This window comes from Ovis aries, chromosome 3, assembly GCF_016772045.2.
Source record: "Ovis aries strain OAR_USU_Benz2616 breed Rambouillet chromosome 3, ARS-UI_Ramb_v3.0, whole genome shotgun sequence".
Lineage (NCBI taxonomy): Eukaryota > Metazoa > Chordata > Mammalia > Artiodactyla > Bovidae > Ovis > Ovis aries.
The window spans coordinates 40,011,208-40,299,565 of NC_056056.1; the positions used below are offsets into that span (position 1 = coordinate 40,011,208).

Consider the following 288,358-nt stretch of genomic DNA (forward strand, 5'->3'; position numbering starts at 1 on the left):
CATATGAAGAACTCTCAAAACTTAATAACAAATGCAAAAATTGTCCCAAAAAATTTAATTACTTTGCAGTAGGCTGAACAATGGCTTCCCAAAGATGCCCACATTCTAATTCCTAGAATTTGTGAATATGATACTATTATCTTGCACGGCAAAAGACACCCTGCAAGAATAATTAAATTAAGGATCGTGAGATGGAAGATTATCCTGGATTATTCAGTTGGGCCCAGTGTAACTACAGGAGTCCTTGTAAAAGGGAGGCAGGAAAAAGCAATGTGACAACGAAAGCAGAGAGAGACAGTGGAAGATGCTAGGCTGGTTGGGAAGACAGATACTGTGTCCACGAGCCAAGAGTGCAGGCAGCCTCTAGAAGGTGGAAAAGGCAGGGAAATGGATCACTCAGAGCCATCAGAAGAAACACAATCCTGCCAACACTTTATTCCAGACTTATGACCTCCAAAGGGAAAGACCATACATTTATATTGTTTAAAGCCACTAACTTTGCTATAATTGGCTAGAGCAGGAAAAGGCAATAAACACATATGTATACATATATATACATACACGCATATACATGTATACACACATTCATTTCATAATTTTCTTTAAACACTTTATATGTATTATTCACCATTCTTTGTGGTACCCATACACATATATATGTATATATGTATACACACATTTTAAAGAAAAACATTAAAACATTTGTATATGTATGAGTAAAATATATAAACAGTTTAGAGAAAAGTTACAAAGTGAATATGTATGTAATCATCACTCAAGTCTAGAAATAGAAGATCGCCAGCAGCCTAGAAATTGCATACACTCCTCACTATGGCACACTTCTCCTCCCAGAGTTTATCATTATCTTGACTGCTTGATAATAATTGTGTTTTCCTTTGTATTTCCTTATATGCACATATAAATTCACATAGAAGTGCATCGCTAACTAGTAAAGTAATTTTGCTTACCTTCTAAATTTTTTTAAAATACAGGTAAAATACACTGTTACATTGTAAAATACACATAACATAAAATTTTCCATCTTAACCATTTCTAAGTGTACATTACTGTACAACAGAGCTCCTGAATGTCTCATCCTGCTAAATGGAAACTTTAAACAAGGACTCCCATTCTCCCTTCCCCCTAGCCTTGGTAAACCACTGTACTTTGTTTCTGTGATTCTGACCACTTTAAATACTTCATATAAGTGAAATGATACAATATTTGTCTTTTTGTGGCTAGCTTATTTCTCATACCATAACATCCCCAGGTTCATCCATGTTCAATATGTCAGAATTTTCTACCTTTATAAGGCCAAACAATATTCCATTGTACATCTACACCATATTTTATTTGATTATCTGTCAACGGGGCATTTGAGTCGCTTTCACCTTATGGTTATCATGAATAATGTTACTATGAACATGATTGTACAATTACCCCTTCAATACACTGCTTTTAGTTCCTTTGGATACATACCCGTATTGTGGGGCTACATAGTAATTCTAATTTTTTGAGAAACACCGTATAAGATATATGATTTACAAATATTTTCTCCCATTCTATGGGTTGCCTTTTCACTTTATTGTCCTTTGACACAGGGAAGTTTTTAATTTTGATGTAGTCAAATTAATCTATTTTTACTTTAATTGTCCATGCTTTGGGTATTATAGTCAAGAAATCATTGTCAAATCCAGTGTCATAGAAATTTTCCCTTATACTTTGTTCTAACAGTTCTACAGTTTTAAGTCTTACACTTAAATCTTTGACCCATTTTTAGTTAATTTTTTATGGCTTTAGTTAAGAGCCCAGCTTCTTTCTTTTGGATGTAGAAAGCTAGTTTTCCCAACACCATTTGTTGAAAAGACTATTCTTTGCCCCACTGAAAATCATTTGAGCATATATGCAAAGGTTTATTTCTGGGCTCACTATTCGATCCCATCTGTCTGTATGTTTGTCTTTATGCCAGGACCACATGGTTTTGATTACTGTAGCTTAATTTTGCTTGTTTTAGAACTATATGGAATCTTATTATTTGTATTCTTGAGGAGCTTGTTTCTTTGATTTGCTATTGAGAGATGGATTTGTATTACTGCTACAGTTCTAGTTTTTATTGAAGTATGGTATTCCAGTCTCTGAAATGAATCCATTCTATTGCTGGTGAATATTTGATTCTTTCCCCCAATTTTTTTTGGGGGGGAGGGCAATGGGTTGCTGCTGATTGGTCTTAGTGAGTTTTAAATTCTTTTTCATAGACACCCAAGTCTATTTTGCAGCAGTCTCTTTTGACCTACCACATCAATGTGATTTTATCTTTTTGTTTCTTTAAGCATTTCATCCATAGCTATTTTATAGTTCCTGTCTGGTATTCTAAAATCTGGAGTTCTTGGTGGTCTAAACTTGTTTATTGTTTGTGTGGAGTCTTGTTCTTTTTTCATTTATCTATGTGGCTTTGGTGATGTTTGATTGTAAGCTGACATTTTGTTGATACTTATCTGCTTGAAATCTGTGGCTCAAGTTGAGGATGCTTCCTCCAGATATGATTTTTATTCATGTCTTCCAGGAGCCTGGGACTGCTGCAAACCTGCAAGCATTTCTAACCCATATTTGGAGCATCAGGAGTCGTAGACACCCCTCCCTTTCTATCCCTCCTCCACCTTGTCGCTGACCTAGCAGCTTAATTTCTGGATTGTAGGACAGATACTGTCATTTCATTTGCCTTCTCAGAGGCATGAGATTCATTGAGTTGTTTTTTCCTTTGGAAAGTTCTCGATTTGCTGTGACACAAGCAATGTAATAAAATTGTGTTTTCTGTAAATTCTAGGTGTTTTGTAAGAGATTATCTGGTCCACTGCCATGTCAAAAGCAGAAGACTTTCAGGTCTCACTTCTTGATAGGTTGGTAAGGCACTAGGGTCGTGCCTGAGAACAATAAATGGAAATCATTAGACTAACCAAACTAGGCCAGTGTTTTTTTAAATAAAATAGACAAGTGCTGGATTGTCCTCAGCAGAGGAAAAAAGCTAAACCTGGAAAACAGAGAGGATCTGTAGTAATTTGAGGAAGAGAAGAAGAAAAAAGGGGTAACTGGAAAGAGAAACAAACTCTACGGGATGAGTCTGATTTAAGCTTTTGCTGTTTGGTGAGAGACATGACTCATAAACCAACTACAAATACGTCTATGTTTTACAACAATGTGAATTCATATCAACTTTGAAAAAAGCAATGAAATTCTGAATTTGGCTCTGAGGTAGGTGAGAGTGAGAGTCAGGGTCTATTACCTACATTTGATCATATCTGGAAAATGAAGCTTACCTTGATCTTATTTTGGTCTCTTGCAGAAATGTCTTCACTATATTAAGATGTAAGTAATATGTCTCATAGTTTTTATAGCAGACTAATATAAAAATTCATTTGAAGAACATTCTGTCTTTTACAAAAACACATTTTAAGATATCTATTAAATTACTCAGTGTACCTTAAACAGGAACCCACACATACAAAATTTTGCCTCAAATTCAGTGCCAGGAAAAACTTTGCCTTGTTAGAAAAATATGTTTGCTTCTTTTTATCAGACTAAATAACCCATATGTCTCCTGTCTCAACTCATTTTCCTTAACTCCCAAAAAAGTCAGATCTAAACTAAGCCCACTTGGGTGCCTGGCCCATCTCTGTCTCTGATCCTGCTTGTATTAGAAGTAGCTTGATTCACATTAAGTCATAAGAGTAACACATAGTCATTATTCACTGTAGAGAATATAGACACAGAAAATGAAAAACAAAAAACAGTTGTTACTTTTGAAACCTTACTGTAGATTCTCTGGTTATACCATCGCTACCCCCACCCAACTTTATTGTTATTATCTGACGGCCAGAAGGAAAAACTGACTTGGACTTATGCAGGGGAAGGAATTTTTCTTTTTCTTCTACCCACTTAGGTTCCCTGCCTGGGACCCTGCAAATTAAACTGACAAAAGATAAGTTAACAAGGGAAAACAAACAAAGGCATATTAACAAGTACATCACAGACATGGGAGAACCCAGTAAGACCATAAAATATCTTATCGAAGAACAATAATTTTGTAGAAAAGTGACAAGATAAAATGACTTTTAGTTTCTGGGGGCAACAGATTACAGGAAGGCAAACAGATGGGGAAATGAATGATGGATAAGAGTTCATTTCAGCCAGGTTCGGTATGGAGGTACCTCTGGTGCCTTCTCTGGGCTGATACGGGTCTAGAATGGCCTCGGTGATTAACTTCTGACCTTCCTGATAGAGAGGAGTAGGGGTACATATTTATGAATTTACATCCTGCACTTAGGCAAACAGGGGAGGACAGAGAGCTTTTCTTGTATCTGCTCTTCTCAGATGCCTTCAGCTCAAGTTAATCGTTATGCCAAAGTGGCATATTTGGGGGTGGCAAATCCTGCTACCATTCAGTTATTTAAACAATAAAAGGTATTTATTAGAAGGATCTGGTAAGTGCCCAGAGTTCAAGTGGAACACTCAGGCCTCACAATGCACAGGAACCATGGCAGTCTTCAGAAAATGGAAATCACAGACAGTCTCCCTAGGACTCATCTCCAAACTGCCTGTCAGCCAGCATAGAGCACTGTGTTAGGCAATCCCACTAAGACTGCAGGGAATCAGGCAGGGACTAAGAGCCAGTGCAAATGAGGGTGGGGTGCTTCTGTTCCCACCAAAGTGAACTGGATAAAAAGGAGTGTTTTCAAACCACCTGTTTTTCCTCCTTTCTGTGGGGTCACAGCCAAGTTCATGAATTTATGTTGCCCCACACCTACCACCACTGCTTGTGAGAAACCCCGGGCTGACTCTCATTCTGGCGGGTTTCTTGAGCGGATATCAGTGACTGAGGACTGTGGTTTTCTGCTGCCTCCAGGCCCCTCCTACCCTTTATCCTGCCAAAGACAACTGGGTGATGAGAGAAGTGAGAAGAGAAAGTCCACACTGGACTGGAGGGTGTAGTCCCCATAAGTACATTACACATATGCATGCTAAGTTGCTTCAGTTGTGTCCAACTCTTTATGACCTCATGGACTGTAGCCTACCTGGTCCTCTGTCTGTGGGATTCTCCAGGCAAGAATTCTGGAGTGGGTTGCCATGCCCTCCTCCAGGGGATCTTCCCGACCCCAGGATCAAACCCACGTCTGTTATGTCTCCTGCATCAGCAGGCAGGTTCTTTACCACTAGCGCCACCTGGGAAGCCCATATTATACTTAATTAAAGCAAAATAAAAGTTGATTCTATTTATTTTAAAAACTATTAGGTGATCTGAGCCTATTCTACACCCTCAACAAATGAGAAATGAAAGGCAATATCCTCAGATGTGCATCTAAAGCAGTACTTTGTAATACTTATGGGCACATTCATTTATAGAATGCTAGTGTACTTGGTGATATTAATATTAATTTTGAGGAAAGAGTTTTGGCAGTCAACCACATTTGGGAAACATTGCATACTATGTTATATTTTTGGATATGCAAAGTGCCCTGTATCAAACTAAAAGCTCTAGGAAATTCTACAATTTCTTTGCTGTCTAATATATAAATATATACACTAAAATGATACAGTGATTATATTCCACAGGGTAAGTAAAACTGTAGACATTTTTCTTTGTTTTGCTTTTCCTTTTATTCTGATTTTGATATTATATTCCAATTTTGATATTACATTCTGACTTTTATGTAACACATATATTTAAAAAGTTAACAATTTATATAAAATCTATGGCAATTTAAAGATTATTTTAAAACTAAAGATTAAATAGCTGTTAAATACAACAAATAAGGAGAATTTAGTCTCATCCAACACTAAAAGTGTTCGATAATGTCTCCCATTATCTATTAAAATATAGCACACCGTCCATTAAATATCTGAATTGGATATGTGCCGAATGAGCATAGCAATATCAGAATGTCTATAAGATTAATGTACTATCCCTATATCATGACACAAATACTCATCCATAAGATATACTGTATTATCAATTTAAAAGTTCTTCATATTCTTTTACCATTATGAGTAACAAGGACATTATTTTCAGTGTCCTTTGAAACCAGGGGTTTGCAAATTTTTTATATAAAGAGTCAGATGGTAAGTCTTTTAGAATTTGCAGACTATACAGTCTCAGTTGCAGGGCTTCCCAGGTGGTTCAGTGGTTAAGAATCGGTCTGCCAAAGTAGGAGACACAGGAGATGTGTGTTCCCATTCCTGGATCAGGAAGATCCCCTGGAGCAGGAAATGGCAACCCATTCCAGTATTCTTGCCTGGGAAATCCCATGGCCAAAGGAGCCTGGTGGGCTACAGTCCATGGGGTCACAAAGAGTTAAATTTTTTCCAGTCATTTGAAAGTGTAAAACCATTCTTACTTCATGGGCCATGTGTAGTCCCCTCCCATATCACAGTAGCATATGGGAGAAGTGATGCTACCTAATGTCTAAGATGCGGTTATAAGGACTATACTTTTCTGTCTTGGATGCATGCTCTCTCTCAGGTCTCTGCCATGTTGTGTGGTGAGGCCCACAAGGCAAGGAGCCAAAGCCACTACCCAACGTTCAGAGATGAACCGAGGCCTCCTGACAACACGCATGAGAGTAAGCTTGGAGGCCGATCTTTCTCTTCCAGTCGAGCCTTTAGATGACTGTAGCCTTGGCTAACAGCTTGCATACAACCTCATGGGAGATTCTGCAATAAAATCACCCCACTAACTCTCCTAGAATTCTAACATCACAGAAACTGTAAAACTGTATATTGGGCTTCTGGTGGCTCAGTGGTAAAGAATCCATCTGCCAAAGCAGGAGACACGGGTTTGATCCCTGGTCTGGGAAGACCCCGCCTGCCGCAGAGCAACTAAGCCAGTGCACCACAACTACCAAGCCTTGCTCTAGAGCCCGGAAGGCCTCACCACTAGACCCCATGCACTCTAGAGCCTGTGGTCTGCAACAAGAGAAGCCACTGTAACCAGAAGCCCCCGCTTGCCACAACTAGAGAAAAGCCCGCAATGAAGATCAGCACAGCCGAAAAAAACAAACACACACACAAAACCTGTGTATTCTTTGTAGCTGCTAAGCTTGGGGGTAATTTTTCATGATTCATAAATTAATACAGCACCTATATTTGACCAAGGTTTATTGGGCTCCTAACACATGTCGCTGCTCTCAAGAACACTCTGCTCTGACTCAAACCCAACAGCTTGAGTGGGTGCCCAGTCTACGAACCTTGCTGTACTAAGACACCCCCTGAAACCAAGCCTTAACTCCAGCCTTTGGAACGTCTGTGTGTTACATGTGGAACTAGTAAAAGAAGAGGGGGGAAATGTTTCTACATATTATTTTCCATAAAACACTGGTCAGATTTTCTGAATCTTGTGGTTTAAAGTATCCTTCCCTCTTAAGAAAAAATAAGAAATTTAGTCACTGCTTCTTAACCTGCTCTATAAATGTCCAGCTCTCCTCAATCACCCTTTTCAGTATCTTTGCACACAATAAATTTTGTCTTTGAGAATTGTGCTTTATTTTTTGAACAGTCACCTGATTTTCCTTTATAATGCACAATCTATTCCACTGTTTATTGCTTCTTACTTGTCAGTATTAAAGGTCCTGTGATTGTTCAAGATGACATTTTGTAAAACATAAGGCAGGAAAAGCAAGAAAATAACACTCACTCTGCCAAGTCAATCACATGATCCTGACAGAAGCTTGGAGCCAGGCCCGTCGTCATTAGCAGGAAATCATCTTATTGTATTTTGTGGTTTCAGCGCAGTGGAGTGTTCACAAACACCTTCTGTACATTTAGAAAGTGATTGGGATTGTGCATTCTGTTTCATTGTAAAGGGGTTTGTTAGTCCTGAGCATGTGGGCACATGTGTGCAGGAGGCAACGAGAGACAAGGGGTGGGAAGTGGGAAATACCCAGTTGTTCTAACTTCCCTTGTTCGATGTGTTTCTTAATTAATCAGAGAACTCTAAATTCAGAACAAACATCAAGAGGTCTTTAGGAGGGCTTCCCTGGAGGTTCAGTGGTTAAGAATCCACCTGCCAATGCAGGGGACATGGTTCGATCCCTGGTCTGGGAAGATCTCACATTGCAGGGGGTAGGGGGTGGCTGAGGCAACTAAGCCCATGGCCACTACTGGGCCATTGCACCCTAGAGCCTGTGCTCCGCAACAGAAGGCGGCGCTACAGTGAGAAGCCTGTGCAGTACCTTCACTGGTCCTTCTTTGGGAAACCGCACCCTTTATTCGAGGAAATGATTCCCTCTCCAAGCATTCAGTTTTAAAAGTTCTAGTTCCAGTGATTCCTGAGGTTCAGCTGAGCCTCCCCCTCTGCTACACATGGCTTCATCCACTCTTCATTTTGTTACATAATATACCCAGCTTTCCCTAAAGTGGTTAGAGCAGAGTCGCTTTACTTGCAACTGCTTGCTAATGAATCCCAACTAATTCAGGTGTTGTGTTGTGATATAAATAAAAGAATAAGAAACACAATGCATATTAAAAAGAAAAAAGTAGAGAATTGTGTGAGAGTGTATAAATATAATTATCTGCTGGTGCATCATGTGGTTTTCGGCTACAGTGAATTTGAAAAAACAGTATTATATTTGTGACAAAAAATATTAAAACTGCCATAACAGCTGCATGCTAAAAGACATTTATTAGTAAGTAAAATATGCCCAGCACTAAACCTCTTACCAATCAGACACAACCTATAATACTGTGTTACAGCCAGACATTTTGCCACTGTTCTGTGCATTCACAGAGTCAGAAAGTTTGAACTGGGGACGATGGAAACATTCTGGAGATGGATGTGGGTGATGGTTACACGAACCATGAATGTGTTTAATGCCACAGAACTATATTTGTTTTTGTTTAGTTTAGTTATTGTTGTTGTTTAGTCGCTAAGTAGTGTTTGACTCTTTGTGACCCCATGGACCATAGCCCAACAGGCTCCTGTTTATCAGTTTCCAAAAAAAAAAAAAAAAGGTAATAATGATTGCCTTGTTGATAAACAACGTTTAAGGTCATCAGTTTGAGGTAATAATACTAGACAACCTAAAACTATAGTTTTGTTTCAGACAAAAAGAAATAGCTATAATTTATTGAGTTTCTACACATGACTGATACTCTTGTGGGTTTTATATATTCTCACTTGATTCTATCATTGAACAAATGATTTTTAAAAATAAGGGGTTTCTGATAGGCTAAATATCTTAGTTTGTTCAAAGTCAGCCAGCTTGTAATCAGCAGAACTGAGATACAAACACATCCATTAAACTCCATTCCCACCTTCTTTGAAAATTTATATCAATGACAAGAAATGTTCCTATTACTTTGACACTTATTAATTCTATCTTAAGAAGCTGCATTTTATTGTTCCACAGATGTTATTCCTAATGCAAGTTGCCCAGCATTTGTAACATCTCATATTTGGAAAGTAATTTATTTTTTCAAATGCTTTCCCTTTTCTCATTTAATTTTCATGACATGCGGAAGGAAGTGTTTTAATTCCCATTTTGCAAAAAATGAAAAATGAAATGCAAAGATTGAAGTGCCTTGTGTAAAAGAAACCAATTAGTGACTGAGCCAGGATTCAAACTGAAGTACTCTTACTCCATGTTCAACACCCTCTTCAATACCTAGGTGGAAACTGGCTAGAGACCCTGGGGCTGTTGAACAAAAAGTTGAGAAAAAAAAGTGAAATTTTAAAAAGACTTCCAAAGAGTTCCAGAAAGTTATCATCTTTTTCCCAGCCCCATCCACCAAAGTAACTAACATTAAGTTTGCTGTATACCTTCTAATTTTTTAATATGCTAATAAAAGCATATATAAATTTATTTGTGTTTTTAGTGTTTTTAAATACTATCATACTATAGATGTTATTTGAAATTATATTTTTCCTCTTTATTATTCTACATAAATCATATGGATATAATTACTTTTAAAGATATGGAAAAAACATATAAGGACATGTTTAAAATAAGACAGAAATTCAATTCAACAAATACTTACAGAGTACCTACAATAAGCCAGGCACTCTTCTGTGCATTCTGGGGATACAACAGAGAACTTAGCTTAGTCACTCAGTTGTATCCAACTCTTTGCAAGCCCATGGACTGTAGCCCACCAGGCTCCTCTGTCCATGGGATTTTCCAGGCAAGAATCCTGGAATGGGTTGCCATTTCCTTCTCCAGGGGATCTTCCTGACCCAGGGATCGAACCTACATCTCCTCTGTCTCCTGTGTCTTCTGCATTGCAGGAGGATTCTTTACCACTAGTGCCACCTGGGAAGCCCTAGATAAAAATGCACGCCCTTAGGCTTCCACAGTTGCCACTGTGTAGCTGCCCCATCTTTATCATTAATAGTTTTAAACATATGTTTGCCAATACAACAAGAAATTTATTATTTTAACAGTGGCATAAATTCTATAGTATGGATATATGAGAAGCTTTTCAGCCATTTATTCATTGGTTAACATTCAATTTATGCTTGGTTTGGATTTTCACAATCAGAGCTGCAATAAGCACCCATAACACAACAACAACAATTACATATATCCAATTACATACAATGATACCTTTATTTCTTCTGAAGGATAGGTTTTTAAAGTAGGATTTCTAACTCTATATATACATATATATGGCTTAATAAAGTTGGAATAAATTCATCAGATTACTACTCAGTTCAGTTCAGTCACTCAGTCGTGTCCAACTCTTTGCGACCCCATGAATCGCAGCACGCCAAGCCTCCCTGTCCATCACCATCTCCATTCAGACTCACGTCCATCGAGTCAGTGATGCCATCCAGCCATCTCATCCTCGGTTGTCCCCTTCTCCTCCTGCCCCCAATACCTCCTAGCATCAGAGTCTTTTCCAATGAGTCAACTCTTTGCATGAGGTGGCCAAAGTACTGGAGCTTCAGCTTTAGCATCATTCCTTCCAAAGAAATCCCAGGGTTAATCTCCTTCAGAATGGACTGGTTGGATCTCCTTGCAGTCCAAGGGACTCTCAAGAGTCTTTTCCAACACCACACTTCAAAAGCATCAATTCTTCTGCGCTCAGCCTTCTTCACAGTCCAACTCTCACATCCATACATGAACACAGGAAAAACCATAGACTTGACTAGACGGACCTTAGTCTGCAAAGTAATGTCTCTGCTTTTGATTATGCTATCTAGGTTGGTCATAACTTTTCTTCCAAGGAGTAAGCATCTTTTAATTTCATGGCTGCTGTCACCATCTGCAGTGATTTTGGAGCCCCAAAAAAATAAAGTCTGACACTGTTTCCACTGTTTCCTCATCTATTTCCCATGAAGTGATGGGACCAGATGCCATGATCTTCATTTTCTGAATGTTGAGCTTTAAGCCAACTTTTTCGCTCTCCTCTTTCACTTTCCTCAAGAGGCTTTTTAGCTCCTCTTCACTTTCTGCCATAAGGGTGGTGTCATCTGCATATCTGAGTTATTGATATTTCTCCCGGCAATCCTGATTCCAGCTTGTGCTTCTTCCAGTCCAGCGTTTCTCATGATGTACTCTGCATAGAAGTTAAATAAGCAGGGTGACAATATACAGCCTTGACGTACTCCTTTTCCTATTTGGAACCAGTTTGTTGTTCCATGTCCAGTTCTAACTGTTGCTTCCTGACCTGCATACAGATTTCTCAAGAGGCAGGTTAGGTGGTCTGATATTCCCATCTCTTTCAGAATTTTCCACAGTTTATTGTGATCCACACAGTCAAAGGCTTTGGCCTAGTCAATAAAGCAGAAATAGATGTTTTTCTGGAACTCTCTTGCTTTTTTCTTGATCCAGCGGATGTTGGCAATTTGATCTCTGGTTCCTCTGCCTTTTCTAAAACCAGCTTGAACATCAGGGAGTTCACGGTTCACATATTGCTGAAGCCTGGCTTGGAGAATTTTGAGCATCACTTTACTAGCAGATTACTACTAGGAGGCCTGATTTCCCCACATCTTTACCAACACTGAATTCAAAAGCCTTTTAAGTTTGTTCCTACTGATAGGCCAAATAGTTTGATATTACTGATTCAATCTGCATTCTTCTGACTCTTCTACTAGAGACGGTGAGCATCCTTGTGTGTGTGTTAGTTCCTCCGTCGTGTCTGAGTCTTTGCAACCCCAAGGACTGTAGCCCACCAGGCTCATCTGACCGTGGAATTCTCCAAGCAAGAATACTGGAGTGGTTTGCCATACCTTTCTTCAGGGGATCTCCCCGAACCAGCGATCAAACCAGGGTCTCCAGCACTGCAGACAGATTCTTTACTGTTCAAGCTACCCAAGAAGCCCAAATAGTGACTGTTTGCATTTCCACCTAATAACAGTTGTTAATATTAGATTCAACACTAGAATGTGCATTATCTCATTTGATCCTCATGACAACCATATCAAAGAGATAGCATCTACTTCCCCCTCCCGTATTTTACAGATGAGAAAACCATTTCCAAGAGGTAGTGAAACTTACACAAGGTTACACAACTAGCAAAGTGGTTGAGTGTGGATTTTATCAAGTCTGAGTATTGTGATTCTGGGCTTAATCACTGCACCAGCTGCTTCTGCTGCCAGGAACATTTTCAAGCCATTTCCTCCAGCATTACTCACCCCCTTCTAGTGAAGTCTGAACAAGTTGGTTAAATTAGCAAAAACTTGAAGAGTCCTTTTGCCGAAGACAGTATGGTAGACACTATCGGGAAATCTGAAGAGGCAAAGATCCTGTGCCAAAATCTTCTTAGGAAACCAAAATACACTACATATGAGAGGCATATGGGTTCCCTGGTTCCTCAGATGGTAAAGAATCTGCCTGCAATGCAGCAGATCCTGGTTCAACTCCTGGGAGGGGAAGATCTCCTAGAAAAGGGAATGGCTACCCACTCCAGTATTCTTGCCCTCCAGGCTCCTCTGTCCGTGGGATCACAGTCAGAGATGACTGAGGGACTAACACTTTCATTTTCACTTTTTTAAACAAATTAATATATATATATGGATATATATCAGTATATTTAGAAGGAAAATAACAGCAATGTTAGTAACTGTGGTGTGGTGGGCAAATCTATCCAATGTCAGGCAAACAAATGGCCATACCCAATTCTTCAGCTCTACAGAATTTAATAACCTTCAAAGAGTAGTGTGGGGAATATTGCAGACCATCCTGAAATGAGAATTAAAGCTGATTTATTTTTTTAGATGACCAGATTTTGCTCCTTTTAAAAAACAAAACAAAAAAAAAGCTGATTTATATTTGTAGAATATAGGAAACAAATCACCTTCAAGATGGAGCTATTTCTAAAGAAAAGTATTACTACCATGAGTGAGCAAAAACCACCGAACGGACTCATCTTGCCCCTTCGTCCTCACTAACCTGCTTCTCCATTCCCCAGGTGTGCTCCGCGGCCCTGGTACTATCCACGAGGTGGTGCTGAAGCAGGTGATCATTCCCGGCTATCTGAAGCCATTCCCAGTGGAGCCGGGACACCATTGGTCTCCCCTTGCCGCCAAAATCTCGAGCTGCCAACCGACTTCTGCATGCTTAATATGCAAACCTGAACTCTGCGGGTGTCTCAACGGATGCCCTGCCAACAATCTTTTTACTGATCCCTCCTCTTGGCCACTGTCACCATGCCTTAGACCCATGCCAATTCCTTTGACAGGGTTATAATAGCTTATCCTACAAGACCAGTGAAAATGTATGTGATTCATTACACGGTTTCATTCTTGAGACAAGGACATGTATAATGGAAATACACACCCAAGAGAAGATGTAGCTCCTTGAACATGTATTGGTTCTTTCCTTTTTCTTTTTTTGCGCGCATTCCTAATCCAGGATGGTTTGCAATCCACATTAGATGGAATTGCTAGTATCCTCAGCCTTGTCCCCTAAACTTTGGAAAGACATGTTTCCTGAGATTAAAATCACTAGCTAACGGTTATCCTGCCCCGCTTTGGCTCCTCAGCCTCCTCCTGCCTGGCTGGGGCCAGATCCGCGAGCAACGGTGTCCACAGCTCTTCGCTGTGCGAGGGGATATCCAGATCCCGAAGTCTTGCAGCTGGATGTAGTGCCTCTTAAACCCAGGATCTACCCGGTTCCTTCCCATCCTCCCCTCCGCCCGCCCCGCGCTGCCCTAGGAGGAGCCTAAATGTCCGCTTCCCCCGCTGAAGGGGATTGTAATGCGTAAACAGGATTAACTCTCTCTCCTCCAGCTGCGCGGATCTGCCCGCGGCCTGCGGGCCGGAGTGAGCCCCATGGGTGCGCGGAGCGCGCGGCTCGGGGAGTGGGGGATGCGGGAGCACCGGGCCTCGGAGCTGTCCCTGGGGCCCGCTTCTTCGCCAAGGGGGGCTGGGGACCACAGCTTGCGGAGCTGCTCCTGGGAAGCCGGGGCTGACGGCCGCGACGGCTCGGGCTCCTAGCGGCAGCCTCCGCTCCGCCGCCTCCCTCTCCCTCCCCGCGCTTCCTCTCCGCCCACCGCGCTCCAGCCGCCCGGTCGCCGCCGGCTCAGTCCTCCGCCCCCCTGGAGCCGCCGCGCCCGCCCGCGCCCAGCCATGGGAGACCTGCCGGGCCTCGTGCGCCTCTCCATCGCCCTGCGCATCCAGCCGAACGACGGCCCGGTTTTCTACAAGGTGGACGGGCAGCGCTTCGGCCAGAACCGCACCATCAAGCTGCTCACGGGCTCCTCCTACAAGGTGGAGGTGAAGATTAAGCCCACCACGCTGCAGGTCGAGTGAGTGCGGGCGCGCGCCGCGGCTGACCGGCCCGGCTTGGGATACGCTGGGTGGAACGAGGCCCCCGGGACAGCCAGAGCCTCTTCCGGGCACCTCTTGCCTCTCACCTCGCCCGGAGGGCCCAGGAGGTTTTGTTGGGGGGAGATATGAGGTCAGCTGTCTGCTCCCTAAGTCATCTCCGCTCTTCTCGCTTCCCTCCACGCCTGAAGGGTGAGGTGTTTAAAACTGCAACTGGAAACCAGGGGATTGGGGGCTTTTTCTTGTAAATTTCTCATCCCTTCTGTCCAGCCACTGATGCGGACCCTCAGGCGGCCGGGGTGGGGCGGAGGGGAAAAGCTCGCCTTGGGCTTCACCTGCCGCAATTCTGGTTCATCTCCGCCGGGTTCTGCGAGACTGAAGGAGGGAGAAAGGCTGAGTAATGAGGTATAAAATTGGGGGTGGATGATTATTGGGGCTTCTTAAGGATGCTTGCCGCTCATCCATCAGCCATTATGAGCCTGGAATCCCGGGGCTGGAAGAGCAAGACGGAGGGCAGCCTTCCCCGCTTAGGCCTAGTTTCCCTTGCCTGGTGTGTTTCTTTTTCTCCTGAATTGTCTGTTCAGCCTGGTGATGGGATTAGCAGCATCCTTACAACAAAAGGATGGTGGTGTGTGTGTATCTGTTTGTGTGTGTGTGTGTGTGTGTGTGTGTGTGTGTGTGTGTGTGTGTGTGTGTGTGGCAGAAACTATCTCGTCTCTGCTGTCAGAGGTTAATGTATCCAGTAAACCTCTGGCTAGAAAGTCAGTGTAGAAGAGTGCAGGAACGGGGAAGTATCCTTTACCATAAGAGGTGGAGTCCTTTACCTCTCAGCTTCTACCTAAGCAGGGTGTGAAGTCTAGTGTGGAAAGAGGAAAGAAACCACCCTGTATTTTATCTACTACCATTTGCTGCGTTCAGAAGGTGGGGTGGAGAGGGCTGATAGGTTAAGTCTCCCGCAGTTGACCTTAATTCAACAAAGTTGTATCGGCCTTCTAGGTGCCAGGCTCCAGTTGAAAGATCTAGAATCAAACCTGGGTTGCTTCTGATGCTCTTGGTCTGTTTACTTGTCAGCATCCCCAACAGCTCCAAGCATCCATTATCCTCACATTTCCAGGTGTTCTGTGCATCTAGATACGATCTAGACTTTTCCTTTCCCTTTTTTCCTGGCAAACCCTTCTACCAAGTTACCTAGTCTAGTTCCCTCAGGATAGTTCTCTATTTTTCAAGTTAATCTAAAAACAAATTTGTGTTAATGATAAAACTTTTTTTTCCTGTTATACTTTAATTTTTTCAAAGTGCTTCAATGCCCTAACCAGTGGTTCTCAAACCTGAGTGTACATGAGAAATCACCTGGAGGGCTCTTTAAAACACAGATGACTGAACCTCACCTTAAGTAGATGTAGTAAACTCTACCACTAGAGTGGAGCTTAAGAATTTGCTTTCTGATAGGTTGGCAGGTGATACTGACATTGCTGGTCCAGGGATGACACTTCAAGAACCATTACCCTAACATGAGGAAATGATGCAGTGAGAATTTTTGGTATATGCCTGGCTTGAGGAAGTGTACCCCCCAAATCATGGGACCCCTAATGTTCTGTTGTTGGAACAGAAAAAAAATTATTAGAGAACTTGTTCAGTGGTTTTGAATTCTTCCTGTGCATTAGAATCACCTCTGCAATGTTAAAATTAATTTACAAATGCCCAAACCACACCCCAAGCCAAGTGTTTGAGATAGGCTGGGTATAGCTAGGTTTTTTAAAGTTCCACGGATGACAAACTAAGAGGAAGACCATTGACAGAATCTGACTTACCCTTGTACAAGTATTCTGGTGAGAATACTCATGTCAATCCAGAGAGATTAAGCAGTTGATCTAGGTCCACATGACTGGTTAGTTGGGAAAGACAAGCTCCCTAAAGTTTCAGAACTTTCTGTCACACCACAGTGTCTCTGTTAGCCAACCCTGTATGGTTTCTGCCCAGGGTTATGGTCCAGACCAGGACAGGGTGCTTAAGCTAATTTCTACCGTATATGATCAACTCAAGTCCATTGCAGGAACATTTCCATTGGTGGTGTGGTTGTCCCACTGGAACTGAAGTCTAAAGAGCCCGATGGGGACAGGATCGTATATACGGGAACATATGACACAGAAGGTGTGGCCCCAACCAAGAGCGGAGAACGGCAGCCCATCCAGATCACCATGCCGGTAAGGTCTACTTGGGAGTGTTGGGGTATGATGCCAAAGCAAACGGAAACCATGTAAAAGATAATAATCACGATTTTCCCTTAAGAAAGGATATAAAATCAAATACTATGAAATGTTATATCAGCTCATAATTTCATATATTCGTTCATAATGTCCCACTTGTTGTTGTGTTAGTCTCTAAGTCATGTCCAATTTTTTGTGACCCCATGGACTATAGCCTTCCAGGTTCCTCTGTCTATAGGATTTCCCAGACAAGAATACTGGAGTAGGTTGCCATTTCCTTCGCCAGAGGTTCTTCCCAACCCAAGGATCAAACCCACATCTCCTGCATTGGCAGGCAGATTCTTTACCACTGAGCCACCTGGGAAGCCCAGTGTCTCAGTACAGTTAATTAAATAATCCATGCTTCTCCAATGATCTGTTTTATAGTAATTTCTTTGTGGCAAAAGTTCAATTCTCTCCCTACATTTTTGTTATCTGTTCCATCGGTCTGCCTGTACTTATACCACTACTGCACTGTTTTTACAGAACGTGTTTGTATATTTTATAATTGGCCACTTTACTAAACTTGCTTACTAAAATTCTTCATTCAGTGATCTTGGATTTTTCAGGTAGACAGTCATAATCATTAATTCATATAATAGTGTCATTTTCTGGGTTTTTTCCCTGCCCTTATTTCATTGGCTAATGTTTCTAGAATAATGTTTTCCACTAATAGTGATAATCCTTATCTCCAATGTTTCACTATTAGATGTACTATTGGCTTCAAATATTTATCTTGTTAAAGCATCCTTTTTCTGGTTCATTAAGAGATAATTGGGAGATGTGTTGAATTTCATTTCACTCCTTTATCCATCCATCTATGGAAATAATTTGAAATACTAAACATCTCTTCATATCTTAAAAGAAACCCTACTTAATGTCACTTATTTTTAATATGTTGTTACATTGAAAATGCTAATATTTAAGGGTTCTAATTTTTAATTTTATTATTTTTTTGTTTGGCTGATTTATCAGCGAATATGTAAAGACTTCTTCTATATATCAGGCATTGGGAGAAGAGTGGTGAACAGAATAGATATCCCTGGCTTCATAGGGCTTCTAATCTAGAGGAGGAAAACATACTTTATACAAGATTATCAATAATAAAATGAATAATTATTATTGTACAAAATGTACTAAAAGAGTAGTGGTACCCTTGGGACATATAGCAGGGGTCTTAGTCTAGCCCAAGATTTAAGGGATGGCTTTCTTAAGAGCTGAGAGAAGAGGGAACACTTGAGGAAAAAGGAGCTACAAAGATCAACAGCTGGAGGAGAGCAATAAATGTGTTTCAAGGAGTGAGTAGCTCAGCATAGCTTGAGCAGACAGTGAGGTTGAGACTGATTTAAAATTAAGATGGATTTAACCCAACATTGTCAGAGAAGGCAATGGCAACCCACTCCAGTACTCTTGCCTGGCAAATCCCATGGATGGAGGAGCCTGGTAGGCTGCAGTCCATGGGGTTGCCAGTTGGACACGACTGAGAGACTTCACTTTCACTTTTCACTTTCACGCATTGGAGAAGGAAATGGCAACCCACTCCAGTGTCCTTGCCTGGAGAATCCCAGGGACAGGGGAGCCTGGTGGGCTGCCGTCTCTGGGGTCACACAGAGTCGGACACGACTGAAGCGACTTAGAAGCAGCAGCAGCAGCAACCCAACATTGTAAATCAACTATATTCCAATAAAAAAAATTTTTTTAAAGATTAAACTGGAGAGGTAAATAGAGCTTAGATGTTACAGGGCCTGCTTATTGAATTTATCTTCATGCCTCTGGGAATCCATTGAAGGTTTGTAAGTCAACTTTGGTATGCAATTTACATACAGATTGTATGTAAATATATTCACCAGGCTAGATTACTGGAGTGGGTAGCCTTTGCCATCTCCAGGGGATCTTCCCAACCCTGGGATCAAACCCAGGTCTCCCACATTGCAGGCAGATTCTTTACCAGCTGAGCCACAAGGGAAGCGCAAATATATTAATACACCAATTTTTTTTTTTAGTTTTTTATTTTTTAAATTTTAATATCTTTAATTCTTACATGCGTGAATACACCAATTTAAGGTGTACAGTAACATAGATTTTGACTAGTGTATAATCACCACCCCAGTAAAAATATAGAACATTTCTGGTCATCCTGAAAATTTCCTCCACGCCTACCTGTAGTCAATGCCCCCAGTCTTAGCCACTCTGAGCTTTTTGTCTCAATAACAGTTCTAATGGTTCTAGAATTTCATGTAAATAGAATCATAGCATTGTGCCTGATTTCCTTCACTTAGCATTATGTTGTAGTATAATGTTTTTGTTTAAGTCGTTGGTTCCTTTTGTTACTGAGTGGTATTTCATGGTAAGGATATACAAGAGTTTATTTATCCCTTTACCAATAAATGAACAGCTGGGTTGTTTGCAGCCTTTGGAGTTATAAATAAAATTGTTATGAATATTTGAGTATGACTCTTAAAGTGAACATGTTTTCGTTTCTCTTGAGTAAATACCTAAGAGGAGATTTAACAAATCACATGGTAAGTATACGTTTAACCATATGAGAAATATCCTGATTGTTGTACCATTTCATATTTTTACCAGCAATGTATAAGAATTCTAGTTACTTTACATACTTAATTATATCAGTCTTTTAAGTTTAGAAATGCAAAAGACCTACAAGAGCTAAAACATTTTATTTCATGATCTATATTTTAGTCTTTAAATTGGATAGCCTAAATCTTTCAGCTTTGTTTATTCAAAGTCATTTTGACTATTCTAGGCCCTGGGCATTGTTATATAGATTTTAGCATGAACTTGTCAGTTCATCCTCCAATTCTCCAAGAACTGGAATATTAACTGGGTTTGCAAATTGGGCAGTTTGGAAAGATTTGACACTTTAATATTGAGTCTTGTGATACATGAATATGTCTGCTTATTTAGGTCTTCTTTAATTTCTCTCTATAATGCATTACAGTGTTTCCTGTACAGATTTTATACGTATGTTGTTAAATTTTTCATTACGTATTTCATACTTAAACACTATTATATATGGTGGTTTACTATTTATAGAAATAAAATTGATTTTTTTTCTATATTCATCTTGAATTCTGAGGCCTTGCTAATCTCACTTATTAATCCTAATAGTTATTTGGGATTTTTTTTTTTTTTGTAGAACACTTAAGCTTTTCCATGTTTGATATAATGTCTTCTGCAAAGAAAAAGTTTTTCTTCTTCTTTTTCAATTCATATTCCTTTTATTTCTGTCTTGATGGCAATGCCTAGGACTTCCAGTCTGATGCTAAGCAGAACTGATGAGAGTGGACATCTTTGTTCCCCTAATCTCAGGAAGAAAGCATTCAGTCTTTCAACACTAAGTACGATGTTAGCTGTAGGGTTTTTTATTAAATGTGTGTTATCAGGTTAATGAAGTTCCCTTCTATCACTAATTTACTGAAATTTTACTGAGAGGTTTAAAAAAATATGAATGTGTCATATGTTTTCAAAGATTCTTTCTTTACCTCCTGGGATGATCATATAATGTCTTCTTTATTCTCTAGTAGATTTTATTGTTTATTCAATGTTGAAACAACTTTGAGTTATTGAATACTAGGATAAATACCAATTGGTCAATGGTATGTTCCCTGTATATATAACTGGATTTGATTCATTAACATTTTATTGAGGATTTTACATCTGTGTTCCTGAGAAATATTAGTCTGTGGTTTTCTTTTTTGTATTGTCATTGTCTAGTTTTGGTATCAGAATAATAATAAAATTATTTGAAAGTTGTTCACTCTTCTGTTTTCTGGAAGAGTTTATATTATTATTATTAAAATATCATTTTATTTAATGTTGGATAGAATTCACCAATAAAGGTATGCATTTAATTTTGTTTAAAGGTTTTTAGTTACAAATTCACCTTCCTTCTTTGATAACGGGCTATTCAGGTTTTATTTCTTGAGTTAATTTTTGTAATTTGTCTTTGATATCATTCATTTATTTCAACTAAATTGTCAAATTTGTTTGCACAAAATTGTTGGTAATAATCCTCCACCATCCTTTGATGTGTTAGGATCTCTAATAATGTCCACTTATTTTTTCTGTTTATAATTTTCCATTCCTCCCTTATCCCCAACCAGTCTAGCTAGAGATTTACCAATTTTATTGGCTTTTTCAAAAACCCAGCTTTGTTTTCACATGCTTCACTGACCCATTTTTCTGTTTCATTGATTTCCAATCCTATCTGAATTATCTCTTTCTTTTGCCTGCATTAAAACATTTTAATTTAGGTTATACACACAGAGATAGAATTTGAGTGTATAAGTTAATGTTCTTACCAAATTTGAGTTATTTTTAATTTTTATTTTGCCTCAAATTCTTTCCAACTTTATTCTCTCCCTTTGTAGTGCTTCAATTACACATTGGACAGTTTGGTATTAGCCTACAGGTCTTTACTTTATGGATCTCCAAATTAGACAATTCCTATTGATGTATACTCAAGTTCACTGTTTTTGTCATCTGCCCCAATTTACTCATGCTTGTTTTCTGATTTTTTTTTCTATCATTATATTTTTCAGCTCTAGAATGTTTATCTGTATTTTCTATAGTTTCCATTTCTCAAGGTTCCTTATCTGTTTGCCCATTTTGACCATATACCCCTTTACCTCTTTGAGCAGATTTATAATTGCTTGTCTGAAATATTTATTTGGTAAATCTAGTATCTAGTCCCATTTAGAGCTGGAATGACTTTTTTCCTGAATATGGGTCATGCTTTCCTCTGTTGTTACTTGTTTGATAATATTTGATTAGAAACTAAATGTTATAGATGGTATATTGTTGATTTTAGTTTATTTTATTCTTCTGAGGATTATTCTATTTTTGCGGTACATTCCGGGACTGAAGCTGCAAATGCTAGCTTTCCAGCAGGATAGCAGCTGAAATCTCTGCTGAGTGGAGTTTAGCAGTCAGCTAAGGAACTGGACAGTTTATACTATGAGTTTGGTATCCATCCACCCTCAGGTTCCTCTAAATTTCCTGTTTCTCTGCCAGTCCTGAGCCCTTTGCTTTGGTACTTTCAAGCCACTAAGGCTTCAACTTCTCAGGTTTAGGAATGCATTCAATTAAAAAAAACAAAAAACAAACAAACAAAAAAAACCAGCAGCAAACTTCCAAATCTTTTTCAGCATAACTTTCTCTTTCAAGAATTGACGCTTCCCTTAGTTGAAATCAACCCTGCCAACACCCTGATCTGGGACATCTGAGGAGCCTGGCATCCTCTAGCCCATGGGGTCGCAGAAGAGTCAGACACGACTTAGCGACTAAACCGCCACCAACCTCTTGAACTATGAAACAATACATTTCTGTTGTTTGGTGGGGGAAATAGACTCTTTACTGGTTGGTCTGTTTTTTCAAGCAGGAAGAGCCCCCTCCCAGCAGCCTATACATGGCGATTAGCCTGTAGAATTATGGCATAACCACAGTCAGATTTGGGGTCTCACCTCTTCTACAGCTCTCTTGCTTCCAGGATTTTCTCCTAAATTTCCAGCTGCTCTTCCAGCCCAGGACACTCTTCTCCCTTTTCCAGTGGATAAAACTGTGGTTTCCTTCTGCCAGAACTGCCTGTGATTGGGGAGCACCCTCAGGCAAAAAACCACAGGGACAGTTCTTAATTGTTAGAATTAAGATCCTTCAAGAGTAACTGATTTCTGTCTTGCTTTCAGTTGCTTTTTAAAGGCATCAAATAGCTTTTGTTTACATTTTGTCAGTTTCTTACAAACTTATATCTTTGTAAGTTTCATCTAACAGTTCCACTCCACTATTACCACCATTTTAAAAAACATTTCAATGTAGGACTTCCATTTCCTGGTAACGGTGATAAGATTTGCCAGTTGTTAAAAATCAGTCTAGTAGCAATGTGTAGATTAGAAGGGGAAATGTGCAAAGGACTTCACAGTTTAAGTTGAGGTGTTAGAATTAATAGCTTTGTAAAATGAATTGGGCACATTTTCATAGTTTGTGCTCTGAAACTGTCTACATGGTATATGATTTAGCTGTTATTTGAAAGTCTGACAGAATTTCCCCATAAAAGACAGGATCCAAAGTAAAGATATTTGGAAAGAATATCCATAACTTTCGACTTAGTCCATAAGTTTGCCTTTGGAGAGGCTTTGAATGTTTTATTGAGTCCGTTTTAGTTGGTTTTCTGAGAAAACCATCCATTTCTACAGAAACACATTTTAAAAGGTATTTTAGACTTCTAAAAAAATATTTGAAGATCACATATCCAGTAAAAGACTGGTGGATCAAAATAAATTTCTTTTGTATCAAAGAAGTGTCCTTCTAGTGTATCAAGAATAGCATATGTATCGATAATTAGAGTTAAAGGAATGATTAACTGGAAGCAGAATTGCAATTGCTTATCAGAATTTTATTTTTATTTTTTTAAATTTTATTGAAGTTTAGTTGATTTACAGTGTGGTGTTAATTTCTTCTGTACAGCTAAGTTCAGTTCAGTTCAGTTCAGTCGCTCAGTCGTGTCCGACTCTGAGACCCCATGAATCGCAGCATGCCAGATACTCAGTCATATATGTTTATATTTTCCAGAAAATCTTGGAAAATCCCGGAAGACTATATATATATAGTCTTTTCACAGTCTTTTCCATTATGGTTTGTCATAAAATATTGAACATAGTTCCCTGTGCTATACAGTATGACCTTGTTGTTGTTTTTCTATCCTATATATAATAGTTTGCTTCTGCTAATCCCAAACTTCCTTTCCCTTCCCCCCCCACTCTCTCTCCCGCTTGGCAACCACCAGCGTGTTGTCTATATCTGTGAGTCTGTTTTTGTTTCATAGATATGTTGATTTGTATAGTATTTTAGATTCCACATGTAACTGATCTCATATGGTATTTGTATTTTTCCTTCTGACTTACTTTGCTTAGTATGATAATCTCTAGGTCTATCCAGGTTGCTGCAAATGGCATTATTGCATTCTTTTTGATAGCTGAGTAATATCCATTGTATGTGTGCACCACATCTTCTTTATCCATTCATCTGTCAAAGGACATTTAGGTTGTTTCCATGTCTTGGCTAAATGGTGCTGCTTGAACATAGGGATGCATGTATCTTTTAAAACTTTACTTTTGTCTGGGCATATGCCCAGGAGTGGGATTGCTGAATCATATGGCAACTCTATATTTAGTTTTTTGGGGGAAACTCCATACTGTTTTCCATAGTGTCTGCACCAATTTACATTCCCACCAATGGTGTACGGATCTCTGCCCCCTGTCCAGCATTTGTTATTTGTAGACCTTTTAATGATAGCCGTTCTGACTGGAGTGAGGTGGTACCTCATTGTAGTTTTGATTTGCATTTCTCTAATAGTGATGTTGAGCATCTTTTCATATGCCTATTGGCCATCTATCAGAATTCGAATGAGAGCTCAAAAGGCCGGTGGGCTGACTTTAAGTTGTTCATTCTTTCACTGAACTGGTACCGAGCACTGGGTCAGGAACGGAGGCAGTCACAGTAGATGAGACTGTGTCCCGTTCCAGGTGGTCACAGGACAGGAGAGGAGACCTCCCCTCCCCACCTTCTCCCTGGAGCCAGTATGGGCTGAGGGGAGCAGGGCTATAACTCCCTCCGGTTTTAAAATGGTGTGAGTCACACTGCTTTTGCTGTAAGTGTAAAAAGAACACTAGGGAGAACGATTAACAAACAATTTAGAACTTGGTTAAAACCTTAATTGGATTTGTAAACTAAGAACATCTACATTATTTTGAATGAGACTGAAACACGGTATTTTTTTTAACATGAGTATAATTTAAACATATCCATATCACAAATCATACTGTGATTTTATTACTCACATAAGTCTGGATTGCCTATCTAGGTACCTCCTAAAAGGCTGGGGAGCTTTTACGTTACTCAATGCCTTTAGGATGTGTTGTGGGGAAAAGAATCTCTATGCTCTAACTCCAGAATCCTGAGTGCCATCTGTAAAGCCTGGATTCTTCCATATAATTTCCACTCTAGAAGAAGCAGGTGACTGATAGTTGAGCGTTCCAGCAGTGATCACATAGCGTTAGGTTTGAGCATTGGCCATGCATTTGTGGTTTATTTGTAGTAGGCTGATTCTCAGGAAAACAATGGAAATTAGAGGTTTTCTTATTATGTCAGCAGCTCTGGTATTAAATTCAAATGTTCATTCTAGTGGTGAAGCTTTCAGCTAGTTTCATCATTATCCTGTGACATTTTTAAGTTACCATTATTATGACTCAAATTTTAAAAAGTGTAGACATAACGTATTCTCACAGGCAACACCAAAACCTTGAATTATCCAGGTAAATACAGTCAGTTAAGCAGCAAATTCCTGGATTATTAAATTTATATACTTTATCAAGGGAAACATCAGTGGTGTGGGTGCCTGAGGAAACCTCTAGAATGTCAGAATTAAAACTGGAAGTTCTGAAGGTATTAGGATGCCATCTTCTTCTATAATTAGCTGTGTGTTAGCCCCTCAGTTGTGTCCGACTCTTTGAAACACCGTGGACTGTAGTCTGCCAAGTTCCTCTATCCATGGGATTCTCCGGGCAAGAATACTGGAGTGGGTTGCCATTCCCTTCTCCAGGAGATCTTCTTGACCCAGGTATTCTGCATTACAGACAATTCTCTATCATCTGAGCCATGAGGGAAGCCCCATAATTAACTGTGATCCCAGGCAGTGGGATCCCAGGCTTAACTCAGTGGGCCTGTTTCTTTAATACAAATAGATGGATTCTACTCTTTGATCACTAAGACCACTGTCAGCCCTAACATAGTATAAAAATTATAAACTTACCCTTAGGGTATGATACTAGTTATTTGCTGAAGTCAGATTCTCAAATACTGTCATTTAGGATGACACCAACTAGGACTGAAATCCAACAAATCCATATAGGATTCCTTTCTGGTTGGGTACAGGCATGCCGAGAAGTATGGCAATGCATCCCAGCATCTCAAGGGATTTGCATGTTTCTTTAAAAAAACTGAAATATCAAGATAAGATTCAGAAGTGTGAGCAAACTTTTAAAGCACCAGTAATCCCTACATTTTTATTTGGTTCATTTTCAGATTAACTCCCACATAAATACATTCTATAGTTGCAATCATTTTTAATATATATTGTCCAACTTTCTACATATTTTTAAAATTTTAATGGTAATATAAGACTGTATCACAATGTATCATGATTAGACTTACCCAGATATTAGATATATTGATTGTCCCATCATAAAAAGTGCTATAATGTAAAATTTTATATATGTATATACATATATACATATATATCCATGTCAATCTGAGTAAAAATATTTGGTCAAAAGAACTGAATCTTTAAGGCTCTTCTCCAGTATAGCATTTTGGTATTTGTTTTTTAAGTTGTACATACTATTTTACAATGTTGCTAGCAATGAAGAAACCTACTGACTTTGTTATAATTATGACATCACTGAGAATTACTTCAAATGTAATAGATTTTCTAGTTTACTTTTCACTATCACAAGAATGAACATTTCTACATGTCAATTTAATTTTGTTTCTTCTGTAGATTGTTCTTTCATGTTTTGTCAATGCTTCTGTTGGAAATTATTTTTTTAAATCACAGACTCCTAATAAAAAAAAATCTGTCATATCCATCCTATTTCTCTTTTGCTCTATTTTATTTTCCATTGTGTCAAAATACAATTACACTAAAATTTTTCATTTTATTATGATTTTTTCTTTTAAAATGAAGATGGTTATTTCTTCATAGTCGACAGCCTATTTTGGCTTCCCCATAATTTTAGATTTTATGTGATTTAACTTTCCTCTAATTCTAACTTCATTTATGTTTATATTGTACATCATTTCCAAAAGATTTAAAATGGTATTTCACATTTTATGAGTCTAAGCAGTAAAGCCTAGGTCCTTAAATATAATTTCTACTCTAGAAGAAGCAGGTGATTGATTGTTCCAACAATGACCATACAGCTTTTGGTTTGTGCATTGGCCTTGCATCTGTATTTTATCAGTGATAGGCTGATTCAATTACAGTTGAAATTAGAATTATTATTAACTGAAATTAGAAGTTTTCCTGATCAAGTAAGCAGCTGAAATGTTAAGTGAAAATTTCATTTTAGTGATGAAAGCCTTGCATGTGCTTTAACACTATCCTATGACAAAACTTTGGTCAAGCTTAAATATTATACATTGCTGACACAACCACTTGCACAATAAGGAAGTCTTGAGATGTCTAGGTAAAGTCAATTAATCAAGTAGGTGAAGCTAGCAAGGAAAGCTGAATTAAAGGTACACCAGAACAACTTCTTACAAGTCTAAGGTTACCTCAAGATAGTTTCTCAGATTTTTAAATGCTGGATAAATGATGCTAGGATAATTGGCTATTTGGGAGGCTCTGTTCTTCTTTCCTGATGCCTTTCCTTCTTTCCTGATCAAAAAATATTTCAGATGGATTATGAGATTATCTCTAAAGCATCAACTTTGTAAAAAAAAAATCAAAATGAAAAGAATGTATCTAAACCTAAAAGAAATGGAAGAAATCCAAAGATTAAAAATGGAAAACTCTGATTACATAAATGTAGATTTCCTGTTAAACATTGTAAACAAAGGTAATTAAAGTTTCCTTAAAAGGCAAATGATACTTGGTGACACGTGAAAAGCTTGTTTATAACATGGATGGTTGAGCATTGTTGCCTCGATTTACCACTGCCCGTGCAGACAATGCTGCAGCCCTGAAGCTGAACTCAGGATGTTATCAAATGCCATCTGACTTAGATTAGTGGCAGTGATCTCTTCGTTCACATAATTCCAGAGGCCCTGGCACAGGGAATCAATGAATGATACCCAATTCTGAGGGCTTCCCTGACAGCTCAGTGGTAAAGAACCTGCCTGTACAGGAGGAACCTCTGTACAGAGGGGATGTGGGTTCCATCCCTGGGTGGGGAAGATCCCCTAGAGAAGGAAATGGAGCCCACTCCAGTATTATTGCCTGGGAAATCCCACAGACAGAGGAGCCTGATGGAGGGCTATAGTCCGTGGAGTCACAAAAGAGTTGGGCACGGCTTAGTGACTAAACAACAACACGCAACTCTAAAAGCCTCCACCCCCATTTCAAAGAGTATTGCTGACTTGAATCTATGGGACTAATCCTCCACTTAGTCCCTTCAAGGAGAGAGCTCAAAGGGAGAGTCTGTCTGCATTATGATAGTCATCACATTAGTCCCCTTTTGTTTGGCCTCTTAGACAGGAGCTGGGGATAGTTTGGAGGAATGAGGCAAGCAGTGCATGAGCTTGTTGTGAACCTGTGTTGTGCCGGAAGGTAGCCTTATCCATGCGTTCCCAAATGTAAAATGTGTTCCTCATGTCAACTCTTTCTAATATTTTGGCACAATCTGTTGCTTCATATATAAAGAATTCTTAGAAACCAGTAAGGAAGAGAACCTTACTGGGCATAGGAAGTTGAAAGAGAAGGACATGGGAAATTGAAAAATAAGCAAAAAATAATAGGCTAAAGGAATGTAAATCATCAATAAATATTAAAAATGACAATTTCACTATTGATAAATATGTATATATATAAATAATACAAGGCGAATTTTCACCCACAAAATTGGCCAAATAGTAGAAACACTACTACTAATTCAATGCTAGTGTATTTCTTTATGAAATATGATTTACTCTAAATTGATTTGGGGTCCTGCAAACTTGCTGAATTTGCTTGTTAATTGCTTCAGTTTTTGCACACATATTTTTATCGTGAATTGAAAGTTTTGTTTTCCTTTTTCCCCCTCTTGCCTTAAGATACTGACTTAGGGCCACTAATACAATGCTGAACAGGAATAGAAGCAACTGCTCTCCTTGCCTTATTTCCATCTTATAGAAAAGGACTCTCTTCACTTAACGTTGAAGGTGATGTTAGCTATTGTTTTTTTATTGATGGCCCTTAATCAGACTGAAGACATTTTCTTCTATTCCTAGTTTGCTGAGAGTTTTTATTATATATATGATAATAAAGTATAAGGATGGTAAAAGGTATAAATAAGGATAGTATAAGTATAAATAAGGTATAGTTCAGTTCAGTTCAGTCGCTCAGTCGTGTCCGACTCTTTGTGACCCCATGAATCGCAGCACGCCAGGCCTCCCTGTCCATCACCATCTTCCGGAGTTCACTCAGACTCACATCCATCAAGTCTGTGATGCCATCCAGCCATCTCATCCTCAGTCGTCCCCTTCTCCTCCTGCCCCCAATCCCTCCCAGCATCAGAGTCTTTAATAAGGTATAAGGAAGTTGAATTACCACATGTTCTTTCTGCATTTATTGATATGATTACATAGTGTTTCTCCTTTATTTTGTTAATATGCAGGTTACATAGATTTTCAAATATTGAACCATCCTTGAGTTCTGAAGATAAACCTCCAATGTAATATCCTTATTATGTATTGCTGGATTTGATTTACAAATATTTCAAGCAAATAAAATTATATGTAGGTTTTATGCATAAATCCATGAAGAATTTTTGTCTGCAACTTTCCTTTACCCATAATATCCCAGATTTTGGTATCAGGGTAACAGTGGCTTCACAAAATGAATTGAGAAGTATTCCTTCTTCTGCTACGTAGAATCAGTATTTTCCCCTTAAGTATATGAATTTATCAATGAAGCCACTGAGCCTGAAATTGTCTTCCTGGGAAGAATTTTAATTACAAATTCAGTTTCTTTAGTAGTTAGAGATTTAGTGATAGTTTGTGTCTTTCAAAGAATTTATACATTTGTATACCAAATATATTGGTATATGTTGCTGTTTAGTCTCTAAGTTGTGGCCAACACTTTTGCAACCCAATGGACTGCACCCTGCCAGGCTCCTCAGTCCTTGAGATTTCCTAAGCAAGAATACTGGAGTGGGTTGCCATTGCCTCCTCCCAGGGATCTTCCCAATGCAAGGACTGAACCCATGTCTTGTGCATCAGCAGGCAGATTTTTTACCACTGAGCCACCAGGGAAGCCCATGTTGGTATAACGTTGCTCCTGATCTAAGGATCCCATGTTGTTACCAATATAGGATCAATATTGATAGCATCTTTCATTCCTAATATTGGTAATTTGCTTTCTTTTTCCTGCTCAGTTTTGCTGGGATTTATCAATTTTAAAGACAGTTTTTAAAGAAGATTTTAGTTTCATCAGTTTTTCTTTACTGTTTTTCCTTTTTCTATTTAATTGGTTTCTGCTCTTTATTGCTTTTCTTCCTCTTTCTGCTATACAGCTAAAATTAAAAGAACTGGAAATGTCAGCTTTTGGAGAGAATGTATCAATAGAACAACTGAAAGTCATATTGCTGGTGGGAAAGTAAAATGGCACCATCACTTTGGAAAAGTTTAACAATTTCTTATGAAGTTAAGCATACTTATAAGACTTAGAACTTTTAACCCTATATATTCAGCTAAGAGAAATGGAAAATAAGGCTTTACTAATAAAACTTCAAACAGTACAGGAATAGAGATGTTCGGAATCCGGTAGGAATTGGTAGGTCATACCACAGTTAAAAGTCATAGATGCTTATTTATTCTGAATTTGTTTACTAATGAAGTAACCTCATGTCTCTATCAATACAATAAGTTCATTCTGTGCTCCTAAGTCAGTGAATTTCTGAGTCACTTTATTCTTAATGAATTTCACATGTCACCGGTGAAACTGAGTAGAATGGTGAATGGAGAGAAGTACTCTGGGGATTCTAGGTCATATGGTTGTAAGACCACCACAGAAATTGTTTAAAACAAATTCTTCAGGACTTCCTTGGTGGTACAGTGATTAAATATCTGCCTTCCAATTTAGGAGACATGAGTTCAATCCCCAGTCTGGGAAGATTCCACATGCCATGGGGCAGCTAAGCCCATGTGCTACAGTTACTAACCCCACACTCTAGAGCCCATGAGCCACAACTACCAAACCCACATGACAGCTACCGAGCCGAAGCGCTGCAACCCAGAGCCTTTGTGCCTAGAGCCTTTTCTCTCCAACAGGAGAGGCCACCAGAGTGAGAAGCCCATGTACCGCAGGTAGAGAGTAGCCCCTGCTCTCCACAACCAGGGCAAGCCTGCACAGGGTAACAGAGACCCAGCACAACAGAAAAACAATGTTAATAAGATATTTACTGTTTATTAACAAGTCAAGATTCCTCACTTATTACTGAGGACAACAAATGAGTCTCCTCTCCTTAGAATCCGATGGGCTCCCCTTCACATTGGTGGTCAAATAAAAGTGTACCAAGGCTTGTAACTTCTAAGAAAACTAAAGTAAATAAAATGTCCAGGTCTATAGTAGAGTGTCAGTTTCAGAATACGATAGACTGGGTGGCTTAAACACCAGATATTTATTTCTCACAGTTCTGGAGGCCGGAAATCCAAGATCAAAGTGCTAGAAGACCTGGTGTCTGATGAGAACACTCTTCCTGATTCATAGACAGCTTCTTTCTTACCATGTTCTCACATGAAGGAAGGGAGAAACAGATCACCCCTCTTATGTCTATTTTTATAAGAGCACTAATCCTATTCATGAGGGCTCCATCTTCCCGCCATAATTACTTCTGGAAGATCCCACGTCCAAATACCATCACTGGGGATTTAAGCTTCACCATATGAATTTTGGGGAGATACAGTCAGTCTGTAGTGGCCTCCTAAAACATTCTACACATGACAATTCATAGATGTTCTTCTCATTCAGGGAGAAAAAAAGAAACACTGTTCAGTAGCTTGTAGCTCATTTGCTTGTACACTGGTTATCATTTTCTAGATGAAAATTAGGAAACCTAGGTTCTTGACTTGCTCCTACCACTAGCTGGCTGCACAGTGCTAGAGCAACTCACTTAACCTCTCTGAATTAGTTCTTTCATCCACAAAATGGAGATGTTAAAACCAGTCACAAGACTGAATGAGATTAAGTGATAGTAATTGTGTATTTTAAAAAAGAGAGCTATTAAATGCACAGAATTATACTGTCTAATTGCATCACTGGGGAGCTTGCCTGGGTAGATTTTCCTTGGAAGGCACAGATGGGTTGGGAGAGGGTAGAGAGCTGTGTAGTTGTTTCTGTTCTTCAAAAACAATGTCGGCTTTGAAGCCCCCATCTGTTCTTAGCCAGAACAGAAGAAATCCTGAGTTAGGTAGAAATGGCCAGGAAATAGAGCTCCAGAAGGAAGAATAGAAAGAGCGCTTATGAGAAGTTAAAACAATTAAGATGTGGGAGAGAGGAAAATATATGCCTAGTCAGCAGCAGTTAAGTTTGCTATAACGTGACCTTGAATCCAACATTAATAAAAGAGAAACAAAGTAGAATTTTTAGCTGTGACTTGCTGTCAACATATTTCTGTTTTGGTTTACTGTGTTACTGAGAATTCTTGGATGGAGACTTTCTTAGCTGTAAGGTTACTCAGATGTAAGTGTAGTGCCTTAAGGGCTTTCATTTTTGTTGATTGCCTGTGGTCATAATCATCTTTGTTTGTTTTTGTGACTAACTTTTATTTATATCTATTTCCAAAAAGGCCGCAGTATTGTTTCTCCCACTTACCTAACCTTGTTTCAAGCTGCTCCTGTGAAAGTTTAGTTGGTGTTTATACAATATTTTTATAATTTAATTCAGTTGCACTTAAAATGTACAGTATCCTACATTGGTAAAAAAATAATAGTAAGTCATCTCGGTGATTTGTAAAATGAGATATCAGTTTATTATTACCACTTAAGGATGGTATTATAAACAAAGTTGTAACGTTTTCATTAGGATATATGTATCCTTAAATAGATTTTATTAAATCCCTAGGGTTTGAGGGATATTCGTGTTAATTTTTCAGGGGTGATAGATCCATTTCACCATTTAAAATATTCTTTCTGCTTATAAGAGTAACATATTTATTGCAGAAAATCTAAGTAGAAAGATACAAAAAGTTTACTTTGGGAACTATTGTTAATATTTTTCCATTTCCTTTTCTCTATACATCTTAGTGTATTTGAGCTCATTTTCAGCCATCTTTTTTCTGTTAACATTGTTTTAATCATCTTCTGTCATCATTAAAACTTAATTCCTGGGCTTCCCTGGTGGCTCAGTGGTAAAAAACCCACCTGCCAATGCAGAAGACACAGTTTCAATCCCTGATGCGGAAAGACTCGACATGCCACTGGGCACCTAAGCCCGTGTGCCACAGCTACTGCGCCTGCCCTCTAGAGCCCACCGACCAGAACTACTGAGCCCATGCACTGCAGCTACTGAGCCCCATTCCTCAGAGCACATGCTCGGCAACAAGGAGCCACCGCAGTAAGAAGTTCAAAGCATAGCCCCCACTCACCACAGCTAGAGGAAAGCCTGCACAACAGCAAAGACCCAGCATAGCCAAAGCGAAATAAATAAATAATACACTTTTTAAAAAACCTAAATTTCTGTTTAGTGATTATACATATTCAGAGTACAGATATACCACCATTTTTCATAATACTTTCCTAAAGTTGTAGGCTTAAATTGCTTCTGGTATTTGAAAATGTTTGCTAAGTTGATAGGTGAACAAGATACAAAACTCTGAAAGTTTGTATTTCTTTAATTACTAATAATACTGCTGCTGCTAAGTCGCTTCAGTCGTGTCTGACTCTGTGCGACCCTGTAGACGGCAGCCTGCCAGGCTCCCCCATCCCTGGGATTCTCTAGGCAAGAACACTGGAGTGGGTTGCCATTTCCTTCTCCAATGCATGAAAGTGAAAAGTCAAAGTGAAGTCACTCAGTCTTGTCCGACTCTTATATTTTTCAGAGTTAGCCAATTTTTTTAATGAACTGTTCAGTTTTATCCAAATGTTCTTAGTAGTTCTTAACATATTTTATGTTAAGGCTATTATCTATTTGGTAAAACTTGTAAATACAATTTGGCTTAACATTTTTTCTGATTATAAAAGTAAAAGTTGATCATTAAATCTTTAAAGTGCCAATAAGTACATAGAAGAAAATGAAACTTATTCCATCAGCAATAACGTGTAATTTTTTTTAATGTAATTTATTTATTGGCTGCACTGGGTCTTCGTCGCTACATGCAGGCTTTCTCTAGTTGCGGAGCGTGGGGCCTTCTCTCTAGTTGTGGTGCACGGGTTTCTCATTGCTATGACTTCCCTTGTTGCAGAGCCTAGGTTCTAGGCGCATGGGCTTCAGTAGCTGTGGCCCCCGGCTCAGTCGCTTCTCACAGGCTCTAGAGCACAGGCTCATTAGCTGTGGTATGTGGGCTTAGTTGCTCCACGGCATGTGGGATCTTCCTGGACCAGGGACTGATCCCGTGTCCCTACACTGGCAGGCGGATTCTTAACCACTGGACCACCAGGAAAGTCCATAACATGTATAATTTTAATGACATTAATGCTAGACAGTCTTGTTGGTACTCTGCTTAGTTCAGGTAACAATACAGAATAATAGAAAATTTTATTTAAATATTTACATTTAGAATTGTTACGTAGTATTCCACTATATAGATATGCATTAATTAAGGATGGAAATTTAGTATTCAGTTTTTCACTATTCCGAACACTGTGATGTCAAGATAAATTATAAATGAAATTGCTATACCCAAGTATCTTCACAGCTTTACTTGATACAAATTACCCTTCCAAAAGGCTGTGTAATTCAGTTGCCACTGGCAGGGTTAAGAATACCTGTCTCCTTGTTGCTCATTAAAAATCAATATTTCTAATTTTTAATCAACTTTGTTATATAGCTTACATATAATAAATATACCCATTTTAACTATACTGATTAATGAGTTTTAACAAACACATACATGTGCTCATGTAACCACCACCCCAATCAAGATGTAAAATGTTTCCGTCACCTGCAAAAAGTTGCCTCTGGCACATTTTCATCAATCATCTATCCCCTCTTCCTACCTCAGGTAACCTCCGTAACCACAGATGTTTCCTCTCAGCACAGATTATATTCTGGGGCTTCCCTGATGGCTCAGCAGGTAAAGAATCCACCTGCAGTACAGGACACACAAGAGATGCAGTTTCAATCCCTGAGTCAGGGAGAGCCCCTGGAGTAGGAGCTGGCAACCCACTCCAATATTCTTGCCTGGAAAACTCCATAGACAGAGGAGCCTGGCATTCTATCACTACAGACTATATAGATATACATATATATGTACAAACATATATGGAATCATATATTCTTTGGGGTTTAAATTCTTTTGCTCAGTATGACTTTGAAATCCAACTTTATTGCTTCCTGAATCAGTATGTTCTATTTCATTGTTAAGTAAAAATCCTTTTTATATTAATAGATATACCAAAATGTGTCTATCAGCAGGTAAATGATGGAACATTTGGGTTGATTCCAGTCTAGGGCTTTTGTGAATAAAGCTGCATATTTGTGCACAGATCTTTAAGTTATGACTTTCTAAAAAGAGAGACTTCATTTTCTTAGCTGAGAGAAGATTTGTGGACTCGAGGTACATCATCCACTGTTACAAGTCAAGCGAATTTTCCAAAGGCAAGCCAAACCTTGTTTTGGGATCAGATTAACAAGATGAGGCAATGGTGCAGGATATAATTTTGAAAGCATCTTGGAAAGCTATCTGGGAAGCACCTGATCACCCTCCCCCTGTGGCAGCCGCAAGCAGAAGGCTCCTATTGCTCACTGCCCTCCCCCCTCCATGTCTTCTGGCTCCTGACAAGTCTAAGAACCCTACTAAGTCAGTCCCTGTAACCTCCCATGACAAGGGAGGGTCAGAGGAGAAAATAACAGCAGGCATCATACTACTTAATGCCAGGTCCCCTAAATAGCTCCAGGAGATGGTGGCAGGGTCAGGCTACCCCACAGGCCACTTGAGCCCCTGCCCAGTGGCCTCTAGGGTATTCTGTACCCTCTTCTGAGCTACATGAGAATTGTGTGCTCATGACTCTGGAGAATTCTGTGCAGTGTTTTCAGGGCCTGTCTTCTGGAAGAAGAAGGCAAATTTCTTGAGAGCAAGGAGCATTCCTTATACAAATATTTCTATGTGCAAGGCACACAGTAGGTACTCAACTATGGCTTTGGATAATGTATAATCAAAACCTGAGGCATGGGTATGGCTTATAAACACTCAATAGTACTTGAAAGTTAGCATCTTTAGCAAGCAAATGCTTTCGATAAGATAGGTATTCCTAGAGTTGAAATTAATGATGGGAGGGCAGTTGTATCTTATGTTTAGTCCTGATGTACACACGTTATTTGGTACAACTGTTTTTTGAAACAGAAACCAAAAACAATCATTAAACACCATTCCCTCTCTTCTCTTCCCAATCTCCCTTCTGTGGCAAGCTCTGAAATTCTGAAATTCTGAGTCGTTTCCAGAACTTAAATTTGGGAAACATATACATTTGGGGAGTTATTTTTATTAAAGGCAATATCATAGCAAATGCAATAAGTGTAATGGGAATATGATTTTATAGAGAAATAAATGACTTACAGATAGCTTTTCAGGAAAATCTTTCTTGTAACAAAGGAAGATCGGTTGTTAGAGGAAAAGGCCTAAGCTTTTATCACAGGAGCCCGGAATCATTATACTGGTTTCTAAAACGTGAGGGGCAGAGTGTAGGGAGGAGAGTTAATCATTGCAAACCTCTTACTTAGTGCAGGAATCCTTTATTCTTGCAGCAGTCCACACCGGTCAGGTCACAATGTTACCGTAAACCTCCAACAAGATGAATGTTCTTCTCTGTTCTGCAACATTTTACCTCTATATGAATAGAAAAATGTACTCTTAAAAGTCAGAACCTTGAAAATGGGCTCTCCTGTGTATTTCAGGTAACATTCTTACCTCAAAGCAAAAACAATAGAATGTGAAGGTTAAAGTAAAAGAAACAGCTCTAATATGGAGTCAGATCTGTTCTTCCCTGTTACACCTCTTCCACGAACACCAGCTCTTGTCTATTGCTGGTGGCAGAATGAGTTTTTGACGGGGTGTGTTTCTCTTCCCTCAGTTCACTGACATTGGGACCTTCGAGACGATGTGGCAGGTCAAGTTCTACAATTACCACAAGCGAGATCACTGCCAGTGGGGAAGCCCCTTCTCCGTCATTGAGTACGAATGCAAGCCCAATGAGACCCGCAGTCTCATGTGGGTGAATAAGGAGTCCTTCCTCTGAAGACAGCGCTTCTTGATGCTGCTGGACAGTCTCTTCAGAGACCCAGTTTTAGCTGACCCGGCACAAGCCTTCCCCGAGGCACACCACACCATTGCTGTGTCCTGTCGGGTGCCAAGGACCCATTAGCCCTGATTATTTTTGAAAGTGTAATTCCCCTCTGATTCAATATCCCTGACACAAAAGATTGTGATGTTCCCTGCCCAAGAGGCTCTCTTTCTGTATTCTGTATTGGTATCCCTGCCTCCAATTGTTCTTGGTCACCCTGGTGACCTCTTGGAGGAGCATCGTAGAATCTGCAGGCCCTGTCCCGCACTTAACTTCTCCACTGATGACTGTGCTGTTTTGTTTCCAAGTTGAGTGCTTCCCTCTTTTTTTGTTAAATGTTAAATAAAAAATAACAATGTGCGTGGGTTCCATCCCAAGTGTGCTATGGTAACATGTAGCTTGCAATGTTTCCCAACTCTCAAAGCAGGCTTTGTGAAAATGTGATGCAAACAGCAGTCAATGGGACTCAACTGTTGTGCTTTCTATAAACAGCTTGGCTTTTTCAGGGAAGGATAATGACAGAAGAGAATTTATAACTGAGTAAAATTCAAGTAATGTATTGTGCTGTGGCCTAGTGGAAGTGGGAAAGAGCCTTGTGTGGACCACTGTTAAGGTGACCGAAAGTGACAAGGTTACCTTTTTGGTAAGTGATTGTGGTGTCCAAACAGGCATACTGATGGCCTCCCTACATTCCCCTTCACTTGAACTTTGTAAAACTGTGTATGGAAATGTAATCAACTTTTGATATTTCTTAATAAAGATATTGAAAATCATCCTTGACTTACCTTCTTAGTTTGGGCAATATCTGTTCAGCAGGTAGACCTCTGCTTCAGGTCAGCTCTACTAAGACTGTTCCTGAGTCCAAATTGGTACTGGTAACTGTGTGGTGCTGCTGCTGCTACGTCGCTTCAGTCGTGTCCGACTCTGTGTGACCCCAGAGACGGCAGCCCACCAGGCTCCCCTGTCCCTGGGATTCTCCAGGCAAGAACACTGGAGTGGGTTGCCATTTCCTTCTCCAATGCATGAAAGTGAAAAGTGAAAGTGAAGGCCCTCAGTAGCGTCCGACCCTCAATGACCCCACGGACTGTAGCCTTCCAGGCTCCTCCGTCCATGGGATTTTCCAGGCGAGAGTACTGGAGTGGGGTGCCATTGCCTTCTCCGGGTAACTGCATGACAGGTCAATAAATCAAGAGACAATGTGTCGGGTCAAAGAAAAAAACTTTATTTGGAAAGCCAGCAACCCAAGAAGATGGTGGACTAGTGTCCCAAAGAACCATCTTACCTGAGTTGAATTCAGGCATCCTTCAGAATACTAAAAAGGGAGGAAACATGGCTGATTGTTGCAAAATTCTTAATTTTGATGTCAGAGTCGTTTTTCTTGCAGCTGTCTGCATAGGTCAGGTCATGATGTTCCTGGAAACCTCCGATGAGACAAATGTTATTCTCTATCTTCTGCAACCTTTTAATCTCTTTCTGATTAGAAAAGTAGTACACTTTTAAAGATCAGAGCCTTGAGAATGGGCTGTCCTGTGTATTTCAGACTATAGGCCACATTCTTTTACAAAAGGTACAGAGCCAGCATGACAAAGCACAGGCACCAGAACACAAAGATTAGAGCTAAAGGAACAGATCCAATATGGAATCAAGTTTATTTTTCTCTGTTACAAGATCTCCACCTATGTTGCAAGGCCAGGGGATATACCTGGAGTAGAATTAGCACACTTACCCGTAGATCAATTCTGACCATTACACAGGGAATACTCCACCTGGCTCCAACAAAGCAAATGCAGGCTTGAGTTCTTGGCGAACAATCAAAAAATGTCCCTCCCCCTCTCTCCATTCCTTCTTCCAGGGTGACCAGTCCTCCATCAGCCAGCCATGTAGCTGAGCTGTTTGAGGATGTGGCTCTGTAACTGTGCATGTCTATCAAGGTAGAGAGGCCTCCTTGCCTGCTCCCAGACATTGCAAGACATCTGGCACAAAGCCAGTACTCCATGTGGGTTGAGGATAAATCTCCAAAAAGCAAAGAACCATTCTCTTGAAAAGTGACTTAATGGAACTTCCCTGACTGTCCAGTGGTTAAGACTCTGTGCTTCTCATGCAGGAGGGCTTGGGTTTGATCCCTGGTCGAGGAACTAGGATCCCACATGCCATGCAGTGTGGCCAAAAATATTCTTAAATATATATAAATATATTTGCACATAGATGAGGGAGAAAAGAAAAGTAACTTACCACTTGGTAACAATATTGTAATGTTCACTTGGGAAGCACAAATCTTACTGGGTTGGAAAAAGTTAGTTGGGGGTTTGTTTCTTGCTGCCTGTGAACCTTCCATATAAGAATGAAAAGTGAAAGTGAAAGTCACTCAGTCGTGTCCAGCTCTATGCAGTCCATGGAATTCTCCAGGCCAGAATACTGGAGTGGGGAGCCTTTCCCTTCTTCAGGGGATCTTCCCAACCCAGTGACTGAACCCAGGTCTCTTACATTGCAGGCAGATTCTTTACCAGCTGAGCCACAAGGGAAGCCCAAGAATACTGGAGTGGGTAGCCTATGCCTTCTCCAGGGGATCTTCCCAACCCAGGGACTGAACCAGGGTCTCCTGCATTGCAGGTAGATTTTTTACCAACTGAGCTATCAGGGAAACCTGGGACTGTTGTAGAAATTAATTTGGAAGACTGGCCCCAGAACCTCTGCACCTGTATGTTACTTACCTGCAATGAGGCTGGACTGCCAGCAGGGCACAGCAATGCCTTGGGTTTGGGCTAATCATGAGTGGTATTAAAAGAGAAGAGTATGCGTCTCAATTCGCTTGTTTTTCAAAAATGGTAGTGTCTATTACAACTGCTGCTACGTGTTAGCATTAATCCATTCCTAATTACTGTATTTTAAAAGTTAACACTTGACTTCAAACATTGAGATATTTAAAGTAATAGATTTACTACAGGCAGAGGCTTAAGTTTTCTTCCAGAATATCCAGGGGAAATGCAGAGTTATTAGAAGGTGGAGTAAATGTGAAAACCACATATCTTAGCCTGTTGAAACATTTGCTGAGTCAGTATTCTCATTCGGGAAACAAGCTAGTGACTCATTCATCAGAGCCTTAGTATTTGTTTTGAGAGGTAGAAACAGTATCTCGACTTTGGTCATTTTCCATGTTTTTGTTTTTTTTTTTAAACTAGAGGCTTCCATTTTTGAGTTTGAAATGACTTAAGGTAGGGCTGGGGGAAATATGGCGCATATCACTGGACACACCCTCCCACCAAAGAGAAGATGAACTCCTACCCGGAAGCTGGATGGTCCGAGTCCTAGAGACATGCTGTGTGGGTTTCAGTGCTCACCATTATTCTGCTTGTGGCTAAAATAAGTTGGCTGGTGGAATTCTAACACACATTAAGATTCATGGTTTATACCTCTACTTTGTACCCCTTATTTTTTTAAAGTGTGTGTGTGTGTGTGTGTGTGTGTGTTTGTTTCCCTTGAGGCTAGGAGGTAAGGTTGAATCAAGGGAGGTGAGGAGGGGATGAAGATGAAGTAAACAGGAAATCTTAACAGCTAATCTGCCACGTTAAGTGATCTCTCCTGGCATCTCCTGTTATACTTATGATTGGACTCAAGCCCAGTCTCTCTGGCTACTTCTCGGCATAGCTCGCCTCCTACTCCTAAATTCAAGTGCTCAGCTATATCAAGCTGCTGAGTTGTAACTTTGCCCCTAGACCATCTGGAAGGGCTATTTTTATACAAGTTGTAGCCATGTCTCTCTACTTCTAAGCATCGGATGGCTACCCAGAAGCTTGAGGAACTAGGCCATCCTTCTAATTACTATGATGTCTGAAACACTTTGGAACAGGTGGAAGAGTAGAAATGTCTTGAATTTCTATTTTGTGACACCTCGCTTATTGAGAAGCCACTTATCCAGCCATCTAAACCATCCAGAATCCCAGTCGAGAATGGAAAACATGCCCAAAAGTGAAGATTTCCATCACAGATGTCACAAAGTCCAATCACTAAAGGCTTAGGTCTTCTCTCAAGACCTCATGACTCATATTTTAAAGACAGTTCTAACTTATAGGGTGACCTGGTCTCTGGCTCTTGGAAAATTGGGAGCAGAATAATTAGAGGAAAGATGGCAATTTGTAGGTGAATATGCTGAAAATAATTTTTTCACAGAGAGAGGACAAAGAGAAAAAATATTGACAGAAGGTAAGTCAAAAAGCATAACAGATAGGGACATAATTCTGAATTAAACAATAGTTTCTGTGCTACTGCTGCTGCTAAGTCACTTCAGTCGTGTCCGACTCTGTGTGACCCCATAAACGGCAGCCCACCAGGCTCCCCTGTCCCTGGGATTCTCCAGGCAAGAACACTGGAGTGGGCTGCCATTTCCTTCTCCAATGTATGCAAGTGAAAAGTGAAAGTGAAGTCGCTCAGTCATGTCTGACTCTTGGCAACCCCATGGACTGCAGCCTACCAGGCTCCTCCATCCATGGGATTTTCCAGGCAAGAGTAATGGAGTGGGGTGCCATTGCCTTCTGCATAGTTTCTGTGGATATCAATAAAAATTGATATACATAATCATAACTCTGATTTATTGAGGAAGGTGATCCATTATCTTCAGAAATGTTACATCATGACCCAGTGTTTTAAGAGTTCAGTCTGGAGCTAAGATGCCTCAATTCACAACCTGACTCAGCCTCTTATTAACTGTGTGATCTTAGGCAAGTCACTTATTATCTCTTTGCTTCCATATTCTCAGTTGGAAAATGGAGATAATAACAGTATTTACCTTAAAGAAAGAGTTGTTGTGAAGATTAAGTAAGTTAATGTATATAAAATTAACTGTGATGGACACATAACATTATTACTTGGTGTGTTTGGGCCCAGTCATGTTCAACTCTTTGCGACCCATGGACTGTAGCCTGCAAGACTCCTCTGTCCATGAGATGTTATTTTAAAAGACAGGGGAAAAAAATACATTTTCAACTAAAACCATTAAAATGCAAAGAGAAAAAAAAATAAAATGCAAAGAGAAAAACTGAAAGTGTTTAAAAAGATACTCCATGCATGGGTAATGGTCAAAGTTTGTGCTTTGATTTTACATGAAACATGAAGAAGGAGAAGGAGAGAAAGAAGAAGGAGAAGAAGAAAGAGAAGGGGAAGAGGAGCAAGAAGAAGAAGGAGAAGAGAGAGATGGGGGAAAGGAGGAGAGGAGGAAAAGGAGACGTAGAAGAAGGAAAAGGAGGAGAAGGCATGTAAAGACCATATTTTTAATTATTTAAAAACAAATAGTTTGAATCAGTATATTTTCAGATATATTAGGGAAAGACTTTCTCCACCAACAGGCTTCATAGAGTCTCTTTTACAAAGAGCCAGTTCTTAATAATATGTAAACATCAGGACAGAATCAGAAAACTTAAAACCAGGGAAAGGTCAAGATTGATGTCAAACGTTCTGTTTGTTATTTCTTTTAATCCTCCCAACAGCACTATGAGGTAGGCAGCACATGTCAAATCTCGGTTTTATAGGAAAAAAACAATGTCTCAGATGTTGAAAAATAATGCTCAAGTTTAAACAGATGATTTTATAAGAAACTATTTGTTCCTCAGTTTTCTCATTTGCAAAATGGTGACATTACTATCCACTTCTCGAAGTGTGTTAGGATTAAATAATTTGTCACATGCAAAACACCTTCCTCCTGATACATTATATTTAAAATGACTTCATCATGTCCCCACATTCCTGCCGTGTTTATTTTTTTTAACTGGTGGTTTTGCCTTCCTTTACTTGCAGTCTACTAGGTCAATGCCTTTCCCTCAAAAACTGATGAAATCTATATAGATGACTCTAAATTATTGTCAATAAATAGAAGTATTCCATTCCTAGGAACTCTGTATTTAGTTAGAAACCTATAGCTCTCTACAAACAGATTACTTGGAGAGAAACTTTACTCTTGGAAGTCATAGGAACTACTGTTAGAGCATAAGATAAGACTAATTCCATATTTTCTTAGCAAGTATGGTATTTATTTGGTATTAATATGAAATAAAAGTATGGTATTTTATTTACTGACAAGTGAAAAATAGGACAATATTTTTTGCCCCAGTCTTGTGCTAGAACAGTAATCCTGACAGGCACTCAAGCCTCTGGCCATGTGGACCTCTGATTCTCCTTCAGATAGTCAGAGCTGGTTCAGTTTCCTTGGCACCACACAGCCTGTACCCTCTGCTTGGAATTCCCTGCTCCATTTTCTACCTAGCAGATGCCTTTGAGTGCCAACTTAAATGTCATCTCAGCAATGAAGTCTTTCCTGACTCCTCTAAAATGTTGAGTCCAGAATTCTTCTGAAATCGTGTTTATTCAAATGTTTTCTTTGATGACCCCATTTTTTAAAACTGTCACCAGCTCCCATCTAACTCCTGCTTTTCTGAAGTTCCCTGGATGACTTCCATGTATTTGACTAACTCGGTGAAAATGAGCTGACTCAATAAAGAAGCAATGAGATTCTAGAAAGAGCTAGCTGGCTGGCTGACTGGCTGAAAAAAAAAAAAAAGGCAAGAAGTTTGGGATTTATTAGCCTTTAACAGATTAGTTCTGCTCCCTTTAAAGGAGACTGAAAGGAGGCAAGTGGATGAGAAAGGAAAAGCATCTGAGTTTTCTGTCCGACATTTCTTAAAGTGAATGTCTTTTCGTGTTAGTATCATTAATGATGACAGGATTAAGGTGCGTGGTTCTTGGAAAGAGTCTATTTATGTCAGGATCGTCATTTTGTGCTGCCCACCAAGTGTTTATAACTCTTTGCTATGTAGGCACATGACAGGATTGCACTCTCATGACGGGTGTAGGGCCATGTGAGAGGAGCTCGGGTCAATGAGTTGTGAGCAGAAATTACATGAATCACCTCCAGGCTGAAATAGCCAACTGTCTGCACAATACCCAGCAGAGCTCTCTTTCCTTCGCCATGGCAACTGGCCACTTTCAAGATGGTCCATCATCCTGCATCCTGATGTGAGAAGACACGGAGCAGAGCCCTAGCCAACCTTTATTGGATGTGGAGCATAAATGAGAAATAAACTGTTCTCCCTAAACTTTTATTGTGAAAAAGTTGAAACAGAAGATGGAAAGACCTGGACAGCAAAGACAGCAAAAATCCACATACCCATCACCTGGACTTTGTAATTAACATTTTGCTAGGATTACTTTATCACTTATCTATCCATTCTATCCATCCATCCATGCATCTTTCTATGCTGTATCAATCCTTCTTTTTGGAGGGGGAAGAATGAGAAACTATTGCAAAACCCTACTGAGATTAGGTGGTTGTTTATTATCACAACATAGTCCAGGCTTTCCTTGGCTACAACATCTGCAGAGCCCTGGCCAGCTACTCTCTCTTTCTATTGAAGATGCTGTGTTAGTGGCAACCTCACTCCTTGCTTGAAGAAGAATTTAAAATGTTAAAATTACTTGACAAGAATATTGTTTGAATGTTCAGAAAAATTGTATAGGAGCATTGTGAATTTCTCAAAGCTGAAATAGCTGGATTTTTTCCTTTGGCTTTATCAGTCACTTTCTCTTACCAAAAAACATATATATATCTATATATCTATCTATATATAGATACGCATATATATACATACATACAGAGAGAGAGAGAGATTCCATAATACCAAAATTTTTTTCTTAAGCTCAAAGCCTGGTTGGAATCTTGATTTCCTGACAGTTTATTCTTTATGCTTGTATTTTGTCATGGAGTAAGAGTGTATCGGTATATAAGTGTGCTGGATATCCCCCCAAATCTGGATGATTACACCTTGAAAGTGAATAAATATGATCACACTGACAGTTCATTTTCAGAAGTCTCATGACTCTAGCCTAATGATTTCAGAGTCACGTGAGTTATGCTCAGAAGAACAGGTATGATGGGTGTAACTTTAAATCATCAAGTTCCCATTACAAGAATGCTTTTCCTGAGCTAAGTAGCTCTTGCTCGTCTGAGTAGGAGGGAATAACTGAGCCAAGTTGCCTGGGAAGACAGCCTAAGAACCCACTTAGAATTTGAGGTCGTGAGAATTTGTCCTCATCCTATAGAAGTAATCTAACCTTGGATGAAGGGATGACAATTCCCTTCAAATATTGCACACAGGTTATCTTCTTTAGCTTTTCTATGGAGCTTATTAACCACTTCCTGGTTTGTTTGTTTTTTTAATGTGATTAAGGCCTTAAAATAAACATTGGATATTCAAAGGGAGTTTCTTGGGTGATGGAATTGTTCTGTATCTTGTTAGTGGTGACATTTGCATGAGTCTATAAAGGTGTTAAAACTCATAGAACTGTATGCAAGACACATGCACACACACATAAACAGATTAGTTTTACTAAAACATATTAGTTTTACTAAAACATATTAGTTTTACTAAAACACATTAGTTTTACTGTATGTTTACTTTTCAAAAACCTGAACACACTGATACAAAAAGACCCAGGAGATTAGAAATCAAGCTGTCACGGTCAAACTGTCTCTACAAAGCATCAGGGAATAAAATTCCAGAGGGGCAGTCCACTGAACAGACTTCCAATGGGTGACTACCAGGACAGTCCTCTCCTCTTTCCTTCATTTATATATATCCTTCTGGAAAACTGACAAGTAAAATGTTTCTCATAAACCATCAGAGAAGAGTTCAATGTTTTTCACAGATGAGCTACTGATCGTCTGTGTGTCTTCATCGAGGCTGGCATCCTGAGGCTAAAGATCCAGCAAGCCAAGGAGGCCATCCCTGAGAAGGCAGAATCTAGCAAATGTGGGTCAGAGAAGTACCTAAATCAGAAACTGGGTTAGTTCAACTGGGTTAGCTTCAGTGGATCTGAGGAAATCAGAGTCTGTAGAGCTGAGAAGAGGTTCACCGGAAGGAAAGTCACAGGAATGAGAAGTCAAGGTTAGTCTAGGCAGATCCACGTGGCCGAGGTTGAGGGAACGGACTCTGGGAGACCTGGAGCTCTGCCCACACTGAACATCTGCTGCTGGAAGACCCGCCTCCACATAGGAGCCTAACTCATGTCCACGTCTTGTCTCTGCAAGGGGTTTGCAGTCTTGGCTTTTTGCTTTGGCCAAGGTGGTCCTTGGCAGTTCCGCATCGTCTAGAACCTGGGAATCTTTTCAGAGCTCATTTATCTCAGGAGGGAAATTGCCTGAACAGACTTGAAGGCAGGGGTGGGAGCCACCTGCTGAAGACACTAGGGAGCATTTGGCAAGGTGGGTGGGGAAAGGAGATAGAACAGAGGGAGGGGGCTGGGAGTTCTCCCACTCTCTCCCTCCCGCCTGCATCTGGTGCCCCAGGAGTTGCTCTTGAGCAATACCTCTCCAATGAGTTGGCGTGAACTTGTACTTGTTCCTCCCTGAGGGAATAAGGGAAGACAGGCTGAAAGCCTCTAAAATGCTTGGAGAACATCCAAAGGGAAGCTTTTCACAAATGCAACATATTAATGAAAACAGCTTGGGTCTGGCTAAATAGTGACTCTTGGAACAAAACAAACAGATGGGAGTTGATGACAATTGTTCTGAAAGAGAAACAGTCCAGCCCTTGTGCATAGAGCCTGATGCTTCTTGAGAGCCTTCAGGGAATTCACTGCACTGTGGCTTTCTCCAGCTTATACTGATATCCCTTTATTCTCAGGAGTACCAACAACCACGGCATCAAGGGAACCCTATGGGCATAAGCACATTCTCCAATGTATGCCATCTCCAGGAACAAAGATTCTTTGCTTTTTCTTTTTTTCAGATTATTTACTTTGCATTCTAGGGGTTGGCCGCTCATAGGTCGTCGGAACGATTTCAGATGCTTGTTAAAATGTACATTCCTGAGCTCTACATTTTCACACCTGCCAAACTAGGTGGACTCTCTGGGAGGAGACCCAAAGTATCTGCATGCTGTTTACCAAGAAGGAGGGGGTTGGGGCAGGATGGAGTGGGAGATTGAGGTTAGCAGATGTAAGCTTTTGGTTATAGAATGGATAAACAACAAGGTCCTACCACATGGTACAGAGGACTATATTCAGTATCCTATGATAAACCATAATGGAAAAGAATATTTTAAAAAGAATGTGTATGTATATATATAAAAAAAATCAATGAATCACCTTGCTGTATAGCAAAGTGTACAGAAATTAAACAACATTGTAAGTCAACTATACTTCAGCTTTAAAAAAACACCTTTATGATCCTTATCTCAAAGTTTAGAAACCATTGCCCTAAGGTCTTTTGATGGTAGTCCTTCTCTTTAATGTGCAATTATTCTTTCAACAAACATTCACATGCCAGCTACTCTGTAGGACAGGAAATGAAAAGAGCACTACAATAGATGTTCGCGCTGCTCCTTGCCAGGTAATTACAATTAAATGTGGTAAATGCTGTGCTAGAAAGTGATATAAAACACACGAAAGGAGAGAGGAGGCGCCTGCGAGAGTTGGAAGGCAGCTTCTTAGATAGTATTTGAGCTGCATCTTGACCAGTGAGAAGAAGCCCTTCCGGAGGATGAGAGGAAGCACATTTGAGGCATAGAGAGGGTGTGGCAGGGTATGGGCAGCTGAAGGCATATGATCCACTCTTTAAGAAGGGGTTCTGGGCGGCTGGCACACAGGGGATAGTGGAGGAGGAAAGAGGCCTAGACCTGACCACGAGGAGCTTTGCATAGACGCTGAGCAGCTTTGGCTTTCCCCTAAAGAAACTGGGAGCTGGGGGAATATTTGAAGCATAATGTAACAGGATGGTATGTGTGGTATAGCGTGAGCTCCCTGTTTGGTGCAGGAAGAGTAGCAGAGAAGCATCCACAATGGGAGAGATGAGGAGGCCAAACTGAGACAATAGCATGTGGGAGCAGAGAGGTCTCTGAAGGAGGAGTTAAGGGTCTGTGAGAATACAGAGAGAGCTTAGACCACACAGTGGAGAGGCAGAGGGGCTGTAACTCTTCCTCTAAGGAAATGAGGTCCATATAGATTCGGCAGAAGAGATGTGAAAATGGCCAGTTAAGGTCTAGAACCTCTTCCGAGGGAAGGCAGTTTCAATGCCCACATAATTCTTTCAGCCAGCCTAACACTGGAACTTGTGAGCAAATTGTCATGTCTGGGCCCTTTGGTGACAGTCTGCTGTGCTATGGAATAAGTTTAAAGGTATCTGTTAAGTCAAAACAACAAGGTTCTACTGTATAGCACAGGAAACTACATTCAATATCCTGAGCTAACGCTAATGGATGTTTTCCTAAACATCCATTAGGAAAAGAATGTTTGAAAAGAATGTATGTACATACATGACTGAATCACTTTGCTGTACAGCAGAAATTGACACAGCATTGTAAATCAACTTACTCAATAAAAAGATATCTGGTAAGTGGTAAAATCACCCCATAATATTTAGTTTGATTTCATTTCTGTTTTTAAAAACTAAGGGCAGGTAGATGGATTGGGAGAGAGAGAGAAACAAGGAGAGAGAGAGAAACAAGGAGACAGAGAGAGAAACAAAGAGAAAGAGAGAGGTCAGAGTTGGAGCAAATACATAGTAAAGGAAAGTTACTACTGATAAGGATCAGCAGTGGAGTTGGGAGAGGGAGCAGAAGAACCCGCGACAATTTATTCTGAATTCTTACACATTTTCAACTTGTTTTTAACCATGAGGTCTGTGGACATAGGTTTTTGTCGCTTTTTTACAGCAATTTTTAGAAAGATGCTTACACATCTTCTTGGCCGCCACTAGGTGGTACTAGTGGCAGGACAGATTGGATGGCCTTGAAGCTTCTTGAGCTCATCCATGACACCCGTTTGTGGATCTAACTTATAATTTCAAAGAGTGAAACAAATTAAGGGACCAACTACTAGAGCTCAGGGTTACAAGCCCTTAGACTTCCTTTTGATTCCTTCTTTAGGTGTGAAAAGAGGATTTTCTATGTAATTGGTATCAAAATATTTTCAAATAAAAGAATGTTCTTTCTGTATCAATCCAAGTTGTACAGTTTTGTTCACATACATTCAGTTCCTTTCCAGATCACCACCTTGCAATGATACCCCCAAGTCAAATCTTAATCAGGTGCGTAAAAATAATCGAACTCTTCTCTGTGATGCAACTGCATCGCCTGAGGTTCCGTCGTTCCAGAACCAGGCCTCTCTTTCCATTCACTTAGCCTTAATTCTCGTGGACAGTCACATCTTCCATCACCTCAATTGATGTGGGCAGGAGATAGAAACGTTACACTTATCTTCTTTCTCCATCCCTCGATAATGCAGCATGTGGCATTTCACTGCTGGGAGATTTCCCTTTTTTCAGCAGGACTTCTCTCCTATCCTGAGTGGTCTGAACTAGCTAATGTGTTGTTCTTTGTTCTAAAGCAATGAAAAGTGAAAGTGTTAGTCACTCAATCATGTCTGAGTCCTTTCGACCCCCATCAGGCTCCTCTGTCCGTGGAATTCTCCAGGCAAGAATACTGGAGTGGGTAGACATTTCCTTTTCCAAGGCGTTTTCCTGACCCAGGGATGGAACTTGGATCTCCTGCATAGCATGCAGATTCTCTACCATCTGAGCTACCAGGGAAATATTTCATTCCAAAACCACCAATCCTGCTAGATGGCATAGTCTAGCAGAACACAATGAAAATAGTCATGTGCTCTCTTTGGGATACCAATGAGGCCAGCCTGGCACACAGAAGCAACTCAGTCCCAAAGGGTGCAATGCCAAGAGGTGTCTGCAGTGGCTCTGGCATGGCTAAGGCATGCCCACAGTTGCAATCCCCACAGGACCTGGCATGATTCCTCTTTACCTTACCCCTAACTTCACCTCATCCCTGGAGCAGAGGCACCGTGCTGAGTTGATCTCTGGATAAAACCCAAGAAGAAGGTCACCAAGGTTACAGAGTTGTACTTGACACTCCCTGTGTGGCTGTTTGAGCCACAGATAAATACCAGAAGGGAGAGTCAGGAACATTCCATGCAAAGGACACTGGATATTAAATGAATATTAGCCACCATCCAAATAATGGGCTTCCCAGATGGCACAGTGGTAAAGAATCCACCTACAGTGCGGGTTCTATCCCTGGGTTGGAAAGATCCCCTGAAGGAGAAAATGGCAACCCACTCCAGTATTCTTGCCTGGAAAATCCCATGGACAGAGGAGCCAAGAGGGCCACAGTCCATCAGGATGTAAAGAGTTGGACACAGCTGAGTACACACACATGCAAGGTTTTCTTCTACTTTTCTTGTGAACTCTTGCTGTTTACTGAACCTCATGCAAAGAAACGCAATGCCAAAGAATGTTCAAACTACCACACAATTGCATTCATCTCACACACTAGCAAAGTAAAGCTCAAAATACTCCAAGCCAGGTTTCAACAGTACGTGAACTGTGAACTTCCAGATATTCAAGCTGGATTTAGAAAAGGCAGAGGAACCAGAGATCAAATTGCCAATATCCATTGGATCATCGAAAAAGCAAGAGAGTTCCAGAACAACATCTATTTCTGCTTTATTGACTACATCACAGCCTTTGACTGGGTGGATTGCAACAAACTGTGGAAAATTCTTGAAGAGATGGAAATACCAGACCACCTGACCCACCTCCTGAGAAATCTGTATGTAGGTCAGGAAGCAACAGTTAGAACTGGACATGGAACAACAGACTGGTTCCAAATAGGAAAAGGAGTACATCAAGGCTGTAAATTGTCACCCTGCTTATTTAACTTATATGCAGAGTACATCATGTGAAATGCTGGGCCAGATGAAGCACAAGCTGAAATCACAATTGCTGGCAGAAATATTGATAACCTCAGATATGCAGATGACACCACCCTTATGGCAGAAAGTGAAGAAGAACTAAAGAGCCTCTTGATCAAAGTGAAAAACGAGAGTGAAAAATTTGGATTAAAACTCAACATTCAGAAAACTAAGATCATGGCATCTGGTCCCATCACTTCATGGCAAATAGATGGGGAAACAATGGAAACAGAGGGAGATTTTACTTTTCCCAGGCTCCAAAATCACTGCAGATGGTGATTGCAGCCATCAAATTAAAAGACGCTTGCTCCTTGGAAGGAAAGTTATGACCAACATAGACAACATATTAAAAAGTAGAGACATTACTTTGCCAACAAAGGTCTATCTAGTCAGAACTATGGTTTTTCCAGTAGTCATGTATGGATGTGAGAGTTGGACTATAAAGAAAGCTGAGCGCTGAAGAATTGATGCTTTTGAACTGCGGTGTTGGAGAAAACTCTTGAGAGTCTCTTGGACTGCAAGGAGATCCAACCAGTCAATCCTAAAGGAAATCAGTCCTGAATATTCATTGGAAGGACTGATGCTGAAGCTGAAACTCCAAAACTTGGCCATCTGATGTGAAGAACTGACTCATTTGGAAAAGACCCTGATGCTGGGAAAGATTGAAGACGGGAGGAAAAGGGGATGACAGAGGATGAATGAGATGGTTGGATGGCATCACCGACTCTATGGACATGAGTTTGAGTAGGCTCCGCGAGTTGGTGATGGATAGGGATGGACAGGGATACAGCCTGGTGTGCTGCAGTCCATGGGGTTGTGAAAAGTCGGACTCGACTGAGCAACTGAACTGAACAGAACTGATGCTAGGTATTTCATAAATCTCATCTCATTTGATTTCCTAACCATCCTGTAAGTTAGCATTATTGCTCCATTTTACAGATACAGAAGGTTTCAAGTGACAAGCTCGGGTATATCTATTTTGCAAGCTTGTCTTCTTAATCTTTATCCTGTTCTGAAGCTAGTGAAGGACTCTTGTTGTTTAGAGATCTGTTTACACCACATTTGACAGACTACTGAGAACCCTTAGTCTTCCTCCTCCCAACCCTGTAGTTCACTGTCCTCTCCAAGAGGGGAGGAAAGGTCAAGGCAGAAAGTGAATGTAAACATCCACATGCTTTGTAATGATATATACTTTTTATACTTTGCATACACTTTTTCATTACACACTTTTTAAAGATAAAGACTATGCTTTTAGTTACTTCTTGTCTTTCCTTGGAACCTCCCAATATGCTCCTGCGACAGTTTTATTTTTTAATACTGTGCTGCTTCAGGGACTGACTGGCCTCTTGTTCACATCTGGAGTCAAGAAAGTTAGGGATGGGATACAACCCAATGCTTGTGATTTTCTGTGGGTCAAGATTATTTTTACCCTGTTTCCTCTAACCATGAATCCTTGAAAATGAAGTGCCATTTGGTTTCCAAACTGAAATATTTCATCCAATTTTTTAAAGATGAGCCTAATTTTATTACTTTAACAGAAACTTATTGAATGTGACTGGTTGAAACAAGTAAACAAGAATAAAGCTACCATCACCACCACAGTCTCTTTAGGAACTTAGAGCTGGAGCTTGTTTTCATGATATAATTAGTCAGGGACGTCTGTGGCTTAATTTAAAAGCCTGGAGTATAATCACCTTTCTTTTTTTTTCTTTTTTTTTTTTTGAAAACAGTTTTCTTCTCTGCTACCCCTGGATGAACCTGGCTCTGCTTTTCCAAATTCAATGATGTCAGGTCATCAGGGAGCAAATTCGAGATGGTACAGCTCCCATCAGCTATTAGCTGGAGAGCGCTTTCCATCCCCAAGGTCTAAGCTCAGTTCTAAAGGGCATGTTTTCTTTTCAGCAAATGTGGTTATCCCTATTAACAGTAATGGGTGTTATATGTGAATGTGCGGAAGACTCTGTACCCCTAAATTTTTCCCAAACATGAATTTCATGAGGCCAAATTAAACACAGTTTGGCTCTTTGGCTCAGTCCTCCTCTGTGTTCAGATAAATGTTAATATTCAAATAAGACTCTCAGTGATGAAATGCCAACACATGTGGCTTCTGCATCTGTCCTCTAGAGGATGTGCCTTTAAAAATGGATTCCTTTCTTTGTCTAATTCTTGGCCTGGTAAACCACTGTAACCCTGCGAGGGAGGCGAAGCGAGGAAGTATTTCTAAACAGTCTTTTTCTGCCCCGACATCAACAACTCGTGCCAGCACCTATTCTGAAATGCTTGCACCCTAGGCTACCTCCATTGATTCAATCAATATCAGATACTCTGACGTCATGAAGTGAAAAATTGGCATTAAAAAAAATAAACTGAAATACAAACAACAAACTGTTCAAGAGGAGACAGCCAGTTCTGGAGGACTGGCTCCACTCACTTAAAAGTGTGCACCAATGTCAAATAAGCCTAAATAAGAGGCAGGCTTGTTTGTGTAGTAGTTAATAAGCCCCAGAGGGGAAAGAGACAGCTCAATGAAACAACCTTGCCTACTTTTTTTCTTAGGTTCTTTACTCTGTTTCACCTAACTCATGATTTAGAAAGGTCTCTAAAATGTGGTGGTTGTAAGAAGATCAATGGGCCAAGGCTCTTAAAATATATGTTAACAACTTTGATCTTGTGGCCTATAAAGCTATCTATGGAAGCAATGGCATTTCACATGTATTTAAACTCAGTAATTTCCGCATGAGAAGGCCTTTACTGACATTTGTAAACTCTTCGCCAGAAAAAGAGTGGGAAATAATAGGATTAATAGTGAGAATAAGACTTCTATTTCTTCTGAAATTATTTTTAAGGATGTAAACAGCTCACCCCCTTCTTTGCTGGTGTTAACCTACAAAACACAAAAAGTCAACTTGTAGTTATTTTTTCATGACTCTTGGCCTCAATTCCTGGATCAGGAGATAATACAAAGCCGTTCAACTGGTTTTGCCTTGTTTGAGAAACTAAAATTAAAATCTCAGGAGTTATTTATTTTAACCCACAAATAGGAAAGAAAGTGGTCTGTCAGAAAAAGTCATAAAGACAATTTTCCAAATGTGTGTACCTTTTTAACTTTGTACCAATCTAAAAAAAATTGTGTTTTTTTTAGAAAATATTTTTATTGTGTTTTTTTTTTTAAAGTGGATCTCTCTAGTTGCAACTGGACCCTTTAGGTTTTAATTCTCATCTTTCAGCTACTGGCATGTCATAATCTAGTCTAGGGAATGACTGCCTAAATTACTACATCCATAAATATTCTAGTGGAAAACATTTGCAAGACTTATTTTCAGACGTACACTGAAGTACCTTGACATTGAATCCCAGCTCATAATACGAAATTCAATTCTATTTTTCTATATAGTCAACAATTTCTAGGTGTTATTTTAAACATAGCAACTCCAAAAGTATGACAGAAAAGAGTTAAATGGGTGCTACATAAACCAATCTTGCAGTTAATTATGGGAAAAAAGATACCTAGTGATGGTGACTTCCATTTTTCAATACCAACCAATACTGATGACCAAGCAACCTCTGGTATTTACTCTTGGCTAAGATAAGTGATATTTTTTAAAACAAAATTTGGACAAATGTATGTTTTTCTGACTCATGACACATTCAATCTCTTTCTGTTTTTTTAAAAGTCATAAATCAGACTCTAGTTTTCAGAGCTGTAGCTTTTGAAGAAGAAATAGAATGAGGTGTTTATCAATCAAAGCTAACTGAGTCGAAGCCATAATGGCTAATTTTGGATACTTCCTAGGACTCTTCTAATCACAAATTGCTTGGTTAAACCACTAAATGTGCTTTGTTAACTGAAAGTCTGAATAAGCAGTTGTGTATATATTGTGTTATCAATTATAAAACCTTCTATTCTAGTCGAGCTTCCCTGGTGGCTCAGAGGACAAAGAATTTGCCTGCAATGCAGGAGACCCAGGTTCGATCCCTGGATTGGGAAGATCTCCTGGAGTAACCCACTCCAGTATTCTTGCCTAGAGAATCCCATGGACAAAGGAGCCCGGCAGGTTACAGTCTATAGGGTCGCAGAAGAGTCAGACATGACTGAGTGAGTTGACTTCACTTTTATACTAGTCACTGGTTGATCACTGAGAGGGCTATCTGTATTTCAGTCAATAAATCTTTACTGAGTTCCCTATAAACACTCACAGAAGAAGAGATTATAAAATAATCTGCAAACTACCTTACAAATTACAATGTTGAGACAAAATAAAAGTAAAAACACAATAGACATGTAATTCCCTTATCTGCTTAAGGAGAAAAATCTTTTATCTTCCTTGTTCCTTTTGATCTTTATTTTTTAAATTAAATTCCATTTTAAAACGGTCTGTAGGAATAATTTGAAATTTACTAAGTAAATTTAGATCTCAGACTTGGAAGTGTTAGTACGACCAACACATGATTTGTGATTGTAGGTCCTAGAAACAGCTAACATCTTTGCGAGTTTCAGAAGGACACCCAAACTACTCTCCCTCAATTCTATCAACCTAAATAGAAGCAGAAATGTTTGTATATATGACGAATGAATCTTTTCTTAAGTTGTAGACACATAAGGCTCTGATTCCAACTTTCTGGGTTCCCTTTTCTGGCTGGGTAACTTTCCACATATCCCCTGGGTAAGTTGCTTGGTCTCATGGAATCTTAGTCTCCCTGCCTGTTAAAGGGGGAGGAAGGGTGATAATGCTTTTACCACAGGGTGTTGGTAAAAATTAATTACTATTTATAATATACTCCATTAACGTCCTCAGGTAATTCATAACACAGAATTTATATGGCACTTGATCACTGCTTAAAGTTTTTAAAACTGTCCTTGGTTTTTCAACTCAAGCAAAAAATAAAACAAATCTTTATACTTCAAACAGTAGGATTAAGCGTAGGAACATTTGGCTTCCCTAGGAACAATTATTTTTCTGAGGTGAAAAATATTAGCATGCTACAAAAGCTTATTTCCTCAGCTTCAGACTATGAATAGAGTAGCTTTCATTTGTAGTTGATAAAAGCCAAAGGAAGAAAGTTTGTGTTTTTTTTTTTATAAAACCCACTTTAATAGCTGCCATCTTCGGGGATGTTTTCAACTCCTCACTGTTGAAAGGGAATTGGTTCATCTATTTTACAGTGATTTAATTTTAGCACTTAAAGGAAACCCAAGGGGTTATTTCCTGGTTGCTGTCTCCTGCCTGCAATAATGCTATTGAAAACCTACCCTGCACCTGCCTGGGGCTTCCCTATAGCTCAGATGGTGAAGAATCCACCTGCAATGCAGGAGACCCCAGTTCGATCCCTGGGTGGGGAAGATCCTCTGGAGAGAAAAATGGGAACCCACTCCAGTATTCTTCTCTGGAGAATTCTATGGACAGAGGAGACTGGCAGGGTACAGTCCATGGGGTCCCAAAGCATTGGACACAACTGAGAGACTAACGCTACCCCTGCAAAGCCACATTCTCATATTACAGATGAGGAAACTGAGGCTTGGTGGACTTAAATAACAAAGCAGAGACTGAAACTCATATCCCTGGACAGTCCATGCTCTTTCCACAACCCCAAACAGCTGCCTCCATGAGGTTAAGCCTAAAGCTCCGCCCCCCCCCAACCCATTCTGCACTACGTGCCTTTCCTCTCTTTTTCTCACCTCTCTCCAAACTTAAAAATTGAACTAAGGTATTCTAACAGAACTTCAATCCCATTCCTAGAGGCCTCAAGAGCATCCTCAAATCATTCGGTAAAAGTCATTTTGAAAGATAGATAGTCTAAAATCACTTTTAAAAGACATTTTTATAAAGTTTTATGGAAGGGGGAAAAGTTACCTTTATCCCTTCATGAGAATTTACTTAGTTCACTCAGTAATTTTCTTATGCCAAATCAAAATGCGTGTTATATTGTCAAAGCCTTTAAACTTTCTACTGAAGCATAATGTACACTTAGAAGTGAAGTACATTTAATTTCTGAAATGTTTAAAATCCATCACATCTTCACCTTGTGAAGACAAGATGCCATTTCACATCTCAGAGAAATGTACATAAGTAACAATGAACTCTAATAATGTATAAATTAGCTCATATTCCTAAGAGTACTTTGAAAGGTTAAGCTCATTATTTAAATTAAGGCATTGCTGGTAAAGGATTATAATTATGATGATCATTTAAATGATAATATATTTTCTGATGCCTTTAGACAGCAGGTAAGACAAGATAAAGATAATAAAAAAAATTATAGATACCCTACATACTATCACTATCTTTAATGACTAACAATAAATACAGTGTATGAATATGTATGAAATCTACCTCCACAAAAATTGCCGATTATTGGAATGATAGGGCCGTAAAGTCCAGAAGTACCTAAGAATTTGAATAGCAATTGAACGAAGTCAATTTGAAGTAGATATTTATCTTTAATTTTCATTTTGATTCATATTCCTATTTAACATTCACTGATAATTAAATGGATGGAGATCCCTTATCAAACTCACATCAATCACTGTTCTAAGCTGGTAAATATCAAATACCTGATTATGGAGGCTCAATGATGCTCCTGGGCTGGGAACATATATTCATTGAAATATTACCAATAAACAGAGGTCTTTTATAGTAGCTGATTGCACTCCTCTTATCTCTAGACAGTGAATCAACTCAGCCCTACCTTTAACTTAAATAGGAGGACATAGACACCAGATATCCTGCTCTATGCCAAACTCAAATTAAACAAAAACAAAATAGCCATTCCCCCTACACCTTGAAAGATTGGCTTGGACTTAATCCCATTCTCAGTGTCTGTTGTGCAGGTACAATAGCTGAGCAGCCCTCTGGGTACCAGTCTCAGTTGTACAGGTCCCTTCTGGTCTTGGGGCTCTGGCACCATTAGTAGAGAAACCCCCAGGAGATCCCCTGAAGGCCTGAATTCAGCTTTGGTCTGCCTGATGAAAAAACATAATTCTTCTCTAACAATTCCCCTAAGATTTTCCCCAGGGAGTAACATATGACACTAAATCGACTCAGTTTGAAGGACAAGTTAGCTAGATGAGAAAGAAAACAACGTTCCATAAATTTAGTGACTGAAACCTCAGAGTTTAACCTGCTTTCAGAAGTTGATTAATTATACTCACAGCACTAAATTCTGGCTACAGTATTTCAAGGAAAAAAATCATATTTTTAAAAAGTTTTGAATGTAAATGCAGATATTTAAAGGAAAATAATTTTTTTATTTAAGAGCTTTGTTGAGAGTAGCTTTTTTATGAAATGAATAGTCCACTATAATGACATTTAAATCATTTGATTTTCTAACTTCTCTTTAGAGTTGAAATTTTTACAGTTTCAGTTTTCCCCCAAATTTATTGAGATAGAAATAAATTTAAAGGTCTTCATTTTATAGACATTATATGGTCTCAGAACTTCTAAAATAAAACAAATAACCAATTTAAAAAAGAAGTTGTAGGGTGAGGGGTAGAGAGAAATTAGAATTGATCCATTGGTCTCATAATACACTCTCCTGCTAAATCAGACAGGAATTCTAGGTCAGCAGATAAAAAGCTATTCCAATTTCCCTCATAAATGCTTGCTGTCACTTTAACAAATCCCATGGTGAGAAAGTGCTTTCAAGTATCCAAAATCAATGATAAAGAACAAGGGGTCATTATCTACATAGAAACACTGTACTTTTGGTACAATTAACTCAAAAAATAAAATTCACAAAGCAACTAAAAACAGGTAAATAGAAAGTCTGTATGGATCCATTTTAGACATGAAGTCTCTTGACTAATTCAAAAAGTACTGGTCTTCTCTGTCCTTCCAACATTTACTCGATCTCTTTGACTTACCTAGTTACATAACTGATTCTGTGACTTGTAAACAAACAGCCGCATTGCTTGACAATTCTGGATCTGTGGGTTTGTACTGCTGTTTCCCTGTGGAGGTTGAGAGCTGCATAATGATTTATTCTTCCCCGCCCCTGCCTTCTTTTCCTATTTTGCCCCCCCTCCCTTTTTTTTGTCAAAGTAGGTTAAAAAAAAAATCTATGTGAACTGAGTGTGAGAACAAACTCTGGTGCTATAAGATTGAGACCACCAATTTAAATACCCTAGGCACAAGAAATGCAAAATGTGAGGGTCTCATACTCAGATGAGCTTCCCAGAAGGAGACTACTAATAGTCTTTTTCAGCATCTCCTGGACTCCAAACCATGTGCATTTGTAGAAGGCAGCTTTGATTCCCCTTGTTTCCCACGCATGAAGCTCTCAGAGCTTCAAAGAGAGCTCTGCATGCGAGAGATACATGGGGGTGTAGTTCAGGAGGAGAATGTGGGTGAGTTACCATTCGAGTCTGTTCTTTAATTCCTGTGCTATGTTCCAGTGGTGTGCCCCAGTTATAACATTGCCTGCCAGCAAAGTAGAAACTTTCTATTTTGGTAATTAGACTTAATCAATTACCTGGAATTAAAACACACCTAATTCCATCATAAAGAAGTGAAATTTTAGATTGGTTCTTAGGATGTAGATTCAGTTTATTTTTGATAGTGTAGATTAAGCACAGTTTATACTACGGTATGCATGCCAGGCACACACTGGTACTTTGTGTCACTGATGGAATCTTCAGGAATCATTTTCATTGCATAATAATTTAATGCAGATAAAATAAATACAGAATAATTGAGAATTTTGTTTCTTAAAAGTCTAGAAATTTATGCAGGTTGAAGTGAAGGAAGACAACAGAGCCTGTAACTACCTTGTGAGTATGTGAAATTTTAACGAATTCTCCTTTTGTGTGTGCTATTTTTAGGAGACACAAAATATTTATTTCTAAATATTTTCAAACTGTTTTCTCTCCCATTTATCACCTGCTCTTGTAGTAGTATGGGCATTGTAAATTATTTCTATGCCAAAGATTCTCTTGGGACATTAGAGTCTAATCTACTAGTAGACTTTCTTCCTTAAAAAAGCTGCAGGAAGTATTTTATTAGCTGAATCACGGCAGAGATAAACATCTTTTGAAACTGCAAAAGCCTTCTTTGAATGCTGTCTTTGTAGGTTTAGTCTTTTTCCATGAATGTACTTAGTGACCAATGGATATTTGATGAGTTCTTCATTAATTTACGTTTAATTTTTAATTTTATACCATTTTCTAAAGGTTACCTTCCAACAGTGCTGTCTTTATAAGAAATGTACCTCTACCCCTTTTAAAAATCATTTTGTCATAGGAACTTTTTTTCTATCAGTATATTCTCAAGCTTTAGTTTTGAAATATATTTTCATGTGTGTATCCTGAGTAAGAATGCCTGGATTCTCTCTGACTTTTAATTCATGTGATCCTGGTTGGAATGAAAGTGGCAGGTCTCAATTTTGCAGCCACTGAAATGAGATTCTGAGGAGAAAGAGTTGCTGAGCCCAAGAAATGAAGAGGAGCCTCTTTGTTTCTCTTGGAGGCTGCAGTTGGAGCTTGCTGGGTTTTGTTCTGGCAGGTTCACAAGGTCTGTTAGGAACAATGGAAGCATAGACCTTTAGAACAGGAAGGAAAGATGAATAGTCCTCATCTAGTCTAAACTCTTCACGTTAGAGATGTGAAAATGCATCCCAGATAGGGATTGTGATGTTGAGAGACACGTTTTCTACTTTTTTCTGAAGTCATTTAAAAAATCCAATTCATTTCAACAAAATTTATACCCTGCTAAGGTGTTCATTGGAAAGACTGATGCTGAGGCTGAAACTCCAATACTTTGGCCACCTCATGCGAAGAGTTGACTCATTGGAAAAGACCCTGATTCTGGGAGGGATTGGGGGCAGGAGGAGAAGGGGATGACCGAGGATGAGATGGCTGGATGGCATCACCGACTTGATGGATATGAGTTTGGGTGGACTCCGGGAGTTGGTGATGGATAGGGAGGTCTGGCGTGCTATGATTCATGGGGTTGCAAAGAGTCGGACACAACTGAGCGACTGAACTGAACTGAACTGAAAGCACATGGACCCCAAAATTTGTTGTGATTATTCCATCTACATGGTGGAGGAATTGGAGGGAAGGGGAATTTTGCTTTCTTGAAAAAATTAAGCAAATACCGAGCAAAATGTAGGACAAAACTTAAGGACCTGGGCCTTATGGATACCAACTTCCATATTAATCTGATTTAATAAATAGTGAATCTCTCTCTGATTTACTTCATATAATCACAAACTCCAACGATGAAATATAAAAAATAAATTAGTATTATGGAGGACTGAAGATAGGAAACCATGGCTGGGTCTAAAATGAAAACAAGATAGTTTAAAAATTCACTTTCTTTCTTCATATGTCTGCTTCCTGTATATTTTAGAAACACATTTATTCACTTTATAAACAAGGTTGTACTATTTTTAGGCTTACATATGATTATCTAATAAGTAGAAACACTAGTTGAGAAGACAAGGGAGAGGATTATATTTCTGCCATTTCTACACAATAGCCTGAAGCATTCCAAATAAGAAAAAAGTTATGAATGTTTCCACATGTCTCCATGATTTGACTATTTTTACAAAGGCAGAGAAATTAGATCATTGTCTTTTCCTTCATCTCAATTTCTGGGCTTGCTCTCTGACAGACTGGTGGCTCAAGTCATTAGTAGCTTTAGTATGGCCTCTGGGATCATTTTTTATGAATTGGGAATTGGCTTTGTTTAAATATGGTTCTTAGGCCTATGGTTGGGACCCTGGAACCAATCTTATCAGAGCTCTCCAAAGCCTAGTGTGTTACATGAATGTAAGGAGTCAGTGAGGCAGCCTTTACGGTTGCTGGAGTTGGAGGAAGAATAGGGGAAGAGATAGGGAGTTTGGGACGGACATATACATATTGCTATATCCAAAATGGATAACCAACAAGGTCCTACTGTATAGCATGAAGAACTCTGCTCAATATTGCATGGCAGCCTGGATGGGAGGCGAGTTTGGTGGAGGATGGAAACATGTTATATATATGACTGTATCCCTTTGCTACCCACTTGAAACTATCACATTGTTAACAGCTACATGTGAAAGTTGCTCTGTTGTGTCTGACTCTTTGTGACCCCATGGACTACAGCCCACTGCAGCCCACTGTGGTCCACCATGCTCCTCTGTCTGTGGAATTCTCCAGGGTAGAATGCTGGAGTGGGTTGCCATTCTCTTCTTTAGGAGATCTTCCCCACCCAAGGAACAAATCTGTCTCCCACTTTGCAAGCAGATTCTTTACTGCCTGAGCCATCAGCGAAGCCCGTTAACAGCTATACCCCAAAATACAATAAAAAGTTAAAAGAAAAGAGTTGGTAAGGGAAGTAGTTACAAAACAGCATGATTCTATTTTATTTTTAATTTTAATAGTAGTGTATATATATACAGTAGTTTAGCAGTTTGTCGCTCAGTCGTGTCCAACTGTGCGACCCCATGGACTGTAGCCTACCAGGCTCCTCCCTCCACAGGATTCTCCAGGCAAGAGTACTGGAGTGAGTTGCCATTTCCTTCTCCAGGGGATCTTTCTGACCCAGGGATTGAACCCGGGTCTCCCCCATTCCAGGCAGATGCTTTAACCTCTGAGCCACCAGGGAAGCCCATATAAGAATATATATAGTGTATACACTATATATATTCTTGCCTGGAGAATCCCATGGACGGAGGAGCCTGGTAGGCTACAGTCCACGGGGTCGCAAAGAGTCGGATACAACTGAGCGACTTCACTCACTCACTCACATATCACTATATATACATATATCCACTAATTTTAGATTCTTTTCCCATATAGGTCATTACAGAGTACTGAGTAGAGTTCCCTGTGCTATATAGTAGGTCCTTATTAGTTAACTATATTATATAAAGTAGTGTGTGTGTATATATATATGTCAATCCTAATCTCCGAGTTTAGCACCCCCTTTCCCCCCTGGTAACCATAAGTTGGTGGTTCAAATGGTAAAGAAGCTGCAGGAAACCTGGATTCCATCCCTGTTGGGAAGATCCCTTGAAGAAGGGAAATTTGTTTTCTACATCTTTAACTCTATTTCTGTTTTGTAAATAAGTTCACTTGCACTATTTTTTTAATTCCACATATAAGCAATATCGTATATGTTTTTCTCTAATTTCACTAGTATGACAGCTTCTAGGTCCATCAATGTTGCTGCAAACAGCATTATTTCATTCTTTTTTCATGGCTGAGTAATATTCCACTCTTTCTTTCTCTCTCCTTCCCCGCCCCTCCCCCACTCCATGTATGTGTGTATGCAGGCTTCCCTGTTAGCTCAGTCGTAAAGAATCTGCTACTAATGCAGGAGACACAGGTTAGTCCCCATGTTGGGAAGAGTCCCTGTAAAATAGTTTCAACCCACTCCAGTATTCTTGCTGGAAAATGCCATGGACAGAGGAACCTGGTGGGCTACAGACCATGGGGTCACAAAGAGTGGGACACAACTGAGTGACTAACATACATGCACACAAAAATATGTATGTATATATATATATATATACATATATATATATCACATCTTTTTTATTCATTGGTTGATGGATATTTAGGTTATTTCCATGTCTTGACTATTGTAAACAGTCCTGAAATGAATACTGCAGTGCATGTATCCTTTTGGATTATGGTTTTCTCCAGATTTATGTCCAGGAGTGGGCTTGCTGTATCATATGGTAGTTCTATTTCTAGTTTTTTCAGGAACCCCCATACTGTTCTCCATAGTGATTGTACCAATTTACATTTCCACCAATATTGGAAGGTTTTCTTTTCTTGATGACAGTCTTTCTAGCATTTAGATCCTATTTTAAAAAGAAAATCAGATATATAAAAATGATGCATGTGTGCATACACACACACACACACACACACACACACAGAGTCACACAGGAATACACCATGGTTATACACCAAACAGCAGTGTAACAGTGGTGAAAAGCTTGAGTTTGGAATCACACAGATCTGAGTTCTACTTCCAGGCCCAGCATTTAATCTCTGTTCTTCTTAGATGCATGAAATAATTTTCAGTCAACTAAAAAGATTTTCGAATATATGTTTCAAAGTGCTTAAGTTTGAATCTTTATGAATTGTTCATACCCATCCCCATGCTTCCTCCAGTAATACCTATGATTTTCTATGCCCTGCTAACCAGTCAAGCTCAGATCCCTCCTCGCTTCTCCAACAGCCAATACTGGAGCACTCTGTTGGGGTTCAAAGTTCTTAAACTAGTGTTTATAGTGCCTAATCCTTCCACCCACCACTGTGTAAACATCCTGCAGCCCTTGCCTATTTACTCTATCACAAGAACACATGCATTTCAACCACTGGTTGATTTGGTTCTGCTGAGCCCACTCTCTTGATCTCAGCCCCCTAAGTTCTTTCTTTTAAATACCCACATTTGGAGTACCAGGATCACTTTGTCTTCATCCTTCAAAGGCCAGTCTTTTTCTCAAAGCATCTTCTAAAGGCAAACAATGAATTTCAACATCTCTGGTGTCCAGGATTAATGAGGTTTTCTTCCACACTGAAAATATCCATTACTAATCAGATCTTGAACATGCACATATTTAGCTAACTTAAAATGACTATGACTATACAAAAGGTTTTCATTTCATCCTTTATCCTATATCATTAAGAGTTTCTTGTATTGCTGCAGAACTTAGAAAAGGTACAAATGAGAGATACAGTCACAGTTTAAAAGGACCATAGGGTTCCAGATTGCCCTCTTAGAAGAAAGCCTTTCTTTCAGTGTCAAGATTGTTTGGTGGTGAATAGCAGATTAAAATGTATCCTGGTAGGTTGTGCTCTTACTTTGCAGTTTATTCAACTGCATGACAGACAGGAGGTTCTGTTCAGTCATAGCCAAGTATTTACCCAGCATTTAGACATTGCAATCAATTACTTTCTGTAACCTGCTTTCTGCAAAAACACCATCCTTTGGCTCTTGGGTGGATACATTCTAATTGCTAATTTTAGTGTTTTATAGACTCCTATAAAATGAAACAAGGGGCCCTAGGGACTGAGTGTGGGTTAGAAGAGAGTATAAAATGAGGATATCAAAGCTTGAGATTCGTGTAGGAGCAAGAAAAGGGGTGATGATCGGAAGAGTATAGTTAGAATGTGGATTTCTGGGTGGACCTGAGTGCAATTGTTGTGCTGGACCAGAGGCTCTACTGTTTCCTCATTGTGTCACTCTTCACTGTTCCCCATTGCTCTTTGCAGAGTCCTTTTGTTTCTAGGCAAACTGTATGTCTAAGGTTACTGATGCTGACACTGGAAAAGGATACAAGTCCTATTAATTGTAAATGCTTTGATAGTGAATGAGAGTCTTCGCTTAGAAGTAATTAATAATTATAGTGGTGCCTCGGAACTAATATGAGCAGCTATTTAAGAAAAACAATGGAAAAAGCAAGTTGAGACTAACTAAACACAATCATCATTGACAAAATTTGTGTCTAAGGTAGAATGGACCCTGGAACTGTATTGCTTCTGGGCAAAGGTTGTCTGCTGTATGCTAACATTCCTCTTCCTTTTGATTTGTCACGCAGAGTGGTTAGTATTTTATGATGACCTGAAGATGCTCTTTAGAATCACAGAAAACACAGAATTCACTGGATGAAATTTATTTACCAAACATTTCAGCCTTACTCAAAAAGTACAACTTTTTAATGAAAACACCTTCTTAGAAATACAATCGACTTCCCCAATCTGACAAAATGCATAAAATACATCTACATTGCAACTTCCTGCGTGACCTTGAGAACTTTAGCACTGGTGCAATTTGCTAATTTTATAGAACAAGTTCTATTTACAGTATTATAAATATTATGTATCTCATACATGTTTATAAATTATTTTCAAAGGAGGAAATTACTTTTTAAAAAGCATACTCATTTATTTTAGTGATACAATCTTGAATATACAGGCATGGTTCATTTACTGACTATTTTTTTAAACATTATTAATTTACAATACTGTATGTTTTATTTGCACAAGTATATTTCTTTAAAATATGCCTTTTGGTTACTCTTACGTTTTCTGGAAGAACAGCATTATAGAGAATATGCTAGTGAAAAATTCAAATTTGGTTCCAACCAGTTGGCCCCACAAAAACAAATTTCTATGATAATTTTAATCATTACAAGAAAAACTGGTATAACTAGTCAATTCTTTTTTTTTTAAAGAAGATATTTCTAATTTAAAATATTGTACAAGGAACTCATTCCAACAGAAAAACAGAATGAGAATTAACAACCCAGAATGGATCTTGGGCTTATGACTGTTTTTAGTTATGCTGTTACTTTTGTTGAAGCAAATTGTTTTCATGTATTCATAGAATTGTAAATGTAGAGGAACTCTGTTGCAGTTATCTATATGTACAAATAAAAGGCTGGTTTAATCTGCCATTTATCTTACTTAGGATACCATGGAGAGAAAAAAAAATGTGATATAAATTTTTGTAAAATGTTTTGAGTAGTGTGTGTACTTGACTGATAGAGAAAAAACATAAAGCGATGTGTACCTCATATACATTTTATAACCATATACACATACATTTTATAACCATATACATTGTATAGGCTATGTGTGCAACTGATACATAAGACAAAATAATACAGTTGACCCAAGATCATTGCCATTTTCAGAAGATATTTTCAGTTGTTTTCAGCCTCTGAAGATTTCAGTTTTTGGTTGTATATATAGTTCATTACGTGTCTTTGATGCAAGATTTTCATATGCTACTTTCCTCTTCATTGAAGAATATGATTGAGAAATAAGTTAGGTCAAATAAAATTTTGAATGAATTTGCTATCCAACAGAAAACAGGGTAAGTACCTACTGTCAAGTCAGCATTAATTAACCTATTCTCTGTAAGTAAAGAGTGGTTGGTAATTTACTAGTCTACCTTCCAATCTAACCATTGAATATATACTTTATAATGTTTTGCATGAGAGAGATAGATTAATTATATGAAAAAAGTTCTTAATTAACTAGAAGATATTTATATATTAAAGGTGTTATCATTCATATGTTATTTCCCTCCCATATTCAGAATGGGAAAATAATCTTTAAAAATGCCACAAACCTAGTTAAAACATGATAAGGGGATTATATCCTTCACATACAAAAAGTTTTTATAAATCACTAAAAATGACCAATTTCCCCAAGAAAAGTGATCAATCAACAGTTAAGTCACAGGAATATATTCTCAGCAGTTGAGTTAAAAGATCAAAATTTAAGAAAAATGTTCAATATTACTAGTAAACCAAGAAATACAAATCATGATGAGGTGCCAGTTTTTTTTTTTAATCTACATTTAGAAGAAATACCAATACACAGTTTATACTGCTGTTGAGAAATGTGCATTGCTGGTGGGAAATCTACAAAATTTCTTGAGAGTAATTGGAGTCTCTCTCTGTCTCTATCTATAGATATATACATACAATATAAAGCCTTTAAAATGTTTATACCCTTTGGTTCTATAACTCCACTACTATGAATGTATCCTAAAAAAAAATCAGAAATGTGCACAAAGATTTTACAGAAGTGTTTAATATATAATGTAACAGGAAAAACTGAAAACCACCAAATAAAAATTAAGTTATAGGAGATTCTTAAATAAATTATGGCATACATTAACATTACTGAACACATATACATTGAAAATCATATTCTTGAAGAGTATGTACAGATGGGAGAAACATTTCCAAAATATTAAGTAGAAAATTATAAGACAGTAGATCCCAATTATACACATATATATTTTAATATACATTATATATTTATAATTATATATTTTATATTATATATACATAGAAAAAAGATTGGATACACATCCAAATATAAACAATGATTATCTCTTGCTGACATAATTACAGATTATTTTGTTTTATAATTTTCTGTATGTAAAACATTTTCCATAACCTTGTTACTGATCCAGTGGTTTTCCTCCAAGGGCCCTTTAGAATTAAGCTCTTCCATTTATATCATTAAATGATCGCCCAGTGTCCAGAGTCAGACAAAAGAGAGAACCAGGCTTCCTCAAAAGTGAGACATTCAGAGTAGTTCCCTCTAGTGGAAACAATGGCAGTGAAGGACAGGTTACAAATGCCTAATACTGAGCTTCAGTGTTCCCCACTCTGCACACACCCATCTAGAAAATGCCAGGCTAAACTAAGCACCAGTTTATGGCTTACCGTATCATGAGGGTATGGCTTTCTCTTAATGGCACAGTAATGGCATTGCATTGCCTCTTCACTCCCCAGAGAAGTCAGGGGGACCTCTGAGATCTGCCATCTTATAAACAATTAATTCCTAGTGCCTGTAGTTATAATCTACAAAATATTGTTCCCTTTTCTTAGGGTCAGTCTGATCCTGCTGTGCATACCTTTTCATATATCAGATGGGTTAAGTCAATGAATGGATATTTTATGCCAAATCAATCTTTTTTTTTTTTTTTTTTGCTACTTTACTAATTTCCTTTCCTTTGGAAGCCAAGGTCTATCTTGAAAGTTCACTGAGAAAACCCCTGATGATTGAAAGAAGTGGATTCAGTTTGCTGCACGCTCAAACTCCTGATTCAGCACTAAGGAATGTTATTTTTAGATGGAATATAAAACTGAAACCCTGATCCCTTATTTATTAAAGATCTCTTAGGAATCTTTGTGAGATGACAGGCTTAATACTTTATCTCTTACACATTCTCTTTGCATTTTAAAACTTCTCTATAGTATCCTGAATGCTATGTGAAATCTGTATTAATGCTGTGGGTAAAATACAGAAACCAGATTATAGTAATAAATAAAACTGTTTAGTGAAAACAAAGTATATTAACTATTAGTTCTATGCAGTTGTTAAAAATATTTTTATAAATTTAAAAATTTTAGTATATTTGTTGCAATATATTGAAAAAGCTATATTAAACATTTTAATATAGAATACATGCATTTTAGTAAAAGTACTGACAATAAACTTTAAATGTTTTTAATTTTTCAGTCTCTCTTTCTAATATATTCACACACCCAGGGGTTTTTTTTTTTTTCCTTGAAATTTGTCCATTCTCATTTGTTCCAATATACATTTCGTTTTTTTTAGTGTCTGTTACTTGTTTGTTCAAATGCCAAGGGCATCTAAACTAGTTTCAATTAACTTGTTGTATTTGAAATTTGCTTACCCTCATAACAAACAAACATGTTAGTGGTTGGTGATGCATATTCTCAGGTAAAGGACTTGTTCAATAGAGAGCTGTTCAATAGTACTTTTGTGGTGGTCAATATGGTAGCCACAAGGTATACAGCTATCAACCACTTGAAATGTAGCTAATGAGACAGAAGAACTGAATCTTAATTTTACTCAATTTTAATTAACTTAAATGTAAACAGCCATAAGTGGCTGGAGGCTACCAAACTACACAGCACAAACTTAGGTTTAAACAACTATCCAAAATTCATAAATGGAAAACTCATAATTCATAGAAGTGGATTCAGAGTAGTCAGAGGTAGGATTAGAACTAGGGTCTCACTCGGGTGTTACACACAGCCTTCTGTGAAGCACACGTGGATAACGTGAGTGTGTAAATATATATGTGAGTCAACAAGTTTGACAAACAAGTCTTCTCTAGTGTTATATCTGTTTTTCATTTCAATCATTTTTTTTCTGATACGCTTAGAGTAAATACTGTTTAGGTAAATGCTGTAAGGTAAATACTCTTGTAAACTAGTAAAATGCAAATACTATAACAGCTTTTCCTTGGTTCTCATTTTTATGTGCAAGGACCAAAGAAATGAGAATTCTAACTCAGACTATTTTAAGATACACTCTAGGACATCTCAGTGGATATATATGAATGTAAACCAGCAGCCTGTGCTACTCCATCTGACTCGGCCCTCTTTGACAACACTGCTGGACCACTCCTTTCTCCTGAAACCCTGACTTTCGGCTTCCTGAGCATCTGTGCTGGATCTCCTGCCCTTCTGTCTAGTTCATTTTTGTTTCTGTCATTACTTCCTCTTTTAGCCACTTAAATGTAGATGTTACCTTGATTGTGCCCTGGGTCTTGCCCTGTTGTTTCTATGCTGATTTCTGACCTTTCTTGCATGGTTTCAACTGTTATACTTATGCAGATGATTAATTATAATGTATGCACTTAATTATAATGTATTTATCATATAGAGAAGTAATCAGTTTAGAAATATAATAAAGCTCATCATGTAAAAGGTGTTAATACATTGCCTTCAAAACCACTGTGAATTTTTCCTTCAACAAATGGAATTAGATGTGGATTTAAGATGTTCAGGAATCAATCTCAGGAAGTTCCTTCACCCCCACTTTCCTTTTTGGTCCTGTATATCATACAAAAGTAATTTATATAGCCAATTTAATGAATAAGTTTTGGAAACTTTCCTAATTAAGGAATATTTCTAACCTGCGTTTCATCTGAAAAGTAAATTACAGATTTTATTCTGAACAGACTCAATATTATTAATTCTCTTACGTTAATTCGAAAAGTTCCATACAATTCCATAGTTTTAAAAATAGTTACGTGTAGAATTAAAAGAAAAAAAATCCACCCAGCACTTTTCTTCCCATTAATTCTTAAAACTATATATATTTTAAGAGCATTGATTTCTATCATTGTGTTTTTAATAGCAAATACAGAGTTTCAGCTACATTATAAGTAGGCTTTTGTAGGAAGGTCATTGTTTACAGAATTCTTTGTAAAATTGTTTCTATGGAGAAATGAGTTTCCAAGATAGAACTTGGAATCCTTGGTTCCTACTTTTGCTGCTTAGCCAGAAGGGAACTAGCCACTTCCCTGCCAACTCAGGTGCCAAGGAATCCTCCTTCAACCATACCATGGAGCAGGGGCCTACCTGGCATCCTTGCTTTCTTCTTGGTATAAAAAGAGATTCTAGGAAGGAAAGCGATTTTTTCCCCATGCAACCTCGGTGCTCACAGCAAAGAGAATTTTATATGAAACTGGATGGCAGAAAGGTACAACATATTCTTAAATCTTGGCTTCTTGAGCTGGGACATGTATGGTTTTATTTAGGAGGGGAGGTAGATGTTTCCTCTGTGTTAACAGATGTGTACTAAAAAGGAACAGACATTATTTACAAGTTGTTTTGATTCTTTTTCAATTGGCATTTTCTTTCCATGTATGAGTATAAAATTAAATGAGTATAAAAGTTAAATCATTTAACTTTATGTTGACCCCATTGTCATTCAACATAATCATGAATGACAGTGCATATTTTGGGGTAACATTGCACAGGAATGCCTTAAACAACTATAGAAATGCTAATTCAGCTCTTCTACCACTCTTATATTTGATATATAAGGAAATGACCACAATGAGACCTTTATTATCATGTAGATTTCTGTATATCACAATGACCTTGATAAAATTACCTGTGACATAGCTAACTTCAGAAAGATAATTACAGAGACACTGAAGTCTAAAGCTGTTGTGCAGTCAAATATGACTGCAAGCATTACGCTTTTTCTTAAAACCTCAAAAATAAATTCTACTTAGCTTTATGATGATCTTGGGGTCCCTTCTTTTTCTTGTGTCTAAATAAGGGGACACTTGAAGTTTTCAATTTTGATTTCTTTTTTTTTTTGAGATGATTCCCACATCTCTCCTCCTTTCTACCCTGCAGTTCCAGCTTCTTTTCCCTTGGGTGCTTCCACAAGGATATCTCACCAGCAACTCAGATTTAGCATTTTAAAATCCAAACTCATCTCTTTCCACTCAGCAATCAAACTTCTCCAGACTTCTCTGTTTCTCTCAATGGTATCACTATTTGCTGTCACCAAACAAAGTATAATGGTCATCTTTTATTTTCCCTCTTCTTATTCCCTACATTGGTTAAACTGCATAGTCCATTTTTACTCCATGTTTTTCCTATTGATCCCTTCCTTTTCTCCACTATTGATACTTCTCATGACCTCATGCTAGCTGTTACCATTCCTATAACTGGTATCTCTGTCTTAAGTGTTTCTCCCTCCAACTTACCTCCATAATGCTCCCCAACAATCATCTTTTACATGCTAAGTTTTCCAGGAAATAATAACCCACTTATTAGATACGTCCTTTGCCTTGTGTGTTTTTGGCAGGACCACTAGGTACTTGCTCCCTTAGTAAAAAGACAGAGAGAAGACTGATTACCATACTTTCCATTTTGACCTCAGGGGAAAAACCTGGATGATAAAGGTGCATTGTGGATTTACCTCTCTTAATGAATTCAGAATAATCGGTTTCAGAGTCAGAGATGCTACCAGTTTGTATACTATGCAGTATATGCAAAACTGGGAGAATGTAAGTGGTGAATTCCGGTAAATTTGCATGATGCCAAGAAACAAGTGAACTGGCCTTGTGTTTCTTGTTAGTCACAAAGGCTAGCCAATCTTTCACAGCTCTGAACTCTTAAATTCCTGATTTAAGTTCACAACAGATATTTGTTGAATGACTATAGTCTGCATTGGTACAAATCATGACAAAATTACGGGTCACTTTGAATCTATAGTATCCCATATAGCTCAAATTCCTTCTCAGTATTTAATCCTCAGTCAAAATGATAATTTCATTTTCACTAAACGTATCCGAGGGACACACAAATGCAGTTACAGTGATGATCTCTAAGAGGTGGAGTTGAGGGGGAGGAATTTTTAAAATACTGTTCTTTTAAAAAGTGAGCTTAATTTTATGATGAAAAACTAACTAAAAATAATATACCTAGCCAACATAAATGACAATATACCTTAGGGATTTCCCTCTGTTTTGGAATACATATTAGAATCTAAATAGCAACATATCTAAGTCAAGACTTAACAGATTAAACGGTGGAAGAAACAGGGTCATTTCTCGGCCTTTCCTCCATACATTCGCTATGTGATACAGCTTGTCATCAGTTACTTTCCCTTATTTATACTGAAACGGATACAAAATAGTTTTTAAAGAAGAGGAAGGGACGAAAGGTTAGTTGCACATCTCTAGGGCACATCACTGAGTTTCTATTACAAATGATGAATGTTTATCACATAGAAAAATGATTAGCGCGTTAAGAAGAAAACTCACATAAGGAGCTTTAGCAGACTGCCTTTAAAAATACTATAGTTTTTAATAAAACTGTTGAAAACAATTTGTTCACTAGGAGTTTCTGACCACTCAGTAAACATCTCTCTCTCTCTCTCACACACACACATACACACACGAGATTATCAAGAGCTGAAAAGGAGTAACTGGTTAAAACTGTTGCAAAATGCTTCCATCATTATCCTTAATCACACCTCTCCTGGCAGCTTTTTTTTCCCCCCCTGAACATAACTTTCCATCCTTAGGCTTTTCTGGACTCCACGTCCCACCGTAGTCCCAATTTTCTGAGAACAGTAATTACCACCAAAGTGAATACAGCCCTACTAAAGGGACAAGTGGGCAATCGGTCTTTCAACCCTTCACCAAAACACTGCCGCGTCAAAAAGGTCGCCTGGCGGGTTTCAGGAAAATCCAGAGCTGGGTGCGAAGGGCTTCGCGGCAGCCTCTCTATCGTCTGTTCTGTTGACTCTGCAAGCCTCCTCCTGTCTTCCCAACCCGGCTCCTGACTGCCAACCTATATACGTGTGTAGGCCTGCGGGCGCTGCACCTGGGTGACAAGTGTTTAGACGCGACATGCATTCTGTAGGGCATCCAAGCCATCACACTGATGCAAAGATACCTGTCTTCAGGCGCAAACTGATTCCCTCCAGCCCCAGGGCTGGGGTTGGCCTCTTTTTGGTGAAGAGTCTGGGTGTTCCGACCTTAAGGCCGCTCATCTGTTCCTCCTCTCCTACGAGGTTTTCACTCCCGGGCCCAAGGCCCCCTCTGCCCAGGCTCGCGCACCCCTCGCACTTCCTCCCTCACAGGGAACCCTCGTATTTCCTCGTTTCCCCCTCTCGGCTCAGCCTTCCCCCTCTTCACCCCCTCCACCCCGCCCGCCTCCAGCCACATGACAGGAAGGGCTCCACCACGCGACGTCACTGACGTCCGCGCCCCCGCCCCCGCGCTCCCCCCGCTTTGCACGCAGGGGGCGGCCGGCGCGCTCCGCGCTCCCCAACCAGAGCTCGCCAGAGCGCCGCCGCAGCCGCCGCCGAGCGGGTGCGCGAGTTCCCGGATGTGCGGCGCTCGCGGAAGCCCCGCCCCCGCCGCCGGCTCCGCGCGCGCCCCCGCCCTCCGCCCCGCGCGCCGCTGCGCTCCGCTTTCCCCTCCCTCTCCCGCCCTCCCCCTTTTTCGTGCCTTGAGGTTGCGGGTCAGTGCGAGCCACTGCAGTGAGTCCGTCACGGCTCTGGTGCGGGCGCGAGCACGAGTGCGAGGCTGCAGCCCCCGAGCCGCTTGGCCCCCTTCTCCCCCGCCTCCCTCCCTGCTCTGTCTCTCTCCACTTCTCGCCGTGTCTCCTCCCGCGCTCTCCGTCTCTGAATCTCGACCTTAATTTCTCTTCTCCCCGCCAGCTCCCGCGTGTCCAGTCACCCCGGCCGGCGCGCTCCCCGCGGCGCCGCTTGCCCTCCCCCAGCCTGCACCCCCCCTTCCCCCGCGGGCGTCCCGAGGGCCGCAGCCGCCCCAGCCGAGCGTAGCTGGGCCGCCGCCGCCACTGCTTCCTGCGGGAGACCGTCAGAGCGCCGACACTCTTCTCTGTGCGAGCGAGTCGCCGACCGCCAAGCAAAATGGTGAGCTCTCGGCTTCCCCACGCACCATCGCTCCCCGCCCGCCGCTTCCAGGGGCAGGGGCGGGGGCGAGCCCCGACTCCCCCGGGCGGCTTCCCCCGGTGGAAAATTCGAGAGACCCGAGAAAGCCCCAGCGGCCCGGGGGCGACGGGCGGCGGATTGACAGCCCGGCGGGGCCCCCGCGCCCGCCCCCGGGCCTCCGCGGGGAGCCCCTCCGCCCCCTCCCCCCTCGCGCCTCTGGGATTCCGCCCGGGCCTCGACCCCCAGCCACCCCGGCCGTGCGCCCGGTACTGTCCCCTGATCGGCCCGCTTTCCCTTCTCCGGACCCTCCTCCACGTGGAGCCCCCCTCTCAGCCCCGCACTCACTCTCAAGTTCGGGGAGATTCCGGAATCCTACGGCAATCATAGGTGGCCAGTGGCTCTTTATATAAGACCCACTTTCTCTCCAGGGCCGCGCTCTCTTCCACTCCCACTCTATTTTGAAGCAGCAAGTCTTGGCAGGAATCCTGCCACTTACTTCCCCCCTCTCCCGTTAGTGTTTATTTCACTGCAGTTTGCAACCTTACGAGGCTTTTTTTTTTTTTTTTCCTTCTTCGCTGCTGGTTTTCTCTCTGCAGTGGCGAACCGGAAAGGTCCAAGGTGTCGATTCATGAACACAGTGTAGCTCGGATTGTGATAAACGGGGATACTTGTTTTTAGTGCTTACTGATTGCCAAGGGTTTCTCGTTTTCTTTGTTACCTTCGTGGGTTTCTCCGGTGCTGGTTGTTTTTGAATCATGGCGATTTAAATTTGTCTTTCCTTACCCTCACATTAATCCCTAGGTAGAACTCAACTGCTGTAGTGTTTCCGACCGACGCTAGGGGTGTGTCTCCCGCCTCTGTCACTGTAGCCAAGAAATCAACGACGCCCTTTTAGCCTGTTACCCTACCGGTTCTCTAGCTCCGGCTAGCCTGTGGAGTTTTCTCTTTGTAATCAAGAATTGCATGCAGAGTAGAAAAAGTTTGCAGTGCTTTTTCATCTAGATCAGATATCCGAACAGGTGATTTGGTCGTTAGGCTATTTCTAAAAGTTTTTGAACAGTTGTCCGAAGATTATTCCGACTGATTGCTAGGCGTTGAGTAATGTCTTGCAGCTTTTAATTGTATTGTATTTCACCTTGTATGTAGAATTAAGTATTTCAAAATAGTGTGGTGGGTGAGTGAAGAGAGAAATTGTGTGGACTGCAACTTGAGATCAGTTTAGTGTGATTGTGGGAGAAGAAAGTGACAGTAGTCAAGTAAGTCAGCTTTTATTTAAAAAATAGGACAAATGATTAAGTGCACCTATTGTGTGTGTGCTCAGTCGTGTCGGACTCTGCGACCTCATGGATTGTAGCCCACCAGGCTCCTCTGTTCATGGGATTTTCACGGCAAGGATACTGGAGTGGGGTTGCCATTCCGTTCTCCAGGAGAATCTTCCCAACCCAGGGATCGAACCCTCGTCTTCTAAATTGGCAGGCGGATTTTTTTTTTTTTTTTTTTTTTACCACTGAGCCATCTGGGAAGCCCTAAGTGCGCCTATTAGTGTCCTTAAAATTCAGATTAGGAGCAGACTTAAGAAATGGTTAGTGATTTTGATACGTGGAGGAGGTTTTTCCTTGCCAATTTGGGAGGCAGCTTCGAGACGATTTTGGCCTTCAAAGTCAAAACTTAGGTTTTTCCAGACTGCTACAAAAACAAGTTATATCAGAGCCATTCATAGTACATAGTACTCTCTTTTTTTTTTTTTTGGCATAATCTTTTGGAGTTATGAATTGTGCTCTAGTGCTTTAATACAGCTTCCTTATAGATGTATTTTACCCGAGGGTCCAGATCTTGAAGATCTTTGTCCAGTGTTTTTTTTAACCGGTATTTATAAAGGATACGTTTTGAGGAACAAAGACCTAGTCTTGTTGATGTAGTGTATAGGAGAATGATCTGACTTCCAAATAGTTCTTTTCCCCTCTGTGGTGCCTCCTCTCCCGTACCCCCCTCACGCTTTTTTTTTCTTGAGCTACAGTCAGAATTTGGGAAATGCTCTTTTAGCTTTTAAATTTATCTTCTGGAAAGTTAGTGTTTCTTTATCTTTCAAAAATATTTTAAACTTCCCATAGGTTTTTTTTTTTCTTCCAGGTCATTATTTCCCTCTTCTTTCCAGTTTCCTTTTTAGTATTTATTTTTTGGTTCACTCTTGGCTCTTTTTTCTGCCGTCCTCTCAATACCATTTCAGGGCATAATTTGTCATGACAGTGGCTCCTCAACTTTTGGAATTGTGTTGGTCTGCTGAGTATAGCACTGGTTCGCAAGTGTCGAGCCTGTACCTCAGTTGTGCCTTGTGGCGTATTGATTAACTCAAATAAATAGGAGTTTGGAGTGATCTGGTTCATTTTCTTGTTATTTGAGCATGTAATTCTGAAAACTTTCACTGTCTTTGGAAAACCTTTGTAATTCCTCCTGAGTATCATGGACATACTTAGATTTTTGTTAATAGACTTTAATTTGTGAGTTAGTGATTAATTCAAGTAAGGGGAAAGCACAGAGGCTTAGAGATTGAATTGAACCGATCAAGACTCTTTTGACAGGTATTAATTTTAGTTGCTACCTTAAAAGTAGCCAACTTCTTTTTTGCCTGTTGTGTCTTTGCCTCTCTTTATCATCTTTGTTTGAGTCTGAAAATGTTGAGCAAGTGGGCTGAAAATTATGGATGTCTCCCATATAAAATAGTGAGTACTGAGCTCCTAAGAATTTTTCTTGAATCATTAATGATCAGTTTTCTGTGATTACATAAATGAATGTATATTTATTGAAATAACTGGATGTCATCACAATGTTTTCTGTAGGTATGTATGTATAGTTTTAGATAGAGTACTTCAGTGTTACTGACATGCTGAGGCAGAATAAGAATAAGATAATCAAGTAGAATGCTTGTTTGAGTGAGTGAAAGTCGCTCAGTTGTGTCTGACTCTTTGCTTGTTTAGATGGGTGTAATTGAAAACAGTCTCTGAGTAAGTTTTGAAGGCGTAAACTTTTTAAGGTCATTTTTAGAAACTAATTAACTTTTCATTTATCAGAGGTGGTTTTTACTGTGTTCTTAGTGTAATTCAGAAATATGACCAGGTTTTTGGTTGGGATAGGTAATACAGAGTTTGTTCTGGATATATATATGAACATATTGTATAAATAATTAGCTATTCTTTTAAATTTCATTTCTTAGGGCAACCTTATATTTCCTAAGTGACCTTGTTATATTTTTGTGTTTTTTAAACTTTTTATTAAAATTATCTCCACTATCTGTGATGAGAGCCTGAAGCATATTTATTGCTGTCTGCAATAATTGTAGTTGGGGTTGTACACAGGATATTTTAGTTCGGATTCTCTAACCAAGAGAGGCTACTTTAGAAAAAAAAAAAAAGGCAAGCAACCTGCCTTATGGCCAGCAGAATTAAAATTCAAAACAATCATACAGAGAAGATTTCTCCACTTACTATGTCCCATAGTTGTTAAAAAAGGTTCAGAGTACAAGGTAAAGAAGCTGACTAAGGGTCAGTCAGCAATAAGAGGGACAGATAAGTGTGGGAGGATCAGGCGTCTGTCATAGGTAGTCAGGCAAGCAAAAAGTACAGAGCAGTGTAAGAAGTCAGCTTGGGCCAGGAGGATTAAGCGACTCAGACTGTGGGCTCAGAGTCTGGGCAGTCAGCAGGGATTCATTCACATCAACAAATGCTTGTAGATTTCATCTGCTCTTCACTGGCTACTGTGCTAGGTTATGGAGAATATTAAAATGATTAAGGCAGGTTTCCTTCCTTCCTTTAAATGGAGAATGGAAGACAACTGCCAGTATGTGTGGGGAAAGAAATTAGCATTCATTACCATATGAATAATGTATACAAGGCTGGATACAAATAAAGGAAAGAGCAAGATCAGTTTCTGTGGCATTAGGGAACGTTTTATGAAGGAGATGACAGTTGGGCTGGGTCTAAAAAGATTATTCAGGTTGCAGTAGGCAGAGATGGATGCAGCTGGGGAAAGACTTTAAATTCTGGAGTGAGGAAGAGACTGCATCTATTTGGAGCACTGACACTCAAGATGTGATTCCTGTATTAGCTGTATCAGCATCATCTGGAAAGTTGTTAGGTCCCACGCTGAACCAGCTGAATCTGGAACTCCGGGGTGGGGCCAAGCAGTCTAGATTTATATTGCCTTCTGGGTAATTCTGATCTATGCTAAATTTTGAGAGCCACCATTTAGAGAATGGTTCAGTGGTAAAGAATCTACCTGCCAATGCAGGAGATATGGGTTCAGTCCCTGGGTTGAGAAGATCCCCTGGAGAAGGAATTGGCAACCCACTCCAGTATTCTTGCCTGGGAAACCTCATGGACAGAGGAGCCTGGTGGGCTACAGTCCATGGGGTCACAGAAGAGTTGGACATGACTTAACAACAACAATTTAGAGAGCAATGTTGTTGCTCAGTCTTTCAGTTGTGTCTGACTCTCTGCCACCCCATGGACTGCAGCATGCCAGGCCTCTTGGTCCCTCACCGTCTCCAGGAGTTCACCTAAGTTGATGCCCATTGAATCAGTGATGCCATCCAATCATCTCATCCTCTGTCATGCCCTGCTCCTGCCTTCAACCTTTCCCAGCATCAGGGTCTTTTCCAGTGAGTTGGCTCTTGGCATCAAGTAGCCAAAGTATTGGAGCTTCAGCATCAGTCCTTCCAGTGAAGGACTGGAGCTTGAAGTCAAGTGGGCCTTATGAAGCAGTACTACCAATAATGCTAGTGGAAGTGATGGAATTCCAGCTGAGCTATTTAAAATATTAAAGTGCTGCACTCAATATGTCAGCAAATTTGGAAGACCCGCCAGTGGCCACAGGACTGGAAAAGGTCAGTTTTCATCCCAGTCCTAAAGAAGAGCAGTGCTAAAGAATGTTCAGACTACCAGACAATTGCGCTCACTTCCCATGCTGGTAAGGTTATGCTCAAAATCTTTCAAGCTGGGTCTCAGCAGTACTTGAATCAAGAACTTCCAGATGTGCAAGCTGGGTTTCGAAAAGGCAGAGGAATCAGAGAGCAACATGGAATGTATTTATTTGACTTTTAGCTGAGTACCTGTTAATATTCCTAACATTGACTATATAAACAGAAGACATAATTGTAGTTTGGGGAGCTTAATCAACTGGGTGAACAAGACAATTGTTACACAGTGTAATATGTGTTAACGGACTAAACACGGAAAGAGGTGTACTCCAAACTTTCGGGGATTGAATGGAGAGATAAATGTCACTCAAAGAAAGCTTCCTAAAAGAGATGGTGCCTGAGCTGAGTCTTAAGAATGAACATTTAGCCAGTGGAAAAGGCACTCTAGAAAGCTTTATGGTTAAAGACACTGAGGTATGAATATCCAGGCCTGAAGTTCAGCATGGCTGGAGGGTAAGGGGTTGGTTAGGGTGGCATGGAGAGAGAGAGAGTGGTAGCTGGAGGATTATAGAAGGGTTTGCTTAACACATGCAGGAGTTAAGTTGTTTTTTTTTTTTTCTTAAAGCCTGTGGAAGCTATTGTTTTTAAGTAGGAGAATAACATTGTCTCATTGGCATTTTTAGAAAGATGAATCTGATGGTCTGGGGCTAAAATAGGAAAGATGAAAGTAAACGTGGTGACCAGTTAAAAAGTTACCGCAGTCACATGAGAAATAAGGACCTCAGAGAACGTAGGAACAGTGCAGATGGAGGCATGAGACACATTTAGAGGGTAGCAGGCATGACTTGGTGTCTTAGTCTATGGGGAAGGAAAGGGGTGAATCCTGCTGGGGCTTCTGGCTTGGGTGACTGGATAGATAGTAGTGCCAGCCACTCTGCGATGCTTATCAAGCCTCCATGTACTTGATTAAGATTTGATTCTAAGGATATACTAGAATGCTATCCCATGCTAAAGAAACTTCCAATTTGCTATAATGACCATTGTTTCATCTCTAGTCTTCTCTTATCGTGTGGTAAATAATGCTTAGAATGCTGTGTTGCAAGATTCTAAGTTCAGTAGAACAGAGTGCTGTGAAATATTAACAGTGCCTGCTGCATAGATATCATGGCCTAGGAGATAGCAGAATGAACTTGACAGCCTGGAGGCAGAAAGAGGTAGTATATGTGTGAACAGTGATTCTCAAAATAAGGATCCTGAACTAGCATCATGGGCATCATCTGGGACCTTGTCAGAAATGTGCATTCTCTGTCTAGGAGAAACAGGAGACGGAGATTGGGAGGAGTGATGACGATTTCTACTTTGGACACAGTGAATTTAAAGTAGTCATGGGTCACCTGGGTGGATATGGCTAACAGATAATTGGTTATATTGGGATGTAGAAGAGAAATTGAGCTTTTATTAAAGATTTGAGTGTTGTTTGTATTTGTTTTAGGTAGCAGTTGAAGTCATGAAACTGAATGATAGCTTATAGATCTTTTTGTTTGTTTAGTCGTTGAGTTGTTTCTGACTCTTTAAAACCCCCATGGACTGCAGCCCGCCAGACTCCTCTGTCCATGGGATTTCCCATGCAAGAATACTGGAGTGGATTCCCATTTTCTTCTCCAGGGCATCTTCCCGACCCAGGGATTGAACCTGGATCTCCCACATTGGCAGGCAGGTTCTTCACCACTGAGCCACCAGGGCAGCCTAATCCTACAGAGAAAGAATATAAAACGATGAAGAGGACAGACCCTAAAGAACACTGCATTTAATAGCAGGTGAACCCGTGAATGTTGTCTGAAAGTAAATAAGCCAGAGAGGTAGTTGAAAAAAGAGTATTGATGTCACATTTGAAGGAGTCAGCAGTGTGTAGATTTTGCAGAGATCAGGAAAGAGAAGAACTGAGAAGTGTCTTTTGGAGGGAGCCGGCAAGTTGTGGTGACTTTGGCCATAGTACTAGAGAAAAACAACATTTTGTACTGGTGGCGAGGAAAACTAGGATGCTGTGAGTTGAGGAATAAATGGGTAGCCAGAGATTGAGAACAGACTACTCTTTAATGCTTGATTTATGGAGAAACGATGAAAGAGAATTTAGGTTTGAGGAAGAATTATTTTTAGGGTTAAGGGAATGAACCTGGAAAGAAGGAGGAGTTAAAGATTCAAAGGGAAAAGTTGGAATTCTTAATATTTTGAGAGCCCCAGGGAGGTAGGAGGGAATATGAGTCTCCTTAGACAGTAAGAGAGGTTTTTCTCATCCATTAACATGGGAGAGAGGGAACTAAAAATGAATACTATTATAGAAGTTATAATCCTTAAGACAGTAACTTCAGTTAAGCCCTAGGTAATGAAAATAAGATCGCAAAGGAATGTAAACTGAGAATGCAGAGGCCTTGTCTTTGTCTTTTCATTGTTACAGTCCAAATGCTTGATATATGATAGAGATTAAGTAGTGTTTGAAGAAGGAATATGTGGATGAATAAGTGGAATGAAGGAGTAAATCCTGATGACAGAGTTGAGGCAGTGAGTGTCAGTTCATTTTTTGAGCCATTTATGGAAAATGGACAAAGAAAGGTTACCTTGAGTGGTTTACAGTGGGGGTAATTCTCGATGTCCCTTTGAGTTAGAAGAAAGCCTGGAGAGGGAGCTGTGAGAAAAAGGATGATTAATGGAATGAGAGCTGACCAGTCCACCCTAAAGATCAGTCCTGGGTGTTCATTGGAAGGACTGATGTTGAAGCTGAAACTCCAATATTTTGGCCACCTGATGCGAAGAGCTGACTCATTTGAAAAGACCCTGATGCTGGGAAAGATTGAGGGCAGGAGGAGGAGGGGTTGACAGAGGATGAGATGGTTGGATGGCATTACTGACTCAGTGGACATGAGTTTGGGTGAACTCCAGGAGTTGGTGATGGACAGGGAGGCCTGGCATGCTGTGGTTCATGGGGTTGCAAAGAGTTGGACACAACTGAGCGACTGAACTGAATGGAATGGAATGAGCCCAAGAAGTGGTAGGAAAAAAAGATGGATGAAAGGAAAAGAGGGACATGGAAAGAGAGGGAAAGAAAAGAATATGAGGAGAGTAAGTCATGATGACAGGTATGTTTTAATAATGGAGTTCAAACCAGGTGACCCCAAATCATCTCAGCAACTGGGGATAGTTTGAGGCAAGATCTTCTGCTGAAGTTGAGACTGATGCTGAGGTGAATGGGCTGGATTGAGGATGAGGAGTAGGGACACAATTATAATTTCAATTTTGAAAGATTTGGTGGTTAACAGGGTATTAGGCACATATTAAATAATAGATGGATCCAAGGTCTAGAAAGTTCATGTGGGAAACAGGGGCTTTAACAGGAAAAGAGGTTAATTGTTAGTTTTTGTGTTAGTAACTTCTAATCAAATTACCTAGTTCTAAGAGGAACTATTTTCTGAGTTTAGATTTTATGATAAGGGGAACATCTAGTTGTAGATTAATATTCTTAAAACATTTTTAAAGTTCTAAACCCACTGTTGATACATTTACTTAAAACATAAAACCATACCAAAAGTTATGAAGTGGAAAATAAGTCTTTCCTGGTCATTCCTTCTTCTTGTGTTGATCATTGTTAAGTTTCTTGTATATTCGTACAAGGAGTTTGTGTGTGTGTCCCTTTCTTAAAGCTATGCCAGTGTGGGGATTTATTTTATTTTTTTGTAATTTATCTCTTGTTAAGGTAAGACTTAAAGAGATTTTTAATGATGCCATGCTCTAGTTTACTCATTGTAATCAGTTTTATTCCAAGGTTTTTAGTGATATTTGAGATGTAAGCATTGAGTCAAAAACAATTCAGCATACTTTGTTAGGTAGCAATTTCATAATGGTTGAGGTTGGTACTTCAGCATGAACTATGACAGTATTCTTATAAAAATTACTCTTAGGGAAAATAATATTTCACTAGAACATTTTTTGTGTTTATTTTTCCCACTTAGCCATCTTATTAAGTGTTAACAACATCGATAGCCATTTTCTAAATTAAAAAGAGAAAATGATCTTCAAAGAGTAGTGGAGAAAGCTTTCATTTTATTTCAGGCTTGCCAAGTTAATTTCTTCCGCTTTTAGCCTTCCAAATAAACTGTTTATTCAGCAGTCTGTCTTCACTCTCTCCCTTTCTGAGTTTTCTCCTTAGAGTCCCATACCTCCTTTGTGGTCTTGGGTTGACAGTAATTATAGCTAATCTATGGGCTTCCCTGGTGACTCAGATGGTAGAGAATCCACCTGCGGTGTGGGAGACCTGGGTTCCATCCCTTGGTTGGGAAGATGCCCTGGAGGAGGGCATGGTAACCCACTCTAGTATTCTTGCCTGGAGAATCCCCATGAACTGAGGAGCCTGGTGGTCTGCAGTCCATGGGATGGCAGAGAGTTGGACATGACCCAGCAACTAAACACACAGCACATAGCTAATGTATAGATCTGGTGCAGGAATAAAAATTTGAAATGAAATGTGACTAATTCATGTTTCTGGATTTGTCTTTGGTTTTTATAGTCGTGTGCGATAAAAAAATGTTTAAAACTTTAGACGATTTCTATAGGAAATCCTTTAAAATTTAGCACAGGTACAACAAGTCATAGGTTCTTACAGGTTACTTTCTCAGAGTTCTGTTTTGTTAGTTACAGCTCTTTCTTACCAGTATCGACAGCAGGGTCACGTGGTAGCCCCACTGCTATCCTAGAAGCATTTCTGTAAATAAGATAGCACTTTGACTTGTGTTCCAGGAGCATTATTAAGCTCATCTGTGCTCTAGCCAGGTCTCTTGACTTTTGTGAACAGAGAATTGTTTTTTCGCTTGTATGTTTTTACTTGTATGTTAGAACTAGGTATGCAGTTTTAAACCTAGGGATGAGAGTGTGAAGCACAACTACCTACAGAAAGAGTCCAGCCTTTTCCACTGGCATTATTAGAGCTGTCTGTTAGCACTTTTACGAACTTTTCCTTACTGTCTGTATAGTTTTCAGGGTGAGTTTTCATTCATATCCTCCTGAGTGCAGTGCCACATGCATCCTCCTGTTACAGGCAGGCAGTAAGCTGCAGCCTGTAGTGTTATTTGCTTGTAACACAGTTTTTAATAAAAACTAGAATGTCAGGTAAAACCAATGCTAAAAGGTAATAAGGGAAACCTGTGGTTTAATGTGTGCTTATGTTGCATCTATTTTCCTAACAAATAGAATTTCATGAGTTATAAACTAGCTCATAATGATCTTTCTCAAATAGTGAATTTATGAATGGACAGCTCTACTTCAGGTCTGCCTTCAGTATCTAGCTGTCACTCATTGACCATCATTCTTTTGACTTATCTGTATTTGCTCATTTTCTTGTTTTTTCAGTCTACTGCAATCTAGATCTGTGATGTCCAGTTCAGCAGCTGCTAGCTACATGTGCCTATTTTAAAAAATTTTAATGACATAAAATTGTAAGTTCAGTTCTTTGGTCATAATATCTATAAGTGCCCAGTGGCTGCTTGTAGCTTGTGGTTACAGTATTGGTGCAGATACAGAAGATCCCCATCATTGTATAAATGCCCATTAGATAGTGCTGGTCTAGAATGATTATGCACCTACATGTCACTGAAAATTACTATGTTGGCAGTAATCTTCTAATTATCAACATGAGATTGGGGGTTGAAAAGGTTTGACTTCAGACTCTGGTTCTGCCATTTTCTAGCTAAGCTGTTAAGTTGCTCAGTCGTGTCCAACTCTTTGTGACCCCATGGACTGCAGCGTGCCAGGCTTCCGTGTCCTTCACCATCTCCTGGAGCTTGCTCAGATTGATGTCTCTTGAGTCGGTGATGCCATCCAACCATCTTGTCCTCTGTTGCCCGCTTCTTCTGCCTTCAGTCTTTCCCAGCATCAGGGTCTTTTCCAGTGAGTTGGATGTTCATAGCAGGTGGCCAAAGCATCAAGTGGCCACATTCTAGCTGAGTGACCTTGAACAAATGCCATAAACTCTGCAGGCCTTGTTTAGTATGTGTGTAAAGTGGGAGTATATGCACCTGAGAGACAGCTGACCCTGGAGAGTCTGGAAATCACTGCCAGCCTAGGCTCCTACATATTACAGGAATTCAGTAAATACTTGCTGAGGGAGTAAATTGAGTGAGTTCATGACTTCTTTCTTTCTTCGCAGAATTTCACCATCTCCTGTGTACTGATGATTCATATTTTTGGCCCACATTATTCTCCTCTTCTCTAGTCCATAATTGCTTACTGTATATATACTAAATGAGGATGTCTGCAAAACAGCTCAAACTCAATGTAACTAAAACCACATTCATTATATTATCTTCATATTCATGCTTCATTTTTCCTTAATTTTTCTTAATGGAAACAGTATCTGTCCATTTGCTCCTTTCTGGAAACCCGGTATACCTTTTATTCACCTGGTAAAGAATCTGCCTCTCTTCTTTCCACAGCTATTTGTAAGGCCTCCCCAGACAGCCATTTTGCTTTTTTGCATTTCTTTTCCATGGGGATGGTCTTGATCCCTGTCTCCTGTACAATGTCACGAACCTCATTCCATAGTTCATCAGGCACTCTATCTATCAGATCTAGACCCTTAAATCTATTTCTCACTTCCACTGTATAATCATAGGGATTTGATTTAGGTCATACATGAGTGGTCTAGTGGTTTTCCCTACTTTCTTCAATTTAAGTCTGAATTTGGCAATAAGGAGTTCATGATCTGAGCCACAGTCAGCTCCTGGTCTTGTTTTTGTTGACTGTATAGAGCTTCTCCATCTTTGGCTGCAAAGAATATAATCAATCTGATTTTGGTGTTGACCATCTGGTGATGTCAATGTGTAGAGTCTTCCCTTGTGTTGTTGGAAGAGGGTGTTTGCTATGACCAGTGCATTTTCTTGACAAAACTCTATTAGTCTCTGCCCTGCTTCATTCCGTATTCCAAGGCCAAATTTGCCTGTTACTTCAGGTGTTTCTTGACTTCGTACTTTTCTGCTTTATTGACTATGCCAAAGCCTTTGACTGTGTGGATCACAATAAACTGTGGAAAATTCTGAAAGAGATGAGAATACCAGACCACCTCACCTGCCTCTTGAGGAATCTTGTATGCAGGTCAGGAAGCAACATTTAGAACTAGACATGGAACAACAGACTGGTTCCAAATAGGAAAAGGAGTACATCAAGGCTGTATATTGTCACCCTGCTTATTTAACTTATATGCAGAGTACATCATTAGAAATGCTGGACTGGAAGAAACACAAGCTGGAATCAAGATTGCCAGGAGAAATATCAGTAACCTCAGATATGCAGATGACACCACCCTTACGGCAGAAAGTGAAGAGGAGCTGAAAAGCCTCTTGATGAAAGTGAAAGAGGAGAGTGAAAAAGTTGGCTTAAAGCTCAACATTCAGAAAACGAAGATCATGGCATCTGGTCCCATCATTCATGGGAAATAGATGGGGAAACAGTAGAAACAGCATCAGACTTTATTTTTGGGGGCTCCAAAATCACTGCAGATGGTGACTGCAGCCATGAAATTAAAAGACGCTTACTCCTTGGAAGAAAAGTTATGACCAACCTAGATAGTATATTCAAAAGCAGAGACATTACTTTGCCAACTAAGGTCCGTCTAGTCAAGGCTATGGTTTTTCCTGTGTTCATGTATGGATGTGAGAGTTGGACTGTGAAGAAGGCTGAGCGCTGAAGAATTGATGCGTTTGAACTGTGGTGTTGGAGAAGACTCTTGAGGGTCCCTTGGACTACAAGGAGATCCAACCAGTCCATTCTGAAGGAGATCAACCCTGGGATTTCTTTGGAAGGAATGATGCTAAAGCCGAAACTCCAGTACTTTGGACACCTCATGCGAAGAATTGACTCATTGGAAAAGACTCTGATGCAAGCATCAGAGAGATTGGGGGCAGGAGGAGAAGGGGACGACCCAGGATGAGATGGCTGGATGGCATCACGGACTCGATGGACGTGAGTCTGAGTGAACTCCGGGAGTTGGTGATGGACAGGGAGGCTTGGCATGCTGCGATTCGTGGGGTCTCAAAGAGTTGGACACGACGGAGCGACTGAACTGAACTGAACTGAAAGAATCTGCCTGCAATGCAGGAGACCTTAGTTCAATTCCTGGGTCAGGAAGATCCCCTGGGAAAGGGATAGGTTACCCATTCCCATGTTCTTGGGCTTCCCTGGTGGCTCATTTGGTAAAGAATCCATCTTCGATACAGCAGGCCTGGGTTCGATCCCTAGGTTGAGAAGATCCCCACCCACTCCAGTATGGTGGCCTGGAGAATTCCATGTACAGAGGAGCCTGGCGAGTTGTACAGTCCATGGGGTCGCAAAGAGTTGGACACGACTGAGCGACTTTCATTTTCACTTTTCACTAGTGCCTAAGTCTTAAGCAGTCATCCGTTGCGGCCTGTACTAAGAGAGCGTGACACAGGAACATCATCCGGATGTGGTTTGGAGATGGGAGACTCAGTCACTCACTCGAGGGACTTCTGAGGCATTCCAGACTGGCTCACATGCTCTCCATAAAGAGGAAAATGGAAGCGTGTTAATGCTTCCTATCATCAGTAGTGGCCCCTGAATTTAAAATACAGTAACATAGCTGAAAGCAGCATTCTGCTAAGCAAAGAGTTCTGTATGCTCTGTCCATATACTGCATTCTTCCTCTTGACTGATATTTGCAGTTTATCTGTGTTGGAAGATTTTATTGCACATTTCCCTCAGGTTTTTTTTTTTTTTTAGTTCTACCAGTTTTTTGCTATCAACCTAACTCCCTCCACCCTCATGCACACGTTGCTCAGTCATGTAACCCCATGGCCCAGCAGCCTGGCAGACTCCTCTGTCCATGGACTTTGCCAGGCAGGAATACTGGAGTGGGGTTGCTGTTTCCTTCTCCATGCCCCAGTTTTTTGTGCATTGTTTTTTCTTTGTTTCTGTAACTTAGCTTCAGATACCTTTTACACATTTTTTTTTTTTATTACAGTTGACCCTTGAACAACATGGATTTGAACTTGGTATGTCTGTTTACACGCAGATTTTTTTCAATAAATACAGTACTGCAAGAGCAGCGGTTGGTTAAATCTGTAGGTGTGAATTGCATATGCAGAGGGCTGAACTATGGAACTTGAGCATCTGCAGATTTTGGTGTCTGGCAGGTTCTGGCAGCACTCCTGTACTTTGAGCCATACTTTTAGAAAGTGCCATGCTTGTTAGTTATTTAAAACATCTTTAACTATGTTATTTTGCTTATTAGGATTCTTGTTGGTTTTGTTAGTAGTCTGGTTAGAGTTGCCCTGATTTTGAGTGTCTTGCTTCCAGCTGTTTTCCTTAGGCCATGTTATTTTTAAACTGTGATTGATGTATCTTTGTTTTAAGGTGTAGTTTTTAGACCATGAAGATTTTGCAGGAACATAAGTATCATGTTATACTAAATGTATCCTGTCATTTAGATCCCAAAATATCTCCTGAATCAACGTTATCCCTATGCTTCTGGCATCATTGCAGTTCCATTTATTTCTTACCTGGACTATTTCTGTAGCCTATTTGATGCTTTGCTCCTTTTGCATCTAGGTTCTTCATTCTGTCTTCCATACTACCACTGGAGTTGGCCTTCTGAAAAAGAAATCTAGTGTTACTACCTTATTTAAAAGTCGATGCCACATCTTCCAGAATTCAACATTTAAACTCTTTTGCGTGGCACTTATGTTCTGATCCTTATTTCTAGCCAGGCTTATGCTGTAACCAAGTCAAACTTCTTGGTTCTTAAATGCCTTATTTTTCACTTATTGGTGCCTTTGTATATACGTTTATTCCATCTGCAGTGTCCTTTCATTTGCTTTCTCTGTCTGGCAAACTTCAGGACCCTATTCCAGTTGTATTTCCCAACTCCTCAAGGTAATTAATGGCCGTTTGTAAGTAACTTTCATTATAGTACATCCCATTTTTCATTGTGTTTCATTGCCTCCCCTCTTAAGTGCTGTGAAATCTCTAGGGCAAGGGATGCATTTTTATTCATCTTTGTTTAGCCAGTTGCCTTTGTGGTATGCTCGTGCAATATAAATGCTAATGCTGGGTGGGCAGGTAGGTACTTGGGAAGCCGGCAGAGGTACAGCTGAATGAGTTATATCTATCTTGGGCCACAGGGCGGAGGGGGCGGGGGGTGGTCTTCGAAAGTCTTGTGAATAAATAGAAAGCACACGGGGTTAGGCACAATTGAAAAGCTACCAAAGTGGAAACTGCTGTTGATTCTAAAAGTTACAGGATTATTTTATTCTTTAAGGTTCTTTTTACATATCTGAGTAAAGTGTCAGTTACACGTCATTTGTTAAACAGTAAGAAAACTTTTTCACAAATAACATTCAAAATTTATAAATAACGTTTAGTTTCATTAATTTACCTACATTTTATAGATGTATTATAGAACAACTGGTAAAGAGGAACTGCAACTCCAGGTCTTTGATTTCTTAGTTTAGCAAACATCTATCTTCACCTGCTACATATATTGGAATATCAAGTATAGTGTTAGGTACAGAGATGACAGGGAAAAAAAAAAATAAGTCTTCACAGCATAAATTGAGCCAGGCGTGTAGAGGGAAAGATTTTAATACAGTGTAAGTACTTCAGTAGATCCATTAGAAAGTGCTGGACTTCTCTAGTCGCTCTGCTTGCCAAGTTTAAACTTAACATATAGCAGCTCTTTGGACATTAAAAAAATTCATTTTAGTCACATTACTCATCTAAGAGAGTTGCATAATGTCACGTAATTGTTTAAGTGCTGAAAGAATACTGTCATCACTTTGTTGTTGACTGTATTGCTTTTTTTGTGCATATAGCTGACTTACAGTCCTGGGCCAGTCTGTGCTGGATGGCCCGGGGACTCAGTTTACTCACAGACATTCTTTACTTTTTCCATTATGGTTTATCAGCTATGTTGTTTTTAGTTTGCATTTTATTTGATACTATGAGACATACTATGATGTGGTATGTGGGCTATAGAATTGGAAGATCTATACTGGAGAAATATATATCTGTAAAATGGCCTCAAGACTGCTTGATTTAGAGTTCTGGTGGATATTGGGTAAGGTAGTTACCTAGAATGCTTGATATAGTGCAAAGTACTGTTCACATTTTTAAAAATCAAACTTCTGAAAACTAGTATGTAACGTTCTAGGCAGGTCTAGATTTCATAATTCTGTTCAGTCACTCAGTCGTGTCCAGCTCTTTGCTACCCCGTGAACCACAGCACGCCAGGCCTCCCTGTCCATCACCAACTCCCAGAGTCCACTCAGACCCGTGTCCATTGAGTCAGTGATGCCATCCAACCATCTCATCCTCTGTCATCCCCTTCTCCTGCCTTCAATCTTTTCCAGCATCAGGGTCTTTTCAAATGAGTCAGCTCTTTGCATCAGGTGGCCAAAGTATTGGAGTTTCAGCTTCAACATCAGTCCTACCAATGAACACCCAGGACTGATGTCCTTTAAGATGGAGTGGCTGGATCCCCTTGCGGTCCAAGGGACTCTCAAGTCTTCTCCAACACTACAGTTCAAAAGCATCAATTCTTCAGCGCTCAGCTTTCTTTATAGTCCAACTCTCACATCCATATATGACCACTGGAAAAACCATAGCCTTGACTAGATGGACCTTTGTTGGCAAAGTAATGTCTCTGCTTTTTAATATGCTGTCTAGATTGGTCATAACTTTCCTTCCAAGGAGTAAGCGTCTTTTAATTTCATGGCTGCAGGCACCATCTGCAGTGGTTTTGGAGCCCCCCAAAATAAAGTCTGACACTGTTTCCACGTCTATTTGCCAGGAAGTGTTGGGACCAGATGCCATGATCTTCGTTTTGTGAATGTTGAGCTTTAAGCCGACTTTTTCACTCTCCTCTTTCACTTTCATCAAGAGGCTCTTTAGTTCTTCGCTTTCTGCCATAAGGGTGGTGTCATCTGCATATCTGAGGTTATTGATATTTCTCCCGGCGATCTTGATTCCAGCTTGTGCTTTCTCCAGCCCAGCATTTCTCATGATGTACTCTGCATATAAGTTAAATAAGCAGGGTGACAATATACAGCCTTGACATACTCCTTTTCCTATTTGGAACCAGTCTCTTGTTCCATGTCCAGTTCTAACTGTTGCTTCCTGGCCTGCATATCAGTTTCTCAAGAGGCAGGTGAGGTGGTCTGGTATTCCCATCTCTTTCAGAATTTTCCACAGTTTATTGTGATCCGCACAAAGGCTTTGGCATAGTCAGTAAAGCAGAAATAGATGTTTTTCTGGAATTCTCTTGCTTTTTCAATGATCCATGCAAAGAAATAGAGGAAAACAACAGAATGGGAAGGACTAGAGATCTCGTCAAGAATATCAGAGATACCAAAGGAACATTTCATGCAAAGATGGGCTCAATAAAGGACAGAAATGGTATGGACCTAACAGAAGCAGAAGATATTAAGAAGAGGTGGCAAGAATACACAGAAGAACTGCACAAAAAAGATTTCATGACTGAGATAATCACGATGGTGTGATCACATACCTAGAGCCAGACATCCTGGAAGGTGAGGTCTAGTGGGCCTTAGGAGGCATCACTAGGAACAAAGCTAGTGGAGGTGATGGAATTCCAATTGAGCTGTTCAAATCCTGAAAGATGATGCTGTGAAACTGCTGCACTCAATATGCCAGCAAATTTGGAAAACTCAGCAGTGGCCACAGGACTGGAAAAGATCAGTTTTCATTCCAATCCCAAAGAAAGGCAATGCCAAGGAATGCTCAAACTACCACACAATTGCACTCATCTCACATGCTAGTAAAGTAATGCTCAAAATTCTCCAAGCCAGGCTTCAGCAGTACGTGAACTGTGAACTTCCCGATGTTCAAGCTGGTTTTAGAAAAGGCAGAGGAACCAGAGATTTCATAATTACTTCATCCTTATTTTTGTAATAGCTCTGTCCAGTAATTTGCTTTTTGACAAAGTACAAAATGTATCAGAATGTTTTGAAATACAAGTAACAAGACCCTCCCAACTAATAAGGAATGTTTATTTCACAGAATAAGAAGCCCAGAGTCAGAGTTACAGAGTAGTTCAGCAGTTTTCATCAGTTTCCCCAGAGACATAGGTCCAGTGTACTTTGAAGGTCTGCATGTCAGGAGAGGGCTGTCATAGTTTTAGATGCTGCTATCTGACTGAAGAAGAGCAGGTAACGCTCCAGCTGTCTCTGTTAGGGAGGAAAAGCTTCCTTGCCAGTCTCCCAGCAGGGTTCTTTCTTAGGTCCCCTTGTGTTTTATATGTTTCTTAGGTACCAGAAAAAGACCGGATTCCTTACTCAGGCAGCTAAGTTGTTATTAGCTGGCTAGCTTACTTTACATGACCAGAGGATAGGCCTTACAGTCTTAAAAACAACCTCATCAGTATCTTATTTGGTACTCTGAACAGAAGTCACAGATTTTTGATGGGAATTTTGGCAGTGAGAATTCTACCTGGCTTCTGATAGTATACTATATCTTTTCCCTCACCCATATATAGCTGCCACCCAGTACTGTCAGCCTCTTAACACAAATATTTTCTATAGCTAGTTTTCCTTAACCAAAACCATATTTCTACCCAGAATTTATAACAGGTTCTTAAAACTAAACAATAAAAAGACAGCCTAACTAAAAAATGGGCAAAGGATCTGAATTGACATTTCTCCAGAGAATGTAAACAGATGTCCCATAAGCACATGAAAAGATGTGCAACATCGTTAGTCATTAGGGCAATGCAAATCAAAACCACAGAGAGAGAGCACTTGACACCCCACTAGCCTGGCTATGATAAAGAAGACCAGGTGTGTGTTGAGGATGTGGAGAAATTGGAACCCTCATAACATCGCTGGTGGGGATGTAAATGTTGTACCTGCCCTAGAAAATAGTTCCCCAGAGTGTTTAACATAGGGTTAGGGTTACGTGTGTGTGTGTGTGTGTGTGTGCACGCGCACATGATTGTCAGTGTGAGTAGCTCAGTTGTGTCTGACTCTTTGCAACTCCATGGATTGTAGCTCACCAGACTGTTCTGTTCATGGAAGTCTCCAAGCAAGAATACTGGAGTGGGTAGCCATTCCTTTCTCCGGAGAGCAACTGTAAGACTTGTTAATTCTATTCCTAAGTATACTCATCAGACATAAAATGAAAAACATTTACTGAAGTTTGTAACAGCCTTATTTATAATAACCCCCCAAATGGGAATAGTCTGCATGTCCATTAACTAAAGAATGGATAAATAAATAAAATGTGGTATATACATACAACAAAGCATTATTTGTCAGTAAAAAAATTTTTTCTTAACCATGGATGAATCTAGAAAATATCTGCTAAGTGGAGGGGGGCGGGGAACAGATACAAAGGAATACTTATTCCATGATTCTACTGATATGTATTCTGGATACAGAATAGGCAAGTATGTAGAAACAGAAAGTTATGCGTTAGTGGTTGTCTGTGGCTGGGGTGAAGCTGAGAGATGGGAGTGACTGCCAGTGGATATAGACTTTCTTTTTAGGGTGATGAAAATGCTCCAAAGTTAATTGTGGTAATGTCTACACAGCTCTGTCAGTGTGCTAAAAACCGCTGAATTAATTGTATGCTTTAGTCGAATTATGTGGTTTGTTAATTTTATCTCAATAAAGCTATTGTTAAAAAGAAATCTTTGGGACTTCCTCAGTTGCCCAGTGGTTAAGACTTTGTTCTCCCAGCACAGAGGGCACAGGTTCAGTTCCTGGTCAGGAAACTGAGATCCCACATGCCACAAGGTGTGACCAGAAAACCCCAAAATATCCAACCAGCCACACAAAAAACCTTCACAAAGCAATAGTAATCAAAACAATGTGATGATGGCGTAAAACCAGATACAGATCAGTGGAACATAATAGAGAGCACAGAAATAAACCTGTTCATCTTTGGTCAGTTAATTTACGATAGAAAAGCCAAGATTATAAAACTGGGGAAAGGATAGACTCTTCAGTGGTGATGGGAAAACTAAACCACTGTCTTACACCATACACAGAAATTGACTCAGTTGTTTAAAGACTTGAACATAAGGCCTGAAACCATAACATTTCTAGAAGAAAACATAGGCAATAAGCTCCTTGACATGCATCTTGGCTATGATTTTTTTGGATATGACACTGGAAGCAAAGGCAACAAAAATAAACAAGTTGGGACTGTTTAAAAGCTTCTGCATAGCAAAGGAAACCGTCAGCAAAATGAAAAAGAGACGTACCAAACAGAAGAAAATATTTTCAAATTACGTATCTTGAGTTAATATCCAAAATATATAAAGAACTCATAGCTCAATTGAATAAAAACAGTCTGACTGAAAATTGGGCAGAGAATCGAAGCAAACATTTCTCCAAAGAAGACATACAGATGGCCAGCAGGTACATGGAAAGATGTTCATCACTAATCATCAGGGAAACACTCACCAAAGCCACAACGAGATATGGTTCTCACACCTGTTAGAATGACTAATATATGTGTATATATATGCATATATACATATATGTAAATATAAATGAGACAACAGATGTTGACAGAGATACAGAGAAAAAGGAATCCTTGTGCATTGTTCGGAGGAATGTAAATTGATAAAGCCACTTTGGAAAAAAGTATGACAGTTCCTTAAAAAATTAAAAATAAAACTTACCATATGATCCAGCAATCCCACTTTGGGTTATTTATTCCAAAGAAATGGGGAAAAAAAAAAAAAAAGCTTTCTCAGAAAGATACATGCATCCCCATCCATTGCAGCATTTGCAGTAGTTAAGACATGCAGCAGCCTAAGTGTCCATGGATGGATGGATGGTTAAGAGAAATTGTGGTATATATATTTGCATATATGATGTAATATAAGCCATAAAAAAGAAGAATGTCTTGCCATTTGCAGCAGTATGGGCAGACTTTGAGGGCATTTTGCTAATTGAAATAAGTCAGAGCAAAACAAATACCTTATGATCTCACTTATATGTAGAATCCTAGAAACAGAAACAAAACCCCCAAACCAAGCTTACGCATAACAGATTAACAGTGTTTGCCAGAGGCAAGGGGTGGTAGGTGGGAGAAATGGGTAAAGGTGTCAAAAGCTGTAAACTTCCAGTTATAAAATAAATTAGTCATGGAAATCTACAGCATAGCGACTGTAGTTAATACTGTGTTGTGTATTTGAAAGTTGTTAGAGTAGCTCTTAAAAATTCCCATTATGGCATTTTTCACAGACCTAGAACAAAAGATTTCACAATTCTTATGGAAACTCAGAAGACCCTGAATAGTCAAAGCAGTCTTGAGAAAGAAGAATGGAACTGCAGGAACCAGTTTTCCTGACTTCAGAGACAGTATGGTAGTGGCACAAAAACAGAAATATAGACCAGTGGAACAAGATAGAAAGCCCAGAGCTAAACCCAGAAACCCATGGGCACCTTCTCTTTGACAGAAGTGGCAAGAATATACAGTGGGGAAAAGATAGTCTCTTCAGTAAGTGGTACTGGGAAAACTGGTCAGCTACATGTAAAAGAATGAAATCAGAACACTCCTTAACACCATACACAAAGATAAAATGGATTAAAGACCTAAATATAAGACCAGAAACTATAAAACTCTTGGAGGAAAACATAGGCAGAACACTGTATGACATGAATCACAGCAAGATCCTTTTTGACCCACCTCCTAGAGTAATGGAAATAATGACCAAAATAAATAAGTGGGACCTAATTAAAAGCTTTTGCACAGCAAAGGAAACTATAAACGAGGTGAAAAGACAATGCTCAGAATGGGAAAAAATAATAGCAAATAAAATGACTGTCAAAGGATTAATATCTAAAATTCAGAAGCAACTCATGCAACTCAATACCAGAAAAACAAACAACCCAATCAGAAAATGGGCAGAAGACCTATACAAACGTTTCTCCAACGATACAGATGACTAATACACACATGGAAAGATGCTCAACATCACTCACTATTAGAGAAATGCAAATCACAACTACAATGAGATATCCCCTCACACATCAAAAAAATCCACAAGCAATAGATGCTGGGGAGGGTGTGTGGAGAAAAGAGAGCCCTTGTGCACTGTTGGTGGAAATGTAAATTGGTAACCGTTGCTACGGAAGACAGTATGGAGAGAGATTGCTTAAAAAAGTAGGAGTAAATCTCATATGACCCAGCAATCCCATTACTAGGCATATACCCTGAAAGAAAGAAAAGTGAAAGTGAAGTCGTTCAGTCGTGTCTGACTTTTTGCAACCCCATGGGCTGTAGCCAAAAGGTTCCTCTGTCCATGGAATTTTCCAGGCAAGAATACAGGAGTGGGTTCCCATTTTCTTCTCCAGGGTATCTTCCCAACCCAGGGATTAAACCTGGGTCTCCTGCATTGCAGGCAGACGCTTTACCAGCTGAGCTACCAAAGAAACCCTATACCCTGAAGAAACCATAATTGAAAAAGACACACGTACTCCAGTTTTCATTGCAGCACTATTTACAGTAGCTAGGGCATGGAAGCAACTTAGATATCCATTGAAAGATGAATGGACAAAGAAGCTGTGGTACATATATACAATGGAATATCTGTCAGTCGTAAAAAGAAACACATTTGACTCGGTTTTAATGTAGAGGAACCTAGAGCCTATTACCCAGAGTGAAGTCAGAAAGAGCAAAATATATATTAACATATGTATATGGAATCTAGAAAGATGGTACTGATGAACCTATTTGCTGGGGAGCAGTGGAGATGCAAACGTAGAAAACAGACTTTCAGACAGAGAGAGGTGAGGAAGGAGTGGAATGAAGGGAGATAGTAGCCTGGCAACATGAGCACTACCATATGTAAAATAGATAGCCAGTGGGAATTTGCTACATGACTTAGCTCAAACCAGTGCTCTGTGAAAACTTACAGGGGTAGGATGGGGTGGGAGGTGGGAGGGAGATTGAAGAGGTAGGGGACATATGTATACCTGTGGCTGATCCATGTGGATATATGGCAGAAACCAACACAATATTGTAGAATAAATATCCTTCAATTAAAAATAAGTCCCCATTATAAAAAAAAGAATTGTTAACTATGTAAGGTGTTGAGTGTTGACTTATTGTGGTGATTATTTTGTAATATATACAAATATTGAATCATTGTGTTACACATCTGAGACTAATACAGTGTTGTGTGTAACATGTATCTGAATTTTAAAAATTACCTGAGGTGGTAGACTTGATTTGGCTACCTTACAGATTATTACTTCTGATAGCGCCTGCAAAATCGTTTCCTTCTATCTGACTGAACCTTCCTTTATTTCTTCTCATTGTTGTCATCTAACATTTTCCTGGATCAGTTTTCATTCAGAATTTAAGTACCCGTGTCCTATTGCCCCTCTAGGTTCCACTGTTGTGTTTTTTTCATTTTTACCCTTGCTTTAGCGTTCCTTGGGCCTTCTCCATAATCACCACAGCTTCTGTCTACTAAAACTATATCTTGTAGCCACTATATCCTGTGGTCTCTTATCATAGTCCATAACTCTTCCACTACTGGGACTTTATTTCCTCCATTTAGAGATTATTTTCTCAATTATATTTTTTGAACATGCTGTGACTTTAGAGTTTTCTGTTTTGTTTTGGGATTGTGTATGTTTTTAAAGTAAAATACAGTACCAAATGAGTACTGTTCCCTACAAGAATTTGTTGGACCGTTTCCATTTATTTTATACTTTCCATTCCTTTACTCCTCTTCTCAGCTGTCTCCGCCTATCTCACACCCTCTCATTGTCATGTTTCTGCAATTGTTACCATTGTGTTAGATATATGAGCAACATATTTTAAATTGCTTTGCTAGTATGAGTTGTTAGCAACAAGCCTCTTTGAACTTAAGTGTTCTAAGATGTGATGAAAATGGTTTCACTGACTTCTTTCTCTTGTATAATGCAGAAAGGGTGTGGCTGTATGATATATTGGTAAGAATACTGTAGAAATTATATTAGGTTGGGTTCAAATTTGATCTCCACTACCACCAGCTGTGTGACCTTGTGCAAACTGTTTAACCTTGACACTTCATTTACCCAGAAGTTTGTTTGGAAGATAAGTGAGATAAGGTACGTGAAGTTGCTAATGGAGTACACAGCACATAGTATTTCTTATTTTTTTGTATTCCATGAAGTTAACTATTCTTTTTCCATCCCCATTTATATTCACAAAGCTAACTTTTAAAGATTATGTTTTAGATCCGTCAGTTTTTGCCTTAAAAAAAGTCCATTAGAACTTGACAAAGTAACAACGTTTATTGTACTGCAGAGTCTTTTTTCCTCCATGGAAAGGGATTTTATTTTAAATATAGCAGTGTGTACATGTCAATCCCTATTGCGTGTTTAGTTTGAACTAAAGTAATTACTGAAATTTAGGTGAGTACATTTAAAGTATCTGAAGGATTTTAGAACTTTTATGTATATTGTCTTAATTTGAAGAAAAGTCTTAATTTTATTGTTAGAATAAAACCAGATGAAAATGCCACCCATTAAGATAATTTTAGAGATAGTTTTTTAGGGTAGTGTTAGTAACTACTCTTTGTGTAGCAGTCTGCATAACTTAAGACTTATTATTGATCAAATTAAAGTTATATCTTAGTTTTAATAGTGTGAATTTTCTAGTCTGAACTTACCCCTGCCGTGGAAATAATTGTTACGTGTCCCCTTTGTGACTCTTGAACTCCCTCTTACTTAAATTTTTCCTTGTACAATTTTTAGAACCATATTAGAATATGATCCATAATAGAATGAAAACACTATATATGTTCTATTATGGACTAAGAAAACATCATGGAATAATATAGATTATGATAAAGCCATGATAGAATATTAAATTATTTGAATAGGACCATATTCTACTGACTCTTTACGTGTTTTTAATACTTTTTGTTCTTAGTGAATTTCTCATCTAATTTTTTAAGTGTTAATATTTTGCTATTTTTTATTTGTTTTTTTTTTTTTAATGAACTCCCCTTTGAGTGGTGAAGGCTACTATCTGTATGCTGATAATATCCAAGATCATATCTCTAATAGTTATGATCTTTCCTCTGAGTGCAGGTTCTGTACTTGGTGGATATATCTACCTTAATGTCCATAGCCCTCCTGCAGTTTCAAATTGTGTGTTTAGGGGACTTGAGAACCAGCAGTGTTTATACTTTGATCACGCCTCTCATATTGCACATGGATGGGCATTTTTCCCTCTCCTCACTCATGGCTCTGTTAAAGGGTATAAATAGGAGGCTCTTTACATGAAACAATAAACTTCGGAATGTTAATAAAGCAATATAAAGAGTTACAAGTTCATATAGCAAAGTTATACTTAGATTCAGACAGCTCAGTGAAAAAGTAATCGAGTGTGTTATGAATTAGTCATAGTGTAAAATGAGATGAATAAGCTAGGCTGCTTTAAAATTAAGAACTTTTCTTCATGAAGTGTTACCATTAACCATTCTCCACTAAAAGGATCTTGGGCTCCTTGGACAAATAGCTGATTTCAGGACTGGGGCAGGCAAAGTGCAGTGTATACTTGCAGCGTCTTGTGCCCAAAGGTAAGGCAGGCTCATAAAATGATGGGAATATATTAAAAGAATACAGGAACTAGCCTAAAGGGGAAGGTTCCCACTGGTCACATGTGGGACAATTTAAACGTCGAGTTAGATATGATGACAAAAGATTATACCCATTGAAATAAACCCATTAAGTCCATGCTGAAATATATAAGTACATGTGGATATGGAGGAAAAAGAAGTCTTTCCTACAGGAGGAAACCAAATAAGAAATGTTGAAGGATTGATGAAATTTAAAAAATACCATATGGCAATTGTGTCAGTTACCTATTGCTTCAGAACAAATTACCCAACAGTGTAGTAGCCTAAAATAACACGGATTATTTTGCAGTTTCTCTGGGTTTAGCCGTGTTTTCTACTTCATGGAAACTTGAAAGACTGACATGAAGGTGTTAGTCTGTGGGTTGTGGTCTCATCTGAATGCTTGATTGGGGAAGAATCTGACTTCCACAGTGTTGTTGGCAACATTTAGTTCTTTGTGGGCTGTTGATTAGAGGTCACCTTGCTATGTGAGCTTCATTAAAGCGTGCAAGATGAGGTTATAGAGACTTGTTGGCAAGGTGGAAGTCACAGTCTTTTGTAACCTAATCACAAAAGTGGTATCCTCTTAATATTGTCGTACTCAGTTGGTTAAAGGCAAGTCACGTCAGGCAAGGGGATTATACAAGTCACACAAGGCAAGGGGAATATCAAGAGGTGGAAATCATCTTGGAGGCTGGCTAACTCAGCAGCCATCATGATATAATTGACTCAGATAAGAATCATCAGTTGATGTTAAAATGAGTGGATGAAAGTTTGAGGAATAACTTGAATATCTACATAGACCAAAAAATATCTTCCCACAAGATGCTTATTAAGTACAAAGGGAAAAATGTAACTTTATGAAGGAGAAATCTATCAGTCAAAGTGATCAATCAAAGTGAAAGTCGCTTAGTCATGTCCGACTCTTTGCTACTCCATGGACTGTATAGTCCGTGGAATTCTCCAGGCCAGAATACTGGACTAGTTAGCCTATCCCTTCTCTGGAGGATCTTCCTGACCCAGGAATCAAACCGGGGTTTCTTGCATTGCAGGCATTTCTCTATCAACTGAGCTGTCAGGAAAGCCCCTCAGTTACCAGTAATCAGAGTTACCAGTAATGAGAAAAACTAACATTATCTTTTCCCCACTATCTGGCAAGAATATGTTACCACCTCTTTGGTATTTTACCCAAATCAAATCATGAGGAAGCATTAGGTAAACTCTTAGAAGGAGAGTCTACAGAATAACTGGCAAATATTATTTGTAAATATCAAAGTTATGAAATACATAAACAGACTGAAGAATTGTTCCAGTTTAAAGTACTCTTAATTAAGAGCAACATGGCTATTAACCACAATACATGATCCAAGTTGTTTTTTTTTTCCATAAAGAATGCTATTGGGACACATTTATGTATTGTAGAATCAGTTCAGTTCACTCACTCAGTCGTGTCCTACTCTTTGCAACCCCATGAATCACAGCATGCCAGGCTGTGTATATATTGTAGAATAATATAGACTATTATTATGGAACCATAATAGAATATTAGAAAAAGTAGAACAGATGCATAGTCTATTGGTTCTGTTGCTGTGGTAGATTTTCTTTTTCAGTGGTGAATTTCTCTTCAAATGCTGCTTTTCTCAGTTGGCAAAATTTAAATAAGATCTTTGGATCATTAGTTTTCAGAGTGGTTCATGATAACTGGGAAATCCCCAAGACCCTTTCAGGGGGTCCACGAGCAAAAGCTGTTTTCATTATAACACAGAAATAATATTTGTTTTATTCACTCTGTTTACATTTGCATTGATGGTGCAAAAGCAGTGGCTGGTAAAACTGCTGATACCTTAGCATGAATGAAAACAATGACACTGTACTGTATCAGTAGTCAATATATTCACTGCCATGCAGTTGCAGGTAAAAAAAACGCCAATTTCTCTCAATATCGTTGGTAAAGCAGTAAAAAGTATTAATTTTATTAAATCTAACCAAGAAGAAGCAAATGGCAGTTTTAGAACTGAAAAACAATAATTGATGGAGTAATGCAGTGGGTAAACTCAACAGAAGAGAACAGAGGCGTCAATAAATGGGCAGACAGAGGAAAAGAAGTTACCTAGTCTGAACAACAGAAGGAAAACAGAAGGATAAAAATAATCCACAGAGCCTCAGGAAACTGTGGGACTATAAAACAGATTTAACATTTGTGTCATTGGATTCCTAGGAGAGGAAGAGAAAAGGCTCCCTCAAGAACTGAAGAAAGAGAAAAATCTACCCAAAGGAAGGAAATAACAGAAATCAGGGTAACTGAAAACAGAAGGACAGTAAAGGAAATCAGTGAAAGAAAGAGCTCGTTCTTCAAAAAGATCACTAAACTAACAAACTTCCAGCCACACTGAGAGAAATTAAAGAAGCAGCAAAGTATCAGTATCAGGAATAAAACTTAATAGTATTATCATAGACCCTAAATATGTGAACAAGATAATAAATACTACAAACAGCTCTGCACACTTAAATTTGACAACTTTGATGTAATGGACCAGTTTCTTGAAAAATGCAAACCACCACACCTCACCCAGTATGAAATAGTTTAAATAGTCCTATTGCCTTGATACCGAAAAAAGAATTTTTAAAAGGTACAAAGAACAAAACTATAGGTTAGTATTCCCATATCAGTGTAGATGCAAAACCCCTTAACAGATATAAGCAAATAGAGTTAAACATTAGATAAAAAAAATTTTTTTTAAATGTCATAACTGTGTATGGCTCATTGCATGGATGCAGCAGGGCTGTTTCACTATTTGAAAATCAACTAACATTAAATGGTGTCAGTCACTCAGTCGTGTCTGACTCTTTGTGACCCTATGGACTGTAGCCAACCAGGCTTCTCTGTCCATGGATTCTCCAGGCAAGAATCCTGGAGTGGGTTGCCACTTTCTTCTCCAGAGGATCTTCCTGACCCAGGGATCAAACCAGAGTCTCTTGCATTGCAGGGAGATTCTTTACCATCTATAGGGAGGTCCTCCAGTTAGGTAGTATAGTAATATCAAATCTTGTTTAATAAGGTAAATGTCTATTTTATTTATCCCATTCTAAATAAGCATCCAGAGATTTATTCATTTGAAGTTGCTGTTGTTCAGTTGCCCAGTTGTGTCTGACTCTTTGCGACCCTGTGGACTGCAGCACGCCAGGCTTCCCTGTCCTTCACCATCTCCCGGAGCTTGCTCAAACTCATGTCCATTGACTTGGTGATGCCATCCAACCATCTGGTCCTCTGCTGCCTCTTTCTCCTTTTGCCATCAATCTTTCCAGCATCAGGGTTTTTTCCAGTGAGTCACCTCTTCGCATCAGGTGGCCAAAGTATTGGAGCTTCAGCTTCAGCATCAGTCCTTCTAATGAAAATTCAGGGTTGATTTCCTTTAAGAGTGACTGGTTTGATCTCCTTGCTGTCCAGGGGACTCTCAAGAGTCTTCTCCAGTACCACAGTTCGAAGGCATCAGTTCTTCAGGACTCAGCCTTTTTCATTGTCCAGCTCTCACATCTGTTCATGACTCCTGGAAAAACCTTAGCTTTTACTATACAGACATTTGTAGTCAAAATCATGTCTCTGCTTTTTAATATACTGTCTAGGTGTGTCATTGCTTTTCTTCCAATGAGCAAACGTTTTTAATTTCATGGCTGCAGTCACCATCCACAGAGATTTTGAAGCCCAAGAAAATAAAGTTTGTCTCTATTTCCATTGTTTTACCATCTATTTGCCATGAAGTGATGGGACTGGATGCCATGATCTTCATTTTTTTTGAATGTTGAGTTTTCAGCCAGCTTTTACATTCTCTTCACTCCCTTTGAAAAGAAAAAGAAAATTTATTTTAATATGATCTACCACATTAACATTCTGAAGAATAAAAATCACATGATCATATCAGTTGAAGAAAATAATTTGATAAAATTCGAGACCCATTCATAATTTTTTTTTAAAGTATTTAATTAATTTATTTGGCTGCCTCGGGTCTTAACCTCGAGACTCTTGGGATCTTTGTTGTGACATGCAGAACCTTCTGTTGCTGGCCCCGGACTCACCGGTTGTGTCACGTGGGCTCAGTAGTCGCGGTGTGTGGGCTCAGTTGCCCTGTGGCACATGAGATCTTAGCTCCCCAACCAGGGATCAAACCCATGTCACCTGCATTTGCAAGGTGGTCTTTTCACCACTGGACCACTAGGGAAGTCCCACTCATTCATAATTTGAAAAAAAAAAAAAAAAAGGGCGAAATTTCAGGAAAATATACTTTGGAGAAACTAACTCAGTTGGATAAGGAACATTTATGAAGACCTACTTTATCCTTTTCAATAAAAGGGAACATTTCATGCAAAGATGGGCTCGATAAAGGACAGAAATGGTATGGACCTAACAGAAGCAGAAGATATTAAGAAGAGGTGGCAAGAATACACAGAAGAACTGTACAAAAAAGATCTCCACGACCAAGATGATCACGATGGTGTGATCACTCACCTAGAGCCAGACATCCTGGAATGTGAAGTCAAGTGGGCCTTAGAAAGCATCACTACAAACAAAGCTAGTGGAGGTGGTGGAATTCCAGTGGAGCTATTTCAAATCCTAGAAGATGATGCTGTGAAAGTGCTGCACTCAATATGCCAGCAAATTTGGAAAACTCCGCAGTGGCCGCAGGACTGGAAAAGGTCAGTTTTCATTCCAATCCCAAAGAAAGGCGATGCCAAAGAATGCTCAAACTACTGCACAATTGCACTCATCTCACACGCTAGTAAAGTAATGCTCAAAATTCTCCAAGCCAGGCTTCAGCAATACGTGAGCTGTGAACTTGCAGATGTTCAAGCTGGTTTTAGAAAAGGCAGAAGAACCAGAGATCAAATTGCCAACATCCGCTGGATCATGGAAAAAGCAAGAGAGTTCCAGAAAAATACCTATTTCTGCTTTATTGACTATGCCAAAGCCTTTGACTATGTGGATCACAAGAAACTGTGGAAAATTCTTCAAGAGATGGGAATACAGACCACCTGACCTGCCTCTTGAGAAACCGATATGCAGGTCAGGAAGCAACAGTTAGATCTGGACATGGAACAACAGACTGGTTCCAAATAGGAAAAGGAGTACGTCAAGGCTGTATATTGTCCCCCTGCTTATTTAACTTATATGCAGAATACATCATGAGAAACGCTGGACTGGAAGAAACACAAGCTGGAATCAAGATTGCCAGGAGAAATATCAATAACTTCAGATATGCAGATGACACCACCCTTATGGCAGAAAGTGAAGAGGAACGAAAGAGCCTCTTGATGAAAGTGAAAGAGGAGAGTGAAAAAGTTGGCCTAAAGCTCAACATTCAGAAAACTAAGATCGTGGCATCTGGTCCCATCACTTCATGGGAAATAGATGGGGAAACAGTGGAAACAGTGTCAGACTTTATTTTGGGGGGCTCCAAAACCACTGCAGATGGTGACTGCAGCCATGAAATTAAAAGATACTTACGCCTTGGAAGGACAGTCATGACAAACCTAGATAGCATATTGAAAAGCAGAGACATTACTTTGCCGACTAAGGTCTGTCTAGTCAAGGCTGTGGTTTTTCCAGTGGTCATGTATGGATGTGAGAGTTGGACTGTGAAGAACGCTGAGCGCCGAAGAATTGATGCTTTTGAACTGTGGTGTTGGAGAAGACTCTTGAGAGTCCCTTGGACTGCAAGGAGATCCAACCAGTCCATTCTAAAGGAGATCAGCCCTGGGTGTTCATTGGAAGGACTGATGCTAAAGCTGAAACTCCCAATACTTTGGCCACCTCATGCGAAGAGTTGACTCACTGGAAAAGACTCTGATGCTGGGAGGGATTTAGGGGTAGGAGGAGAAGGGGATGACAGAGAATGAGATGGCTGGATGGCATCACCGACTCGATGGACATGGATTTGGGTGAACTCCGAGAGCAGGTGATGGACAAGGAGGCCTGGCGTGCTGCGATTCATGGGGTTGCAAAGAGTCGGGTGCTACTGAGTGACTGAACTGAACTTAATTGAATATTGGGAGAATCAGATTCTTAAGTTCGGTTATTAAAAAATCTTTAGAGTTCTACTTTCCTTGATGCACACTTTTCATACTGGCTGTCTTTTAAGCATTTATATGTACTTCAGATCAACAAGCATATACTCTTAATGCTGAAATATTTATAGTTCACAAGGAGAGCCTGTAACCAAATAAGACAATGTTGTCACGACTTAAAGTCTACTAGATAAAGATGAATGTCTAAATATTCTGACAGCATGCCCTTTGAAAATATTCTAAACTTTATAGTATGCGTTTATAAAATTTATTTTTGTTCTCTCACATCTTGACACTTTAAGATCAAAGTAACTCTAAACAAAATGAGATAAAGGAGATCCAAATATATTTGCATTTCTTCGCCAGAAAATTTCTTTAGAAAATATTCTAGTATTCTTACTGATTTTTATGTATACTAAAATTGTAATCATAATTTTTTTTTTAAATTCTGAGTAGCATAGACTTGAGGGGAAAGTTAAAATCAGTCCAAGTGTCTATATCTGTTGAAAAACAAATTTGTCAACTTCTCACAAACCAGTTTTTTTCTAGGATAAAGTCAGACCATTTTAATAACTTTTAAAACATACTCCATTCTCAGAAGTATGACAGGTGTTAAACCTTTTTTATAATCCCTCAGTTTATAATTCCCCGAGGCTCTGTGGACTATTTTTTTTTAATTTGTTTTCTTTCTTTTGTCCAGACAGGATAATTTCTTTTTCTCTGTGTACCAGTTACTGACTCTTGCCTCTGTCTGCTCTATTCTGTTGAGTTTACTCACTGCATTACTCTATCAGTTATTGTTTTTCAGTTCTACAGTTGCTATTTGGTAGTTCTTTATATGTTTTCTTTCTTTATTGTGGTTTTCTCTTTTTCATGTTTCAGGTATCAGTTGCTTTCCTTGAAGGGACAGGCTCACTGTTCAACACACTGATGCTTGAAAGTCCACTTAAACCAAATTGCTTAAGCAATGTAAATTTTTATATGTACCTATAAAACTCTTCTTCCTTTAGTAAAGTTAGGATAATGTTAAACCTGGCAAGGGATATAGAAACATAATAATTGTTGTCTTCATGGACTTTAAAATCTGAAAGTGAGTTGAGAGTGAAAGTTGCTCAGTCGTGTCCTACTCTTTGCGACTCCATGGGCTGCAGCACGCTGGGCTTCCCTGCTCTTCACCAACTCCCGGAGCTTGCTCAAACTCATGTCCATTGACTTGGTGATGCCATCCAACCATCTCGTCCTCTGATGCCCCTTTCTCCTTTTGCCGTCAATCTTTCCAGCATCAGGGTTTTTTCCAATGAGTCAGTTCTTCACATTACATGGCCAAAGTATTGGAGTTTCAGCTTCAGCATCAGTCCTTCCAATGAATATTCAGGACTGATTTCCTTGAGGATTGACTGATTTGATCTATTTGCAGTCCATGGGACTCTCAAGAGTCTTCTCCAGCACCACAGTTAAATATTGTTAAGGGTTTTTGTATCCATGGACATGAAATACTGGGGAATAGTTTTCTTTTTTGTGATGTAGTTGTCTGATTTTGCTCTCAAGGCAATGCTGGCCCCGTAAAATGAGTTAGGAACTATTTCTTCTGCTTTCTAAATGAATTTGTATGTTTTTGGACTTTGAACGTATGGTAGAATTGACCAGTGAAGGCATCAGGTCTTTAGTTTTTCTGTTAAACTCATTTCCCCCCCCCCTCAAATTCAATTTAATAGCAATAGATCAACTTACCTGTTTTTTTCCTCTTGAGTCAGTTTTGGTAGATTCAGTTTTTCAAGAAACTTGTCCATTTCAGCTGAGTTAGACATTTTATTTTCATGCTTTTTAAAAATATACACTTATTTTTCTTTTAATGTCTGTAGCATCTGTAGTGATTTGCTTGGAGTGTTATTTATTGACCTTTTCCAAAAAATGAAGTTTTGATTTTACTGATTTTTGTCTCTGTTTGTCTACTTCCTAGTTCATTAATTTCTGTTTTTAGTTTTCTCTTTCTCCCCTTGCCTTGGGTTTAATTTATTCTTTTTCTGGCTCTTAAAGGTAGGAAGAGATTTTGCATTTTAGACTTCTCTTCGGGTAGTACTTTCCTCAAAAGACTGCTTAACCTGTAGTCTTTAAATTCTGATCGGTTCAGTTTTCACTCTGTTCAGAATATTTTGGTTTCTCTCATCATTTCTTCGGTGACTTTTGGGTTATTTAGAATTGTGTTGTTTATATTCAGATATTTGAATGTTTCCAGATACCTTAATTTAATTCCATTGTAATGTGAAAATATATTCTGTATGATTTCAGTCTTTTATTAAGACTTTTTTTTGAGGCTCAGAATAATGTCTATCTTCATGAATGTTCATGTGCACTAGAACAGAGTATTTTGTTGTTTTAGGACATCTTGGGTGATACTGTTATTCTGATCTTCCACAATTCTGTTTACTTCAGCCTTTGGTCTGCTTATGTTCTGTCAGTTACAGTGAGAGAGATGTTAAAATCTCCAAATATGATTGTCTATTTCTTTTCAGTTCTCTGTGTTTGACACATTTAATTTTGAAGCTGTTATTAAGCATACATTTGGCTCTTAAACATGTGTTTGAACTGTGCGAGTCTACTAATACAGGGAATTTGTTTTTTTTTTTCCAGCAAACATTGTAGTACTCCATGATCGAAGTGAATCCAAGGATTAGGGTATCTCTGAGGGTCCTGGAACCAATCCCCTGTCATTACTGTGGGATAACTATATATGAAAGGTTCTGGGACTCCGTTACAATGAGTTTCCCTACACAACCACAAAATTCTTGGATACCAGGTGTCCTACAATTCAACTCAATTCTGACACTGTGGATCTAGAGATATCATGAGATTCCACAGGTTAAGAACTCAGACCTATAAGATTGCCTCCATCCCCACCCCACCCCCACCTTAGATGGGAATTCCAAGTCCAGGTTGTTCCTTGAGGTTCTGACCAACCAGTTATAGATTGGAGGTTCCAACAACCCCCGCCTTGAGTTTGATTAGTTTGCTAGTACATCTCAGAACTCAAACATTTTACTTACTAGACCACGGGCTAATTATAAAAGGGTGTAACTCAGGAACAGCCAGATGGAAGAGGTACATGGGAAGGCGTGTGGAGCTTCCATGCTGTTCCAGGTGCTCCCAAACCCAGAAGGGGGTCTCCAGCCCCTATTTTTGTTATTTTTTTTTCTGGAGGCTTTATTATATAGATGCCTTATATAGAAGCATTATTTGGCATGATTGTTAAACCACTCACCAATGGTGGTTGGGTTCAGTCTCCAGCCCAGATTAAATCATCAGCCATTGGTGAGTGGTTTTTATTTTGGCTGTGCTGGGTCTTCACTGCTTTGTGCGAGTTTTCTCTAGTTACGGTAAGCAGAGGCTACTCTCTGCTGTGGTGTGCCAGCTTCCCATCGGGGGTGGTTTCTCTTCTTTCAGAGTGGTGCATGGACTTAGTTGCCCTGTGGCATATGGAATCTTCCCAGACCAGGGATCGAACCCATGTCCCCTGCATTGGCAGGCAGATTCTTATCCACTGCACCACCAGGGAAGTCCCCTGGCCACCAGCCCCTGTCCTTGGTCCTTTCCCATAGTCATATCATTAATATAGCAAAAGAAATCTCAATAGCTCTCCTCACTTAAAACATTCTAAGGAGTTCTTATGCTAGAAATGAATGAGGACCAAGGATATTTCTCATTACATATCACAGTATATTTAAGATTGTTACATCTTTCTAAATGAATTGACTCTTTTAAGATTATGAAATAATTTTCTTTATCACTGGTAATATTCCTTGTTCTGAACTCTACATTGTCCATTATTGCTAGCCACTGTATCTTTCTTTTGATTATTGCTTTTACAGTATATCTCTTTCTTTCAACCTATCTGTAAAGTAGGCTTCTTGTAGATAGCATATAGTTGTATATTCTTTTAATTGGAATTATTAGGCCATTTATATCAAACATAATATAATTCTCAGAATACTTGGATTTAAATCTAAATTGCTAGTTACTGTTTTTTTCTCATTTGGTTTTTGATCCTTGCTTCATATTTTTCTACATTTCTTTGGATTGTTTTTATGATTCCATTTTTTTTTTATTATAAGGTACTGCTCTAGGGTTTACAATATGCATCTTCAGCATCATGCTCTACCTTCAAATAATGTAATGTTTCCCTTGTAGTATAAGATCTTGACAAATATATTAATTTTTTACATTTTTCTTGGTTACATGTCTGTCTTCTACACATTATATACTCTACAGTACATTGTTATGTTTGTGTTAAATACAAACACAAAAGTGAAAGTTACATTTGAAAGACATTTAAAAATGAGGGAAATGTATATTTTTCTTAACTTTGGGGTATCTTGGAAAGACACTTTACCTTAATATTAAATATTTGGAAGATACCTTTCTGGGTATAAAATTAGATGGGTTAAGGTTGAAATAAGTTTAGGAGAGAGATGAAGCGTTCATTGTTGATGGAAAAGCCCTGAGAAACCCAGCCAGATTGATCCTTGGGTCTTGTGATTGCTTAGAAGGAAGTGATACAGGCAGAGAGGTTGGATGGTACCATTTATAAAGAATCGATACACTGTGAAGGTCAGTGGGCTGGAGAAACAAGGACCTGGTTTCTAAGTCCTCCCTGAAACTACTACATAACCCTTTGCCTTCACCTATGAAACAATTACATTTTAACATTTAAACAACATTTTTAAAAGTTACATCATTTAAAAAACACCTCACAGTGACAGTATAAGGATCACTATACTTTTTTGAGAACCTCATAAGAAACATACTTAATTGTAAGGTAGAGTGGAATTTTTAAATATGTGAAACAGTAAGCGATAAGTAAGAATCGTGGTAAGAATCTTAAGGTTAATTAAATAAGATGCAAAATAAGTAGAACTCTTTATCTCTGCTCATTAATAATGTCATTTTTTATCAATGTTTGCTACTTCTGTCTCTGTTTTAATATATATTTGATGTTTAAATTGACCTAAAATTAGACTAACCAGTTAAATTAGCTGCTATAATTTTCAAGGAAAAGATTGTTGGCAAGATAAGAATTACAGATGCTAATTTACTGATAAACTTTTCTTAGACCTTACGTTTACCCAGAATACTTTTAGACCTTACGTTTACTCAGGATACTTTTAGACCTTATGTTTACTCAGAATACTTTTAAGAGTTTAAAAGCTAGTTTGCCAGATTAAAATGATATTTCTCATTTCAGACTGTATTCAGTAACTTCTTGGAATACTTTGGTATATTCAAGTATTTAAGTGTTAATCCTGTTGTACACTTCCTGCTAGACACGGTCACAATTAGATAGCTGGGATATAGGATGCAAGGTATACTCAGTTTTATTGATGAACTTTAAAAATTCAATTTGTATTACTTTTAAGTTCTGTTGACTTTTTCAAAAAATTTCTTCATCATTTTTACTTTATGTTAGCCTGTTATACTTGGAATTTTTACTGTTTTAGAGCTACTCCAGGTGGCGCTAGTGATAAAGAACCTGCCTGCCAGTGCAGGGGGCTTAAGCGATGTGGGTTTGATACCTGGGTCAGGAAGATCCCCTGGAGTAGCAAATGGCAACCCACTCCATTGTTCTTGCCTGGGGAATCCCATGGACAAGAAGACCCAGGAGGGCTACAGTCTTCAGGATCACAAAAAGTTGGACGCGACTGAAGCAACTTAGCACTTGCACACACACATACCTGGTTCTATTATTAATCAAATGGTCGGATTTTCACCAACTTACTTGACCTCTGTGTACCAAGTCATCAAGAATTGTTAAATGTAGGCCTTGGATCAGGTCTGTAGTTTTTCTTCAGCACTTTTTTCTTAAATAAAAATTTAAGTTAGGGATCCAGGTAAATTGTATTAACTTAGAGTTTATCCATGAGATAAGACTTCTCCTGAAAAAAAACAAACAAACTGGAGTTCAAGTGGCTGGCTGTCTTACACTGGACTTACCTTCCTATTATTTCTTATTTTAGTTGCATAGCATATAGAAAATTCAGTTTCAATGCAGGTATGAAAGGTAACAGATTTTTCTTAGCAGCTTTAAAGTCTCAGTAAACTCTGCCATTAAAGAGAGATGGCAGGAGAAGCTTTATTCTGAACTCTACCCAAAAATGAGTTCGTCCAGCAAGACAAGTTAGAGCATTGACAGTCTGCAGTGTGTTAAAGTTTGATATACAGTATGTTTAGGGTGTTAAAAATATAAAATAAATTTTAATCAAATGTTTGTATGTCTTAAGTGACAGAGCTGCAGCTCAGGCCTGTTTGATGCAAGAGCTCTTTCTATCATATTGTATAATTTTTTAAAGTAAAAAAAATATTTGTAGTCTAACCACATTCGTTTATGGCTATTGCTCAATGTTTCATGACTCAAAATACTCAAGTTCAATCTTCTAAAGACATTTGTGCCAATTTTGTGACTAACTATTATTATTTCTTTTCTCCAGGGAAATGAGGCAAGTTATCCTTTGGAAATGTGCTCACACTGTAAGTGAAATATTCTTATCAAGAATTTCTTTTATTTTCACATCTTTGTATATATTTATGTATATAAATCATACACCTCTGTGTATTTGTATGGCAAAGGTAGTTCTTAGCCGTTTTAAATGGTTAGTGAATTTGACTTAGAGTCTTTCTGAGTTACCAGAATAGTGAAAGATATTTTTTAATGGATCTCTTTACTATTAGTGTCTGCACTGTGTTGTAATTACAAATTGACCCTCAAATTTCAGTGGCTTAACCCAACAGAAGTTTTTCAGATTAACAAAGCTTCAAGTAAACAATTACTTTATTTAGCCTGTGGCTATGTAAAATCAATGCTTATTGGAGGCACAACTCTGGTAGACTAAGCAGCTATTCCATAAGACCTTTCTGGGGAGAATGAGGAGTATAAGAAGTGTGAGGGGGCTGGTTATTTCTGACTGTACTGGAGAATATGAAGAACATGGCAGTCTTACAAATTCTTGATTCAAGTATCAGAGGACCAGGGAGCTTAAATAAAAATCATAAGGTCTCTTGTGTGGAAGTACAATGATTAGGGAAGAAGGGAGATCATGGGAATTGGAATGGTGACCCTTGGTAAGTTTAGATAAAATCCTGAGGTTCCAGAATTCCCAAACTCTTCTGAACCTTCCTTGCCTTTTCTGCCATCCCTGTGTGATGAAGCTGGTTGTGCCTTGTTTGGAGACAACTCACTTTGCGATGAGGTTTGTCTTATTAAAACTGTTTTTCCATTGTTCCATCATTTCTTCAGTCTCCTTTCTCTTCTCAGAACAGTTGTCAGTCCATGGGGTTGCAGAGACTGGGACACTTTTCATTATGATCAACACCTTTGCTTTCTTCTGCTTTCTGGTTAAATGCTCTTACGTCAGCTCTTTTCTTGACTGACTTCATTGTGTTTTAGGTCTCAGCATACATGTCCCCTCTTTGGAGATGTTTTCTCTTTCTCTACTCTCTTGAGAGTCTCTCTAACAAGGATAGTACCCTGTTTTTTTGTTTTTTTTTTTTTAATAGCAGTTACCATAAGCTTAAATTACTTGTTTATTAATACATTGTAATCCATTTTATTTTCTATTTTGTAACTTCTACAATTAAAAAAAAATTTTTGTGGTGATACTCTGACCAGTTACCCATAATTTGGCCATCTCTACTGCTATGTACATTTTATTTTACTGTTTGCTCCCAAGCTTTCTCTTATGAATTTCTTCTATAACTTTGATCATACATAGCTGTATGTTTCTGTTTTAAACATGAAGGTAAAATGTTGTATTGAGGTTGGTAAACTATTACTTACCAACAGTTTTGTTGATAAAGTTTTATTGGAACACTGCCATGCCCATTTGTTCACATATTGTCTATGGCTGTTTTTGTCTGACCTGTGAAATGTGGTCAAAGTAGAGTAACGTAACACACTAGTGCTCCAAGTGTTACCTCGATCTATAATTCTTGTCTGTGCCGTAGTTATGTCAGTTATATAGTTTCTTTAGAAACCTGCTCAGAGTTGTACCTTGCCACTTACTGTTCAGCTTGAGCCTGTGGTGTAGTCCTTCCTCCTGTCGCTAGTGGGCTAAGAATGGGTTATAGAAGCCTGTAATTAACTAGGATTCAGGCTGCAAATAGAGTTGAGGTGGGCTGTGGGGAGTACGACTCTGAAAGGTATGAGGGAGGTTAGTTTTTGTTTCTTGATCAGGGAGCAGAGGTCTTAAGGGGACAGGACATCCCAGGTTTTAACCTTCTGCTCTCCCTGTAAATCTGGGACTGAGGGTCATTTACCTGATTGCAGAGAAAAATGTACCAGGGCGAAACGCAAGATGGTTCCCTTCAGTGTATCCAAGATGTTGAAAGCCAAGTTTTTTTTAAAATAGTAAGTATTTGAAATAGATTTCATACACTGTTAAAGCTGTTTCTTTTAGTTTTATCCCCAGAACTAAGTCTTCTTCCTTCTGACTTCATCTGTGCTTTGAGGAGGCTTGAACCTTGTCACTAAAGGTCTGTACTTGTCAGTGATTGTTCAGCTAGATGAGTCTGTCTGAATTCTTCTGTCATCCAGTGAAAGTGTAGTCTTCCTCCTTCCAAGTTGGTTCACCAGAATACAATATTTTATACATGATTTGGATGAATATGAATTTATCCACATTAAAACCACAACTTTCCCCCACCCACACATTGTAGTAAGTCTTTTTTGCTCATCTGCAAAACTTTGTTAATGAGAGAGCTTAGTGTTATTTATAAACAGCTCTTACCATGTATAGTGTTAACACCAATCCTTGAGACACTTGACTTTACACTCTTCCCTGTTGAGCTTTGGGCCTTTTTTTCCCTTTTAAGACCTAGCTCAGGTCTGTGTGCTCTCACATCATCAGTAGTTACTGTCTCTTTTGCTCTTTTAGCATTAAATTGTACTGTTTTGTAAAAGGTAATAAGATTCTAAATTATATACTGTAAAGTACTGTTTATAATCTTGTGTGTGACACACAGATAAGTACCCACAGTGCTTACAGTCTAGCTACTGGGCGAAAGAGAAATGCATTTTTTTCCCTAGTGGAAATAAACCATTATGAGCAATAAAAGCAAAGGCTCCAAGAGGGGACATTACCATTGGTTAAGAAAATTAAGAAAAGCTTCATGGAAAGGGTAATGTTTGAAACTGTTTTTTGAAATCTGCATAAGATTTGAATGCTGATTAATTCTTACATTTGTCTGGTCATTTGCCTCTTTCAGTCTCTAAATTCCATCCAGATCTTTGACATTTTATCTAACCCCATGAATTATTCTTTCTAGCACTCTACTTTTAATCAGTGACTTAATGCTTTAAGAAATGCTTAAGAAAACTTGAGGCCATTTCAAAGTGTTAACCTCATTACCTCCTTACTCCATGACCCCGCTGCCTGCCACACACAGAAACTTTCCCATTGTCTTAGTCAGGCTTAATAGCTCTTTGCTCTTTCAATGTCAAAGTTTGGGTTATCTCCCTTATTCAAGGTCAGCCTCTGCACTTGTGCTTTTGGTCTCATCCCCTCACCTCTTGGACCTTATTTTTTTTAGTTTTCTTTCCATTTTACCTATGTCTGCAACGTCTTCATTTTTCATCAGTTTACATAGTCAGCTCCCCTTTGATCCTGATCCTGCATGTATCTCCCAGTTTTTCTCCCTTCTCTGTCATATTTGAGCTTTGCAAGAGCATATACAGTGATCTCCATTTCCATATTTCTGTTAATTTCTTTGCCTGCTCAAATCTGGCTTTCATCTCCTACTTTTATTGAAACTGTTAGTATTAAGGTCACCTTCATTTTATTGACACAATGCCCAATTGCTAAATCCGATGGAGTAAAAAAAACCTGTAAAATCATTTGTGGTATTTGGGGAAATTTGAACACTGATTATTTACTATCAAGGAATTAATTAGTAATAATTACTGTTTTAGTTAGAATAGTATTTTAGAGATAGATGGTAATTACTGAACAGACATGGATATGGTACTAGTAACTGTGTCTGGGATTTGCTCTAAAATACTTGAAGTGGATTATAAATAAGATTTTTAATGTGTTAATGATTGAAACCGGTGATGGGTATGTGGGATTCATTATGAGTCTCTCGATCTTTATATTTGTCTAAAGTTTCCTTTATATGTATTTTTTTAATAAGTGAAAAAAAGTGGAAAATAACTGAGTAATATCAAGGAGAAATTACTATTTAAGTATAGATAAGTATGGCATGCAACACAGCTGGCTTTAATAATAATAATAAGAGGTGGTTAAGCTCATTTTCACCACTGAACGAATTGAGGTGTTGACAGTAGAAGTGGAAGTGTGATGCCTGGCATGGAGCAGATGCTGAATAAGTATCTGTTGACTGAATAAGCTAGTGCGAGCTCAGTGCTGGATTGTATAGACAGCTAGTTGGACGATTTTAAAGGCTGTATCTTTAGAAAAACCCAGTAGTTACCAGTCACTCCATTTGTTTTCATAAATAATGACAAATACCTGCATGGCATTTAACTCATACCAGGCACTGACCTAAGCATATCACGTAGATTTACTTTCTGACCTTTGCAGTAGCCTCATGAAAGAGGTGTTGTTACTTTTCCCATTGTATAGATGAAAAAACAGAGACATCAGTAATTGACCTAAGATCACGCAGCAGCAGGTAAAATAACAAAGCTGTGATTTATATCAAGCAGTCATGTTCCAGAGTTATATCTTTAATCAATACTGTATAGCCTCTCTTATAGTAACTCTTATCAGATTAATGTTGTTTATCTACAAGAATGATTTTATGGAAAATTGGACTTGTCTAAGATATATTTAGGTATTCTGATTTTGTGTGTCTCTTTATGTCTCTTAATTCAGTATTTGGTTTTTGTTGAATTAAATTATTCTTGGCCATTGTGACTTTGTTCTTTCTGTTGGCTAACCTGTCTGGAGAAGGAAATGTATACTCTGTTGAGGTGATTTGCTCAAAGACTGTGGTTGTAACTTGGCATGATAACTTGGAAAAATGGCTGAGTACAAGATACTAGATTAGATAGTTTAGCAGAGGGGTAGATTGGAGCACAGGTGGAAGTGAGTGGAAAGTCAGATTCAACTAATCTTTTTACTGTTGATAAAACCAGTATAACTGAATAATTTTAATAAAATTGGTAAATGTAGGGCCCGTTTTGTAGATTGAATGCAGATGAAAGACACAAAGTCTTTTATCTGAAGAGATTTCTCAATTTTCTTTTGTTAGAAGGTGACCCAAGAGGAGCTTTGCAGGCTCTGAAGGACATTTCCCTTTGCATAATGAACTATCTGTAGAACCCTGGAAGACACCTTTAGCCACTAGGACACTGCTCTTATTTTAAGTCAACAGTCTCATATTTAAGTGGTTTTGTTTCTGATTTGAATATTTCTGCTCACAGTCGGATTGTCTCAGGGAGGTTTACATGTTCATATTCTTTACTTAGACGTGGATGTTTGTTTTGAAAACAAAACTTTCTCACAGAAAAAGTTAAAGTGAATTTGATTTCCTTTTTCACTTCTGCATTCCTTTATGTTTCCTTTCTTATATGGACTAGTTAACTCACTATAAATTTTTCAGTGTTGTGTATTCTAAAGAGAAATACCTGGTTTACTCCCAAATCATTCATCATCTCAAAAATTTTTGGAGGAAACTTTTAATATCAACAAAAATTTTGTCACTAACTTTGCTACACATGTTACTTTAAATTAAAATCTTCATAAAGGTATTCCATAATTCATGCTTCTTAAAGACTCCACCAGCCTTGATTATCAGTTGCTTAGTGATCCTGAACTCTACTGTATTTCACTTAGTCCGCTGAGAATTGCTTACATTCTCTCTTCTTTCAGTAAAGCTTTATTGCTGAGTAACAAAGTATAACCTAGGCTTGAATTTGCTACCTTGTTTTGTAGTTAGGGTACCTTAAAAAAAAAAAAAAGAAAAATCCCTGGATGGTCTGCTATAAATATTTCAGATTTTTATGTGATTAGTCTTAAGAAAAATGAAGTGCTAACTCTGTTTTCTTTATCTGTACTGTCAGATTTTGGCATTGTGGTAGCACTTGCACGTTTTTAGTTTTAGCAGTGAAAAGTCCATGGCAAGTAGTAATTTGAGAGTCTACCACAAATTTGAATCATTTTGTAGCTGGTATGTAGAAGACAGTTTCATCAGCTGGTGAGAAAACCTACCTAGGTATTTAGCAAAAATTCTTGGATCTTTCTCAGAATATTAGAGCAAAAGATATGGAAAAATATGCAAGGAACTTGGGGAACAATACAGAATGTAATAGCATCTGCCTAAAAGACATCTCGAAAGATGTAGTAGATAAAACAGAAGCAAAAATAACCAGTGCATTAGTAGGAGGAAATTTTCTTCATCTGGAAAATCGTATCTTCGATTGGAAAAGCATTCTGATACTTGGGAAGTTTAGATGAAAAGAAGTCTATATTTGGTGTCAACCTCTTTGGTAATTTTAGAAGTCCAAAAGCAGAAAAGAAAACCCTAGAAGCTGCTCGACAGGGAAATGTTTGGCCTCAAAAGAATGAGAGTCTGCTGACATTGAAATTCTTAGCAGCAGCAATGGGTATTAGAAAACAATAGGGCAGTTGATTCAAAGTTCTGAGTTCCTAAATCCAGAATTTGATATCAACCAAATGATTACTCAGGTGAGAGATCAAATTAAAGACATTTCCAGGAATTTAAGGACTTGCAAAATTTACCTTTCATGAGTTCTTGAATATGCACCCAGAAAAGTGAAATAGAAGTTAGAGAAAAAAGAAAGGAACAAGATCCAAGAAACTGAATCTCTAAGACACCAGTGAAAATCCCAGGATAACAGCTCTGCCAGGGGGCCTGAAAAGCAGGTGGTTCAAATTAGAGCAAGAAGCCACAACTGTCTGTGGAAGACATCATCAAGAAGAAAGTAAAAGCCATTACATAAATTGTATGCTGGAATTTCTTAGTGTTAAGATAAAAAGCAAGTCAATAAGGAAAAAAGAAAAGCAGAGACTGTGGTTGCAGTGTGCAGTATTACATTCTTGGTGATAAACCAGATTGAGCTCTGGAGCAGCCACAAATAAGTCTTTTGACTTATTGGTCCTGAAAGTAAAAGAAGACTCTTGAATATGCTTGATTTTGTGAAAATACCATATTTTGGGGAGAGTTGGTGGTGGGGAGTGATACAGTGCTAAAGAAAAGGGCAACTAGCATATTCAAGCACAACATATCATAGAAATAGATAAAAGGAAAGCTTGAAGAATGTAGTGTAATGGATTAGGGTTGGATTTGATTTACAAAACAATGGAAATCATTGAAAGCCACATCTTTTGAATAAGGTATGTTAGTGACATACACAGTATACTTAGGTTAAAAGGAAAAAAGAATATGACTTAAAAATTAATTATTTTTAATTGGAGGATAATTACCCTATAGTGTTGTGTTGGTTTCTGCCATACATCAACATGAAACAGCCATGGGTATATGTATGTCCTCTCCCTCTTGAACCTCCCTCCTGAGAGTATGACTTATAAGCCAAGTTATTACTAACTTAGAAAACTTGAAGATGTGTTATCTGACCTATTAAATGTATGCTTTTTCATTAACTTATTGCATATTTTGATTTGGATCACAGTGTAAATAAACCAAAAGGAGAAAAAACAATAGCAATACAATTTTTTGGTTTTTATCTACCTGCAATGTGGAAATACTGTCATTATTCCCTTTTCTCCACACTTGGCCCAAGAGTACAGGTTGAGTTGAGAAACGGAAATATTTAGTATCTCTTAGCCCAATATTCCATGTTAACTCTTCTGGTGGAACTAACAAGGAAAAGAAATTGTAAAGTATTTTAAGAAATCCCTTTATCCAGCTTTTACCATCAAGCTTTTCAGGTTAAGCAGTTTTACTTAACTCTCTGGGTCTTTATTTCTCATCAGAGTTTTTTTCATTTCCAAGGTTTCTTCCAGCTTTTTGCATTACATGGCTTTTCTATGACAGATTTTCTTCTGAAACTCAGTGAGCTCTGAAAATTCTAAGAATGTTTTTTTGGATTAAGTGTGTAGCTTCTTTTGTGACATCTTTGGCCAGTATTCATTGCCTTGTGAATTTTGATGTCGTGGATCATTTTTGACTGTGTCTTTTATGTAAAGTAGAAGTTAGTGTTACATAGCGTTCGCATTTTGAAGGAGCATTCTAGAAGAAAGGAAGGAAACCGTTTCCAGTATTAGTAATGAAAAAGCTGAAGTCACTTACAGTCCCTGTACATGTTAAAAGAATAACAAGGCAATTTTATAAACAGTCTTATTCCAGTAAGTTCTACACCTTGGATGAAACAGACAAATTCCTTGAAAAATGAATACAGGCAGACCTCTTTTCATTGTATTTCACTTTATCATGCTTGCAATATTGCATATTTTTTCATTGTTATATTTGTTATGGTGATTGTGATCAGTGATCTTTGATATTTCTGTTATGACTTGCCAAAGGCTCAGATAATAGCACTTTTTAGCGGTAAAGTATCTGTAGGTTTTTTTACATAATGCTATTGCATACTTAATAGAGTACAGAATAGTGTAAACATATTCATAACTTTTATATATGCTTTGGAAAAAAAAAATCATGTGACTTGCTCTTTTTGCAATAGTCTAGAACCAAATCTGTGATGTCTTCAAGGTATACCTGTTCCTAAAACTGACACAAAAGGGAATAGAAAATCTTAATAGCATTATATCTATTAATGAAATCAAGATTGCCGGGAAAAATATCAATAACCTTAGATATGCAGATGACACCACCCTTATGGCAGGAAGTGAAGAAGAACTGAAGAGCCTCTTGATGAAAGTGAAAGCGGAGAGTAAAAAAGTTGGCTTAAAGTTCAACATTCAGAAAACTAAGACCATGGCATCCAGTCCCATCACTTCATGGCAAATAGATGGGAAAACAGGGGAAACGGTAACCGACTTTTATTTTTCTGGGCTCCAGAATCACTGCAGATGGTGACTGCAGCCATGAAATTAAAAGATGTACTCCTTGGAAGGAAAGTTATGACCAACCTTGACAGCATATTAAAAAGCAGAGATACTACTTTGTCAACAAAGGTTTGTCTAGTCAAGGCTATGGTTTTTCCAGTAGTCATGATGTGAGAGTTGGACTATAAAGAAAGTTGAGTGCCAAAGAATTGATGAGCCTTTGAACTGTGGTGTTGGAGAAGACTCTTGAGAGTCCCTTGGACTGCAAGGAGATCCAACCAGTCTATCCTAAAGGAAATCAGTCCTGGATGTTCATTGGAAGGACTGATTTTGAAGCTGAAACTCCAATACTTTGGCCACCTGATGCGAAGAGCTGACTCATTTGGAAAGACCCTGGTGTTGGGAAAGATTGAAGGCAGGAGGAGAAGGGGACAACAGAAGTTGAGTTGTTTAGATGGCATCAACGACTCATTGGACATGAGTTTGGGTAGACTGCAGGAGTTGGTGATGGACAGGGAGGCCTGGCGTGCTGTGGTTCATGGGGTCGCGAAGAGTCGGACACCACTGAATGACTGAACTGAACTGAATACCAAAAATGCTATAGAAAACTATAGACCTATATTCACCGTGAACATAGGTGCAAAAATCCTTAAATATTTTTAAATCACATAAATAATGTGTAAAAAGGACAGTAAAGCATGATCAAGTGGGGTTTATCCCAGGAGTATGATTTTAACTTAAAAAAAGAAAATCAATGTGATTCACTATATTGACATAATAAAAGAGGAAAAAATCTCAATAGGTTTAGCAGAGTATTTGTTTGAAGAGTTCAGTACCCATTAATGATAAATACTTTTGGTAAATTAAGAACAGAAAGGAATTTTCTCAACCTGATAAAGGGCACCTACAAAAAAAACCCTACAGCTAGTGTCATACTTATTTAATGATAAAGGACTGAATGCTTTCCATGTAAGATTGGGGGGGAAAAGCAGTTTTTCATTCTAATTGTAGTCAAACTCGTACTAGAAGTTCTAGCCAGTACATTAAGTCCAGAAGAAGAAATAAAATATGAAAGTGAAAATCGCTCAGTCATGTTGGACTCTTTATGACCCTGTGGGCTATACAGTCCATAGAATTCTCCAGGCCAGAATGTTGTAGTGGGTAGCCTTTCCCTTCTCCAGGGGATCTTCCCAATCCAAGGATCAAGCCTCGGTCTCATGCATTGCAGGCAGATTCTTTACCAGCAGAGCCACAAGGGAAGCCCGAAATAAAATGTATTCAGATTGAAAAGGCAGGAGTAAAATTGTCTTTATTCTTAGATGACATGGTTGTGTTTGTAGTAAATCCTGTTACCAGAAATAAGTGAGTTTAGCAAGATTGTAGGCTACAAGGATGATATTCAAAAACCAGTGGAATTTCTATATAATAGCAGTGAGCAATTGAAAAGAATGAAATTAATAAGAATATTATTTATAGTAAAATAAAAACATTGGGATATTCAAGTGTAAATTAACCAACTAGATGTTAAGATCTGTAGATTGAACTATGAAACATCACTGAGAGGAAACTTAAAAAGACCTAAATAAATGGAGGAAGGTACCATATTCCTAGATTGGAAGACTTTGATACTCTCAAGGTATTGTTTTGACTCAGATTGATCTGTAGAGTTAAGACAATCTCAGTCAAATTTTCAGCAGGGTTTTAATGCTGGTGCTAAACCGCTTCAGTCGTGTCCGACTCTGTGCGACCCCATAGATGGCAGCCCACCAGGCTCCCCCATCCCTGGGATTCTCCAGGCAAGAACACTGGAGTGGGTTGCCATTTTTTAAATAAAAACTACCAAATAATTATTAATTCTATATAGAAAAATCACAGGTCTTAGAGGAGCCAGCACAGTTTTGGAAAGAGACAAGAAAGTGTGAGGACAGTGTCCCCTGATTTAGAGACTTACTATGAAACATAAAGCTGTGGTATTCACATAAGATAGATAAGCACATCTAGAGGGTATAAACCCCTGTATGTTTTTATTCACTTGATTTTTTAAAACATTTTTAATTGGATATTTTATATGTAACATTTTGTGAATTTAAGGTACGATTTGTTGATTTGTATAGTTAATTGGTTTTTGACAAAAACATCAAAGATACCATTGTAAGGGGAGCCTTTTAAACAAATAGTTGAAATGAAAGTTTCCCCTTAACTTACATACAGAAAACATTTGGTCATAAGTTTAAACCGTAAAAGCTACAACTGTGGAACTTCTAGAAGAAAACATCAGCCAAAATCTTCTTATTAAAGGCAGAGATTTTTAGTTGATCTGCGAAACATGAATCATTAAAGAAAAAAAAGGGTCTCATCAAAATTGAAAGTTTTTGCTCTTTAAAGGCAGTTTATAAGCAGCGTATAAAGCTGTCTTTGTAAAAAGTAAGATACTTGAAATACCTCCACCTGACAAAGGACTTGCACCAGTCAGTCTAAAAAGAGAATCACATAACTTTTAAAAGACAACCAGACAGTGAAGAATCCGCCTGCAGTGCAGGAGACCCAGGTTCAGTCCCTGGGTTGGGAAGATCCCCTGGAAAAGGGAATGGCTACCCACTCCAGTATTCTCGCCTGGAGAATTTCATGGATGGAGGCCTGGCAGGCTCATGGGGTTGCAGAGTCAGACATGACTGAGCAACTAACATTTTCCCTTTCACAGTTAAAGAGATAAAGGACTTGAAGTCATGTAACAAATGAAGATATATGAGTTGCCAATAATCACGTGGAAAAGATCCTCAAGATCATTAATCCTCAGAGAAATGCAGGTTAAAACTACAATCACATACTTCTGCCATCCACCAGAATGGCTCAACTTAAAAAGGCTCGTAATACCATGATCTGGTAAGGAGATAGAGAGAGCCCTTGGAATTCTCAGGTAGTGCTGGTGGGAGTGTCAAACGGCACACCCACTTTGGAAAACTTCTTAACAGTTTCTGAAAATCAGACCCTATGATCCAGCAATTCAAGAAAACATTTGTTTACACAAATGTTAAGTATAATATTCTTAGAAGCTTTATTCCTAATAGTTTCAGATAGGAAATAATAGGAATGTCTATTAAAAGATGAATGCTTAAACTGATTGGGAAGTATTCATACGATGGAATATATATACTACTCTGCTGTAAAAAAAGAAGAAACTACTGACATGTGAACCAACCCGATTAACGTCAGAAACTTGATGAGAAAAAGAAGACGTCAAAAACTTAATGAGAAAAAGAAGAGTACGTACGTATGATTCCATTTACATGAAATTCTAGACAGAATTTAGTTGCAGAAAGCAAATCAGTGGTTGCCTAGAGTTGTGATGGGGAGGTAAGTGGGGTTTGTTTGTGATTGATTGAAAGGGACCCCAGGAAACATTTGGAATGACAGACATGTGCTTTTTGTCTTGATTGCAGCGATACTTCCATAGACGTATACATTTGTCAAAACCTGTAGAACTATATGATGATGTGTTTTGGGAATATCATTTATTTCCCAAAGTTGGCTTAAAATTTCTTTTTAACATTTTATTTACAACTTGATAATCCTTTTGTTGGTGCTGATGTCTTGTTTTTGTATATTTGATAATTAATATTTTTAAGTTGGCTTCACTCATAGCTCAGTCGGTAAAGAATCTGCCTGCAATGCAGGAAACCCAGGTTTGATTCCTGGGTTGGGAAGATCCCCTAGAGGAGGAAATGGCAACCTAGTCCAGTACTCTTTCTTGGAGAATTCCATGGACAGAGGAGCCTGGCAGGCTACAGTTCATGGGGTCACAAGAGTCGGACACGACTTAGCAACTAAACCACCACCACCACCATTTTAAAGTGTGTAATAATTTAATCTAGAAATACCAAAAGCGCATATTTCATCTTGCTTTAGAAAATCGTGATATACCCCCTAAAATCTAAATATTTTAAAAGTGGTTGAAAGTTTTTCACTTGTAAGAAAAAGACACAGTACAAATGTCCATATTTCATAATATACTTTTTTGATTCTCTTTCAATATTAATAGGGAGTTTTCTTTGTTTTGTTTCATTGTCAAACTGTTCTGTGCAGAACATAAATATTAGACTGTTAGTCTATAGAAAAGGTCAGTATAAAATTAGGTGTGTATTTTGAAGCTGATTCAGTTCAGTTCAGTTGCTTGGTTGTGTCCGACTCTGTGACCCTATGGACTGCAGCACACCAGGCTTCCCTGTCCATCACCAACTCCCGGAGCTTACTCAGACTCATGTCCGTTGAGTCAGTGATGCCATCCAACCATCTCATCCTCTCTTGTCCCCTTCTCTTCCCGCCTTCAATCTTTCTCAGCATCAGGTCTTTTCAAATGAGTCAGTTCCTTGCATCAGATGGCCAAAGTATTGGAGTTGGAGCTTCATCATCAGTCCTTCCAATGAATTTTCAGGACTGATTTCCTTTAGGATGGGCTCGTTGGCTCTCCTTGCAGTCCAAGGGACTATCAATAGTCTTTTCCAACACAACAGTTTGAAAACATCAATTCTTCGGTGCTCAGCTTTCTTTATAGTCAGTCTGTGGAGCTGCTTATGAAGGTTTTTATATGTGATGGTCTCTTCTGCGCCCCCTGGTGGTTTTGATTTCTTATTTGGGATAACATTGGAAATACAGTCATTACTTTTGTTGAATTTTACAGAAGACTTGAAAACTTTTAAACTAGTCTTTACTTTGAAAACCTACCCAATAGCTTCTGTTGACAATAGTGTAAGGCTTTAATCATATGATACTCTTTATAATAATTACTTAAAAAAAAAGACAGGGTTTTTTGTTTGTTTGTTTTTTTGACAGTAACAACCTAGTTAATAATGAGGGGAAAAATTATTAGGCAATACCACAGAAATAAAATTCTGCAAACAAGGCCTACCTAAGAGGATGCTAAATTTAGATCAGAGTTTGAGAAGAAAATAGGATGTTTGAATAATCTCAGAGTACTCCTCCCTCTATTTTTTTATGAAAAGGAAAGATAGTAGACTTACAGTGGAGAAGTCTGACAGAAACCCCTTTGGCCACCCTTGACAATGATGAAGTGAGAAGGGCACATTATTTCCACGGTATTCTTGCCCCAAATGCATTCTAATCATAAAATAAAACATCAGCAACTCATGCTGGAGGACATTATACAAAACACTGGATCAAAAGTTTTCAAAGACAAGATAAAAATTGAATTGTCACAAATTGGAGGAGACTTAAGGAAAAATTACCAAGAAGTTGCAAAAATAATAAAGTCTCAGTTATCACATACCCAGCTTCTTCTGATGTTAACATTTCACAGACTTGAAATGCAATTATTGTTATCAAAATCGAGAAATTAATCATTGTTACAACATTGTAAGCTCTTATCAGTTCAGTTCAGTTGCTCAGTCGTGTCCGACTCTTTGCAACCCCACAAATCGGAGCACGCTAGGCCTCCCTGTCCATCACCAACTCTCGGAGTTCACTCAGACTCATGTCCATCGAGTCAGTGATGCCATCCAGCCATCTCATCCTCTGTCATCCCCTTCTCCTGCCCCTAATCCCTCCCAGCATCAGAGTCTTTTCCAACGAGTCAGCTCTTTGCATGAGGCGGCCAAAGTACTGGAGCTTCATTCAGCTTTAGCATCATTCCTTCCAAAGAAATCCCAGGGCTGATCTCCTTTAGAATGGACTGGTTGGATCTCCTTGCAGTCCAAGGGACTCTCAAGAGTCTTCTCCAACACCACAGTTCAAAAGCATCAGTTCTTCAGCACTCAGCATTCTTCACAGTCCAACTCTCACTTCCATACATGACCACTGGAAAAACCATAGCCTTGACTAGACAGACCTTTGTTGGCAAAGTAATGTCTCTGCTTTTTAATATATCTAGGTTGGTCATAACTTTTCTTCCAAGAAGCAAGCATCTTTTAATTTCATGGCTGCAGTCACCATCTGCAGTGATTTTGGAGCCCAAAAAAATAAAGTCTGACACTGTGTCCACTGTTTCCCCATCTATTTCCCATGAATGAGGGGACCAGATGCCATGATCTTCGTTTTCTGAATGTTGAGCTTTAAGCCAACTTTTTCACTCTCTCTTTCACTTTTAAGAGGCTTTTTAGCTCCTCTTCACTTTCTGCCATAAGGGTGGTATCATCTGCATATCTGAGGTTATTGATATTTCTCCCGGCAATCTTGATTCCAGCTTGTGCTTCTTTCAGCCCAGCGTTTCTCATGATGTACTCTGCATAGAAGTTAAATAAGCAGGGTGACAATGTACAGCCTTGACATACTCCTTTTCCGATTTGGAACCAATCTGTTGTTCCATGTCCAGTTCTAACTGTTGCTTCCTCACCTGCATATCGGTTTCTCAAGAGGCAGGTCTCTCAGAATTTTCCCATCTCTTTCAGAATTTTCCACAGTTTATTGTGATCCACACAGTCAAAGGCTTTGGCATAGTCAGTGACGCAGAAATAGATGTTTTTCTGGAACTCTCTTGCTTTTTCGATGATCCAGTGGATGTTGACAATTTGATCTCTGGTTCCTCTGCCTTTTCTAAAACCAGCTTGAACCATCAGGAAGTTCACAGTTCACGTATTTCTGAAGCCTGGCTTGGAGAATTTTGAGCATTACTTGACTAGCATGTGAGATGAGTGCAATTGTGCGGTAGTTTGAGCATTTTTTGGCATTGCCTTTCTTTGGGATTGGAATGAAAATTGACCTTTTCCAGTCCTGTGGTCACTGCTGAGTTTTCCAAATTTACTGGCATATTGAGTGCAGCACTTTCACAGCATCATCTTCTAGGATTTGAAATAGCTCAACTGGAATTCCATCACCTCCAATAGCTTTATTCGTAGTGATGCTTTCTAAGGCCCACTTGACTTCACATTCTAGGATGTCTGGCTCTAGGTGAGTGATCACACCATCATGATTATCTTGGTCGTAAAGATCTTTTTGTACAGTTCTTCTGTGTATTCTTGCCACCCCTTCTTAATATCTTCTGCTTCTGTTAGGTCCATATCATTTCTGTCCTTTATCGAGCCCATCTTTGCATGAAATGTTCTCTTGGTATCTCTAATTTTCTTGAAGAGATCTCTAGTCTTTCCCATTCTGTTGTTTTCCTCTATTTCTTTGCATTTATCGCTGTAAGCGCTATATTTTAGTGGGGATAAAAGGTGACTTTTCCAAGATTCTTTTCAGGATACCACCTCACATTTAGTTGTTTCTTTGAAAATACTGTTATTGCTGGAAGGATTTGATAGACTTACTTTGTTTTTAAATCATAAACAAACCAATAGGTAATAAATTATTTATAAAGTGGCTGTTAGATTTTTTGAAGGAATAGTGTTTTGTTCTTTATTACAATTATACAAATTTTGGAAATTGGCTAAAATTTGAGGAAAGCTTGTTTTTCTACCATTCTGCTTTTCCTCAAAACCACCTAACAGTCGAGTAGCAACTTTGTGTGTGTGTGTGTGTGCGTGTGTGTGTGTGTTTAGTAATAACAGTGCTTGAAGGCCTACATCTCTTTGCTGCTGTTGGGAATCTCTTATATTCTTTTTTCTAAATGAGAAAAAATATATATAATAATTTTTTGATGTTTCTTTATCTGAGATGATGAATAGATAGGCAACTTTCTATATATATTATATATTCTTTAGTGTTATTATGTCCAATTAGAAATACTTATTTAAACTTAGAGTAGCATCATGAGATCTATGAAAGCAACTTCTTAATTATTTTATATGTTAATACTAATAAGATTCTTGAAATCACTTTAAATAAGTAACCATCTAGATTGTACCTTTGTTCCTGAGTATATTCAAGGATGGATTGATCTGGGTAAGGTTTCAATCATTTAATTTGGTTGTTTTCTGTGTTAACATTCCATAGTAATAGCTGTATTTTAGAAACTCAGACTAAAAGATCTGTTTTTAATATCTTGATTTTTAGAGGCAGGCATATATGTATGATTATAAGATTATCTGTTTTAATACTTTGTATAGTATAGTTTAAATTGAATATGTAGAAACTTTCAACTACTAGAAAAGATAGTCCCTCCCAGAGGTATCCTTACAAAACGTGGAGAAATAGCATGAGTCTCAAGTTGAGACTTGGCAAAACATGAAAAACAGTGTCTCTGAGTCACAAGATGAGTCAAAAGGGTGAGGTTTGTTTGTTTTTCCTTGTTCATCTGTTCTAAAGGGAGTGTGATTCCAAGTAGCTGAAAAAAATCTTCGATGAAAGATGGTGCCAAAAGTTGGAATTCTTTATATTTAGAAGTACAGATCTGAAACATTCAGTGGTGTTGCCAGGATGGATTTGATCTGTGCCTAGTTTTTAGGAGATTGGTAATAACTGTAAATGAAAAGTAACCTTTAAAAATATTTGACTTTTATGAAAGTTTTTCCTTAAAATTTAATAAAAAATTAAAAGGTGCTGGGTTTTATTTGTTCATACTTGCGAAGAGTGATCTTTAGACGAATATTCAAGAAGCTGGCAGCATTGGAGGGAGACTTTGAATATTGAACTGTATTCAAACCTTGTTCAGATTTTGAACCATGAACTGTTAGAAATAAACTAAATTAAAATTTTAAAACAGAAATGAAAATCAGAGTGCCTGGTGTACATAGCAGAGATTGATTTAGTCCGCCTGATATGAACCACCTGACTTTCATGATCAGCTTAGCATTGTCAATCCTGTAATATCTTGGTACTCAGCATACAGTTGGTTGTATGTTATGGCGGGTGCACACAGGCAAAGAGGTAATGAAAAAAATTTCATGATATATTTTCTTTGCTATAAGAAGTTATTCCATAGTATGTTCAACTCTAAATTAAACTGAAAATTAAACTATTGGATAACTGCTGAATTTCTTCTTGTAGTTATCATACAATCATTTGTTAAATCGTGCTGCCTCTTTTTGTTTGCTTTTAGTTGATGCTGATGAAATTAAAAGGCTAGGAAAGAGATTTAAGAAGCTCGATTTGGACAATTCTGGTTCTTTGAGTGTGGAAGAGTTCATGTCTCTACCTGAGTTACAACAGAATCCCCTAGTACAGCGAGTAATAGATATATTCGACACTGATGGGAATGGAGAAGTAGACTTTAAAGGTAAGAAAGTAGTTTTAGTTAAACTGCAAGTTAGGCAATCTATCAGTAGTCTTACATTTCTTTGTACAAAAATGTCTGAAAAGTTGATTTTTTTCTTGAATGTCCTTGAGTACTGGTTTTCTTATAATAATAGATTGTTAAAACTCAAAAGTCTGTGATATATGAACTTTAATAAACTAATAAGACCTTGTACTTTTTGGAACATAAATGATCGAAATACCCTTTTAGGTAATCTAAAAAATGGGATTTAGTATTTCTTTTGTTGTTAGAAAATTTCAGAGAAACTTAAAATATTAGAAGCCACATTTTTTAAAAACTGTTTTTTAAAAGAATGAGACTTTAACAATAAGTCAGCAATTTTAAAAAAAGCTGAAGTCAGAAGGATAGGAGTATTATCATAGACGGGATTAATTTAGTTAATCTAGATTTTACAAAGACAGTAGTGCTTTTGCTAATGTCAGCCATTTGGTTCTGCACTTTAAATAAACCTTTCATTTCATCAGGAAGTCAAAGAATTTTTGTTATTTTCATTTGAAGAATTGAATTGTCCAAGTGAAGGGCTCTAAACTAGTTGTGATTTAGTGTTCAGCAGCAGTGAAGAAAAATGACCATTTGTTATGAAACTTCGAACAGTTTATGTAAATGGTTCTGAATTTTGGAACCAGAAACCTCCCAATTTTTTCTGCCAAACAATGTAAATATTTTTTTAAAGCCCTCTTGTATAGTCATATTCTAAGAATATAGAGTTAAATAGCTTAAAGAATATGTTTTTTGAGTGTTATGCTCTGTAGCAACTAATTTTTAATAATAATAAAAAATAAATCAACTTGTTCAAGTTGATTTGATTTTAGAGAGTTCCAGGTTCAAATTATATATAGAACCTTGTTTGTTGAACTTTCAGATTTGGCTTTTTCCGTTGTAAATGCCACTAGTAATATTTTCTTTTGGAACAGGAAAATATTCTGTTGTGAGCATGTAGGGTTTGTGTCCATGCGCGTGTGTGTATTGTTCTTCTTTGTAAAAAATTGAAACTTCTGATTTGTAAATGTGTTTTATTCTTATTCAGAGTTCATTGAGGGAGTCTCTCAGTTCAGTGTCAAAGGAGATAAGGAACAGAAGTTGAGGTGTAAGTATTTTTCTTCACTGAGTTCTTAGACCATTACCCCATACTGCATTATAACCTCTTTTTAAAATATTCTAAAAGGTATCTTTTATTCTAGATCCTTAGTAGACATAACAGAAATTTTACATTCTGGAGAAAATCCTTCTTGGACATTTGCAATTTGTATTTTTTAATGATGTGTCATTATTACTTATAAGTTACAGGTGTACAGTAGACAAAATTGATTAACAGTTTTTAAGCATTATATTCCATTTGTGGGTAAGTAATATAAAATATTGGCATGGAAGTGAGAAGAAATGCTTTAATATGATTAACCTAACTTCGTTTACACTTGTATTCAGAATTATTTAGCTGGAAGTTTACTATTTTGGTTTATGTAGGCTTGCCTCTCTTTCAGGGAACATCTGGTATCTTTTTAAAATATTCAGCTCTTAACTGGAGAGACATTATATTCAATAACAGTTCTCTGAGGCACAGGCTATATGCTAACTTCCTTTGCAAATGAACTCTTGATACAAATGAGAATAATATTAATAGTAATAACAGTTACTGTCTTTGATTGTATATTATCTCACTCAGTACTGTAAAGCAGCAGTCCCCAACCTTTTCAGCACTCAGAACCAATTTTGTCAAAGACAATTCTTCCATGGACTAGGGGTAGGGAGTGGTTCCAGGATGATTCAACTCCATTCATTTATTGGGCACTTATTTCTATTACTGTTACATCAGCTCCACCTCAGATCATCAGGCATTAGATCCTGGAGGTTGAGGACCTGGGACCTGGGAGGTTAGAACTGTTATTAGCCCCCATTTTATATGTGCAGAAACTGAAGCTTAGGAAAGGGTAAATGACTTAAACTCCAGGCTATGTTAATTGTCCCAAGCAGTTTTAACTCCATAGCCCATATACTTGTAACCACCTAGTTTCACCTAAAGACAACATCTCTGTGTAGGAAGGAGCTGTCCTCATAGTAGAATTCTAAATGCTGGGCAGCTTCCTATCTTCTCTCTCTTAGAAAGTGTTCGTGATTACCATGCAATTGCCATTGATTTTTCCTTACTCTTTTTTTAGTTGCTTTCCGTATCTATGACATGGATAAAGACGGCTATATTTCCAATGGGGAACTCTTCCAGGTGCTAAAGATGATGGTGGGGAACAATCTGAAAGACACACAGTTACAGCAAATCGTAGACAAAACCATAATAAATGCAGATAAGGATGGGGATGGAAGAATATCCTTTGAAGAATTCTGTGCTGTAAGTACAAAAAAGCTAGTTCTTCATTAGTTATATTTCATAAAAACATTTTTAATATCACTTAATAGAGAATTCCTTATAGTTATATTTTGCCCTAGAAATTTCTGTTTGATTTTGCCCAATAGCCCCAGATTCAAAGTTTTGAAATGTTCTTTGTTGTAACTGTTACTAATTACTAATTATTCTCAAGAACTAATATTCTCAGTGATTGTCTGATAAAATGCCCCAACAATGGAACTAGTCACTTTTACTTATTATTGGTAGCCTCCCAAGTGAACAACTAGGTTATTTGAAAATACTTCTGTAGGAAATAAGAGTTCATGAATTTCAGCTAGGAATTCAGAAGCTTGGTCACAAGGATGACAGAAATGGAGTCCCCATCTGTCAAACTCAGCAGCGAGGCAGTGTAGAAAGGTGATTTGTTTTCCCCTCTCCTTTTTTTCTAAGCTGCTGACAGGTAGTTACTGTGATCTGGGGCAAGGGCTCCACAGAGGCATAGCCTACAGTTGTGAGAAGTCCTGGAGAGCTTGCTCTCAGTGAGAACTGGGGCCCTGGCTCGGCTTCCTGTTTATTGCTTCTCTCCTGTGGCTGCTGCCCCTAAAACAGAGATAGTAACTTTCTGATGTGTCATAATCGGTTGTAACAGTAAATTGAAGATCCTGGACAATCCAAAGGAATGCAAAGAAAATAAAACGTTGTGAGAATTTTCAGTCATTACTGGATACTTCTGTAGAAGGTTTTCCTCCTCTTCATTTTTCCCTTAAACGACACCAGGGAAAACAGATTCGTTTGTCATGTGTTACATAAGGGCTTAAGTAGCTGCTTTGGCTTTTAAGTAGAAGTTCACATTATACTTCAAGGATCTTTTTTCATCTCAAGGGAATGAGATCTTTGCATTTTGTTTCAGAAAAGTAGGGTGGTGCTCTAGTTTAAAGAACAGGCTAGTTCTTCTTGGAAGAGAGTTAGAGAGGCTGAACTGCTGAGATGGGAACCGATGCCGAGGGTGCTGCTGCCAGTGAGTCCTCTTCCTCTGCCGCATCTCCCCCACTCCACGTCTCCTCCACTGTTGCCGGCACATGTTGAAGGCCTCCCGTGGGCGGGCATCAGATTGTGCGTGACATGAGACTCGCCTGGTAGTGGCATCATAGATAGCAGCCAGTTTTCAAAAGTAGAAAAAAAAATTCCAAGACTTGAGGGAACAAAATAAAAATGAGGAACTTGGCTGGAGTGACGTGAAGGGATGTATATAAGTAAAGACTACTTGCATTTAGTAAATATAAACTGTAACTTAAAACTACATTAAATCACTTTACTGGTGGAAGGAAATACATCCCTAGGTATAGAAATTATGCTCTGTACACTGAAGGTGTAAGCTAAGCTTTGAGTTTATTTTTCAGCCTTTGTTATAAATTGCCCTTACTTGTAGTTTTGAAGGGCATAGTTCAGGAATGAACAAAAATGTTTGTATATTAAGCCAACTTTTGGGAACATTTATCAGGCTCATAACTTGGGCTTTATTGAGTTCTCTTTATTCTGTTTTCTTAAGCTGTAACAGAGAGAAGAAAGAGTTATCTTAAAAGATTACATACTATGTATCTATTTTAACATTTTCAGAATACTTTACCATACACAAATCTTATAAATGATCAGTGACAGGATTAACATTGATGGATTGAACGCATGTATTTACTTTTGTTCCCTTTGAAAACTTCACTGAAATTAAGTGGGTTAAAAAGAAAAGGTTATAAACCCACAAGGACCAGTGAAGAGCGGAGAGGATGGTAACTCAGTTTGGTAATTTTATAAAGTTGAGTGGCTAGCAGACAGGAGTGAAAATTCGAAGCTGTCAACTAGGAAAGCGGAGAAGCAGCTTGGTTTATACTGTGGAACCCCTGAAAGGCTCAGAAAGTGGAGATATGACTGAAAGTGAGTGCGAAGGTGGGGCTAACAGCAGAATGGCTTAAGTCTGTTTAAGAAGCATGTGGAACACAAGATCTCCTTCCTGACTCTGTTCAGTCTCTCCTGCACTGTAGTGGGAGATTGGCAAGAGTGAAATGGTTGTGTGTGTGTGTCTGTGTCTGTGTCTGTGTGTGGTGCGGTGGGGAGGAAATTGAGTGAAGAACAGCATATTTGCATTTTGACACCTCCAGCCTTCTTCTCTTACTTGATTCCCTGGCAGCAACACTTGTACCCTCTAGGCAAGAGGTGGGAAAAGCCCTGTCTGGGAAAGCTGACCTCTAGAAATGGTGTTTACCCAGTTGTTCAAAGCGCAGTGCACAGTCAACAGCCATGCCCTGTGCACAGAGGCTCTGGGGCGGCACTTTCCACATGAGGAGAGAGCCTAGGATCACCAGACATTCAAGGAAAACCTCTGACACGGATTACAGAGATGAAATCAAACCTGAAAAAGAAGCATGCTGAAGCAGGCTGTGCAAGGCCAATAAACACTTTAAAAGTAGAACAGAAATCTGTCATTATTACCCTCAGGGATATAATGTATTAGGTCTTTGAAACAAAAATTAGACAGTGTATAAAAGAGCTCTGGGAAATTTAAATGTTGGGATTCATTCTAGGAGGTCTAACATCCGAATGTTAGGTCCCAGAAAGAAATTGGAGGGAAGGAAATCATCAAAAATGAATCAGAAAATTATCTCAGAATCAAAAGTAATGAGTTTCCTTGACTGAAAGGACTTACCAAGTACCCAGCATAGTATATAAAAATAATCTGGGCCTTGGTATATTGTCATGAAATTTTAAAACAAAGAGATGGTTTACAGGCTTCCAAAGAGCTAAGGTAGAGGCATAGGGGAAGGGCTTCATACAAAGAGTCAAGAATCGTGATGATGACAAATTTCTCACTTAGCAACTTGGAAAATAGAAGACAAAATAAGAATTCTCAGTAAACTCAAACTGGATGGTAGAATCAGACATTTTCAGGTATGCAAGTCCTCCTCCCTTTTTTGGAAAGTACTAGAAGATGTGCTCCCCCTATGAAAAGGTTATAGATCAAAAAAAGAAGAAGTCAGTGTGGGATCAGGAAGCTCAGAGGGTCAGGCAGAAGAGAAAGCCATCTCTAGGAGGATCCATGGATGCCAAGCCTGGATGGGAGTAAGTCCAAAGACTCTGGGAGTGATTTGAAAATAATAAAATTGATAGCTTGATACAATACATCTGAGTGCCTTAGAGCAAAGTTTAGTGTTGAATTAATGATAAATGCATAGAACACTCAGTGAAGAAAAAGATCAGTTATTAACTGTAGCAAAGCAAATATGCAGGGAAGCAAAAGTAATCATAGTACACAGTTCTCTTCTGTAAGTAGTGTTTTATGTAGTCATAAATAAAATGCTGAATTTCTATCTAATAAAAAAAAAGTGCAGCTCTTTGCAGCATGGGAGAGGTGGGAAGCATGTGGGGTAGGAGATGATGTAGGATAGGAGATGAAGGGGAAGAGGTGTGTGTGTGGAAGTGAAAGCTGCATCTCCTGTGATGGGAAGTTGATGGCTAATGCCTAAAACTTTAAATCCAAGAAGAAGCAATGGGGGAATGTTATTCAGAGTCTTGTAGGCAAATATTGAACATCAGCTGAAAATTCTAAATGATTGCTGCTAAGTAAAAAAAAATTTGAGGACAAGATAGCAAATGGCTGTTTTCATGACAGGAGTTGTAGAACTAGCTGGCTGTTTAAGTGTTATTTTTCAAATAAAAATTGAAAAGTTCAAAAATATTAGCAGATGCAACTATGTACAACATGGATGAATCTCACAAACCTAATGTTGAGTGAAACAAGACAGACATGAAAGATTTCATTTGTAAAGTGTGTAAAAACAGATCAAACTAATCCATGGTGTTAAGTCGTAGTGACTAGTTCTGTGTGGGTGGTAGCTTGGGAGGAGGGAGGTATTGGTGGGAGGGGGGTCGCAGAAGAGCCATGGTGACGCCCTGGGTGCTGGTTACTTGGGTCATCACTCTGAAAATTCACCAAGCTGTTAACCTTTATAGTTTGCTTATTTTATGTAGGTTTTGCTTAATAAAAGTTATCCCCAAATAATACTACAGGTAATCTCACTTCGACATTGCCATGTCAGTATTGACAGAGGTGTCTGTAACAACTCTACATGTATTTGACGCCATGGAAGAGCAATGTGCAGAAAATTTTATTCATTACTTTTGTTTTTGTTTTTTATTATTATTATTTTTTATTCATTACTTTTGATACATTCTAGAACAGAGTGACAGTGAAGCCCGTATTTGATTTTTGATAGTTTTTATGGTAACACCTAGTTGAACATTTGATATTAAACTACTGAAGTCCATGTCGAAATGCAAAGAAAAGAGTGGGCCAAATCCCACCAGTAGCCTATTTTTTATATTTTTGAGCTAAAACAGTTTTTTTACACTTGAAAGTGTTGTTTTAAAAAAAATGGAAGAAGGAAATTTAAGAGAAACTATACATGGCCTACAAAGCTTAAAATATTTCCCGCCTAGTCCTTTACAGAAAAATTTGCCATCTCTTGTGTTAGAACACAAGAAAATGCTTGTTATCCTGGGAGCAAGAAGCCCTGAAAATTCTAACAAAAGGCAGTGCGAGTTTTAAAAAAAGAAGAGCAGCTTCTGGAAATGGCTAAAGTAGTGTGCTTTTTAAACTGTGGTTTTGGTAGGGTGGTTAGACTGGTAGAACGGAGGCCCTCAAACCTGTTCAAGCGTGGTCTGTTCTGTCTGTTGCAGGTTGTAGGCGGCCTAGATATCCACAAAAAGATGGTGGTAGACGTGTGACTCTTGTGTAAAGAGTACCACCCAACACTTTTGCTTTCTTCTCCATCTCTGAAGATCTGCTCAAGACGTCCAGCAATGCTCTCTGTGTATTTAAATGGAAGTATTTTTCTCTGTGAAGCCACATTTTCCAACATGAGCCTCATGAAGCCCAACTAAGTGTTATTGAACTCTTATTCTCTCAATAACTCAGTGTAGCACTTTAAAGCTGAAGGACAGCAGCATGAAAAGAGCATATCAATGTGGCGAAGAAAGGGAAGGGGTTGGCTTTTTAATTTATTTTTCTTCATCTTTTATAACAAGAAAGTATCTATATATACATATGTAAATATTTATATATAGATATATGTAGCTTTCTATATGTGTAGTAGGTTGGCTTTAATTTAATATACTTGATTCAGAAACAAAAATGATAAAGAGTACAAAAGTGCCAAGCAGAACATTCAACATCCTTACTTTTATTTCACACAGTTTTATATATAGATCGAAGATTGTACAGTTTGAGCCGGGTGTTAGGCCAGCTGTTTTCCTTTGCCTGCTCTTTCTCCTTTGAGAGATTGACAAAGCATTTGTTAACATCTTATTATTTACCTTGATTACATTTTTGTAACAAAGGAGTTTGTAACTTAATTTATACCTATGATATATTTCCAGGGACTGTGTCTCATTGCTGAGCAGCTTTGGCGACGTCTCTGCTCGAGGAGAAAGCAGAGTCGAGCGCTGCCGCGCTGAGCTCGTCCTTGTGTCCTTGCAGTCACTGCACAGAGCTTACGCCTCATGCTGTCACTTCATCACTAGGCGCCATTGCGTCCATTAGGTGTCCCTGAGTCGGTGTCAGTTCGTCGTGATTTTATTCGTAAAGGACAGAAGCTATGTGAGGCAATCCTGATTTGATCTCAGACATGACTTGATGAAGAGTTCCGGAAATAATCATGTAATAGCTCAGGATATCCGTTTATGTTTCATTACATGGGTGGTAAATTGTCATTAAACTTACCTTTAAACCATAAATTTTCCCTTCTCTGTTTCAGAAGACTTGCAGCTAATCTAAAAACTGGTGATGTTTAATGTGCATGTGTGTGTCTATACACCCACATATACTTACACGTGACTTACCTGGGAGAAACCTTATTAAACTGTTTGCCACAGAAGAGCAAAATTATATCCAAATTTATATCTCTTAAATTTCTTTACCACAAGGCATAGAGAGTGCATGATGGTGTTCTTCCTTTGCCCGAAAATGTCTCGGGTAACTTAATACTTTGTGTGATTTAAAAGTAGTGTACCATGCTCCGCCAATTGATGTTATTATCCCTTCCCTTTTCTGCAAAGGTACTATTGGCTGGAAGAAGACATTCTGGTTAGCTTTGTAGGACTGTAGTCTTTCCCTATAATAGATTTTGTAGAAAATTGGTTTTATACTCTGAGTGGGGAAGGGCAGGTTGAATCAAGGCTGAAAGCATCTTAATTTGGGCACACCCGCCTGCCACCGCTGTTCCTTCAACTGAGTGCTGCACGCCATGGGCTCTGTCTGTGAGAGAAATCCCGGTGCTTGGTGTCCTTGCATGACATGGAGTTTTGCATGTAGATCAATTTAAAATGTACCTCTTGTTTACATAATTTGCATAATTTTAAAACATAATGTTGCCAAACTTTGGAAATGTTAATGTTCAAACTGAAAATCTCCACATGTAACTTTCTCCTCTGGATCAGTGCGTGGCTCACAACCCCAGCCAGTGGCTTGATCTGTTCCAGTGTCAACTGCCATGTGCTCTGCTTCAAGAGGGGAACTCATCTTTTGTGAATTTTTTGTACATAAGTATTTGTTACAGATATTTTAGCAAATGCTTTCTATTTCTCTTGCTTGTGCATATCTTGGCTGGCGTTACAGAAAAAATAGTGCAAACATTATTTCCTTACTGGGGAATGAGGGTTTTTTCTTTTTCTTTTTTTTTTTAGTGTGTGTGGGTGGGTGGGTGGGGGATGGTTTATGTTGAATGTTTAGTTTTTCTTCTGCATGAAACATCATGTTGTGGGATCTTTAGGAAACTTCATACTGTATGAATAAGAAAATAAAATATTTGAAACTTGATTGAGTGTATCTGCAGTGGTCTTTAGGCTTCCCCAGCCATCGTGTGTGCGTGCGTGTGCTCAGATACACCTGACTCTTTCGCTACCCCATGGACTGTTTGCCCGCCCACCGGGCTCCTCTATCCATGGAATTTTCCAGGCAAGAGTACTGGAGTGGGTTGCCGTTTCATCCTCCAGGAGGATCTTCCTGACCCAGGGATCAAACCTGCTTCTCTTGCGTCTCGCACATTGGCAGGTGGATTCTATACCACTAGCACTGTTGGATGGGCTTTCTTCATTCTTTCAGATTTTTTAAAAAACTTCGGTGGGTTGATGTTTGATCTTTGACTATAAAAGAGTAAGTCTGCTTTGTCACTGGGTGGAAACAGGTCAGTGTGACCTGGAGAGCCCAGGCTGTCAGCCTTCCTCTACTTGCGGCCTCCCTGCCTCCTCTGTAGGCCTTTGCAGCCTCTTTCCCGACAAGGAATGCTGCTGAGGGGCTCGGCCGTCTCGCAGTTCAACAGGAACTCTGCTGGCCACCGTTCAAACACGCTAAGCCTGATTCTCCTTTTACCCCAGTCTTCTTCCATGACATTGAACCTCGTCTTATCTGATTCATGTTATATTTATCTTCCCTGGTTATTCAAATAACATGAATGAAAGCTCCCTAAGGGCAGGGATTTCTGTCCCTTGTTCACTGATAGACCTGATTGTCTAGATTCTGCCTAGCTCTTAGTGTTTACTCAATTAAGTACTTCATGAAGTAGGAAACACCTTTTTTCTACAGGTTGTGATACTAAGATTCTGTTGAGTACTTTGGTTACTCTTCATAAGCATTAGTATTGGGACTTTTATTCATTCAACAACTTTGTAGGGTTCCTAAGCCATGCCTGCACTATAATGAGCACTTGAGAGTCTTGCGACAGGTAAATGATGTACCTGGCCCAGATGAAATATAGGCTCTTGGTGTTTTATACCCAGAACACCTATATTGTCAGGCATGCACTAGTTACGAGATACTAAACACTGGGTTCCTGACTCTTCATGGGTTAGTTAAGCTAAAATCAGTAGGTAACATTTAAGCTCTAGGTCTCCCTTTCTTTCCTTAGTTCTGATGGTAGAAAAGATGACTTAAGTGAAACAGCAATCCACAGAATGGGAGAAAATACTTGTAAATCACATATCAGCCAAGAGATTGTTAGCTGGACTATGCAGAGTTACACTCAGAAACAAAGAACCTGATTAGAAGATGGGCAAATTACTTGGACACTTCTCCAGAGGAGGTAACATATAGCCAGTGCCACAAGAAAAGATGTTTAGTATCACTAGTCATTATGGAAATGCAAGTAAGAAGATACGACTTCATTAGAATTGCCATTAGCAAAATAAAGGTATTGGTAAGGATATGGAGTAGCTGGAATGCTTGTGCATTGCTGGTGTGGATATCAAATGGTGAAGTCACTGAGGAAAATGGTATAATGGTTGGTTCAAAAAAACAATTAACCGGGTGTGTTTAGTCGCTCAGTCATGTCTGACCTTGCGACCCCATGGACTGTAGCTTGCCAGGTTCCTCTGTCCAGGCAAGAATACTGGAGTGGTTTGCCATTCCCTTCTCCAGGGGATCTTTTCAATCCAGGGATTGAACCTGGTATGACCTGGCAATACTACTTCTAGATACTTAACCAAGAAGTTCTAGGGACCTGTAGAGGTATTTGTGCACCCACATTCATAGCCGTAGTAGTCACAATAGCCAAAACTTGAAAGCAACCAAAACATCAATGATGGATTGATAAGGAAAATGTGGAATATTATTCAGTTATAAAGGGAAGGAAATTTTGACACATGCTATGTAACATGGATGAACTTTGAAGACATGCTAAGATAAAAGAGCCAGTTCCCAAAGAACAAATACTATATTCTATTTATGCAAGTTCCTGGAGTCATCAAATTCATGAAGACAGAAGGTACAACTGGTTGCCAAGGGCTGGGAGGAGGTGAAAATAGTGAGTTGGGTGTTGAATGGGTACAATGTTAGATGAGGAAGATAAATGTTCTGGAAATGAAAGATGGTTGGAGGAGAATGAACTTAAATGTCACTGAGCTGTACAAATGGTTAATGGTGAATCATGTATAATTTACCACAGTTTAAAATTTAGAGTAGACAAGATGGTAGAAAAAGAATCTCGGTTTTTCTGGATGCTCTCCAGGACTTAGAAAGAAATGGTGTTCAAGCTCATCATATATGCCTTGAAACAATTCTTAGTCTTCAGAGATTCCCATATGTTCAAAAATCTCTCATTACACTAGCTCCCATTTTAAGCTAAGGCCCACTGCCACTTCAACCTCTCACTAACCCTGTTGGTTTAGTCACTTAAGGTGTGTCTGAGTCTTGAGACCCCATGAACTGTTTGCCTTTCCATGGGATTTCCCAGGCAAGAATACTAGAGTGGTTGCTCTTTCCTTCTCCGGGGGATCTTCCCTGACCCAGGGATCGAACCCACGTCTCCTGCATTGTGAGCAGATTTTTCCTGTTGAGCCGCCAGGGAAGCCCTTGGGCAGCATAAATCTGACAGCTAAGTGGATCAAAACAGTGAATCCTTGCTCTCCCGAACCTTGAGATTATTGGTGTCCCTGAATAACCCTAGTTTCTTTCACCAGATAAGTCATTGACACTTGTAGAATACAAGCATTTTACAAGGTATAGGATGGTTATGTTCATCATCACTGTATACTCAATGTTATCTAACATTAAGCATGCTGTCCCATGGCTCCGGAATCAGGGAGGTTACGTCTCTTCCCCAGGGCTCAGTGAACATAGCTTTCTTCTGTCAATAGGATGAGAACTGGAGTCCAAATCTTCTGGAACAACAGGAAGAAACACGAAGGTCTCTTCCCTTATCAGCCAGAGTAAGAAAACACTCCTAGCCAATGCAGCAGTTAATATGTTAATAAACTGTTACATGATGTTATCGGAAATTGTACTACATACTGAGAATTGAAAGATCAGAGGCTTTAGGGTGGAAGGCAGACACTTAATGGCAGGATAGCATGATAGATGCCACAGAAATATGGATCAGCATGGCTAAGGTTCTCAGCATTAGTCTCCAGGCCTTAGAGAATTTCAAGAAATGATTTGAACTACCAGATCAATTACCACTGTCACGTAGTTAAACTGATTACGCTTCTGTACGGTTCCATTCTAAGAATGGATAAGGTGGCGATGGTGGTGCAGAGGTAAAGAATCCGCCTGCCAGTGCAGGGGATGTGGATTGGGAAGAGGCCTTGGCAGAAAGTGAAGAACTAAAGAGCCTCTTGATGAAAGTGAAAGAGAGTGAAAAAGTTGGCTTAAAGCTCAACATTCAGAAAACTAAGATCATGGCATCCAGTCCTATCGCTTCATGGCAGATAGATGGGGAAACAGTGGCTGACTTTATTTATCTGGGCTGCAAAATCACTGTAGATGGTGATTGCAGCCATGAAATTAAAAGACATTCCTTGGAAGGAAAGTTATGACCAACCTAGACAGCATATTAAAAAGCAGAGACATTACTTTGCCAACAAAGGTCCATCTAGTCAAGGATATGGTTTGTTCAGTGGTCATGTAGGACGTGAGAGTTGGACTATAAAGAAAGCTGAGTGGTGAAGAATTGATGCTTTTGAACTGTGGTGTTGGAGAAGACTTGAGAATCCCTTGGACTGCGAGGAGATCCAACTAGTCCATCCTAAAGGAGATCAGTCCTGGGTGTTCATTGGAAGAACTGATGTTGAAGCTGAAACTCCAATACTTTGGCCACCTGATGCAAAGAGCTGACTCATTTGGGAAGACCCTGAGGCTGAGAAAGATTAAGGGCAGGAGGAGAAGGGGACAACAGAGGATGAGATGGTTGGATGGCATCACTGACTCAATGGACATGGGTTTGGGTGGACTCTGGGAGTTGGTGATGGACAGGGAGGTCTGGCGTACCTGTGGTTCATGGGGTCGACAAGAGTTGGACACCACTGAGTGACTGAACTGAACTGAACTTAGAGTAGGAAATAGCAACCTGCTCCAGTATTCTTGCCTGGAAAATTCCATGGACAGAGGCGTCTGGCGGGCTATAGTCCACGGGGTCACAGAGTCCAACACAACTGTGAGCACACACACCTCTAACATTTTGTTTCTCTTTTAAGTCCCAAGCAGTACTAATTCCCTATTGGGTGGGGATGCTTCATCAGGGAGAGGCTCAGCAGTATCCCAGATTTTAGCAACTGCCAGAGAAATACATTTGCTCTCTTGTTACTGATAATTCTATGTAAGAAAACTTAAAAAGGAAATGCAAATAATACCAAAAGATAACCAGTTTAGCATAGAGAACCTGTTTTCCCAATCAAAATTATGCTTTTTTAAAAAAAATTCAACATAGAATGTTTATGGTTACCGAGCAATGGTTCATTTCAGTCCAAGCGCTCTGAAAACTGTGGACCCATGCCTCAGAAAAGTACACACCCTCAGTGGTCAGACTTTTGTATCTGATTTCCTAGACAAGGCATGGCGAGTAGGCAAGTACATGCTGAAGCCTGTGCAGACTAACAAAGTGCCAACAAATTCCAACTTTCCGAAAAGTTAGGAGTAAAATGGTAGCATACACATACTCTCTCCATGCTGCTGTGCTGCCAAAGGACAAAAAAATATTGCTGGGACATTTCCAGCCACTTCCCACTGGATTTCCACTGTAATACTAAGTACATCTAATACCAATGCAGCGTACAGGCTAGTTTGGGACAGTGGCATATGTAACACATAGAACTCTTAATAGCAATACTTCACACTTGTTCTTACATGTACTTTCTAATTAGAGTTTAAAGTTTTGGTCAAGGGTTGTGGAGATAATATACAAGAGAATACTATCATCACAGTCACAATTTAATGAAGTGAGTTCATTAAAAAAAATGTGTAATATGAATCAAAGAACATGTAGGCAGATGCTTGTTAAAACAATCTATTACATTTGCAGAATATAGTAGTTTTCTTAGGGGTAAAAATTCTTTTATTACATTTCATCTTACTACTTAGAAGAAATATACCCAATACTTAGTAAGGTCTGACTGCTTTTATTGAACACTTATTTTTACAAACTGCAAAAATAGGTAAAAAGATTAGTCTTTATTTCATAGAGGATATTCAAACTGCTGTTTATGACCTGGATCTAAAATATTCACACACGACTCACTATTAAGGGTCATAATTCAGAGAGATTTTCTGAGATAATTCTTTTAATTACAACTGACAGAGAAGAAATGTTTATAAATTTAGAAAACATAAATTTATAAATAAACTCAGAAAATAAAGAACTGTTACTTAAAGTAAGAGGTTTCCCCCCCCAAATGAGAGGATTATAAACTACGCAAACCTGCTACATGTGATTTAAAATGGAAACAATGATAAATTATACTTAATGTGCTAGTATAATAATGGTACCCATGACTGAAAAGTTCTTCCTATGGTGTTGGGTGACCACGTGTAGAAGTAAAGTCTTTTTCTCTATAGAGGTCAAAGATTAAAAGTCCTTGATGTGAAATCAGAATCGGTCTGCCGCTCTGCTAGCCACAGCTCGAATATTGCCATAAACCTTTGATGGAGGATTTCCTGCAGGAGAAAATAAAAACGCTTATCTTCACAAATATATGTATAGATGCTACACAGACAACAGCCTGCAACACTGCCTAGAACTTTTTCCCACTGGATCCTCCTTAAATCAACAAAAGAGCTGTAAAGGAAGCCATACAAATACCCTCCCAAAACTTAAAATCCTAAGTGCCAAAGACACCAGGTTGTCAAAGTATTTCGAAAAGCAGCTGGTCCAGTCAGACCTGGGCATGCGTACTAAGTCACTTCAGTTGCGTCTGCCTCTGTGACTCCATGGGCTGTAGCCCCCCAGGCTCCTCTGTCCACGGGATTCTCCAGGCTAGAATACTGGAGTGCGCTACCATGTGCTCCTCCGGGGGATCCTTCACAGGGACTGAACCCGCATCTCTCCTATCTCTTGCACTGGAAGGCAGGTTCTTTACCACTAGCTCCACCGGGGAAGCCCCAGCCTTGGACACCAGAGTGAATTCCATGTGTTTCCGCAGCAAGTGCTATAGCCTGCATCTCTGACCACAGGTGACAGTACTTTGTGGTCTGAAGATGGGACCAAGTGGGTAATTAAAACAACTGATGCTAATCAGCAGCTCCCTTTCGGCTGAACCTAAAACACTGCCCACTGCTACTCTGGAAGGGGTCCCAGTGCGTCTCCTCAGGGGGACACAGCCATGATGTAAGCAACATGCTCCAATGAGCCCTTTCTCTTGGGCTCACAGATGGAATCCAAGCAAAAATATTCCAGCTTCCTCTCTGGGCCAATACTTGCCAACCCCCAAGAGTTTCTGCCTGCTACCTTTATCAACTGGGCCCTAAAGTGAGATGCAATGTGATCTGAGCTCCTAAATTCTCTATTCCTTTAGAGAAAACAGCAGAGGAAGAGACTGCGGTTACCCAGAATGAGGTTGCAAATGGCAGTTCTTGCCATCTTGATGTTTTGAAAAGAACCAAGGATGTGAACTTTCCTGCAAGAGATAAAGTGAGACAAGTTAGCCACAAAAAACATTTCCTTAACTAAGTCCCATGATCCAGAAACTCTGGAAAGATGACATGGATTTCTAAATAAAGGTGGTGGTGATGGCCCAACACTGTAAATATACTACCATTCACTCTGAAAGGAAGGATTTTATGGTAAGTGAATTAAAACATAAGTTCTTCAAGATTCTTGGTGAATAATGGCTTCCCTCCATTCAGTACTCTGCATACACTAGGGCTTTATATACATGTTCTCATCATTTAATCCTCACACAAACTTTATTAGATAGACGTTATTCCCACATTACAGATGAGAAAGAAGTTTGGGAGAACTCAAAACACCGGTCCAAGATGACACACTGGCAGAACTGAGATTAGATGCAAATTAGATGCATTAACTATACTTAGTTAAAATATATTTGGATTTCAAATGCAAATATTTCTAAAAATGATCTAAATTTCTTCATCACTGAGGATTATCCAGACCCCTTTTACTGTGCATTCCTTGCTGAATGGCTCCAATTAGACTGATATTATAGCATTTTACTTTTTGCTTCCCTGATGGCTCCCACGGTAAAGAGTCTGCCCGCAATGCAGAAGACCCGGGTTTGATTCCTGGGTCGGGAAAGTCCCCTGGAGAAGGAAAAGGCAATCCACTCCAGCACTCTGGCTTGGAAAATCCCATGGACGGAGGAGCCTGATAGGCTACAGTCCATGGGGTTGCAAAGAGTCGGACATGACTGAGCGACTTCACTTCACTTCATTTCACTTCAAAATATCAGTAAACTTAGGAAACTGAAGCCAAAATCTACAGGGGAAGAACCCTCTCCCAAAGCAGAACCCTCTTCACACCACAGGCTCAGACATTTCTGAAACTGGAGGAAAACTGAGGCTAAAAACAAGAGAACAAGTTAAAGTCAGTTCAAGATGATCCCCAGGTTTTCTTCCCCACTCTAGGCAACAGGCAACCATCCAACTACCCTTTCTTTTACTCCAGTAAAACTAAGGGCAAGCGGCTCACTGGAGAAGGCGAAAGACTTGGGGTCTCGACCAGGGGCACCAGGCACAGCAGAAGTAGGAAGACCATGACCAGAACGGAGGCAATGTCATGTGAACATCCGCACAGTGAAAGACAGCTGGCTTCCAGACATTTGTCAGCAGAAGGACTAGAGAATACGTCTCAGGGGAAACTGGCCTCAATGGGAAAGACTAAAGATACTGACATCAGGGCTTCCCCAAAGGAACAGCCTGGCAATCACCCAAGTGAAGCCCAACAGTCCACCAGTCTCTCCCACCCCCACCCCCAAGCACCCCGAGCCCAGGGTTTCTAGTCTACTCTTTATGGTCCCACTTTTACACAGAACACTCTCACTATAAGGAATCAGAACCCGAGGAAAGCATCTAATACAAAGAGTAGGCGGCGTGACCAGCAGGCGAAGAAAGCGGTACAGAAACTTCTGCAGGGAGAAAAGAAAAACAGAACTAGTTCGATGAGAAAAGCAGTTTTCACTCACTCATGAATCAAGGTCAGGATATTAAGAAAACTGAAGACAAAGATTAGAAGATGAAGTTACTAGAAGCAGCTCTGAATGAACATCATTTACAACAAAGTGGAAGACATCTTCAAAACCAGGTCTCACCAAATGTCCTTCCTATGCTAAGCCAGCTCCAGGACCATCTGTGGCACCAAAACAAAGCAGGACAAAGAATCCAAGAACCGAGGGGCTCAAACACCAAAGGCACCAAAGGGCACTGGGGAAAGAAGCCAGGATGGCAGCTGTGGGCCAGGTAGAAGGGAACAGTGCTTTGGGAACAGAAACCTCCAGCAGAGACTTCAAAAATGTCTGATATGTCTGAGCCCACCAAGAGGAGATACAGGTATAGCGTTCTAGTCACTGCAACACTGAGGAGGCACAGAGACACATTAAGCATGACTTCTTCATGTGACAGCAAAGGGGCAAAGGACAGATGAGCCCACTATACTATCTGGCTCAGCTGGTAGTACTCCAGTACCAATGCATACTCAGACAACACTGAGCGGGAACTGAGCAAAACCCAGAGTACAGGGAGGCGAGCAAACGCCTGCTGAAAGGCTGACTGAGGGTGGAGGGGGAGGCGGGGGACGAAACAGTACAAGTCTTCCTCTTTCACAGGAGAAAATCAACAGTGAATCTGAAAAAAAGAAAAATGAAGCTGGTATATAGAGATATTTGGAGATACAGAGATAAATAACGTTTAAAATTTAGCTAGAAGAGCTCAGTTTGAAGACTTGAAATTTCCTCCCTCGGAGGTGGAAATGGAAGTAGACAGTGGCAAGTTTAAGCATGTGTATATATAACTTTGACAAAAATAAAACTGTAAAAGTCAGGCACGAAAGATGAGGAAATAGAGAAGCAAAAACACATACAGGGTGAGTAGTTTAGCTACTAAAACAAAGCTTCAGGGCAGTAGTTGGAATGGGATGTATATAGGTCTCCAGAACATAGGCAGTACTCTTTCCCATTCGATATACTGAATGTATCTGGAACAAATGGATGTTAGTTTTATATCGTGTTCACATTCTACTCTGCCAGGTTTTCAGCAACTCATCAAAAAGAACATTTACGGGTGCATAGCAGTCCATCTTATTACTATGTCATAATTAACATGAGTTGCCGAACACATGCATTTCCAATTAGCCTACCTACAGTAAAAACTGCAGGACAGTATATCTCTTTGCTGGTACTTGGCACTTGAAAAAAACCTACTGCTAACCACCAACAAACCGGAGAAACTTGAACCCACATGCTATCTAAAAACAGTCATGCACTAAAGACTACATACTGGGTATTTTTAACCTACATGAATTGCAAGAAAAGGCAAAACCCTAGTGACAGGAAGGAGATGAGCGACGGCCTGGGAATCGGGAGGGGTTGCAAAGATGCACAGGGAAGTTTTGGGGTGACACAGCTGAGTGTGGAGGGATCACAGGACTATATAGACTATTTGCCAGAATCTCACTAAATTACACCTAAAACAGGTGACTTTATCTGAATGAAAATCATACTGTAATACAGCTATTTAAAAAATGAATTTGACAAGGAAATTTTAAGCCAAGCCTTAGAAATAATACTTGGTGGTGGTTTGTCTCTAAGTTGTGTCTGACTCTTGGACCCCATGGACTAGCCTGCCAGGCTCCTGTCCATGTGATTCTCCAGGCAAGAATACTGGAGTGGGTTGTCATTTCCTTCTCCAGGGGATCTTCCCGGCCCAGGAAGCAAACCCAGGTCTCCTGCATTGTAGGCAAATTCTTTACTAAGTAAGTTATGAGGGAAGCTTTTATAAATTATAAACTTAATATTATGTCCTAACAATAATTAGAATTACAGCAAATCAGTTACATTTTAAAACTTCTAAATTAAAAAACTATTAGGACTGTATATGATATTTTAAAGTATAGTACACACTTCAAAATTACTGAAATTTCTAGTTCAAGAGAGCTTTTCCCATGACTCTGGAGCCCCATCTCCAGGCTCAAGTCGTGAAACGTCAACACTGTAACACACTTACCTTCAGGTAAACAGGGCCACCAATGCAGTGTTAACAGTTTTCTACTTAAGTATAAAAAATAGTCTAAAATTTAGATTTGAAAATAATAGTGAGCCCCTCAGCTCAGAGCAAAGATGAGATGACTTTAAATAAAATTATTTCTGGATTTAGTAGCAGGCAGATCCCTCCTCTTCACAGTCAACTGCTTCGTTTCCCAACTTCTCGGCACTGTATAATCTCTGCGCCATCTGCCAGTAACCCCAAGCTGGTAAAGGGGCGGCTTCATCCGCAGGCAGAGAAGGGTAATCCCAGCTTCACTTCCTGCACCCTTATTTTAAGCCCATATCATCTTACTGATGTTCATATATAACTGCTCTGTAGTTTTCCCAACAATGTGCAACACTCATCTTCCCTTTATGAAAGGCCTTTATATATTCGTGCATGCACATGTGTATATATACATTTATGTTTTTATTTTTTTATTGAAGGATAATTGCTATATAGAATTTTGTTGTTTTCTGTCAAACCTCAACATCAGTCAGCCATAGGTATACATATATCTCCTCCTTTTTGAACCTCCCTCCCATTTGCCTCCCCATCCCACCCCTCTAGGTTGATACAGAGCCCCTGTTAGAGTCTCCTGAGCCATACAGCAAATTCCCACTGACTATCTATTTTACACATGGTAATGTAAGTTTCCATGTTACTCTTTCCATACATCTCACCTTGTCCTCCCCTCTCCCCACGTCCATAAGCCTATTCTCTTTTTAAAGTAAAGACTCATAATGGCACTGAACCCGCATACTTCTTGCTCTCCTCTGCTGATTTAATCGGCTCCCGTGATACTATTTAAATATTCCCGTCATGTAATTTAACAGTGATTCTCAACATTTCCTTCATTGCAAACTGAGAAAAAAGCTATAATATCTAAGATTTTTCTCAACTAAATCTGCTCTCAGTGTAGCTAACTGTTCAGCCAAAAGCATATCCTCACAAAGATTTAGAAGTTACGTCATGCATAAATACAATCTAAATCACTTCTTGAAACCATCAAAAGACCAAATGTAAATTATGACAATAGTTTTCTCAAGACTACATACTTACACATCAGCTAAAACTATCCGTGTCCGGGTCACGTTCTCGATGGTGAATTTGGTTTTTCCTCCTTTGCCAGCAATTCTGCCTATTGCCCTGGACAGGTGGTCTCCCTTTAAAGGTTTAACTAAATGAGAAAAGCAAGACCTCAGGAAGGAAGCCATTCCAGCATTACCCACTTCCACAGGAGTTTAATCATTAGCCAAATTTCCCTCCTAAAAGACACAAAACATGCATTTTTTTAAAAGCTGCTAAGAATACGGCTCAACTGATGCTACCGGAAAGCTGAGAGTCATGCAGAATACAAAGTCAGCAGTAAGAAAGTACCATCCAGGAATTCATACAAAAAGACCACCATACACTCACCATCTGTAATTTCAAAGGACTCTAGAAAGAGGTCATCCAGTCTAATAAGGGCAAGTGCATCCTACAATACAGAAATACATACTGTGAAGTGCTTCCATTCAAGTACCTGTGTGAGTGAGTGAGTGTTAAGCTAACTCATAAATTGTAAAACTAGAACACTCAAATTAAAAAACAAACAAAAAATGCCCAAATCTATCACAACATTCATGTGGAGTGTTTTCTGAGCTCCCCATTTCAGCTATCATGAAATCACTCACCTCCACCTGAAACCCAAGAATGAAGGCTTTCACAAAATCAGCTGCTTTTGTCAGAGCGCTAACATCTTTAGTTTCTTTACAAGTCTGTTTAAAAAAAAAAAAAAGGTGGGGTAAGAGGCACAAATTATAGCTGGAAATGAAAACGGCAACATTCTAGCAAACTACTAGGACTGACCTTTCCCATTACTGTAATTTCCTTCACCATCACCCTTCCCAATAAATTCTCTGTGACCCAGTTTTTGGTGAGGTAAGTACTGTGTTTAGTTTTCAAAACAAAACTTTGCTAGCTCCAGGGTTGGGCAGTTCCCCTTCAAATACTGTCAAAAGACCGACTGGACTCCATGGCTGATCTGACTCTGGAGCTACTGGCAAGATTCCTCCACTCACTCCCATTCTGAAGTACCTCCATCCTCAGTTCATTTCCATCCAAGCTGGTCCTCTTCAGTGCCATCTCCCTGGGAGTCCAGGTCTAACCTCCCGACTTCAACCACCATTCCTGTGCTGATGTTGCCTTCCCAAAGCAACAACTCTAGTACTAACTACCAAGAACGGTTTAGGCAATGATCCTGCCCTCAAAGATTTTATTTGATAATCACAGAAATAGGTGCTCTTCATAAAATGCCCACCCCTGTAAATGACACGAACTGCAAAGATGCTTGACAACACTATAACTCTGATCTTCTTGTCAACCTAAATTTAAGCAAGATAAATACTTTTACATTAGAGGAAACTCAAGCACCATAATGAAAAAGTAAAATCTGAACCCGGATCTGATTCCAAAACCATGAGTTCTCTTCCACACAGACTCACAGTTGAGTCGAGGAGGCTGTGTTTGTATTTGGCAACTTTGAAACCATGCAGGGTTGTGTAACAGCACATTTAAAACTACAGATCCCAGTCCCAATTCCATATGTGACCTTAGGCACGTCTCATGAATGCTCTAAGTCTTAAGTTTTCTCATCTGTAAAATAAATTGGAACAGAAGAGCCTGAGAGGTCCCTACCAGCACTGATGACTTTGCCCAAGATACTCCTTGGCCAGTTTCCTCACATCTATTAGATGGGGTATGTTATCTACCTCACAGGGCTGTTCTCAAGACCAAAATGATGTAATGCCTGCCAAAGCGCCACTCTGTGTCTGGTACAGAGCAATATCAACAAACATCAGAGGAGTCCAAACTGATGGTGCTGCAATACATAATCAAGAGACTCTGACAACTTCTTTATTAAGCCTTTTATCAGTCAGCAAAACATAAGTTTAAGCCCTGAAGACTAGACTGAAAAAAATGGACTGGCAGTAAAGGAGAAAGAACTTGAGCTAGATTCTGAAAGATGATGAAACTGAAGTAGGAAGGAAAAGGAAGTAGGGAGGACAAGGTCTTCACAGAGCATAAGGAGGGACAAGAAAAATGTTCAAAGCAATGGTAAGAGGACTTGGGAATGAGATTCCTAATTTAAAGTCAAATTCAAATATTTTTATCTTTCAGAGATACTGTAGATATCAAGATATCAATAAAAGAAGTGTGGTCTGGGAAAATTAATCTGGCTCTGGCAAGAAGGATGGAGAAGCGAAATGAGATTTAAAGATATTAAAGAAAGCAAACTTATAAGCAAACAAGTTCTGGCAGAAAACCATAAAAACCTAAATGAAACTGACAGTGAGAACAAGGAGAAATTCTGTCAAGTTCTGTATTTTAAACTCTGCCAACTATTTAGGACAGTGCCTCTCTGCTTTGCTCCATTATTCTAACCCCTCAACAGAAATAAGTCTATAACAACCCTGATAATGAATCCTTAAAATGGAAGATATAATTAATTTTGGTCACTGATTCGAATGCACAATTGGAATCCACAGGAAAAAAAACCCCATCTATTAATTTTAATTGTCCACCTCCTAGACTGACATCATGGAATGAATAAACAAATATTTTTACGTAATTTACACTTACTCTCAAAACTTATTTTTTCCTAAAAAGTAACACTAAAATATAGTATCTGTACTACAGCAAGTACTTCGGCTGCTCATTTACATACTTCTATTGACGATAACCTCTTTATTAACCCTTTAATCAATCAACACAGAACACTTTAAAATGTGCTGAAACGCAGCTGGTAGTTTAGTTTAGTTTCAGGTCAAACTGGAAGAAACTCATTCAACAAGGTAAGTCCCACTAAGAATTCCTAGAAAGTCTGTTCTTTCTTCCTAGGACAGAAAAACCTCGGCATATTTTAAAGTGGTTAATAGTCTCCTTACTCTGATTTCAACATTCCTCGATTTCAAGTTAAAGCGTATCTGAAGTCCCAAATGCTCCACAATAGGAGTAAATATCTTCAGCCAGTTCTCTTTTAGTGGCGTGTATCTGTTAGCTGGGACTGGAATTTTCCTGGTTTCTTCTTTCCCATTCTACGACAAAAGAAAACACAACTCAGCAGTTGTTTAAAGGAATGAGGGTGAAGTTGTAACGACAACTGATCCTCAAAAAGCCTCCTTTAATTGGACAGATTAAACACCAGGAGAGTCGCCGCTCTGAGCTTCACTCCAGAAAAAGCGTCATCACCCAGAGGCCACCGGGCCGACCCGTCTCTGGCCCCAGCCCCGTTCCTGTTCCTCGGTCCCAGCCAGTACCAGGAACCCGTCCCCGGAGAGGGGCGGGAAGACGGGCCTCTTAGCGGGTCGAGCTTCCTCGGTGTCCATGCAGGTCGCGTCGCCTCCCTCCTCCGGCGTGGACGGCTGCTCAGCCTGCCGTTTCTTCGCCCGCCGGCCACCTTTGCGGGTGACCTGACTGAAGCCGTCCTCGGCCAACGGGCTCTGTGCCTCCATCACGCTTTCCATTCTCCAGAGCCTCCAGCCCCAACCTCAGCTTCCAGCTTCAACACGTGCGAGGCTGTACCGCGCAGGCGCGCCTCACAGGCCCCCAACCTCCGCCAACCAGCCCCAGGGCTCCGCCCTCTTTCCTAAGACGTCCCATGCGGGGGACCTAAAGCGGGAGTTTCTGCGTGTTTGTTGGTGAGGAGGGAGGGCTGTCCTAAAATATGCCTGATTCTTAGGTTCGCCCTCTGCCCACACCTCTCGCAGTCAGCGCGCTTTATAACCCATAATCTGTATCTGTACGAAAGGCACTAGGTAAAGCCATAACAAGTTTGTGTTGTTGGGGAAGGAAACTCTTGTGGGCCTGCACTAGAGCATCCGGCATTATCTGAGAAACCTAAAACTGCTTGTTAGGTTTCTAGGGGCGCCTACGGCAGGCGGGAGGGACAAACTATCCGTAACGTTTGGACTCTGGTTTCCAGGTTTGTTTCGTCAGGGTTTGTTGGCTGTGTCCCGCTTGGCGGAGGCGAAATCTCTCGGCTGGACCATGTCGGCCTTTGAGAAGCCTCAGATCATCTCGCATATCCAGAAGAGCCTCAATTACACGGTGTTTGACTGTAAGTGGATGCCCTGCAGCGCCAAATTTGTGACCATGGGCAACTTCGCACGGGGCACCGGCGTCATTCAGCTGTACGAGATCCAGCAAGGGGACCTAAAGCTGCTGCGGGAGGTGGGTGCCGGGTCGAGACCTCCCAGTTCCAAAATCTGGGACTGCTCCTGGAGGGGAGTGCGGATCTTGGGGGCGGGAGTTCTGCGTTCCTTTTTGCCAAAGCCTTTGTCCAGCGTCCCCCCAAAGCGGTGCTGAAACTGCGCGGGAGTAGCGAATCTGACCGCAGACTGAGGAATAATTCCGACGTAAAACGCTTTCGTTCGAGACCTGAATTCTCATCGGGCTAATTCATTCCTGCTTTGCTGGTCCCTTCCTCCAGCCATCCCCACCCTTCTCCCAGTCCAGTGCGAGGTCCCTGGAGGTGACGTTATAACTTCACGTTTAAATTCGAGGCGTTTCTGGGCAGTGCGCATTTGTTTGTGGAGAGTCTTTTTTTCTTTTTATTTTTTGAATGTTATTTTTAATATAAATTTATTTATTTTAATTAGAGGCTAATTACTTTACAATATTGTATTGGTTTTGCCATACATCAACATGAATCCGCCACGGGTGTACACGTGTTCCCCATCCTGAACCCCCCTCCCACCTCCCTCCCCGTACCATCCCTCTCGGTCATCCCAGTGCACTAGCCCCAAGCATCCTGTATCATGCATGGAACCTGGACTGGCGATTCGTTTCATATATGATATTATACATCTTTCAATGCCATTCTCCCAAATCATCCCACCCTCTCCCTCTCCCACAGAGTCCAAAAGACTGTTCTATACATCTGTGTCTCTTGCTGTCTCGCATACAGAGTTATCGTTACCATCTTTCTAAATTCCATATATATGCGTTAGTATACTGTATTGATGTTTTTCTTTCCGGCTTACTTCACTGTGTATAATAGGCTCCAGTTTCATCCACCTTATCAGAACTGATTCAAATGTATTCTTTTTAATGGCTGAGTAATACTCCATTGTGTATATGTACCACAGCTTTCTTATCCATTCATCTGCTGATGGACATCTAGGTTGCTTCCATGTCCTGGCTATTATAAACAGTGCTGCGATGAACATTGGGGTACACGTGTCTCTTTCAATTCTGGTTTCCTCGGTGTGTATGCCCAGCAGTGGGATTGCTGGGTCATAAGGCAGTTCTTGGAGAAGGCAGTGGCACCCCGCTCCAGTACTCTTGCCTGGAAAATCCCATGGGTGGAGAAGCCTGGAAGGCTGCAGTCCATGGGGTCGAGAAGTGTGGGACACAACTGAGCGACTTCCCTTTCACTTTTCACTTTCATGCATTGGAGAAGGAAATGGCAACCCACTCCAGTGTTCTTGCCTGGAGAATCCCAGGGATGGGGGAGCCTGGTGGGCTTCCATCTATGGGGTCACACAGAGTTGGACACGACTGAAGCGACTTAGCAGTACCAGAAGGCAGTTCTATTTCCAGTTTTTTAAGGAATCTCCACACTGTTCTCCATAGTGGCTGTACTAGTTTGCATTCCCACCAACAGTGTAAGAGGGTTCCCTTTTCTCCACACCTTCTCCAGCATTTATTGCTTATAGACTTTTGGATCGCAGCCATTCTGACTGGCGTGAAATGGTACCTCATTGTGGTTTTGATTTACATTTCTCTGATAATGAGTGATGTTGAGCATCTTTTCATGTGTTTGTTAGCCATCTGTATGTCTTCTTTGGAAAAATGTCTGTTTAGTTCTTTGGCCCATTTTTTGATTGGGTCGTTTATTTTTCTGGAATTGAGCTGCAAGAGTTGCTTGTATATTTTTGAGATTAGTTCTTTATCTGTGGAGAGTCTTTTAATGGGTCCAAGATAGTAAAATACTTGGTCATACAAGCAGAGCCAAAGCAGGCACTAGGATGCCTACTATGTAATTGGAGGAGACAATCCAAAACAATTATTCTTTCAACAAGTGTCAGTTGATTGCCTGGTATTCTCCAGCTAGTAAATGACAGACAATGTCCCTGATTACTATGGAGTTTTTTTTTCCTAGTGGGAGAGAGAATCAATTAAATAATCAAACTAACAATACATAAAACACAAACTGAGATGAATTCTCTAATGTAAAGGCACATGGTTCTATGAGAGTAAAAACAAAACCAGAAAACCAGATTTGCATTGAGTAAAAGCTAAGTAGGTCAAATTAGGAGTTGAGATTTCCAAGAGGAAACAGCTCAGCAATGAGGGAGAGAGATTATCTCCTTTTGGAACAAAACAGCAGAGAGGAGGCCTTGCAAATGCTGTAGATCATTTAAAAGATTTGTGCCTGTTTTTGTAAGAAAAATGGGACTTCAGTGAAGGGCTTTATGCAGGGTGTGGCAAGGTTAGGTTTACAAGTTTTGTAAAGATTACACTAATGGAAGAATTGGAGAATAAGGATATTAACTAACATTTTTATATCTGTTTACTAGTTTTTAAATGCCTTTAGAGCACTCCAGGACTCTTGCCTGGAAAATCCCATGGACGGAGGAGCCTGGTAGGCTGCAGTCCATGGGGTCGCTGGGAGTCGGACACGACTGAGTGACTTCATTTTCACTTTTCACTTTCATGCATTGGAGAAGGAAATGGCAACCCACTCCAGTGTTCTTGCCTGGAGAATCCCAGGGACAGGGGAATCTGTTGGGCTGCCGTCTGTGGGGTCGCACAGAGTCGGACACGACTGAAGTGATTTAGCAGCAGCAGCAGCAGCAAAAAAAAAAAAAAAAAGATCAGTTATACTCAGATGTTAGCACTGTCATAGACTACAGGGAAGTTTGTAACTCCAGGGACCAAAAACTATGGAGAGAATCTGCTTGGAGGAGTTAGGGCCTCAACTGATAGGCAAAGGATGCATACACTTTCTCTAGGAAAGCTTAGATTAGAAAGTATGTAAGGCCTCATCCCATTTTAAATTTCTATAAATGCTACTTTTCTTGTTCAGATTGTCTTTGCTGGCCAGGCAGGCACTCTGCTCCTAAGCAAGGCATGTTCTTTCCTACCTTTCCTTATGTTTTTCATCATTTAGCCCCTAGTCACCTGTTGCTATTCTAAGATCCAGTTCAGATTATTTGACTATTGACATCTCATTCCTGATCCCCACATAAAGTAACTTTTCTTTATTGCTTTCCTATGGTACATAAGTACCATTATTATCTGTGCTAGAAATATATCCTTCTGTCCCATGTATCTCTAATTAGATTATAAACTCCCAGAGAGTAAGGACAGATCTTTCTTTAGTGTGGTATAAAAGGAGCAGCCACTCAATAAGTGACTTGTTAAAAGAATGAGTGAATTTATGTCTGTAAAAGAATATAACTTGGAACATTTAAATATTGACTTATTAATCACTAATTGATTGAGGCCAGGAGTTTGAACACGTAGGAAACATTGAAATTGGAGAAAGAAAATGGTGAACTATTAGGAATAAATACTAGTCAAAACTCAACCAGAGTTGAGTTTTGTGACATGTTTTTAGTAGGGCTTTATGACTTGTGTACATTTCATGAATACACTTATTTTGTAAAGAGAAATTGTGTTCTTTGTCTCTTCTAGAATTCTGGAAGAGTCTAGCAGTATTTTTTTTTGAATAATTTTGCTTTTTAACTAAAGTAATGTATGTTCATGATAGAATATACCAAAAATATAGATAGGGAAAAGAAGTGAATTGATGTCACCCACCTCGACACTAGGAGTATCCACTTTTTATATCTTCACCTGTATCCTTTGAGTCTTCTCTTTCTCTACCATAAATTTTCCATTGAGAACCTATCATTTCAAGGTACTATGATAAAGAAGGACCAAAGTTATTTGAAAGACGAGTCCTTCCTCCTAAACAACCTACTGCCTAAAGTGAGGGTAAAACAAATGCACAAACAGATTTAAGAGCTTACATTGTATTTGGCTGTGATGATGCCGTGGAAAAGAATATAGGTTAAGGACAGTCCCAGTGATTCTCAGCTCTTACTGTGCTCCAGGAGCATCTGAATGTGTATCATTACTGTTGTTTTGGGTGTACTTGGGTGTACGTGTTTTAAAATATTCATGCCTTGGTTCCACCCCTGGAAACTGATGCACTGGGACTCTTTCTTGCCTCTAGACGAGTTTGAGTCCCAGAGGTCAGTATCTTTTAAACTTCCAACAGATGATTCTAATGAGTAGTAGGGTTGACTGTCTTCATTGTTTAGTCACTAAGTTGTGTCTTATCCTTTTGCGACTCCATGAACTGCAGCCTGCCAGGCTCCTTCTGTCCATGGGGTTTCCCAGGCAAAAATACTGGAGTGAATTGCCATTTCCTCCTCCAGGGGCTCTTTCTCACCCAGGGATCAAACCTGAGCTTCCTGCATTGGCAGGCAGGTTCTTTACCACTGAGCCGCTTAGGTACCTTTCAGTTCAGTTCAGTTCAGTTCAGTCGCTCAGTCGTGTCCGACTCTTTGCAACCCCATGAACCGCAGCACGCCAGGCCTCCCTGTCCATCACCATCTCCCGGAGTTCACTCAGACTCATGTCCATCGAGTCCGTGATGCCATCCAGCCATCTCATCCTGGGTCGTCCCCTTCTCCTCCTGCCCCCAATCTCTCCCAGCATCAGGGTCTTTTCCAATGAGTCAACTCTTCACATGAGGTGGCCAAAGTACTGGAGCTTCAGCTTTAGCATCATTCCTTCCAAAGAAATCCCAGGGCTGATCTCCTTCAGAATGGACTGGTTAGATCTCCTTGCTGTCCAAGGGACCCTCAAGAGTCTTCTCCAAACCACAGTTCAAATGCATCAATTTGTCAACGCTCAGCGTTCTTCACAGTCCAACTCTCACATCCATACATGACCACAGGAAAAACCATAGCCTTGACTAGACGGACCTTAGTTGGCAAAGTAATGTCTCTGCTTTTGAATATACTATCTAGGTTGGTCATAACTTTTCTTCCAAGGAGTAAGCGTCTTTTAATTTCATGGCTGCAGTCACCATCTGCAGTGATTTTGGAGCCCAAAAAAATAAAGTCTGACACTGTTTCCACTGTTTCTCCATCTGTTTCCCATGAAGTGATGGGACCAGATGCCATGCTCTTCGTTTTCTGAATGTTGAGCTTTAAGCCAACTTTTTCACTCTCCTCTTTCACTTTCATCAAGAGGCTTTTAGCTCCTCTTCACTTTCTGCCATAAGGGTGGTGTCATCTGTGTATCTGAGGTTATTGATATTTCTCCTGGCAATCTTGATTCCAGCTTGTGTTTCTTCCAGTCCAGCGTTTCTCATGATGTATTCTGCATATAAGTTAAATAAGCAGGGTGACAATATACAGCCTTGATGTACTTCTTTTCCTATTTGGAACCAGTCTGTTGTTCCATGTCCATTTCTAACTGTTGCTTCCTGGCCTGCATACAGATTTCTCAAGAGGCAGGTCAGGTGGTCTGGTATTCCCATCTCTTTCAGAATTTTCCACAGTTTATTGTGATCCACACAGTCAAAGGCTTTCGCATAGTCAATGAAGCAGAAATAGATGATTTTCTGGAACTCTCTTGCTTTTTCGATGATCTAGTGGATGTTGGCAATTTGATCTCTGGTTCCTCTGCCTTTTCTAGGTACCTTTGGAGCTTCCCAAATGCATTTTCCTTTCTTTTCTCTCTTTTTCCCTCTTCTAAAGCTAAGTTAGTTTCTAGCTATCATTGTGCTAGTTGAATTATTAGTTAAAAAATTAGGAAACATCAAATATTAGGAAACTTGATTTTATCCTTGTAGAACTACTTCAGCCTTGTGCTCCAGAGTCCGTGGGTGCAGGATAAAAAGGAAGGAAGAAAATGAGTCTTTGTTGGTGCCTCCTTATTACTAATCAGATAGATAGGGAATGAAGGCAGGGTCTTCGTATACAATTGAGTAGTTTGTTAAACTGCACACAGGTATCTGGCCAAGGGTTCAAGTGAAGGCTGAAATCCATCTCTCTCCAGCTTTTCCCCTCCTGTGTGAAACTTCCATCAGCCTGTAAAGGGCGCCTTCCACCCCCCCCCCCCCCCCCCCCCCCCCCCCCCCCCCCGACTTGGCCCAAAGGACTAGGGGTGGCCCTGAAAAGTGCCACATTTGGGGATGTTTACACTTTAAAAATTAGTAATAATCTAATAAAGTTCTGCTCTCTTAGCCCCTGTGCCACTGAATTCACTGCTTGTTAACATTTGGTTGACTAAACCTTTTAATGTTAATTAAGTAGTGCCAGGATGTGGAGGAGGAAATACTGACAAGCTGTACTAGACCCACCCACAGATAGAACAAAAATAGCTCTGCTGGGAATTATTGATCATGGGCTTCCTTAATCATCTTAACTTAGAGCAAAGAGAACCAACAACTGGGGGTCAAATATGTCTGTCATCCACTGTCATTTTCAGTATCATAGCGAAAGTTAATACATTCTAATTTACTTTATGGAACACATTTTGCAAAATAGATCTCCATTTTTTTTTTTAAACCAGTTTTCTAGCAGGAAAACTTAAGTGTCCCCTGAATTCTTTTCATCTTTTCTTTTCCAAAGGTAAAACATTTAACAGGGACAAGGAGGGGTCCCTCTTATGAACTATTAAAAAGAAAAATTAACTTTACTCCAATGTCCTTTCTTAATTTAGCTAATTAACCTAGCTCAGCCTTTGAGCAAAGCGCAGCCCTCCCTGCTGTGCAGATAACAAGATGTTTACACATTTGAGTTTATTTTTCAGTATGGTTCTGTATTTTGAGTTTAATTTGATTATTGATCTTTAATTTGATTCTTTAAACATCATTTGCAACAGACTACTAGTTAAATCTTTGATATAAGAATATATGGCTATCCTTTGATAAAAGGATGCAAGAATAAAAAAATAACAGGAAGCATAAATATCATGTTTACATTTTATGAAGACATAAAATGAAGGTAGAAACCAAAGGACACAAATCTGAAAGTAGGTTTAAGTCAGGCCTTACTTACCTCACCAGTCTAGTTCAGGATTGGAGCATTTCTTTGGGACTTCTCAGGGCTCGGTTTTACAGAATGGGGGCTACATAGGAAATGTTTATTTAACTGATTTACATATAGTCCTGGAGACAGCGTAGTGTAGTAGAAAGAGCTTGGGATCTACCTGACTGTAGGAATCTTTTGAACCTGCTTGTCATCTGGAAAGGGGTGTGCCAAACACTTAGTTTGCAGTGGCATGTGTTAGAAAGAGAAGGGATGGACTAGCACAGAAGGACATCAGAGCAGTATCTGATACATTGGTGTTCCATATACGGATGCTGTTTTTATTATTGCATATAAAATGACACCAAAAACTGTGGTCTGTCAGGTGCAAATACGGCGGAGAAAAGGGAACATGACCTCCAGCAGTGGTTTCCCTCTCTCCAGCACTGGGACTGAGAAGTTAATCCATGTTCATTTATACTTTCATTTAACAAATGTTGAGCACCAATTAAGTGTTGTACAAGTTGCTGAGGGCCCCATTCCTGTGGTATTCATTCTAGGAAGGGAGGAAATAGATAACTGAGTGAATAAAAGAATTTTGTTGATAAGTGAAATAAGATTAAACAGGGCAAGTGATTGGGATCTGGGGGTTTCACTTAAGATTAGAGGGGTGGGGAGGATCTCTTAGAGGCGTTGGTTGACATTTAAGCTGAAATCATTGGTAGAAGACATGAGAGGAGGGAAGACCAGTCCAGGCAGTAGGAGAGTGAAGTCACTCAGTCGTGTCCGACTCTTTGCGACCCCATGGACTGTAGCCTACCAGGATCTTTTGTCCATAGAATTTTCCAGGCAAGAGTGCTGGAGTGGGTTGCCATTTCCTTCTCCAGGGGATCTTCCCAATCCAGGGATCGAACCCAGGTCTCCTACTTTGCGGGCAGACACTTTACCATGTGAGCCACCTGGGAAGGCCTAGTCCAGGCAGTGGGAACAGCAAATGCAAATACCCTGAGGCCGCAGGACTGGTGAGCCTGGATAATAAAAATGCAGCCGCAGGTGTGGCTGGAGTGTGAAAGGAGAGAAGCAGGAAATGAGGTCAGAGAGACCTGCAAGGTCAGCCTTCAGAGGGCTTCGTACATTTATATACCACAGGCCTTGGTGCCACTCCTATGGGTCTGTGCCTCTAAATGTAGATACATTTTTATCTCATTTCATTCATTATTTGCAATAAACTCCTCTTTTAGAATCCATGTGATGATACATGTTAAATTATCTAGTATAGGCCCCACCGCGTACTAATATTAGAGTAGTTCTCAGGTTGTTTTCTCCTAAGGTAGGAATTCTCAGATGTGTTCAGGTGTCAGTACATCTGGCCATTGTGGTGTGGTTTTTAGAACAACATGAAATATTGTAATAATCAGGTCCACCTCTGCACAAGCACACGTTTTCCCAGTAGAAAAAAATACATGTACTCTGAGTATATATATTATATATACTTTGATATTTGCATCACAAGAAGTAACCATACATAAACATTTTAATCCTCATTTCCAGGTTTTCTTGATGTTTATTCGCTGGTATTTCCTAGCAGACAAACTAAAAAAGTTATTGAAGAAAACTTAAACCTGAGAAAAAATATCCATTAGTTCTGTGTGTGTGTGTGTGTGTGTGTGTGTGTGTGTGTGTGTGTATCTATCCGTGTATCTGTGAATTTATGTTAGCACTGGAAGATCAGTGGTTGCAGTTTTCTGGTTTCTCTATTCCACAGGGTCTAAAGGCAAAAGTTAGGTAAAGCTATAACGGAGGAAAACTTTGGCTTCCCAATTTTTTATTAGCAGCAGTAAACACTTAGAACTGTGTGCTTCCTACAGGGACTGAAAAGTAGGGGTCAACTTTTTTCTCTTCCATGACCTAGGAGGAAGAGAGACCCCATCAGAGACTCCTGGGGAAAGCAGTGGAATTATGGGAAACAGAATCTTTAGCTGGTGGAAGAGAAGACAGTGGGTGACCAGTCTTCCCAAGGCTATTTGGGGAAGAATTTTCCCAGAGAGTTTATCAATATACGGTGCAAGCCCTCCTGTAGTGCTGAGGTCCTTTAATGGACCGGAACCTGGTGGTCCGGAGTCGACCGATAAGAAAGTAAAGGAGAGAGAAAGAGGCTGATGTTCCTTGGTTTATGCAGGAAGCCAATGAAGCCCCTGCACGGGGCTTACTCTGTTCAAGAAGGCCTCAGGTGCCCTCTCAATGGAGAGAAGGCAGAGAGGGTCTTAGAAGCCCGGGCAGGAAAATGAACTCAAGAGAGCCTCTGTGCTCCAGGGGATCAGCCTGAAAAAGAGAGAGAGGGAGAGAAAGAAAGACACGGGAACCAGAGCTCTGATGGAGCAAAGCTGTTTTAATCAACATGATGTGGGCATATATACTGTCTTACAAGGTAGTTATTCTCAGCGAAGATAAAATATTAAAATTCCAGACTTACAAAACATAGGCGATCCATATTAAAGAGAGAGAGAGTTGTAAACAATCACTTTTACCATATGGTTCACAAGAAGGAAGAGGGTGCTTATCACTGTATAGGAAAACTAACGAAGGAAATGCTCTCCTCTTAATTCCTGAATACTCAGTAATTAATAAGGAACAGAGAATTCCTGACAGATTCAAAACAGCACACAGGAGGCCTCCTGTGAAATGCTTCCTGACACTGTAGTTCTTAATACCCAAGACCCTGGAAGCATATTCCTGTCCCTCAGGGCCCACCTGTTTCTGACCTGAGAGGCCTGTTCACATCCTCTGCCTTAGACTGAGGGAGTCATTAGCGGTGACCTGGAGTTGGGGGAGACCCAGGCCCTGTGTGAGACAAGTGGAAGGAAGGAGTGGGGAGCTGTTTCTTCAGTTGGTCCAAGTTGGAAGTCTGAATTAGTTTAGCTATAGAAATTGTGTTCTAATAGTGTGATTAGGTGATTAGCTATAATGATTAATTAGTTGAGTGATTAACTATATCCATATTAACATATTGTTTCAGGTATTTTATTTGGGGGAAGGGGATGGTGGGGAGGATGTAAATGATTTAGAATTGGAAACTGCTTTATTAAATTCACAAAATTTTGATCCTCCATGGTGTCCCATTGTAAGGTACGTTTTCCATAAAATCGGAAAAATAGCTGAAATAGATGACTATCAGTTTTCTGATGTCAGATATAACTGATGCTGTCTCAGATCACCAGGGTATTAAAAAGGAGGGAAAATTGACATTCCGTGTTCTGTTCTCACCAATACAGTCTTTTACCACCGTGTTATTGTAAAGTGAAAGGAAAGTGAAGTCGCTCAGTCGTGTCCGACTCTTTGCGACCCCATGGACTGTGGCCTACCAGGCTTCTCTGTCCATGGGATTCTCCAGGCAGTAGTACTGGAGTGGATTGCCATTTCCTTCTCCACTTATTGTAGGCATCTGGTTAAACAAAATTTAATCAAAAGGTCCCGGACAGTTCCAAAGAGTCCCAGCTTTATTTTAGGCCAGGCTACCTAGTAACTGCTAGTTCGTCCAGATCCCAAGCAGAAAGTTCAGCAGACTAGGAGTTTCCAAAGCCGTGGAGCATATGATGATTTCTTTTGAATCATGAAAGAGAAGTTCAGTTATAGTTTGTGTTAAATGAATTTTATTTTCTTCTTTGAAAATTGCTACATATACCCTATGTGGAAATACCCAACCAAACATTGAAAGTGGTAGGAAAATTGTTTTCACAAAGTATATGAAACAGGCCAACCCTAGTAGTAGGGTTAAAGATTGGCCCAGCAACTCAAAGATTATAGGGGAAGTGCCCTAGAAACTGGGGAACTCTGTGGAGGGAAAAAAATTCACACAGATATTTCTCTAAGTGAAAAAAAATCAAGTCAATGGACAATATATTGATATTATGATGCTCTCTGTATTAAACCAAATCTATATGTAGTTGTAAATAGGTAGCAAAGGGTCTAAGAGAATGGGGATTACTTCTGGGGAATGTCAAAAGGAAACTTACTTTTCACCCTTCAGGTCTTTGGTTTTGTTTGTATCTTTATAGGGAACAGGTACTATTTTTATTGAGAATAAAAGAAAAAAAAAAGGGAACTTCCCTGGCAGTCCCATAGTTAAACTCCACCTTCCAATGCAGCAGGTGTGGGTTTGATCCCTGGTCTGGGAACTGGGATGCCACATGCTGCAGGGTATGACCAAAAATTAAAAATGAATACGTACACATAACATTGTAAATCAACTGTAGTAAAAACTCAGAAAAGAAAAAAGTTAAAGATTGCAAGAGACGACTAAATAAAAGAAATAGTCTTGCCCTGTTGAGCTGACAGTAAATAGAAGGTGCTATTCTGCATCTAGAGTGTGATGTGTGGATGTGTGTATATATGTGTGTGCACTCAGACACTCAGTCATGTCCGACTGTTTGTGACCCCGTAGAACCTCAATTCCGTGTCCTCTAGAGTTTCCAGGGGCCGAGGCAGCTGGACATGTGGACTCCAAGATGGACTTCAGCAGGTGGAGTTTGCATGTGGCTGTTTCACTGATGTGACTGCAGTTGACCTTTGTATAGCATAGGTTTGAACTTCATGGGTCACTTATACCTGGGTATTTTTCAAGAGTTAATACTACATTACTACGTGGCCCATGGTTGGTTGAATCCACGAATGCAGAGGAATCTTGGATATAGAGAGCTGATTTTAAGTTACATGTGGGTTAACTCCTGTGCTGTTCAAGGATCAACTGTTATATATAAACTTAGAACAATAGTCTTTTACTTTTATTTACATTTATTTATTTGGCTGAGTGGCTGTGGGATTTTAGTTCTCCAAGCAGGGATCGAACCCAGGCCTTTGGCAGTGAAAGCTCGGAGTCCTAATCACTGGATTTCCATGGAATTCCCAACAGTCTTTTAAATTAAAGCAATATCAAAACATTGGCTAATCCATGTTAACAGCTGTGCCTTTGGTGCACACAGGTCTACACATCTCTTTGCACTGAAACTGTCTAAGAGAGAATCAGACATAGCCATTCTCAGTTTATAGGATTCCGCAGGGAAAACTATACAAGACACATAAGTGAGTTTTTTTCCTGTTGTCACCTGGAAGAGTAATATCTTCATGATATCCTTTTTCTTTGAGGCTCTTAAAGAAAAATTCCACATTAAAAGCTGAAATCTGCATATTTGCAAACCAGTGGAGATATTAGAGGTATCAGCATTTTAATGTCTTATTAGCGAGATGAGAAGAAAGGCAAAACTCATTCATTTGACATACAAGCATACCTCCTTTTATTGTGCTTCTCTTTACTGAAATCGCAGAGACTGAATCTTTTACAAATTGAAGGATTTTGGTAACCCTGTGCTGACCAAGTCTATCAGCACTGTTTTTCCACCAGCACTTGCTTGCTTTGTGTCTCTGTGTCATGTTTTGGTAATTCTTATAGTCTATTTGTTTTGGTGATCTCTGGTCAGTGACCTTTGATGATGATGTTGAAATTGTTTTGGGATGCCATCACCCTGACAAGACTGCAAACTTAATTGGTAAATGTTGAATGTGTTCTGCCTGCTTCACTTGCTGACTTTTCTCCAACCCTCTTCCTCTCCTCAGGGCTCCCTATTCCCTGAGACACAACAATATTGAAATTAGCCCTACAGTGGCCTCTAAGGAAGAGTCACAGGTCTCTCACTTTAAATAAAAAACCAAGAATGTTTACGTTTAACAAGGAAGGCATGTTGAAACCCTAGATGGGCCAAAAGTTAGGCATCTTGCATCAAATAGTAGCCAAGGTGTGAATGTCCTTCTTCTAGCCAAGGTATGAATGTTCTAATCCAGAGCAAAGGCCCTAACTCTCTTCAATTCTTTGAAGGCTGAGAGAGGCGACGAAGCAGCAGAAGGTAAGTTGGAAGTTAGCAGAGGTTGGTTCATATGGTTTGAGGAAAGACGCCGTCTCCTTAACATAGAAGTACAAGATGAAGTAGCAGGTGCTGCAGAAGCTGCAGCAAGTTATGCAGACCTACTAAGATAATTCATGAAGGAGGCTACACTGCACAACAGATTTCTGGTGTAGATGAAACAGCCTTCTATTGGAAGAAGATGCCATTTAGGACTTGCATAGCAAGAGAGGAGAAGCCAATACCTCGAGTCAAAGGACAGGCTGACTTTCTTGTTAGGGGCTAACACAGCTGGTGACTTGAATTTTAAACCAGTGCTCATTGACCATTCTGAAAATCTGGTTCCTTTAAGAGTTATGCTAAGTATTCTGGCTGTGTTCTATAAATGGAACAATAAAGCTTTGATAACAGCACATCTGTTTTATAACAAACTGTTGAATATTTTAGGCCCACTGTTGAGAGCTACTACTCAGGAGAAAAAAGGCCTTTCAAAATATTGCTGCTCACTGACAATATACCTGCTTACCCAAGAGCTCTGATGAAGATGTACCCATAAGATTCATATTGATTTGATGCTTGCTAGCACAAGCATCCATTCTGCAGCCCATGGATCAAGGAGAAATGTCAACTTTCAAGTCTTATTATTTAAGAAATAAATTTCTTAAGGCTACAGCTGCCAAAGAAAGTGATTCCTCTGATGGATCTGGACAAAGTAAATTGAAAACTTTCTGGAAAGGATTCATCATTCTAGATGCCATTAACAGCGTTGGTGATTCATGGAAGGAGGTCAAAATATCAACATGAATAGGAATTTGGGAGAAGTTGATCCAGACCTCATGGATGACCTGAGGGGTTCAGGACTTCAGTGGAGGAAGTAACTGAAGTTGTGGTGGACACAGCAAGAAAACTAGAATTAGAAGTGGAGCCTGAAGGTGTGATTGAATTGCCGCAGTCTCATGAGAAAACAGTAGTGGATAAGGAGTTTCTTTTCATGGATGATCAAAGCAGTTAGCAATTTTTTGGCTATAGTATATTTCTTAATTAAAGTATGTACATTGTCTTTTAGACATGATGATTTGCATACTTAATAGGCTACAGGATAGTATAAACATAACTTTTACATAAACTGAGAAACAAAAATTCACCTGACTCAGTTTTTTGCAAATATTTGCTTTATTTTGGGCGTCTAGAACCAAACTTGCAAAATCTCCCAAGATCTGCCTGTACTTTTCAGTTCAGTTCAGCTCTGTCACTTAGTTGTGTCCGAGTCTTTGCAACCCCACGGACTGCAGCACGCCAGGCTTCCCTGTCCATCAGCAACTTCTGGAGCTTGCTCAAACTCCTGTCCGTTGAGTCAGTGATGCCATCCAGCCATCTCATCCTCTGTCATCCCCTTCTCCTCCCAACTTCAGTCTTTCCCAGTGTCAGGATCTTTTCCCAATGAGTCAATTCTTCACATCAGATGGCTAGAGTACTGGAGCTTCAGCTTCAGCATCGGCCTTTCCAATCAATGTTCAAGACTGATTTCCTTTAGGATGGATAGGATCTCCTTGCAGCCCAAGGGACTCTCAAGAGTCTTCTCCAACACCACAGTACAAAAGCATCACTTCTTCGGTGCTCAGCTTTCTTCACAAGTCCAACTCTCACATCCATACATGACTACTGGAAAACCATAGCCTTGACTAGACGGACCTTTGTTGGCAAAGTAATGTCTCTGCTTTTTAATATGCTGTCTAGGTTTGTCATAGCTTTTCTTCCAAGGAGCAAGTGTCTTTTAATTTCATGGCTGAATTACATACAGGCGGATTCTTTGTCGGCTAAGTCACGAGGGAAGCCTGCCTGTACTTTTAGACTATACAAAAATTACTGAAGGAAAAGAATGATAATTTTTTATCAGAAAACATTTTAATTGATTTTTAAAATTGTGTGCCTTATTTAATTCCCATAATAGAGCTGTAAATATGGATTACAAATAGGTGCTTACCTAAATAACGTATCCTCTCTCCCTCTCTTCTATCAAGATTGAAAAGGCCAAACCTATTAAATGTGGAACATTTGGCGCAACATCTTTACAGCAGAGATATCTAGCCACTGGAGATTTTGCTGGAAACCTTCATATATGGTAAGATTATTTCATCACTGTGAAGACATAAGCAGTTTCTTTGATAGTTGTGTTACGCTTCCACTGAAAGAATTCTAAGATTTTTTTGTTAAATTTTAACTATTTATAAGAATATTGCAATTACCTTTTAATATATTTTTTTTAGATTTCACGTTTCAAATCTATTTTAAAATACTAACATTTTTCTTTAGCTTTTTCAAATAATGTTAATATTTATTTCCACACATGCTGTTTAGTGCTAGCATTTAATACCCATATTTGTAATAAAGGGCTATTCTCTCCACCATACAGTATATAACAATGCTCATGTATAACACTGAAAAATTAGATGATGTTTACATTTTAAGAAGATATTTGGCATTACACAATAATATATTTTTGTATGTTTTAATTTGTTTAACATAGAACTCCCTAAACTTTTTTCTTTTTATGCTTTAACTTACATCTGAGCACAACTTTTCAGGAACACATCTGTTGAGTAAATCAAGACAAACCTGTTTTGAATAAGCAAAATCTCAATAGTACCAAGTACTTTTAATTTTCATGTTTTACCTAGAGTTATTTCCTCATATTTAGAGTTGAATGAATCGAAATTCCTCTGTAAAAGCTTTTTAAGACTATCTCTTAATCATGTAAAGTATACAGTAATGTTCTAGAGGAACTGTCTTCCCTACCTTGTGATTGTAACTGAATTACTTTGGCATATTTATTGGTCTTAGAATCATAATATAACATAGAATGAGGCTGTTTTAATTCAATTTGCTTTAACTTTTTGATAATTAGCAGGCTTTCCCAGGTGGAGCAGTGGTAAAGAATCTGCCTGCCAGTGCAGGAGATGCAAGAGATGCAGGTTCGATCCCGGGGTGAAGATCCCCTAGAGTAGGAAATGGCCACCCCCTCCAGTTTTCTTGCCTAGAAAATTCCACGGACAGGGGAGCCTGGCTGGCTACAGTTCACTGGGTTGCAAAGAGTCGGACACGACTGAGCGATTGAGCGCACATGCAATTAAGTTGGCATTTACTAGACTGCAGAATGCATTACTTTTTACCTGCTGTGTCATATACTTTCAAAGAACTTGAGAGAGAGACCAGTCTGAGTGTTATTTTTTTTAAATAGATACATTTCAGCACAAAAGTGTGCAACAAATATAACAGTTGACTATCTTCCTAACAGAGCTTCCTAGTATAGGTATTACTGTTTTATTTTAATTGGTAAGTCATAATTTCATGTTAAAAGAATTGATGTTTCAAAGTCTATGAAAAGAGTAAACCAGTTCTTTTCAACAGAACCTCAGCCCTCTTTAGTCTCTTGACTAATTAACGCCACAAAGATAAACATCACTTCTGTACCAGGTGAACTTCTCAAATTTTCTTTGCAAGATTTTACTGATAAATCTAGGCCTAGTAGTAAGTTGAGGTTACATGTCATGAAGAGCTAAGTTCATTAAAGAGAAAAAGCGTAAGTATTGTTGAAAACTGACTTGCTGAAAAGGAATGTGGATAGAGGCTCCAATACAAAAGCAGAAGGAGGGGTGTGGAATGGAGAGACAAGAGAAAGGTGTATTCAGTTCAGTTCAGTTCAGTTCAGTCGCATAACCTATTTGAGCCACTCACCCAGCCATAGATTCAGACACACATAAGAGCAGGTGCTTTCCAGTACTCCCTTCACTTAACTAACCTAGAATTAGAGACTTCAGCTGGTTTGCCTGTAATATTTATTGTAATCAGCATGACGACAAACTGAACAGTGTAACTAGATGAAAATCAGTGTGGAACTCAGAAAATAATATTAAGGAAGAAATGTATACAAAGCAAACCCTACTCCTGTTTTATCTCTCAAAAGATCTCAAGATCAAACTACCAAGGCCCACTTTGGAAACATTCTAAATCACTTTGAATTTACTCTGTATTTAAAGCAGTATTATCAGCCTCAGAGAGTTGGGAGGTTTGGGGCCCCACCCCAGAGATACTTGTTCATTATGTCTGGGGAGGAGCCTGTGAATCTGTATTTTTTTAAGAAACATCCCTGGTGGACTCATGTGCAGAGGTCCTGGATCAGTCGTCTTTGAGGATCATTGAGTAAAGTGGGCTCAGGAGTTAGAATTCCAAGTTGAGTGATAACAGCCCTTACAGAGGCCTTGAAAGAAGCTGAAGTGTGGAGGAAAATTTGGAAGTAAATGTATAAGTTACCTTAATTGAAAAACCCTTTTTTTTAATCCAAAATCTCAATATGGCCTGCATTCTTAGATTTGAGTAGTGAACTAAACACTTGGGGTATGTGTAAGTAAGAAGCTGTGTTCTGTTGTTCAGGAATTTGGAAGCTCCAGAGGTCCCAGTGTATTCTGTAAAGGGCCATAAAGAAATTATAAACACTATAGATGGTGTTGGTGGACTTGGAATTGGGGAAGGGGCACCTGAAATTGTGACTGGCAGCCGAGATGGTAAGTCAGAATATTCTGTGTACATTAATTTTTTTTTTTAGTTAAGTCTCTGTGCAACAATATATTCTATGTGGAAGTCTTCTTCAATCCTTGACCCCCTAAATCTCTCTATTTTTTTTGATGGGCAAGTTTGATTGTATATCCCTCAATTGTTTCAGGCTCTTGGGAGATTTCGAGATAGAGGCATAGCACTTACTATTTTAGTCTTGTGCTAGTTCAGCTATTAACAACCATAGTTTCCTCTGAACCTTGAGGATTTAAAAAGTCTCTAGAAATTTTTGAGGTAGCTGACGATATACTGTGGGTGGCAGCTTTTCATTTTCTTTTTTTAAAAAGCAGAATTAGTACTTGTGAAAATTGTCATATTGACAGCTGGTTGAACACTGCAGTCTGTGGTCTTTCCGCTGAGCTTTGCAGGAAGCTTCCGGAGCTCCAACTCTGCTTTTCCCCCGCAGTGACTAACAAGCAACAGGCCTTTTGGGGTCCTGAGCTGTTGTGAATAAAACAGAGTCAGAATTTTTGTTGCTGCAGAAGGGGGACCTAAGTGATTGGTATATTTATTGGTTTGGCTAGGTTTTTTTTAATGCTCAAGACCATGAAGAAATTGTTTTCACAGAAAAGTAGAATTTAATTTTCTAACAGTTTCTTAAGAGCAGCTGTGTTTTAGAAATCAAATTATTTTTTCCAATCGTAGAAGAAGTCTGGAATATAGAAGGAAAAATTACAGTCTACCACACTAGCATAAATATCAGGTTGGTTTTCCTTTCCAGTCTAAGATACAATTTATTAATTAACACTGTATTATCAGGGTTAATATGATTGAGTTTTGTTCTTTCTTAGTCTGTTTATTTTTTTGGCTTCACCAGGGCATGCGGAATCTTAGTTCCCTGACTAGAAATGGAACCTGTGTCTTTAGTAGTGGAAGTAGGGGGTGCTAACCACTGGACCGCCAGGGAATTCACAGTTTTCTCAATTTTGTATCTTAATCTTTTTATATTTAGTGTTTTGTCATATGAGATTGCTGTTTTGGTGTGGTCTTCATAATTATCATTTTGATGCTTTATAGTATTCCATCCTATGAATGGATCACAGTTCCTTAGCGATGCCCCTGTTAATGAGCATTTGCTTTGCATGAAGGTTTTATTTGTTGTTTTGGGAGAGTGACAGTGAAATGAGTATCATCATGTATGTAACTCTTTGGAATAATCATATTTTATCACTTAAGAAACTTGTCAAACTTCCCAAGGTACCTATTTACCGTATCAACTATGGTAGATGAGGTAGATTGCTAGTCTACCCACCAGCAATTGATTCCTTTCTCCCCCTAATTTTAGAGATAAAAATGCTGTCCTGTCCTGACTTGCATTAACGTCTCTCTGTATTTGTTTTTTTAGTTAATTTTGTTTTGCAGATTGTCTATGTATGTCCTTTGTTCATTTAACTGTTACAAGCTTAATGTTACCAATTTTTATGAGTTCTGTCATGTATAACATGCGTGCTCAGGCATGTCCGACTCTTTATGACCCCTGTGGACTGTGGCCCACCAGGCTCCTCAGTCCATGAGATTTTTCAGGCAAAAATGCTAGAGTGGGTTGCCATTTCCTATTCCAGGGGATCTTCCCAACCCAGGTGTCTCCTGCACTGGCAGACAGATTCTTTACCACTGAGCCACCAGGAAAATGCATAGAGAAATTATAATAACTTGTCACATTTATAGGAAATTTATTTTTCCTTGAAGCAGCCTTTATAATGACCAACTTTATCCTTGGCCATAAATCTAGTGAAATATCTCCCCGTTTCCTGCATTTATTATCCTTTTCATGGATTTTTTTACCCTTTTTCTGTTGGGTACTTGCCTTTTAACCATTTTATTACATGTCTTTGTGTTTCTCAAAATCAGTGACACCAGTTAGTTTTCCCATAATTTGCATTAAAATGAGGGAGTTAAATTGAGAAGAATTATTGGTTACTTTTATTAACTTCTTCCCTCTTCTTTACTGCCATGGGGAAATTAAACTGAATTGTATATGAAATGGTATTCTAAAGCCTCATATAAGAAATCATAGATGCAAAAATTAGTTTATTTATATGTATAAGATGTGAGAGTTGGACTGTGAAGAAAGCTGAGCGCCGAAGAATTGATGCTTTTGAACTGTGGTGTTGGAGAAGACTCTTGAGAGTCCCTTGGACTGCAAGGAGATCCAACCAGTCCGTTCTGAAGGAGATCAGCCCTGGGATTTCTTTGGAGGGAATGATGCTAAAGCTGAAACTCCAGTACTTTGGCTACCTCATGCGAAGAGTTGACTCATTGGAAAAGACTCTGATGCTGGGAGGGATTGGGGGCAGGAGGAGAAGGGGACGACAGAGGATGAGATGGCTGGATGGCATCACCAACTTGATGGACGTGAGTCTGAGTGAACTCCGGGAGTTGGTGATGGACAGGGAGGCCTGGCGTGCTGCAGTTCATGGGGTTGCTGAGTCGGGCACAATTGAGTGACTGAACTGAACTGAACTGATATGTATAAGAAAAATGCCAATGATTATATGGGTACTAAGGAGAAAACATTAAAATGATACTTGCTTTAGTCTGAATAAATAGTACATTTGTTTTAGGCTTAAATCAAGAAAGTAAGGCATGGTTTAACTTACGTAACATTTGTGTTTGCCTTATCAGTCATACCTTGTTGACAACTTAAGAACAGTTGTTGGCTTTGTTGTGTATCTGCTAGTTGGAAATCAAGTCAGACGGTATAACATGTGGGTTATAGCTCTTATATTAAGTACAACTTGCCCAATAACAAGTCAGAAAAACATGACTGTTTTTCAGATATTGTAACAGCTATAATATCTCCATGTACATAGGAAGCCATGTGAAGAGAATGCAGAAAGAAATGCCATCATTCACTGTTAAATTTTGCCAACTCCTGTTTTTTTTCTGTCAGGAACCGTAAAGGTGTGGGACCCACGGCAGAAAGATGATCCTGTTGCTAATATGGAACCCGTGCAGGGAGAAAACAAGAGAGACTGCTGGACTGTGGCATTTGGTAAATTACCGATGGACTCTTACACCTGAAATGCCAGATTATAAAAAGCACAGTGCTTCAGGAAAGTCCTGATAGTTTAGAATCTCTTCTGTACATTATTCTGGCAGTTTATCGAGGCAGATAGACATGGTGATTGGGCCTGGGTTTGAATTCTCACTGTGCTACTTAACTGGCTTTGTAACCTGGGGCAAGTTATTAGGCTTCTCTGATTTTTGCTTGGTTCATTTATAAAATGAAAGTCATAATAGAATTTACTTAATAGTTTTGTTATGAGGATTCAGAGTTAATACACGTAAAATGCTTAGACTTGTGCTTAGATATCAAGTGTTCAAAAATATGGAGTATTATTATTTATTTTTGTTTAACCTGGTGATATTGACCTAGTTTAGAACCCAATGCCATTAGTGAAATTAAGTAGAGCCTTAGATGGTAACCTAACCAGTCTCACATTATGCTCTACACGGTGTGTGTTTATTTTCTAAAAATAGTTATACTATTATAAAATTATATCTTACGAATTTTATAACCATGTTCCTCTATTAATATACTTTTAAAACTAAATTACCACTGAAATTGGGAGATTTCTATGTGTATATATTATAATTACTATGTGTGTATGTATAAGTAATGATATAAGCCAAAAACATGTACACTTGGGAAGAAATTTCAGAATTAGTGTTTAGAATCATCATGTAAAATTTATGAAATAATTAAAAAATAATTAACTTTGGGCCCATTAAAGGCTTTTTAATCATTGTTCTAAGGGATGTAAGTGCAGTTTTAAATATAGGACATTAAAGAAAGGACATTTATCGGAAGCAGATTCTTATTTTAAATTAAAGAAGCTGGTAACTTTAATAAAAAGTGCTACAAGTATAAAAGGTGCTCTAATGTATAAAAAGTGATACATTAATTGTATTACTCCTACAAGGTCAGAGTGATGAAAGGTCACAGAGGCATGGGTCAACACAGAAGGAATCCCAAGGCAGCCAAAAGAACATATTGACCTCAGTCCAAGGATTTGTAGGATTTGAAACACTGAAATGGGGAGATTTCGAGTATGTAGAAGGAATGGAGGTAGGACTAGCCTTAAAGGTGGCACGTGGCCACAGCCAGAGGCGTTTAGATGGTCTGGAGGTAGTGGTAAACCTTCGCAGGCTTCTGCAAGGAGGAGATATGATCAGAGCTTTAGCTTTACACTGTGGCCGGGTAGGCGGGAGGAGTGGCAGAGGAAGTGTGAGTTCTGAAGCTCTTTGCAGTATTCCAGGAAACATGTAGGGTTAAGAAGCAGTGAGAATGGAACAGAGGAGTGAATTCAGAAATAATGTGGCAAAGAAAAAGAAAAAGAAATAATGTGGCAAAATAAATACACTTTGGCAATTTTTTTGGAGATGAAGAACAAGGGAAAGGATTATGTCCAAAGTGACTGAATTTTGAGGTTGACTATGAAGTGAATGATGTTTATTGAAGGAGTTCCACAGAGTGTATGATAGTTTTTAAAGGAAGACGATGACATCAGTTTTAGACATCAGAGGTTTCAGCTGCTGTCATGTCATCTCAGTGAACCCTCCAGTGGAAATGCAGGGCTGGAGTTTATAAGAAGAGGGAGTAATCCAAAAAAATTCCTGGATCCGAGCAAGGTGAATTCAACTGCAGGTTGTAGATTTACTTCAATTGTGAGCATCAGATAACACCAGAACAACATTTTGCAAAATAAATAAGTTTAAAGTAGTTTCCATTTGCATGCAAAGAAAGCATTGGAAGTGTAACTGTATTTATTCTACCGAACCCTGCTATGTTAAATTGTTAGTCTTTGCAAATAGAGTATAGAAAGAATATTTGGTTTCAATTTAAAATCCAGTAAACACTTTCTTTCATATATCTCTTGAGCACAGAATCTCAATAAAGAGTTTTTTTGGTAAACAATATCAGAGACTAAATTAATAATCTTGATGTCCTGTAGGATTAGTAAAATGAGATTCTATCCAATGTGACTTCTTCACTTGATTTGGTACAAGTTACCTGTGTAGTTCTGTAAGATTATTGTTTTGTTTTTTATTGGAGTATAGTTGATTTACAATGTTGTTAGTCTCGGATGTCCATAAGTTTTTTAAGCAGCCTTCAAATCAGCATTTAAAAAGATCTGAAATGTCATGTCCTGATTTCCAGGCAATGCTTATAATCAAGAGGAACGTGTCGTGTGTGCTGGCTATGACAACGGAGACATCAAGCTGTTTGATCTCAGAAATATGTCCTTACGGTGGGAGACAAATATAAAAAATGGGGTAATCTGCATTTGCATTCTTTGCAGTTTCTCTGAATGTCTTTTCCACGTACCTCTGAACTACAAAAGGAAAGCACCCCTAATAACTCGTCTCAGTAAAACCCCTTTATGGATGGATGGTTCTTAACCTTTAGGGTCTGTGAAGTCCTTTGAGGATCTGATTAAAAATCAGGGACACTCTTCAGAAGGAGAACACACAGCCAGGTGTGGTGTGACAGTGCCTGGTGGGTCACCGCCCCTGTAGCCCATCTCTAGATGCCTGTGGGCTATGCAGTGTGATGTTAAAGTGAGCTGGTACCAGGCCCTTTTCTGGTAATATCAGGAAGACCAAGACTGTAATTGACTCCCAGGTACTCACAGGTTTTTTGGTTCCCGGGTTGTACATCTTTAGTGAAGAATGTGGTTCCTTCCTGTTTCCTCTAGTCAGCCTTGACTTGACTTTATAAAATCATTATGTAATAATGGTAAAATGTTAAAGTATGGCTTTCCAAATGTACCTCAGTGCCTGAGATGATTTTGGGACCTTACTAACCGAGAAGAAAATTTTCTAGTTACAAGTATTCGGTATACAGATTCAAAAGATAAAATGATTTTTTTTAAAGTGCTTTCACATAATCCAATAATGTTACAGTTGTTTTACTTGGTTTGAAAGAAACTCTTGGATATAATGATTGGAGCATCACTCATAAATATTCTCTATTTTCAGGTGTGTAGCTTGGAGTTTGACAGAAAAGACATAAGTATGAATAAGTTAGTAGCTACATCTCTGGAAGGAAAGTTTCATGTTTTTGACATGAGAACACAGCATCCAACCAAAGGTTTTGCTTCTGTTTCAGAAAAGGTAAAGATGAGGGAAATATCTTTCTATGAAGAGGAATGTTCATATTAATAGCTTGCTTTAGACTAATAAATAGAATGAGTCACCAGGTTCCTTCCAGGTTTTTTGCATGAAGGGAGCTATTTTTAATATATTCTTATAGGATCTTGATAAGTTATTCTGTGCAAAGAATACTTTCCTAAAGTTTGTCAGTTTCATATTTCTTGATTATATTAATAATAAAGGCCTTCATTGGTAATGACTATTATTTTGTAGTTTAAGAGCAATCACAAGGAGACTAGCTGGTTTAAGAAATTAGTCAACAATAAATGGGAAGGAAATCCAAGAGAGTATATACGTATATGTGTGGCTGATTCACGTTGTACAGCAGAAACTAACACAACATTGTAAAGCAACTATCAGAATTTTTTTTTAATTAAGAAAAAGAATTTGGTTAACAAAACTTAGTCTGGTGTTTCCTAATAAATATACTTGTATTAATACCCGATTATATACTTCTAGGTATATGCCGGTATCCCAACCCAGGGATCAAGCCCAGTCTCCTGCATTGCAGGCAGATTGTTTACCCTCTGAGCCAGGATGGAAGCCCAATACATACCTTAACATAATATTAACTATATACTTTTCAAAAATGTATCAACACATATGCATGTGTGCACAGTCGTGTCCAACTCTTTGTGACCCGACAGACTGTAGCCCACCAGGCTCCTCCAGGGATCTTCCTAACCCAGAGATCAAACCCGCGTCTCCTGAATTACAGGTGGATTCTTTACCACTGAGCCACCAGAGAAGCCTCATATATATACTTTGTCTTGTTCTAAATAGTATTTGAGGTAACTTAGAGGGAAACATTTGGTATTACAACATTAGAAAACTTGATGAAGAAAGCAGGGCAAGTGGAAAGCACTGGTTTAAAAAAATGAAATTGCCATCTGGAGTAAGGGGATGGCATAAAGTTCCTGCTGAAACATCCCATCATTTGCCAGAGATGAGTGGGAAATGTGACTCTGAGCTTCCTCGAGTATAAAAGAAAAGAAAAATCAGTCTCAGATTTGTAGTTTCCATAATATTAAATTATGTAAGTTGCTCAGAAAATAAAAATTCACTCTCATGCTCCTTTTCACTCTATCATGGGGTCAGTGGTACTTCTTAGACCTTCATGTGTTGTCTTAGTATTATTAAACTAATTATTATTGCATACAAATTACTGTTACTGCTCAATGAACTCTAATCTTAACTAGCTATCCACTGTAATTTTGTTTTGCCTTTGTCATTCCAGGATATATTAAGTATCTATTGCAACATAAGTGAAGTAAAAGTCACTCAGTCGTGTCTGACTTTTTGCAACCCCATGGACTATACAGTACATAAAATTCTCTAGGCCAGAATACTGGAGTGGGTAGCCTTTCCCTTCTCCAGGGGATCTTCCCCACACAGGGATCGAACCCAGGTCTCCCTCACTGCAGGTGGTTTCTTTACCAGCTGAGCCAGGAGGGAAGCCCATCTGCAACCTAAAGCACTTACTAAATTGTTTCAAATACAGTCCTTAACACATTTCTCCTTAACTGGAAATTACAATGTGTCTCTAAAAAAAACTTTTTTGTTACATTTAGTTAATCCAGTAATTGCTAAATCTGTCAAATAAAACACTGGTGTATTTTAGTCATTTCCCCTCTTACTTTTTGGTTTTTATCAGCTTCCAGGAGAAAAAGAGAAGTTTAAGCTACAAAACAAATTAAGGTTTAACAGCTTGAACCTAGTCACTTGAGGACTGTCACGTACTTAAAGTGTGTATTTTGAGATATGTGTTTTTCTCTGCTAATGGTGATTCTCTTAAAAGGCTATTAAAATCATACGTCAAGACTGATCATCAACTGAAATGCACATGTCTTACGTGTGGCTTAAATCAAGTTAACTGGTCTCACTACTTCTACGAAGCAGCAGTCTTCCCCCTCCCCCATCCTCCTATCTCCCCCTCCCCCCTCCCTCTCTCAAGTTCCCCATAGTGAATGTAGCACCGTAAGGATTGATTTACAAGCTGTTAACATTCATCCAGTTGCTATTTCTATCTTTAATATGAGTGATAAAGGACCAGGCTTGTTATAACCATAAACACCGTCTGTAAGTCCTCGTGACCCTTGTTTTGAAGACTAGACAAGTCCAGTGGTGTAAATTACAGAGAAGACTGGAGCTTTACATTAAACTCTTGGTACTTTCCACTCAGTTTCGTTGGGAACATAAAACTGCTTTAAAAAAGTAAAGTTGTTAAAAAGTTCAGTCCATCCTTTTTTCCCCTTAGAAAATACTTGTCTTTTTTTGTATTTTGAGGATTTTTTCTCTTTGGAGTGAGCTAGAGATATTTAAATCTATAAAATCTATTTGCATAATTCATATGATACTATGAAGCTAAATGTTAAGACTTTTAATCTGATAATTTTTTCCTTAAGTCCAGCAGAACTTTGCCTTAGAAAACAAGAAAAATGATTCTTTTACTAATTTCTGATGGGCCCGTATAAATCTCTGTAGCCATTATAAAGAGAAGTGCCAGGGGACTTGGTACTTTCACTGCCCAGGGCCCAAGTTCAGTTCCTGGTTGGGGAACTAAGATCCCACAAGTCATGCAGTATAGCCAAAAATTTTTTTTAATTTACAAATAAGAAAGTTTAGAAAGAGAGACATGCCAGAAAATAATTACTTTTATAACAGTAATTGAAATGTATTTTATTGAAGTATAGTTGATTTATAATGTTGTATAAATTTCTGCTCTACAGCAAAGTGTTTCAGTTATATGCATATATCCATTCTTTTTCATATTCTTTTCCAATATGGTTTGTCACAGGATATTGAATATAGTTGCCTGTGTTAGAGTAGGAGCTTGTTGTTTATCCATTCAGTATATAATAGTTTGCATCTGCTAATCCCAAACTACCAGTCCTTCCCACCTCCACCCCTCCTCTCCCTTGGCAGCCAGAAGTCTGTTCTCTATGTATGGTAGTCTTTCTTTATCCTAAAAACTTATACACTGCTTTTGTGCCTCTTGTTCTGTTCAGGCTCATAAATCTACTGTGTGGCAGGTCCGACACCTGCCACAGAACCGAGAGGTCTTCCTGACAGCGGGAGGCGCCGGCAGCCTGCACCTCTGGAAGTAGTAAGTCTTTCCCAGTGCACAGTGCTCCGTTTTAGGTTACTTGTGGGCGTAAAGTAGGATTCGATTAAACTGTTTTTCCTCCTTTAATTTAGTTCATTTTGATATGATTTTAAATTTCATGGTATTACATAAGAACTACTTTTCTAAACATTTTTTTTACTAATATACTTATTTATATTTTATAAATATCAATATAAACCTTTTAACACAACAAATTTTTTTTTAGTGGTATGTTCCATACATTAGAGTAGCTCATGAACACTTCATAAATTTGAAATTGTGGTTTTTGCTAGGTGTTTTTTTTTTTTTTTTAGTAGGAAGACTTTGACTGAAGGTTTTTGTGAAATATTATTCGGTCATCAGAACAGTACCTCTAGAGGAAAGGAAAGGGGCTGAAATTCTTAGTTTTAGACCCTGATAATTGACTTGCCCAAGTTTAGGTGATGTCACTATGATGGGACAGAAACAGAGCTTGAAGATGCTGACTGGCCTCCAGGAAAAACTGCGTCGTTGTGTTTGCACGTCTGCTCTTACTATGTATTTGCCTTTCCAAGCGGGCTTTCCCCTTTCCTGTAGATTCTTCTTTTCCACATGGGAAGACCCTGTAACATTTCCTTTAGGGTAGGTTTAGCATCGATGAGTTCTTCCAGTTTCTGCTTGTCTGAGAAGTTGCTTTATGTCTCCTACTCTAAATGATAATCTTTCCAGGCAGCACAACCTGGGCTGCAGATTCTTCTCTTTCAGCATTCTGAGTGTATTGTGCTACTCCCTTCCAGCCTGCAAAGTTTCTGCAGAAAAATGAGCTGATAGCCTTCTGGAGATTCCTTCGTATGTGACTTTCTGTTTTTCTCTTACTCCCTTTAAAATATTTGTATACTTAATGTCATCCCAGAGATCTCTTAAACTGTTTTCATTTTTTTTTAATTTGTTTTTCTTTTTGCTCCTCTGATTGGGTGATTTTCATCATCCTGTTTTCCAGGTCATTTATATATTCTGCTGTATCACTGTCTGTTATTTGTTCCTTTTAGTATTTTTTTTCCCACCTATTGAGTTCTTCATGATCTCTATATATTTTCTAGTTCTTTGTTAAAATTTTCACTGTGTACATCTGGATTTTCCCCTAATTCAGTTAACATTTTTCTGACCAGTGCTTTAAATTATTTGTCTTGTAAATTGTTTATTTCTGTTTCATTATTCTTTTTCAGAGATTTTATCTGGCTCTTTCAACTGAGTGCAGTTTTGTTTTGCTTAACTTTCTCTGCCTCTGTACCTATGTAAGTCTTAAAGGGGGTTCTTATGTGGGAGACTGCGTGTGCCCAGTGCCTTTGGTGAGAGAGGGGGTCTGTCGTGGACACAAGTGCATCTTTCCTCCAGGTAGCTGGCAGCTACTACTCTGGTAGAGGGTGTGGCTGGAGATAGAGGGGCTCAAGCTGGAGCCAGGGATGTGGTGGGACCTCCCCTCTGTTCAGTGGCCATTATTGCGCTATTAGAGTAGGGGTCTGATCCCAAGTTGCTGAACAGAAGCCAGGGAGGTAGGCCCAGCTTACAGCTTTCCTGTGAGTCCCAGTGGCCCTCCAAGCAGCCAAGGGGACTTGTCTCCCCAACATAGGACCTGGAGGCACCCGCTCTGTAGCTCTCATCACCTACTCCCCAGGATGGGTGTCTGGCTATGTATCTTCCCTTTTCCTCTGAGTCCCTTCCCAGGGGCCCAGGTCTTGACCTGATCACTCTTCTTTTCTTCCCTTCCCAATTCCATGTGTTTCTCCTCACAGCCTTGGTTGTACAGAAATCCTTGTGCCAATTTCCAATTAGTTTTCAGTGAGAATTTTCCTGTTTTTGATGTGTTTATGCAGAGAGGTGAGCTCCACATCCTATTCTCAGCCATCTTGATCAGTTTCCACTGTAAAACTTGACTAGGTGTTATGGGGGATTTAGGGAAAAAAAAAGATCTTTATTATCCTTTAAATATTAAACAACTGCAGCATTTGCCAAGAGACATGGAAAATGTTCTGTAATCTGTCTATTCATCTGAATGTTGTATTCTTTTTAAAAATCAAAAGGAGGTGTAGGGTCCGAGAGGAAGAAAGGATAGGCAGTTATCTGCTTATCATTTCTTTGTTTCTGTTCTGCTTCTGAGTTAGTTCATGCCTCTTAAAGTCTTGGCCTTTATTGCTACTTTTGAAATAAAGGTAATCATAGTTTGATACCTAACAGGGTTTAAAAGACCTTTGGAGGAGTACCCCTGTGTTTCACTAGGAACACATCTCCATGGGGACAGGTGTTTCATTTTTCACTTTCTCAAATCTAGACCAAATCGTGTTTATGAGTTGTTAACCTTCATCTCTTTTTATGTTATGATTTTATATTCTTAGCTGATAGAAGATCAAATGTTCTAGAACTCACTGTTGTTTTTTTTTTTTTGAGGCAATGATGTCCAGATCTAAAATCTCCTCCCAGTAGTACTTTCCCTTAGAAATGGTACATAGAAGGTCCTTCAGCTTGGAGGAGCGTTGGGCTTAGAAACCAGCATCAGTTTCCCTTTCTGGAAGTGTTAAGATGAGGTTCTGCAAATGTTACTTGTAAGGCAAAAGGTTACTTCTGGCATCTAACAATCCACATCTAGAGGAGAATTATAGTAAAAGATGATTAAGAGCACCAGGTCAATTTATTAAAGATGCTAGATCAATCTAGAACTTTCATAGTAAAATAAAAAATACTCATGCTGAACAGAAATGATGTTTCAACGTTTTTAGTAGAAATAATGGCTTTTTATGAGATTCGTGGGGTTTGGGCTTGAGGTTGAAATACTGTCTCCTTATTGCAATACAACTCAACATTAGAAAGATGCCTTGTGTTAGTCAGACAGTCATGTCTGACTCTTTGTAACCCCGTGGACCATAGACCGCCAGGCTCCCCCTGTCCATGGAATTCTCCAGGCAAGAATACCGGCGTGTGTATTCACTTCCTTCTCCAAGAAAGATGCCTTAGTATTTATCAGTTCCAGTAGTCAAGTGAGAAATAAAAATAGCTGTTGGAGCACATGTGTAAGAATAAAATGACAAATACTAAGGTCTATCTCCTCTTACACTTTGATCTTATTTTCAGTGAATACCCAATTCAGCGATCAAAGAAAGACTCTGAGGGTGTAGAGATGGGAGTTGCAGGTTCCGTCAGCCTTCTGCAGAATGTTACGTTGTCTACTCAGCCCATTTCAAGTTTGGACTGGAGTCCAGATAAGAGGGGTCTGTGCATCTGTAGTTCATTTGACCAAATGGTGAGAGTACTGATCATTACAAAACTCCACAAAATTTGATCTTTGGACTTGAAACCCTCCAAAGCAAATACTCAGAGAATATAGAATACGTTCTGGGATCCTCTGACCCTCACTGAACAAAGTGCGATTTGACTGACGGGAAAAGGCGTCAGACACAAACCTCTGGGCCAGCCTCTCTCTGGCTATGAAAGGTCACACGGCCTGACCAGCGTCCTGACTGGGTGGTGGTTTGCTGTTGCACATGGGGCGAGCAAATGGGGCGCCAAGGTCTCCAGAGGCAATTCTATTCCTCTGCCCTCCATTTCTAATAAAAAGTTGAAACTTTTCTATAATTAATTATTTTAAATTTGTTCTATGTCCTGAGAGTTTCATATTCTGTAATTACAGTTGTATTGCATTTTAGTCTTCACAGGTTTGTAGTAGTGATTTAATTTGTTTTAAAATAGTTTACCTTGGTAAGACTATTGCGAATTAACCTTCATAGATAAATATACTTTGAGATAGTTCGGTGTCAATAAATCTCCATAAAGAACATTACTCTATAAAATACCAAAATGACATGTCATCAGTTTTCAGCTATTTGACTCAGAATGAAATGCTGTGATTGATAAAGACTTTTCTAACATTTTTTTAATCTTAAAAAACAAGTTGAATACTAGAGACTGTTCAGCTGCTGACTGTGATGATGTTGAGATGTGTAAGACTGGGGCTTTTGTAGTCTTGTTTTTTGTCAAACTTTTTAATATATTTTGTGAATAAATTTTGTTTTTGAAGTCTGTAGAAGTTTTGATTCTTTTAATGGGAATAATAAAACCAACATCATCCCTTCTTTTGCTTTGTAAATGCATATTAATAAGTATCTCTTACGTCACTTTGTTTCCCCAGTGCCCTTCAAGAGACAGAACCACCTAAAACACTCATAAAATTCTTGTGATTTCAGGGGTTCTTAGAAAGTCACTTGTTTGAATTCCCTAAATGTTTATAGAACCAAGCTACAGATGTAATTATTAAAGTAAAAATTAAATTGAACTTTTAAAAAGCCTATCTTTGTGTTTTGTTTTTGTTTTTAATTTTCAAAGGAAAAAAATGAAAAATTTGTGAAGTTTCTTAGAACACTTATGTTTGGTGGTATAATTAGATTTAAGTCAAGAGGGATAAAACATTTTTAAGACTTTATTTATTCACTTTTGACTGTGCTAGGTCTTTACTGCTCACGGGCTTTTCTCTAGTGCTGAGCGAGGGCTGCTCTGTAGTTGCAGTGTGCGGGCTTCTCACTGAGGTGACTTCTCTTGTTGCACACTATGGGCTCCAGGGCACGTGGGCTTCAGTAGTTCTGGTTCCTGGGCTTTAGAGCACAGGCTAAATAGTTGTGGCTCACGGGCTTGGTTGCTCCACACCATGTGGGATCTTCCTGGACCAGGGATCAAACTCGTGTCTCCTGCCTTGGCAGATGGATTCCTTACTACCGAGCCACCAAGGACGCCCTAAGATGTCCTTGATCGTAAGATTATCTTATGCCACTGAGAAAGAAAAATGTTGCCAATGGAACTGATACAGTGCATTCTTATCACTTAGCGTTTCTTTCATATTCACTGAATGCTTTCTCAAACTTATTTAGATATAGTTTTTTTCATTGTATGTCCTTTAAAAGGAAAATATATTCAAAATAAATTTGGTGTGATATTCCTCAGATTTCTTCCTATTCAGAGTCTGATCCTTCTGAGTCACTTTTTGAATTGAGTCACTACTATTCTTTTTCTCCTTACAATATTGTCCTTTGTAAGGATACCATCATGAACATCGTTGATGATGCAACGTTTCTTTAAAACACGCTCTCTATTGTCTTCAGGGTTTTCCTTCAGTTAACTGACACTTATCCTACAAGTTTTGGTGTACACATGCAGGCCATGATGACTGTTACCATTGCTGTCTGGCTTAACTGCTGTGTAACAAACCACTGCTAACCTTAGTATCTTAAACAGCAACATCATTTACTGTGTTTAAGGTCTGTTGTTTGGGCAGGGCTTAGCAGGGAGGTTCATCTGTGCTCCACACAGAGTCCGTCAGGCAGTCTTGCTCAACGCTGGAGGACCTGCTTCCAAGGTAGCACTCAGATGGCTTGCAAGGTGGTGCTGACTGTCCCCTGGGACTTCAGCTAGGCCTGAGAACCAGAGGCCTCTCCCTATGGCATGAGCTGCCTCAGAGCATAGTGGCTGGTTTCCAAGAATGAGCATCCCCAAAGAGAAGGCCAGGTAGAAGCTATAACGTTTTTAATGGCCTACCTTCATAATTCACTCAGCATCACTTTTACCTATTATATCAGCTAAGGCAGTCATACCCACTCCCTCCAACCATCCCACCAATGCATGGGGAGGGGACATACATTCCACTTTCTGATGGGAGCTTGGCTAGGTTCTGGAAAAACATGTGAGAGACTGAAATATCGTGTTTATTTTTGGAAATACAATCTGGTACAGTGATTAAAAGAGGCATCCCAATTTCAAAGATGGAAGAAGGGAGGGTGGGGACGATGTGCTTGTTAAAAGTGATGAAACACATTACTTGTTATGTGGGTACCCCATCCCACTCATCTGTCTACACCCCTCCTTGCCCCTGATCTATTGCAGACATTGCTACTCAATCATGGTACTTGTTTCCTCTTGAGCTTCACGAGTTTTATCACACTCTATTAGTAGCCATTCCCTACTGTTGGCAGGTGAGCCCACACTTACTTACTATCCTGAGTCTAGAGAGTGTTGTCCCATGGAGCCAGCTAGCCTCCTGGACCAGCATCATTAACTTAGTGTGGACCCCACCTTGATCCTCAGCTTTGTCAGTACCCCCACCTGAAATGATGAGGCTCTCCCACACTAGAGAGTAGAAACTGACCATGCAAAAACCGGGACGGCACTTCCCTTACGATACAGTGAGGGTTGAGTCTCTTAAGTACCACAATGCTTAAGCTTGCCAATTGGTGCTCCTTCCTCTTCGTGTCAACTTCTCTGAGGTGCTGTGTTGTTCTGGAGGCTTCCTGTGAGTGTAGAATTAGAGACAGACATTCTTGAAAGCATTTAGAAAGAATTTATCCAGGCCTTGTTTGGTCGCTCAGTTGTGTCTGAATTTTTGTAACCCCCTGGATCGCAGCATACTAGCCTTCCCCATCCTTCACTGTCTCCTGAAGTTAGCTCACTGAGTCAGTGATGCCATCCATCTCGTCCTCTGTCATGCACTTCTCTTGCCTTCAGTCTTTCCCAATTTCAGAGTCTTTTCCCAAAGAGTTGGCTCTTCACATCAGGCAGGTGGCCAAAGTATTAGAGCTTCAGCATCGATCCTTCGAATGAATATTCAGAGTTGATTTCCTTTAGGATTGACTGGTTTGACCTCCTTGCAGTCCAAGGGACTCTTGAGTCTTCTCCAGCACCACAGTTCAAAAGCATCAATTCTTGGCCTCAGTGAAGCCTAAAATAATCAGAGCATCACAGAGCAGTGAGTCCCTTGAATACTGGGCACATTCTGACTGCCAGTTCCTCTCTGCTTTTGTGTTAACATATGGCTCTTTGCTAGGTGTGGTGGTAAATTGTGGACTGTTTTGATAAGGGATCCAGGAATAGTTCTCACCATGGGGCCTAGGCCTTTCCAGGCAAGGGCTGCTTCATACAGAGAGATGCTTTCCTTTTGGTCACCAGATGGTCCCCTGAAGTAGGTGACGCCCGTAGGCTTTGTACAAAACTGGCTTGTGCAACACGAGTAGAATATCACCATCTGTATCAGATGCTGTGTCTAATTTGGAAAATAAATTGGCCATTGGCTTTTAGTTATGTTTCTAAAAAGGATCAGCTTTGCCCAGAAAGCCCCCGTCGCTGAAGGCCTTGCTACCCTCATCATGTTGTGTAGCTGCCCTCCTTACTCTGAATGAGACTACGTTGCCAGGCTTCTCTTTCCACAGAACTCTTCCTTAGAGCTGGGCTCTACCCTGCAGGCCTTATAGGCTATATAATAAGTCCTAGAAGGGCCTGATGCTGCTCCTGAGAGAACCTGGGGCATTGGGCACATGCTACTCTCAGATCCGTTTGGACCTGCTGACAGCAGTCCTGTCCCTCATCCATCCAGGTGAGGACTCAGGGCTGCCAGAAAATGTCCCCTACCCCTCGGCCCCACACCCTGAATGCTGCCTGGAGTGTTGAGAAGTCCTCTGGCCTGTGGACTCCTCGCTCTATCTTCCCTATGGGATTGGGCGGACAAGGGGTGGTGTGAAAACTTTTTTTTCTAGAATCTGTGAGACTGTGTAGGGATCTAGAGGGTAAGGAGCCTGCCTCTGCTCAAACTTGAAACAGAAAAGTGGTGGGTTTTTGGGTTTTTTTTTTCTGCACCACACAGGCTTCAGGATCTTTGTTCCCTGACCAGGGATTGAACCTGGACAACGCCAGTGAAAGCACCAAGTCCTGATCACTGGACTGCCTGGGAACCCCCACTAAAGAATTATCAGAACAGCACAGAGGGAGCAGATGCAGGTTAGCCTCACCATACCATGGCCATCAACACAGGGTCCACGGTTTTGCATCAAACTTCAGGTTTGAAGGGAGGAATAGGATTTTGACTTTGTGTTCTTGCATCACAAAGGGAAATGGAAGATAAACACAACCTCTGCTCCCCGGAGGGAAAGCATGCATGTCGGAAGCAGCTCTGACTCTGATCAAACACTGCTGCACTTACACAGTAGTGCTGGAGAAATTCTCCTGAAGGACTTTTTTAACAATTGAACTTTGCTTATGGTGTCTTGATCCAACTCTGTCCTTAAGGATAATACCAGATCACCCAGCGCTGTCCTTCATACAGCGTTCAGTTAAATGTTGATTGTTGATTTAAAAAATATGAAACAATGACAAAATGAGTAAAAATTCCATCTTAATTATGTCTCATCTGTTTTCTCAAGATACCTCTATTGATATACAGATTCAGCTGCAGGTAACTGAAAACACAAAATATTTGTATTTTTCTTTCTTATAGCAATCCAGGGAGGTAATCCAGGCTGCTATGATGGCTCATAATAATGAGAGACCTGGCTCTCTCCGTTTTGTTTCTCCACCCTCTGCATGATCCGTCTTTCTCCACAACACCCAATGTGGCTGCTTCAGCTCCAACCATCACATCCACATTTTAGCCATCAGGAAAGTAATGCCCTGCCACTTTAAAGAACACCACTTTTGCTTTCATTCCATTGAAAGGGGATCTTTATAGGCCACGGTTTGGTCATACCTAAAAGTAAGTCTGAGCAACATAGACTTTATTCTGTGCAGTGATACACTCAGCTGACAGCTGGCAGCTTTGGTACAAAGGACAACAGGGAAATGAGTATCAGAAGACATACGTGGATCTGCCACATAGTCAAGCGTAAACTCCCCCTGGCTAAGTTTTCCCAGGAGATGAAAACTATGGAGTGATCAATTCATGTGCCGCTTTTGGCCAGATCTGGGGCCTGGAACCAATAGGACCATTGATTTGTCCTTCAGCTGGTATAGACAAGACATAGTAGAATAAGCTGGTTTCCTGACATGTTTAATCACTTATAATATTTCAATACATTCTGTGGAAATCTAGTCCATTACAAAAATATCAAAGGAAAATTTTCCCTAAAATAAAACAAAACAAAAACACCTCTAATTTTCTATCCTAAATTTCTTGGGAACTTATTTTTACTCAGTAATTGCAGGCAGATTCTTTACTGTCTGATCCAGCAGGGAAGCCCTTACTCAATGATAATTTACTATAAATCCTAAGCACTATTTCCATCCAGAGCCAGTCCAAAGACATGATCAGTAGAACACGAATGAATTATTTTACTTCATGCATTTCCCTGCTGGCTCAGCGGTAAAGAAACCACCTGGGATGCAGGAGACACGTGTTCAATCCCTGGGTCGGGAAGATCCCCTGGAGGAGGAAATGGCACCCCACTCCAGTACTCTTGCCTGAAAAGTCCCCTGAACGGAAGAGCCTGGCGGGCTACAGTCCAGAGGGTCACAAAGAGTCAGACACGACTGAGTGACAGCTGAGTGAGAGAGCATACACTTCTATAAGCTCACGAAAGAAACTTGAAGGGGAAACAGTATGTTTACAAGTCAGTGTGTATTGGTACCTGCTTAAAATCGCATTTGTTGATGATGTCGGTGGGCAAATTTTGTATTTATATAGGAAACATTGTTTCTGTCAATGTTTAAGTTCACCACACAAAATGATTTCATCCTTTTTCTGCAGAACAGCTAAGAGGTTTCTGGCAAATACTTAGGGCTTTCGGTTGTGCCAAGGCACCATCAGATCTGCCTCTTCACAATTGTAAATGAATTGTCCGCCAACCCGCGGTCCCGGGAAGGAGGCAATCTTGCCCAGGGCTGTGCATTCCCGATCGTGGGTTTTGCTGTTCACTACCCTGTGGTGCGCTGCCCCCTTGTGGTAAAATGTTAGTATTACAGACCTTTCATCACAGAAAATGGATTTCACTTCTCTATCCAGTTCACAGTAGGCACACACGTTACATTGGACCTTGAGAAAGACATTATCGTACAGAATTTTTTTGACCTAACTTTATTTTCTTTTTAAATTAATTTTTATTGGAGTATGATTGCTTTGTTGTTGTTTTTTTTGTTCAGTCGCTAAGTCGTGTCCCACTCTTTGTGACCGCATGAACTGCAGCACGCTAGGATTCGCTGTCTTTCACTATCTCCCGAAGTTTGCTCAAACTCATGTCCACTGAGTCAGTGATATCATCCAACCATCTTATCCTCTGTTGCCCCTTCTCCTCCTGCCCTCAGTCTTTCCCAGCATCAGGGTCTTTTCCAATGAGTCAACTCTTCGCATCAGGTGGTCAAAGTATTGGAGCTTCAGCTTCAGCATCAGCATCAGTCCTTCCAGTGAATATTCAGACTTGATTTCCTTTAGGACTGACTGGTTCATCTCTTTGCTGTCCAAGGGACTCTCAAGAGTCTTCTCCAGCACCACAATTCAAAAGCATCCATTCTTCAAAGCTCAGCTTTTCTTTATGGTCCAGCTCTCACACCCATACATGACTACTGGAAAAAACATAGCTTTGACTATACAGAACTTTGTCGGCAAATGTTAGTTTCTGCTGTACAACACTTATGGAAATTTACCCCCAAAATGTGTGTTTATTAAAACATAAAACAAAACACTTTATCTATAACACGGCAGAGCACGGCTATGTTTATTATGCTTATTAAACAGTAGGTTTATTAGTCAAAAGTTGTAGAATTAGCTTTATTACATGCATCAACTTTACATTTAGTACCCATGAATGCTGACTTCCTAGAAGAAATATCTGGCTTTTTATAAAGTGAGGAAATCATCTTGTAGAGTCAATAAATAATACGTGCTTCCCCTGCCCACCACGAGTTCATTCTGTAAGTGCTGATTATAATGTGAAGCATTTCTTAAGTAAGGACTTCTTTATGTCATTACTTAACTTCCTGCAAATATTCTAGAATTTTCCCCTACCTTTCTTACTCCGAATTTGCATGGGATAGTTATTGCTCTCACAAGCTATTTCTGCATGAACAAGCTGATGAGCAAGAGGCCTCCACCTGCCCACTGTGGGCACCGTGGACCACATAGCCACACAAACAAGTCAAGAGAGACTCACAGTTCTCCTTCACCAGAAGGCTGAAGACATACTTCTGGCTCCTCATTTTAAATCTTCTTCCACTTCTCTGGTTGGTCTGTAGACTGAAAAAGAAAAAAAAATACACGTTGAGAATTATGTTTTATTTGGTGGATTGCTGCGGACTCCAGCCCCAGGGGGCAGCCTCTGAGATAGCTCTGAGGGACTGCTCTGAAGAAGTAGTAAGGGAGGAGCCAGGATACAGAGGAGTTTTGCAACAAAAACCAGGTTGTCGAACTTCCCCGGTGATCTAGTGGTTAAGAATTCTCCTGCCAACGTGTGGGATGGGGTATCGATCCTTGGTCTGGGAAGATCCCACTTTCTGTGTAGCCACTAGGCTGGGGCACCACGACTGCTGAACCTTTGCTCTTGTGCCCTCCAGCTGCAACTGCGCCCTCCAGCTGCAACTGCTGAAGCCCACGTGCTCTAGCGCCTGAGTGCTGCATTGGAGTCCTCTCACAACTACCGTGCCCACAGCTGCTGAAGCTCACGTGCCTAAAGCCTGTGCTCTCCAACAAGAGAAGCCACTGCAATGAGAGGCCTGCACACAACCAGGGGGTAGTCCCTGCTTGCCTCAACTAGAGAAAGTCTGGGGGCAACCAAGACTTAGCTCAGTCAAGCATTAAAAAGGCAAAACAAACAAAAAACCGGTTGTTGGAGCATCAAAAGATTGCTGTTGATTAAAGAAAACCAGACATCTTAAAATTAATGGATTTAGCACTTTTTTTTTGTATGAGAGGATGCAGTAGTCACTAAAATCATCCCTTTGATAAGCACCTTAACTATTGAAGGCCAGTGTCCTGTTTTCTCCATCCTGAGTTCCCTCAGGGTGAACTCTAGGGGCAGCTGCAGTAGCTGATGGCCACAACACACTTTGCTTCCTGATATGGCAGGCAACATTCTTCATCCACAGGCCCTAAGAATGCTCACTCAGGGGCCTTTCGCAGCAAATCAGAATTGTCAGCTCTGGAAGAGGCGTCAGAAACGGCTAAGACCCATGGTTCATTTGGAGACAGGCCGGATTCTGCATCCCCTGACCCTGGCCCAGGGCTCTTCTCTGTGCACTGCCCAAGGAAGCCACTCTACACTCCAGTCCCCTGGAACCAGGACACCACCTCTCAGGCCTCAAGCCAGAAGCTGAGATCAGGTGAGCGAACCACACCATGCTCAGAGGCGTTAAGAGTGAGCAGGAAGTGACTGGGGGAAGAAAGGCAGAGGCTTGGTGCTTAGCACCTGCAGATAAGTGAGTGTTTGACCTGGGCTGAACACACTGCTTATCTGGTGAGAGATAACAGTCACACTCGTGTGCTGTGGGAAGAAGCTGGCCTGGTCCTCACGGCCACTGAACAGCAGACTCGGAAGGATAGACAAGGGGAGACTGTTAGCACCCACCCAGGGGGGCCCTGAACTCCTCGGAGGGCTCAGGAGGGGAGTCCTGGCAGCTAGGCTCCTTACTTATGTGTGAAGGGCCATCGGGCGTGCACTGGACTTCCCAAATCTGCTCAGTAAAGCTTCTAAGCCTCATCCTATTTCTCACTGTTCAGGCTCCCGAAGCTGAAGAAAGCTGTGAAGAATGAACCCAGAGGGGAAAAAACACCATTAGTTTGTCTCTGGAGAAACTTGACCAAGGTAACATAAAAATAATCACATTGACAATAATCACAGCTAATATTTACTGCTTAGTAACTATGTGTCAGGCACCATACTGTCTCCCCGTTCGCAGTAACTTGTTCACTCTTCACCACAAAACTTGGAGGTCAGCACTGTTGCTGTGGAGATTTGCAGCTGAACAACAGGCTTCAAGAGGTTAGGAGGTTTACCCAAAGCCCCGCGGCCAGGAAGCAGGAGCTCCAGGAGTACAGAAACGCGGTTTGGGGTGGGGGTGGGATGAATTGGGAAATTGGGATCAACACATATACACTATTGATGCTATGTATAAAATAGATAACTAATGAGAATATACTGGAACTCTACTCAGTGGTATGTGGTGACCTAAATGGGAAGAAAATCCGAAAAGAGGAGAATTGTGTATATGCATAGCTGATTCCCTGGTGGCTCAGATGGCAAAGAATCTGCCGGCAACGTGGGATACCTGGGTTTGATTGCTGGGTTGGGAAGATCCCCTGGAGAAGGAAATGGCTACCCACTCCAGTATTCTTGCCTGGAGAATTCCATGGACAGAGGAGCCTGTCAGTCCCCAGTCCATGGGGTCACAAAGAGTCGGACACGACTGAACAACTTTCACTTTCACAGCTGATTCACTTTGCTGTACAACCGAAAGTAACACGACATTGTAAAGCAATTATACGCCAATAAAAATTAATTTAACAAATTACGATGTAATTTACCTACTTTTAAAGAGGCTCCCTCTACACTACAATGGAAATGAATCAGACAAAAAAAGAATATAGACATATACGTATATATAATTGAACCACTTTTCTGTACAGTTGAAACTAACACAATATTGTAAATCAACTATCCTTCAATTTTAAAAAATGATTTAAAAAAGAAATAAATGTAGCTTGTCCATCTCTGGAACCCAGACTCTGAACTTCATCTTTTCGATGCATCGGTGAAAGCTGCTGATGCATTTGGGAGGAGTTCGGTGGGGGGAGGAGCGGGCAAGGAGCACTGTAAGGGGAGGAGGGGAGAAGGAAAAGCACCGCTCACAGGTGGGCTGGGCAGCACTTTCCACCACACATAACAACAGTCCACGCCCAGGGTTACCTCCTTCATCAGTGACAGAAGCCCAGTCTTTATCACAGCCCATAATGAAGATTACATTTGCCAGCCTCTCCTTCAGGTAGGTATGCCCACCATAGGGTAGGGGTAGGGGACCCTGAGGAAGGGGGTAGAGCCTAGAGGATGAGGAGCCTGAGTCCTGAAGACCTCGGAGCCCCCAAGTCCGCACAGTCTATTTACCGCGTCTGCTTCTACCTGAAGACTAATGAACGTGTTTCTTGTTTAAGCCAGTGACAGCTTGAGATTCTCTTGTATGGGTGGATACTAGCGCTAACTGCTAACTTTCACCCACTTTTTACAAAGGGGGACTCAGGCTCAGAATGAGTAAGTATCTTAACCAAAGTTGTGTATTACCTGGCAGAGTTCAGATTTGATTGTCCATCTGATCCTAGAGTTTCTTTCTTCTTAGCACAGTCTATACTAGCAAAAGGAACAGCAACATGCATGATTTAGCGCTTTACATTTTGAAAACTTTTTTTTAATATCTTGAAAACATTTAAAAATACATTAGGCAATGTGTATGGTTTGGGATTTAGGATCTGCAAGCAACAGAAATGGATTCTCCATCAGAAGTCCCCAGCCTCTGGGGTCTGAGATGCCTGATGATCTGAGGTGGATCTGATGTAATAATAATAGAAATAGAGTGCACAATAAATGTAATGTGTTTGAATCACCCCAAAACCACCCACCACCCACCCCCTGGACCTGCCGGCTGTGGTCTTCCGTGAAACTGGTCCCTGGTGCCAAAACATTTGGGGACTGCTGCTCTAGATAACTTATACTAAAGAGCACTCTACTGGGAGGATTTGGGGGTGGGTATCAGTTAGTGTTCAACCAGAGAAGCAGAGTGACTGCGGGCTTATTACAAGGGTTTGACATGCAATTGTGGGAACTGGTTAAGCTGGTTAAGTAGTCTGTAAGGCTGCTGTCCTCCAGGTCTGATGCTGGAGCTTGGTGTCCACAGGGCAGACGGGGACCAAAAAACCTGTCTACACGCATCTGCAGTCTTGGTTACCCAGCTGCTGGCCTGCTTCTCTGCCGACGTAGCCTGACTTCAATGTGGGAACTACTGCAACCTTCATCTTGGTTGGAATTTTGGGCCTTGTTGATGAAAATAATTAATAAATCAATAAATAAGAATTCTATAGTAGAAATGGGAGCATTTTATTTGAGCTAACTGAGGACTACGTGCTTGCGCTCAGTCGTGTCCGACTCTTTGTGACCCTTTGGACTGTGGCTCACCGGGCTCCTCTGTCCATGGGACTTTTCAGGTAAGAATCCCACAGTGGGTTGCCATTTCCTGCTCCAGAGGATCTTCCCAACCCAGGGACTGAACCTACACCTCCTTTATCTCCTGGGTTGCAGGCAGATTCTTTACCAGCTGAGCCATCAGGGAAGCCCAAGGGTTATAGTCTGGAGACAGCTCTCAGATGACTGAGGAACTCCTCCAGAGAAGCACGATTTCCAGCACGGTTCTATATCTGTCAGAACAAAGAACACTAAATAAATCAGGTACACATTCCATCAAGATGTCAAAAAAGCCAGATCAGCACGTACACAGTGAGTCACCACTATATTTTACATGGACATTCTTTACTTTTGGTCAATGTGCCCTTTTCTCTAATAATTGAGGCAGATGTACAGTGCATGCTTCAGTTCAGTTCAGTCATTGAGTCATGTCCAACTCCTGGCGACCCCATGGACTGCAGCTCACCAGGCTTCTCTGTTCATCACCAACTCCCAGAGCTTGCTCAAACTCATGTCCATTGCATCAGTGATGCCTTCCAACCATCTCGTCCTCTGTCATCTCCTTTTCCTCCTGCCTCCAATCTTTCCCAGCATCAGGGTCTTTTCCAATGAGTCAGTTCTTTGCATCAGGTGGCCAAAGTATTGGAGTTTCAGCTTCAGCATCAGTCCTTCCAATGAATATTCAGGATTGATTTCCTTTAGGATTGGCTGGTTGGATCTCCTTGCAGTCCAAGGGACTCTCAAGAGTTTTTTCCAACATCACAGTTCAAAAGCATCAATTCTTTGGCGCTCAGCTTTCTCTATAGTCCAACTCTCACATCCATACATGACTACTGGAAAACCATAGCCTTGACTAGACAGACCTTTGTTGGCAAAGTAATGTCTCTGCTTTTTTATATGCTGTCTAGGTTTGTCATAGCTTTTCTTCCAAGGAGCAAGTGTCTTTTAATTTCATGGCTGCAGTCACCATCTGCAGTGATGTTGGAGCTCCCCAAAAATAAAGTCTGTTTCCACTGTTTCTCCATCTATTTGCCATGAAGTGATGGGACTGAATGCCATGATCTTAGTTTTCTGAATGTTGAGTTTTAAGCCAACATTTTCACCGTCCTCCTTCACTTTCATCAAGAGGCTCTTTAGTTCCTCTTCACTTTCTGCCATATGGGTGGTGTCATCTGCATATCTGAGGTTATCGATATCTCTCCTAGCAATCTTGATTCCAGCCCAGCATTTCGAATGATGTACTCTGCGTATAAGTTAAATAAGCAGAGTGACAACATACAGCCTTGATGTACTCCTTTCCCTATTTGGAACCAGTCTGTGTTTCCATGTCTGATTCTAACTGTTGCTTCTTGACCTGCATACAGATTCCCATCTCTTTAAGAATTTTCCACACCTTGTTGCTTGAAAGGCCACAAACAGGCTGTTTTAGTTGACATGAAATTCAACTGAGCTCATTGATAAGCCAGAATAACTTTCTCAGACCTCAGTATGTGAACTTTTCTTCTATCAGCCTGAGTCCTAAGATGGGAGCACCCCTGCTCCCTGATCATTCTGGTTAGCTCAGGAGGGGCTGGGCCCAGCCAGGCCAGTGCAGTGAGCCTTGGTCCCCAGATATCTGGCTCCATATCCCATGTTCCTTCTCCTACAAGCAGGCTAAATGACTCAGGTGACAATGAATCATTACTTAGAGCAGAGAGATCCCCTAGGTTTAACTGAGCTTTTGCCACACTTGATTCCCAATTGACAGGTTCTACAGGTCCCCGTGGAGATTAAAAAGGAATTTTATTTGCTGTCTTCATTTACTAGGAAAAGTGGGATTTGGCTGGGGACTCAGCTTACTTGTCAGACGCTTTATGTAACATTTGTCACCAGGAGGGCTCAAGCCCTTGCCAGGATCCCTCCAGGAAATGTGAAGAGAGTCACTCCTTGTTTCATATTGAAATTCTAACTAAAAACCTTAATTTATCTACTTAAAAAATAATTGTAATATATAGTGGAACTATATGTAACCTTGTCCTGTATTTTCCAAGTCTCCTGTAAATATGTTATCATATTTTCATAATTTAAAAAAATTTTTAAAAGGGAAAAAAAGAAAGTCACTCCTGCTTGATCCTCACCAGGGATGGGAGAGGCTCAGCTGCCGATAAAGGTCTATCAATCTTCAGAGGGCTACAGGCACCACATTTATTCAAGAGCAAATATGGATCGTTAGGCAAAGCCGACTGTAGGTTAGAACAGTAGTCTCTTGATTGTGCTGTTGATATTCATCACTGTAATAAAATTGTCTAATTGAAAAAGTCCATATTGACAAACCAAAAAGAAGTACATTGATTTAATCGTAGTTTTGAATTATTAACTCTACAAATTTTTATTCCATGAGCTGTCACATTTTTCATCAGGCAGGTCATCTCTTAAAGGGGGCCAACGGTTTATCCTGGAAAATTCCTGAGACTGGAAGATAAGGAAGTTTTGTGGCTCCCAAGAAAAGCTGTTTTGTTTTTTGTATGCAGTGGTGTGTGTGTGTGTGTGTGTGTGTGTGTGTGTGTGTGTGTGTGTGTGTCCATAGACTGATCTCCTTAGATGATCTGAGCCAAAGAGATGGGAATGTCAAGTTTTCTCGGTCAGTCCTGTGGACTGAGATCACTTATGGGCAAGAAAGGATGGGGAGTCAGTGTATTACTACAAGCTCACATACCTGGTGGCTCTGACCCTGTAAGGACAGCCCAGTTTGGGGATGGGCAAGGGCACTGTGGTGATTATCCATAGCAGTTGACTGGGCTCATCATAGTAAGTACTCAGTAAAGACTGGCTTATTGGTTAAACGTTTGGAAGCAATGGTGTCATTTAGAGATTGCATTCGGTTGCACGTAACAAAGACCCAGAAAGTCCTGGGTTTATTCTCAGCACGATGGCAGTCAAGATGAAAGCAGCCTAGGGTTGCAGGGCAGAGCTCCAGGATGCTGCCTCCCTTCTTCTCCACAGTGCCTGTGCGTGGCTTCCCTTCTAATCGCTTCATGGTCCAGGACGGCTACTGGGATGCTAGCCATCTAACCACTATGCGGGTCGGAGGGAGAAACAAAGGCAGAAGAACCAAAAGACGCGCAACTTCCAGGAAGCAGCATTTCAGAACGCTCCACACAACACTTGCATTCACAGTTCTGTGGCCAGAAGCTAGCCCCATGATCATATTTAACTGAAAGTGGGGCAGTGAAATGCAGTTTTTCATTAGGTATACCACCACTCTGAAACTAAAAAAGGAATCCCTTACTAAGGAATTAGACGAAAATGGATATTGTGCTGATGTTAGTATCAATAGTTTCTGTCACAAACACTGTTACATTAGCATGGTTTGGGGAAGAGACGAATTGGTGACGTCCATTAAAATGTGAAATATTCATACCCTTTAAACCCCCAAATTTATTTTGTAAATCCTTTCTATAGGTTATTCTCACATATGTGCACACATATACACATGACTATTATATCACTGTACTATTTATATAAGCAAATTGGAAATAACCTAAATGTCCATTGACTACTTAATTGTTAAATAACACTGCGATACTATTATGGAGTAGTATGCAGCTATGAAAAAGAATGAGGCAACTCTAAGTATTGAGATGGATTATGTGCATGCTAAATTGCTTCAGCTGCGTCTGACTCTGCGCTCCTATGGACCATAGCCCGCCAGGCTCCTCTGTCAATGGGATGCTCCAGGCAAGAATACTGGAGTGGGTTGTCATGCCCTCCTCTAGGGGATCTTCCAGACCCAGGGATTAAACCCACATCTCTTCCTGCATTGGCAGGTGAGTTCTTTACCACTAGTGCCACCTGGGAGGCTCCCTGGGATGGACTATGATGTGTTCTTAAACCAAAAGGCAAGCTTCAGGATATTATACATCTTGTAATAAGTATAATATGATTCCATTAGTAACACTGTATTGTATATGTTCCTGTAAATGTATCAGAGTCTTTGTAGACAGAGAAATGAGCCTGTATAATTTGAAAGAGTTGCCAGAAATGCTAAAAATCAGTTAACGACTGTGAGCTGAACTCCTGATTAAAATAAAAGAATCAAGTCTGTGGTCAGAGAAAGTGGAACCAATCTGGTTTCCAGAAGAATTCTGCTGGGACCAAGTCTGCACCAGGATGTTGGATGGGCTAATCAGATGTGAAGTCTTTGCAGCACATTTTAAGGGTGAAACTGGAATGCTGCTGGCAGAATGGTGAACAGATGCCCTGATGTGACATTCTGATGGCATTAGTGTGGGATAATAATAGGCTTTGTAATATACTGAACTCTCACAAGAAACAGAGGGAGGGAATTCCCTGGCAGTCCAGTGATTAGGACACTGTATTTCTACTGTAAGGGGCACAGGTTTGATCCCTAGTTCAAACTAGTTGGGGAACTAAGATCTCAAACGCCTCAAGGCAGGATCAAAAAAATACAGAAACAGAAGGAAATTTACAGCAATAACAAAACAATAGGACATGCAGATACTTGCATAGTGAGCTAAAACTAGAATCAAGGGAGAAAAGCAAACTGCAAGTCTTGGAGGATCAATGTCAGTGTCAGCCTCAAATGCAGGGGTTGGAAGCTAAGCCCTGAGCCTGCTGCCAGGGCCCATACCTCATTATGAAGTTTAAAAGCATCCCCTGTTGGTAGGATACACGACTCCAGGAAAAAGTAAATGGAAATCCCTTTTGGAGGAGAGCTCAGTCGTTCAGTTGTGTCTGACTATTTGCGACCCATGGACTCTAGCCCACCAGGCTTCTCTGTCCATGGGATTCTCCAGGCAAGAATACTGGCGTGGGTTGCCATTTCCTTCTCCAGGGGATCTTCCTGATCTAAGGATAGAACCTGTGTCTCTTGCATCTCCCACATCTGCAGGAAGTTTCTTTACCACTGTGCCAGGACGGTGTCAATAATTCAGGATTTCAAGATTCCCACAGATTAAAGACAACTAAATAACAGATCAAAATAAGAAATCACCAAACAGTTTCAGTCATGCCACTGCTACTTAATTGCTTGTATGACCTTGGGTAAATCGCTTAGCCTCTTCAAGCCTCAGTATTCCCACCTTTCAAATAGGGGCAATAAGTTTATAAAAGATATCAAACTTGTAGAGCAATTAGTAAATGCTCAGTAAATGCAAGAAGTAATTATTATTATTACTTTTATTCCTGGATATCCCTTCCTTCTGGTCACTGTGTGCAATCAAGTCCACTGATTAGCATGTATCTGAGTATAATCCACTCAATTGCATCTCTAGGTCCCCAGTGCATCTCAACTTTGATGGCAGCACCCTGACCCTCTCCCTTCCATGCCCCTTTCACAAATATAAGCATGAACCATATCCACATGTGGTGTGGTGCGACCAAATATTTTTTTAAAAAAATAAATAATAGTGCATATATGGAGGCTAAGAAGGGAATCCTAAATGCAAAGGGCCAGAATCTTTGTGTTAGGGTCCAACAGATGTGGCTTATGCTTCAGAATGTCTGTGGATGGTTCTCGCTGACTTTTGGGGGCTTCCCAAGTGGCTCAGTGGTAAAGAATTCTCCTGCCAATACAGGAGATTTGGGTTCCATCACTAGGTCAGGAAGACCCTCTGGAGAAGCAAGTGGTAACCCACTCCAATATTCTTGCCTGGGAAATCCTAAGGACAGAGGAGACTGGTGGGCTATAGCCCATGGGGTCACAAAGAGTCAGACATGACTTAGCAACACAACAAGGATGAAAAAGTTGACACTGAGAGTATGGCTCGTCTTCAGCCATCAGTCAGGTATTTGCTTTCACATCCAGGGCACTTACAGTTCTGTGCCCCCAGCACTGTTCACCTAGGCAACCAACCCCCGGCCCCCTGACACACACATCTGGGCATCTCAGCCCTCTTATAGAGGCTCACCATCCTCAGTCACAACCTTGGGTGATTTAAAACTGCTTCACCATGGTTCCAGAACCCTTTTCCTTTATTAAAAACCTGGCCCACTGACCCTGTCTATGGACCTATGCTTTAGCCAGCAAGCACATATGAGTATCTTTCAGGGTAAGGACCTCTAGGGCTTCCATATGTTAATGTTTAGTTGTTGGTTTACAATGAGTCTAGAGCTGAAAACAACATAGACGGTGTCTTGGGTAAAATTTCCTGGAAGCAGGGGATCTGAGTGCATATGAGTCACTGATTGGGAGTGCCCATCAGAAAATAAATTAAAAAATAAAAAGGAGACAAGAAAGTCAGATAGGGAAGCAAGACAAGCCTTTGTGTGATCCCTAGGGGTAGACTCTGGAGCAGTGCCGTCCGGCAGAAGTTTTTGCAGAGGAGAATGTTCTATATAACTAGCGCAGTACAGTACAGTTACCACTATCTATGTAGCTCCATTGAGCATTTGAAATACAACTCGCGTAACTGGCATATAATTTTTAGTTAAATTACATGTGTACTTTAATTAAATAAATCACATAATTTTAAATAAATTACATAATTTTAAATAAAGTATATAATTAAATGTGACTGATGGCTACTATTGGACAATTCAGTTCTGGAGTATGAACCTCAAGTCAGAATTGAGAAGAGGGAGTGAGCTTCTTGTGGTCTAATTGATGGTGGGCTGCCCTGGCTTTGGTGGGAGGGCAGGTAGGGCACGATTTTCCAGGCAAAACTGTTAGCAGCGCTTTTCTCTCTACCTTTCTCCTCTTAATCAACAGATGCTCTTCTGTGTCTGTGAATCTATTTATGTTTTTATAAATAAGTTACGGAAAACAAACTTGGGTTACCAAAGGGGAAGAGGAGGAGGGATATATTTGTAGTTTGGGATTAAAATATACACATTACTGTGTATAAGATAGGTAACTAACAAGGACCTATGGTATAGCATAGGGAACTATACTCAATATCGTGTAATAATCTACAATGGAAGAGAATGTTAAAATATATATATATATATATATATATATATATATATATATGCATGTAAATACTTTGGCTACCTGATGTGAAGTGCCAACTCATTGAAAAAGACCCTGATGCTAGGAAAGATTGAGGGCAGGAGGAGGAGAGGGTGACAGAGAATGAGATGGTTGGATTGCATCACTGAATCAATGTACATGAGTTTGAGCAAACTCCAGGAAATAGTGAAGGACAGGGAAGTCTGACGTGCAGTCCATGGGGTGGCAAAGAGTCGGACTTGACTAAGCAACTGAACAACAATAATAGAATCACTTTGCTGTACATGTGAAACTAATACAACATTGTGAATCAACTATATTTGTATAAAAATTTAAAAAAAACTTTTAGCAGTGGACATTCAGACAGTTGGGGGCTTCCCTGGTGGCTCAGACGGTAAAGCATCTGTCTGCAATGAAGGAGACCCAGGCTTGATCCCTAGATTGGGAAGATCCCCTGGAGAAGGAAATGGCAACCCATTCCAGTATTCTTGCCTGGAAAATTCCATGAATGGAGGAGGCTGGTAGGCTATGGTCCATGGGGTCACAAAGAGTTGGACATGACTGAGTAACTTCACTTTATTCAGACAGTTGAAAGGGTGTGTGAGTGTGGATACTGGCCAAGTAGAGAGGATTAGACACTCTCACGCCCCCTACAGATCACAGAATGATCAGCTGTGTCACCCTGACGCCCTGTTTTCTTTCCATCTCACAGATTCTTCGAGAACTGAATTATAGCCATAGAATAACCTGAAGACAAACCTGGCCACTGGCTTCATGGAGCAGAACAAGTTTCCTGTCCCCAGAGCTGCTGGTTCCTCTCCCACCTCATTCTCAAATTGCCCCTGGCAATTCTACTGGTTTACTGGTCCCAAGAGGAGCGTCATGATGTATTGCACAAGTACACAGAAGGAATTTTTCTGTGGGTTTCTGATTATTAGCTGTTTCAGCCTTAGAAAGGAAATATATTTAATTTTACACTGTCTACTGCAACCTTTGAGATGGCTAGCCCAACAGCTCTAAAAAAAGAAAAAATAATAACTCTGCCCTTTCTACACTGAAGTATCATAGATATGAAGTTATAAATGAGGAAACCTAGGTTCATGTTTTATTTATACCTATTACCTTTGATTTATGGTGTTGAAAAACATATTCAACCTAATTTATGCAGGAATTAACTTTGGTAGAGATTAATTTTGGATCTATGGCCCCTTTCTAAAATATATCATCTCTATTCATAATCTTGGCTTGCAGACAGAGATGGTAGTGAGGAAAAGGAAAAAAAAAAAAAAAACCTTCAAGAAGGGAAATACTTTTAAGTCCTTAAATGAGGATAACAGAATGTTTTTAAAATTAGGATCCTTAGCAGTTCAGAGCCAGAATTTAGAATGAACCAAACAGTGTTTTCCACTGAGTTTGGACATTTGGTAGAGCATTTTACATGAACATACATAGAATAGAAGAAAATAAAAAACAGGACTGTGGCATACATTAATGCTTAATAATAAGTCATTAATAACTCTGAAACATTTAACCAGTATTACTCTTCTATAATCTGTGTCGTATCTTATAGACTCCTGAGCACGTGTGTGTCTGAGTGTGTGTCTTGGAAGAGAAAAAGGATAGGAAGGAGAGGGAAAGAAATCAAAGGGAAACATTTTTTTAAATCAAAGAGAAGTACAAAATATAGCTCCGAGCCTCAGGACAGTCAAGGGAAAAAGGCTACAATGAATGTCATGCCTAACACAAGAAGCATGTTAGTTTGCCAAGAGGAATTAATTTTCAGAAAGTCACCTTTGTTTTAGAAAACAAACAACATAGCAGACAGTGTCTCTTTTTCTTTGCTTTTCTTAGACCCCAGCTCTCTTTACCGTTTCACACCTCACTGGCTGAGGTGAGTCACTCACTGACATTACCTGCCTGACCCCAGTCCGCACTTGTGCTTGTGACCCCTCGTCCTGAGGCTGCTGTTCAAAGCTCATCACGCCTCTTCCTGTGGAAGCCTCGGGCCAAAGAGCCACCAAGTGAGTAGAGGAGGAGACAAAGGGAGTCGTCCCCCACCCTTCCTACTTAAGGGGCACCTTGTCTCCACAGCTGCTGGTGCTTCTCTCCTGAGTCCCCTGTGCTGTGGTCCCCGCCTCCAGCCAGCACCCACACATCCAGGCCCTCGCTGGTTACGGGATGGTGTACCACGGGAGAGTGTCTGGGGAGAGGGCCCCCAGAGAGCCTCCCTCATCGGGGGGGCTGTGTCTATTAGTTCTCACTTGTACGGGAATGCAAGGGCATTCCCCTTGACTGTGTGTCTTATTGGGACCAAAACAGAGAGTATATAATATTAAGTCATTGTCCTGGAGATTATCTGACCGAGGGAGTGATTCCGGTTGGCTTCAAGGCTGTGTCCTTGGCAGTAACATGCTTTAGTTCTGAAAGGGAAAACAAATCTCTCTCCTCTACCAGCCTGCCACAAAAAGCACTGTGCAAAGCTTAGTCAAGTGCGCAAATCTCTACTGTGAACTTTCCTGCCATATCTGGGGGAATTACTGGGCCTTGAAAGCTCCCACCAACAGATAAGAAGAAAGGTTATAAGATGATTTGACACGCAGTTTTGAAGGCCCCACTCGGAAAAGTGGAGAAGGCGGCTTTCAAGGCACCATTTCAGGAGATTAAGACTCGAAATTGTGTCACTTTATCTTACTGTTTTCTTTCACAGGCTTTTCCTTAGGTCTTGCTGGGGAGTCTTTTTTTTTTTTCCTTCATTTTTTCTTTCCCTGGTGTACATATGAAGGTTTGTAACGCTTCACGCTTGAAGACTAAAGGAAAACTGAGTAAATTCAGTATGACTGACTTCAGAGTCACTGGTTTCACATGCATTTACTTGCTGTGAAGAGAAAAGCATGTGAGGAAAATATATCGCCACTGCAGGAAGGGATCTGTCCCGCGTGTAATAGCTCATTTTTATCCACCCCTCGTGTCTTACCAAATAGGTTACTAAAGAGGCTGGCCCTGCAGCACGGAGGCCTCTCAGCCTCAGTACTGTGGGATGGGCCTCATCCCCAGGCCTCCCTGCCTCCCCTGGGCAGACCTCACCTCCCTGGCATTCTGGAGCTTCTTTCAGATCCCTTTTTGGTTTTGGTTGTGCAGGGTCTTAGCTGTGGCACTCAGCATCTTTGTTGCGACACTCATGATCTAGTCGTGACCAGGAATCCAGTCCAGGCCTCCTGCATTGGGACTGCAGAGTCTTAACCACTGGGGCATCAGGGAAGTCCCTTCTCATAGGTCTTGAGCCCCCATGCTGTTGGCAGCTGAAACAAAAGCTGAAAGAAACCCACTCAGATCTGCGATCAGTGTACTGGAGCCCCATCCACAGCAAGGGGCCAAATCCTTTCATTTTTTTCATCCTGCAGAGGCTGGAGCTGCTGGGCTCAGATCCCCGGGTTAATGGGCTTATAGAAGTGGAGACCAAACTCCAGATCCAGAAGGAAAGAGAAGATTCAGCCCCAACACAAATCTGCCTCTATTTCCTGAGAAGAAAGAGGAAGCAACCACTCACCTCAGATTTTCTGGAGCAACCATGTCTTGAGGATCCTTATTTTGTGATTGATAAATTCTGTCTGATGAGAGTACATGTTCTACCTGTGGCAGGGGTGAGGTGTGGAGAGGTTGGGAAAAATATACTCCTAGGAGCAAACAGAAATTGATGTTGGAAAACTTTGTTAGTGTAGGGACTCTCTGCAACCATTAACGTACTGCGTTACTAAGACGGGCCATGGACCAGTGAGGCAGCGGAGGCTGGTTTATCTTTTCGGCCCATTCTCAGTTTCATCCTAAGCAGAAACTGGGGCTCTGATGAATGGCGGGGGCAGACGAATGGCAGAGTATGAAGCTGGAAACACAAGTGAGGGCCTGAAGCCCCTTGTTTACCATTTGGTGTCCTGCACAGGCAGAGGCTTCCAGACGGCCCTGGAAACCCTGGTTGCGGGGGAGGTGAGACTCAACAAAATGAAGGGCTGGGAAAAGCTTTGCCTGTTCACTTGTTTCACTTAAGCCAACGTTAATTCCTGGGGGTTGTGGTCGAAAAATGCCACTTGCCATACCAGTAAACAAAGGACGATGCGGCCCTCAAGCCGTCAGCCACTGCAGCTGCCCCTGACTGTGAACCTTGAGGGGATTCAGGATGGAGAAGAAAGGATACTGGCCCCACACAGTTGAGGAGCATATCAAAGGAACGATTTTACTGAGCCCAGACTCTTGCATAGAAAACACTAAGTTCATTACCTTGAAAGGCTGCTTTTTCCTTTAACGGCTATCTGTTGATGTTTTGACTAGCTGGCTTTTTAAAAACCTCCTGTATATGCTCGCTCCTCCCTCCTCCTTGGAACAGCCCCTCCGAGCTATCTATGAGTCTGTATCCCAAGTTTAAGTCCCTGACAAGTTTGCTGAATAAAATAAAATTCTCAACTTTTAGGTTGTGCCTTTTTTTTTCAGTTGACTGATCGAACATCTGAATAATGAATTAAAAATTTTGCCATAGTGACCTACGATAGTAGTATCAGTGATGAGACACATTGCTGGGGCTACTGATCAGTTCTTAGCAGTCTTGCTGGCATGTGTGTTAGCAGAGGAAGAGACACCAGTCTGGTGTGACCCTAGGATTTTGATCATCCAGCTCCAGTTTCTCTTTCCCAGTTCATCTTTTCCACCTTCCCACCAGTTCCTTGCTTTTGTCTTTCTGAACTCCTCCCCATTCCCAGGCACAACCTGCACTTACACGGCTGTGCTGAGAGGATTCTGTCTGGTAGAAGTCCTTCCCTTTCTGTTCTCTGGAAAAGTCTTACCAACTGTTCTTCATGTTCCCAGTCAAGTTGCTCCTATAATGGTTTTTCTAGCTCCTCAGATGAAATTAATCCTATCCACTGAATTTTTTTTTGATGTGGACCATTTTAAAAAGTCTTTATTGAATTTGTTACAATATTGCTTCTATCTTATGTTTTGTGTTTTTTTTTTTGGCATTGAGTCATGTGGAATCTTATCTCCCCAACCAGGGATTGAACCCGCAGGCCCCTGCATTGCAAGACAAAGTCTCACCACTGGTCTGCCTGAGAAATCCCTGAAATTTCACTTTATGGTCCTATAGCATATGTGAATTATAATTATTCCTTCACTGGTATTGCTCTGCTAGATCATGTATGCTTTCTGGGGAGACCAAAGTTAAACTGAATTGCCTTGTCCTGTATTAAACTAAATGAAAAGTCTGAAATAGGCAAGTATCTGGTGAAGTGAAAGTCGCTCAGACATGTTCAACTCTTTGCGAACCCATAGACTAGACACTCCATGGAATTCTCCAGGCCAGAATACTGGAGGGGGTAGCCTTTCCCTTCTCCAGGGGATCTTCCCAACCTAGGGATCGAACCCAGGTCTCCTGCATTGCAGGCGGATTCTTTATCAGCTGAGTCACAAGGGAAGCCCCAAGTATCTGGTAGGAGTTCATAAAAGGGGGAAGGAATGGAAGTGGAGAAACTGTTTCTCTTATCTCTGTTGGATGCTGGAACGCACACACACAATGCGTATATATTCACATACACACATATAGATGTATTGAGCTATTTACTATGTACCATATACTGTACTAGGTATTTTTACACGGACATTTTAATTCAATCCTCACAAGGACTTGTTTCGGAAGCAAGGAAAGACACATGATTAAGGGTTTAAGTCATATGCCCAAGGTCCCATAGCTAGTAATAGAGCATAAATTCAAATTCAGTTTTAGTCTGACTCCAAAGCCCAAGGCTTCATTTATTATTAACAACCTCCCTTCATCACAGCTCTCATGGACAGCTGTCATTCCCGTGGCTGCCTGCCTCCACTTTAGAAGCTGAAAAGCCCAGACATTGTCCCAGCCTCCCTTGCAGCTAAAACACAGGCAGATGACCTGGGGTTGCCTAAATGGACGCCTCTGCTACAGACTTTGAATTGAGAGCTGGTGACATAAGGAAGCAGAGACAGCAGAGAATCCAGAGGCACTGGGGAGTGGTAACAGGAGCAGCAGTTCGGGTGTCTGTGGTTGCCGGGCGAACCGTGGCATCCATTTTTCAGAGACGGTCAGTGCAGCGGCTCCCACTAGGTGGATTAGGTGACGTGTTGTGTCTGGAGTCCACCTGTGGCACAGCTTCTCTCATCTGCTCTCCTTTTCTAGTCTGGTTTCAATCATTTTGGAAAGTCCTGGAACTATTTCACAACTCAGCAACAAATGCTTTTTTTCTGCTTAGTCAACCAGAATGGGTTTCTGTTGCTTGCAGCCAACACTGACTGATATAACATATACACTCATAATCTTGAATGCAGGTTGACTTTGCCATACATCGTTTCTACCTGGAATTAAAAACACACATGGACACAGAATTTTATGAAAGTTCGACAGAGCGGAGGGTGACTGTGGGAGGTCATTGGGAACAATGTCTAGCTCACTGATCTATTTATGATTCATGTTATAGTTTGCATGGATGATTATGGAACTTTTCAGTGTGGTTTTACAAAACTGGGATGCAGAAGTGGACTTTTACCTTTCAAGTGTAATTTGACTTCCAAGTCTAACTCTGAGCTTTAAAAATGTTGTGATGAATTTGGCCTTTGAATAATAAGAAAGAAAATTACTTAAATACATATCTTTCCTGTTATTATAAGCAAAATGGCTTCCTCAAATTGTACTACTTACAAAACTAAGATCACAGAGGAAGTTGAATTGCTGAATTATTTAAAGTAATCTGATTCACTGGAGGCTTAGCTTCTGAGATGGAAGAAGATACGATAGCTTACAAAAAAGTTACTGATAAATTCCAAGATGGAATTCACTTTGAAGAGAGTGAAATGTGGTTGGTGGGTAATGGATCTCTCTGACCTTGTGCAATGAAAGAGTTGAATTTGCAGTTTGACAAAATGGTTACAATTACAAGGCATCTCTGAACTTCTGGAAGAAGCTACTGCTGCAGATGGCTAAGTGATCTACTGAGATGTCAGATATAAGACAAGAATAAACCTTACAGAGGCCAGGGGTTTGACCTTGGTAAGTCTAGACATGCTAATATGATTATCATCACGCTAATCAAGTTAGAATGTAAACACACATTCTACAAAGCAAAGACTCTCTTGGGGTGATTATTTAGAGGATGATGAAAAGCTGCTTTCTGTCTCTGCTGAGAACAAAATGTGAAGAAATGAGGTGACTTTGATTAGGTCAGTGGCTTTCAACCAGGGATGATTTGGCAGTGCCGGTAAGGAGACGGGAAAGGCAGAGTGTTACTAGCACCTAGCTAGGGGAGGCCTGGGGTGCTGCTAAATATCCTACAAGGCACAGGGCAAACTCCCACAAAAATAACTATCTGGGCCAGAAATATCAATAGTGCTGAGGTTGAGAAACCCTGGGCGAGATGAAAGAAAGAAATTTCTGAACCTGAGCTTGTATAAATCTCAGAATGGGGTTTACAGCTCCAGGACTACTGTGGGGTGAATGAAACACTGGCCTCAGGGTGCATAATTTGAGAATGTCAAAAGTCCCAGTAATCAAGATAAATGCTACTTTAAAAAAATCAGTGCAAAAAAATCCATGATGATCAGGGTATCAAAATTTTAAATAAAGACAGGATCCAACAGAGATGGGATTTGAATAGAGGAAGTTAATATAATATTTATCTTGATTACTGAGGAAGGCAAGGACCTCAGTCTCATTCTAGTCCTGGCCTGTTGATTATCAAGGGTGTGGAATTGTTTCAGCTTAAAGGTGACCTGATTTGATTGTAATTAAGCTGGAGGTAGCTAAACCTGAGTTAAAATGTTAGTCACTCAGTTGCATTCGACTCTTTGTGATCCTGTGGATTGTAGCCCACCAGCCTTGTCTGTCCAAGGAATTCTCCAGGCAAGAATACTGTGCTGCTTCTGCTAAGTCACTTCAGTCATGTCAGACTCTGTATGACCCCATAGACGGCAGCCCACCAGGCTCCCCTGTCCCTGGGATTCTCCAGGCAAGAACACTGGAGTGGGTTGCCATTTCCTTCTCCAATGTATGAAAGTGAAAAGTGAAAGGGAAGTTGCTCAGTCGTGTCCGACTCTTAGTGACCCCACGGATTGCAGCCTACCAGGCTCCTCCATCCATGGGATTTTCCAGGCAAGAGTAATGGAGTGGGGTGCCATTGCCTTCTCCAAAGAATACTGTAGTGGGTAGCTATTCCCTTCTCCTGGGAATCTTCCCGGCCCAGGGATTGGACCCGGGTTTCTGGCATAGCGGGCTTCCCAGGTGGCTCAGTGGGTAAAGAATCTGCCTGCAATACAGGAGACACGGGAGGCGCAGGTTTGATCCCAGGGTTGGGAAGATCCCCTGGAGGAGGGCATGGCAACCCACACCAGTATCCTTGCCTGGAGAATACTCTGGACAGGGGAGCCTGGAGGGCTATAGTCCACAGGGTCACAAAGAGTTAGATATGACTGAAGCAGCTGAGCACTCATGCTCACATGCTCCTGCATTGCAGGCAGATTTTTTACTGTTTGAGCCACCAGTTAAGCCTCGAAGGAGGTAAATGAGAAGGTCTTTTCTGGTTCTAGAATTTTAGATTTCGGTAATTAAGTTAAATGAGGAAGCAACCCTCATGTTAAGCTGCATAGAATTTGTAACATGGCTTTTTAATTTCTCTGATTTATGGCATGGCCTCAGTTAGCCAAGATCATCTTTGTTATGAAATGTAATGTGTGATGGCATCTCAAAGAAATCTGTGGCATTAACTGTAGTCTTTAGCAACACCTTTCTATGGCAACTTTCCCTGCCAGGAAAAACTGTTGTGTGACTTTCCCATTTTACTATTTCTCATCCTCTCCTCTTCCCAGTCCCCAAACATACATACTGTTATTTTCTGGGACACACAGATATTGCCATTCTTCTACATTTCTTGCTCCTTTTGTTCCCCCAAAGGCCATGGATGGAATCTTTGTGTTTTGTATTTGTGTGTGTTTGTGTGTGGAGGGAGGGCAGATTTTAAATATTTTTCCTTCTAATAGCCTTGGGGGGATAGTCTGTCTATATTTAATGACTAAGTTTATGTATGTGGGCTATAGTGTACTTAAAACATAATGCTGATCTCCCAGAAATGCTAGATGAAAGCTTCAAAAATAATTTACTACCCTCGGCAGGGCAAGATAGGCAGTTATAAAAAATTACAGTAATATTACTAATTAGGAGAAATGTGGTCTTGGAGCCGTATTAGAACAAACACTCTAATCTTTATAGATTGCCTTCCATTAATTTCCCTGGTTTCCATCTACGAGCAGCTCCCGTTAAGAGTACCTGCATTCAGCAAATGTACTCTTGCATGAAGTAACTGGATATAGGACCTACCACTTCCCCACATCCTGTCACTTAATCTAACTGACATATGTACCATTCCTTTTGATCTATGCTAACCATCATTATCTCAGTGCAGATCTCAACTTCCTATCTGTTATTTTAAAAAATGCTTTAATCAGAGGGTAGCAACAAGTTGGGTTGAATTATAGGGTTTGCTTTGGGTTTACAATTTTTTTCCTTCTATGAGAAACAAAGTAACATCAAGCTTGGGCTCCTTCTTCCCAACCCCTTAGTGGTTGCTATTTTGTGTTTATTTCTTGAAAAATGAACAAAAGGAAAAGAAAAGAAAAAGGAACTAAGTGGTAGATGGGGAGATGAAGGATAATTCTAATTTAATTGGAATTACCAAAGCTGCTGCTGCTGCTAAGTCACTTCAGTAGTGTCCCATTCTGTGCGACCCCATAGACAGCAGCCTAACAGGGTAGGGATTCTCCAGGCAAGAACACTGGAGTGGGTTGCCATTTCCTTCTCCAATGCATGAAAGTGAAAAGTGAAAGTGAAGAAGCCGCTCAGTCGTGTCCGACTCTTAGCGACCCCATGGACTGCAGCCTACCAAGCTCCTCCATCCATGGGATTTTCCAGGCAAGAGTAGTGGAGTGGGGTGCCATTGCCTTCTCCAATTACCAAAGCTAGACATCTCCAAGTGCTTTCTTCTCTTTCTTCTTTATACTTTTCATTTTCATTTTTCATCCTGGTCCAGGGTGAACAGAAGTTCAAGTAGACTGACCACTACTTAAGCAAAGGATGCGTTTAATTGTTTAGGATTTGGGACTATGAGCTGTCTAGGTGTGTACTTTGCTGCAGAAAATCCACCAGGAGATGACAAGATCTAAACGATCCATGTGTGCCTAGGTTCGTCAGTTTTCAAGATGGTGATGAAAATGTTCAAAGTTTCCTTTATAATAAATAGGCTACCTGAACATTAGGTTTGTCGGCTTCCTATGGCAGAAAAGAAATTATGTCCCCTGGATAATTTTAGTTACATCCTCAGAAAGAAGATTAAGTGAGACAAATGGAGTGTTTCTTCTCTTTTCTATATTCCTGTTCTTTAAACAGGTGTTACTCCACCTATTTTATATAACCTTACAAACATACACTGAACAAATGGAGAAATAAGTAAATAAATCAGAGTTCATTGCAAATGGTAAGGATCCTTTTAGAAAACTTTGATCTTGGTCATACATTAAGTATGAGTCACAAGGTAAAATGTATTTCTTTTTACAGTGGTTTGCACTACGCCCCCCAGAGAGACAGAGTACCATACGACTTTTAAACAGAATCTTACAACTGCTAAATAAACTGCTACTTCTTTATTGGAGGCATAAATTTAGGGTTCGAACATTTTCCTTTAATCACCCTGCTCCCTATGTTAACAATATAATTTCACCTATGTTAAAAACAACTCCCTCCATTGTACTATTGTGCTTTTGTGTGTGTTTAAATTTTTTCATAGGAAAAAAAATTAAAAGCTTTCCATCCACTGCACCAATTTATTGTTCATAGTAAATAAATCGGGAGTATCTCTCATGTCTAACACTTTGCGGCACACCCTTTAAATGCCATCTGGGTCATCCCAGGTTCTGTGCCCTAAGTTGCAGCTTCTGTTCAGGTCTGTTTCAGATTATGTCTGTAGGATGGAAAACAATCCGTTACCATAGTAAGTCAGTTCCTTCTCAATATACAAGTTGAGTTATGATATTCTCACAGAAAGCTTCCATTGAAAGAAACTGACAAAAATAAATACTAGGCTCTTAGGGAATGATCATTTAGAGGTTGTCTCTTCTAGAAGAGTTGTTTGCTTCTCCTTTATAGGTTTAATGGAAACTCAAAGGAGGGTGAACCTCACGTTTGTAGGATACTCCACTGCAAACGTAGGGTGACTGGTATCAGCCTCACCTTCCAAGCGAGAACAGAGGCAGCTTAAGTTCCGACACCATTGCTTCTGGTGGGGAGGACCAATGGTGGACTGAAATGTGGCTAAAAACTTTGTAAGGAAGGAGCTGTGTATCTACAAGGGGAGACAGGATGACAGGAGTCAGTCACCTCCTCTGGAGGACTCCTCCTCAGGTTAGCCCGGGTCTCAGAGTGCTGTGGAAGAGGATACTGACCTTCAGAAACGATGCCTCAGCACCCACATGTGCTAAATTTATTAGGATGATTGATTTGTCCCAGTTCACCTGTGACTGTCCCATTTTAAAAGTCAAAGTCCTGCCTCCAGAGAACCCCATCAGTCTTTAGCAAACTGAGTTGGTTGGGTTCCAACATGGCTTTGTAAAAGTTATTTCCAACAATCACACCGATGTGAGTCTCATGAAACACACCAAGGCATTGTAAAGACATCAAATCCATAAAGGAAGGCTCAGTGGTAAAGAACCCACCTGCCAAAGCAGGAAAAATTTGGTTTTGATCCCTGGGTCAGGAAGATCCCCTGGAGAAGGAAATGGCAACCCACTCCAGTATTCTTGCCTGGGAAATCCCATGGACAGAGGAGCCTGGCAGACTGCAGTCCGTGGGGCCCCAAAACAGTTGGACACAATTTAGTGGTTAAACAACATGAGGGAAATAAAGTATTGCATTTTCAATGACTCCTCTGCCACAGGAGAGACCAAGCTTCTGTGAGTTGGCTTTGATAGTGGTAAAACGTAGTCGCCAGAGCTCATGCTGGCAAATCAACGTAATTTCTGGGTTCCTCTAAGCCTGAGGAATTGATATTTCTTTCACAGGTCAGTCCTGCCCCACTGACTTCACTATTCCTATTTGAATGAGTGGGTAGGCTAAACACATAAAACTTAACTTCGTGTTATAGCCACTAATAAATAAGGACAGAGGGTGTAATTTCATAAGACGGAGTGGGGTCCAGGGAGCCATTTCCATTTGACATCATTACAGCATTAGCTTGGAAAATTATCTGGAGCCACACAGAGAATACACTGGGTTTAGTTCAAACCCACCAAGTCCAGCTGTTTATAATAGATTCCTTTATGCAGTCTCTGGACGCTTGACATGAACTATGAAGTATACTTAGCAGATCTGCAAAAAGGGGAAAAGTATTTGGAGGGTATTTAGTAAAGTGAACTCATTGAAAAAAGGAAAAACAGAAAGGGTGAAAAATAAATCCATCAGGATGAGAAAGGAAAAAACTAGGAATGGAAAGTATAGGGAAATACAACAAGTTTTAGTTTAGATCTGTTAATCTATCTTTTAAAAACAAATTTTGGGTCTGAATTCTGTTGTAGCCTAGAAATATTTAATCCAGACAAGGCTAAATGGTAAAGACAGACTGATTTTTATAGTAATTCATTTAGCATTAGATGTCTGTGTCATTTTCTTCCTGACTGTTTTTTATAACTGTGCTCTGGGAGTCCCTAAACAGCAGTTTGGTCTTCAAATCTTTCAACTGGTTTCAAATAATTTTTCAGATAGGCAAAAAGATTTGTCTTTCAAAAAACCTCTATTATTTTTGAATAATAATCAATATCAGGGAGAGAAATCATCTATATCCTGAAGACAAAAAGAACTTAACATTTATTAAAATACGATCAGCATGGGACTTCTCTGGTAGTCTAGTGATTAAGACATAGACGGCAGCCCAGCAGGCTCCGCCGCCCCTGGGATTCTCCAGGCAAGAACACTGGAGTGGGTTGCCATTTCCTTCTCCAATGCATGAAAGCGAAAAGTGAAAGTGAAGTCGCTCAGTCATATCCAACTCCTAGCGACCCCATGGACTGCAGCCTACCAGGCCCCTCCATCCATGGGACTTTCCAGGCAAGAGCACTGGATTGTCAGAATTTACTTAAATACTGGGAGTTCTGTAAGTCTCAAAGTGTGGTCTGGAACCAGCAGTATGAGTGTCCCCTGGGAACCTGCCAGAAATGAAAATGCTTTGCTCCCCACCCCAGACATGCTGAATAATTAACTCTGGGTGGAGGGGGTTGGGGAGCAGAGAAGGGACAGCAATCTATATCACAGCCAGTCTTCTGGGTAATTCTGATGCACAGGCAACTTTGAAAATCACCGAATTCATATATCGACAGTGGTGGATTTATTTCCTAACTATTCTGTTTTATCACAAGGACAGGCTTTACCAACCAGGCAACTAAACTAAAAACTTCACTCAATCTTCAAAGATTGATCACGTCTTGCCTGATGCTGCCTCTGGTGGCAGCAGAGTCTGCAGTCTACAGAATAGCTCTAGCATATGGTTCTATTGTCAATCATTATTAAAATCCTTACTAAGGATTCTTTTCTAATTTCAAAATTTGTTGAGATATAAGTGACATATAACATTGCCTATATCCTGCACACATTTTCTTTCTTGCATTTTAAATCATCTCTGAATTAGTTATAATACATCATACAATGTAAATGCTGCATAAACAGTTATAAACACAATGTAAATGCTATATAAATGGGCTTCCCAGGTGGTAAAGAACCTGCCTGCCAATGCAGGAGACCTAAGAGACACAAGTTTGATCCCTGGTTCTGGTTTGATCCCTGGGTTTGGAAGATCCCTTGGAGGAGGGCATGGCAACCCACTCCAGTATTCTTGCCTGGACAATCCCATGGACAGAGGAGCCTGGTGGGCTACAGTCCATAGAGTCGCAAAGAGTAGGACATGGCTGAAGTGACCTAGCACTCAGCATGCTATGTAAACACGTGCCAGTAGGGAGCGGATTCAACTTTCTGTTTTTGAAACTTCCTGGAATTAAAAAAACTTTTTTTCCCCTTTGATTTGTGGTTGGTTGAATCCTCAGATGTGGAACCTGCAGATTCGAAGGGCTAAATCCCTATCTATGTTTGTATCATGCAGGGCTTCTGCTTTTCTGGTTGAACCTTGACTGATACAAATCGGCAGTAGTGTCAAGTCCAACTCAAGGCATGCTTTTGTATGATTCCTGAGCCAAGAATGTCTTTTATGTTTTTCAGTTCAGTTCAGTCACTCAGTCATGTCTGACTCTTTGCAACCCCATGAATCGCAGCACACCAGGCCACCCTGTCTATCACCAACTCCCGGAGTTCACTCAGACTCACATCCATCGAGTCAGTGATGCTATCCAGCCATTTCATCCTCTGTTGTCCCTTTCTTCTCCTGCCCCTAATCCCTCCCAGCAGCAAAGTCTTTTCCAATGAGTCAACTCTTTGCATCAGGTGGCCAAAGTACTGGAGTTTCAGCTTTAGCATCATTCCTTCCAAAGAAATCCCAGGGCTGATCTCCTTCAGAATGGACTGGTTGGATCTCCTTGCAGTCCAAGGGACTCTCAAGAGTCTTCTCCAACACCACAGTTCAAAACCTTCAATTCTTCCGCGCTCAGCTTTCTTCACAGTCCGACTCTCACATCCATACATGACTACTGGAAAAACCAGAGCCTTGACTAGACGGACCTTGGTTGGCAAAGTAATGTCTCCGCTTTTGAATATGCTATCTAGGTTGGTCATAACTTTTCTTCCAAGGAGTAAGCGTCTTTTAATTTCATGGCTGCAATCAAGGAGGGTGTAAAATAAAAGAATATGTGACAGAGACCATATATGTCCTACAAGGCTGAAAATATTTACTCTCTGGCCCATTACAAAAAGTTTGCTGACCCTTGTAGGAAAAGTAGGAGTGTAAAATGCTATGGCTACTTTTCAAACAGTTAGACAGCCTCTTAAAAACATAAGCACAAATTTATCATATGGCCCAGAAGTCTTGCTCCTATGTATTTACTGAAAAGAAATGAAAATTTGTGCCTGTACAAAGACTTGTACCTAACTATTCACAGCTATTTAATTCATAATAACCAAAAAATTAGACATCATAAAGGCCCATTAACAACTATATAGATAGACAAACTGTGATACATTCATAGAATAAAAAGGAATTAACCACTGATACCCAACACAGAAAAACATAAAAAAAAAATTATGCTAAGTGAAAGAAGGCAGAGACAGAAGAACGCATATTGTATGATTTCCACTCCTTTTATATGAAGTCCCTGAATTGACAATATCAATCTCTAGTGACAGAAAAAGTGCTGGTTGCCTGGGAGGCCAGTGGGGTGTTGACTTGAAAAGATCTTGAGTGAACAGCCCAAGGAACAGCTTGATTGAAAAGGTCTCACATTTGCCAAAAACCCATTAAACTGAACAATTAAAGTGCATAAATTACACATCCATGAAAGCGTTATTCACTCAGTTGTGTCCAACTCTTTGCGACCCCATGGACTATAGCCCTCCTGGCTCTTCTGTCCGTAGAATTATCCAAACGAGAATACTGGAGTGGGTAGCCATTCCCTCTCCAAGGGATCTTTCCAACCCAGGGATTGAACCTGGGTCTCCTACTTTGCAGGCAGGTAGATTCTTTACCATCTGAGCCACCAGGAAAGCCCTATACCTCCAAGAAACTGACTTAGGAAAAAAAAGTCACAGATACACATTGGTTTAAAACCTAAACTTCCTATTTAGGCCACCAGTGTAACGTACATGGCAATGATTGCTATATTAGTCTCCTAGAGTTGTTCTAACAAAGTACCACAAACTGGGTAGGGTTAAATGGCAGAAATCTGTCTCAAAACTTTGGAGGCCAGAAATCCAAGATCAAGGTCTTGGCAGCATTGGTTCTTTTTGAGAGAACCTGTTCTGCGCCTCCCTCTTAACTTATTGGCTTGCTGTCAATCTCTGGTGTTCTTTGCCTTCAGATATATCACTCTGATTGCTGCTTTCTCCCTGTGCATGTTTCTGTCTCAATTTCCCAATTGCCCCCTTTTCATAAGGACCCTGGTCAAACTGACTTAGGACTCACCCTAATATCTTAGCTTGATGATCTGCAAAAATCCTATTATCAGATAAGGTCCCACTCACAGGTACTGGGGGTTAGGATTGTAACATCTTTTGGTGGTGGTGGGGAAATAACTCAATCACAAATTGACAGTTGTTTACAAATTAATGTAGAGGTACAGGACTTGGCCTCCTGAATTCGGTCATCTCAACAAATTCCTCTTTTCCTTAAGCCATAAGTCTTCAGAATCTTTGCCCGTCTTTCCTGTCTATCATGTTATCTTGATCTAGGCCAAGTTCTACAGGATAAGCATAATTGAATTGATTTGGGAGGAGGCAAACATTTACACAGAAAAAGACAAACATATGTATTCAATATGCAGCTAACCCATTCATTGATTTACATCAAGGCTTTAAAGTAAATACTACCTATTTAGAAAGGTTGCTTTACCTAAAATAGTATGGTTGCAGCTGCAGCTGCCTTTACAAAGTCTATTTTTGAGACTTCTGAATCTGCCATAGCCACACATGTGACCAATAAACCAATAGTAAAAATCATTTCTATTAATAATATTTTGCTTCCCTTTTCAGAGTGGAAAGTTTCTAAGGCTGACTTCTTCCTTGTCCATTTATTTTTAAATGAAATGCTCTAGAATACTTACTCTAAAAGTCTCTAGTGAAAGAGTTAAGATGTTTTTAATGGACAAAGCTATTTCTGCCTTGCTTTTTCTTTGCTTCTCTTAATTTCAACATAATATAAAATTTTCACAGAATAGAATAATTCTATCGGAAAATAGAAGAAAAAGTTCATCCAAATGTAACTGTATTTTTTCTGAAATTATGTACACACTTCATTTAGATGTACTGTCCTGAGTGAACATATTTTTTTCCTTCATAATATAGATGTTCTTCTTCCTGCTAGCTGCTTTGATAGTATAACATTTCCACTGCAGTTTTGTTCATTGAGAGGAAAACAGTGTCAGAGTCCTTTCTTTAGATGAACCTGGTTCACACATTTCCTAGCCTTTTCTTTATATAATAGCTGAAAAGGTGAATCTAATCATCAACTATCCAATCAACGACTAGATGGGATTATAGTAATGTTCCAGGCACTGAAAAGAAATTAAAGAGGAAGAAAAGAGGTTGCTGTCCTTAAGAACGGGAAATCTAGCTGAGGAGTTTACCAAAGAAGGGTCAGATCTGCACACAGCTCAGACTCCCTGCTGTGTTTATCTGCACAGTATACTTCGATGCAGCCTCCTCTGAACTGCTATTAGATGACGGCAGCTAAAGGTCAAAGACACTGATGAAAGTGATCATGGAAAGGAAGCAACAGAGGTGTCAGCCTGGGGAAGGTCCCCCAGGGCCTCTGTGTGTTGGCTGCCAAGGAAAAAGATTTAGTGTGACTTGATCTCCATAAGGTATTTGCTCATGAAGCTGAACAGGTGCTTGAGGGAATGTCTGTGAAAATAATACTAATTAGCTAGTGAGATGTCATTTATAATTTAATATGAAAGGAAAAATATGTTATTGACATACTATATGAAAACAGAGATTCCTCTCCATCTGAAATGAAAGAAACTCACATTGACAGCTGCTAATGAAAAGGAAATTTCTACTACCTTCCCTGTGAGACAAAGCAAAAACAGTAAATAGAATCACATACCATCTACCTTTCTTACACATTAAATACTTAATTTCTGGATGTGGAAAATTAATTATGCTGTTGAGATGGAGTCAATATTTTTTTTAATTTGGATTTTTAAGCTCATGATCTCTTCTATCCAGATGCTAATATTTCATTGGAGGGACAGAGGTTTTATAGATTTACCCCAAAATGGGGCCCTCTCCATAAAGAATTGTTTTGTTTTGTTTTGTTTTTTTTCTGATTAGTGGAAGTCAGGGCATAGAGCAAGTCCAAAATAGTGAAAATTACTAGAAATGCCTCTACTCAAACATTTCCAGTCTTGTTTGAGTCTGGGATAATTGTTTCCACATCCTAGCTTAATTTGTTAGCATAAACAGGTTTTATGCTAATAGAGTTTATCTGAATAATTTTTTAACCTTCCAAGTTCCTTTTGCTTACAGGGTCCCAGCCTTCCTTTCTTTCTTTTCAATATTATTCATCTGTTTGGTTGCACAGGTCTTAGTTGTGACATGCAGGATCTGTGATCTTCCTTGTGGCATGCGGGATCTTTAGGTAGGGCATGGGGATCTAGTTTCCCAACCAGGGATCGAACCTGGGCACCCTGCACTGGGAATGAGGAGTCTCTAGACCACCAGGGAAGTCCCCTAGCCTTTCTTTGGGAAAGGGCAGGACTCACACCTTTTCAGATATTCACTGTGATTTATAATCCTATAAAACAATCTGCTTGATTAGGGTGACTGGGACAAAATTCCCCAATAAATGATTAAACACCTTGATGGGACACACTCCCCATCAAGGTATGTTTAATGGAGCTATTAAGTCTTAGTGAGAAGCAGCCGGAAACACTTGCATTTCACTCTCATGGTTGGCTCACTCACTGGGCATATGAGGTTATCATAATGGCCTCATAAAACACAACTGATTGTCTCATTCCTCAATTAACATCTTATAAAGTTGGTAATATGATTATAATAGAATCGAATCATAAGTGAATTTGCATTTTTGTCTGCACACACCATGCTGCTGCTGCTGCTAAGTCGCTTCCTCAAAAGAATTTAAGGAATAGTGTGGGTAGAAAGGGGGCTGTCAAGCTCCTTTAAACCTTTAAGGAAAATAGCAAAGTTTAGTGAGTGTAAACAGGTGCTGTCAATTGGAAGGAATCTTAGCCCTCTGACTCTTTAGTCAGTTTCATCTCTTTAGCATATACTGTTTACAATGGCCAAGACCTGGAAACAACCCAAAGGCCCATTGACGGATGAATGGATAAAGAAGATGCATACAGTGGAATATTACCCAGCCATAAAAAAGAATGAAATGATGCCATTTGCAGCAACGTGATGGACCTGTTACTTACTTCAACTTACTTATCATACTTACTTCAACTAAGTGAAGTGAGACAGAGAAAGATAAAAATCATATGATATTGCTTATACATGGAATCAAAAAAAAAAGACAGAAATGAACTTATTTACAAAATGGAAATAGACTCACAGACATAAAAAACAAACTTAGGGTTACCAAAGAGGAAAGAGTGGGGGAGGAATAAATCAGGAGTTTGGAATTAACAGATACACACTACTATATACAAAAAATACATAAATAACAAGCACCTACTGTATAGCTTCCCTGCTGGCTCAGATGGTAAAGAATCTGCCTGCAATGCAGCAGACCTGGGTTCAATCCCTGGGTTGGGAAGGTCCCCTGGAGAAGGGACAGGCTACCCACAGTATTGTTGCCTGGAGAATTCCATGGACAGGGGATCCTGATGGGCTACAGTCCATGGGGTTGCAAAGAAGTCAGATACGACTGAGCGACCAACACTTCCTTTACTTTTCTTTCACTGTATAGCACTTCAGTATCTTGTAATAATCTATAATGGAAAAGAATATGAAAATGAATATATATATCTGGGGGCTTGGTAGCTCAGTGGTAAAGAATCTGCCTGCCAATGCAGGAGACACAGGTTTGATCCCTAATCTGGGAAGAGTTCATATGCTGTGGAGCAATCAAACTCGTGTGCCACAACTATTGAGCCTGTGCTCTAGAGCCTGGGAGTTATAACTACTGAGCCCACATGTTGAAACTACTGAAGCCCTCACCCCAGAGTCTGCGCTCTGCACCAAAAGAAGCCTCTGGAATGAGAAGCATGGGCACCACAACTGGAGAAAAGCCCAAGCAGCAACAAAGACCCAGAACAGCCAAAAATAAATATATAATAAAATTAAAAAAATTAAAGCCTTTAAAAAAAAGAATATATAAACCTGAATCTTTGATCATAAATCAAGAAAACTCAGGTTAGTCTTCACGTGGGAATGGCAGAAGATAGCTTTGAAATCAGAGAACAGAACTATATGCAATTCACAGGGATGCAATTCACAGGAAGGGTTCATTTTGAGTAATAAATATACATATATATTTTTTTCCCAGTATGTCTATAAACATTGACTTTTTTTGAAGAATGCCATTAAACAGCTAGGTTTAAAGGAAATGATAAGAATAAATTTTTTAAAATAAGCATTGCCTAAGCACAATTATTTTTTCAAGTGGCTAATTCTAGGAAAGTTTCCAAATCCTGTCTTATCCCATTTTTGGTGTGTAAATCTTTTCGGATAATAAAGCTCAGAGAGATACAGATGAATGCTATCTTCTGGATGTTTACAGATTCCCCAAATTCATACACTGAAAATCTAATGCTCAAGGTGAAGGTATTAGGAGCTGTGTGAGGCCTTTGGGAGATGATTAGGTCCTAAGGGTGGAGCCCTCATGATGAAGTTAGCTCCCTCATAAATAAGGCCCGAGAGAGCTCCTTTCCTCCTTCCCCAAGTGATGATATTAATACAAGAAGTTGGAAGTCCTTGACTGGAAGATAATCCTCATCTGACCATACAGACACCCTGATTTTGGACCTCCAGCCTCCATAACGGTGAGAAACAGATGTCTGTTATTTATAAGCCCTTCAGTCTATAATATTTTGATGCCAGCATAAAGGGACTAAGACAATAATGGAACAACTATCATTCTTCTGTTTTTGGAATGCCTTATGAGCTGACAACCTATTTAGATATTCCGATCTCACCAGAATGATTCTGATCAATGAAATACTCTAACACAGGGCATTGGGGTGGGGAGAAGGAAGGAAAGAAGGACCAGGTAATAGAAAGAAAAAGAGGAAGTGGCTTATATACTGAGGTCATTTAGGCAAACAGTAGAGATGGTGAGGCAGCAATTCTTCATCCTCTAAAAACTCCTTTTGTTGGTTTCAAGACAGACAGTCCCACCATCTGGGCGTTCTCTGGCAGCAATACTTAGGCATGACTCTGGAAGTTTTAAATGTTGAAATCAGGAATTATAGGAGAAAAAAAGTGTGGTGAAGGAAAAGAAGAGGGAAGAAAAGTGGATGAAAAGGGAGGCAGAGAAGATGGGGAGGTATTCCCAGATGTAAATTTGAATCTGAGCGCCATACAGAGGAGGGTCTTTTCTTCACTGCTCTACTTATAAGACGTAGAATAGAGTCTGTCATTTAATAAAGATTCAGTAAATATTTGTTGAACAAATCATGGGATTGTGGTGCTACCGTGATGTGGATGGTTGGTGTACAGCAAGCAGTTCAGGAGGTGCACCCCTCAGATCTCCCTTTAAGAAAGAATTTATCATTCAGTTGTACAAGCGCACAACTTGTACAACGTGATTGAGAGTCACCAATTGGCGGAATCTTTAGGCTTTGCTTCAGCTTCCCTGGTGGTTCAGGTGGTAAAGTGTCTGCCTACAATGCGGGAGACCCAGGTTTGATCCCTGGGTTGGGAAGATCCTCTGGAGAAGGAAATGGCAGCCCACTCCAGTACTCTTGCCTGGAAAATCCCATGGACAGAGGAGCGTGGTAGGCTATAGTCCATGGGGTCACAAAGAGTCAGACACGACTGAGCTATGTCGCTTTCAGTTTTTAAGTTGAAGGCACTTAAAAATGACAATGACAGACCAGAGAAGTGGGTGCCAGTTCCTGGCCATCTCTGCCCAATGTGGTCTCCTCTGGGGAGTTCTTTGCTCTGGAACTTATTGTTGTTGGGCTGGTCGAGATCCTATCAGATGTACATCATGGTCTGAGACTCTGCTCAATCCTGCTTCCTCCCTCTTTATCTTTCAGAGACATCCCTACTTACCCCAATTCCAAACATCTTGTACTAACTGCATTTGAGAGTTTGCTTCCACGACTTAGACCTAAAGGTGTGACATTTTGCCTTGAAGTCTCATTATCACTTTGGTGCAGGATGAACTGTCAGGTTGTGAGTTATTCTGGGTGATGTTTCAATTTTTCCAAATCTCAACAGTCTTTCTGGTAAGGTTATGTACCTGACTTTCAAGGATAGCGCTACTGAAAATGTGATTTCTGGACTGGTGCAAATCCCCAAACTATTTGTTATTACCTGTCCACAATAAGATGAGGGCAAAAACTGAGAATAATAGTTTAAATTTTTTTTTTTGACAATTTGGCATCCCTCCGGCAACCAAGATCAGAGAACTGGTTTTGTTGAGTGCAGTATAGATTAGTCTGGATGTTGTTGAACTCACACTGTGACTTCCATGTTGTGTGAATTGTGTACTAGTCATGTGTTTTAGGACCACACAACAATTTGTGATATTTTAAGGTTAGTTTGTAATTATGACTCTCAGTTCAGTTCAGTCGCTCAGTTGTGTCCAACTCTTTGTGACCCCATGAATCACAGGACGCCAGGCCTCCCTGTCCATCACCAACTCCCGGAGTTCACTCAGACTCATGTCCATCGAGTCAGTGATGCCATCCAGCCATCTCATCCTCTGTTGTCCCCTTCTCCTGCCCCCAATCCCTCCCAGCATCAGAGTCTTTTCCAATGAGTCAGCTCTTTGCATGAGGTGGCCAAAGAACTGGAGTTTCAGCTTTAGCATCAGTCCTTCCAATGAACACCCAGGACTGATCTCCTTGAGGATGGACTGGTTGGATCTTCTTGGAGTCCAAGGGACTCTCAAGAGTCTTCTCCAACACCACACTTCAAAAGCATTAATTCTTCGGTGCTCAGCTTTCTTCACAGTCCAACTCTCACATCCATACATGACTACTGGAAAAACCATAGCCTTGACTAGATGGACCTTTGTTGGCAAAGTAATGTCTCTGCTTTTCAATATCCTGTCTAGGTTGGTCATACTTTCTTTCCAAGGAGTAAGCGTCTTTTAATTTCATGGCTGCAGTCGCCATCTGCAGTGATTTTGGAGCCCCCCAAAATAAAGTCTGACACTGTTTCCACTTTCCTCATCTATTTCCCATGAAGTGATGGGACTGGATGCCATGATCTTCGTTTTCTAAATGTTGAGCTTTAAGCCAACTTTTTCACTCTCCTCTTTCACTTTCATCAAGAGGCCTTTTAGTTCCCCTTCACTTTCTGCCATAAGGGTGGTGTCATCTGCATATCTGAGGTTATTGGTATTTCTCCTGGCAATCTTGATTCCAGCCTGTGCTTCTTCCAGCCCAGCATTTCTCATGAGGTACTCTGCATATAAGTTACATAAGCAGGGTGACAATATACAGCCTTGACGTACTCCTTTTCCTATTTGGAACCAGTCTGTTGTTCCATGTCCAGTTCTAACTGTTGCTTCCTGACCTGCATATAGGTTTCTCAAGAGGCAGGTCAGGTGGTCTGGTATTCCCACCTTTCTGAGAATTTTCCACAGTTTATTGTGATCCACACAGTCAAAGGCTTTGGCATAGTCAATAAAGCAGAAATAGATGTTTTTCTGGAACTCTCTTGCTTTTTCCATGATCCAGTGGATGTTGGCAATTTGATCTCTGGTTCCTCTGCCTTTTCTAAAACCAGTCTGAACATCAGGAAGTTCACGGTTCACGTATTGCTGAAGCCTGGCTTGGAGACTTTTGAGCATTACTTTACTAGCGTCTGAAATGAGTGCAATTGTGCGGTAGTTTGAGCGTTCTTTGGCATTGCCTTTCTTTGGGATTGGAATGAAAACTGACCTTTTCCAGTCCTGTGGCCACTGCTGAGTTTTCCACATTTGCTGGCATATTGACTGCAGCACTTTCACAGCATCATCTTCTAGGATTTGAAATAGCTCAACTGGAATTCCATCACCTCCACTAGCGTTGTTCGTAGTGATGCTTTCTAAGGCCCACTTGACTTCACATTCTAGGATATCTGGCTCTAAGTGAGTGATCACACCATCGTGATTATCTCGGTTGTGAAGATTTTTTTGTACAGTTCTTCTGTGTATTCTTGACACCTCTTCTTAATATCTTCTACTTCTGTTAGGTCCACACCATTTCTGTCCTTTATCGAGCCCATCTTTGCATGAAATGTTCCCTTGATATCTCTACTTTTCTTGAAGAGATCTCTAGTTTTTCCCATTCTGTTGTTTTCTATTTTATCTCTCCTTGCTATTCTTTGGAACTCTGCATTCAGATGCTTCTATCTTTTCTTTTCACCTTTGCTTTTCGCTTCTCTTCTTTTCACAGCTATTTGTAAGCCCTCCTCAGACAACCATTTTGCTTTTTTGCATTTGTTTTCCATGGGGAGGGTCTTGATCCCTGTCTCCTGTACAATGTCACAAACCTCCATTCATAGTTCATCAGGCACTCTATCAGATCTAGTCCCGTAAATCTATTTCTCACTTCCACTGTATAATCATAAGGGATTTGATTTTAGGTTATACCTGAATGGCCTACTGGTTTCCCTACTTTCTTCCATTTCAGTCTGAATTAGGTAATAAGGAGTTCATGATCTGAGCCACAATGTCATGTTATGTTACGAGTTATGTTATGACTCTAACAATATATAAAATCTGTAATCTTTCAAGATAATTCAAGATAAATTGTTGAAACTGGCAATAAATGAAGAATTGAAGGATTTTGAAAATGTCATTTGTTTTAGCTTAAAGTTAAAAATGAATATTCTTAGCTTTCACATAAACTGATGTGAAAACTCTTTCTATTCCCACCAACTTATTTGTGTGAAACTAGTTTCCCTACTGGGTGTAAAAACAACACAGAGGAACAGTTTGGATACTCACCACCCTCAACCAGAAGCCTTTATTTTTCTTTTTAAATTATTCCCACTAGATTGGAATAACAAATCAGAAGAAAGCTCATTTGCGGCTTAAAAAACTTTAGATATTGATACACACCTCATTTGTTCAAAGTGCTTTTATAGGCGTCTAAAATATGGACTCGCTATTTCATACATAAATTTGTTAATCATGACTGTGGAATAATGAAATCAGGAATGTAAGAATGAGCAATACGTACCGTCTTCGCAATTCCCCCTACGGTCGTTTGACTGTATTTGTTGAAATGTAGCTCTCTGTTTATTGAAATAATTTTAAGTCTGGGCTTGTATTTTGCCTATCTTTCCCCCACCCCCAGCAATTTTACAAATAACTTATTTTTACTGTATTTTACAAAAGTATCTCTGAGCGATAGATGGATTGGAAATCCGTCCTCTCACCGCGGATAACTTGGGAAGCTGCCGTTGAAGCTAATAGAGGCGGAAATTAGGAATGTAATAAGACCCTATGCCCTGAAATGAGTTTCAGCAGGCGTAAAATAAAAACCCGGACAAAGCTTTAGTGACTAACATTTTTTTCTGGTTAAATAAGCTCAGCTTGTAATGTGGTATGCGTTGAAAGTGTTAGTCGCTCAGACCTGTCCGACCCTGACCCCATGGGGTGTAGCCCACAAAGCTCCTCTGTCCATGGAATTCTCAAGGCAAGAATACTGGAGTGGGTTGCTATTTCCTTTTCCAGGGGATCTTCCTCATCTAGGGATCCAACCAGGGTGTCCTACGTTGCAGGCAGATTCTCTACCGTCTGAGCCACCAGGGATACAAATCTAGAAAAACGGACCGGCGCCCCGCAACCCCCCAGCATAACCATTCCCTCCCACAGCTTCAGTCAGTGGCGCCGGAGATCGCCTTTGAGGGCGGAAGGGAAACGGTTAAAGGGGTGTGGTGAGAAGAGTGAGGTCATCGGAGAGCGCCGCTCGCCACGCTCGCAGAGCCGGCGCGCCACTGACGTCACCACTGCCCGCTGCTTTCCGGAAGGCAGACGTGGAAGGCCCGCGAGGTATTATTCTGAAGTGGGGTTGGAATTTTTCTCGTGCTTCTGTCTAAGTCCGCTTCTCCTGGGAACCCCCTGTCACGCTCCCGCTGACTGTGAGGAGCGGGGCCGTGCTGCGTAGCCATCCGCGAGTGCGAGTGTTGGGGTAACCTGCAATAGGGGTCCATTGCAGGACCCCCACTTCCGCTTTTTTAAGGCCTCTTGCTGGCTTCGGCTTCTCTCGGCCCCTCTCGTTTCTTTGAGTCTGGCCTTTCGCTTTTCTTTGTCTGTTAGCTCCGCCTCTCAAGTATTGGTGGGCGGAGAAATTAAAAGCTCGTGACGTCTTCGTTAATTTTCTGCTGCTTTGAAACCTGATTGAGAGAGGAAGGCCGTAGGCGAAGATGTAGGAGAGTACCTTTCCCCTGTCATCCGCCTTTATCATTTAGGTACCTGATCATGCCGTGCCTGCTGCTGCGATATTAACCCACCTGAGATGGGAAGCTAATTTTGATCCTAAGTTGAAATTTAATGGAATCTTTTAAAAGTGGTTTTTCTTTGTGGTCCAGGAATAGTGTGATTCAAACTTCTGTTTGAATGTATCTTTCGTGTCTTGCTGTTTGTTGGCCGCAGTTCATTTTTGGCTTGATAAAGATGTCTCTGCCCACCTTGGACCATCTGATAGTAGAGTGACCCGAGACTTAGCCGAGTGTTCACTTAGGATCCGGAAATAACCAGATAATCCCTATTCAAACTCTGGGAACCGTTTGTGATTGATGAAAATGATATTTTTGAAAGAGAAAATAATGATAGTGTGAACAGTGGTTTTTCAGAAATAATCGAAGCAGTTTATATGTCATATCTCAGTTAGTGACTGTTTTCAAACTGTTGACCTTGCAAATATGGCTCTAAGCAGCCCCCAGTGGGTTGGGTGTTTGAATATTTTCACATTAGTAAAATAATAACTAATATTACTAATTAATATATTGAGTCCTGAGACAGGCATTGTTCTAAAAACTTTACCTGTATTGTTCATTTAACTGCACAGTACACCTGAGATGAGAATCTTGTCATAAGCAAACTCCATAGTTTTGGAAGCTAACTTTGCTGCTTCACATGAGTAATTTTGAAAACACTTCGAATGAAACTTTGGAATTAACAGAATTAATTTCATTGTAATCCGGTTTAACTATTTGCCTCAATCTTAAGCAACATCTTTGTAGTTTATATTTTTTTCTATTATGAGACCTCGGGATAATTTTGTTTTTAGAGGTTAGCATCTCTACCTTTTCTCTGGTATTTTACTCTAAATATGAAGGAGAGTTACAAGTGACACTAGCGTGGACTGTCTGCTAAAGAATATTTTTGGAGAGATCATTGTATGGACGTTTCACCATTATTTTCTAAGGTAATGCTGTGCAAAAAAGTCACTACGTTTATAGAATTCTGATGCAACATCTGCAGAGATCTTTCTAGTTTTCCCCCAAATAGTATACTGATTTGTTTCTGATTTAGTTCCTAATTGTATGTAACTCTGCTTGGCATAAGGATGGAAACAGCCCTGGGATGTACATTATTGTATATCTTCTTTTGAATCGACATGGTGACTATCCTAATCTGGTATTGAGATTCTCCAAAATTTGGTTCCAGTTTACTTTCATTGTTTTTAGTTAGTGAACAGATAGTTACCAAATACTTAATATGTGGCAAGACTTTAATCATGTGGAGATACATTGGGAAATAACCAGTGGAGAGTTTTGAGCAGAGGAGCGATATGATCTGATTAGGTATTTAACAGGCTTATTCTGCCTGCTGTATTAAGAGCAGCTTGTTGGAGAGAGGGGTACAGCAAAGCCAGGAGACTAATTAGGAAGGTGTTGTAATAATTCAGATAATAATTCTTCACAGCTGAAATAAGTCACTGGTGAGTAGCAGTTCAATTTTGGATGTGCTTCCTAGGTAAAGCTAACAGATTTGCTTATGGATTGAGGGTGGGTTGTAAAAGAGCTGTCCAGGTTTGGGACTTTGAGCAACCAGAAGGGTTAATTCCCATTAACCAGAGAAGTGGAGAACTATGAGGGCAGCAGGTTTGTGAGGTAGAATTGGGAGTTTACTATGATATGTTAGGTTTGAGACGTCTATTGGTTATCCAAGTGGAGATGCTATGGGCAATTGAGGTCTGGAATTCAGTGGGGAAGTCATTAGTGGAAAAGGTCAGTTGGGAGTAGTGAGATGGTATTTAAAATTGTGAGACTAGAGGCTGTTGCCAAAGGACTGTAAACAGAAAAGCAGTAGACTTGAGTCTTTAGGCATTTTGGCCTTTATAGGTTTGGGGCGATAAGGACCCAACAAAGTAGATAGAGCAGCCATTCCAGAGACAAGGACAATTTTGAGAGTCTAGTGTTGTGGAGTTCAGGGTGAAGTAATGTGTTTACTGTTGTCAGATGCAGGTTATGGATCAGATAAGTGAGGATTGACATTTTCAGGTTTATCTTGATAAACAGGGGGAGGAGTGTTATTGATGGATAAATGATGACAGGGTGGTAAATGTTAGGACAAAAAGGAAGAAGAGACTACTTTTGCTTGGGAGATATGGAAGAAATGGCAACCCACTCCAGTATTCTTGCCTGGAGAATCCCATGGATGGAGGAGCTTGGTGGGCTAGAGTCTACAGGTCGCAAAGAGTCAGACACAACTGAGCGATTTCACTTTATAGAGAAGAGGGATTTGACATGGGTTTTAAACGATTAGTAGGTTTTATTAGGTCCAGAAGACAGGGGAGGAATCAGGGGAGGAGGTATTCCAAGCAGAGGAATACCTTCTCTCCCTTCAAGGCCACACCTCCCAGTCAGCTGTTAAGGATACTTTTGCAAGTCCTTTCTCTTGTGTCCATTAGCCAGTGCCTCATTTTGGATTACCATTCTTGCTCCAGACTCACTGAGCCCTACTAAATAAATTCACAAAAGACCCAAATTAATGCTACCCTACTTCAACTGGGTCCTTTCTTGGTTACCTAACAGTTGCTTTATTTATCCCTGTTTTTTTCCCAGGTGGCTCAGTAGTAAAGAATCTGCCTGCTGATACAGGGGACTCAAGTTCGATCCCTGGGTCAGGAAGCTCCCCTGGAGGAGGAAATGGCAACTCACTCCAGTATTCTTGCTGGGATAATCCTTTGGACAGAGGAACCTGACTGGTTATAGTTCATGGGCTTGTAAAGAATTGGGCATTACTGAGCACATACGCACAAACATTTGTGCATGAACACACGGACTCTCTTCCCACCACACAACTCCTCAATGCCATGTAACTGTATAAAATTCACTTAGCATTGACTATGGGCTTCTCTGGTAGTTCAGGTGGTAAAGAATCCACCTGCAATGCAGGAGACCCTTGTTTGATTCCTGGGTGGGGAAGATCCCCTGGAGCTGGAAATGGCAGCCCACTCCAGCGTTCTTGCCTGGGAAATCCCATGGTCAGAGCCTGGCAGACTATAGTCCATAGGTTCGCAAAGAGTCAGACATGACTAAGCAGCTAAGCACAGCACAGCATTGACTCTAAGCCAGATACTCAGGAGTCATTTATTTAATAGATATTTATTCAGCCTCTGTGACATGCTGCCCTGATACTTAGAATGTATGTGAGCAGACTTGCCTTGCACCAAGGTGCTTACAGTCCAGCGTGGATGGTGGACATTAATCAAATCACAGAAATACAAAATAACAATGATATGGAGTAATATATGGTGCTGTGAGACTGTATCAGCAGTGGGTATAACTTAATCTAAGGCAAGAGGGAATGCTGTCTTGAGAAAGCATTCTTAATGAGGGAGCAGGCCAGACAGGGTGGTGGCCAGGAGTCCCCCAACAACTCAGGAGTTTCTACAGAGAACGAGGCTAGAAAGGCTCTTGTACCTTGAAAACAGGGAGAAAGTGGTCTTATGGTAGCTAGAAAATTTAGATATAGGGAAGGCAATCCATTCATATGTTTCTTTGAATATAACAGAGCTAAAGGACGTAGGTTTGATTGTAATTGCTAAGCTGGGTGGAAATGACATTTTATCTGGCATATTTGGAACTAAAGTAAAATCAGAATTTCAGATAGTTGAAATTTTTGTTTATATATGTATGTACTATTGCATTACAGATATTATTTAGAAATCTTAATTCTGAGAGTATAACAAAATGTGCTCCTTCACCATACTGCTTTGTTTTCCCAGAAGTAACCCTAGTTAAGGGTCTCTTTTGTATTTTTTAAGAAATTTATGTAAAGAACTATACCTCCACACTCATTTCTTTCTTCTTAAAAACAAGTGGGTTGTACTATAAATGCTGTTCTTCAATTTTTCCTCATTTAATATATTTCAGGAATTGAAGCTCTGCTTCTTATTTTTCTCTACTACACAGTATTTCATTGAAGGAATATTTCATAAGTTATGTAGCCAGTTCTAATGAGCATGGAAGTTGTTTCTTGCTTTAAAGTGTATTTTAAGAAGTGTTGCAGTGGACATCCTTAAACATTATCTTGTGTGAAAATGTACATTTTCAGAAGTAAAATTGCTGGGTCAAAGACTTTGTGCATATACAATTTTAAAGTATAATGCCAAATTTGCCCCCCAAAATGCTTGGTTTACACTCCAATTAATAGTGAATGAGAGGCTGTTTCTCTTCACCTTTGCCCATATTAAGTACTATCAATCTTTTTGAGTTTTGCTTGTTTGACAGGTGAAAAATGGCATCTTGTTCTGGTGATTTATGTTTCTTTAATTATGAGTAAGATTGAGTAGCTTTCTTTATGCCTCTTGGTCATCTGGATTCCTTTATATGTGAACTGCTGATTTTCTTTGTTCATTTTTCTTTTGGGTTGAAGGTTTTTTCCCCCCTATTTTATTTATTTTTGTTGGAGTATAGTTGCTTTAAAATTGCAGATATTCTTGTGTGTTGTCGTTAAGTTGATTTGCAGAGGCTTCTTCTATCTGTCTTATGTTGCAGATGTTTTCCCCTAGTTTTTCATTTGACTGTAGGCTTGGTTTGTTTATTTTTGCATGCATACATTTTTGTAAGGGCCAGGTAAAATGTAAGGCGTCAGGGTTTTTTTAAGAAGGAAATTTGTGGCATTATGGAAGTAACAGATAGTGGAACAAAGCCTTTGTTGGAAATGTTAGTAATATAAACCTCATTTGAGACCACTGGCTCCGTTTTTTTTCTAAGTTGTTCAGCAACTATCACAGCTGGTTAACACCCAGTAACCTATGTTCCCCTGACCCCAGATTATATTTGGAGTTGGAATGAGATTGCAGTCGAGTATTCTAGACTATACTTTCTATGTAGGTGTTCCCCAATTTATGGACTAGGTTATATTCAAAAAGTTAATTGATGGGTTGACTAATATTTCTAATATGCCTTATCTTTGTTCTCAAAGCATGATTAATCCGTGAAGACTAGCTTTTTTTTTTAAGGTAAATTCAACATGTTCTGTAAGTTTACCCTATATACGTTAGTGTGTGTGTGTGTGTGTGTGTGTGTGTGTGTGTGTGCGCGTGTGTGCGCTCAGTCGCTCAGTTGTGTGTGACTCTTTGCAACCCCTTGGACTGTAGCCTGCCAGACTCTTCTGTCCATGGGATTTTCCAGGCAAGAATACTAGCGTGAGTTGCCGTTTCCTCCTCCAGGGAATCTTCCTGACCCAGGGATCAAACCTGGATCTTTTGCATTGCAGTCGGATTCTTCACCGCTGCACCACCTGGGAAGCCCACGTGTATCAGTGCTCATTCTTAAATAATAGGAGTATTTTCTTATGTAACTGTGATGCCATTTTTATAGCTGAATTCTAATTTCATAGCAAAATTCTCAATTTCTTAGTGTCATCCAATACCTGATCCAGATTCGGGATTCTTCCTTTCAAAGATATCTTTTTACACTCAGTTTATTTGAATCAAGATCCAAACAAGGTCTGCACATTCCCTTTGATTGTTAAGTCTAAAGGTAGATCTCTTCTTTCTCTCCCTGCTTCCCTTTTCTTAGCTTTTCTTCATGCCATTTACCTGTTACGGAAATCAGGTCAGTTTTCTTGTACAATATTTCTCATTCCAGATTTGTGTATTTGCTTTCTTGTGAACTTCTCTATCTTCCGTATTTCCTATAAATTGGAAGTTAGCTCCACAGGCTCAATTATATTTAGATTCAGCTTTTCTGAGGGGAGTCGGAAATGCTGCACAGATGGTGCTGTGTTTGTCACATTGCTTCACATCAGGAGGTTCATGATATGTTTCTGTCCTACTTGGAGTGGTGCAGACTCATCTGTGGGTTCAGGTATTAACAGTCTTACTCTTCTGTTGGAAGCTTCCCCTTTTATCTGTGATCATTTCCTGAATCAGTAATTTCACTAGGGGTTATAAAATGATGGTTTTTTTTTTTTTTTTAAGTTACTTCTTCCACATTTGTTAACTGGAATTTGAACGCTAGTTTTGTTACTTGGGTACCTAATGGTCATACATAACATGGCTCTTGTGGAAGAATGCTGTCAGAGCAGCAGTTTTGTGATGTCAGGAATATACCTTTCCTGGCTGTAGCTCTGGAGGCTTATGGCAGTGTGATGGTCTTTTAGATGGATCAGCTTGGCTAGGCTGCAGCCCCCAGATATTCAGTCTAGCACCACGCTAGGTATTGCTCTGAAGGTATTTGTAGATACAATTGAAATACACAAACAATTGACTTCAGGGAGGTTATTCTAGATAATCTGAGTGGGCTTGATCCAGTTAATTGGAAGGCTTTAGAAGCAGAGCTGAGGCTTCCTTGACGAAAAAGTTCCCCTGTGGACAGCAGTTTCGGCTTGGAGCCAAGGGTCCCAGCATGTTCTTTCTTGCTTACCTGCCCTGCAGATTTTAGTGTTACTTAGCCTCCACAATTGCATGAACCAGTTTCTTGCAATACATCTCTTCAAACTACCTCCTACTGGTTCTGCTGCTATGGTTGAACCCCAGCTGGTATTGGGAGCCACTTCCTCAGCTCTCCTGTTCTCTGATAAAGTCGGGTAAGGAGTAGTGGCAGAGGTCAGAGAATCTCCTTTTGTTTAGGGTGACCCTATAATTTGTTGCTCAGACTGGGGCTTCTGAGAGAGGAACAGAGAGCAGAGCAGGTGGCGAGCTGAAACAGCAGGCATGAATGAGGACTGTCTTGGGCAAGGTGAGGCATAAAGCCATTCTGGTGACTCATCAGTATGACACCGCCTCCTCAGGGAGCTCGTAATCAAAGTGAACTGAAGTGAATCAACACATGCTACCAGATCCTGTTTTAGGTGACATGAGAACTTGTAGTTGTGCTCACCTAGACAGAAAGGAAGGACGTCACTCAGAGAAGTCTTATCCACTAAAGGAAACCTGATCTTATCTGCAAAGATAAACAGGGTTCAGTTCAGTTCAGTCGTGTCCGACTCTTTGCGACTCCATGAACTGCAGCACGCCAGGCCTCCCTGTCTATCACCAACTCCCGGAGTTCACTCAGACTCTCGTCCATCGAGTCAGTGATGCCATCCAGCCATCTCATCCTCTGTTGTCCCCTTCTCCTGCCCCCAATCCCTGCCAGCATCAGTCTTTTCCAATGAGTCAACTCTCGCATGAGGTGGCCAAAGTACTGGAGCTTCAGCTTTAGCATCATTCCTTCCAAAGAAATCCCAGGGTTGATCTCCTTCAGAATGGACTGTTTGGATCTCCTTGCAGTCCAAGGGACTCTCAAGAGTCTTCTCCAACACCACAGTTCAAAAGCATCAATTCTTCGGTGCTCAGCCTTCTTCACAGTCCGATTCTCACATCCATACATGACTACTGGAAAAACCATAGCCTTGACTAGATGGACCTTAGTCAGCAAAGTAATGTCTCTGCTTTTGAATATACTATCTAGGTTGGTCATAACTTTTCTTCCAAGGAGTAAGCGTCTTTTAATTTCATGGCTGCAGTCGCCATCTGCAGTGATTTTGGAGCCCCCAAAAATAAAGTCTGCCACTGTTTCCACTGTTTCCCCATCTGTTTCCCATGGAGTGATGGGACCGGATGCCATGATCTTTGTTTTCTGAATGTTGAGCTTTAAGGAAACGTTTTCACTCTCCTCTTTCACTTTCATCAAGAGGCTTTTTAGTTCCTCTTCACTTTCTGCCATAAGGGTGGTATCATCTGCATATCTGAGGTTATTGATATTTCTCCCGGCAATCTTGATTGCAGCTGTGTTTCTTCCAGTCCAGCGTTTCTCATGATGTACTCTGCATATAAGTTAAATAAGCAGGGTGACAGTATACAGCCTTGACGTACTCCTTTTCCTATTTGGAACCAGTCTGTTGTTCCATGTCCAGTACAAAGTGAAGTGGTTAGGGTGGTTCCTGTGTCGAGAACCAGATAGGCAAAGAATATTTGGAAAGCTGCCATGGTGGCTACCGAGTAGGATTGGAAGAGGGGAGAAATGAAAGATGAGACTAGTCAGACAAATAGGGGCCACTGGAAATGAGCTTGACATCCATATAAGAGGTTTGGAATTTATCTTCAAGATAGCTGGGAGCTAATGCAGTATTTGAAGCAGGGTGTACCATGAGCAGACTGTCGTTACAGAAAAGTCATGTTTTGTAATATCTCAAAACTGAGAGTGGAGAAAAACTGACAGTAGGGAGACTACTTTAAATGACTTAGTGAAATTTAGTGAGAATGGAGGAGAGCTTGTGGCTCAAGGAGGTTAAGAGGCCTTGTGAGCTTGTGGCTCAAGGAGATTGACAGGACTGGTGGGACTGGGGCCTGAGGAAGCGGTGACGGAGGACTCCCAGGTTCCTGGCTGCACTGAGCTCCCTGAAGCAGAGGGTGGAGGAGGGAGGGCAGGGATGGTGTCCTGTCCCCCTCCTTTTCTCTGGTGGGTGTTGCGGCTCTCATCACTGGCAGGGAGCAGAGGGAAGGAATGGCAGTTCCATCCTGTAGGGGTTGCTGGTAGGGATTCTCCCCTCTGTCCCTGCTTCTCAGCCAGACATTCCTGAGAGATGGAGAGAGGCAGCTTCTCTCTGGCCCTCTTCCACTTCTCCACTTCTGTGGTTGACACTTTAGAAGGAAGGTGGAGGGGTGACGAATGCCTATGGCACCAGGCAGGGAGTGAGGAGCAGTGGGTGAGTTCTGTTTTTCTTTCTCTTCTTTGGCGTTTTACCATGCACAGTCTTGGGCAAGTTGTGTGTGGTTCCATTTGTAGTCTGTGAGGAGTAAATGAAGAAATGTGTGTGGATGCTTAGAGTAATGCCCGGTTCACAGGCCGTGGAGCTCAGATGTTGGCTGTTGCTCCTGACACTGTCCGTTCACAGCTTCATCGTGGCATCCGAGTAGCAAAGGGGACAGAGGGCAGTGACTGCAGCTCCTTCCTTGCATGCTTCCTGTGGAAGGAGCAGATACTCAGAACTGTCTGTGTGAAATGTTTGAAGAAGTCATTTGAATTGGAGGTAATTTCTGGTACTAGAACAGTTTTTATTTTCCAGTCTACATTCCGTTTGTTTTTTAGTTAGGAAAAAGGCAAGTGGTTTGGTTCAGATTTAATGAGAGTCATTATTCTTACTTACTGCTTTGCTTTCAGTGTTCACCCTAACCCATTTCAACAATAAATAACTACTTGCTTATTGAGGCTTAGGGACAGGGAATAATTGCAGGAAAAATCTCTGTCATGATTCTTGAGGGGAAATATTTTCTAATAGAAAAATCAGATGAGAAATTTCACATTTAAATAAAGGTCTTGTGTTTTTTTTTCTTACAGTATTTGTTAAAAGCCAAAATACATTATTAAAGTTTGCCTTTTTAAATTTAATGATTGTTTATTTTTATTATGATTTTAATATGTGCCTTTTGAAATAACAAAATGTAAACAATGAAGAATGAAGAGTAACGTGAGTCTGCGCTGATCCGATTCCCTAATTCCTACCCCTTCTGAGAGAGGATGTCTGATTTTGTATGTCTCCTTCCAGAGGTTTTTCAGCATTTGTGGTTGTTGTTAAGTCACTAAGTCATGTTCGACTCTTTGCCACTCTGTGGGCTGCAGCACATGAGTCCTTCACTGTCTCTGGAGGTTTGCTCAAATTGACATCCATTGAGTCAGTAATGCTTTCTAACCATCTCATCCTCTGCCACCCCCTTCTTTTGCCTTCCATCTTTCCCAGCATCAGGGTCTTTTCCAGTGAGTCAGCTCCTCACATCAGGTGGCCAAAGTATTGGAGCTTCAACTTCAGCATCAGTCCTTCCAGTGAATATTTAGGGTTGATTTCCTATAGGATTGACTGACTTGATCTCCTTGCTGTCTAAAGGACTCTGAAGAGTCTTCTTCAGCACCACATGTCTACATATATATAATGGAATCTGTGTTATGTGTTATATACTACGTTCTGTGCCTTTTTTCACCACTTATTGTGTATTACTATATAAAGGTTGGGAGAAAGAAACGGCAACCCACTCCAGTATTTTTGCCTGGAGAATCCCCAGGGACAGAGGAGCCTGGTGGGCTGCCGTCAATGGGGTCGCACAGAGTTGGACACAACTGAAGCGACTTAGCAGCAGCAGCAGCATATAAAGATTAACTTCTTTATTTTTACTATTATCTTGGATAGATGTGGTGTAATTCACTTAACTGTTCCCCTGTTAATGACTATTTATTCTCAGTTTTTGTTCTATATAGTTTCTTCATTCAACAAATGTGTATTGACTGCCTGGCAGCGGTAGTGAACAAGACACAAAAACTCCTGCTCTCATGTGTCAATGTTTACTGTCTTTTGGAGGTAGACAGACAATAAATGAAATATGTCCGATGCTGTTGAGGACTGTAGGAGGAGAGAGGAAGCTCTGAAATGAGAGGAGGGCTGTGCATTTTAAATAGGGTGGTCAGGAAAGCTTTACGAGTAGACAGCACTTGAGTAGAGATGTAGCAAAGGTGAAGTCGTGAGCTCTGAAGCCACTGGTTCTGGAGAAACGTTTCTAGGAAGGAGAGGAGTCCAAAGGCTCTTAGGTAGGTGTGAACCCGATAAGAAGAGCAGTGAGGCCTTCATGGCTGGAGTGGAGTGAGCTGGGGCAGAGTGAGAGGAGATAAGGTCACAGAAGAAGTAGCAGAGTCAGGACTTTTTCAGTCAACATAAGGACTTCGTCTCTTCCTGAGTGTGAAGCAGCAAGCCTTTAAAGGTTTCCAAGCAGAGGCTTGTGGGAGTCTGACTTAGATTTAGGATGATCATTTGCTTTCTTGATAATAAACTATTGGAATAGAAACAAGGAGGCCATTTAGGAGGCTGTTGAAACAATCCCAGCAAGACACAATGATGGCTCAGACTAGTTTGGACCAGGGTGGAAGCAGTGAAGGTGGTAGGACGTGGTCAGATTCTGAATATGTTTTAAAGACAGGGTGGGAGAGAAGAGTCAAGCATCATTCTGTAACTGTAGGCCTGAGCAATTGAAAAGGTGGAGTTGCCATGAAATGAAATGGGGAAGACCACAGTAAACAAGATTAGTCTTTTTTTTTTAAATTGAAGTATGCTGCTGCTGCTGCTTCTGCTAAGTCACTTCAGTCGTGTCCCACTCTGTGCGACCCCATAGACGGCAGCCCACCAGGCTCCCCCATCCCTGGGATTCTCCAGGCAAGAGTACTGGAGTGGGTCGTCATTGCCTTCTCAGTAATTGAAGTACATGTGTGCTCAGTTGCTTTAGTCGTGTCCAACTCTCTTGTGAGCCTTTCCAACTCTTGTGAGCCTATGGACTGTAGCCTGCCAGGCTGGATTCTCCAGCAAGAATACTGGAGTGGCTTGCCATGCCCTCTGCCAAGGGATCTTCCTGACCCCGGGAAGATTGAACCCTTGTCTCCTGTGTCTCCTGCATTGCAGGCGGATTCTTTACCCACTGAGCCACCTGGTATAGTTGATTTATATTGTAGTAGTTTCAGGTATATAGCAAAGTGATTTGATATGAGTTTGTTCTGAAAGGGAGATGGAATATGGACTTTAGCTGGAGGCAGGGATATGAAGTCAGGGTGTTTGTGTCTTTTTTAAGATGGAGGATGAAATGTTTTAAGTTGATGGATAATGACCCCACCAGGGAGAAGAACGGATGAGAAGCAGAATTCCCACTTGAAAAGTTTGAGGAGTTCATTTTAATAATTTTTTAATGCATGTATACAAGGATTTCTGTAGGCTGCTTTCTAAAGAGAATTTCCTGAGTCAACGAGTGTGTGCATTTAAGGAATCTATACCAGTTTATCTTCTGCCTCTAGTGTAAACCCTTGCTAATGCTGAACTTTGCCAGTCTTTAAGATTATTGCCGGTCTTATGGGTGAGATTTTCATTATTTTAATCTTTTATGCTTTGTAGGAAGTTTTTATATCATCTAACTAATCTTTTGTTGTGTTTTGGCAACAGTCTCCCAGACTGTTTCTTGCCTTTTAACTTTGCTTAAGGTATACTTTTACAATACAGATTTTTTTTTCCAGTTTTTATGTAGTTCAGTCTGTCAGCCATTTCCTTTTATAGCATTTGGGTTTCATTTGGATCATGTAAATATTTTATATAATCTTCTAATACATTTATACAGAATTTACCTTTAAATTCATCTGGAATTTATTTTTGTGTATGTCATGAAATAGGTATCTAAGTTTTCCATCTCTTTCTGTGTTCCCAAATAGTTAAATACCGTAAGAATTGACTGTTTTTTGAAGATTTGGAAGAAATTACCTGTAATATCTTCTAGACTTGGAACTTTTTAGGAGCATAGATTTTTGACTTCTTAAAACTTTTTTTTGGTCTGTCATTAATGATCTGTTTGGTTTATACACTTCCTTTTAGGTTAGATTTGATAACTGGGTTTTTTCCCCCCCTGGTACCTCATCCTTATTAGTCAGATTTTTCAAATTTGTTGGTTTAAAATCCTGCGTAAAGAAAAATACCATCTTTGTGTTCATGTCTTGCACCTTTATCTGGACAGTGGATGCTGGAGCTGCCCTTTGGCAGGTCTGGAGGTTGGCTCGGCTGCTCTCAGCCCTCAGGGCTCAGCCCTTACTGGCCTTCGTCTGGTGTGTGTTCCTGGGCTCTCCTGTTTTGTTTGTAAGGGGTTGCATTCTCATGCTTCTGTTTCCTATCAGTCTAATCTCATTTGCTGTTTAGTTTATAAAAATGTCTGCTGTTGAGGTCTGCTGATGGATAGGTGCCCTTCTTTGTTCCAGCATTACTGTGGATTTATTTTTGTATTTCTTCTGTCAGTTTGGAGAGATTTTTGGGGGGCGAGATGAGAGGCAAATCCATGGTTTTAGTTATTAGCCTTTTGAAGCAGCAAGTCACAACTCTCTCCTGTGTGGTTTTCTTTTCTCATAGTCCTTTGTTTAATTGCTGTTTGCACAGTAGTTGATAGTAATTTTATAGCATGTGTAGTGATAGTCCCCTGGACTTCATCTTTTTTTTTTTTTTTTAAATTTTAAATGAAACCAGATGTCTCTGTGGACTTTACTTGTTGAATTGAAATGTTGATGTATTATGACTAAATAATCAAATAGTACTTTTAAAGCTTAAATGACGTAGTCATAACATTTAGAACTAATAGGGACTCTACAGACCATTAGACCAACTGCCTGTTTTTATGAATGAGGCATTTGGGGCCCAGAGAGATACAGTGATTTATCTCAGGTGACAAAGCCAGTGGCCAGGCAAGATGGGAAGCCTGAGTCTGTTCACTTCAGATTGGTTATGCTCTTTGCTCTTCTACACATTCTTGATGCTCTCCTTAGTGATATCATGACGGAGGAGTTTTCAGCTAATTGCATTTTTTTTAACCTAAAAATAATGGGACATATGGTACATTTTGGCTTGGAATTGCTTCTGAAATTTGATCTTAGATAACAATATTAACAATGAGATTAACGATTGGAGAAGGAAATGGCAACCCACTCCAGTGTTCTTGCCTAGAGAATCCCAGGGACGGGGGAGCCTGGTGGGCTGTGGTCTGTGGGGTCGCATAGAGTCGGACCTGACTGAAGTGACTTAGCAGCAGCAACAGTCGCTAAATACAGTGATGTGGAGTTTTCTTTTTCTCATATAGATATTAAATATTCTTATAATGTAGATGTGAATTTTAAAGAATGAGCTGTCAAGGTGTGCTCTGGCCTAAATAAAAACTATATAGTTCATTTCTCCTAAGTTTCTTCTTTTCTGCTTATAGGCTTTATGTGATTTATGGCCTCTTGAATTTCTTATTAATACTTTGAACTTAAGGAATATGTATATATAAATATAGGCTTGAAGAGTGATTTTAGTGATAAATGATTATAAGGTACTTCAGACCCAAGATTTCTAATTTTTTGGTTTAATACTCTGTTAGATCAATGCCTGAATTTAGAAGTGCTAAAATATATGTTTTCCAAAAAAAAAGAGCTTTGCTTATCATTGTTTTCAATAAGCATTAGGGGGTAGGATATATTGACTTACCAGACTTCCATTGCCCTTGGGTTCCCTGGTGGCTCAGATGGTAAAGCGTCTGCCTGCAATGCAGAAGACCTGGGTTCGATCCCTGGGTCAGGAAGATCCCCTGGAGAAGGAAATGGCAATCCACTCCAGTACTGTTGCCTGGAAAATTCCATGGACAGAGGAACCTAGTAGGCTACAGCCCATGGGGTCACAGAGTTGGACATGACTGAGTGACTTCACTTTCTTTCTTTACTTTCTCTAACATCAACAAAATTTTTTAAAATGTATTTATCATTGATATAACATATTTGGTAGTCATGTCTCAGTTATTGAGAAGCATTGAGGGATTGATATGTGTAGCATTAATGAACTTGGGTAGGTCCCCTCCTGGGACTCCCCACCTTCTGCCCCGGCCCCCGACCCCACCAGGCAACTTAAGAAGAGGGTAAGCTTGAACATGGTTGCTCCAGAATTATATTCTGAGAAGATTAGTTAAATTATCTTCAGATTTTAACTTTTAGCAGTTTTGAGACACATGATATGACCTATTGATTTTTTTAATAACCTAGCGAGCAATCTGTCTCCAGTATGAATTTTAAGAATTTAATTTTTTTCCAGTTGATCGTAATGGCAGGTGAAGGAATTAATGAAGACTATCCAGTAGAAATTCATGAATATTTATCAACATTTGAGAATTCCATTGGTGCTGTGGATGAAATGCTGAAGACCATGATGTCTGTTTCTAGAAATGAGTTGTTGCAGAAGGTATTTTAAGTAATTTCTAATAATGTAATTCATAATACTGGGTGCTGTGTTGTGAAACATACAGAAGAAACAGATACGTGATTTATGCCCCTTTCTCTCATTTTTCCCCCTCTATGTTTTTAAGTGTTTAGATATCTTTAGGGGGAAAATACGACAAAACTCCAACCTTAGGAAATGCTTCCTAACGATATTTTTATTTTGACTTGGTTTTGAATTAAAAAAAGCACTCCCCACATTCTTTCTGACAGACTCTTATCTTTGACCTTTTAAGTATTACTGTGATGTTATCAGGGTTTCTGGAAACTCTATAGGACAGAAAGAGTAAATTGACTCTGACAGCCTAAAACAAATCTCATTATGCTTCTTCTGTCTGTGGTATTGCCTAAGCATTTTAGCCTGCTTCTTATACATAAATGCATCATGTACAATGTTTATATTGACAAATTACTTTTGACATACAAAGCCCAGATTGTAACTTCTGAATTAAAGTAATTCAAAAGAACTTTTTTTTTTGAATTTTACACATTCCTTGTTTAACTAGAGATGATACCCTGAAGTGAAAATTTGTGGGCAGAAATCACCAGTTAACAAAACTTTACTTTCTCAAATTATTTCCAGATTATTTGGTTATTGGATTATAAGAAGTGAAAAAAAACATTTCTTTGATACATTGTGCTTGGTGAAAGTTTAAAATATTTGATGGTACTCAAAGTTGATATTTCTTTTTTCTTTCTCTTTTTTTTTTAATAGTTGGACCCACTTGAACAGGCAAAAGTGGATTTAGTTTCTGCTTACACATTAAATTCAATGTTTTGGGGTATGTATATTACTTTGGAATTAATTACAAAGCAGATTATTTATTGTGTTAAAGGTGACATTTTAAAAATGTTTATATACAATTTTTATATACAATTATACTTTATGGCAGTTTTAATTGTCAAGTATTTATTTCTTTTAAATCAGAATACCAGATGCCTATGAGCCACACATACATTTAGAATTACAAAGAGGTTGAATAATTTAAGATTTAATTAGTCATTTGTGTGACATTTCTCTTTTGTAACAAGTTTCTTTAATTAATGCCTTTAGTAATATATACCCATTTCATTCCATGAAATGTTTCTCTTGTAGTTTACTTGGCAACTCAGGGAGTCAATCCCAAGGAACATCCAGTAAAGCAGGAACTGGTAAGATTGCTATGGATTGATTTCTTTTATTTCATGTGTATTTCTGTTGTAGTGTTCTTGCCGTTAAAATTAGAGTACCTTTATCACACTAATTGTGGAGAACAAAATTATTTAGGGTTGAAATTATGAAAGTGACCCAGATTTCATTGTGTCTTTAGTTTCTCTTTCTCTCACCTTTGTCAGAGAATGGTGTTCCATATATTATATAAATCTCTGGATGGGAAAATGTTACGATTCTAGTAATTATTTATAACTTCTATATTATTTTTCCTATAAATTCTTGAAATCCTGTTCATCTCTACAACTGCCTTTTAAAAAAAAACTCTTACACAATTCTTAAAAGTATATTCTAGTTGATTTACTAGCAAAGACGGGAAAGTTTCTCCTCCCACCTTTTCAATTCTTCCATTAATTCATTTTCTCAGCAGTAAAGAATCCAGTTCAGCAACAAAGCTAAAAGCTTTTTTGGCACCAGTTGTATGTGTACTGTCCAGTAATTCTGCATTAGTGACATATTTACAACCTGTAATAAATCTTCTAGGTTTGTCTTTGTATTCCATTTAGATGTATAAGTACAGTATATAAGGTCTGGTATCTTGGAGTTTTTGCTGACTTCAAAAATTAAATCAAATCATTCAGTTTGAAAGAAAAAATTTAGAAATCAAACTTAAGGTTACCTTCTTGACTTGGCTTTATGAATAAGAATATTAATAAATTTATTCTTTGTGTTTATAAAATATAAAGTAAATATATATGTGAAGTATACTTGACACTGTATTATTGTTCTAAAGTCTTAAGGTGGTTGATATGTATGTATTTTATAACTTAGTAAAGCACTTGGTCATTTATTTAAAAAAAATGAGTAAAGCCAGATATGTTGTCTTCAATTTTTAAATGTATAGACTGAGACCTTTTCTTCTTTTAAGTTTCTTGGAGGAAAAGTAAAAAAGTAAATATTTTTTAAAATACAGAAATTGTGAAAAATACTTAAAATATATAAAGCAATATGGCCCATAGATCTTGATTTGACAAATGAGATTGGCCTTAAATCTTAGGAAGAATGCATTGTATCATCTGTGTTCAGCTTTCTAATGTAGCCTTTAGGTTTATAAAATTCCTCTTTTTTCTCTTAAAGTTATTTGGAGTAGTTTAGTACTTGATTCTGTCATCTGTCTTCTCTTTTCCTCAGAATCCACTTTATGGAGGAGTGCATTCATATTTTGGACAAGGGTTAACAAATGAACAGCATCCATAAACCTATTCCCTTTTTCTGACTTTGTGACAGATGTCACTGATTGACACAGAGTTAGGGTGTGAGAGGAAGCCCATTTGCTGTCTGTATCATGAATGGGGAAAGGCATTGAAAATAGGCCTTTCATTCATTCAAGAAATATCTGAGTGCCCACTAGGAGCCAGGCTTTATTTCCAAGCGAGGTAGTTCCTCAGTGTATAAAGCCACTGGAATATCCCTGCCTTTGTGGCAGGTGCCACCCTATCTAGTGGTGGGAAACAAACAATACATATGTATGAATATACAGTATGTTAGAAAGTTATATTGTGGGAATAAAGAAGAAATAGCACAGGGTAAGGGGCATTGGAGTACTTGAGTAGGATTGCCATTTTCAGTCATTACTGTTGACCTGTTAGCAAGGTGAACATTTGATGGGATTGGAAGGAAGAGGGGGTGTGGGTTTGTGAGGGATGATCAGTTTGGGGAGGGCTGGGCTGGGTGTGTGTTGTGAGGACTTTAACTCATGAGAGGGTTTTGAGTAGAGTTTTTAGTTTTTTAAACTTAAAAAATCCCAAGGTTCTGCATTTTTATGTGTATGTTTATAAAACTATTTTGATAATTTAATGAAACTTGCTTTTAAGCGGTGATCAGTCATTTACTATTTTGTGGCTCTCACACCTTTATTTCTCTAATTGAAGTAGGAAGATAAGCTTTTATTCTGATTAATGGCCTCAGAAGATTCAGAGTGGTACAGAAACATAGTATGTTTCTCACTGTGTAAAGTCTGATAAGAGCTGTAGATTTCTTAGAAAATATCACATTCTTATCAGTCAGAACTATGACATTGGCTAAAAAGATGTATTTTCACTCTACTTAGTTTAATTGCGACACTAGAAGGTAACACAAAAAAATAGTTAAAATGCTGCCATAGCCATTTCCTGTTTCACATAATTTCTGGAGAATTTAGTTTATATATTGTAAGCCTGTGAAAGTTCTATTTTAGATTACAGACTTCAGATACAAGACAGTATGTGGATTTAGGTAAATTAACAAATTTAGTGTAACCACATGTAAACAATTCAGTGTTTATCTCTGTAGTGTCTAGGTTTTCCCCTTTTGAAACACTCAGAACACTTCTGAAATGACTTTCTAATGTCTGTGTTTCCCCTAGACTGAGACTTCAGGAGAATGTGGAGTGTGTTTATCCTGTTCGCTTTGCACTTAACTAGCACCACTCAATAGGCAATAAATATTGAGCAATAAACATAGCTGTTGAATTTAACTGAGGTGTAGTATAATACAGCTTAGTGGTGTTGAACAGCTTGGTAAATCTATTGCCTTTCTTTTTTTTTCTCTTATCTTTAAGGAGAGAATCAGAGTATACATGAACAGAGTCAAGGAAATAACAGACAAGAAAAAAGCTGGCAAGCTGGACAGGGGTGCAGCTTCAAGATTTGTAAAAAATGCTCTCTGGGAACCAAAACCTAAAAATGCACCCAAAGTTGCCAATAAAGGAAAAAGTAAAAATTAACCTTTCAGTTTTGATGTATACATATTTCAAAAGTACATAATTTTTATTGTTTTCCACAAAACGGATGATGATTATGTGGCACTGTAAGGTTTCAATGTATTCCTTATTGAAATCATGTATAAAACTTGCATTTGAAATTTGTAATGCTAGAAACTTTTTCCTCCAGAAAGATTGTTATCTTTATTGGTTTTCCTATAGAATACTATGAGGTTTTTAACATTGTAGTGTGTATATAGATATACATATATGTATATATATATAAAAATATTTTATTTTGTGTGGGAGTGTAGCTGATTAATAATGTGATAGTTTCACGTGAACAGTGAAAGGACTCAGCCCTACATACACATGTATCGATTCTCCTCCAAACTCCTCCCCATCCAGGCTGCCGTGTAACACTGAACGGAGTTCCATTTGCTATACAGTTGGCTATGCATTTTACATTTATGCATACATTTACAGCAGTGTGTACATGTAATCCCAAGCATCATTGTAGTATATTTTATATTTATACTTTACTGTCTCTTGACCAGACTCTTATTTGCTTAGGTCAGTCTTTCAAGTACCATTTTATAAGCAACTATGAAGTTTAAGTTAAATGTTCCTCGTAAACATTCGTCTATTTCGATGAATAATGATTTTATGAAGTATGCCGGTTATAAATACATCTGTTCTCACTATATAGTATTAAGAAAGAGTGAAATGACTTAAATGTCCATTTTTTTCTGTGTAGTTACTATGCTTTCATGATTTGGGGAATTACTGCTTTTTGTGATATTTGAAGTATGAAATAAAGACTTTAAGGTTATTCTTTAATTCTTGGCACTTTGCCACTATGTCCCATTTAAAGTAAAATACATTCTCATTAACTTTAGATGGGAAATGAGGTTGTATATTGATGGCTGAATTTTGGCATAATAGCTATACCCTATCAAAGCTGTTAATGCATGGCTGACCTGTTTTTTATTTTTCTCTTTTGAGTAAATTTTTTCTTGAAATTAGGAAGGTAGGTTTTAGATGTCCTTAGAAATGGAGGAATTCATGAGTTTTGACCCTTGTGCATAGTTTCCTTAGTTCTCTTGGCTTCAGTTTTTTCAGATTTTTTGATATTTATGAAACTATAACAACTTATGTACAAGTATTTTGGAACAACTTTGTATGTTACATAATGCCACTTAATCAGAGGAGAAATCTGAAGGAGAGTACATTGTATTTATATTCTGATTTATTTTTCTGTAATATTTGTTACTGAGAATTCTAAATATTAAAACTTTTTAAATATCTAAGCCCATGAATTTTAATTATATACCCTTAATGCTTTCAGTCTTTGAATTCATATCATTATGTATAGGAATGGCAAATATAGTAAAGTACTTGTACTTTAATTTTTGAAAAAGAAGTTGTTAAAATTTTCTGTGTGATTAATTCTCCATAAGTAACCTTGAATAAATGGATTTCTTGATTTATGATAGCAGATATTGGAAATGGTCTTAAAATATAATGGATTTTGTAAAGCATGTTGAACTCTTTCTGTGACACATGAAGAGGAAATCACTGATAGATGCAGAAAGTCTTCTGGCTCAGATGTCAGGCAATTTTTGAAGTAGAAGAACATTTATAGTTATTTCACTCCTTGTTTTGCCTTTATCTCTTCTAAGCTCCAGTTTTTTTTGTTTAAAGTGACTTCAAGAGAGAAATAAATGTTATTAAGATCAAGTGTAGTGGCTTTGTTGTTTATTGCAAAGAAGGTTGTAACTTGCATTTCTGTGTGTTTTCTCATTTCATCAAGGAAAAAAGGGTAAATGAAAAATGTCATAGAGTTGCAGAAAATCATTGGCCAAATTATTGGGTTGTGAAAGTCCAGCTCTTCATTCTCTTACTCTTTCTAACTACTTCATATTGAAGTGTAGTCGATTAACAGTATTGTGATAGTTTCAGGTCTGCTTTTTATTCTCTTAAACTGGAGATTCTTCAGTGAATAATTCTTTTAAGTGTTTGTCAGAAGTAAAAAAAAAACAGTTTGATTGTATTCCATTTTATTAGGTGTGATTTAAAATACTATTGGTTAGCACATAGTAAAGAGCTGAATGATAGTAAGTGCATTGGGTTGCTTATTTTCTACTTATTCATTTCACAAATATTATACCTAATGACATTTGCATTGCTAAATACCGTGTTAGGTTCCAGATAAGACAACTCCAGCCTTTATTCTAAGAAAGTATTACAAAAAACCCGAAATCTTTCATTAAATTCAGTTTTTCAGAGTTAGTGGAAAATTTATGAGAAGTTGTGCTCATTAAACTAGTCAGAATCATAAAGGATGATGGGTTGATCTATTTGACCATGAAACAGTTATTGTTAACATAGTTTGTTCCAAATGACAGTCTGCTCTAAGTTTAGATGTTAATTACATCTTATATTAATCTCTTTGGGAATTAACAAGTTGGAGAGGTTATAGCTATAGATATTTTTTAGGTTAGAATTATGGACTATTAATCTAATACTAAATAATGAGATTTGGTCTTTTAATATTTTAAGTACAATTTTCTTCTTGTTCATGATTGCAAGATGGGAAGTCATTTTCGTAAAGTAGAATATGTTAAGAGGAATATTGAAGCTTGAATTATGGTTTACATTCCTGGAATTTAAGGTTATGTCAACTTGATTGGTTTTTAAGATACCCTGCAGATTAAAAAATTGTTCTACTTGGCAATTAGAAATGGATTAGTGTTATTTCTAAATAAAACTTAAAAAAATTGACTAGAAATGTAGGAAGTACTTAAAAATGGACAGTATATTGAATATAGATACTTTTTCTCAGATATAGGTTATTGGATAAAAATCTGTTTTAGGAAGCAGTTTATGATCTAGTTAGACCATACTTTTGCACGTTTAAATTATCAGAAATTCTGGCTTTAGTGAGTGAGTGACATTAACTGAGAAAGGTTTGAATAGTGATTCTGAACTAAGTTTGGTAGATAAAGTGGAGAAAAAGAGGCAGTGGCATCTGATTTTCTCACTTCATAGCATAGTTGGTTAAACTTGCTCTGATAAAGTCAAAGTTTCTTTAAACTGAATAGTAACGTATTTTATATAAATGTGATCTGAATGTACTTAACATTTCCTTTTCCCTATATCCTGCTCTAAAATGCATCAGTTTTGGAAATACAGACCATATTTTGTTGATTTTTGTATATTGGCATTTTATAGTTGTCATTATCAGTTATGCTGGGGGCAAAGTATACAGGGTTTTATTATATTCTGTTGATTGGTTCTATTTGATTAATTTCCAGTTATGTTGCTTGTGAGTAGGATTTCAAGAAAATGCTTTGAATGATTTTGGTTTGTAGATTCATTTTCCTTTTAGAGAGCAGCCACCCTCTGACTTGACTTTTAAAGTGTTTATTTTATGGTATAATTTCAGTATAACTAGAAAGATTAGTTAAAGCTGTCCAGGAAAGGGAGTAGCTATAGTGATATCTATTGGCAACTGAGGCTTAATCTTAACTCTGTTAACCTCCTACCATGCCCCCCTTAGGCCAGAAAGCAAAACCAGCCTAGCTCTTTATTACTCATCTGTTACAAAAGGTTGAGAAAAGATGCCAGTCCTCCCCCTGACCCCCCCACTCCTGATAAACCTTGAAGTCTGGCAAATGTGTCATGGCAGAATAATTGCAGGCAAGATGTCAGTTTTGTAAAGTGATATATTTCAGATAGTACACAAAATTTGATGGCAGGAAAAATAAGCTTTCATAAATGAAACATTTAAGAGACTCTTTTTATTATTTGCTTTCAGTTTAGTGTTGCCTTTAAGGTGTGCCATTTCAGTTTGGCAGCTACAATAAATGACTGAAGGAAATTGACGACGATAATTCAGCATTTCAAGATGCTCCTGCTGAAGTGAATGTAGACCTATCCAGGGCTTGAATTTAAAGTTTATAGTAATACAATATTTTAAAGCCAAGTACCCAGGAAATTCATGGTGATAGGATTTGAATGAGATGATTAGGAGAAATGGAAAAGAATTCCTTCACTTCCTTGTTAGGTGGATATTAGCTATTGAGAGGCTGTGTTGAAAAATGTTATTGTAAAAAGGATAGAGGCTTTTTATATGCAATTTACTATGGAATGTTATTCATCATGGACCTTGTCCAAAAATGTTTGGTTATTAAAATAACAAAAGAATGTTTATAATAAGGAATCACTTCTGATTTCGTGCTATAGAATTTTGTTGCCTATAGACCATGTTGTGCTGTATTTGGCTGGTACTGTTTCATTTAGTGACTGTTGATTTCTCTATTAACACATTCCTTATTTAAATTGAAATTATTTACCACACCTTTTCTGATCCTTCTTTATTATTCTTCCCTTGGGAAGGTAATCATTATTAAAAGTATATAGAAACATTTGGGGTACATGTTTCTTTTCAGATTAGTGTTTTAGTTTTTTTCGAGTATAAAACCAGGAGTGGAATTGCTCGGTTGTATGGTAGTTCCATTTTTAAGTTTTTCAATGACTACAGCAGCATTGTTTACAATTGCCAAGGTATGGGAGGAACCTAAGTGTCTGTCAGCAGATAAATGGATAAAGATGTGGTGTGTATATATACAACGAAATACCACTCAGCCATAAAAAGAATGAAATTTTGCCATTTGCAGCAAATGACTATTTAGGGGGTGTTGAAGCGACTTAGCAGCAGCAGCATGCTAAGTGAGATAGGGAAAGACAAATACTGCATGATGTTACTTAAATGTGGAATCTAAAAAATACTACAAACTAGTGAATTAAAAGAGCAGACTCACAGATACAGAGAACAGATCAGTGGTTGACAGTAGGTAGAGGGAAGGGGGAAGGGCAGTATAGGATGGGGAAAGGATGTATAGTTGTTGCTGGGTTTTATGGGTTTTGACACGTGTGAGTTTCAGCATTTATGATTTTGACTATTGGTGAGTGAGTTTAGATGTCCATGGAGTGTATAGTATTTTGCAGTTTTGCCAAGGCATAATCTTAATTCTTGCTAACTTTCATACAGGGAGGCCTTGTTCAGTTAATGATTTAGCTTAGCTAACCTCTCATCATCCAAAGTTGTTTTTCCTCACTTGCAGTCAGATTCATTTATTCACTTGTTCCGTCAGCAAGTATATTGAGCTCCTTATGTGTGCCAAGTTCTGTTACAGGCATGGGAAGTTCAGCAGTTATCCCAGCAATATTTTGTGACCCCTGTAGTCCACTAAGCTCCTCAGTCCATGGAATTCTCCAGGCAAGAATACTGAAGTGGGTTGCCATCCCTTCCAGGGGATCTTCCCAACCCAGGGATCACACCCAGGTCTCCTGCATTGCAGGCAAATTCTTTACCATCTGTGCCACCAGGGAAGCCCAAGAATACTTGAGTGGGTAGTCTATCCCTTCTCCAGGGGATCTTCCCAACCCAGGAATCGAACTGGGGTCTCCTACATTGCAGGTGAATTCTATATCAGCTGAGGTACCAGGGAAGGTAGGAGATACCAAACTTTATACGAAAAATGGCCACTCTGGATTGAATTGTGTTCCCACAAAATGAGTGTATGGAAGTCCTAACTCTTAATACCTCATAATATAACCCAGAAATAGGGTTGTTGCAGATGTAGTTTGTGAAGAGCAGGTAATAGAGTGAGCCCTAATCCAATATGGTGAATGTTGACTCACATCTGGCAAAAACACCATGTGAAGAAGAAGGCAGAGACAAGGGTGTTGCTTCCATACGCCAAGGAACACCAAAGGTTGCCTGCAGGGCACCAGAAGCAAAGCAAGAGGCTTGGAATAGATTCACAGCTCTCAAAGGGAACCCGTCTTGCCAACAGTGATGGACTTTTTATTAGCTTCCAGAATTGTGAGGATAATATATTTCTGTTTTGTAAGCTACCCAGTTTGTGGCACTTTGTTATGGCAGCTTTAGCAAACAAATGTCCACTTCAGTTCAGTTCAGTTCAGTTGCTCAGACGTGTCCGACTCTTCGTGAACCTGTGAACTGCAGCATACTACTAGCTGAAATGAATTTAAAAGGCTAAAGGGGTGGGATGGGGTGGGAGGTGGGAGGAAGGTTCAAGACGGAGGGGACGTGTACCTATGGCTGATTCATGTTGATGTATGGGCGAAACCAACATAATATTGGAAAGCAATTATCCTCCAATTAAATTTTAAAAAATAACTTGGATGTGAAAGTACGTGTAAGAACTTCATGATACAAGATGAAAATGTAATTTTTAAGAAAAACAGGATATGAACAAAGTTCTCAAAATTTAGAACTTGAGATTTCAAGGGTCTGTTATACTCTTTCTAAAGCCAAAAGGTTCAGATCTGTAGCAGACACTGTTTGTTTTGATGGAGTATACCATCTTTTTTTTTCTAGCCACACTGCAGGCCATGTGCGATCTTAGTTCCCAGGCCAGGGATCAAGCCCACACCCCCTGCATTGGAACGGTGGAGTCTTGACCACCGGGAACACTAGGGAAGCCCCTTGAGTGTACCATTTTTAAACTTTATCTTGCTTTGAAGAAACTCATTTCCCTGTAGGAAAGAAAACCCTGTCAGGTTTCCATGGAGGAGAGATTTTCACCAAGACTATTATCATGTGCCATGTGGTCTTTCCTAATATAACACAGCGGTCAGGTTCAAATAATGAAAATAAATACGTAAAGCATCTTACACAAGTTGTATATAATTTGTGCTCATCCGAGAGTACAAACCACTTAAAAAATCGCTTATTGAATTCATCTGGTTACAGACTTTTTAAAGCCCTAAAACATTTTTTTTTCCGCCTGCAAATTCTTAACTCTATAGTGTACTGTTCACTTTTTTGTTGTTGTTTTCTTTAAAGTTAGGTATTAGAGAACTCAGAAGTGGGTTTTTATTCTTAAAGATTTGGGACTGTTTTAAAGAAATTGTAAATGTTGCTTCCTGGTTTTCAGCTTTTACAATCAACCAGTAGATTAAACAGAAGACGAGAATATAAAGGAAGACAACCTTGATTACGTAAAAGTGGAGGTATGGTAGACTAAAGCAAGTTATAAGTGGCCAGAAACCCAGATGCTACACAGCACTGACGGCTGAATGTGCTTTTAAATAAGCTGTAAAGGTAATAACTATATTTTTTCTTCCTTTTTTTAAAGTTGAAGTAAGTTGATTTATAATATTGTGTTAGTTTTTGGTGTACATGCAGTGATACACGTGCATATATATATATATGTATGTATTCATTCTCTTAATTCTGTCAAAATTTGGAAGGAGTAAAGTCAGAGGAGTAGTATAAACTAAATTCTCATTTTTAGGATGGGGAGTCAATAGATGAGGGCCAGCAAATTGGTGATGTAGGTGTGTGTTGTGAAGGTAATCAGCAGAATTAAAGACCAGTTATTTAAAAGATGTAGTCCCTCGCATGAACAGAAGTAAAGTGAGAGTGAAGATTTTTCTTTTCTGTTCTGTTGTGTACATGATTTATTTGGTAAAAAGAAATGAGAAAAGTTACGCTAATCAACGTTTGCTCAAATAGCATGAGAATCAGATAATCTAGGAAGCGCTAGTTATTCAGCTTATATAAGTAAATATCCAATAAGTAAATAAGCCAATAAGTAAAATCCTTCCATGACAAGGAAGTAACATAAGAAGCTGGAGTGTAATAGCAGATATTTCATTGTCTTAAAAAAAAACACATTACATATATAAAAATGTCTATCAGCATTTAATAATTTGCCTACACGTGGGCCCATTTATTTTTAATTGTAATGTTAGACAAATTACATTCAGATATAGTCAGAAAAATGAGAATTCTTATTTGAAAGCAGCTCATTTTCTAGCCTGTTTCTATACTCTTTTGAAACTTCAGTGTTTATTTATGATAAGGTTATATGCCACAAAACTAGGGTTATATGTAAGTGATAGTGTGCGATCTTTGCTTGACTGTCTTAATGCTGACTCTGAAAAGGGAGCTTATTGCACCTATTTTTGTAAAGGGAGGTCAGCTTATAGGAAACATGCTTAAGTTTTTAAAGATCTGTTTTCTCAGTGCAGTCTAACTGGATTGTCATTGAAATTAATTGTTCAGTATTAGAAGTTATACATGTCAGAAGTGTAGTAAGATATAAGACCTGTTTTAGAATTTGTTCTAAACACAATTTAAAAGAAGCCTTAAGGAATTGCAGTTGCTAGATTTTTATCTATCACTTTTTAGATTTGTAAAGACAGTAATAAAGACCAGCATAACAGTGTTTCCTTAATTATTGACTACATACATTTTTAGTTTAGTATAAGTTATTTGAGCTACATGACTGTAGCCTCCAGGCTGCTTTGTCCATGGGATTTTACAGGCAAGAATTCTGGAGCAGGTTGCCATTTCCTTCTCCAGGGGATCTTCCCAGTCAGGGCATCAAACCCATGTCTCCTGCATCTGGTGCATCAGCAGGTGGATTCTTTACCACTGAGCCAACTGGGAACTGAAATACATAATATTGGAAATATTCATGATTAAATTTCATTCACCTACTTAGCTAGGCATTTAAAGTAACAATTTAAATATATAACATTGAAAAGAAATGTTAAAAGCAGCTTTTGGGAATAGTGTTAATGTGTGTTTTAATCCTTTAAGGGAAGTACAACATACAGCTTAATAGATATCTTCTTAGACTGTGACTTATTAGGCTTAGTTCTTATGTGCTGCCTTGAAATTTACAGAAACATTTGAAATAATCATCTTAAGGCAAATAGATGGGGAAACAAAACAGTGAGAGACTATTTTCTGGGGCTCCAAAATCACTGCAGATGGTGACTGAAGCCATGAAATTAAGAAACACTTGCTCCTTGGAAGAAAAGTTATGTCTACCAACCTAGACAGCATATTAAAAAGCAGAGACATAGAAAAGAAAAAAAAAAAAAAAAGCAGAGACATTACTTTGCCATCAAAGTTCCATCTAGTCAAACCTATGGTTTTTCCAGTAGTCATATATGAATGTGAGAGTTGGATTATAAAGAAGGCTGATGCTTTTGAACTGTGGTATTGGAGAAGACTCTTGTGAGTCCCTTGGACTGCAAGGAGATCCAACCAGTCTGTCCTAAAGGAGATTAGTCCTGGGTGTTCATTGGAAGGACTGATGCTGAAGCTGAAACTCCAAAACTTTGGCCACCTGATGGAAGAACTGACTTATTTGAAAAGACCCTGATGCTGGGAAAGATTGAAGGCAGGAGGAGAATGGGATGACAGAGGATGAGGTGGTTGGATGGCATCACCGACTGAATGGACGTGAGATTGAGTAGGCTCCAGGAGTTGGTGATGGACAGGGAAGCCTTGCGTGCTGCAGTCCATGGGGTTGCAAAGAGTCAGACACCGCTGAGCGACTGAACTGACTGACGGACTGAAGCTATAATATGAGATGTGCTTGTTGTTTTGTTCTCTCCTTTCCTCTTATTTGTAATTTTAATAGATTAATTAATGTACTTTAATGTTTAGGGTAGTTTTAAGTTCAAAAAGTTTCCTTATACCTCATTTTCCCTCCCCTCCCCCAGCCTCCTGCACTAAGGACATCTACCACCAGAGTGTACCACCAGGAGTGGTACATGTGTTACACTGGAGGAACCTACGTCATTATCACCTAGAGTTCATAGTTCATTAGAGTTCACTCTGAGTGCTCTACATTCTTTGGGTTTGGGTAAATATGTAATGACATGTATCCATCATGATAGTATTGTATAAAATAATTTTAACTGCCCTGAAAATCCTCTGTGTTCCACCTGTTGATCTGTTCCTCCCCCCAACCTCTGGCCACCACTGATCTTTTTACTGTCTTAAAGAGTTTTGCTTTTTCTGGAATGTCTTATTATTAGAATCATGCAGCATGTAGCCTTTTCAGCTTGGCTTCCTTCACTTAGTAATATGCATTTTAATTCCTCCATGTCTTTTCAAGGCTTGATGCTTACTTCTTTTTTTTGTGCCAAATAATATTCCATTGCCTGAATGTCCTGGTTTATTTATCTAGTCATCTACTGAAGGACATCTTCGTTGCTTTCAAGTTTTGGCAGTCATGAATGAAGCTGGTGTAGCCATCCATGTGCTGATTTTTGTGTGAACACACAGTTTCAATTCCTGTCCAGAGTGTATGATTGCAATAAGTAAGTATCTTACTGCAATAAGATAGTAAAAGTATCTTCAGTTTTGTAAGAAACTGCCAAACTTTTCCAAAGTGGCTGTACTGTTGTATTCTTACCAGCAATGAATAGAAGAGTTCCTGTTTTGTTTTTTTTTTTCCCACATCTTTGGCAGCATCTGGTGATGGTGTAATTTATTTTTGAAGCTTTTATTTGTAGATTTTGCTGTACATTTTTCTAGAGGTCTGATGTAACAGTGTTTAAATGATCAAAGGAAATGTAAAAAAACCTTGAATTTTTTAAATGATAAGATTGAAATGTACCTAGGGTCTGCTTCCTGAGAAGCTGGCAACTAGAACATTTCATTCTGAGTAAGACTTGGGCTTTCATTTCAAATGCATCTTAAAATTCCTTGAATTTCCTAGCTCATTGGAAGATATCTTCAATATATTCAAATTTCTATGAGGCAAAGCATTAGAATTCTCTTCCCCACACATATATTTTTGTCAAAGAGAAATAAGGTACATACGTGTTGATACGTGGGTTGGAAAGCACAATTGAATTTAGTAGGGCTTTGTTTTTAATGCTGTGCTTTCTAATTGTTTTAAATATTTTTGCATTTTATCAAGACAAAGTAGAATAACTGATACCTGGATCTACATTTTCACTGCTGGAATCTGTGTCTATGTTTACTCTTTTTATACTCCTGTCCTTAGTTAAAGCAGAGTAGTCCCTTAAAAAATGATTTACAAATGAATAGAAAGATTCTCCAGTCATCCCTTCCTCTCTGAATGTTGATTGTTCTATGAGTGTGTACGTTAAGGTCATGCCTGGTCCTTGTCTGATGGTCTGGGCATTTATGGCAGCTAACCTCAGGTCTTGGCCGCCAGTGGGCCAGACCTGTGTTATGTCATCTGTGATCTATACAAGCCAACTTGAAGTGGGTATTTATGTCTAAGAGCACACAGTTAGGCTGGGATGTGAGTTCACTCTGGAGACTACACCTATAGCATTCTCGCTGCCCTAAGTTTTATAGACGTGCCTATCGGCCCAGGAGCTACACAGATGGAGGGGCTTCGCAGGAGAAGAAGCTGGGTCAGACATGGATGCTGTTCGGTGGTTGGCTAAACCTGCACTCAAGTTTTAAACACTGGAAAGTAGGCTTCAGTTCTGGTGTATGTAGTGTGGGTCTTTAATTTGCGCGCCAGCTTTGGAGCTGTGTAGCGTCTCTGATCCTGTGCTTTATCGCTTGTGCTGGTGACGGGAAGACCATCCTGAATTTCTGACCAGGTTGTATCAGACTCCTGTGGCTCCATGAACTGGCCTGCCAGGCCGCTCTGTCCGTTGGATTTCTCGGGCAGTAGTGGAGCAGCTGCTGCTGCTGCTAAGTCGCTTCAGTCGTGTCCGACTCCGTGCGACCCCGTAGGCGGCAGCCCACCAGGCTCCCCCGTCCCTGGGATTCTCCAGGCAAGAACACCGGAGAGGGTTGCCATTGCCTTCTCCAATGCATGAGAGTGAAAAGTGAAAGTGAAGTCGCTCAGTCGTGTCCGACTCTTAGCGACCCCATGGACTGCAGCCTACCAGGCTCCTTCGTCCATGGGATTTTCCAGGCAAGAGTACTGGAGTGGGTTGCCATTGCCTTCTCCATAGTTAGGAGCAGAGACCATCTTAAAACGATTCAAGAAACATGGTAGCGATACCCTTGGCATAGTCTTCAGAAACAATTCTTACCTTAAATTAATTGGTTGAATTTATTGATTCCCCAGGCCTCTTGGCCATAAAACATGCTCTTTATAGAAAACAAGCAGAAAGTCCTCCACCCCAACTGAAATAATTGACTTATATTCAGAATATTTTTTAAGCCTATTTTCCATTTACATTCAGATGCAAGCATAGCTTTTTCATTGTGTTTTTATTTTCCCACTTGATTGTGATAAGCATTGTTTTTCCTTTTTTTGGCCTCTTAGAATCTTAGTCCCCCCACAGTGGGGTGGAACTGTGCCCTCTGCGGTGGAAGTGCTGAGTCTTAACCTCTGGACCACCAGGGAAATCCCTACAATAAGCATTTTAATGAAACAGATGAAACACGTAGTTGGTTAGGCTAAACAGGTGTTGAAAAAGTTCCTACTGTGCACTCCCAGTCAGCCTTGGAGTCTAGGAAGACTGAAGTACCGAGTTCCCACTCTTGCTTGAATTTATAATCTAGGAGAGGTTTTTTTAGTGCAAAATGAAGGGACCCCTGTTCATGTAACTGCTTGCTTCAACATTTATCCCTTTTCAGAATTTGCATTTTCCTGCTTCAATTTTCCTGAAGATGTGTTTGTCTCTTTAAATTTGTCATCCTTGCACTTGCTGATCAGAGCCACTGGGTGGCAGCAAAAGAACACAGAAGAGCTGATTTGTTTTTGTGGTCACAAAAGTGAACAGAAAGCTCTTTGGATTTCATGGGTGATGAGAAAATAGTGATTAAAACTTGACACGTAACTAAAGCAGATGAGACCCTAACGCGTCTCATCACTGAATGTATGTTACTGTAGTGACATAAAAGATTAAATTTATGCTTTATTATTATAATTACCAGATTGTAAAGTTCTTTTCCAGTTTCTTTTAGTCATAAAAATATATTTCAGTATTCCTATGCCATTACTTTTGTATTTATAAAAGTGAAGAATAAGAGCCAAACTAGATATTAGTAAAAACTTGTTTAGCAAGAAACTTCTGAACAGAGAATGTCAAGGAACAATGGAAAGAGGTCATTTTCTTGATAGCCTGTTTTAAAGATCATTCTTGGAGAAAAATTCATTGAGTTTGGGGATCTCATTCACAGACAAGAATTTATTTTCCTTTTTTTTTAAAAAATTGCTTACCAAGCATATTTAAAGTAATGAGTCTCTTTGAAGATTTCATTCCATATCTATAAAATTATAGAGGCTTTAGTTCTGAGCTGAATATACCTTATAAATGATAGATAGCTCTAACTGAAAATGTGAAATGAGGTTGAGGCAATGACAAGGTAATAAACGCTTGTTTGTTTTACTTTATTATATGATTTTGTACACATGCATGAAATTTGCTTAGGTAGAAATATAGCTGTCCCTTTTTCCCAGACGTTTTTCAACATACTTTAAAATGATTTTTAAATTTTTAGACAAAAATATATTTTCCACCTGAGAGCTTGAATAACTTGCATTAAAATATTAAGTGCAGAATGGGAAGATTACTTTTGTCCAGAAAGCTGAGTATCCACTGAAGCCAGGGTATCCTCGGGCTTGTTCTCAGAAGATCATGGAAGATCAGATTATGTGTTTCTTCCCCTGTTGAACTTGGGACCTTCCAGTTGTTCTTGGAACCTGAACCCTTCTTGATTTTATTTCTTATTGGCACATTATCATTGCCTTTTGATGTATGTATGATATGGATCAAGTTGAACCTTATGTTACTTAGCTCTTAGTGGAAATGAAGTTTTGGAAAAACGGGAAAGTTTTCCCTCCATAATGAGCTTTATTGCCACCAGATTCTCAATGCCACCTTCCCTTCACAGTATTCAAATAAGAGGTTCCAGCGGTATTTACAGATACTGAGATCTCTAACCCCAACCTGAAACTAAAGCTGAAAATCTAACCAGGTCTAGACTCTGGCTGTCAGTGGCTGCTGTAAACTGAGACCAAGGAGAGAGAGAATTCTTATTTCCACCATTCCCTCCTTTTGGAGCTGTGTGTGTGTGTGTGTGTGTGTGTGTGTGTGTGTGTGTGTGTGTGTGTGGCAGGGGAAGGGGCAGCACTGAAGCATGTGTATTATGTTGATGCAAGACAGGTTTGTGCAAGATATATTTAGTTTCTTTAGAAACTATGTAGACTCACTACACTGAAGGAGTCTTGGTTGCTCTATTTGGGGGCTGAGGGTTTTGTAAATTCTCTTGGAAATTTTCTAGGAAAAAATGTTCTACATACTTCTTCAGTAATAGTCACCTATACATCTCCCCTGTGTCTGTCTTTGGCCACGTGATTTTCATTTATTCGTATTGGCTATCAAGATAGTAAAGGAAATTATAATGACTAGTGGTAAAGAATCCACTTCCCAGTGCAGGAGACACAAGAGATGGGAGTTCAGTTCCTGGGTTGGGAAGATCCCTTGGAGTAGGAAATGGCAACCTACTCCAGTATTCTTGCCTGGAGAATTCCATGGACAGAGGAGCCTGGCAGGCTACGGTCCATGGAACTGCAGAGTCAGACATGACTGAGTGACTGAGCAACAACAAATAAATAGAATGAAACAAAGTTTGTAAACAAAGGTAAAACTAGAGATCAAACTAAATGTGATTTGTAGCTGTCATTAAAACCATAGGAACCTAGTTTTTTCAAATTTGAGCATTTATTTTACTCGACTTACTTTTATGGCTATTTTAAATTTCATGGAATTGCTTACCTGGCCTTAAACTACTGGTTCTTAAAATGTATCTTGGGGTAAATATCTCAATAGAGTATTTCGGCATATAAATTATAGAACTTCATAAAAACATTACAACAGCTTTGGTTTTCTTAATTTTGTCCGTGACTGCTAGCTTTGAGATAAGTCACCAAAATTTTGCCTACATTTCTCCATCTATAAGGTGGGCTCAACCATGCCCACTTTTCCCCATCAAGTATAAAAATTCAAATGAAAAGGAGTAGAGGTTTTGGAATAAAAGGCTATTTAAAATGCTATGTTGATGGTATTAAAATGAATATGACTTACATTAACACTGCACAGATTTAATGGAAAGTTTGTTTCTATTTTATTTTCTTTGTCCCAAATGAAGTTTCTAAGGTAACAGTTGAAGAGTTCCTATTGGGATGTTGGTGTTCTCAGACCTCCATACGTATGAGTCTTCACCTGAAAATGTGGCCCTGGAGTCTTTGGCACTCTGTATAGCTAAGGTTTGCCTAGATTGTTTAAAATCATAGGTTGAGCCTTGAAGGAGTCAAGCAGTGAACAGTTTGTAACAAAGGAAAAGATGCTATATTATATAAGAAAGTGTCAGCCCTTCTCTAATTTATTTGGGGAAACAAGGCCACACCACGAAGAAAAGATTCTCTTGCATTTGTCATAAGGGGGAATTGTTCTCTTGACTTCAGAGCAGCGTCTAGACCAGTGTTTCTGAGTTTTGGCTCCACATCACTCAGCTTAAAAAAAATCCTCAGGCCCAGGAAGAACAAATCAGACTTCATAGGCACAGGGGCTCAGGCATTGATATTGTCTGAAGGTACACGGGATATGTACTGCTACTGCTGCTAAGTCACGTCAGTTGTGTCCGACGGCAGCCCACCAGGCTCCCCCGTCCCTGGAATTCTCCAGGCAAGAACACTGGAGTGGGTTGCCATCTCCTTCTCCAATGCATGAAAATGAAAAGTGAAAGTGAAGTCGCTCAGTCATGTCCGACCCTCAGTGACTCCATGGACTGCAGCCTAACAGGCTCCTCCGTCCATGGGATTTTCCAGGCGAGAGTACTGGAGTGGGGTGCCATCGCCTTCTCCGATGGGATATGTAATGACTATCCAAAGTTGAGAAGCATTGATCTAGAGACTGCAGTGGAGAATAACAATTTTGTAAAAGGTTTAAAAAAGAGAACAAGGACTCCCCTGGTAGTTCAGAGGCTAAGAATCTGCTTGCCAATGCAGGGGACATGGGTTTGATCCCTGGTCTGGGAATATCCCCCGTGCTGTGGAGCAGCTAAGTCTGTGCATCACAACTACTGAGGCCTCTGCACCTAGAGCCAGTGTTCCACAACAAGACAAGCCGCCGCAATGAGAAGCCCACGCACTGTGAGGAAGAGTAGCTCCCCACTGGCCGCAACTAGAGAAAGCCCTGCGTGCAGCAATGAAGTCTCCTCGCAGCCATAAATAAACAGCCTTCAACATCCATTACTTGTTCTTGCTTTTGTTGTCTTACTTTTCCAAAGAGAACCTGTAACTTGAAGACAAACAAACAACGTATAACAAAGATGTGCTCAAAGTCAGACAGCAAGTCTTGTTAGCTAACCATGGGCCTTCCTGGGACAATTCTTACGCAGCTGCACTACTGTGAGGGAAGGCAGTCATTCCTTGCAGCCTATCTACTCATTCTTCTATTAAAACTGACTGAAAAATGAATGTGAAATTCATCTAAGCCATCTCAGATACTGCTGAAATTTAGATATTGACACAGAATGAAAGATTTTCCCCAACTTGAACATGAGCCATTTAAAAAGAAAGGAGAAAATGTTACTACTCAAAACATTCAAATAATGATGTAAAATAATTTGTATATACTCATAAATAAAAACACATGCAGGAGATATCTGGTGTGGGAACACAGCTCTTGACTTCATCTTGTGGTATGAAGAAGATCCACCTGGAGGATAGACAGAGATTCCTGACCTGGGTTGGTCCTGGCTAGGACATTAAATGTTTCTTTTATTCTCACTCAACTTTAATTTCCTCACTTAGTAAAGAGGGTTGCATTTGTGATTCTGGCAAGCCAGAGACTTTATCTGCTACTTCTATGATCCTTATCGACTTCTCAAATTAACCTGGCTTATAGAGATATGAAGTCCCAATTAGCTGGAGACATGGTTTAGAGAAATTCCAACCACAGGTGATAATTTTTGCTGGGTGAGTAGAAAAGAATGTGGATGTCATTTACTATCAATTGCTTTTGTCCCCTTTTATGAGTAAGATAATGCAGATGTCGGATTAAATTTCAAGGCTGTCTTAGAAAGACACATTACACTAAGAACTGGGAGACAGTCTTTTCACTGATTATATTACAGACACTAATGTTTCATATGACACATAAATCAGCAAAGGACATGAAAAAGAGTCTGACATATTTTAAAAGGAACCTAGCAATATACTTATGTGTTTGATACATAGTTAGTGCTCAACAAATATTTGTTACATGGTGAATGAAAGATTGAAAGGCAATTTCTCAGTCTCAAATGCTGATCTGAAGAGGTTCTAAAAATCAGTGGTTTGGGGTCATAATTTATACTTTTGATTTAAATTGAATTTTCTGAAATGGTTAAAATTTGAATAAAGTTTGAAAACTTGCGGCAAGAATGACGGTCATTAATTTGATAGTGCTTGGGTTAACATACTTTTTCATTTTGAAAAATTTGTGAAAGTTGAAGCAAGCTTTGAAATACCTTTAACCGATTTTATCAAAACCGTAGTTTCAATGAACAACTCTCAGGAAGCTTTTCTTGTGGGGCATACTCCTGTTAATAGTTATTCCTATGGTTACTTCAACTATGATAAACTTTGTGTCTCTGAAGAAGAGTTTTGTTAAGACGTTGAAGAAATTGGAGGTCAAATTAGTATTCTGATATAACCTATATCTTAAACTTGTACAGGTCTGTATGTCAAGTATGTCTCAATAAAATTGAAAGAAAAAGTATTCTGATATAGCCATTTGTTTAAATTAATACTTCTTAAAAGACATTAATTTGGTCAGATGAGTATTTGGTTGTGTGTGTGTTTGCTCAGTCATTCATGCCCTACTCTCTGTGACTTCTATGGACTGTAGCCCACCAGGCTCCTCTGGGCTCCATGGGATTTTCCAGGCAAGAATACTGGAGTGGGTTGTCATTTCCTTCTCCAGGAGGTCTTCCTGATGCAAGGATCAAACTTGCATCTCTTGTGTCTTCTACATTGGCAGGCAGATTCTTTACCACTGAGCAGTCAGGGAAGCTCGAATATTTGATTACTTCAGATGAGATAATTATAAATAGATGAAATGCTTGAAAATAGGAAGAATTAGAAGGCTTCTTGTTTTCCTAGCTCCTCTTATTTAAGATTAAAAAGGAAGGATGAAATTAGGTGTGTCTTCTGCTTTTAATAATGGTGGACAGAGTTACTTAGACTCATCCCCTGAGCCAATAATCTAAGCTTGTGCCTCAGGATGTTAGAAGAAAATATCAATTTTTATTTAGAGAAGGAGAAAAAAGAAGAAATAATAAAGAGTAGAAATTGATGAAATAAGAAATAAGTGTATAATAAGGAAAATCAATGAAAGAAAAATTAATAAAGTCTTTAGCATTACAGACTAAGAAGAAATTAGATAAGATACAGACCACCAGTGCTAGGGATGGAAAAGGGGGTACTATCATAGATCATCTCAATAGATGCCGATAAGCATTTGATGAAATTCTGTACCCACGCATGACAAAATCTCTGGGTAAACTAAAAGCAGATAGAAACTTTCTCTGTCTGATAAAGGGTGACTACAAAAGCCTAAGGCCGACACCAGAATTCCCCTTTGAGTTTCGGAACAAGGTAAGAAAAAAGTGAAGGGTATAAGGACTGAAAAATAAGAAAAGTGCCTTTATTTGAAGATAGGATTATATACACAGAAAATTTAGAAGAATCTACAAATATATTATTATAATTTATAAATCAGTTGAGAATGTTAATTATCCAGGAATAAAAGCCAAAAACTTGATCCAACACCTCTGTTAATATACTGAATGTGTACCTCCAAAATTTTTATGTGTAAACCTTGACCCCCAGTGTGGCTGTATTTGGAGATGGAGACTCTGAGGAAGTAACTGAGGTTAAATAAAGTCAAGGGTGGGGCCCTGACCTGATAGGATTAGTGTCCTTATAGGAAGAGACATGAAAACTCTCTTGCTGTCTCTGCTCATTCTCAGAAGAAAGGCCATGTGAGGACAAATAGGCCATCCACAACCAAAGAAATGACACTCACTAGGAACTGAATCAGTTGACACCTTGATCTTGGATTTTCAGCCTCCAGAACTGTGAAAAAATAAATTTCTATTGTTAAGTCACCCAGCTTGTGGTATTTTGTTATGGCAGCCTACACTGAATAATAAACCTCTCTACAGAAAACTATAAAAAATTACTGAGAGCCATTAGGATGGACCTAAATTGTATAAGGTAGCTGGATTGGAAGATAACCATTCTCTTCCAAGCGGTCTACAAAACGGCTTCTCAAAGTTTACCATGTACACAAATTACCAAGGGGATCTTATTCAGTGTGGTTTCTGATTCAGGGGATCTGGTGTGTGCCTGAGAGTCCCCATTTCCAACAAGCTGGTACGTGATGCTGGTCTTTGAGCCACACATTGGCTGCTAAAGGTCTACAGGTTCAGTGAAATCCTACTAGTCCTCTAGCCCCTTCTCCCTTCTCTCTTTCTGAAGTATTATTAGTAACTAGTGAGGTAGCTTTCATAATTCTCAACAAAAGGTCAGTCATATATCCTCAAATTCCCCTCCTTTCCTGCAGTGGATTATTCTGAAGTAAAATTAGACATTGTATCATTTCATCAGAAAATACTTCAGTGGGAATCTTTTGAAAGCACAGTTATCACATCTAAATAAATCGACCCTACTTAAAAAAAAATCATCAAATATATAAAAAGTTTTCAATTTTGCCCTTTTCTTATAATTATTTATTAAGAAAACTAATGTAGTTTCTCTTTTCCTTCATGACATAGTTTATATGTGCCTTCATGTCCTCCCTTGCCCATAAAATGGTAATAGAGCTAGATGAAGCTTGATGAGATTTGACTTTTTTCTTTTTCCAAGAATACTTCAGAGGCGGTAGTGTATACCTCCCAGAACATCTCAGAGAAGGCACATAACATCTGTTTCTGTTTTTTATAACATTAAGATTGATCAGCTTTTCACTTACTGGTTTTAACAGTCATTGGTGGCATCTGCCCACATCCATTATTTCATAGGGGTTGCAAAGTGGTGATATTCCAGTTCTATCGTTTCTTATTTACTAAGTGGAATCTTCAAGAAGTATTTTCCCTCATCGTCTATTGTTACTCTGAGGTATAGTTCATATAGGGCAGGCAGAAGAAATGCTTGATTAATTTCATTTGCCAGTGTTCAGAATAATGAGTCGATTCTCCGGCATTCTTAAAAGGTGACTAATTTTATAAAAAATGTCAATACCAACTCTGGATTTCTCACTTTTACAGTGTTTCAATTTTTTTGGTAGATATCATTCTTTTTGGTATTTCATATTTCCATCTCAGGTTAGTGGGAACCTTTTCAAGCTATCTGCAACATACTTTTGACACAACCCCAGTGAGTCTGCACTGCTTAGCATCTCCATTCTTTTCTGATCCACAGAGCTTTTTATTTAGTTTTTGAGCCCAAGTTTGTCTCGTTGTCTATGTATCATTGCTTTTTTTTTTTTTTTAATGGAGAAGAGTGGTGAATCACTGTACCAGCTTGAGTGAAAAGCCTGAAAAACTTTTGAAATGATCATCCATTTGTAAGATACCTTAAAGAAAGAAGCAGAAATTCAGTGCATGATGACATAGAACAAAAGTTTTATGATTATGAGACATATATAGGGAGATGAAAAGTCCAGAAAGGGTCAGGCTGGAGATGTGTGGTCTTGACAACAGTTTGGAAGGAGGGACAGGATGTTAGAACTCCAAGCTTGCTGTGTACATTTTCCACGAGGTCAGCCCTAGCAAAATGTTGATCATTCCTGTTCTAGAATGCAGAGTAGCCACTCTTAGCAAGTTATTTTGCCTCAAGCTTTAGCTCAAATGAATTCTTCCAAGTACTGTTTATCCTTAGATTCTTGGCTACATACCTGGTGTCAAGAATAAGTACAAGCAGGTAGAATGCCCTCCCAAAGAGCTGTGCTACGAGGTATATATTTGTTGGACTGGGCTTTTCCTCTACAATGACATAGTCAATATTTTAAGTTCTCAAATTGATACTGTAGAAATAATCTGTTCATGTTTTATTTCTGAAGAATCCTTTTATTTAATTGATATTAATTTTTGAGTAGTTCAAAAGGATGTGTGTTTCTAGTTAAAATGATTTATGCTATGCTGAATGAAACTGTCTGAAAAATGTTTATTAATTTAAAAGACAAATGTGTATGTGTTTTTAAAGCATTGTTTTGGGTTTTAATGCTATTATCCTTATCTGGCATCACAAAAATCTCTCCCCTTTCTCCTTCCCAAAGGTTCATAATTAATCTTTTAAACAAATGAACAAAAATCAAATATAGTAATTATTATTTCCTGGGGTACTCTTGAAATCTGAAAAATTTCTTTAAATTTACTCTAAATTATTCTTAAGTTTAGAATAATTGAGCATTTCTTTCGGTAGGAAAGATATTAAAATTAATCCTAGGGTGGTATTTCATTTTTCTGAGGAGTATTATAATTTAAATTAATTCACCTTATATTAATTAGTTAATGTAATTGAAACAAGTTGTTTCTTTTATGTTTATTAATGTGAGTGGAGTTTCAGACTGTGAAAAAAAGTGAAAGTGTGAAAGTGTTAGTCACCCAGTCATGTCTGACTCTTTGCAACCCAATGGACTACTATATCCTGACAGGCTCCTCTGTCCATAGAATTCTCCAGGCAGGAATAAATACTGGAGTGAGTAAACATTCCCTTCTCCAGGGGATCTTCCCGACTCAGGGATCAAATCCAGGTCTCCTGCATTGCAGGCAGATACTTTATCATCTGAGCTAGTGGACATTAAACAATAATATGAAAAAAAAGTGCTAACAAAGTATCTGATGGTTGATAAGGCTTAGACTTCCTAGTTTTGTTGTGTATGAATCCACAAACACCAAACTTTGGAAACTGAGGCCTCACTAAACTGGGTGGTTTTAATGTTCCAGTGTCGATTGAAATGAATTTCCTCATAATATTCTTATCTCTGCTGGGTTGCTAGTACACGTATATAAGTTTTTAGTTTAAACTTAGGGTAATACTTGTTATAAATCTTTGAATTTTCAAATTTTGAAGGCAGGTGATCCAAAGCCGGGTGTGAAGTTTAGGGAACCAGTATCTGTTTTGGCTTCTCTTCTGTCCCCTCCAGGAGCTTGCTGCACTCGGAATATGACTGAGAAGACCTCTGATTCAGAGCCTAGTGGCACATGAGATGACAGACCTATAGTGACTGTGATACCACACCACACAGTGGGTCACCTCATTCATACTGGGTAAATGTGGTTCTGCATTGTCGTGTTCTCATTTTGAATCAGTCAGTTTAGCTGCTTGCAAGAGCTACATCTAATCTCATCTTTTAAGTTTGATTTTTGCATTTTTCCTCTGGTGTATGCATGTGTGCTAAGTCACTTCAGTCGTGTCCCATTCTTTGCGACCCTAAGGACTATAGCCTGACAGTCTCCTCTGTCCGTGGGGATTCTCCGGGCAAGAATACTAGAGTAGGTTGCCATGCCCTCCTCCAGGGGATCTAATGGACCCAGTAATCAAACCCGTGGTTCTTATGTCTCCTGCTTTGGCAGGTGGGTTCTTACCACTAGTGCCACCTGGAAAACCCTTCTTTCTGGTATTTTTAGCTATATGTGTATTAGTATTCCTGCTACTAATGTAGTAAATGTTTACTGAAATACTCGACATGAAAGAAGTACAATGTAAAAATTAATGCGTTCAGCAATCTCATTGTAGTAGATGCTCTTGGTGGCCCCATCCACAACCAGTCACACTTGTCAGTTTCATACACTTGTTGGTTTCATGCATCACTACCAGCACCAGAGATTCTTTATCTGCAGACTTTGCTTGAGGGCCTGTTCTTCCTGTGTTTGGGATGGTTGGAAGTGCTGGGGAATTAATAGCCTTTGGGATCCCTTAACCAATGACTGACAGGATGTGTGAGTAAATACCTCAGCCTCCTTGTCTCTTGGTTGGGGTAACTGAAGATAATGAATATTCTGCAGTCTTTTCTGTCATTCCCTGGTGGGATTAAGCTGCAATTGCTCTCAGCAACTTGCTGGAAAACACACCTTCTCTTGGCTTTCTTCCCTTCCTGGTTTCAGATCTGCATTCCCCTACTGAGGTTTCCAGGGATCACCTACCTCCCAGATGAACCACCTGTACTTGTACCTCCTGAGAGGACCAATCTAAGGTATTCAACGCTCAAGGATGACACCATGGCTTTAAATTCTAGAAACTTTCTTGAATGCTCTTAGTCTGGAAATTTAACAGAGATCCTGTATATTATTTAGGTACTGAATTGGGTTGCCTGTTCCCCCTTGTTACTTTTCAGTCACTCAGTCGTGTTAGACTCTTTCTGACCCCATGAACTGCAGCAGCACACCAGGCTTCCCTGTCCTTCACCATCTCCCAGAGCTTGCTCAAACTCATGTTCATTGAGTTGGTGATGTCGACCAACCATTTCATCTTCTGTCGTCCCCTTCTACTCCTGTCCTTAGTCTTTCCCAGCATCAGGGTCTTTCCCAATCAGTCAGTTCTTGGCATCAGGTGGCCAAAGTATTGGAGCTTCAGCTTCAGCATGAGTCCTTCCAATGTTCCCCATAGGCAGTCATTTATCATGGTTTCTCCAGCTTGGCACCACTGACATTTTGAGCTTAGCAACTTTGTTGTGGGGGCTGTCTTGTGCAGATGGTTGGCAGCATCCCTGGTTTCCATCCACTAGATGTCAGGAACATCCCTCACCCTAGTTATGATAACCCAAAATATCTTCAGACATGGCCAAAAGTCCCAGGGGCCAGAGTTACCCCCAGCTGAGGAAAACTGACTTAAATCAAGTGTACATGGGTCGAATGGGACGAGCTTGCTTAGGGGAGGGATACCCAACCTGTGGGTCCCAGGCTGGTACATCCTGTCAGATCAGCATCAGTATTAGGTTAGAAATAAAGTGCACAGTAAATGTAATGTGCTTGAATCATCCCCAAACCATCCCTCTCCTGCCCTTGGTCTGTGGAAAAATTGTCTTCCCATGAAACTGGTTTCTGGTGCCAAAAAGGTTGGGGATTGCTGGTGTAGGGTACTTGAAGGCTTTCTGATTACCCAACAGAAAGGAAAAGACAGATTGAAGATGATCTGAAAAAACCTTTCAGGTTATCCTCTTGCACTGGAGCTACTCCTCCCAATCAAATAGATATAAAAAGTATATATTAGAAGAGTTCTTGTATGGCAGTAAGGGTTCTTGGGTAGTGTTACTTAATCTGAGAGAAAGTGGTAGCTGGCTGGTGTCCTGAAATAACTTGAGAAGTTGCTGTTAACTTTTATAGAGAGCACAGTGGATGGGATTCTTTAATAAGAGGGAGTACATGAAGACCTGGGTTCTGGATTGAACAATCCAAGCTCTGAGCTGAGAAAAGGGTCTCATGCTGTAGTTATGCCTTTGTATTGAAGGTTATGGGTCAAGCCTCCCTGAGAAGGAAAGGGAACAAACCACTGTCAAGCATGGTGGTGACATGGCCTCATTTTCCGTAAAGAGCAAGCAAAGAGTAAATGCTTGGAAGGTGTTTAGGTGACAACTGCCCTGACCTAGTGTACTTAGAGAAGTGAAATTGATGGTGAGGGGCTCCATAAACCTGCCCCCTAGGATGATCCCTGGGAATGGCAAAATCTGGGGATGCACTGTGCAGCAATGGTATGCAGAAATGGTAGGGACCTAACAGGAGCAGAAGATATTAAGAAGAGGTGGCAAGAATACACAGAAGAACTATACAAAAAAGATCTTCATGACCCAGACAATCACAATGGTGTGATCACTCACCAGACATCTTGGAATGTGAAGTCAAGTGGGCCTCAGGAAGCATCACGATGAACAAAGGTAGTGGAGGTGATGAGCTATTTCAAATCCTAAAAGATGATGCTGTGAAAGTGCTGCACTCAATATGCCAGCAAATTTGGAAAACTCAGCAGTGGGTATGGAACTGGAAAGGTCAGTTTTCATTCCAATCCCTAAAAAAGGCAACGCCAAAGAATGCTCAAACTACCGCACAATTGCACTCATCTCACATGCTGACAAAGTAATGCTCAAAATTCTCCAAACCAGGCTTCAATAGAATGTGAACTGTGAACTTCCAGATGCTCACACTGGATGCAGAAAAGGCAGAGGAACCAGAGATCAAATTGCCAACATCTGCTGGATCATCGAAAAAGCAAGAGAGTTCCAGAAAAACATCTACTCCCGCTTTACTGACTATGCCAAAGCCTTTGACTGTGTGGATCACAACAAACAGTGTGAAAAATTCTGAAAGAGATGGGAATACCAGACCACCATATCTGCCTCCTGAGAACTCTTTATGAAGGTCAAGAAGCAACAGTTAGAAATGGGCATGGAACAACAGATTGGTCCCAAATCGGGAAAGGAGTATGTCAAAACTGTATACTGTCACCCTGCTTATTTAACTTCTATGCAGAGTACATCATGAGAAATGCTTGTCTGGGTGAAGCAAAAGCCGGAGTCAAGACTACCGGGAGAAATATCAATAACCTCAGATATGCAGATGACACCACCCTTATGGCAGAAAGTGAAGAAGAACTAAAGAGCCTCTTGATGAAAGTGAAAGAGGAGAGTGAAAAAAGTTGGCTTGAAACTCAACATTCAGAAAACTAAGATCATGGCATCTGCTTCCATCATTTCATGGCAAATAGATCGGGAAACAGTGGAAACAGTGACAGACTTCATTTTGGTGGGGCTCCAAAATCACTGCAGATGGTGACTTCAGCCGTGAAATTAAAAGATGCTTACTCCTTGGAAGAAAAGTTATGACCAACCTAGACAGCATATTAAAAAGCAGAGACATTATTTTGCCAACAAAGGTCCGTCTAGTTATAGCTATGGTTTTTCCAGTGGTCATGTATGGATGTGAGAGTTGGACTGTGAAGAAAGCTGAGGACTGAAGAATTGATGCTTTTGAACTGTGGTGTTGGGGAAGACTCTTGAGAGTCCCTTGGACTGCAAGGAGACCCAACCAGTCCATCTTCAAGGAGATCAGTCCTGAATATTCATTGGAAGAACTGATGCTGAAGCTGAAACTCCAGTACTTTGGCCACCTGATGTGAAGAAGTGACTCATTTGAAAAGACTCTGATGCTGGGAAAGATTGAAGGTGGGAGGAGAAGGGGACTAAAGAGGATGAGAGTGTTGGATGGCATCACTGACTCAATAGACATGACTTTGAGTAAACTCTGAAAGTTGGTGATGGACATGGAGGCTTGGCGTGCTGCAGTCCATGGAGTCACAAAGAGCTGGGCATGGCTGAGAGACTGAACTGGACTGAACTGCACTGTGCAGCAGGAATTCCCTGGGGTTTGCATCAAGGATGCAGGTGGATAAAGAGCACTGGATGTTTCCACCTGCTGCTGTTCCTGTTTGCTGAAGGGGAAACTTTATCCCTGATGAAGACAGGAAACGAAGAATTCTTTCCACAAAAAGAATCAATCGAGTTACATCCTAGGGTGGGAATCAGACAAGTATTTGACGTAGTTTGTTTTCATGCTAGGTGTCAGAGATAAGATAAGACTGTTTAATGCCAGGGAAATTGCTGGGGAAAAGAACTGATGGTTGAGAATTCTGAACTCTCCCTCAGTTCTAGTTCCCAAAGTCTTGACTAAGCCCTTTCATACACTCTGGGGACATAGTCCAGACTTATCTGAGCTGTATCTTTTAGTTCAGTTCAGTTCAGTCGCTCAGTCATGTCCAACTCTTTGTGACCCCATGAATCGCAGCACACCAGGCCACCCTGTCCATCACCATCTCCTGGAGTTCACTCAGACTCACGTCCATTGAGTCAGTGATGCCATCCAGCCATCTCATCCTCTGTCGTCCCCTTCTCCTCCTGCCCCCAGTCCCTCCCAGCATCAAAGTCTTTTCCAATGAGTCAACTCTTCACATGAGGGGGCCAAAGTACTGGAGTTTCTGCTTTAGCATCATTCCCTCCAAGGAAATCCCAGGGCTGATCTCCTTCAGAATGGACTGGTTGGATCTCCTTGCAGTCCAAGGGACCCTCAAGAGTCTTCTCCAACACCACAGTTCAAAAGTATCAATTCTTCAGTGCTCAGCCTTCTTCACAGTCCAACTCTCACATCCATACATGACCAAAGGAAAAACCATAGCCTTGACTAGATGGATCTTAGTTGGCAAAATAATGTCTCTGCTTTTGAATATACTATCTAGGTTGGACGTAACTTTTCTTCCAAGGAGTAAGCATCTTTTAATTTCAGGGCTGCAGTCACCATCTGCAGTGATTATGGAGCCCCCCAAAATGAAGTCTGTCACTGTTTCCACTGTTTCCCCATCTATTTCCCATGAAGTGATGGGACCAGATGCCATGATCTTCGTTTTCTGAATGTTGAGTTTTAAGTCAACTTTTTCACTCTCCTCTTTCACTTTCATCAAGAGGCTTTTTAGTTCCTCTTCACTTTCTGCCATAAGGATCATCTGCATATCTGAGGTTATTGATATTTCTCCCGGCAATCTTGATTCCAGCTTGTGCTTCTTCCAGTCTAGTGTTTCTCATGATGTACTCTGCATAGAAGTTAAATAAGCAGGGTGACAACATACAGCCTTGACGTACTCCTTTTCCTATTTGGAACCAGTCTGTTGTTCCATGTCCAGTTTTAACTGTTGCTTCCTCACCTGCATATCGGTTTCTCAAGAGGCAGATCAGGTGGTCTGGTATTCCCATCTCTTTCAGGATTTTCCACAGTTTATTATGATCCACACAGTCAAAGGGTTTGGCTTAGTCAATAAAGCAGAAATAGATGTTTTCTGGAACACTCTTGCTTTTTTGATGATCCAGCGGATGTTGGCAATTTGATCTCTGGTTTCTCTGCCTTTTCTAAAACCAGCTTGAACATCTGGAAGTTCATGGTTCATGTATTGCTTAAGCCTGGCTTGGAGAATTTTGAGCATTACTTTACTAGCATGTGAGATGAGTGCAATTGTTTGGTAGTTTGAACATTCTTCGGCATTTCCTTTCTTTGGGATTGGTATGAAATCTGACCTTTTCCAGTCCTGTGACCACTGCTCAGTTTTCCAAATTTGCTGTTATATTGAGTGCAGCACATTCACAGCATCATCTTTCAGGATTTGAAATAGCTCAACTGGAATTCCATCACCTCCACTGTATCTTTAACTCCTGTATCTTTAACTCCCCTCAAATATGAGATACTACTTCTCCTTTCTGAAGTGACTCCACCATTTCCTGTGTTGAAAACTTCAGTGGTTGATTCTATCCTCTATTTGGAATCTTGAAGGAAAGCATAGGTGTTTCTGGAATGTCAATCTTTTCCAAAAATTGTCAGATTGGCATAGGAAGCAAGCTACTGCAGCCTCTGGCTCATGGTCTACAATGATGATTCTCAAAGTGTAGTTCCAAAGCCAGCAGCCGCTCCATCACCTGGAAACTAGTGAGAAATGCAGATTCTGAGGCCCATCCCAAATCTGTTGAATTAGAAACTCTAGAGAGGGGACCCAGCAATTTGTGTAATAACAAGCTCCTGGGGTGATGCTGGTTTGATATTATTGGTCCATGTTGTAGGGGAAAAGGCAAAGTGAGAATGTGACTTTCAGTAGGCATCATACTGCCTTGTTGGAAATGACATTGCAACTGCCTACTGAACAGAGTACTGCGTGGACAGTGGTGCTGGCCCATGGAAATGCCTCCTCTGTCCATTTCCTAAAAGAGCTAAGAGCAATGGCCATCTTTATGTGATGCTGTGCCGGGCAACATGTTAAAACAGCTCTCTCTGTGGTGGGTACTTGCCAAGAACTGAGTTCTGTGCCCCTCATATTCGTATCTTGAAGCCTCACACCTTCAGTTCAGTTCAGTTCAGTCACTCAGTCATGTCCAGCTCTTTGTGACCCCATGGACTGCATCAGGCCAGGCCTCCCTGTCCATCGCCAGCTCTCAGAGTTTACTCAAACTCATGTCCATTGAGTCAGTGATGCCATCCAACCCTCTCATCCTCTGTCATCCCCTTCTCCTCCCACCTTCAATCTTTCCCAGCATCAGGGTCATTTCTAATGAGTCGGTTCTTTGCATGAGGTGGCCAAAGTACTGGAGTTTCAGCTTCAGCATCAGTTCTTCCAATGAATATTCAGGACTGATCTCCTTTAGAATGGACTGGTTGGGTCTCCTTGCAGTCCAAGGGACTCTCAAGAGTCTTCTCCGACACCACAGTTCAAAAGCATCAATTCTTTGGAGCTCAGCCTTCTTCACAGTCCAACTCTCACATCCATACATGACCACTGGAAAACCATAGCCTTGACTAGCTGGGCCTTTGTTGGCAAAGTAATGTCTCTGCTTTTTAATATCTGTCTAGGTTGGTCATAACTTTTCTTCCAAGGAGTAAGCATCTTTTAATTTCATGGCTGCAGTCACCATCTGCAGTGATTTTGGAGCCCCATAAAATAAAGTCTGTCACTATTTCTAATGTTTCCCCATGAAACATGAAGTGACGGAAGCAGATGCTATGATCTTAGTTTTCTGAATGTTGAGTTTTAAGTCAACTTTTTTCACTCTCCTCTTTCACTTTCATCAAGAGGCTCATCAGTTCTTCTTCACTTTCTGCTGTAAGGGTGGTGTTATCTGCATACCTAAGGTTATTGTTATTTCTCCTGGCAGTCTTGATTCCAGCTTGTGCTTCATCCAGCCTAGCATTTCTCATGATGTACTCTGCATAGAAGTTAAATAAGCAGAGTGACAATATACAGACTTGACATACTCCTTTCCCAATGTGGAACCAGTGTGTCGTTCCATGTCCAGTTCTAACTGTTGCTTCTTGACCTGCATAAAGAGTTCTCAGGAGGCAGATAAGGTGGTCTGCCTTATCTCTTTCAGAATTTTTCACACAATTTGTTGTGATCCACACAGTCAAATGCTTTGGCATAATCAATAAAGCAGAAGTAGATGTTTTTTCTGGAACTCTCTTGCTTTTTCAATGATCCAGCAGATGTTGGCAATTTGATCTCTGCTTCTCCACCCCCTAATATGATGGTATTGGGAGGTGGGGATTTGGGGAGCTGATTAGGTTCAGATGAGGGTATCTTGAGGATGGATCACCCCTTCGCTGTGGATGATGACTGCAGCCGCGAAATTAAAATACGTTTGCTCCTTGGAAGAAAAACCATGACAAACCTAGACAAAGCATATTAAAGAGCAGAGACATCACTTTGCTGACAAAGTCTAGATCGTCAAAGCTATGGTTTTTCCAGTAGTCACGAATGGATGTGAGAGTTGGACCATAAAGAAGGCTGAGAGCTGAAGAACTGATACCTTTAAACTGTGGTTCTGGAGAAGACTCTTGAGAGTCCCTGGGACAGCAAAGAGATCAAACTAGTCAATCCTAAAGGAAAGCAATCCTGAATATTCATTGGAAGGACTGATGGTGAAGCTGAGGCTCCAATACTTTGGCCACCCATGGGAATAGCCGACTTATCAGAAAAGACCCTGATGCTGGGAAAGATTGAGAGAAAGAGAAGGGGACAACAGAGGATGAGGTGATTGGATGGCATCAATGACTCAATGGACATGAGTTTAAACAAATTTCAGGAGCTAGTGATGGACAGGGAGGCCTGGCATGCTGCAGTCCTTGGGGTTGCAAAGAGTTGAACGCAACTGGGCACCTAAACAACGATGACAAAGAGGAATTGACCAAAGCTCCTCACCGTCTCCAACCTGTGAGGACACAGTGGGTAGGAAAGCCAGGAAAAGCAACCTCACCAGAACCTGATGCTGCTGGCACCCTGATCTCAGGTTTCCCGTCTCCAAATGTGAGAAATAAGCTTGTATTATTTAAGCCACCCGGCCTATGGTATTTTGTTATGACAGCCAGAGTTATTGCAGTGCTATTATTATTCTACATTATAAATGAGAAAAGAGGTTCAAAAAGACTGAGTTACCTGTCTTGGTTCACCCAGCTGGTAAACAGCAGAGTTGTTTTGGTTATGGCCTGTGATTCTGTCCTTGTCAACCTGAAGGTCCCCATCTTCTGGGTGACTGAGGGTGACTTCTGGGTGACTGAGAAAATCCTTGCTTCTAGTTGAAACTTTAATGACAGGCCCTCTTGTCTCATTCATTACTCATACCTGGCCTTTGGGTCTTTATCAGTGATCCAGGGCTCAATTTTCCTGATTGCTTCCTCCTGACTCCAGAAAGTTGTCCAGTTGGGAAGGAGCTATATTAACCTGTTCTGTTCAAAATCACTCTGAGGATGGGGCATAGGCCTCTGCTCCCTCCTCCTCTCTTGCCCCTCCCCCATGAACTCCCCCTCCTCCTGTGACTTGTTCAGGTACTGCATGGCAGACTCTGAGAAGGCAGTTCTCTATCTCAAGACTATGCTCTCTGACTTGAGGCTGCTTTTATTCACTCTAAGCAGACTGAGGCCTGGTCTGCCCTTAGAAGGAGGATCTCCATATCTTTGCATGTATTGTCTGTGTTTGCCGTGCTTCTTTTCACGCTCTGCCCTGGGACCTCTATATATTGTCACTCAGTGAGACTAATACAGAATTTTGTTTTTTTCACTATGAAGCTTTTTTTTTTTTTTAAACGTTTATTTTACATTGGAGTATAGCTGATTAAGAATGTTTTGATAGATTCAGGTAGATAGCAAAGGGACTCAGCCTTACACGTACATGTATCCATTCTCCCCAAACTCCTCTCTCATCCTGGCTGCCCTATAACATGGGGCAGTGTTCCCTATGCCATATGTATGCTCAGTTGCTTCAGCTGTGTCTGACTCTTTGTGACTCTACGTACGGTAGCCCACCTGGTTCCTCTGTCCGTGGGATTCTCCAGGCAAGGATACTGGCGTGGGTTGCCGTGCCCTCTTTCAGGGGATCTTCCCGACCCAGGAATCAAACCCATGTCTCTCACATCGCCTGCACTGGCAGGCGGGTTCTTTACCACCAGGGCCGCCTTGGAAACTCTCCTTGCGCTATAAAACAGAATTCTGAGGAGGAGGGCCCAGCTGGGTAGTTTCTTTGGACTAAGGAAAGATGACTTGTGTGTATGTGTGTGTGTGTTGATTAGAGGATTCTATTGGCAGAGAGGGAATGCTGCTATTCTGGATATATCTGTGTTTGCATTGACATTTCATGTTTGCAAAACCTCACAGCTTGATGTGTTGATCCAATAAAATCATCCAGGGAATGAAATAAAAATACCCAGAAGATTGGTGGGAAGGAGAGCTGACTGTGTGTGAAAGACACGAGAAAATTCTTTTTGTCACCCAAAGCATTTCTAGAAGAGGGGGAAAAAAAAGGCAGTCAAGGGAAAAAGACCTAGCAGGGAATAGAGGGATGGTGGCCCTGTGTTTGCCTGGAGCTTCTCATGATAGGCTTTTATCCTGTGAGAACTGATTGGCACAGAGCTTATTAGCAAATTAAGCAGTGTTCATTCCTTGAAATATTTTGGACATTATATCAACTTCTTCTAGTGGGTTGTTGAAAGGATTGTGTTATGTCGGGGCTTGGCTTGGAACCCAGGAAATGAGCTGGCACTCTTCAAAGTTAATAAAACATCATCTGTCATAGGGTTTGCAGGTGTGACTCAGTTCCTCCATAACATATACAATAAGAGGCCAGGGCTGAGGAGCCAGCCCTTTGGCAGGCCTCGTGAGTGTGCTCCACGCAGTCTGAAATCTTCTGTGCACTGTCTGGGTTTGAAATGATTTGTTTGTGGGAGGATCAGACCTGCTACCCTCAGCACCACGCAGGCCACCCTTGCCCCTGGAAAGCTCTCTTGTTTCTCTGGGGCTGGTTGCAGGTTACCCTGCAGATGTGCTTTGAAGTCATGAATGATTTTTATCTTTCAAAAGAGGGGAATTTTATTGACAGCCTCATGGCAGTGGTGGTGGCCACACTGGACAAAATCTAAGTCTTTTTTTTTTTTTTTTTCCTAGATGAAGTGAGTTCCAAGGATGACTGGGAATATTGAAGTCAATTTGGATTGGTGTTGTGTTCAGAATCTCACCTACCCAGATTTTTCAGTCTTTTTGGTCATAGGACCTCTTTACACTTCTAAATTATTGAGGACTCTGAAGAGCTTTGGTTTCAGCTGGTTATATCTACTGATATTTATCATATGACAGAGATCAGCAAACTCTGGCCTATGGGCCAAATCTAGCCCATGACTGTTTTTTTGTAAAAAAAAATTTAGTGGAACAAGTCAGGTACATTTGTTTATGTATTGTCTGTGGTTCTTTAGGGCTCCCCTGGTGGTTCAGATGGTAAAGAATCTGGAGACCTGGGTTTGATCCCTGGGTTGGGAAGATTCCCGAGGAGGAGGGCATGGCAACCCACTCCAGTATTCTTGCTTGGAGAATCCCCATGGACAGAGGAGCCTGGTGAGCTACATAGGGTCTATGGGGTTGCACAGAGTCAGACATGACTGAGCGACTAAGCACATGGTTCTTTAATGCTCTACTGATAGAGTTGATTCATTGTACTAGAGACTGACTGATGAAGTCTAAAATATTTATTATCTGTGCCTTTATAGAAAAAGTTTGCTGATCCCTAATATAAAAAAATAAAAGGAAAAATCTGTAAAATATTTATTTATTCATTTAAAAATCAATAAAAAACCATGACAAGAAAAAATATGACTTTTTAAAATTGAAAAATGTTCCTATTTTCCAAAACAAAACAAAAAAACACTTAGTGAAACTCAGAGTGGCATTGTTTTCCATGTCTGCAAATTCCTTTGATGTGTGTCTTAATAGAAGCAGCTCAATTCTCATCTGCTTCTGCATTTAATCTGGTGTGGTATGTTGCTTTGTTTGAAGTGGGCAAAGAACACCCAGCCCTGTAAAGGTATGTAGTTAGAAAAGGGAGGGGCGTTTCAGTAGTCATTTCAGATATTTATGGATATTTCCCTTTGACTACAACAAATCTTGACAAGTGGTGATTTCTAGGAGACTGCATGTAGAATCTGAAACCATAGCAATGAAAATTTCATACTCTGTTACGTTAAAACCCACTGGTCTAAACTGCGCTTTGAATGGTTCTTATATTCATGTAAGATTTTTGTAACATCATGCATTAATTATTTTGAAAATATTAGTTTACTGAGTTATTCATATCCTCCAAATGTTGACATATTTCATTTTGCATCATATCAAAACATCACATTTGTTAATATCCCCATTGAGCTCATTAAAAAAGTCTTTAAGCTGTCAAACACATGATGGTTTATACAGTTTTCCAAAATTCTAATTTTTGCTTGAAAGCTCAAATTTTGTAATTGACATCAAACTCTGACAGTTGTTTTCCTTGTCAAGATCCTCTCATTTCATTCATTATCAAGAAAATGTCTGCCAAATACTCAAATTTGTGTAACCATAGTTTGTCAGTCAAGTGAAGTGGTGTCCCAGTTTAAAAAAGACTAATTCAGTTTGCAACTGTAACAATTCAAGAGCTTTCCCAGACACCACCTTTCAAAATGTGCAGTAGAAGTGCTTTATGTATATTTTTTATGTATTCACACAACATATTATATGTGTGTATATATATATATACTCGAAGGTTGCAATCTAATAAAGTTAATACTTCTTACAACTTCATAAAGGACATTTTTAAAGTAGAAGTGCTTTTCCTTTCTTGTGAGTATGCAAGGCCACTCCCTTGACATGTATTCAGGTATCACCAGTTTCACTCTCCCCGCCCCTTGGTTTTGGATCATCCTTGTCTTTGTCAAAATAGTGAAGAAGACAAATAACATTTTACTATCATTATGAACATAGATTTGGGCTTGTGGATCTTTTGTTTCTCTTGATTGAGGTATAATTGACTTATAATGTTGTGTTGATTTCTGTTGTGTGGCAAAGTGATTCAGTTATATGCATGCTTTCTTTGGTTTTCCCCATTGGCTCAGTGTCAATAATTGCCTGCAATGCAGGAGATACTTGAGACTTGAGTTCGATCCCTGAGTGGGGAAGATCCCCTGGAGAAGGAAATGGCAACCAACTCTAGTATTCTTGCCTGGAAAATCCCATGGACAAAGGAGCCTGGTGGGCTGCAGTCCGTGGGGTCGCGAAGAGTCAGGCGCAACTGAAGCGACTGAGCATATGCACACATGCATATGTTCTTTGGTGGGAATGTAAGGTGGTGCAGCCACTATAGAAAATCGCATAGAGGTTTCTCAGAAAACTTAAAAAAAAAGAGAATTAAAAAGAGACTTCCTTTTCAGTGCAGTGATTAAGACTTCACCTTCCAGTGCATGGGGTATGGGCATAATCCTTGGTCGGGGAACTAAAATCCCACATGTCTTGCAGCCAAAAAACCAAAAGTTAGAACAGAATATTATAACAAATTCAATAAACACTTTAAAAATAGTTCACATTAAAAATATCTGAAAAAAAAAAAAGAGAATTACCATATGACCCAGCAATTCCATTCCTGGACAAAACTCTAATTCAAAAGATATATGCACCCCTCTGTTCATACCAGCACTATTCACAGTAGCCAAGACATAGAAACAACTTAAATGCCCATCGACTGATGAATGAATAAAGCAGCCATGGATCTTTGAAAGTGTGTCCCTGGACCACACTTGGAGAACCTGCTGAGGTAGAAATGGAACAAACTGAATTAAATTCTGCTGGTTCTAGGGGATGCCACTGGGGAAAAGGTGATTAAGTCCTGTTGGGAATGCACAATGTATTGTATCACGTTGTTGAAATTTCCCAGGGCTCATTAAGTTTTAAAGGCTCTGAGAAGTCCTTGAGAAAATAATGTCTTTGAATCTGGGATTTTTCTAAACCTTTTGGGCAAAACACTAGTTCCCTTTTTCAACATATGTGAATACCCTTTGGGAAACCATGCCCTTCAGGGCGTACACATGTGCATTGGAATTCCTGAAAGCAGGCTTCGATGGGCTAGAAAGTGATGTGTTGAGGGCTGAGGGCGCAGAGAACATGCAGACTCTGGCCTGAGACCATCTCTGGAGCATCTTCTCTTTCTTCCTGGGCTGAGGTCCTGAGCACAAAGGTAGTGGCTGAACCCTTGGAGAGGATGAAATGGTGATAATCCTCCTGCCTAAATTTGGGCCCCTGTTGCCTCCTCCTCATGGAGAATGCCAGCAGATCTGCAGAACTGCATTTTTTATGTTGCTTAGTGGATCTTGAAGAGCTGAGCCAAGGCAGGAAGGCCCAGATGTCTACCCTGAAGGGGGCAGGTATTTCTCAGGGGTGCTTGACAGTGAGGTATCTGTTTCTTTCTTCTTGCCTCTGTGTTTGTAAGTCAAGAACCTCAGCAGCCTGGCTCTGGGGTTCTTGTGATAATTGGGTGCAGCCCCTTATTAACTGGGACCAGGTGGGGCCCTCCAAGAGGGTGCAGGTCCTTCTAGGGGCTATTCTTCTGAGGATTGACTGTACAGCCCATCCTCTGAGAAAAATATTCCCCTTCTAAGGAAAAACACTGAGTGTGATGGTTCATCCTCAGTGAAGTTGAACTTCAGAGGTTTCTTCGCTCCCAATAAACACCTCCATCAATCTGTATACACACCCCTTGGTTGTGGCTTCTCCAAGCTGTCCCAAGGCTCCATGCCTGCATAGTTTAATCAGATTTGTGAGATGGTTTTTCCTAGAGATAGTGACTAATCTACAAATGGAGTATGTGCTGTTTCTGTATTCTTCCCTAATGCCCACTCAGGCCCAGGTATTCCATCCTGTCCATGGGTCCCCTCTCTGGCTGATGCCACCAAGGTCAAGCTGTGATTATGGGCAATCACTTTTGTTGGCCATTCACTGTGGGCAAGGTGCTCCACTATGGGTGTGTGAGTGGGGGAAACACAACCAATTAAATCTCCTCGTGTGGGAAGATGAGATGTTCATGAATATCCTTAGTGCAGGGGGAAGTGAAGCAGGAGCCAAGAGGGCAAGACATGGGCGCTTTTGACTGGGAAGATCCCAGGAGGCTGCCTGGAGGAGGTGGCATTTCTGGTGGCCCTTGAAGGGTGATTAGAAGGCTGCTGGGACAGGGTTTGTGTGGGAGGTGCAGAGTAGGAAGACCCTGCAGACAGTGATGTGTGGGTCAGGAGGGAGGAGGTGTGGACAGGAATGGGAGGGGAGTAGGGAGAGTGCATGAGGGCTATTCTGCAAGACAAGTGAGAGGGAATCAGGGCGTTGGTAATGCAAAGGCAAGGGAGGGCAACCTTATGTGTCATCCTCTGTGAATGAGTGGGGCATCTGCCTGGATCCTGGGGATGGAGAAAGCGGGGGGATGTGGCCGCAGTGCTCTCGGTTCCCTTCTTTCATTTAAACACACCTGCTTTTTGCTGTTCTAGATCCTGCATTTTGGCATCTGACTCATTCAAACCAAAGATTCTGCTGCTTAAACAATACACTGAAAATCACTAGGCAGCGTGTCTGTGAAGGCTCCTCCTGTTTCTAAATGGAGCCCGCACTGCTTGGTAACCCTAATTTCCTGATGCTTTTGGGGTATTTTCTTATGATTCTCATGCATCTGGTCTTTTGTCCATGCTCAGGGATGAGCTTCTAGAAGGCAGGAAGCGTTTATATACTCTGTTGTTAAAGCCCCCAGTATGGGTGTGTACACAAGCTTTCCATTACTGTTCCTGGGGTGCTGCCACTGGTGCTCTAAGCAGGCTTCTGAGTTCCCACTATTTCCCTTTGTCTGAAAACTGGCCAGTGGGCACCTAAAAGGTGTGATGAAAATGAACTGGGCACCAGACCTGGGTTCTAATTCTGCTTGTCACTCCTTAGCCTTGGGACTGGGGCCATTCGCAAAGACTCTCCTGTTCTTGGTTTTGCTTTCAGTGAAATAAGAGAATTTTTTAAAAGCCGTGTTTCCTAAATGTGGCCACGGGGAACTATGATGACTACAGTGTGTCCAGACTGTCCTGAATTTTATAGGCTCAAGACATATTGTACGCACCTGTATGTGTGTGTCTGCATGCTCAGTAGCTTCAGCCATGTCTGACTCTTTGCGACCCTATGGATTATAGTCCACCAGGCTCCTCTGTCCTTGGGATTCACCAGGCAAGAATACTGGAGTGAGCTGCCATGCACTCCTCCGGGGCTCTTCCTGACCCAGGGATAGAGTCCGTGTCTCTTACATCTCCTGCATTGGCAGGCAGGTTCTTTACTACTAGTGCCACCTGGGAAGACCCAGTGTCTTGTACATATGTAATTATTTTTTAGATATATTTAGAAGCGGTTGGGACTTCCAAAATGCACGTCCGTTTTAAAATGTTACTGAGTTCATAGTACCTGTTAATGGCAAATGTAATAAAGACTAACATTTATTAAATGCTTGCTCATTGTGAATTATGGTAAGTGACTGTCTCATGTTAGACTTGCAGGCCCAGAGAAGGGAATTTGTGTACAGGGGACTCTTGTAGGTTTCTCTGAGAATGGAAGAATCAGGGCCGAGGAAGAGAAGAAACCATGCTGGGCTGTCAGTTCAGGGGAAGCCCCAGGCTCAGCCTGATCACATGTGGGGGCTCTGGAGTGTAGGTTACATCATGGAGTTTGTCCTCACTGATGGTGAGGGGACCTGGGCTTTTGTATACTCACCCCAGTCTGTCATGGGCTCAGGATCACCACAGTTGGGTAACGGTGGTGCTGGGGGCCAGAAAATCCCAGGTACTTCTGACTTTTTGTACCACACACCATGGAGCAGCTTCATCAGGCTTCAAGAGTTAGAAGATGAAGGGAAAAAAATCCAAACAGCCTCAACCAGGAGTGGCCAGAGGACAAGTGCATAGAAACCACGCAAGTGCTCTAGAGGTTCTGGTGGAGTGTTCACAGGACCTACTTGCTCATTCTCAGCTCACTCAATCTGAAAAGAAATGTTCACATATTGAGATATAGGGAAATTATTCTTGCTTTTCCATAAATTATTAACTTGAGTCTTTTGCTAACTAAAAGAGCCTGTTTGTGGCCAGTTAAACACACACTGGACATCTGCTTTAATTATTAGAGAAAAATAAAAGTAAAAATTATTGACCAAAAGTAAAGAAAGTCCATGTTAAAAATAAGGATTAAATGCCTCTCTTCCTAGGATGCTGATGCTGGTCCCCGTTTAATGGTAAGACTCACTTTCCAGGCACCAAAGCCATACTAACTCGCTGCCTACAGGCTGGTCTGTTCTTTTTTTTTTTTGAAAGCTTGAAGAAATGTAACCCTGATTTGTTTAATGTTCTTTGTTTTTTGTTGTTGTTGTTCAGTTGCTAAGTTGTGTCCGACTCTTTGAGACTCCATAGACTGCAGCACACCAGGCTTCCTTGTCTTTTACCATCTCTTAGAGTTTGCCAAAACTCATGTTCTTTGAGTCAGGATGCAATCTTTGTCCTGACAAGATATAAATATAAAACTGTGCTGGAAACCATGCTTTTCTGGAGCAGGTCCTCAGAGTCATTTGAAAAGTGGGCTTTCCGGCTAGCCTTCAGTTTCACTCAAGTAAAACTCTTTTTCATTCTTATTATTGACTGTGTATTGATTATTTTAATTCACAAATCCTTACAACAGCTTGAGAAGTAAGTATTATTGTCTCCATTTTACAGGAAAGTGAGGCACAGAGAGAGAAACAAATCTGCCTGTGGTCACACAGCTACTAAGTGGCAGACCCAAGACTCACAGCAAGAAGCCCATGCTTTCCCACCATTTGGCATAGTGCTCACTGCTTCCCCAAACCCAGCAGCTGTCATGTGTATAATCAAGAAAATTTGAAGAATGAGTGAACAAGATATTGGAGGTTCTGGGTGGTGGTCTAACGATGACATCATAATCTCTCACCAGTTTGTGCTCTGATTTCAAAGCAATTTTAGGGGCAATTTGGATTTCAATTATATTCTGTCTTAACAGTCACTCTGACTGAAGCAATTTAAATCAAGATCAAAAGATCCAGCCGTAGTTGGTTAATAGCTACGAAAACAATGGCCAGAGGTGAAAGATTTTTAGAGAACTACAAGGTACTTCTGTTGGCAGAATAATTTGAGAGATGGCTATTTGGGTGGGAAACAAGGTGATCTGGATTTCTAGTTTCAGCAAAATTACTTAATTGA

General features: G+C 39.8%; 5 protein-coding genes and 1 long non-coding RNA gene across 17 annotated transcripts; 4 read left to right on the forward strand and 2 right to left on the reverse strand.

Moving 5' to 3' along the window:
• The first annotated feature begins 14,223 nt into the window (after window positions 1-14,223).
• On the forward strand, window positions 14,224-37,988 carry CNRIP1 (cannabinoid receptor interacting protein 1). The gene is made up of 3 exons (XM_004005824.6): window positions 14,224-14,739; window positions 16,812-16,962; window positions 37,006-37,988. The coding sequence occupies exons 1-3, from the start codon at window positions 14,561-14,563 to the stop codon at window positions 37,168-37,170; spliced, it is 495 nt and encodes a 164-aa protein (XP_004005873.1). The 5' UTR covers window positions 14,224-14,560; the 3' UTR covers window positions 37,171-37,988.
• On the reverse strand, window positions 20,712-58,934 carry LOC132659388 (uncharacterized). The gene is made up of 2 exons (XR_009599808.1): window positions 36,652-58,934; window positions 20,712-35,022 (listed from the first exon to the last, which is right to left on the reverse strand). It is a non-coding gene; the product is annotated as an uncharacterized LOC132659388 (long non-coding RNA).
• A 15,280-nt stretch (window positions 58,935-74,214) lies between these two features.
• Window positions 74,215-139,634, forward strand: PPP3R1 (protein phosphatase 3 regulatory subunit B, alpha). The gene is made up of 6 exons (XM_027966683.3): window positions 74,215-74,653; window positions 112,770-112,809; window positions 130,216-130,392; window positions 131,459-131,518; window positions 132,588-132,772; window positions 137,498-139,634. Exons 1-6 carry the CDS (start codon window positions 74,651-74,653, stop codon window positions 137,543-137,545), a joined length of 513 nt encoding a protein of 170 aa, XP_027822484.1. The 5' UTR covers window positions 74,215-74,650; the 3' UTR covers window positions 137,546-139,634.
• Window positions 139,635-144,687: 5,053 nt separating this feature from the next.
• On the reverse strand, window positions 144,688-154,346 carry PNO1 (partner of NOB1 homolog). Of its 2 annotated transcripts, XM_027966684.2 has the most exons (7): window positions 154,079-154,346; window positions 153,707-153,856; window positions 151,454-151,537; window positions 151,197-151,257; window positions 150,840-150,957; window positions 146,127-146,197; window positions 144,688-145,238 (listed from the first exon to the last, which is right to left on the reverse strand). In XM_027966684.2, the coding sequence occupies exons 1-7, from the start codon at window positions 154,283-154,285 to the stop codon at window positions 145,171-145,173; spliced, it is 759 nt and encodes a 252-aa protein (XP_027822485.1). In that variant the 5' UTR covers window positions 154,286-154,346; the 3' UTR covers window positions 144,688-145,170. The 2 variants fall into 2 exon arrangements, with proteins under 2 accessions (XP_027822485.1, XP_027822486.1); XM_027966685.2 differs by lacking the exon at window positions 150,840-150,957.
• Window positions 154,347-154,709: 363 nt separating this feature from the next.
• DNAAF10 (dynein axonemal assembly factor 10) lies at window positions 154,710-185,904 on the forward strand. Its single transcript, XM_027966686.3, has 8 exons — window positions 154,710-154,991; window positions 169,734-169,834; window positions 172,144-172,274; window positions 175,217-175,318; window positions 177,488-177,603; window positions 178,309-178,443; window positions 181,491-181,588; window positions 184,694-185,904. The coding sequence occupies exons 1-8, from the start codon at window positions 154,809-154,811 to the stop codon at window positions 184,899-184,901; spliced, it is 1,074 nt and encodes a 357-aa protein (XP_027822487.1). The 5' UTR covers window positions 154,710-154,808; the 3' UTR covers window positions 184,902-185,904.
• Window positions 185,905-229,312: 43,408 nt separating this feature from the next.
• Window positions 229,313-250,186, forward strand: C1D (C1D nuclear receptor corepressor). 11 transcript variants are annotated; one of them, XM_060413852.1, is made up of 7 exons: window positions 229,313-229,359; window positions 232,380-234,784; window positions 235,347-238,782; window positions 244,375-244,521; window positions 245,272-245,338; window positions 245,653-245,708; window positions 248,306-250,186. In XM_060413852.1, exons 3-7 carry the CDS (start codon window positions 238,612-238,614, stop codon window positions 248,468-248,470), a joined length of 606 nt encoding a protein of 201 aa, XP_060269835.1. In that variant the 5' UTR covers window positions 229,313-229,359; window positions 232,380-234,784; window positions 235,347-238,611; the 3' UTR covers window positions 248,471-250,186. The 11 variants fall into 11 exon arrangements, with proteins under 11 accessions (XP_060269835.1, XP_060269838.1, XP_060269836.1 ...); XM_060413855.1 differs by lacking the exon at window positions 235,347-238,782 and having other exon boundaries at window positions 232,380-232,437; window positions 234,748-234,784; XM_060413853.1 differs by having other exon boundaries at window positions 232,380-241,250.
• The last annotated feature ends 38,172 nt before the right edge of the window (window positions 250,187-288,358 follow it).

Bases quoted from the DNA above. Each gene is read 5' to 3' on its own strand.
- C1D (XM_060413851.1), top strand. From the start codon at position 238,612: ATGTTGGCTGTTGCTCCTGACACTGTCCGTTCACAGCTTCATCGTGGC. The intron at 238,783-244,374 runs GTAATTTCTGGT...ATTTTTTTCCAG, and splicing joins AGAAGTCATTTGAATTGGAG to TTGATCGTAATGGCAGGTGA. The intron at 244,522-245,271 runs GTATTTTAAGTA...TTTTTTTAATAG, and splicing joins GAAATGAGTTGTTGCAGAAG to TTGGACCCACTTGAACAGGC.
- CNRIP1 (XM_004005824.6), top strand. From the start codon at position 14,561: ATGGGAGACCTGCCGGGCCTCGTGCGCCTCTCCATCGCCCTGCGCATC. The intron at 14,740-16,811 runs GTGAGTGCGGGC...AGTCCATTGCAG, and splicing joins CCCACCACGCTGCAGGTCGA to GAACATTTCCATTGGTGGTG. The intron at 16,963-37,005 runs GTAAGGTCTACT...CTCTTCCCTCAG, and splicing joins CCATCCAGATCACCATGCCG to TTCACTGACATTGGGACCTT.
- DNAAF10 (XM_027966686.3), top strand. From the start codon at position 154,809: ATGTCGGCCTTTGAGAAGCCTCAGATCATCTCGCATATCCAGAAGAGC. The intron at 172,275-175,216 runs GTAAGTCAGAAT...TTTTTCTGTCAG, and splicing joins TGTGACTGGCAGCCGAGATG to GAACCGTAAAGGTGTGGGAC. The intron at 177,604-178,308 runs GTAATCTGCATT...CTCTATTTTCAG, and splicing joins AGACAAATATAAAAAATGGG to GTGTGTAGCTTGGAGTTTGA.
- PNO1 (XM_027966684.2), bottom strand. From the start codon at position 154,285: ATGGAAAGCGTGATGGAGGCACAGAGCCCGTTGGCCGAGGACGGCTTC. The intron at 151,538-153,706 runs GTAAGGAGACTA...TTTTTTAAACAG, and splicing joins CGAGGAATGTTGAAATCAGA to ACTTGTAAAGAAACTAAAGA. The intron at 146,198-150,839 runs GTAAGTATGTAG...TATCTCTTGCAG, and splicing joins CGGATAGTTTTAGCTGATGT to GAAAGTTCACATCCTTGGTT.
- PPP3R1 (XM_027966683.3), top strand. The intron at 112,810-130,215 runs GTAAGTGAAATA...GTTTGCTTTTAG, and splicing joins TTTGGAAATGTGCTCACACT to TTGATGCTGATGAAATTAAA. The intron at 132,773-137,497 runs GTAAGTACAAAA...TGTCTGTTGCAG, and splicing joins CCTTTGAAGAATTCTGTGCT to GTTGTAGGCGGCCTAGATAT.